We start from the raw sequence: 288,358 nt of genomic DNA, 5'->3' as shown, positions 1-288,358 counted from the left end.
TGACTCTCTAGCACTGGGATTATACATGTGTGCCACTATCCATGCCCAGCTTTCTACATGAGTGCTAAGGATCAAACTAGCATGCCCCTACACACACACACACACACACACACACACACACACACCAGTCTCTTTTCTATCATTTAAACAGTGAGTTGGGATCACAGGAAGTCAAAGAAGAAGCCATCACCAAACAGCAACCTCAGGAATGAATGCTTTCTCAGAGAGTTCACACCTGAGTCAAGGTTAACTGGAGGCTAAGGTAGAGTTAACTAGAAATACAAGAAAATGGGGAAAAGGGATATTAAATTAGGAAAGGAAAATTCCTCTCATCAAAGCCATTTCTATCCACTGCACAGCATGCAAGTGACTTACAATATGCCAAGCATGATACTGTGCGTCCCCACACAGAGACAAAGGGAAGCACATAATGTAGCCAATGTCACTGAGTTAGTAAATAGTGAAGTTTAGATATCCAAGCAGGATCTTTTGATGCAAAAGTCTGTGCTCTGTCTACTGCCTGCATCCAAGAGTTGCAAATCAAATACAACAGATGAGTAAGACAGTGTTCATTACCCACTGAGGAAGACTGATATAGTCAACAACTGCAGGAACATGCATCTGCTGGTGCAGCAAGGGGCGTGAGCACACACGAGAAGGAGTTTATGTGCTTACTTGGGGTTGACAGAGAAGAATGAGTCAAGTCCTTGGCAGGTGACAGATGATGGCCAGCTGGAGAGGTGTGTGTTGGAGAAAGGCATCCAACAGTCAGGCTGCATGAACTAGCTTGGGCAAACTGAAACATCTGGTGTGTTGAGCGGACAGAACAGGGCCCCCTATGTGGCTGGATCAGAGGGCCAGATTGGGAGGAAGAGAGGCTGACAAACAGCTGGGCAGGCCTGGGAAGGGTCCTCAGATTGAATACATTGTGGAGAGTATGCCTCAAGGAACCAGCATTTCCCATGGCAAAGGAAAGGAGAATGTGTCTTAGAGGGGTTCCATGTTCGGCCAGGAAGGACAGGTAGGACTGCTGACTAGTTAGTACAGAGGAGAGGAATGAGAAGGAGGAGCTCTGCCTCCCCTGCCCCCGCCCCACCTGTAATCACAAGCATGGTGATGGGAAGATGTTAGGACTCCAGTGTGTATGAGAATTGTTACAAATGACAGCACACGGCTTATACTTTTTTACCTTGAGGTAACTATTGGGATCCCCACACTCAAGCTTGTCAAAATAATAAGAGGCATATGAAGCAACCCAACTGAGGTCAAAGCCTGATTCTAGCCTCTGAGGGCCAGGAGTCATAAATTCCATACTGCAGCTCATCCAAGCAATAAGAGATAGTGCACACCCTCTATTGGATGTGCAGAGTACATATAGGTACAACTAGCTACTGTAAACCCAGTCTTTGATGACATTTTGTGTGTTCATTCATGAAATGTGTTTTGATTCAGGGATAAGCAAAATGATATACTAACTGAGAAAAGATCTGGTCTAGTATTAGCACTCAAGGGGAGTGCCTGTTAGAAAAGAGAGTGAGGAACCAGCTTGTTCTGGTTCCATAATCATTTAAGGTGACAGTGAAGACACCAATGAAATACCTGTTTGGCTCAAGCTTCCCTTCATAAAACTTTTATTTTCCCATCTCTGCACACTCACTTCTCTGTTCCTAAGTGCCAAGAGTGGATCAGAACCCATCAGCACAACGAAATGAAAACCTTGTTATATTAAAATGCAATCAACAGTGTGTAAAAGTATCTGCCTGAAATGTAAAACCAGCCACGCGTCTGGCATTGCTGGGCGCCTTTTTCATAATAGATCAAAATTCTGAGTGGTGTCCTTATGTCATAAATTTATGGGCTGTAAACAAGATGTGGCATTATGCATTGGCAGCAAATGTTAGCATCAACAAAATACCTAGGGCCTAATACATTTAGTGGTTATAAATCTGAACTGCCTCTCAGGAAGGGTGACGGCCGCTATGGACCCAACTGCTCTACACCCATCAGGCAACATCCCAGGTAGGACCTGAAGTTCCCGCACCTGCCAAATGCACTACTGGTGGCAAGAGGTGACAATGAGGTGATGAGACACACCCTTCACTAACAATTTTGTTCAGCTTCAGCATTACACAATTTTGAAATCAGTGCTTATGGACTGATTATCATCAAATATGACTCTAGGCATAAATCTTATCTCAAGAGCCAGATTTGGGAGAGTCTCCCTGGCTCGTGCATGGACTACCTGAAGTCTTCACCCACAGGTGTAATTACACTTTTTCTTGCTCTCACACCACACCTCCCATGGATGACAGCTCCCCATTCATATCCTGGCACAGAATCACTAAGTGGAAGTATGTGGTACCCTGAGGCCAGTCCCTAATGTGCTACTGAGCTCTGGAGGCAGAGAACTTGCTGCTGCATTATTCACAGAGAATCAAAGCGCTGTCAAACAGATGTAGGATGATTGGGAAGAGGTGAGACAGCATCGGGGGCTTGTTAGGACAGGAAGGCAGACATTCCAAATGAGATGGCTCCTTCAGTGTAGATGAAACAAGATGAGGACTGAGCCTGATCTACAGAGATCTCCTGGCACGCTGTCAGAGGGGTGACACACTGACAGCGTCTATGATCCGAGTCAGTAGAGACTGATGATAATAGAAAGGGGAAAGAATGAGCAAAGAGTAAAATTGTTCAGAGAAGGGGGCTGCAGATGACCCCCTATGGCAACTGTCTGTCTGGGGGTTTTGGGAAGTAGTGGGTTGGGTTATCCCAAAAAGTGCATCTCGTGATCTGCTGAGTCTGTGAGGCTGTGCCCCTCCAAAGGGATGATATACCCACATAGTTTGGAGAATAAAAGACAAACTCTTTGGGGGCAAAGTTGCTAGAGAATCTGCTCTTTCCTCTGGGGTTTTCAGTCTCAAACTGAAGATACTTGCAACCCAGAGGCCTGTGTGGAAGCGTGATTCAAATTCTTAGTCTAAATTTATCAACAGGCTGGATCTCTAAATGTGAGCTGTCACAGTGTTCTAAGGAATGTCAAACAGGCTTAACGATAGGCCAGAATCACCCATATTCACAGCACCATGACTAGTCACCCTTGGACAACCTCAGATAAGAAATCAAACAAGCTTAATTCTTTCTCTGCTCCCCATCCTTACCTCAGTGAAAATGCTGGTAATCTACAGCCCATCCAAAACCACCATCTTCCTATAACCAGTAGCAAAATGCCATGCAGATCTGAGACTCCCCATTTGGAGTTCACCTCCAAAGCAGAAGAAGCCTTTTAATTACTGTCGTGTCTACTATTTACCTACTCTGCTTGCCTGGGAATGCATAAATATACAACCTACTGCCCTGTATTCTATTAGGATGTTTCTTTGGTGTTATATTTATAGATGCCTAATAGTGGAAGGCACCATTAAAATAGATAGCATCAACAATGAACTTGAAAGAATTAGAAGTAATTGATCTTTTGTCTGGGAGGCTATTTATTTTAAAGTGATATTCTGTAGGAAGCACTAAATTCCAACTTGGACTTCACGGTGGGCTGATGGTTAATCTTCTGATTTGGGCATCACTTGGGAAGTAGAGATGAGAATCAGTGCATCCTCTAAGAGAAAGAGATGATAAACCAATTAGCAAGGCTTATTATACCAAAGCCTTGCTAATGTAGTCCAAAAGGGCCCTGGTGCAGCAGGGTTTATAATGAGATTTTTCTAATTTGTTCAACAGTAACTAAACCCCATCCTGCTATTGACTCTGGGACAAAACAAACTGTCCCCCATTTAAACAACTTTTGAACAAGAATAAGGACAAAGATGAAGAATATTTTCAAAGTTTTTAAAGTTCTTTTTATATCAATAAACTTTAATGAAGAACTTTCCATTCTTTTTCATGAGCTGGAGTGATGGGGATGAAAGTCCCGGAGAAATATATCAATTACCACATCCTTTTGTAAAGGCACTTTTGTTACAGTTTAATCTTTCTCAAACCAAATGTGCCTTAAATTAATTAATGCAACAATTACATTTCCATGAAAACCTATCATTAGGATGCCAAGCCTGTCATTAAATTAAGAGTACATATTTCAAACTATGGCATTCTAGAATCAAGGAAATATGGCATTAAACCTGTGTGATGGTGCGTGCACATTTTCACGACAATGTCTTTCTTTGAAAGCTACTGTTTACAGAAACCATAGCACTCTGTCTCTGACTTGCTGTAAAGGTCCAGGTGGCTCTTACAAACCTATAAGTATTATACATGTGTATTGTTTACGTAAAAATTCCATCGCTGTCTTAGATATTCTCTTTTTAGTTCCTTGGTCAGATGAAGTAGACAGGAACTCTATCTTCTATTGTCTTAGTGTACACAGAGTTTTCTAAACTAGTAGGTTTAAAGGGCTTGCCTATTAGGATGTGGAGGTACCTGCCTGTGATCCCAGAACTAAAGAAGAACAGGCAGTAAGCTGGCCATCTCCTGTGACCAGAATGGTACCTAACTCAATTGTCATCAGAAAGGTGTCATCCAGTAACTGATGGAAACAGATGCAGACCCACAGCAAAATGTTAGGCAGAGTTAGGGGAATCCTGGAGATGGAGAGAAAGGATCATAGCCAGAGAGGTCAAGGACACCATAAGAAAACTCACAGAATCAACTAACCTAGGCTCACAGGGGCTCACAGAGACTAAACCAACAACCAGGGAGATTGCATGGGAATGACCTAGGCATTCTGCATATATGTTACAGTTGAGTAGCTTGGTCCTCTTGTGGGACTCCTAACAGTGGGAACAAGTGTTGTCTCCAACTCTCTTACAGGCTTCTGGGACCCTATTCTTCATACTGGGTCACCTTTCCCAGCCTTAATACAGGGGGAGGTGCTCAGTCTTACTACAACTTGATATGCCATGTTTGTTGATACTCATGGGAGCCCTGTGCTTTCCTAAACAGAAATGGAGAAGGAGTGGATTGTGGGGTAGGAAGAGAGGGGAGTAGAGGGGGGACAGTGGGGAATGAGGAGGGAGGGGAAACTGGGGTTGGGATGTAACATTAATTAATTTTGAAGACAAAGGAGAAGGAAGAAGAGGAGGAGAGGAGGAGAAGTAGTAGTACAGGCCAGAGGCTCATGCGTTTGAGGCCAGCCTGAGCTACTCAGCAAGACTCTATCTCAAAAATCAAGGGCTGGATATATAGCTTAGAAGAAGAATGTCTTGGGTGTATAAGGGTGTGTATTCACCCCCAGTGCTGTGGGATGTTCTATATGTCAAATGTGTTCCTCTGGTTGGTTAAAATACATAAAGTGCTGATTGGCCAGTAGCCAGGCAGGAAGGATAGGGTAGGTGGGACAAGGAGGAGGAGAATTGTGGGAAGTGGAAGGCTGGGTGGAGAGATACCACCAGCCGCCATGACAAGGAAGATGTAAGGTACTGGTAAGCCACAAGCCACATGGCAAAGTATAGATTAATAGAAATGGGTTAATTTAAGATAGAAGAAGTAGATAACAAGAATCCTGCCATGGCCATACAGTTTATAAATAATATAAGCACCTGAGTGATTATTTTATACGTGGGTTGTGGGACCACAGGGGCTTGGTTACACCTGGAGAGAAGATCTCCAACTACACCCCAGAATCATAAAAAAAAAAAAAAGCAAATAAATAAATAAAGTGTGTCTTCGTAAGATCTTTGGAAATAGGTATTCCCGGAAGGAAAGGCTGCAAAGGTCTGAGACCCCTAGATACAAAGCCGTCTCTGAACCTGGTCCAGGACAAACCAAGAGAGAGAAAAGCTCTAGCACCTGGTAGGGAACAACACTACAGACAGAAAAGTCACCTTCACACAAAGACAAAAGTCACCTGCTTAGGGACAAATGGACAAATATCATCTTATTGAACGCCTAGAGTGGAGTCTGGAGGTGTTGGGCATGAGCACAGAGCTCATCATGGGTTGTGAATGCAAATGGGTGGCAAGTAGTCTATAAAGTCAAGGGCTTCCTGGGCACTACTGATATGCTAACTTCTCTTCCACTGGGGCATGGTGGTCACAAATGAGCTAGAAGCTGTGGGCCTCCACCAATCTCTTCCCCCGCTGGCCTAGGACCATCACCTATGAGGAGACCATTCCTGAGATGGCAAAGGTGATCCTCCCAGCACCTGGTGTGGGTGACTTCTGGATATTAGCAACTGAGACTATAGGCAGCCTTCCTTGGTTGCTCTTGCTGATTCCAGTGAGCAGGAACTGCCTCCACCAGAAAGATGCCAGCCTAAGCGTCTGCTGTTAGCCTGGTACCTTCAGTGTTTCCTTTTCCTTTTCAATGCGCTGCTGCTCCAGATGCAGCTTCACAAGTGCAGCCTCCTTGGTGGAGATTTCTTCCTTCAGCTGGTCCACCTGATGCGTCATGATCTTTAGCTTTCTCTTCATCTCTGTTATTTCATCCTAACAAAAGGAAGGGGGAAAGGTTTGGAAGCCAAACAGACACCATCCTCCCCATGGTAGTTCAATATTTATTTAAGAGCTCTCTCAAAACAATATCTGACCAAACCTGACTAGGCTATTCCTTTATCCCATATGCCCGTCAACATCAAAGTACCTTCTAGCAATGACAGAGAAGAGTCTCAAGAGACATACACAACATAAACAGTGCCATAAATGGCACACATGTGCAAACACATACATATGCAACACACACACACACAGGAACACTATCTCCTTTGACTAAAGAAGTCAGAAGCACAAAAATCATTGCAAAGAGATTCCAAAGCCAGGTTCAGCAATTTAAACAGGTAGAAATACAGACAATTGCACTCTGAGCCTTGGCAGCTACCAAGCATTCTAAAACACAAGGGCATAGCGGCAATCCTATGTAACAATTTAAAGGAGGCCATGCTCTCTGCGTCCTATTGAGTTGTATCACTCCCATTTCCAGCAACTCAACAGTGTGTATAAACTGATGCTTCTTCAGGTAGCTTGAGCAGCGTTTCTTAGTCTTGTCTAATGCTGCCATTAGAACAATAGATAGTTCTTTAAACCCAGTATAGAGAAAAATCAAAATGTAAGAACACACACTATTCACCTAGGCCTCCACCAGGTGAGGACACACACACACACACACACTCTCTACCTGGGCCTCCACCAGGTGAGGACACACACACTCTCTCTACCAGGGCCTCCACCAGGTGAGGACACACACACATACACTCTACCAGGGCCTCCACCAGGTGAGGACACACACACACACACACACACACACACACACACTCTCTCTCTCTCTCTCTCTCTCTCTCTCTCTCTCTCTCTCTCTCTCTCTCTCTCTCTCTCTACCTGGGCCTCCACCAGGTTTTTGCTGTACAGATTCCTGTCTGATCTCACAGCTTCATACAAGTTTTGTTGCTGTTTTAGTTTGGTCTCTGATTCGGCAATTTTCTTCCGGTAGTCAAAAATCTGTATTTCCCGGACTTTAATATCTTCCATGTTGGCAAGGACCTGGGGGAGGAAAAAGTTTGAACACAGTTAAACAGCCTATCTGTGCTTACAGGTTTGTGAGAAATGGGTTTTTTTTTTTTTTTTATCTAAGAGTGGCTGCTGGAGATGCCAGCACTCAGAGAGCCAGAGACTATCATCACATTAGCACAACATAAAAGGGAAGGTCAGATTTACTAATACTCAAGTATAAAAACTTAACATTGTTATTTTCTAAGAGCGTAAGAAAGGGAGCAATTCCATTCTGGAAACAGCTACTGCTCAACACACACACACACACACACACACACACACACACACACACACACACACACGGGTGGGGAGGCCCTGGATTTAACTGATCTTAATGTGCAGAGGTAGGAAGTTGTTACAAGGTACTCTCTCAAATTCACTGAGGGTTTTCTGGAAAGTGACCTTTGTTTGACAGCTATCTAACTCTGTCTTGCTAATGTCAAGCCCTTTCCATTAGGGAAGTTATGTAGACTCATGAAAGCGCAATCAGCTATGCTCACAACACTTCCAGAAAGGACAAGAGGTCACGTCACTGCATTCCCTCCACTAAGATGAGAAATAAGGGCCTGAGAGCCCAGCATGAGCCATAATTTCTCCTCATAACCTGTTCATGAAGGAGAATTTCCCTAATCATGACTCTGCTGCAATGGCCACAGAAACTGACTCTTTTTAAAGAAAAACTAATTTTTTAAATGTCTTTAAAACAATTTAGCAGAGGGGCAACAATCTACTAAATTACAATGTAGGCAGCACCAGTACATGAAAAGATGAAAATTGTGAGACATCAGGACATCCTGGTGGACTTCTGTCAATGGTGACAACCGACAGTAAGAGTGATGTGGCAGAGGATGGATGGAGGGAGGGAGGGAGGGAGGGAGGATGGATGGATGGATGGATGGATGGATGGATGGATGGGTGGATGGATGGATGGATGAATGGATGGGGACATACTCGAATAACATGAGTCTAGAAGGTTCCTCTGAGGAAGCAGCATTTTTCCTAGAACCAAAAGGTGAGAAAGGACCACACACCTTTGCTAGGTCCATGGTCCTGTGATCCAGGCATGTGCTACTTGTGACCAACGTGTTACCAAGATTTTGTCCTATGGATACTTTCTCCCTCCATATCCCCCAGTGTGGAATTAGCATTCTCAGAAAATGCGTACTAATCAGCCCCTTTGTAGTGTTTTCCCATCAGACCTGTTGTTTAAAATGGGTAAGCACCTGCTGAGAGCTTCTTACGGATAGTTAAAGTGAGGTTGAGCTTTACTAAGTGCCTTATTTCATATACTTAATAATAAAGTGCTCCTTTAAAAATATTGAGTTTCTTTATAATAGTCCCACATGCCATAATTTAAATTCAATTCGTAAACGTGAAGTGCATGCTTTTATCTTTATGTGGGCCTTCTCACCCTTCAGCCCACGCCAGCCCCTTGTCTCCACAAAGCATGAGGAGGCTAACAATCTGGTGTGTGTGTTTCATGTTTTCCTTGAATTTTGCACTTTCTACCGGGTCTACAAACAAACAAAATAGGCTGTGATAATAACTTGCAGCTATCAGTTATTTTCTATGTCCCTGGCACTTTACCTGTTTTAATTCATCTAACCGTCACTGGCATCCTATAATCAGGAAATTTGAAGTCAAAAGAAGTAATATTTCCAAAGTGATTCAGCTCCCAAGCCGGCAGCCGAGGAATTTCCTGCCTTTTATAGTATTTGCTTTGGGGGTTGCTTTCATTCTTTAGGCAAATGACATCTTTTTGTACAGACTTCCATGCACTCGGCACATGACAGTCACCTTGTGGAAACCATATCAACTAGCTCTAAGTCATTCTCTTGAATATCCCACAGCATGTGCGTGTGCACCATCACATGACTATGAGCAATCACTTGTTCCCACTTTCCGCCACCAGGAGCAGGGCTACAATGACCATCTTGTACAAGGATTCTCTCATACACTGGCACTCTTGCTTCTGGGGAATGGATTCCCAGGAGTGGAATAGCTGGCTCAAAGGACACATATATATTTTTATCTTTAATACACATTGTTAGATTGCTTTCCAAAATGGTTGTAACACTTTACATTCCCACACTGCCAGTGCCACTTTCCTTAATGGAAAACTACCTTGGCAGTTCTAGAAGAAGCCCTCTTTGGTCAGACTAGATGATTCTTTGAATGTGCTATTGAATTTGGTCTGTTAAATTTTCATTTAGGACCTTTCCTATGGATCTTTAAATGATATAGGCCTGCAGCATTTCCATTCAATTTTAACATCAAAGTTTCTGCTCATTTCAGAAAGCAAATGAAATGCCTTTCTGTTCACTCATTCATTCACCTGTTCACTCATTCACTCACCTGTTCACTCATTCATTCACTCACCTATTCATTCATTCACTCACCTATTCACTCATTCATTCACCTATTCACTCATTCACTCATTCATTCACCTATTCACTCATTCACTCACCTATTCATTCATTCACCTATTCGTTCACTCATTCACTCACCTATTCATTCATTTACAGCCCTATCCATTAATTCACTCACCTATTCACTCACTCATTCACATATTCATCCATTCCCCTGCCTATTTGGGCATTCACTCAGTGAACACAGACTGAGCACCTGACTATGGCAGACCCTGTAAAAGCATGATCATGATCATTACAAAGAGGAACAAGACACATTCTCCACCTTCAAACTTATCTCTAGTGAGTTACCCCACTATAGAATGGTTAAAGTCAGTGGTGGAGACATGCACTAGAAAGCCACTGGATAATTTCTGAAGATAGATCTACACATCCTATCCAAGCAGATAGTATCAGGAGTCTATATGATTCTCCGAGAACTGCATTCTTTGTTCTTAGTACTTAACCATCCCACCCCAAAACTCACCTTGTACACAATCATTGTGGAAGCAATGAGTAGCATCAGTAAAGCAATGACTATCACCATCAACCCAAAATTACACAAGTGCATGAGTAGATCTATACACAAAGAAGATACAATCATAGCTTCTACCATTATAGTTATACAAAAAAAAATCTGCATATAATTAAGAGTTATGCAAAGCATTGATAAGATACTGTGGTTGTTTATTATTGTTGTTTACTACTATCATTCAGTTGATGCAGACAGAAAATGTCCAGGCTAAAAATTTATGCAGACCCAAGGGGAGGGGCTTGAATGGTTTGGTGGGGCTTCAAGGAGCAAGATGTGTGTCTGGGGGAAAGGTGTGTGGATAGTGAGGAGTGAAAAGAAACTCCAGTCCTTCATCCAGCACTGCTGTAATCTGCATTTCTGGATCCTTAACAGAACTTCAGGCTGCTTTGAAAGGTATCAACCCTGTAATTAAAATATATGTTAGGAAAAAACATAAAATCCAAATAAGGTACTCATCAGTGGATCTGTTATCTGATTGTAAGCATGAAAGAAAGAGAGAGAGAGAGAGAGAGAGAGAGAGAGAGAGAGAGAGAAGGGAGGGAAGGAGGGAGGGAGGAGGAAGGAAGGAAGGAAGGAAGGAAGGAAGGAAGGAAGGAAGGAAGGAAGGAAAGCACTAAGTTAGCCTGAAATTGAGCCTCTTTACAAGAGATAAGACATCATTTTCATAGGGTCAGTGAAATGAAAAGATTGAAACTACTTTGAGCAGTGACATCAGAATTCAGAATATCTAGCAGCACATCAGAGAATGGAAAAAAATTGCTTGTTCAATCACTTTGAGAGATGTTATAACAAGACTGATCCTTTGCACAGACAGAATAATGCTCCGGAGAAAAGATGCTGGCAAGGACATTTCTTTTTTTTTTCTTTTTTCTTTTTTCTTCTTTGAGCATCCAAGTAGCACGGGCCATCGTTCTGCACACAACAGTGCACAGAATCACAAGTTTGCATCTAGATTCCTGAAGCCGAGAGTCATGGGAATCCGTCACCACACCAAGAGGATGAACGAAATTTAAGTGACAATGAAGAAACAGCCAGCCCGGAAGCCAAGGAAACGGGCAATCTGCAAATCGATTTATTTCTAAGCTTTGAGACTCGATTTCCTCTGAGGCAAAGCATTCAAACCAATGTCCTACAGAAGTTCATAACCCCAAAATTTATTAACTGTGTTGGGGTGCTATGCAGTAGCTCAGCTTCTCATCATCAAACTGTTCCCTATTTAGAGTGAGGTTCCAGAGAAGTTGGGGGAGGGGGCAGCTGTGAAGCTGTAGCTTAGCAAATTGATTACACTGTCAGGTGCCCCAGCCTGACTCCTGAGATCAATCACATTCAAGTCTAGTAATTTTTATTACAGTCAGAGAATCACAGCTGCCAGCATTCACAGGCCCCTTCAGAGGAGCGTAGAAAACGCGGCACAGAACAGGGGTAGAGTCCACGTTGGTAACCCCCTCCTACTCTTTCTCTTTCTGTCAAAAACAACCTGCCAACAGGAGGAAGAGTGAAATAAAAATCAATAGAAGAGGCTGGAAAACAGCAGCATAGACAACACATCACATGGCCTGAGGCTGGATGAGAATGTAGGTCATTGGCTTTGGGAGCCTGTGCCTGTGTATGATGAGACATCAGTACAGTCAACGTCTCAGACACAGTCCTCTGTCTCAGTGTGTGTTCTGTGGCCACCGTCTTCACCTTCCTAATGAAGCTGGGAGATGCTCTGTGTGAAAACAGAAGAGACCTGTGTGCCCAGCCACAGGCAAATTTGTCCTCATTTTTCTTAATTTCCTTATTTTATTCCCTACATCAAGCTTAGAGAGATATATCTGGATTTGATTTCAGATAGAATACATGTTTGTGGCATCCTGTAAGTGCCTAGCACATAGCAGTAATCATTAAATAAATTATTATGATGGATTACACCATGCCATGTGCATCTAATACAAGTACTTTAAAAAAGTTAGATTTTCATCAGAATTCAGTCCTGTTCTGTGGAGAAAGAATGATATGCAGTCTACTTCTTTCACCTTGACATAGAAACCTTGCAGTTTGTGTATGTCTCCTTCATGGCTTCCCTGGGGTTCTACTTAATTAAACATACTAGATATAAAATTCAAATTAGTATCAAAAAGAAGGAATTTTATTTCATTATAGACATATCTAGTTCATGAACAATATTTTTGTGTGATGTGTGTATGTGTGTATGGTGTGTGCATGTTGCACTTGTGTGAGTCTACCTCTGCCCATGAACGTATGTGTGGAGATCAGGAATTGTATCTCTCTCCAGATACGAGAACAAAAATGAGGATAATATGTGCTGAAACCCTGGAGTACATTATCTAATGGTTCTTCAGATATCCCCTCACGTCCCTTATCCCACAAACTCTGAGAAGTATTTTTCCTCATACATGAGGTTGAACTCTGCCATATGATTTGCTATAACCAATGAGAAGTCAGGACAGTACATGAGTAGAAAGAAAAGTGAGCTTGCATGATCAAGTTCTTTTTAATGTCTTCCATCATTAACACATAAATTAAAAGATGATAAACATGTGGTTCCCACCAGGGCCAAATTCACATCCCAGAGTCATATCCGAGCAACCAGTCCACTACAGGCCTATGAGTAAGAAATCAGTGCCTATTTGTGAATGCCACTGAGACTTTCTGTATATCATGGAACATTTTTTATGACAATTTGGATGGAGATGAATGCATTAGGAAAGGGTTGGGGTACTGAGCTATCCAATTCTGGCACTGTGGGGGATCGCCTCTGTCGTTGCAAATGCCAGGTTAAATTACTAAAATATTCTATGGGCTTTCAGAATTTGCGATTCAGCCTTCTTTTCTCTAAACCTGAAAGAACCAAAGGGCACATCAGTGTTGGGTTTGCAGCCCAGATGGAAGAGAAGACTATCTGAGTGTCACTCAAAGCTGCAAGTGCTGAAGAAAATTCAGATCTGATCACCCATGAGGGTGACATATTTCACATGAATTTTTAGGCAGAGAAGACCCCGAGTGTTAAGCATTATAAATACATTACTGAAGAATAGTGTAATCTAGACACTTAAAAGTGAGTTTTTTTAACTACATCATATGAGTTCCATATTATGCTTTTCATTCATTCTTTCAAAAAGTATGTGAGTTCCTGTTTAGCAAATAACTCATGAAGACCTCAAAACTGAATGATGCTTATCCTGGAAAAGTCAATGAGTAAGTACACTGAGGCAAATCGGACAAATACGTAGGATAACATATAACTCCTTAAGAACCACAGGGGAAACTGAATCCCAAAAAAGTAAAGGTCACTTTTGGTGAAGCACTTTAGTGAAAATGGAATTGTATTGGTCTTTGAGGGGAGGAAAGGATTTTTCAATATTATTTATTTGTATGTGTGTACATGTGTGCACAGGAGCATGTGCACATGGAGAAAAGGGGTCAATTCTGATGTCTTCTTCAACCATTTCTCCATTCTAATTTTCTTTCTGAGCCATGGTCTCTCACTGAAGCTGGAGATTACTGACTGGCTATCCAGAAAGTGTCCAGACATATTCTTGCCATGGCAATCCCAGCACTATGTATGGTAGCAGGCACACATGGTGTTGGCTGTGCCTTGGCTTCTATCTCTGTCTTCCTCTCTTGACTTGGGGTATTATGACCCTTAGTCCTTTGCACTCTAGAACTCAAGCTCGCATCCTCTTTTACACAGGCATGAAAGCTCCAAACTAAGATCTGACCAATCATCTCCAAGGCCCCACTGCTGCTGCTGCTGCCGCTGTTTGCTTATTTGTTTTGCAGTCAGGATACTAAAATAATAGGTACGTATGCAAGTGATAGTTAATAGTTATTATCAACTTCACAGGATTTAGAATCACCTAGAAAACAAACCTCCTGCATTTCTGTGAGGGATTTTCTAGACTGGATTAACTAAAATAGGAAGACTCACCCTACATGTGAGTATCATTCCATGGACTAGGGTCCTGGAGTGAATTAAAAAGAAGCAAGCTGATGGGTTTAGCTCAGTGGTAGAGTGCTCGACTGGCAAGCACAAGGCCCTGGGTTCGATCCTCAGCTCAAAAAAAAAAAAAAAAAAGAAGCAAGCTGAGAACAACGTTCATCCCTTTTGCTTTGTCTGCAACTGCAACGTGAACAGCCTCCCTCTGCATCTGCTGCCATGACGTCTGCTGCTGTCACGTCCTCACCATGATAGACAGCACCCTCCAGCTATGAGCCAAACTAAACTCCTCCTTCCTTAACTTGATTTTGTCAGGTATTCCATCACAGCAGTGAGGAGAGTGGCTAACACAAGTGTCTTAGGAAGTCTTGGAAAAGACCCCCGCCCTGAGGCAATCACTACCAATATGTTCACAGACTTCCCACTCTTGCTCCAATTTTGAAAGATGGGAGAATGTGGGTTCTCCATATTTCTTGCCTGGGTTCTCACAGTGCTTTTCTTCGTCACTGTAGATACACCACACACTCGTAGGAGCTTCCTTCCTCAAGACAGTCGGTAAAGTGCCTTCTTACTGCTCTTCCCTGGAGCATGGTTGGTCAGCATACACATCTTCTGGATAAGGTTTTCCCAACACAGCTTGGATTTGTGGCTTACGTCCACCATCAGAGACTGACTCTCTGAAACCTGGTTTCTGCTCTCTGTCCTCTTCATCTCCTGACTTGGAGAATTGTGACCTTGTTTTCATTCTGGGAGAACTTAAGTTTGGCATCCACTTTGCTGACCCATTTCCTTACCCAGGACTTCAGTTTTTCTATCTTTCCTGCAGATCCCAAATCTGCTGTGGATTTGGACTAGTGGTCTGCCTTTTAGTTTCTATGTAGCTGTTAATTCTTGTAACCAACTCTTTGTTTTAATTTCATCTTTATTTTCTCCTCAAAGTGATGCTTTCTTGAATTCATACCCCAGGTGACAGTCCCATTTCCTAGTGGGGTCGCTCTGTCCTTAACAATAACTACAAGCTTGGTGTGATGGTTTGAAAGGGAATGGTCCCCATGGGCTCTTATGTTCAAATATGTGGCCCTCAGTTGGTGGAACTATTTGGGAAGGATTAGGGAGTATAGCCTTGTTAGTGGAAGTGTGTCACTAAGGATGGGCTTTGAAGTTTCAAAAGCATCTCTCTCTCTCTCTCTCTCTCTCTCTCTCTCTCTCTCTCTTCTCTCTCTCTGTGTGTGTGTGTGTGTGTGTGTGTGTGTGTGTGTGTACGCGTGCGCACGCACATATGTGTGGGCACTCCCTATTTGTGAATTAAGATGCTGTCATACTTTCGCTTGCCATCATGGACTCTAGCCCTCTGAAAACTACAAGCCCAATCAAACACTTTCTTTTATAAGCTGGCTTGGCCATTGTGTTTTGTCCACAGCAATAGAAAAGTAACTGAGATGCCTGGACTCCCCATTCTGAATGCTAGGAAATCACGTCCTCCCAATATTTCCAAGTAAGTTTGTGAGGGAATTATATGTCTACTATGGTTCCCTGATTATGACGCTTTTTGGAATCTCAGTTAGCATTTTGTCTCTTGTGCATGATGATGCTTTTCTAGAATATGTTGCTTTGCATTCCTCACAACCCTATGTCTGCCCCTGCCAAGTGTCATTACGGCCACAGGGTTAATACAGCAGATGACACTGAGGGTTTATACTTCAGAGAAGATCTAAAAACCCAAACTGGTATCCCTGTTCCAAGCAATGGACTTCCTCCCCTGGCAACTCCCTACTGTTATGTCTTCCAGAAGAGCCAAGGCTCTGCTTGACACTGGTGATGCCTATGCCTGCCTTCTGCTCAGCCTTTCCTACTTCCTCTCACTGCTGTCTGCACCCAAGTTCCTCCCGACTCCTGTCACTTTTCATTTTGGTTTGTTTGGTTGTTCAAGACAGCTTTCTCTGTGTAGTCCTGGCTGTCCTAGAACTCACTCTGTAGACAAGGCTGGCCTTGAACTAACAGCAATCCTTCTGCCTCTGCCTTCCAAGTGCTGGGATTAAAGGTGTGACCCCTGTGACTTTTCTTATGTCCCTTTGTTCTGACCAATACAGTTATACCTTTCATACCAATGTGAGCATCAGGTATTTGACCAAATATGGACTATTTTTCCACCAGGAGAAACATGGCACCAGGTATGCCCTGTTGTGCTCTTTGAAGGAAGCTAACACTGGGATTTCCACCCTCAGCTCCTGGTTTGGGGCCTTTAAGTGCACACTGACATACATCCCAGCTTTCCTGGGCCTCCAGCCTAAGATAGAAGACTATAGGAATTCTCTGCCCCTATAACCACATTACATATTCCTCCTGATCATTCTGTTCCCCTGAAGACCTCTGACTAATGCTCAGAGTGATGCTGATAGGTTCTTGGGTGACACCGACCCTGGTCATTCAAGGTTGGTTGGGAGAGATGCTGGGCAATCTTACCAGCTCCTCTCAGGTCATCTATCTGACAAAGCAAATTGAAGAACCCATGAGTGAAGGTCTAGGTCTTTTTTAATTCACCTCTGTTAACTTTAAAATTCTTGTCCATCTTCATCTCTTGTCTAAGACATTTAATAGACTGAAAATAGCACTACTCAAATACCACTATGAAGAAAAACCCTGGATTATCTAATGAACAGAGGCATTCACTTAAGGACTTCTATAGTACTCATCTTTCTGTGTACCTACAAATTTTCAAATACTTTAAAAGAATTATTTCACCGGGCAGTGGTGGTGCACGCCTGTAATCCCAGCACTCAGGAGGCAGAGGCAGGTGGATCTCTGTGAGTTCGAGGCCAGCCTAGTCTACAGAGCTAGTCCAGGAGAGGCTCCAAAGCTACAGAGAAACCCTGTCTCGAAAAACAAAAAAACAAAAAAAACAAAAAAACAAAAAAAAAGAATTATTTCATTTAATCCTCACAACCATCCCCAAAATAAATGCCTTCAACCTTTTGTATGCACATAGATAAAACTGGAGTTATACTATTTGCATAATGTTGTATTATTCTCAGTCATATGATGAACATGCTTCCCATTTTTAATATTTATGTACAATTATTACAACAACTACTTAATATTTTATCAGATAAGCACAACACAATTTGTTTAACCTTTCAGGGTACTTGTTTCTATTTTTCATTATTCTAAATTATACCATGAAGAACATAAAACTCTTTCCACTCCTTATTTTTCCTTAGATTTGGTTTGTACAACAGAAATTCCCATGTCAAGGTGACACTGTGGCGCATGTGTGTCTGCATTTTAGTAAACAGCAATGTCCATTTCATGACATTTTCTCCAACCGTGGTGTTAGTTCCTAATGCCTTACAAATAGAAGGTATGGAAGAGAGCTTTGTGTTCGTGGAAATGAAGGTGTGCTGTGTACCCACATGTGCTGAACAATAAATAAGAAAGAGACAGAAATGGAGTAGTCAGTAAACAGTATTTTAGGAACTTACATTGAAATTGCTTGGGTGAGATTGTATAACTCTGTCCTCTTCAAACATAAGAAACTGAAAAACAGCTGACAGCAAATCTTAACACCAATATTCCTCCTTTTCAGGGGAGTCGAGAAAAACATAACATCCTATATAAAAACTACAGCAGCGTGTTTTTTTTAACCCCTCATCATGTACCCATTTAAAACTTGCTTAGTGCCCACTACATGCCAGGGTATTAGAAATCAAGAAATGCTACATGAGATAAAGTCATCCCCCCCCACACCCCCAAGAGCACTCTATAAAGCAGAGAAATCAAATCAGCCAACAAATAATTATACTAGAGATTCAAAAATACCATTCCAGAGATACCAACAAACCCACGATGTAAAAGTGAACCTCTCTCCCTTAGGGAGGTTTGACCTGGCAGTTGAGCTAAGTCTCAAGGATGAATAGGAGTTTTACATACATCAGAGACAAAATAACTTTCCAGAGAGAACAAAGAGCTTGGACTCCACCTCACAGGTCAGAATACCCCCAACTGCTGTACTATGCATGAGCCTTGTGTACTGATTCTTTCCTCTCACAGCATGGCAGAGTGAGGCCTGGGAGCCAACATCCCTGTTAGTACATTCTAGCTCTAATTCCTATGAACAGAAGACTCTGGATTTTCTTCATGTACTGTAATGTGAAAATCATTAGAAAGCTTTATCCTGGGGAGCTGGCAGTTAACAGCTGAGCAAGACGGGGATAATAAAGTCACAGGAGGGACAAGGTAATGTACATCTGTAATCAAAACACCCTGGAGGATGAGGCCAGAGGATCTTGAATTCAAGGCCATTCTGGGCCACACAGTAAGACCATGTTTCAAACAAACATTAAAATTAAACATTTAAAAAAGCCACAGAGGAATTCTTAAGAGTTAGCTCTGCTCAGGTAAGGTGAAGACAGCCTGGAGTAGAGAGAGACTGTTCTCCACACAGAAAGAAGTTGTAATCCTTGACTTCTCACATTCAAGTATCCCACTGGACTTCCCTTAGGTGCATCCAGATCCTGCCCCAGATGTTGGGTGTGTGGGGTACAGTATGAGTGGTCAAGCCCAACCCCTGCCCTTGCCAGCTGAAACTGGAGAGAATCCCAGGGATCCACTAGGTCAAGAGGCCAGAGAATCCCTACGGGGTCCTCCTGCAGTGCAGGGCTGAGGTTGACCCTCACAGAGTGGTCACATAAGAAAGAACAGATCTCTGTTGCTGCAGACCAGACATGCAGGGATTATTTTCTGTAGGACAGGCAGATGAAAACAAAAGCTAATACAGAGCCTAGACTGTGCATTTCCCACGTCTGAGCTGGCAATGCACCCTCACAGAGTAGGTAAACCAGTCAACCATTTGTCAGAAATGAAATGTGCACCACTCCCCAGACTCCAGCTCTGGAGTGTGGGTGTCCTTTGGGGACCTGCCCAGGCTGGCTGCAGCACTACACTAGTACTCCTCAACTTGCCCCTGTAAATCTTTGTTCTCAGTGGGGGATGGCCATTTCCTATTTCCAGTGCCTGCTTTCCTTCCCCTCTGTGTATGCAATCCAAGTGTTGGTGGCTGTCCCTTTATCATCTCTGAGAGTTCACTCAAACAACAAACAACAAAACAAAGCTTAAACATTCAAGTGCATTGCTCAACACTGAACAATTCACTGTGGATTTGGCTGACAAGCAGAAAAACAGGTTCACATTGTTATGGAAGTCAACATTTTGCTAGAGGGAGAAAAAAGATTAAATGAATCTTTTTCCCAAACTCTCTTCTTAGCCTCATAGCGCCTTTTTGAGCTCCCATCCCATTCCTGGGCCTCTTTTTTCCAGACCCTCTTCTAAAACTGTGGGACAAACCTATAAAGGATTGCTGAATGGGGAAGGGGGGGAGTAGTTAGAGAGGTTGCACAATACACTTACAGGTTTCTGAAAGCACAATAACCAAAAAATAATTAAAGAGGGCTGGTGCATTGGCTCAGTGGTCTAAAGCATTTGTTGCTCTTACAGAAGACCCAGGTTCAGTTATTTGCAGGCACATGGTGGCTCCCAACCATCCATAACTCCAGTTCAAATGGATCTAATACCCCTTCTGGCAGGCACCAAAGTTGCACATAGTACACATACATGCATGCAGGCAAAACACACACATAAAATAAATCTTGAAAAGTTAATTAGAAATCAAAGGCACAATGAGCCCCAGGTGTTTCTGGTGGCACATCTTGCAGCCTTGGTTCTGAGCATGCATGCACACTTTGCACTGTGCATGTCACATCAGTAAACAACACTTGAAGCTCCTTAATGCAGATCTGAGACTGTTGCATGTCATGGATCACAGTGTTTTCATCATGTGCACAAACTTTTCTGCTCTCACAGAAATGCTTTAATTACGGAAAGCAAAGACTTTCAATATTTTCCTACCCTCGCTCCCTCAGTATGTAAGTATCAATATATCTGGGAATTGTATTGTTAGAATGTTTGGTTTTTAAAAATTGCTGTTTGAGTTGCTGACCTGAATTTCACTTTAAAAAAAAAAATCATTACATGAATTTTGGCTTAGAATTAGGACAGCTTTTCCAACAATTTCTGAAATGAACTTACACATATTTCCGCCATGTTGTATGACATACTTATGTGCAGTGGCATTCTCAGCTTTGACAGTTATGAAAATCAAAGTAGCAATCAACTCTGAAAAACATTAAGTGTTCTTTATGTTCTACACTATTAAATATTCAGCCAAGATCTCATTTTTATGTTAAAAATAAGCAAGCACATCCACCTCATTAGCATGCAAATTGGCTTTCACCTTTAAGAAATGATAACATTGTCTATATACCAAAAAACTGTTTTGAAAAATGCTTATGATTTATTATCAGTTGATGTTTGATTTACACATTTATTTATATTCCTATGTATCTCAGGTCAAGGAAAACATTCTTGGGCAAAGAAAGATCTTGAGGGCAAACAATTTAAGAATCTCTGCTCTAGGCCATTTGCAAGTGAGTGTACCGCAGACAGCCACTGTCTACCTGGCCTTATCTGATGCCAGCAATGTGCTAAGAAAACTGTCTAAGAAACCCAAATCTCTGAAATCCTCCTGTTGCTATGTCCTTCTCCCCACGTGGTCTACAAGGAGGAGAAATCTAGAACCCAGCTACCCAAAGTGTGGACTCCTCCCATGTTGTAGGTTCACCCTCACTTTGAAATAAAAACACTCTTTGAATATGTGACATGGGACACTGAGGACACAAGGTACTTGTGACCTAGCTTGAGATCGGTTAATTGTCTTTTTCCCAGCATGCTTGGCTTCCACGCTCTGAGGAGACAAGAGCATCAGGAACAGATGCAGGGTGAGAATGGAGGGTTGAGGAACGATGGCGCCAGGAACGTGATGCTGGCAACACGGTTTCGGCATAGCAGGGCAACAGGGAAGAGGAAGAAGCCACAAGAAGAGGGGACGAGGGGCAGAAACAAGGGAAGAGTGAGCAGAAGTATGGTCCATTCCACAATTTGACCCAGGATGAGCTCCAGGGCAAATCCTACATCTGCAGGCAAACATTTGAACAAACCATTTGTGGAGTGGCTTACCTTCTGGGTGAGATCACTGGCCTCATTGATATACCGATCCCGCTCCTTTTCCAGTTGGAAGATGATCTTCCTCTGCTTCTGGGCCTCATCCTTGTAGTTCTGAATCTCCTCCTCTAGGTTCCTCTTGGCTTGCTCGTGGAGCTTCACCAGGTCCACCTGCTTCTGGGTCGCACTGACTGCCTTAAGCATATTCTAAAAAGTAATAACAACAAATCAAGTCCCTTACTCATGGTGTTTGAGAACCTGGGGTTCAGCTTATTCCAGTGCCCATCTCTAAAATAATTAGATGCTTTGGGTTTGGTATGAATCAAAATGATCATAGGCTCTATAGATTACAAAGAGTTTGTTATATGAATTTTGTGCAAGGCACATTTAAATGCACTAACAAACTACACCAGCCTAAATGGACTCTGCTGTTCACTGTTTAGCAGTGGGAAATAGAGGCTAAAGGGTAAAGGTATTTGCTTGAGAGTTCACACCACAGGGAAGGGGCAGAGCTAGGATAGGATCTGCTGTGGAATAATCCTTTTGTATACTGTGAAGATTTGTCACTGTGGTTGGTTTAATAAAGAAGCTAACTGGCCAATAGCTGAACAGGATTAGGGTTAGACAGGAAAGCCAAATTGAGAATGATAGGAAAGAGAAGGGTAGAGTCTGGAGTAGCCAGCCAGATGCAGAGGGAGCAAGAGATGAACATGCCATGCTAGTAAAGATACTGCCACATGGCCGAGAGTAAATAAGGAATATGGGTTAACTTAAAATGTAAGAGCTAGCTAATAAGCCAGGCAGTGGTGGCGCACATCTTTAATCCCAGCACTCGGGAGGCAGAGGCAGGCAGATCTTTGTGAATTTGATGCCAGCCTGGTTTACAGAGTGAGTTCCAGGAAAGGCGCAAAGCTACATAGAGAAACCCTGTCTCAAAATAACAAAAAAAAAAAAAAAAAGAGCTAGTTAGTAAGAAGCCTGAGCTATTGGCTGAGCATTTATAATTTATATTAAGCCTTCCAGTAAATTATTTGAGAAGCAGCTGCTGGGTATTTGGGAACAGGCAGACAGGATATAAACATCCAATTACAGGAATCCACCTTCATTCCAGCTCTGACCTTTATGTTGTGAAGCCTGAACAACCAGACTTAATCACCTAAACTGAGTTTTGACTAAAAAGTAAAATAAAACTAGCCTGTTAAGTATGCAGAGTTGAACCCAGTACTGAGTCACAGACCTGTAATCCAAACACTCTGGACAGGAAGCAGAGGCAGGAAGATTATGAGTTCAAAGCCAGTCTCTATTGTATAGTGAGTTCCAGGAGGCTAGCATAGGCTATACAAGACCCTGTCTCAAAAGAAAAATGCAGGGACTAGGGATGTGGCTAAATGACAGAGTACTGGGCCAGCAGTATCCAGAGCACTGGAAAAGTAAAGTCCACGTATAAGAACAAAAATAGATAGGTAGGTAGGTAGGCAGACAGACAGATAGATAGATAATGGATATATAAACAGATGGTAGATAGATAGATAGATAGATAGATAGATAGATAGATAGATAGATAGATAGATAATAGATAGATGGTAGATATATAGACAGAGAGATGGTCTAGATAGATATAAAAATACAAATACCTATAAATAACAAATGATCAATAAATCTACTCTTGCACCACTACTAAAAGAAATGGAATATGTAGTGAACACTATGAATGTTCTTGCTACAAAAGAGAATAATGTCAACATTAAAGTGATAAGTACATTAATCACCCTGATTTGATCATAAGGCAATGAACAGATACACAAAACATCCCTCTATATTTCTAATAAAATTCAAAGTGATTACAAACAAGTTAACAGTAAAACAAAACTTTAAAAAAAAAAAAAAGGAAAAGTTTCATAGTAGCCATATTTACAAACGTCTAAAAATGAAAACACAATGTCTCCCAAGTGATGGACACCAGAAACCCATAGCAGCAAAATATTACTCAGTCATGAAGGGGTATGAAACTCTGATACATGCTGCAATATTGACGGAACCTGAAAACATCGTCCTGAAGCCAGATACACATAATGATTCCCTGTCTACCAGCAGCTGGAATCATCAACCCCACAGAGACAAAAGGCACATTTCAGATTTCTAGGAGTGGCAGTGGGGGTGGAGGTGGGTAATGAGTAATGATTGCAGAATGGGTGCAGTTTCCAACCATGGTGATAAGAGAGTTCTAGAATCAGATAATGATGGTTGAGGTGATACATTATGAATGTTTGAAATGTCCCCAGTGATACATTTTGTTAAGTGTATTTTACCACAATTAAAAAAAAAAAAAAACTATCCTTCAATGGTATAGCCCCTGATAAAATTCCCAGACTTCTGTAAACAACTCCTCCACATGGCTCTGTAAGCAACCCTAACAGAACTCACTGAGCCCCAAAGACTAACGCCATGACAGCAGAAGAGAGAAGAGAAGAGGGGATTGCACTGTGAGTGTAAGAAGGTACAAATATGATCGAAATACTTGGAAAATATTATACTAAAACCAGTATTAAGCATAATTAATACATGCTAATAAAAAAAACTAGATTTTGTATTTTTTTAATGTGGATGCTTATGTCCCAGGACTAGTATATCTGGTACAGTAAGTCTGGGACCCAGGCAGGTACATTTTTTACATTTATTTATTTTGTGCAGCACATACGTGGAGGTCAGGGGACAACAAAGAGCCAGTGTCCTCCTTTTGCTGTGAGAGTTCCAGGGATTGAACTCAGGCCATCAGACTTGGCAGCAAACGCCTTTACCTGGTGAGCCATCTCCCTACCCCTAGCATTTTTAACTGCACTGGGGCATTGGTGATGTGAGGAATACTTTGGGATGGCTGCCCAACTTCCTCAGGAAGAAGAGGCAAACAGCTATGCCCCCTGACAGCCATGCTTCCCAAGAAAGCCACACCAGCCACAAATGAATGGATCTGGTGAGCCGTTGGGTAGGGGTAGTTAAGGGGACTTTATTTCTGTGCAGGTATGTGTGTGAGTTTGCATCATGGTGCTGAGAATCAGACCCAGGGCCTTACGCATGCCAGGCAGCCTTTTTGCCTCTAAGCTCCATCTCCAGCACTGGACCTTCATCATTTGGCAGCTCTGTAGACAACGTATACCTGGAAAGGCTTAGTGACAGTCACTTCCCTGCTGTGTGGACTAGAAAACAGAGTCTTTACTCAAAGAGAAATGAGCCAAAACATCAGCAAGAAAGCTCGTGGTGGGAAAAGAAGGCTTCCATTCTGAGACTGTCAGGTGAGGTTCCTAGTACTTCCTGAAGGCTAGCTGGATCCAGGGCTTCCATGGGGTGCTTTACAGTTTCTTCTCAAATCCCAAGGTGCAACCAGGTCTGACCAGCCACTGGACTATAAGCATGTAGAATGCTCATGAAACCTTAGCTGGGTGGTGATGCAGAACACACACAGTCAGTCTGGGTTTCAGGCCCTGGGCTAGGTGTTTATTTTATAAATGTCACTTCCACACAACGCTAGAAAAAGCAGTAGGTGCACTGTACTGCCTGTCCAAACAATGTCGCTCTTTCTTTCAGTGAAGACTGGCATTTCAAATCAGTGAGGAAATAATTTATTAATCAATAAAGTTGACTGCATACCTACTGAGTCTCGTGCAGGCAATGGCCCCAGGGGAAAAATTGAACTGCATATCCTGCCCTGAAGGACCCAGTAAAGCAAACCAAACAAAGAAACAGAAAAGAACTCCTGTGTTGCATGTCCTAATGCAGCAGAAAACCTACTGTTTGCAAAGATGTATACAAGATGAGGGATTAATGTTGGTGATGAAAAAAATACATCTAAAAACTAAATCCAGGGCTGGAGACATAGCTTAGTGGTAGAGCATTTACCCAGCATGTGTGAGACCCTGAGTTCAATCCTCACAAAAAAGAGAAAGGAAGGTGACCACATCCAATAGAATATTTTACTAGATGTAAGTCTGCAGAATAATGGATAGTTTGTAGATTTATGGGGGGAGAGACTTCAATAATTTTCTTCCTGACTGTTTTCCATAGAAATATCTAATCTGCAATTCCTGGATATTCTCTACTCCACTTCAAGTAAAGTGTAGGCTGTTCTGTTAAAACTTGTTTTTTCTGAGAATGCACAGTGAGCTGAATCCATCCTGCTATCTGACAATAGCCTGGTCCTCCATATCTGGCCTATGACTTCTCCCTCCCAGAAGGAAATCCTCAAAAGTCTCTCACAAGAAGAAACCCTCTAGAAGGAGGATAACAGAAAGAGAGAGGCCTGCTTTTATGAGGAAGCTAAACCTTCCCCAACCCATCCTTCAATTTTAGACTACCATGAGCTCTAGAGACCAGAAGAGACAAGGGTGAGAAATGAAAACCAAACCCCATAGTGTGTATGAGACCTTGGGCTTCATCCCCACACCCCAAGGAAAGAGAAAGTGAAGTGACTAAATCCAGTAGAATATCTCACTAGGTCTAAGTTTGTAGAATCCTGAAAAGACAGACAGAATAAAGGCTAGACTTCCATCACCAACCAGTCACTCACTAGATCTAAGTTTGTAGAATCCTAACTAGACAGACAGAAGAAAAGATAGAGTTCCATCACCAACCATTCACCACAAGGTCTATGCTGTGGATGATTGATTGATAGATAAATAAAACTGATAAATAAAACTGCCAGTAGCCAGGCAGGAAGTATAGGCGGGACAAAGAGAAAGGAGAAGTCCAGGAAGTGGAAGGCTGAGAGGAGGAGATGCCAACCTGCTGTACAGGGAGCAGCATGTAAAGGCAGCAGGTAAAGCCACGGAACATGTGGCAACATATAGATGAACAGAAATGGGCTGAGTTTAAGTGTAAGAGCTAGTCAGTGGTAGGCCTGAGCTAATGGCAGAGCAGTTTAATTAATATGAGCTCCTGAGTGATTATTTTATAAGTGGTTGTGGGGTCCGTGGGGCTGGGCAGGACCAGAGAAAACTCCTGCTACAGGTGTAAGTTTGTAGAATCCTGAAAAGAAACAGAAGAAAGGCTAGACTTCCATCACCAACAAGTCATTTTCTTGCCTAACATCTCAAAGTCATATTTCAATTAGCACTCACACCTGTAATTTTTGGATTAGCCAGATTGTAGATTATAGATATTAAATTAAGAAAATTTGATCAACTACTTAGGATGCCAAATAACATACCAGCAAGGAGAACAGAATCCACAAAACACCCTGAAATCCCTGCTGGTTTGTATGCTAATTCTCAGGAGTCCTTTTGTGCTCAGTGGTGATAATGTAGCTTCAATTCCAGGCCAGACAATGGTGAACGTAAGCAGCTGTTCAGAGGAAAATTAAGCAGTAGTATTCATTCTAATCCATTCTTGTTTGCTCCGGAGTTTCCTTTCCCCACACAACTTGTTATGCACAGATACTACTGGGTGGAAGAAAGGCATTTATTTTTCAGCATTGCTGTAGCAAACTCACCTTATTTAGTATGTCCCTCTCTCTCAGAAGCTCATCCATTGCCTTCTTATCAAGTTCTGCCTGCTTCTTTGACGACTCCACCTCTAAATTGCCAGGAAGGAAAACAATAATGAACATGGAGTCCATCCCAGGGAGAACATGAAAAAGCCAGAGTGAATTAAAAAACAACACGGTTTTATATGTTCAGCCGTAGCTGTACAACTGCTCTGAGTTGAGTGACAGCTGACCTTCATTCTCGCTCAAGGATGTGGATCTTCTGGTCCCACTAAAGAGATGGAAAAGGAAGCTGGAAGAGATTAAGCCAGCCACAGGACCAAGGGTCAGCATGGGTGAGATTAAAAGCCTGAACCTGATGGCTGTCAAAGGTCTTTGTGCTTTTTAGACCTTTTTCATTATATCTGTAGGTGGAAAAGTGAAGTGTAACTACCTAGAACTTGTTATATCCCTCCATTTTTCAAGTCTCCCTTTATGCCCCCCAGTGGAATTCCGTATCTTTTTTATATATTGGGCTTCTAGACATATTGGTAGCTTTGTCCATAGCTATTTCATTACTTTACTTACTACTGTGGCAAAGGATTCTGGCAAATTAGCTAGAGTTCTGTACAAAATGCTATTGGTAGCTACATATATTTTATAGTCTGCCACCTTATATCTTATTAATTCTAGTAGTTTTTCAGATCATTTCTTGGGTATTTTGTAGAAAATTCTAACATAGAGAGGGCCCATGCTCCTAACAATTACAGCTAACACTGCTCTTTGATTAGGCACATCAAAAGAAACCAGTCCCACTGGTACACACCTGTAGCAATTTGGGAGGCTGAGAGCTGAAGAGCTGCTTCAGCCGAGAAGTTCAAGACTAGCCTGTACAATATAGCAAGATGCTACAACAAACAACATCCTTAAGAAAAGATGTTATCAACAGTAAATATGAAATAGCCAAAGAAAGGCTGGAGAGATGGCTCAGTGGTTAAGAGCATTGGCTGCTCTTCCAGAGGTCCTGAGTTCAATTGGTCCCAGCAACTATGGCTCACAACCATCTGTAATGAGATCTGGTGCCCTCTTCTGGTGTGCAGTCAAACATGCAGGCAGAACACTGTATACATGATAAATAAATAAATAAATTTTTTACGACAGAGAGAGGGGAGAAATGACCAAAGAAAAGAACATGTGACTTAACAGGGAAAGAATTTGATTCAATGCTCAATGGATTTAAAATCCTGTGGGGGATTAGAGAGAAGGCGTGGTGGCTAAGAGTACTTGCTGTTCTTCCAGAGGACCCAGGTTCAATTCCTAGTACCACATGGAAGCTCACAACCATCTGTAACTCCAGTCTAAAGGATTCATTACTCTCTTCTGGCCTTTGAGGGTACCAGACACCCCCACGGCACACACACATTCAAGTAAAACACCTATAAACATTAAACAACAGCTGAATATATACACAGATAGTCAGAGAGAGAGAAAATGGACTCAAATCTTACAATTATGGCAAGCAAAAGTACTGTAATTAAAACATAGCACTGTGTTGGTCTCATTTGGCTGGTTGCATGCTTTAAAAACCCTACCATTCTTCATCTCTGTCACTGAAACTTCAGGTTGTAAACTTTCACTATGCTGTGAGCATCCTGAAGGCAAGGTCCTCCTCATACCCAGTGTTTGTACATGGTCTATACCAGTTTATAGAATAGATACATGGAGAAGTTGCCAAGCTAACCTGCAACAACACCTCAATGAAAGAAAAAAACAGCTGGACTTCGGAAAGGCTTACTTGACAAGGATGTCTAGTAGCAATATCTAGTGATCTAGACTTTGCCTAACTTACAGAGAGGCAATGTATGCTTTTACATATATATTTCAACAATTTATGGCACACAGCAGCCTGTAAAGACATCAAGAAGACACGCATGTTCCTGCGCCACACAGACAGAATTCATACGGAGTCTCTTTCTCCAGGTCCAGAGCTCTTTCTGCCACACCACACCAGTATCCTACATTTTTAATGATATTGTTACTCAGAAAATTACATGTGACATTTGGTAAGTTCTCGATCTGTGCTTGGTCCTTCCGAAAAACAACCCCAAATCTTATTTGTCAAGGACATTCATTTCAACGTGTTCCTTATCTTCTAGGGACAGACCTAAGAGTTTAGATGGTCTTCACTTCGGCGGCAAATATTGAACACTATTGTAGGTTAGATTCACGTGGTGCCAACAGAACCTATGGAAGAATTTGTTGAGTAAAGGGAGTTTAAAGTATTCAAAATGGTGGCCCCCTCCAGTTGGCTGGTTACCAGGTTGAAATTCACTGATGTCCCTCTGCATGGTTTAGGGGCACACAGAGCTTGTGAGTGGGCACTAGTGATGAATGCAAAGTGTAAGAGTAAGAACACAGGGGTTTACCTCTCTCTAACCCCAGGATCTGATTCTTCAGAGTTTCCTTATGCTGCTCCACCTCTGCCTTTTGGTCTTCGATCAGGTGCAGTTTCTTATGGATCTGTTCTCTGATTTTGTTAAGCTTCCCGATGTCAAGGCGCATCTGATGGACTTCCTCCTCTTTGGCCTATATTAGTGACAGAGAATTAGCCAGGATGCTGAACAAATAAAGAGCCAGGGACTGGGCCATGGTAAACTCAGAGCCTATAAAATTGACTCCTATGTCAGTGCGGAGTTGTTCCATGGAGTTGAATCAAAATACACACACTGTTCAGTTCTGAGAGAAACTGAAGGCCTCTGTTCTATGAATAAAGTATGTGGTGCATAAACTAAAAATAATGAAAAGGTTGATAAAATCTGATGTTTTAAGTTGCCACCTAATTATAAAAGCAAGTGAGAATACTGAGTTATATGCATACAAATATGTGAGCTCTGCATACAAATGCTGAATTTGATTGGCAGTTTTCACTTACAAAGTGATCTCTCTGAGAAGGTTATTGAATTCCTATAAAATATTTAAACATTCTTTTGGACCCACAGGGTCACAGTAGCCCAGCTACATGCACTAGAGAAAGTCACCCTTCCTCATAGTGTATTGGTCTGTAGGTGCACAGACAGAGTAGCGTGAATAAACAAATCTACACAGTGATAAGAGGTGTCAGAAAAGAATCATAGCAAAGGAATTCTCCGGTCTTGTGGACATTTTAATTTAAAATTAAATTCACTTTTTTAAAGAAATGTTGCCATCAAGAGCTGGAGAGATAGCTCAGTGGTTAAAAGCATTTGCTGTTCTTCCAAAGGATCCAGGTTTGATTCCCAGCACCTAAATGGTAACTCCAGTCCCAGGGGATCCAACGCCCTCTTTTGGTCTCTGTGGGTACCAAGCATGTGTGTGGTGTACAGACATACATGCAGGCAACATATAAACATATTTAAGTTTAATTTTTTAATTTGCCATTTTAAATATCTAGAAAAACAACTAGAAAGGCAGTTTAGGATTCTTCTGCCATTATCTTAACTCTTGAGAAGGGAGAGAGAATTAGCAATGTATGTTATCTCTGGGTTATTGCTAGAAACGTAATTCCATTAATTTAGGGATGTAAGAAAAGTCATCCATCTTCCCAGATGTCTCATTCATGTTATTAAAGGACAGAATTAGTGGAATCGTTTTTGTTTTTGTTTTTGTTTTTGTTTTTACCATAATTTCACCTCAGGGGCCAATACATCATTCTGACTTAAGTGGCTATCTCATGTCTGCTCTGAATTGCTACATTGTCATAAAGAACAAGCTTCAAGTCAACTCACTATAGGCTCTTCTAAGTGTTCTTAGCCTTAGACCCTATAAGGCTCAGGATGGCTGACCTTAAAGCCTTTTTCAGTTGTGTGGTGTCCTAATTATACAGCCATTAATCCAGACTCCGTGATTAAATCTCAGAAAAATCCTGGAAACGTCTCCTTTCTGTAGTATGCGTTCAAAACAAGATCCACGGTGTGGTGGGGGAGGGGGGGGGGGGGGAGGTGTATGGGGGTTGTGGTTGTGTGGGTATGTTGTGGGGGGTATGAGTGTTGGGGGGTGTGGGTGGATGGGTGGGTGTGTGGGGTGTGGGTGTGCTGTGGGGAGGCTGTGAATGTGGGGTGGAGGTGTATTTGGGTAAGGGTGGGGGCAGGGGTGGGGGGTTGTTCAGATTCTCAAAAGAGACTGTAAGACAAAAATGTTCTGGCTCACTACTCACATCCATACCTTATCTTGGTAAGTCATTTATTTTATGGCCAGTATTCAAATATAATAAAAATAGAAACTATGGGTTTTCCTTCCAGAACTGAAATGAAAAACAAAGTTCTCTGTTAATCACAAAGGGACAGGATACAGACAAACCTTAGTGTCAAATGAGGATCCAAGGTTCATTTGCAAGCACTCATTCATGAGGGAAGGGAGAACAGGAAAACCGCTTGAAATATGCATTAGATGGTACTAAAAAGCACGATTCCACAGTGTTGGAAAGCCCAACAGTGGCAGCCTACGCCCCAGCTCTTCCTCTACCTTCTCCACACTGCAATGAAATCTAATCTGAGCTCGCTATTGTTCACGTAGTGAATGGATCCTAGCTCTGGGCAACTGGTTGCTTGCAGGGCTAATTACAGAGATGAACATCTGAGCTTGCTTGAGAAAGCATTTACATAAGCATCTGATCAGTTTTATAAGTAAGAGCGGAAGTCATCAGACTCCCAGATTCTGGGCCTGAAGCGATCTCTGCGGGCTTGCACCTGCCTCCCTGTGTTCCAGGCTCTCAGCTGAGCTAATACAAGGGCTCCAAAGACAAAGCCAAACCCGTGTTCTGAAGACGGGAGTGCTGGGGACCCGGAAAGGCGGGGCACGGTGTTTACTTTGAGCTCCAGGGCCTTCTGCTGGTTTTCCTGGGACAGCTGCTCACAAGTCAAACTATGCTGTTCGTTCTCCTGCTGGAGTTTCGAATTCCGCATCTGAAACTGCTCCAGCTCCTTCGCCGCTCTCTCGTTCAGTATCTGAAAGGTGGGGAGTGCCGAGACTGGTTAACACCTGTCAATCTGATGACTGTGTCTGCATGTGCCCACGGGACGCCTCACAACCTCCTGGGACGATACCAACCGCGGTGCTTTTCGTCTTGCAGAAAATTTTCTTTATCCCCAGTGAAAGTACTAATGCACTCAAATATAATGAATGTTAAATGGCTGAGGAAAACGGCGCCTTCTAATAAGTAACACAGTGAGCAGGGGGGGTTTTTGTTTTGTTTTGTTTTGTTTTGTTTTGTTTTTTCAGAGAGCTTTTGGGAAGTCTTGTTCACAGGTGGTGGATAAATATTTTAAGGCCTGTTTGCCGTTTGGCAGGCTTTGCATACGCAACAATTTCTATAATCATTGCAAATGAGCTAGAGATTCAAACGGGTTATGTCAGCTCTGGGGCTCTGAAGCTGTATCTTCAGAAGCAAATCCTGCATTAACATGCCTCCAACATTTTCCCTGAGCAGAACTGTCCCCAACGCCAACCCAGAGACAATTCCCCATTAATCCAACTTAAGTCGGCCCGGGGCCCAGCAGTGCAGTGATGATTGCCTGTTCTGCGCAGACATGGTTTTAGAACAAGAAAGGATTCTATCTGAAGTTATTTCTATTGGGGAAATACTGAGAAGGTGAGGGCTAACAAGTGAGTTAAACGAAGAAAGGGTCAATGAGGCACTTTCTTTAAATATAGCTTCCTTGTATGTGAAAACAAAAGACGGAAAGAGGCATCCAATTCACTATCAATGGGGACTCAACAAAATGGAACCAGCTATGCTAAAGATGGCATTTTGTTTTATATTGATCCTAAGCTATTATTCAAAAACCCCTTGTTTTACCTGGGTTTCAAAGTCTTTGTTTTTTTTCAAATTCATGTTCAAAGAAGCCCCATGGATTTTTTTTCTCCCTCCTAGAGACTGTACACACTGTGTATTATCCATTTGAATTCTGGCTTTATGTAAAACTAATAAGGCACAAATGACAAAGAAATGTATTCTAATATGCACTTTTTAAGTAGAAAAGTATATATGCCTTGACAGCCTTTAGAAACAAACTTCATAAAAGTAAAAAAAAAAAAAAATAGGAAAAGATTCTTCAACTACATGTATTGTTTCTTTAATGAATGAGAAAAGAGAATGGTTTGTATCTGTGATTTTGGTACTTGGGAAGCTGGGTTAGAAAGATTGCAAGTTTGAAGCCAGCCTGGATGAAGCTGGGGGATGGGGAGGAGGAAAAAGAAAAGGAGAAAACACAGATTAGAATCGTTAATGTCTGTATTATCTTAAACAGAAATAAGAAGGGAAACACATTAGAAACATGACTATAGTTAAAATGCACAAATTAAGAATGGCTTTCTCAACTTGAAAATTAAACCTGTTAGAAACATTATATTCGTTCCCTCACATTCCCTGAGAATGAATGGTACCGTGAGAGCCATGATGTCAGGGTTGTCTGTCTGGGCCAGTACAGTCCCTCCTAGCCACACTGAGCACTTGAAATGACACTGGCACAGATAGAAGTTACATTTTAAACTATTAATACATGTAAAGAGCCACATGTGGTTTAATAGTTTCCATACTGGACACCGCAGGTCCATAGCTACACAGTAAGTATATAACCAACAGAATATGGCAAAAGTGAGACACAAGAGAACAAACATACCCAGTTTGTGGTTCATTTCTGTAAAGCTCGGACAAAACTATTAGTTGCTTAGAATTTAAGAGATGAGGAAACAGCTGAGAAGAGGCACAGGGGCTTTGGGGTATCTAGTAATGCTCTGTTAATTAATGACTGCAAGTGAACAAGGCATGATCACACGTTGGAAACACATGAAGCTGCATACTTGTGACATACACACTTGTCTATGTGTACATTATTCATCCGTGAAAGGTTTAAAAGAAACTGATGTATAGCCAGGCTTGATGATTGAGGCCTCTGAGCTCAGCCACTCAGGAAACGAGGGGAGGGAGATGGTAAGTTCAAGGTCAGAAGGGGCAGCCTGTGCAGACCCTGTCTCAAAAGGAAAAAAAGGTTGAAGGGTGGGATGGAGCTCAAAGGAAGAGAGCTTGCCGCACGTGTGAAATCCTTTGTTCAATCACCAGAACTAAAAACAAACAAACAAACAAAATAAAAACAAAAAAGACTATCTTTGAATACCTGTGAGAGCTGAGAGCAAGAAAATAGTTAATAACTATCCCATAAGAATCATCAGGGCTGGAGGGTGACTAAAGAGCACCGGCTCTTCTTCCAAAGGACCCACGTTGGATTCCTAGCACCCACAATGTAGCTCACAGCTCTCTATAACTGCAGCCCTATGAGATCTCACACCCTTTTCTGGCCTCACAGGGCACCAGGCGTACATGTGGTGCACAGACATACATGCAAGCAAAACACACATGTACATAAAAAAGGTTAATTTAAAAAAAAAATTCAAAACCTAGTTACAGCAGTAAGTAGCATGTTCCTGCCATGGCTACTGAGTTGTACCTACTTTGCAGGAAAATCACAAAATTATGGGCTTTGTTTGGGCTGTGGTTCAGATGGTTCAGAGGATTTGCCTAGCATACAAGAAGGCCTGAGGTCTATCCCCAGCATCAAACAAACTAGATGTGGTGGTGTCTGCCGGTAATCCTAGCACTCAGAGCTGGGAGTCAGGAAGGTCAGAAGTTCAAGGTCATTCTTAGCTTTATACTGAATTTGAGAACCTATCAGAGAGAAAGGGGGGAAAGGGAGGGGAGGGGAGGAGAGAATAGGGGAGGAGAGGGAAGGGGAGGGGAGGGGAGGGGAGGCCATGAATGCCCTTACCTTCTGCTCCTTGAGCTGCTGTTCCAGCCGCTGGAGCTCCTCCTTGCTCTTCTGCATGTATTGCTGCAGCGCCTTGATCTCCGTCTGCCTGCTGTCCATGTCCACCTGGATCTGCTTGAGCTCTTTCTCCAGCTTCTCCTTCTTCCGAGACTCCCGGGACGCTTCGTTCTGACGATGCTGAATTTCCTGTTGGAACTGCGGGGAAGGAGAGAGAGAGAGAAGAGACAAGCACTTGAGGTGGCAGGTCTCCATCAGTCAAGGTCTGCCCCCCAGGATCTGGCCTGTAGCATGCTTCTGCAGGACATGCCTCTGCGGAACAGTCATGCTGGGCCCCAAAGTTCAAAGCTTCAGGAGTGTTCTATGTTGATTCTCAGGACCTTGACACCAAAAGATCCACCCTGGCTGCAGACAACAAATTCGAAGATGGTTTTATAAAAAATCAACCAATGCAGGAGCTCAGAGCCCTAAAGATGTTAAATAAAGGAAGACTGTCCAGCTCTGCATTAGGAGGAGCAAGCTACCAGAAATAAGAAATTGTGTTACTTGATCCTGGGCATTGCTAAACCAAGCATGCTGATTACATCTTGATGTCCAAAGTCTATAAAAAGCTCTTTTAAAAAAAAAAAAATCTCATGCTCAAAAATGTCATTTTCTTACAAGAGTCTGCCCTTGTGATTTATCTTGTGGATTATAAAGAAGGTGGAGAGATTTTCTGTGTCTGTTGCAGGGACACCTGTTTGAGCCCTTAGCATTGGTGACTTCTGAGAGAGAACCTGGACAAAACTGGGCTCAAGAAACAGGGTCAGGGAAACAAGGCCGAGCAGAGGCTGCTTGGTTTGAACACAAGGGCTATATCGGAGAGGGGATAGATGGGAAGGGAGGCAGGAAGGACAGACCGTCCTCCAGAATGCAGGAGCGGACCTGATTGATGGTCTGTTCTGCATCTTCCTTGGCTCGCTCGGTCTCCTGCTGCTGTTCAGTGGTCTGAGCGAGGTTCTCACGCAACTTCACCACTTCTAACAGCAGCTGGTCACGCTCCTTTGACACCTCTTCTTTGAACTTCAGTAAATCTCGGATGCTGAAAAGGAAGAACACAGGGATCTGCCTAAGCAACCCCCAAACTCGGTCTCCCTGGGAGGCCAATGGCGCACACTGTTCAGGTGATAAGTGACAGGAGTGGAACATGATTGTGAGGTGTTTGCTGAAAAGAAGTGACAAAAATAATAAATACAATAAGATCCTTTCTTGTTTTAGTAGAATATAGTGTCTATTCCTCTGTCTGTGTGTGTGTGTGTGTGTGTGTGTGTGTGTGTGTGTGTTTGTGTGTATTGTACAGACACTTCTAGAAAGATGGATACTAATCATGTTATCAATTATCTCTGAGAATCAGGGTTTAGGGTGGAAAAATCAGAGGGATGGGTTCTTCCTGTACCTGTCTTGCTTGGATCTGTTACATTAAGACAATATTGTTATTGTCAACTCCTTTAATGAGCCCTGAAGGGATGTCAATTTAGGAAATTATTTATCTAATGTATCCACTGGGGGGCTATGATGACAATTAAATGTCTAAAATAAATATAAATATAAATATAACCAGAAAATACGCATTGCCAATTTTCTTCCCATCCACCCAAAGAAATTAGTTTCTCCCATGGTGGGGGGGGGGCCAGCCCACAGAAAACGTTCTCCAGAACAAACTTGAAAATGAGACCTGCTGCTGGGTTTTTGGAGAGCCTGTGATAATATTCATTGATTTGAATTGTAAACTAAATAGCTCCACATTACAACATTCATTCCGTCTGACTTGCCATGACTTCCTGCAGAATTAGTGCTTGTCGGGTGTGAAGCTCTATGTCCGAGGGGACTTTTGCAGCGCAGGAAGCTGGAGGGAGGCAGCAGAAGCTAGGAGCATGCCCCGCAGAGCCTTACAGCTGACAGTCGTCAAGTAATGCCGCAAAACACAGGAATTTGACAATGCTCATTTAGCAGCATCCTTGATATGACATAAATGTTTAATAAGGATCCTTCAGACTCATGCCCAACTGCGTCTGCAGAAATGAAACCTCCGCTCAAAGGTTTCTCTGAAGAGAGAGAGCTACAACTGAGCACACGTATGGAAGATTGAACCGGAGCTCGAACCACCAACTGTACCTGCTCCACCATTCTCCTCCTCACCCTCAACCACTTCTTGTTAAAATCCTCCTGTCTGAATCGGCTCTCTACGTGGCTTATCACTAGTTCTACCACAAGTCCAACATTATAGAGACTGTGTTTGGTTTTCCTATTTCCTCCCCAATGCCTGTTTATACAACGTCTATCAAAGATGGATCAATAGAGCAAGAAAATACAAGAAAGTGAAAGAGCAACATAAGGTTTGGTTAAGAGTGTCCTAGGAGGTGCACGCCTGTGCTTGGTGTGAGGCCCCGTGTGCCCTGCACTGTGCTAGATAGATTCCGGCAAGGCTTATAAAATTCTCTTCCTTCAGGAGCTCTCAGCTCAAGTGGGTAAGGTTGTCATAATTTGCATTTCTGTTGCTGTGATAAAGATTGTGACCAAAAGCAACTTGGGGGCAAAAACCTCTCAGGTCCATCATGAAGGGAAATCAGGGCAAGATCTCCAGGATCTTGGACACAGAAACGGCAGCATAGATCATGAAGGGGTGTTGCTCGTTAGCTTGCTCCTCATGACTTGCTTAGACTGCCTTCTTATACAACCCAGGACTACCTGTCCAGGGGTGGCACCACCCACAGTGGGCTGGGCCCTCCCACATCAATCATTCATCAAGAATATGTCCCCAGAAACTTGCCTACAGGCAATCTTATGGAAATATTTCCTCAGATAACTTAGTTTGTGTCAGTTGGAAAAAAAAAAAAAAAACTCATCAGCACAAAAGCATTTTAAATTCTTTTAAGATGCTATAACAAGGGCCATACTGGGAAGTAGACAATGGATTCTGTAGAAAGAGAAAATACAGCAATTCTTCCTGCCCGGTCACTGGGATCTGGAGGTGGAGAGGAGGTAGAACAGAAATTCTGATTGTGATAAAGTTAAGATGGTGTTCTAGGTGGGTTTTAAAGGATGAAAGGAGTTTATCAAGGGGAGGATGGAGGAAAAGGCACCTTTGGCACGGGGAGTGGGGGTGTTTGTGCAAAGACTGGAAAGGCTTTGAGTGACATGTTCAGGAATCTGGCCTTTATCCTTTGAGCATGGGTAGCCGAGCAGGGACGGGGACAGTGGTGCGTGCTTCAGAAACATACCTCAGGTCGCAATGATGGGTAAAGAGGGAGATGTCTTGCTCTAGACAGGGAGGCCAATTAGAAGGCTACTGTTGGAGCCATCAGGGAACAGAAATGCAGGCCAGAGGGCAGCACCAGCCACAGGAAGCCAAGCCAAAGGGCAGAGGTTGAGGGATGGAGGGGTGGCGGGATGAAGAGCAAGCCAGTTCCTGCCCAGAACCTGAGTGGGTAGGAAAGATGGAGGTGGGATTAATCATGGAGGTTGGTGAGAGCTCCTGGGAAGGGGCAGAGAGGCCAAAGTTCCTTCAGTACTGGTTTAAGAGAAGTGACTACATTCTAAACACGAATCCTTACACAGGGGAAGTGTAGCTGTCACCCCTCATCAAAGACACTTGTTTTATAGCAGACAGAGACCAGTACAGGAGGACACAACTGGTCAAAATGCAGAGAACAACTGGCCATGGGACGTTCAACCAACTGATAGAGCTACAGTGCAACTCTGTACTGAAGGCCCGAGAAACCTTGCAGAAGAGAAGGTAGAGAGAATTTAAGAGCCAGAGGACCTGGATGTCTACTTCAAGATAGTGTCTTCTGTTTATGATAGGGATCATACTCACCAATTATCAGCAATATATTTGCCTGAACAAGGCCTGACAAATGACAATGCCAATAGGCATGCCAACATAGATGGGAATATCTCACACAAGGCACCACACCTAGATGGAGAGCTACAGGTGCTCATGGAAAATGCGCTCTTCTCCAAGGACAAGACCCTTGATAGGTTATCTGGTGCCACGTGGTCAGCCAAAAATACATGTACATATAAGCAACACTAAATGAACTCAGCATTTATAAAGTGTGTGTGTGTGTGTGTGTGTGTGTGTGTGTGTGTGTGTGTGTGTGCATAGCATCAATAATTAAAGAATAAGAGGCCAAAATAATAGAAAGGTAAACCTAAAATCTCTACTCACTCAGAAACTATAGTAGGGTTTCTTCTAAAGAAAGAGGTGTAATATAATCTTTGGGGAGGACAAAGGGAGTCTTAAAAAGAAAAGGTAGGGGATTGGAGAGATATCTCAGGTGTTATGAGTATTGGCTGTTCCTCTAGAAGACCCAGGTTTGATTCCCAGCACCCACATGATGGCCCACAACCACTTGTAACTCCATTCCCAGGGGATCTGATGTCATCTTCTGGATTCCATGGGCACCAGACATGCAAGTGGTGAACAGACAGACAGACATGCAGACAAAACACCTATACAAGTAAATTGTAAAAATAAATAAAACTTTAAAAAATAAAAACAGGGCTAGGCAGAAAACAGTTGTTACGAACCTCACAAAGGGGAATTTTGCAGTACAGAGAACCTTCAAAAGGTGCAGTCCAAGCCAAGGCAAACAGTGCCAGGCTGCACCAGGTCACTGAACACTGCAAAGGACCCTGCAGAGGCAGGTTCACACACTATCATGAAGACTGCAGAGGCACACACACACTATCATAAAGACTGCAGAGGCACACACACACACACACACTATCATGAAGGCTGCAGAGGCAGACACACACACTATCATGAAGACTGCAGAGGCAGACACACACTGTCATGAAGGCTGCAGAGGCAGACACACACACTATCATGAAGGCTGCAGAGGCAGACACACACACACACTATCATGAAGGCTGCAGAGGCAGACACACACACTATCATGAAGACTGCAGAGGCAGACACACATACACTGTCATCAAGACTGCAGAGGCAGACACACACACACTATCATGAAGGCTGCAGAGGCAGACACACACACACTATCATAAAGACTGCAGAGGCACACACACACACACTATCATGAAGGCTGCAGAGGCAGACACACACACACTGTCATGATGGCTGCAGAGGCAGACACACACTGTCATCAAGACTGCAGAGGCACACACACACTGTCATGAAGGCTGCAGAGGCAGACACACACACACACTGTCATGAAGGCTGCAGAGGCAGACACACACTGTCATGAAGGCTGCAGAGGCAGACACACACACACTATCATGAAGGCTGCAGAGGCAGACACACACACACTATCATGAAGGCTGCAGAGGCAGACACACACACACTGTCATGATGGCTGCAGAGGCAGACACACACTGTCATCAAGACTGCAGAGGCACACACACACTGTCATGAAGGCTGCAGAGGCAGACACACACTGTCATCAAGACTGCAGAGGCAGACACACACACACTGTCATGAAGGCTGCAGAGGCAGACACACACACTGTCATCAAGACTGCAGAGGCAGACACACACACACACTATCATGAAGGCTGCAGAGGCAGACACACACTATTATGAAGGCTGCAGAGGCAGACACACACTATTATGAAGACTGCAGAGGCAGACACACACACACTGTCATCAAGACTGCAGAGGCAGACACACACACACACACTGTCATGAAGGCTGCAGAGGCAGACACACACACACTGTCATGAAGGCTGCAGAGGCACACTGTCATGAAGGCTGCAGAGGCAGACACACTGTCATGAAGGCTGCAGAGGCAGACACACACTGTCATCAAGACTGCAGAGGCAGATACACACTGTCATCAAGACTGCAGAGGCAGACACACACACACTGTCATCAAGACTGCAGAGGCAGACACACACACACTGTCATCAAGACTGCAGAGGCAGACACACACTGTCAAGAAGACTTTGACCTACTTGCTGTCCTGGTCCATTGACAGTCCAGACCCCTGCTCAACTAGTTTGGTCAGGTTCACTATTTCCTCTTTCAGGGCAAGAATCGTCTCCTTGGCCTTTTGCTCCTTATCGTATGCGGAGTCCACCATCTTCCAGGCCTTTTCAATTTCCTAGTGGGCCAGAGAGTATCCAGAGAAAAAACAAATGGGGTTCCAAATGCAAGATAAACCAGCACAAACAATAGCACCATGGCTACAGTGTGATAGTCACTTACAGGAAAAGCATAGTATGTATTGTACCGTATGTGGGAATTTGGACTGACTAAATCGTTCAGTGGAAGAGCAAGCTAGTTCAAGGAGTGTCTTCCTTGTGTGGAGGAGTGAGTGTGGCTGCAAGGTTCTCCAGCAGCTGCCCTACCTAGAAGAATTATTTCTGATAAAGAAATGGATAAATTTTTTAAATTTTAAATGAAATTTTATATGTTTAACAGACGCTTTAAATGTCTCTGTTCCATAAGTGATAATCATAGATGCAATCCTTAAATCAGTAGATTGAAAGTAATTCTTGATAATTTTGAAAATAAAAAAAAATATATTTTTATCAAGCAGGGGAATCAGTGAGTTTGAGGTCAACCTGGGCTACATAGCAAGTTCAAGGCCAGCCTGAAAACATTTATACACACACACACACACACACACACACACACACACACACACACACACTATATATATATATATATATATGCATGCACATATGCACATACACTTAAATAATAAACATCCATATGTATGTAATACATATGTGTATGTGTGTGTGTTGTCCCCAGATCCCAGGTGAGTGCCTACATGGCAAGGTCGGCCTTAGAAAATCCCACAAGGTCACTTTGCTTTGCTGGCTCTGGAGTTTGCGCAGGAATCTTAGCAGTTCCCATCTCCAGAGGCCCAAGCCCAGATCTTCATCAAATGCCCACTGGGCGAGCACTGTACTTCAGCCCTTGGCTCTTTTTGAGAGAGACTCTCACTGTGTGTCTCAGGCTGGCCTGTTTTCTTAGAAACACATGCTGGTGCTCGTGGGGGAAAATAAAGCCCATAGCAGGGAATGGAACTGTTCCTGACTTTCTCACTGTTGTGGAATGCGGTGTGCGCTTACGCTACTTGCATACACACTTAAATGTGAATTAGCGCTGTGTGGGTAAGGAACAACTTGAGCATTTGTCTGCAATAACTTTGAGTTTTTCCCGCCACTTCACTATCTTGAAACATTTTAGTCAAATAAAATTTGTGGCCTTTATATAAATAAAGTCCTATAAAGTTTAGGTGAAAGTATTTAGTTTTCATGTTGACAAGGAATGAAATGGATGGAAGGAACAAATCCAAGCTTGCTATTATAGCACACAGAAAGTCCTCTTCTGTAACCACTGCACATCCTCAGTGACTCAAAGCAAAATGTCGGTTTGAGGGCTCTATCCCAGTGGAGCAGCCATATGCACACCAGAGCAGAACAAGTGAACGGTATCTAAATGAGAATATGATTGCATAATGTTTTAACCAAACCAATTTCACCAATTAGATTTTCATCCATTTGTAACGTTCATCTCCAGTGTTAAAGTTGATAATGAATGTGTTTTTCCAATTATAAAATGAATTACAGTTTCCTTATTTTACTTTTCCATCAAGAAGAAAATGACAGTAGAGAAAAATCACGCTAAAGGAAAGTAGTTTCTAAGAAAATGGGTCAGTCATATCTTGTACTGGTCTTGGAAGTTAATTTAAATCAGATGACATCTGATTGCATGCTATCAAGGGAATTACCTGAAGCATTCATAAATTATTTCTCAGAGCTAGAGATTTAACTATGAATTAATATGTCTCAACCTCTTATGACTTTGAGATCAACAGGGAACATTTGTGTTTTATCTTCAAGATAAGGCAACACACTTAAAGGTGAAAACACAGTGTGGAACAAAGGCAAACTTCCTCCAGATTTCCCAGACCAAGTCTCTAGCTCTCCTACAAGAGCATTTGGGGAGATGAAAAGACAAGGAGAAGGACAGTCATGAAAATTACTCCCTGAGAACTCTCAAAACAATGTCACCTGGAGCACAAGGAAAAGTAGAAATGTGAAGATATTTTTAACAAGATGTCGGGGCAAGAGTGATAGCTCGGTGGGTAAAGTGCTTGCCACAAAAACACGATGACCTAAGTTGCATCCCCAGATTCTACTGGTGGCACAAGTTTCGATCCCAGTGCGAGAGAGGCACAGGCAAGTGGACCCATTGGGGCTAAACCTGGCAACCATAGTCTACTCTGGAAGCACCAGGCTGATGAGAAGCCCTATCATTAAAAACAAGGTGGATAGCATCTGAGAAACAATTGTAAACCTCTGGCCTCAACATGAGCACACCATGCATCTACACACTCTCTCTCTCTCTCTCTCTCTCTCTCTCTCTCTCTCTCTCTCTCTCTCTCTCTCTCTCTCAGATGTATACTCATCTTGCATCAACAGAACATCCCAAGAGCCCCAATTTCATTTTATCTCTAAGTCTTTTGGCTAACCCATTATTTTTCAGAAACTAGTAAGTAAAATAAAGCTCTCCGTTTGTTTTCAGCATGGTAAGCCTCATGTTACTTTCTTTCTCAGTGAATATTCTTCCCCAGGCTTAATAAATATCTACATTATGTAAATTTACCTAATAACTCATGTCTTACCAACCAGAGAGCTGTCAATATAATAGACAGGTGATGTTTGAAAGTCAAATTCATCTACATCTAGATCACTAACCTTCTTGAGAGACGCGATGGTGGTCTGGTCATCCTGAGAAAGCTTCAGGGCGGTGGCTACCTTGGCAGAGTTCACCACAATCTCTGCATTCAGCTCTCTGCATTTGGCCATTAGACGCTTCTCATTGTCATAAGACTTTTTCATGACAGTATGAAGTTTCTCATATTCAATCCTGAATTTTTCCAGACTTTTGTCTCCTGAAAGTTCACTGAGAACCTCCTGGAAATCTCTTTCAATTTCCTCAAATGCAGTTTCCTCCATCATGAGTTTTTCACCCTTCTCCTGCAGGCAAGAACAAAGATGTTACTCCATTACTGTCAAGAAATGGCTGCTGATACCCCAGAATGAAAGCCCTTCATACACGCAAACCTAAAGCTACCAGCCAGCAGAAACATTGAGACTCTATGTTGGGAAGGTTCCCTCCTCATCCTCTAATGTATTTATACAGTGCATATGAATACATATATGGCATTATAATTTGTTTATATGAGGTCATACCCAAGTAAGGTAAGCCTTAACTCCAATAAGATAGGCACCCTTAGCAAAGACAGAGACAAAGAGCATGTAAAGATGGCTTGGATTGATGCAGTTGCAATCCAAGGAAGGCTAAACATTGTCAGCTACTACCAGAGACTAGGAAGAGACAAGGAACCATTTCACTCAGGGTCTCAAAGGGAGCATGACTCACCAACATCTTGACTTTAGACTTCCAGCATTGAGAACTGGGAGACAAACGATTTCTACTGTTTTAAGCCACCCAGTTTGTGGTACCTTGTTATGGCTGCTCTCTCAAATGAACACCTACTTATTAAGTACAACATAGCAGCACTAATAACGATAAAGGTATGCATTCATTCATTCAACAAATGTTTATTCACCACCCTCTATCAAAGAGTTGTGTGGTGAAGCCTTGAAAGGCAACCAAGGCAGGGAATAAATGGCCCACCCACAGGGTATTTATGTTTACTGTCTGGTTGAGTATGTTTTGTCGTAACAGAAATATTCAGTTCCTGCCATAAAATGTATTCTATGTTCTTTAAGAACACATAAAAAGAGACTTACTCCCAGCAGTGAGAATAAAGTACATTTCATGAAAGAAGTGGTACTCAAGCCACTAGAAGGAAGAAAAGGATTCTTACAGGTAGTTCTGGAGAAAAGATCGCTCCCAGCAGATTGCAATGCCTGAAGCAGAGCGCATAGGCACATGTGTTCAAGATGCCCACATATAAGAGGCATGACAAGGAGAGGCAGAGACGGGCTGGGAACATGGAATGACAGGCAAGGAGTATGAATTCATGTTCTGTCTGCTGCAAAGACCCACCCAAAACTTCTAAGGGTAGATACAGTTTGCAAGCTTTATTTACAATTTCCACACTATGCTTTGATAGTTTACACAAAAAAGGGCTTAACATCCACCACTCACTGCTCACCAAAGAAACCAAATGAGATGATCTTTCATCTCAATAATAATAAAATTCTAATCCACCCTGAAGATTCTAAGCAGCCTTCTTTGCCTCTTCTCTCGATGAGCATAGCTTTCGCAGTGTGAGGAAGGTTTATAGTCTTAGTTTTAAAAAAAATGAAAGAAAAAACTTGTACTGTTAATTAAATCCCCACACATGACATGCAAGCAAAACACAGTGTTTAGAGATTTAAATGTGGCTCCTGTAACACTTGGCTTAACAGCTTTAGGACTATTTTAAATCCAACAGAGGTTTCCTTACTAAAAGTAGATTGTTGCACAGAACACGATTCAGCAAATGCTCAAAGAAGGAAAAACCATATTAAGCAAATGTGATGCTATTGTTGCTCTGTCTCATTGATACAAAACCTGAGTTACAAACACCGATTCATCTGTGCTCCAGCCTAGAAAGTGGCATTAATGTCAACATTTGATCAGCAGCCTAATGATTTGATTGCACCCAGGTTCTCCCTGTATTCCTGCAATTGGTACAGGAGTGGAAAAATATCAAAGGAACATTTTAAAGAACCTTGTATGAACAAAAGAAATGTATATTCATGTTGTCACTTCAAAAAGTATTCTTCTATTAAAGGCAAAGCAAGACTAATCTCTTAGCTCTGACCAATGGGCAGTTGGTACCTTCTACATTGTGGCCAAGCGCAATAGTGTGTACTTAAGAAGGATATCAACATGAAGTGACCAGATCAGAGGAACTATGACATTCCATCATTTGCTTACAGGCTGTCTGCTATGTGTCAGGCAGTGCCCTGGGGGCTGAGGCACATCCACTTGTAAGGAGGAGAGCTTACTTGTGGAGGATAAAGAACAATGAAATGAGACGGGACACTGAGTGGAGGAGGAAACACTCAAGGCAATCGATGGAGGGTATAAATGAGAGCTAGCCGGACCAAGAGGAATAAGCTGGGAAGCAAGGAGATATGAAAGACTAGGTAGTGGGGGTGAATGATGTGGCCATAGCCTCAAGGCTGTCATGAGATGAGAGTGATGGCCCCTGGGAGTGGGACCAATGGGGGCGGAGGGAGAGAAGGAGCCATAAAGAGCTATTAACCATGAGGAGTGGAACTGACGAAGGAAGACCAGGCATGGAGGGGACAGAAGGATAAGGAGATGCAGAGACATAGAGAAGATAGAAGAAATCGGGTAGATCATGGAGGTGCTAGGAGATGCTGGGACCAGAGCTGGCTTCACAGGTGTGGGTCCATTCAGCCACACAGGGTCCAGAAGACTAAATTCTCTGCTGTCATGTCTTTAAATTCTTAATAATTTTAACAAAAAGCTTTTCACTTTACTCTGGGCCTCACAAATTATGCAGCTGATTCTGGCTGGAAATTGTGTAATAGGTAAAGTAGGGGGTAGGCTCTGATAGATCGATGAAGAATTCAAGTAAGACCAGGATAGATGAGGACTCTGAGTGTCAAGTGATAGCAAGGATGTAGGGCTGTTGAGGTTATAAATGAGAGGGCTAATGGACAGACAGGTTACTGAAGGATGCAGAAATGAAACCTCATCAGTGAGGTTGAAGATTGAAGTGTCCTATAATACGAGTGAGAGATGGAGGCTGTGAGATGTTAACACGAGGTCAATGAGAACACGGGGCAGTGGCGATGGGCTGAAGGACCTTGATGAAAGTGTCTGACAGCTGGTGATCATATGTTAGGCAATCGGGGTGTGACAAGTGGACAAGTTAGTGAGCAAGGTGACAATGAGTATGTCAATGAGACATTTTCAATAGCCTCTCTACGGGATCGCCTGCAAGTCACAGTCTGGGAATTCATGAAGGAGCAAGAAGTGGGACAGAGCCAAGGGTGAAAAGCGTGAGGGTGCAGACAGTGAGGGTGCTGGTGAGGGAGGACCAGAATTTAACAAAGGATGAGTTCCAGTAAGAGAGAGATGACAGGGAGAGGTCGAAGCAGAGAAGCAACAGAGGGGCGCTGACTCCTGACCTCCGACATCCTGACGCTCTTTGAAGGCGGCCTCAAAGGCTGCCGTGGAGATCAGAAAACTGGGCTGGAGTCTGGAGAAGGGGCTGTGCACTGCCCCCAGTGTCTAAAAGGGCGACACGTTTTTTTTTTTTTCTGATCGCCGGCCGGGCGCCGACATCCGGCGCTCGGCGCGTCTTCGGTCGCCTGGCAACCGCCACGCCCCCTGCCGCTGAAGCCTGGCAGACGCTCGAAGGGGGCGGAGCCCCGTAGGTCGGTACCTGAGCAATAAGCTGCAGAGAAATTTGCAAATAGAGCCGGTGAATCCAAGGAAATCTAGGGGCAGTGCCTCTGAGAGGCTGAGTGGAGTCCGCAGACGGGGAGAAAGAGACCTATGTGCACTTTGAATACGAAGGGTTGGGATTACCAGTCATATTAGTGAAATGTGGGGTGTTTTTTTCTTTCTTTTTTAACACTAGCCGTATTCCTAACCCTCAAACTCAGCCCCAAAGGTCGTTCAATAAGTGCTCTAGTGCTCAGATAACATTTTCTCGGTGTGTTTTTTAATTTAATATGCTCTTGAACACTAGAAATCATCTTATGTTCTTTTTCACTCAGCCTTCTTTCCTAGGGACTATCTTTTGTTTGTTTGTTTGTTTGTTGTTTTGGTTCGATTTAGGGTTTTTGTTTGTTTTTTGTTTTTTGAGACAGGGTTTTTCTATGTAGCCCTGGCTGTCCTGGAACATCTCTCTCTCTCTCTCTCTCTCTCTCTCTCTCTCTCTCTCTCTCTCTCTCTCTCTGATCAGGCTGGCTTCAGACTCACAGAGATCCGCCAGCCTCTGTCTCCTGAGTGCTGGGATCAAAGGCCTGCGCCTCCACCGCCCCACTGTAGGGCTTATCCTGATTGCACTAACGCTCACTGCTTGTGATGACTGCTTGGCATTTCAAATTGAGGATCCAACACGTGTTATTCCCTTTCTCAAATGCTGAATAAAAAGGCTGCCATTGTTGTCTGATGCTCATTTTATGGACCTATATGTAAATACTCCAAAAAGATATTGATGAGCGCAAGATTGTGCATAGGGGGATCCTAGGGACATCACATTAGAACACGTATGTGTGTCCTGCACAAAGAAATCCAGCCAAGAGGCCGTTAGGGATAAAACTGAGCCTCTACGTTCCCTTTCAATGTCCCTCTTGTATTATGTATCCTTCCACCTGCCCCATTACACACAGGCAGCAAAATCTCTGTTCCACAGCCAACTCGTGAACCTAGGAGGCTGCAACTGTGTGACTATCTGAAGAGTGTACCTTTTCGCTAATCTGCCTGAAGGTGGACTCCGCTTTCCAATTTCAAGGGTGTCCGTACTGATCTAGTGGAAGCCAGTTACTCACTGGCACCAAATGCTGTTAGATTGTGGCACACAAGCGCTGTGTTGTATCACAGTGTGTGTTGTATCACCTTGCTAGTCTGCAGTACTTTATAGTCATAAAGACCCATAGGCGCTCTTTAGCATCAAACAAGGGCTTTGCAAACACTGGTTCATCTGATTAGCCAGCTTTCCTACCCTGCCATTGGTCTGGAGGGAGCGGAAACACGGTTCTGCTTTCATTTCCATTTTCTCCACTAGAGAACTTGAGCATTTTTTCATATGAACACGAGCCACGTCAGGCTTCCCTTCTGCGAGTGGTCTATTCACAGCTTTCGCCAACATTTCTTTTCCTTTTTCTTTAAACACCTTAACTATTTACTGAAAGTTAAGAGAATGAAAATAAGCTGAGTAGTGGCGCATGCCTTTGATCTGAGCACTCGGGAGGCAGAGGCAGGTGGATCTCTGAGTTTGAGGACAGCCTGGGTCTACAAAATGAGTTCAAGGACAGCCAGAGCTACACAGAGAAACCCTATTTCAAAAAACCAAAATAATAGTAATAATTAGTAGTAGTAATATATGGCATGAAAAAACATTTTACTTTTATTTATTTGGGTGAGTTTCAATAGGCATTAATTTGGGGATACTTATACTGTTTTGTTTTGTTGGCAATACTTGAAATCTATGTTGTAGTAGGTAGCCATCCCAGCCTTGGCCTGGAAGTTCCAACCCTCATTGAGGCTTCGGTAATGGTCACGCCCACAAGGCGGGTCTGAAAGAGGATGCTGAAGACCCAGGATCGAGAGGAGAGGCTTCTCTTGGTTCCGGGACCCTGGATGCTGGAGGTAGACTGAGCAGAGTTCTCCAGAGAACACCGCGGACTGTGCCATACCCTGCAACCTATCCCTTCATTTGTAAGTTATGCCACAAAATAAACCTCCCTTTTAACTACATGGAGTGGCCTTAATAATTTCACCAATACTATGTCAATCAAGAGGTTAAAAATTCATCTGCACATTGCCCTTTTTTGTTTGTTTGTTTGTTTGTTTGTTTGTTTTTTGTTTTTTGAGACAGGGTTTCCCTGTGTAGCTTTTCGCCTTTCCTGAAACTCACTTGGTAGCCCAGGTTGGCCTCGAACTCACAGAGATCCGCTTGGCTCTGCCTCCCAAGTGCTGGGATTAAAGGCATGAGCCACCACCGCCCCGCCCAACATCGCCTTTTATGACTTGTAAAAATTCTCCATTTGTGTTTGCTTAAAGAGCATAATACTTTATTTAGCTAGTGGGATAGCTCAGTGAGTGTGAGTGGGTAAAGGTGTTTGCTGCCAAGCCTGATGACTTGAAGACAATCTTTAAAAAAATCTCACATAAGGGGACTGAAGAGATGGCTCAGAGGTTAGGAGCACTGACTGCTCTTCCAGAGGTGTCCTGAGTTCAATTCCCAGCAACCACATGTAATGAGACCATCTGTAATGAGATCTGGCGCCCTCTTCTGTATACATAATAAATAAATAAATCTTTAAAAAAAAAAAACTCTCACATAATAGAAGAGGAGGACTGACTCCCCCAAGTTGTCCTCTGACCTCCACAAGTCTGCATCTGCCATGGCATTCACACACACACACACACACACACACACACAATGATGTTAAACCACAGTATTTTGTTCTTTTAGTTGGTCTTGAGAAGGATCATTAAGTTAGGCTGGAAAGATTATTCAGGTTAAGAGCACTGGTTGCTCTTCCAAAGGATTCAAGTTCAATTTCTAATGCTCATATAGTTGCTCATAACTGTCTGTAACTCTAGTTTCAGGGATCCAGTACCCTCTGGTCCCTGTGGGTACCAGGCATATACACAGTGCACAAACATACATGTGGGCAAACACTCATGCACATAAAATAATTTTTAAAAGACCATAAGCAGTGTACATGTGCTGTATATACATACACACAGGCAAAACAATTATACACATAAAAATAAAATTTAAATAGTTTTTAGAGATGCTGGAGAGAGAGAGAGAGAGAAAGAGAATGGCAGGCATGGAGAATGGAGGTACATGTCTATAACCACCACACTTTCAAGAGAAGGGGGCAAAAGCATCAGGAGTTTGAGGCCAATCTAGATTACACAGTGTAGGGGGTGGAACTCCACCAGAGAATTCACATCCATGTTGGTTACGCGGTGAAGTTTTGGTGTCTTGCCCACTTTGCTATGATTTTCCCTTCTTCTTGCTTTGTGGCTCATCTTTGTGAATGGAGTCCGGACAGGAGTCTTCCATCAAAGACTGAAAACTCTCTTCTTGTTTTTATGAAACAATAATCCTAAAGTTTGACACGGTAGCTTTCTATCTTTTTTCTGTTTATTTGTCTGTTCTTTCTCCCTCAATTTGTTCTACAAGCCTCACCATTTCCACCTTCTTACATGCAGGCCGCAAGCCCGTCTGCAGTCTACCTTTGTATTTGGTGTGAAATAGTTAGGCAGAGTCACTGGCCTTTGCACTCACAGTGTGCTACTGGGAGAGAGCTGGGAGGGAGCAGACACAGCTAATCCGAGCACAGTGTGAAAGGGTGTTTTGTTCACAGCTGCTAGGACTGGGTGACTGTGTCTAGCACCTGAACATGGAGTTCACAAAATTTTAGCAACTGTGAAGGGTTTTTAAAGGCACAGGCCAAAAACAAATTCAAAATCAAACATGTAAGAACCTGAGGTGCTTCTGGAAGCATTCACCCCGGTTGTTTCCAGTGACTGACTGCAGCCTCGGTTCTGAACACACAACAACCATACTCTCCATAGTGTATGCCAGCACACCAATGTAGTGCAAACCACACAGCCTGAAGCACCTCTACCCAGACTCGACACTATCGGATGTTGTGAATCACAGGGATTTTACTGCACATGCAAGGTTTTCTTTGTTTGTTTCTTTGTTTCTTTGTTTTGTTTTATTTGTTTTTCCAGACAAGGTCTCTCCGGGTAGTTCTGGCTGTCCTAGAACTCATTCTGTAGACCAGGCTGGCCTCAAACTCAAACTCACAGAGATCCTCCTGCTTCTTCCTCCCCAATGCTGGGAGTAAAGATGTGCACCACCATCATTGGCCACTAGGTTTTCTATTCTCTCTCTCATTTCCCCATCCCTTCATATCTGCTCTCTGCCCTTGCAACTTCCCCCAAAAATAAAATAAAATTTAAAAAGATAGCTGTAGTACATGACACAGTGAGTCATGCAGTAAACCCTTTTATCCATATATCTTTTCTTGCATTGCAAAGAATCGTAGGTCTAGTTCAAGGCCTCCAGTTTCTGCTACACTATTGATTTTGGGCCCTCAGTGGGACTACTCTTGGATAACCTATTGTTGCCCTGTGTCATGGAGATCCTGTAGTTTTGGGTCTGTAGAACTGGCCTCTTCATGTGCTCCAGCAGATCATAGATGGGCTGGATGTTGGGGTGAGCCAACTCATAACCTTGGCTCTGGGCCTGGGTAGTTGCCGGGTTGGTCAGTCCACCAGCTCTCCCCAGTCCTCACCACCAGGGGGAGTTCTCCAGCATTGCCTGGTGTAGTTCACCCCTTGCACCAATGAGCAAGGGGTGGGGCCAGTTCTGATTTCACACCCTTGGGGTGGACTCTCCCACACCTGGAACATCAGGGCTAGCTCTACTGTGTTGCCCAGGCAAGGTTCAGGGGCCACTCTGCCTAGTGCTGTAGCTGGTGATGGGCAGGGATATGTCGCTCTCCTGATCTTATGACCTCAGAGCCAACTCTCTCACCTGCCACAGGCAGCAAGGGGCATGAGGGGCATCTTTCCCCTGCCCACACCACCACACGGCAGATGAGGGGTGGAGCCAAATCTCCCATGCTCACATCTGGGGTCTGTTTGCCTACACACCCCAGTCTGTAGGATCAGCTCTACTGTTCTGTCCAGGTGAGGTGCAAGGGCAAGGCCCACTTTTCCAAGTGCTGTAGCTGGTGAGGGGGCGGATCAGTTCCCTCGCCCTTGCCCACCACGGGGGGGGGGGGGGGGGGGGGGGGCATCTTTCCCTTGCCCTCACCACCACATGGCAGACAAGGGGGGTGTTCTATTCTTAAAGAAACAAAACTACTTCCTTATGAGAAATTACTTTTAATATTTTCCACTAGCATTCCTCAGGATGTGGCAGAATGTTTGATTTTTAAAATTGCTGTTTGAGTTGCTGACTTGAGTTTCATTTTTTAAAATTATTATTTAAATTTTGATTTGGGATTAGGACATAATTGCCAGCAATTTTTGAAGTGACCCTAAAAAAATTTCTGGTATTTTTTAAATTTCAAATGTATGTTTAGTGGCATTCTCAGTATTGGTGATTAATAAGACCAAAATATAGATCTACTCTGAAAAACACTGAAGGTGTTTTATGTCCTTCCCAGTATTAAATGTTAGCTGAGATTAGCCAAAAATAAGCAAGCATACCCATCTCATTAGCATTCAATTTTGCTTTTGCCTTTAAAATACGGCAAAATTATATGTATACCTCAGGAGCATTTTGAAATAAATTTCTTTATGTCTTATTGTCAGTAAACAGTGAGCATGTATACATAGTTTATATGCCTTTTGTTTGTTTGCTTGTTTTTTCGAGACAGGGTTTCTCTGTGTAGTTTTGGTGCCTGTTCTAGAACTCACTCTGTAGCCTAGGCTGGCCTCGAACTCACAGAGATCTGCCTCTGCCTCTGCCTCCTGAGGGCTGGGACTTATATATGTCATGTAAACATTTCTTGGGGATTGTGATTAGAAAGATTTTAAGAAGTCCTGGCTTCAGACATACCAAGCTCACGGAAAGAACAATAAGAGTTGAAAGGATGTACATACTGTTATCACATCACGATTTATGATCTGGGGAAAACAAAGTTCCCAAAGAGGACAGTCAGGATCCCCAAGGCGGTGGGAAGACACGCAACGTGTTCAGCTCATCGAAGTGAGATCCAGATGGGCATCAATATAGGTGTGAAAATGGAGAATGGATGCTTGAGCAACTCATTTCTGATGATGAAACAAAATGATTTCCCGTTTTCTGGTCCTGGAAACGGGAGTCATTCTGCTCCCCTGGCTGTTGCAATAAAAAGAAAACCACTAGGTGGCATCATACGACAAAGAGTCCTCCCCTTTCACAGCCTTGGGGACGAACACCCAAGGTAGTGCGGCTTCTGATTTAAACAAGAGTGCTCAGTTAATCTCATTCCTCCTTATACACGTGTATTTCCTGAGTATCTACTAATGCCCAGCCCTATACCGCACATGGTGGAGAAAAATGCAAAAGGAGTTCCCTAAATGAATACAAAGAAAATCAAACTACGAATACCACTTCCCTCCCAAATGAGTCTTCGGAGCAGTCGAAGGGAGGATACAGTAAGCACGGGATGATGATGCTAAGATACAAGGTCCTGTGATTCTTGGACCTTTGACCTTAGTTCCTTGATGGTGTGAAACCTGGAACTCACAGTGCTTCTCAGCCTGGAATTTTGAACCAACCCTTTCCCAAGCTGCAATGTTCCAACACATCCTTTCTTCAGATCTCACGTTCTCAGGGAATTCTTCCCTGGCAAGAATTCACATACCCTGTATTCTCCTTCTTAGACCATCCTGTAATGGTAACAAATAATCTGATCATGTAATTGGCATCTGCTTTTCTCACAAGGCAGTTGAAGAACAAAAGGCCAAAGATCATCATATAAGCCTTGCTCAGCCTTGTACGCAATTGGGTTGGGTTTATGAGCTGAATGATCTCTTTCTCTCTCTCTCTCTCTCTCTCTCTCTCTCTCTCTCTCTCTCACACACACACACACACACACACACACACACACACACACACACCAAATCATATGTTAAAACTCTAATCCCTCAGAGCTGAGAATGAAATTGTATCTAGAGGCGGGGCCCTTGAGGACATGAGTCATGATTAAAGTTAAAACAAGATCATTAGGGTGGGCCTTTATCCAGTCTGACTGGTGTCCCTCTAGGATGAGGCAATTGGCAGTACAAGCCTGAGCACGTGCAGGTACAGGAAAGCCAAGAAAGAGGCCACGTGCGACAGCATGATTGCTGACACCTTCATCTCAGGCTGCTAATCCCCAGTATTATGAAGAAGTAATTGTCTGGGTTTTAGGCCACTAACTACAGACCCACTGGTCATCTTAGATGACAGATCAAATTCCTAGCTGACTATCGTGTGAAGCATTAGCTCTGGCAAACTAATGTATCCAGCAGCCCTGCACAGTAAGTCACCATTAAGTGAACAGCAGACACGGAAGTCAAGGATCCATGACATCTTGGGGAATGGGAACTGAGGTTGAGCTTTAAGAATAAGGGTAGATGGGCTGGAGAGATGGCTCAGAGGTTAAGAGCACTAACTGCTCTTCCAGAGGACCTGAGTTCAATTCCCAGCACCCACATGGTGGCTCACAGCCATCTGTAATGAGATCTGGCGCCCTCTTCTGACCTGCAATCCTACATGCTGATACATAATAAATAAATAAATCTCTTTAAAAAATGAATAAGGGTAGAAATGTGAGAGAAAATAGAAGGAATCCCAACTATAGGAAATAGCATGGACGCATACCAAGGCAAAAATGCAAAAAGCCTCCTGCAAAAAGGGTGAGATCTTGGGCGGGGGACGGGGAGTGGGGAGTGGGGGGGATGGCTGGCTCAGCACTTAAGACCACAACCTAGTTTGGTGTTTAGTTCCCAGCACCCATATCAGGAGGTGCACAATCACCTATAACTACAGCTCCAGGGATCTGATGTCTCTGACCTCCTCGGACTCCAGCACATACACACACAGACACAAAAATAAAATGGTTCTTTTTTTAGAGAAAAAGATATGGTCCCTATCAGGGATCAGTGGACATTGTTGATAAGAAGGTAGGAGGGAATGGTAAAGAGCTGTGGAAAAATGATAGAGGAGTAGCCACAAACTCAAGGACCAAAGAAAGCCACCAATACACCTATTTGTTCCGCAGAATTACTCAAATATTGGCACGAGCCATAATTCCTCTGCAAAGCTCCTTGTTTAAGCCTGAACACACAGCCTCTTATCAGTACCCTCCTAGGATTGCTCATCTATGTGCATAGCCCAGCTGTAACAGCAGTACCGTGTGGAGAGCACTGTCCTCATCAACGACACCCAGCAAGATGATACAGCAAACCTCCAGAAGATCAGACCGCTAACTAGCAACATCCCAGCCTGAAAGGCAAAGCAATTGCATGCCGCAGGAACTCGCTCCTCAAAGGATCACAGAAGTCCTGCATGCCATTAGGGTGGCGTCTGAAAAATCCACAGTCTCCTTTAGACAGATAACTTCTACCACGAAGTGCATGCCTCTGTGAGACCAGCTGCTCTGGCTTGCCCAGCCTGCCTCTCATAGCTGAGAGTGGTCAGGTACCACTTGGCCTCAAGAGGCCAATTCTATTGTATTTTCCTAGGAATCTACATCTACAGTCACAAGTTACCAGTCAAGTACTGCTGGAACCTGGAACTGGGCATGTCAAGGCCAAGAGAAGCAGAAAAAGATGGGCTTGGAAAGAAGGAAAAAGTAAGATATGGTGGTCCATTCCTGTAATCCCAGTTCTAGGGATGCTGGGGTAGGAGAAGCACAAGTTTGAGACCAACCTAGGCTACACAGCCCGATCACCCAGACCTACAAACCAAAAACTTTGTCTCAAAGTCTTTTGAAAAACTTAATTCAAACAAACAAAACAAAACAGGGGGGGAGGCAAAGGAGGAGGAAGGGGGGAGGAGGAGGAGCCCCAGACTCTAAAGAGGAGATGAGGGAGGCAACACAATATCTGCTTTCCTGGGTTCTGTTGATGTGCTGTATCCTCCAACAACACCATTTTATTTGTTTCAGCTAAATGAAAAGTGTTTTCATTGCCTAGATCCATGATCCACCCTCCAACAGACAAGCCCCGACTGACAGGGTCCTGTTTACACAGGCGTTCTTCCCACACTGCTGGATTGACTGACCGTGCAATCTAAACTACATTTGGGCCCCCAGTGACGTGGTAAGAACTGCTCCAGTCATCAAGTCTAACATTTTCCCCTCCAGGCTGCTGGGAAGATTAAAAGCCCATGTGTTGTAGAAAATTGTTATCATTTATCAGCCAACCCTTTGGTCACCTTAGATGACAGAACCAAATCCCAGCTGGCTAGAGCTCTCCAGAACTGTGCACGGCATATTTTATTCCTTTAATCTCCTCCTTTCCAGCCCGCTGCAGACCTAACTTAACAGAACATCCTTTGAGCATCTGACATCAGCTCTCAAAGGGTCCCCAGACAAACTCCCCCCTTGGTAGCAGAAGAGGCCGCAAAGCTCAGACAGATGGATGGGGAAGATGGGAAGGTCAGGAGGCGGGGGCTGGGGGGCAGCTCTCACCTCCTCCAAAGAAGGAGAGAGTAGTCTTGTAACCAGGATGTGTCACCTGTCTGGAATGTGGCTCGCTTCCCAGCAGCTGTTCTCACTCAGGTGAGGTGACTCTGGGGCACACCTGGTTAGGCCAGCTTATTCAAGTTCACGGTCTTGCTCAAGAGGCCGACATTGCCGAGTCTATTCTTACTGGACTGAGAAGGACTCCCACAAACCAAGTGGCTGACCAGGTTGATTAGAAAGACTGGTGGCATGCCACAAAATATACACTAAATAAATAAATAAATAAATAAATAAATAAATAAATAAATAAATAAATAAATAAGCAAACAAACATTTTTAAAGTTAAAACATGACGACTTTTGATGATGCGTCCGTCAATTTCTATCATCCTCTGAAAGGGTTATACACAGCTACCACCCAGACCCAGAACCAGGACCATAAGTGGGTCCACCCCAACAACACCTCATCCATGAACTGTTGGAGCAGGTGTAGGGGAGGAACCTACATATCCAAAACAGCAGGATGTCCACCTCACAGGACAGCAACAGGATATCCAAGAGGAGTCCCACTGGGAGCCCATTACTGATGGTGTAGCAGAAGCCAGAGGCCTGGAGCCAGACCAAATGACTTGTGGCAACCAAGACTTGCAAGTGAGGATGAATGGACTAAAGGGCAAACTGTGTGACTCACTGGGCCACACTACAACTTCTGTGACAAGATTCTTCTCTCTCTCCCTCTCTCTCCCTCTCTCCCCTTCTCTCTCTCTCTCTCTCTCTCCCTCTCTCCCTCTCTCTCTTGTGTTTTTTTGTTGTGGGTTTTTCTTTTCAATTTGGTTTTGTTTGGAATGCATGATGTGAAATCTACAAAGAATCAATGTTAAAATAAATTCTGGGGTTGGGGATTTAGCTTAGCAAGCGCAAGGCCCTGGGTTTGATCCTCAGATCAAAAAAAAAAAAAAAATTGCTGGCTAAGCAAGCCAGTAACCAACACTCCTCCATGGCCTCTGCATTAGCTCCTGCCTCCATGTTCCAGCCCTGTTTGAGTTCCTGCCCTGACTTCCTTTGATGATGAACAGATGTGGAAGGGTAAACAGAATAAACCCTTTCCTCCTCAACTTGCTTTTTGATCATAGGGTTTCATTGCAGCAATAAAAACCCTAAGACAGTGTCTATACCTCCTTCATTGTCAAGTTAATCATGTAATTATTTAATTATAGTTATGCTAGGGATCTAAACAAGGGCCTTAGGCACACTAAGCAAGCACTCTACTGTAGCATGAATTGTTAGAAGGTCTTATTAATAAAACAAACTCAGGAGCCAGGTATTAGGGTGAATGCTGGAAGATCAGAGAAGCAGAACAAGCCACAGCTACCTCACCTTGCCAATTCCTCAGCTGATCCTGTTTTCTCAGACTGGACGCCTCTGAGTTCTCATCCAGAATGAATCTCTGCAGAACTGTCGCTCAGAAGCCTAAAAGCTTAACCAGCCAAATGCTTCTAGTTTCTGGTCCTCATGCCTTATATATCTTTCTGCTTTCTGCCATCACTCCCTGAGATTAAAGGCTCACTTCTTGGGATTAAAGGCATGTGTCACCACGCCTGGCTGTTTCCAGTGTGGCCTTGAACTCGCAGAGATCCAGAGGGATTTCTGCCTCCCAAGTAACAGGATTAAAGGTGTGAGTGCCACCACTGGCCTCTGTATCTAGTGGCTGTTCTGTCTCTGACCCCTGATAAGTTTATTAGGGTACACAATATTTGGGGGAACACAATACCACCACACTCCACCACTGAATCATGTCCCCAACCACTTAGTATTTCTCATGAGCATGCTCGAGCTGGACATAGTGGCCGGACCTGTAGTCCCAGCAAGTGGAGATTGAGGCAAGAAGGCTGAGAGTTCAAGGCCAGTCTGGCCTACCCAGGAAAACCCGTCAAGAAGAAAGGAAGGAAGGAAGGGAGGGAGGAAGGGAGGGAGGGAGGGAGGGAGTTCTGTCCCACCTCCAAGAAGTCTTCCCACTTAGCCACCCCTCTGCTGTGCTACTAAGAGGCCAGAGCATCTCTGTGTCAAGGCATTGGCTGTAGCTATGCATTTATTTCTGTGCTTTGCCACGCTTTCCCCACCAGACCCTTTAATGTGTCTCTGATGCTAACCCATGCATAGGAGACACTCCAGTAGAAAGTCTGATGAATGAATGGGAAGCATAATTATCCTATGCACTCAGGCACCCAGTTATTACCACTAGAAATTAGGGAATGAAGAAAGTAGAAAGCATTAGAATATAAACATTTAAGTGTTGTTTTGAGATAGGGACTCCCTTTGTTCCTCAGGCTGATCGCAGAGCTACTATGTAGCCAGAACTCACAATCCTCCCTCTCAGTGCTGAGATTACAGGCATGTACCACCTGGCCTGATTGAGATTTTTAAGGTAGGAAAACAAAATCATGCTAAAGTCATACTAGGGCACCAAATAGAAGTATCCGCATTACAACATAATGAATTTATCTCATTTCTCTGCCCATTCTCATTCTAAGCAAATAGCACTTCTTTCTTGCCCAGAGGCCTAGATGTACTACAGGCGCTCGATGAAAATCAAAGCATGAATAGGTGTGCGGCCTCTGCAGCAACTGCTCAGAGATCATCATTGTAGTACACAAGCAGTGTGTAAATGAATGACATGACTGTGAGCCAATGAGATTGTATGTATAGAAACCTGAGGTGCTATGGGGTGGGTCTGCCATCCAACTCCTGATTTAGCACAATGCTGAGAATAGAGTAGTTGCTATCTGTGGAATGAGTGGATGAATGAGTGAGGGAAAGGTCTTCCTCAATTTCCAACACACTATTTGTACCATTTTTTAATATAAACTATAGGGAGAGAAATGAATGACTCATAACTAGAAATAATCTTGATGGAAACTGTCTATCAGTTCCTTCCCACCCCAAGCAGAGTATGTTATGGACAATCAACACATACAAAGCAGAACGTTTTCATAACAGAAGTGTGAGCTAGAAAGAAGTGCAGATTTGGATTTTTTTTGAAGGGGAGGGGGACTCTCAACATCTATATCACCTCCTCCTCCTTTTGAAAGGCTCAGAACACATATTGGAAAGGGAGATAGAAAGATTATAGGAGCCAGGAGTCAGAGGGGACTGGAGTGAAACAATGTCTTGTAGACACACAGGGCTAGTGCAGCTGTGGTTGCCTGCACAGATTATAGCAAATCAAGCCAGTGGACATTCTATCATGGACAGGGGAGGGACTCACAGGGCCCCACCCCTAACTGAGGAGCTTTTGGCTGGTGAAGGCTACTGAGTCGGTGTTCTTCAACTCTGTGGCCCATGGCAGGTTGTCCAGGCTTCAGTGGATGGCTGTACACCCATGCACATAGAGGACTCAGTGAGTTACAAAGAAGAAAAAGGAAGAGGAAGCATGAAGTCTGGAGGAAGAGAAGCTGGTAGGGTCTGGGTGTGATCTAAATACATGTAATTAATTATAGAACTACTAAAAATGTATAATAAAAATTAAAAATAATAAGGGGAAGAGCTACAGAGAGAAAAGAAAGGAATACTGTCATAACTCACTGGTAAAGCTGTATCTAGCACGCATGATGACAAAATCATCATCAAATGGGTCAAATCATCAGCTTCTCAAAAAAAGAAAACTAAAATCAAAAAGAAAATCAAAGCAAAAATGAACAAAATTCACATAGCAGAGTCTTTTAAAACATCTGTCTTTCACTTGCAGCATACTTACCTTATGAAATGAACTACAATGTAAAATAAATAAATAAATAAATAAATAAATAATTAATGAAAAACCATCTTTTTAAATTTGACAGCTCCTTGTCTAACTATTGGAATCTGATTCTTATGGTGTTTTGATGACTAAGAATGATCTCCATAGGTACATATGTTTGACTGCTTGGTTCTCCGGTAGGTGGAACTGTTTGGGAAGGATTGGGAGGTTGGAGGAAGTATGCCACTAGGAGCAGGTTTTGAGGTTACACTGTTCCCCATTAGCTCTTTCTGTCTCATGCTTTTGGATCAAGGTGTAAGCTCTCAGCTACTGCTCCAGCATGGTGCCTGCCTGCCTGCCTGCTGCCATGCTCCCATCTGTGACAAACACGGACTTCAGCTCTCTGAAACTATAAGCCCCCAATAAACTCTTTCTTTTATAAGTTGCCTTGGTCATGGTGTCTTATCACAGCGATAGAAAAGTAACTAAGACCAATCTAGTGTGTCTTCAACAAAAGGATAGAGTGTAGTGGTTCTGGCCAAAATTCTGGAGCTCAAGTGTCTCTCTGGTTGGAGTCTACTAGCTGTAAGTGTCACCTTAAGTCATTTAATCACTCTGGGCCTCAGTTTCTTCAACTGGTAAATAAAGATCTAATACTCTCTATGACATAGAATTCTTATGAAAATGTGATGAGTCATTACATGTGAAATAGAGTAAAGCCGAGCATGGATCCTAACTAGTCACTAGTGTCTAAACAGATCCTTTGCCTGTGAAAACAGTTTTCTGGAGCTGACTTTCAGGAAAGAAACTGCCGAATACAAGTCATCCATCTCGTCGGACTGACACCTTTGAGGTCTCAGCAAAACAGCATGTTCCAGGGAAACATCCTGTACGTGAACTTGCTGTTATCTCTCAGAATTCCAGGCAGAGTGGAATCCAGGGTGGTGAGGGACCGAGGACACCATGCATAGTGCCCTTTCCCCTCCATGGGCCCAGAACAGTTCATGCCGGCTTCCTGTCTCTCCCACTGTTGTGCATTTTACTCCACATTTTGGGATCGTCACAGCTGGGGGTGAACAGGAAGTCTGTCACATGTATTCAATTATTTAACATTCCAGTGATCTTGACTTTGAAATGTGAAGTGAAGCTGCACCACAGTTGTCACAAGTCACCTTTCACTGTGGAATTTGGAACTTCATCTAGCACCTAGGGACACGAAACACACACACACACACACACACACACACACACACACACACACACACACCAACAGAATGCTAGGCAAAGCTGTAACGGGCTGTTCACAAATAAAGACAAAAATGGCCAACATAGATTTTCTGTTCAGGGTACCGAAAGGCTTCCACGGAGTTGCTTGAACACTTATGCTTTTTGCTGTACTCCTCACAGGAGCCTAGACACGGAAGATGAATGGAAGAGAGCGGTGCCCATGCACGTGGGGCTTCATTCAGCTTTAAAGAAATCCAGGTCCTAACATTTGCAGGAAAATGGATGTTAAGCATTACATTAAGCAAAATAAGCCAGATTCAGAAAGAAAAATACCGCATTTCCCTCTCACATGTAGAATCTAGATTTAAATGCCTCGCCACCCAACTGTATGTGTAGGACATGAAAGTAGAAAGGGGAATATGAGATGAAAGGAAGAAGGAGGGGAGACAGGGAGGGAGAGAGAGTAAGGAGTGCACGTGCTTGAAAGCAAAAGAGGAGGAGAAAGGGAGCTAGCAGGAGGGAGCAGAGGGATGAGTGGGTGACGCAGAACAAAATACAATGATATATAGTGTATGAAAGTGCCATGAGAAACCCTTTTATGTATGTGCTAGTCAAATGTAAATTTAATGTTTTGTACAGCCTCGCTCATAATTAAAGAAATGCAAATTGAGACATTGAGATAGCTTTTTAAACCTATAAAATGAACAAACTAATAATAGTAGTAGTAGTAGTAGTAGTAGTAGTAGTAGTAGTAGAAGAAGAAGAAGAAGAAGAAGAAGAAGAAGAAGAAGAAGAAGAAGAAGAAGAAGAAGAAGAAGAAGGAACTGGGCCTGGTGGTGCACGTCTGCAATCCCAGGTGGCAGAGGAAAATGAGCTCCAGGCTAGCCTGGGCCACACGGTGAGACTGCATAGAAGGAAGGAAGAAGGCAGAGAGAGACAGGATAGGATATGGGCAGACAGGCAATCTCATGCTTTATTGTCAAAGGTTAGGAGAGCAATCCTGCAGTGTCTACCAAAACAGTGAATGTGCACAAACTTTGGCCAGCCTTGAAACAAGCAAGACTGAACCACAGCAGCTACTTATATACAGGTTTCTTACTTGAGAGAAACAGACCCTTCATTTGCATAAAGGTTTTCTAGCCCTAGACACATAAAACTCCAACTATGTAGTCAGTGACTTATTTACAAAATACTCGCCCTCAAAGGGCTATGGTGGGAGGGTTCTCAGTTCCAGTCTGTTCTATACAGCAAGACACATATCAAGGAAGGGAGGGAGGGAAGGATAGACAGAGGGGAAGGGGTTCACCTGTCACTTAGCCTCAGGATTTCCAGCAAGCATGTTGCTGGTGGTTGGAGAGCCGAACGTCACCCTTGTTCTGCTCATGCTGCAGGAATATCTGTGTGTCCTTGGCCGCTGAAGTTTCAGAACTCTTTAGCATGTGTTGTGTTTTCAATTCTTCTCTTGTGATCCGTCTGTGCCGTAGCTGCTTGTGTATGAATATGAGCATGTATTCCTGTGTACCATGTGTGCATGTGGTACACAGGGAAGCCAGAGGAGTGCATTGGATCCTCTGGAACTGGAGTCACAGACAATTGTGAGCTGCCATGCCCATTCTGGGAATCGGACCTGGGTCCTTTGCAAAGGCCATCTCCCATCAATTACTAATTAAGAAACTATGCTACAAGCTTGTCTACAGCCCCATTTTATGGAGGCATTTTCTCAGTTGAGGTTCTCTCCTCTCAGATGACTTTAGCCTGTGTCCATTTGATGTAAACAATCCATCACCTAGACAGTCTTCTTCTTGGTTTGTCTTTGTTTTATTTTGAAACAAAGTCTTGTTTGTGTAGCCTCCCTGTGTGATCCAGGATGGCTTTGAACTCATGATCATCTATCTGTCTCAGGTTCTGGGGATTATAGGCATACACTATTTTTTGTTGGTCTGTTTGTTTGTTTGTTTGTTTGGTTGGTTGGTTAGGGTTGGGGTTTGTTGTTGTTGTTGTTTTGTTTTGTTTTGTTTTGTTTTGTTTTGTTTTTTAAATTAGTCCCAGGCCCTAGACAAACCATATACCTCCTTCCTATCCAATGCCAATGGAAGGATTTCTCCATCCTTACATTACTTAAAGAGCCTCTCCAGCATTACAGCCTTGGGCAAACATCTTAAGTCTAAATTTCTGTCTTTCTAGAATTCAAGACTTGAATGGGTTCTAACCACATCACTCCCTCCCTAAGAGGGGTCCAACTCAGTCAAGGATTGAACACATAATTAGGAGCGTGTGTGTGTGTGTGTGTGTGTGTGTGTGTGTGTGTGTGTGTGAGAGAGAGAGAGAGAGAGAGAGAGAGAGAGAGAGAGAGAGAGAGAGAGAATGGATGAGTGTGAGAGTGTATATGAGTGTATGTAAGGAATTCAGTGTGGCACATGAGTGAGTTATGTGCTTGGGGACATGAAAAGAAGCCAGCTCATGAAGGGCTTCTATGCTAGGTTAGAATGTTGGACCCAGCTAGTCCTGAAAATAGACAGGAGAGCATTACAGGGAGCAGCAGAGTGAAACCATCAGGTTCAAAAGGCAAACAAGTTTAATAAATGATCCTCATATTAATAAGTTTATGCAGCTTGTTAGAAATTGCTGAAATAGATGTTGCAGGCAGATGACAATCCCAGGGTGTATTCGAGCACTAACCTTGGCATTCCAAACATAACACTGAACTCAGCCAAAGGACAGCCCTCAGTGCAGGCCCCCTCCTCCCAGACACCTCCCCTACCTGTTCTGCGTGTCCTGCCTATTCAACTTGGAGACGTTTTGGAAATACACAGCTCTTTTGGTAATTCCCAAAGTTCCTCTCCCTTCCCTGGCCCCCAACTCTGCAGTAAGACTCCCCCACGTCAGGAAAGGGTTCTGAGCAGCAGCCAGCCAAAAACTGAACATAAAAGTGCCCTGGGCCAAGATCCAGAGGGTCTATTTTTAGAACATTTTCCTCATTGCCTGTTAATCCTGCAGACTCGCACTATGCGTTCTAGGAGAGTGTTAAAAATCACCGGGCTTGACGAAGGAAGAAAGCAGGGTGCTCTAAGACCAAATGCCAGTTGTAAAGTCATAATCTCTAGACACTGTTATTTCCTCAGCTTTCCCTGGGCGCTCCTGAAACGAATTAATGATTTATGCCAGCCCTTTCCAGCTACTCCCACAAGTTGTGGGAATGTGCTGTTCACAAAGGAAAGGTTGTTGATAAACAAACTTTCGTTTAAAGCATGCATGCTACTATGAAGGCTCTGTACCAGCTCTCCCTGCACTAAAAGCAACACTACATCTTGACAACTGGGAAAGAGAGCGCCCCCTACAGCATTCGGTCATCTTCCTCCTTTGTGCCTGGTTACTCCGGCTGAGAGACAATGCGCCCATTAATCATAAAATGTAATGAACTGTTTTAATCCCGTCAAACGGCAGGAGGGAAAGCGGACGGCCTTGTGTCTCGATTAATATTCTCCTCGAGGGGCAAAATAGGTGGCCCCAGGAATTCCACCGCTTGTAAAACGCGCCACAGAAATGCGGGTTGACTTGCAGTGACTTAACCCTTTACATTCTGAGGCCTAGACCAGCTTTTAAGGGCGTCCTTCCTGGTTCCCCTGTCTGCCCTCCCTAGTCCTCTGCAGCGGTAAGATTTTTCTCGCCAGGCCACAGTCCAATTCCGGGGTCCTCTCTGGAGCCTCTGGGAGACGAAAAGGAGGTCTCCGAGGCGGACCAAGAGTCCCTCCGCGGCAACCCTCGCGGTCATCCTTAAGGACTTCCGACCGGCGCCAGTAGAGGCGGGTGTTTTGTTCTTATAAGGAGCAAAAAGTTTCCGTGACAACGCGGAAATGAGTAGCTCTGCAGCCCCGTAGCGCGGGGCAGGAGGAGTCCAGGAGGCGGGAGCCGCCGCGATCTGGTCGCCCGCAACCCTGGATCCCCGCAGCCTACGACTCGGGACCCCGACGCTTGCGTGGAGCGAGGCCCACTCGGTACCCCTGAGACTGCTGCGGTCGAACGTGAGTGCGGGGCTTCCATGTGAGGCTTTGCTGCTCCCCAAGCTCAGAGTGTGTGGGATGTAGGGCGCGCAGGGGACTGGGGACTCCCGCAGAGTTGCGCGGGAGATCGTGGCCAGGAGCGCGAGGTGCGACGAACGCGAGGACCCTGGCCGGGACCGACCCCAGGAACTCCTTTAATGCACGCATGCGGAGTGGGCAGTCTCCCCCATCACTCTGCTGGCTGATGCACTGGGGGCTCTCGGCCCAGGCGCCCGGGAGCCCCCGAGTGCCTCCAACAATCTGGGAAGCTGGCAGCTTCTGCTCCCGGAGCCTCAGGCTTCAGAGCCACTAGCCGGGCCACGTGTTTGTGCCTAGAGCCGGGACCTTCCACCTCTTAAACCGGGTTGGGTAGCTGAGCCTCAGTCCTGGAAGAAAGGAATGGGAATGACGTTTGTTTATTCGTAGCTTGTCTTGACGCAAAGAGGTTGCTTCAGGCCGGATGAAGCCCCTGCCACTTCCTCTTTCAGGACTCCTAGTGGAGTAGACCCTATGCTCTCTGCAAAACTTTCTCCTGGGCTCTAAATAGTCTCTGCTTCTGATTCCCAGCCCCATCCTTGAGGCCCACTCTGAGCCTCCCTCATTCAGGCCGCCAGGTAAACTTAGAAGCCCCTGGCCGATTCTCCATATAAAATGGAAGAATATTGACCGAATCAGGGAAGAACCTGGTTTAGCCTTTTAACCCCACTGTGAAGGGGGCCGGATAATGGTACCATATAAATCAATGTCGGGTGGCTTTCTGTTGTCTTTCGGATTTCTAATCTTTACAAACCAGCTCTACTTTGGAGAGGCTGCCGGCTAAAGCCAACACAGCTGCTGTGGTCATTGGTACAGGTCAGCATTGAAAATGGTGGCAGAGGCCGCTGTCATTCACCTCCGGGTGCCTGCCTGCCAGACTGGTCTGCCTAAGTGGCCTTGATATTTGCTGATTCCCTGTGAATCGCTGCTGGCCCAGGCCATATTGCCTTCAGATTTTCCACTTGTGGGTAACCATGTGGTGGTTATACCCACTCTGGATGGATCCCTGGGGAAGATGGAAAAGCATTTGCTCACACACTGCCCTCTAAGTGGGTAATTTTCAGAGAGGCAGCAGTTTCAGGCTTTGGTTTAAAAGGGGGCAAAAACCTGAACTTTTAACCCGATGCCATCATCCCAAAAGCTCTCCAGGCCATGAACGAATCGTAAAGAGTGTGTGGGTGAACTTTTTAATCAGAGGGGAAGAAGGTGCGGCAGCATCTGGGAGATAATTGCTCACTGTCTGGAAGAAACCTCGTTTTATAGTTTTCCCTTTTTGGACCCTCTGGGGTTAGTGTACAAAGGGATCTCATTTGACAGGAACATGGCATTCTGCAGCCTACAAGAGTAAGGTTGGCCCCAGTTCTCAAAGCCGCTTCTTGGAGGCACACCAGTGGCAAATCAGAACTTCTCCAGAGGTGAAGGATTATGTGGTCAGTGGAGAAAGTGCATCTATATGTAAGCCAGGGATGAGGGGCATGGCTATGGTCAGGTGTTCCAAGCATTGAAACTGGATAAAAGAAAATAGCTTGTTCAGTCTGGCCTCAGTTTCCCTGGTTAGAACAGAGATGGGGCTCAGTAGAGCACAGCCATCAGATCTCCATAGGCAATGTGTTGGCTATGGTGTAAGCAGAGGTCGTGAGGGGGCAGTGCCTCTGGGTGCATGCCTCCATAATTCCATGTTTGGAGGGGAGAGGTACCTCCAGTAAGGATCTGAGGGTGCTGCAGCTGTGAGGCTGTAGTAGAGTCAGGGCCAGGTTTTTCAAAACTCGACATGTGATTCATGCCTGATGTTGGTCCATCTTGGACACCGTCATCCAGTCTTAATGGAACTGTGAGGATGCTGAGAGCTGATGGCCACCTCCAAGGCCACCAGTACCAACCCAGCCCTTTGTGTGAATTAGAATGTGGTCCTCACTCCTAGCAAGATGATGCTGTATGGCACCATTTAACACAAGGGCCTCAGAGCAGCTGAGAGTGGTCCTCAATCCCCCAGCCTGGTTCTCTTAAACAAGACACTAACTGGACAGTCATTCACAATAGCCAGTTATTAAGAGTTTAACATGAGCTGGAGAGATGGCTCAGTGGTTAAGAGCACTGGCTACTCTTCCAGAGGGCCCTGGTTCATTTTCATATCACCCACATGGTGGCTCACAACCATGTGGTAACTCGAGTTCCAGGGAACAGGTACCCTCTTTGGGCACGCAAGTGGCACACACATGCAAGCAAAACACCCACACACATAAAAAAGAAAAACAAAATGACAGACTCACGCAGCTGGGAAGAGAGGAAGGAAAGAGGCAAACCCAGCCTTGATGGTTGATGTGAGGCTTGGCCCAAGCATCAGATAACCTTTCTGATTACTGAGTGGTGTGAGGTGGCAGATCCAGTTTGCATCCTCAAGTGACAGGGATGAGTAAGTGCCACCTGGGTGTGGTGCAGAAGGAAAAAGTGACAGCTACATGCAAGGTGGAGCTTCCCAAGAAGCAGAAGGCGGTGGGAGAGGTCAAGCATGCTGACTTGCTCTACCAGACCTTTCATCTCTGTGTCCTCTTCCTGCCACCATCAAATCTTGTTTATCTGCGTGCGTTCCCAAAACCATGGAGGAAACCGTTTCTAACACTCAAACTCAAAGATTGCTTAGCTCCTCTACCGCCTGTCTCAGTACTTAATTAATTGGAAGGAGCACTTTAAAGTGTCGGCCATCCATGGCAACTGGTGCCAACAGATTGCCTGTGTGCCCAGGAGAATCACATCACAGGCCTTGGCTCCTTATAGCTACACCCACTGAGAAACCTGTGTGTGCTTTAGAAGATGCTTCCTGGTAGGATTTCTCTCTTTATGTTTTCATAACGCAGCTTTGCCCCTCATTTTATTTACTTGTTTGCTTAGTGCTTTGCAAGTGTTAACCCTCAGTTACAGATATTTGCATAAGGTAAACATTTTACAATCTCAGGGTTTCAGGGCTGTGTACTCTGCTATATGCAAATCAATAGGATATTTAGGTGACCTGGGTGAGTCAATAGAAGCCAAGCACAGAACAAAGAAACATGGTCCTTAGCACTAAGGTCCTGGGGAGTGGGAGCGTACAGGTGGCCACTTAGAACCCCTGCTTAAGCCTGGAATTGAAGCCTGCAAGAACGGTGTCTGCATTGGCTGCCTCAAGCCACCTTCCCTGCCCAGCTGACCTCTCCCCCTGTTCTCTGTCTGGGGCCACTCTGGGGTTATGATTAGTGAGCCATAGATATGGCCTGCATGTGCTTTGGATTGGACAGGCCTGAGTTGAGTCCCAGCTCCACAGCTCTATTATTGGGTGTTCCCAGTGGCTGGGCAGGTGCCTTGTCTATTCCATGTAGCTAGAGAGTTTCTCTCTGGGTCCCTCCAAGTCCCCGCAGTTCCACAGCCCACTTATAAAATATTCACTCAGAAGCTTATATTACTTATAAACTGTATGGCACTGGCAGGCTTTTTGCTATCTAGTTCTTCTATCTTAAATTAACCCATTTCTATAAATCTATACCTTGGCTTGTGGCTTAGCGGTACTTTACATCCTGCTCCTCATGGCAGCGGCTGGCAGCATCTCCTGACTCAGCCTTCCACTTGCCAGAATTCTCTTTTCTCCTTGTCCCACCTACACTCTACTTCCTGCCTGGCTACTAGCCAATCAGTGTTTTATTTATCAATCAATCAGAGCAACACATTCACAGCATCCCCAGCAATTCCATGTCTCAGTGTCATCTGAAAAATCAGGATATGCCATCTCAGGGATGAGTTGGATAAAAACCACTTAGTACAGTGCCTGGCCCAGGCCACAGTGTGGCTGGTCTAAACTTCCTCCCAGTTCCCATCAGGCTAATGCTTTGTCCACTGAGGTCTGGGTGAAAAAGACTAAGCCACAGGGATTTAGACTGTCCCACCGGGACAGAAGGAGAGCTTCCTTGTCTCCCCAAGCTGAGGTCAAAGCTGGTCTTCTGGCCTGAGGGAAAGCCATTTTCAAGCTTGGCCTGCAACAGGTGCCCAGACAGGAGAGCAGGGTAGGGAGGCCTCTAGACAAAAAAAAAAAAAAGTCTCCTGAGTGTCCAAAGGCCCTCTAGGGTCCTCTTCAATGGTTTAGGACCCCTGAGATTTCCCCGTGGAGAATATATCTCCCCTATGACCATGTGCCCCACCCAGTGACATCACTGGAATGGAAGCATGTCAGATGGCATCACTGTTGCCCAGGCAACACCTCCACCTTAAGGCAGACAGGAAGGACACAAACCACCCTCAACTGTAAGACACATGTTACAGAACAGAGACCTGGAAGATGTAGCTACCACAGGTGTGTTTCTCAGAGGCTGTACAGAGGGCGATGGGCCATGGGCAGGAGCTGAGTGTGTGTCTGGGCTGTTGAACTACTTGGTGGAGGGTCTTGAGGCCTTAGGTTTGTGTCCCAAGGGGACAGCACGGTGCTGACTGCTATGTTCTCTTTCTTCTCTGAGCCAGACTGACTCCATACAGGAGCTTCTGCTCCCGCAGCCCGAATCTCCAAGGAAGGGTGTGGGAAAGATACTGGTGTGGTGATGGATAGCGCCAGAAAGAGGCATTCCTGTGTCCTCACCCCATGTCCTTACCGCAAGGGCTCTTCATTGATTAAGCAAATATGGTGAGCATGGCACTGTGTTAGGGATTCAGCAGGCTCAGGGAGCTTTATAACCCAAGGCAGGAAAGGGAAAGAATGTGTGGAAGCCGCCCTCCAAGAGGTAGGCAGTTACTCATCACCCACTCTCACAGGCCCTGTGGGATTCTTCGAGTGGTGAAATTAATCCTGTGGAGTGCCTTTATCTTCAGGAACTTGTACTGGTATTTCTGAGATACTTGGTAGTTTGGGAGTGGCAGTACAGAGAGCAGCCACGGTACCCAGGGACACACCGAGGACATCGCTGTGCACCCGGCCGAACGCATGGCAATTCTGACTCTCAATTGCTGACCTGTGGCTTCAGCCTCATCTAAGGTGACACCTGCTGCTGTCCTTCAGACAGAATTCCTAAGCAAGGGCTGCCACAAGCCAACGCTACCAATGAAAGATGCAGGCGCAGGAGAACTGACCTCCCAGAGAGCAATGGAAAACTAGATGACATGGCAGGCCTGTCTCTACAAAGCTTCAGAACTCAAGGCCTTTCAACTTCAAAGGGCCTGATTCAAGTCTGTTTGGAGCAACTAGACATAATGTCAGGTGCTTCTCCAATGTCCAGCACGTCAGTGGCTGCATTAGCCCCAATTTTTATATGAATGGAGCCTTGTTAGGGTTCTAAGTGAAAACTGAAGTATCCTTCGCTGGGTAGACAATTTGCAAGCTCATACTTGGAAAACTGGTCCCGCCCCCCCTCCCCCCCCCCACCATACAACCTTTTGTTCCTCCAACAGAATGATCTTCATACAAAACAGCCATTTCGTGCACCAAACATCTGCTCCCAGCAAAGCCCGCCCATGGCCCTTTACATACATCTGTTTCTCTTGCTCTCAACAGCCCCTCAAGGTACACACAGTCCCATTTTCTAGATCAAGGAACAAACTCAGACTCACCCTGTGTCTCTGAGACAAGATTCCAACTTAGATCTCCCATCTCCCAGGCCTGCCTTTCTGCCACCTCAGGCATCTCTGCCTGGATTCCATAGCCCAGAGTCCAAGAAAGTAGCATATGGAACTCCACAGCTTGAGTGTCTAAAATGAGAAGCTGGCAGGCAGATCACCAGGTCCAGACCTGAGCCTCCAATCCCTCTCTACTCTCGTGTTAGCAGAGGAGACTGTTCTCATGTCTGCTTAATGGTGGTGGTAACGACTACCACATAACATGTAGTACACATGGAGACACTCCTACAGGAGTCCCTGGGGAAAACAGAGTCCGTGCTTACCAACTGACTCACTTCCCTGACTGACCACTCACGGTTTACCCAGGAGGAGAAACACCACTTCAAAGTTGTCCCAAGCTGCCACTATGGATGCCCAGAGTGGATGCAGAAGAGCGCCCCACAAGCTGCATCCATCCTAGAAGGATGCTGTCATCATCTTGGCCCTGCTGTTGAGAGAGCTCATAGCACATTTCCCACAGAGCCTGTTTCAATAGCCCTCTTCTATGGAGGCGGCAGGGGAGTCACCTGATGTTCATGAACAGGTCTTTTGTTTGCTGAGACTTGGTTCAGAATCTCAGAGGAGGCAGGGAATGCCCAGGCCCCACTCCTACATCCTGCCCGGCCCCCAATACCCTGAGTTTACCCATCATTGTTTCTTCCTTATGCTTTATCCCAACACATACAACCCCTGGCCTCTGTGCCAGAGAGCCCAGTTCCTTTTCCTCATGGGCTATGAGAAGGCTTACCCAGGTCACATGGTCTCTCTCATGAGAAGCAGTTCCATGAATTTGTTCAGTGTGTCCTAGTATCCATATATAAAAGGAGAGTTCAGAGGCACATGTCTCGTGCCCTGCAGATGTGTCATGAGCAGTGACTTCATGAGACACTTTTCATCCCATCTCCGGTGTGTTGGGTGAGTGGCCTCACTTCTGTGTGCCTCAGTTTCCTTTTCTGCAAATAGATATGAGTGCCTGCCTCAGAGGTTTAACATGAGGATGATACATAGAAAGCGCATGGCACAAAACTTAAGCATCAGATATTACGTATTGGCTGCCAATACGTACCATCAGACGTGTACCATCAGACGCTTGTCCAGCTTTCTCCAGAAATGGCACCTGCTCACTCCGCCTTACTGCATTTTTATGGAACTCTAATCTTCCTTCATTTGTTTATCTTCTGTTTCTTCAAGTCTTTCTTGAAAGAAGTGAGGGAGAAAAGTTCTTATAAAACTTTCTGCAGGCCTCATTCATGGCTGTTTTTCTTTGTAAACATTGGCCTGGAGTTAAGGCCTGTCAAGACCAAAACGAGCTAGCGTTGTCTCCAGGGATACATCTACAAGGGGTTTCAGTCACATTGCTGGTGTTTGGTGCACATCACTGTTAGCTTTGCTTTTCTGAGTGCAAGATCCCTCCCAGAAAGTCGGGCTAGATGTGAATTCAACCAGGACTTCCCACTCCACTCGAGGAATTTCACAGGTCTGCTCCTGGGAATAAGACTCCATTCGTTTATTCAGCAAGCATTCATAGCACAGCTAACCCCCAGGCTGCTCAGAAATTTTTAGAGAGCCACAGTGGTACTGCTGGCTCACTGGAATGAGGGGTGGGAAATGCCGTTGAGGCTCCTGAGTCACCAGACTTTCTCTTCTCCTTCTGTGACCTTCCGAAGACAATGGGGAGGTGGAGGAGATAATTAGTGTCCATGGGCTTCTGAAGAATCTGCAGGGATGCCCTTCACTGTGTTCTTCCCAAAGATACAATACAAATGCCAATCCCACTGCGCAGCACCGAATGTGATGGTGCAATACCTCACCAGTGGGCCTTAAGCTGTGGAGTAGGTATGATGGTGTCATGGCACGTGGCAGAGCCAGGCCTCCACCAGTCCTTCTGATCAGTAGGCCCCTTTACTGTCCTCTAAGCTTTTACAAACTTAAAACTCTTCCTAGCCTCTGACTGTTTCTGGGTGGCCTTGAAATGAGGGGGGAGCAGAAGTTTGTAAAAAGTGAACTTATGGGTGCTAATGGATCAGCCTTGGTTCTTGTGTTCATCTGCACACTTATGAAGCGCCAGGCAGCCTGGGTAGAAGATATGTTATTACACATGGCCACTCCGTCCCTGTGGCTGGAAATTGAGTAGTGGTAGGTTGCTGCTGTTGTTTCACTGTGGGTAACTCACAAGAAATATTACTGTGTCATCACAGATAATTCAGGAGTGGCTTTCAACAGCTGTTCCAAGCTGGACAGTTCAGTCCTCTGTGTTCCAGAGAGAGTTCACTAGCTATGACCAACAGGTGTGGGAGGGCAGCCAGGCAGCCATTCTGTTGTTCAGCCTGGGTCCCAGCACCGGAACCTCAGGTTCAGCACAGGCAGAAGCTGACCACAGCTCTTAGGGGTTTTGGTGGGTTTTTTGTTTTTTGTTTTTTGTTTTTTACAGCTGGGTTGGCTTCTCTTTGTTCCCCTTTAAGAAGATGAAAGGGTTCTGAGAACTTTGCAGGCACAGACTCTCTCTCTCCCTCCCTTCCTCCCCCACCTCTGTGTGTGCTTGAGTATATGTGTGTGTGTGTGTGTGTGTGTGTGTGTGTGTGTGTGTGTGCATGAGAGCTTCCTTTCTCTCCACTCTCCTCTCCCTAGCCAGTTGGGGCCAGACGCTACTTTCAGATACTGCCTGAGCCTAAGGAGGATGAGCTGGGGAGGCCTTTCTTTGGCTGCAGAGATGGGTGGGAGTTGGGGGGTGGGAGGACATTCTCCTAGGTACCCTAGAGGAGATGGGAGGGGGGGGGGTGGAGGGCATCCTCCTAGGTACCCTAGAGGAGATGGGCTGAGTGAGTAGGTGGGAGGGTCATACTCCTCCGTGTCTTAGTGGTGCAGGAGAATTCAGACAAGCTGTCTTCTGAGCTGACTTTGTTCCCAGGCAAGGATCAAAAACAAAGTGGCTGCTGGGCACTGACAATTCCTGTAATTCCACCATCACCAGCTCTTCTGGACTAGAGGGAGGGAGGTGGGGCAGTGGGGAGGGGAGGGCCCTGGGAAGGCTTTTGTTTCCCTTTGTTTACTCCTTGGTTCTGCTCAAGCCTTCTAACTCTTTCTGGACTCCAGCAGCCAGCTCTGCTCTGCTAGGGGTTGCTGCATCCACCGGGCAGCCTGCTCTGTCGGCTCTACCAAGGAGGAGCCCTGGAGGGCAGTGTGTGTTCCGAATGCAAGGTGGAGGAACAGAAAGGGTACCCAGTGGGGCCTCTGCATGCCCTGCCCAGAAGGAGGCTCTGTGTGTGTGTGTGTGTGTGTGTGTGTGTGTGTGTGTGTGTGTGTGATTCTACTCTGAGGAGTGCTTGCCTGAGCCAACCCAATCCAGTACAAGTCTGGGAAGTGGTTAACAGGCCATTCCTGTGAGTCACAGTGCCTGTTTCAGCTTTAGAAATCTGTGGGAACCCTGGGGGTCTAGGGAGGCCCCTCTGGCCAGTGCACACTCTAGGAAACTCATGGAGAGAACAGTCTGTGGGAGGCGGCTAGTCAGAGTCTGTGGAGGCTTTCCTCAGAGTGTGGTATGCCCAGCGTAAGCTTGAGTCGTCGGCACTGTGAGCAGGTGTATGGCAGGGGACTCTACGGGATGTGAATGCAGAGAAGACGCCCCTCCTGGCCCTGGAGAAGCCTGACACTTCAGCAATGCAGCTAACTGCTGAGCCTAGTTGCTCTGCACAGAAGGTATGGGCCTGGCACTTTAGCAGTTGAAAGGCCTCCAACAGACTGTTCAGCTTCTGTGCCTTGGGCTCCTCCCTGTGAGGTGAGGTTGATGGCACTCTCCCCCAGGGCAGCATCATGGGATAAAAAGCTAAGGACAGAGAGAGGCCCAGGGAGCCTGCACTTGGGTGTGCCTGTTACTTGTCAGGCACACCTATGAGATGCCTCACCTACAAAGGCACCAGACACTTGCCTACATTCAGGGCCTTAGTCAGTAAGTCTGACTCCCTCTCCTTGTTCTTTCTTTTCAAATAAGAGGGAATTAGCTCAAGTTGGAGGAACTTGGAAGGCTCCTTGAAATGCTTTTGGGGAAGAGTTTACAAAGAAGAAAACTGGGTAGAGTTTTAGCTTACAGAAACGGAGGCCCAGATGTCTAGGCAAGGCAGAGAGTGAAGAGAAGGGCCCCTGAGTCTGGCTGTGGCCAGGCTCTGAGCATTAAGGCTTTGTTTGATCTTTTGCATGGAAAGAGGAGTATACTGAAGTGGGGTGGGGGGACTTCAGGAGACACAGGCAATAGGAGAACAGAATACCAGGAGCTCACCCCAAAAGTCTATGCCGTCTGATTCATCATTGGTGCAAAACCAAGGTCAGAGCAGAGCCACACAGAGGCTGGGAGGTGTTGCTGGGAGAGAGGAGGCTACTTTCTTGTTGAGACCAGTCTCAGGACTGCACTCCGACATGTTCTAGAAGGATCCTCCCTTCTTTCTTCCAGCTCAGGTGTCCCTTGACTGACACAGCATCTCCCACCTAGATCTAGAGTTTTAGTCTCCTCTGCCCTAGCCTTTCTACCTCTCAGAAGGACTTGGGGCCACTTGGATCCAGGATTTCATCCCAAGCTCCTTCATCTAAACACATCTACAAAGTCCTTCCTCCAAATAAGGTCACTCCAGGGCCTGCATGTGAGTCTCAAGTCATATCTCCTGCCATTCAGTCCACACAGTGACTGCTGGACTCCTGGTGCCCGAAGAATAAATGAGAGGAAAGGGGTGTGGCCGGGCTCAGGGCTACAGTCCTTCCTCCAGACCCTACCCCATCCTCTGCCTGTCTACTCCCAAGACAGACGTCACCAGTTCTGTGATGCGCTGAGGGCCAGGTCCTCCGCTGCTGGGGAGTCAGGCAGAGGTCTGGAGAGAGGGACACCTTGTCCTCCTGGGAGATGGATGGTTTCCCTGCCGTGGTTAATGGGGGACACACCAACTAGTGAAAATGCAGTGCAGGAAGGATGTAACCCTCCCACCAGAGTCCAGGCCCCTGTCCTTCCTCTGTCCCTTAACTGCCCTGGCCACTCTCATGACCCAGTCCAGACAAGAGGATTGGCATCCTGGTGGCTTCCTTGAAACCCCTTTCTCTTCCAAGAATGCTTTTGGCAATGTGACCCAGTACCTCCTAGGGTTCAGCCGTCATCTCCATGTGGACAGCACAGCTCACCTTATCAAAGGGACCACCTCCTCACCCAGTGAGCACTTCCCACTGGCTCACTGGTAGCCTGCTCAGTCTGTCTGGGGTTTCTCCAGTCTTGGAGAAACCCCAGACCTTTAGCGCCGTTTCCTCATTAGTATATACTCTTTAGAAGCTATGGGAAAGAGAGCAAATGTTTCTGGCATCTACATAAAGGCCCCAGCACAGACCTGACACAAAGTCATGCCTCAAATGCTGGCATGATGATTCTTTCCAGGGTGGGTGCTTGGCTGACTAGGAGACACAGGAACAGTCAGGGCTGGGTTGGGGGTGGGGGTTAGGTCTAGGCTGGGGAAGTAATTAGTAGTTATGCCAAGTAGTTACTGAGGGGAGTTAGAGGTTGGAACCTAGAGAAATGCATCTCAGGGAAGTGAGGCAGACAGCAGCAGAGAAGAGGCCCAGCGCTGGCAGTGAGGGGCTGCAGACAGAGTATACAGGCCTTGGTGAACCTCTGAAATAGCTGATTGGACTCAGTGGCTTTATTAGAATTTTTTTGAAGTAGTAACCAGTCCTTTAAAATCAAGAATTCTGGTAAAAATCCAAATTATTGGTTTCTTTTAGGGAGAGAAAAAAAAGGTCTTGCCATTCTGGGTTCACAGAATATGCACTGTGGTGGCCATTGCCTACAGGTAAAGCATGTGTCCACTGCGCCTGCTGCTCAGCCCTCGCTGGGGACCTGACCTATCTCCCACCTCTCCCCGACAGCCAGGGCCTCAGCACCACTGTTGCAGGAAGAACAACCAAAGAACTGAGTGGGGGAGGTAGACCGTAGCTGAGGCCAGGCTACAAGCATTCTGGGTAAAGGAGGTGGATAGGGCAGACCACACCCTTTCTGCCTATTTTCTCAATCACTCTTATTGGTCTTCTTCCTTCCTCTTTCTTTACTTCCTTTCTTTGTCTGCCCTTCCCTCTCCTAGGAGGACCAGAGGCCTGCCATGGCCCAGCCCCCAACAGAGATGTCCTCCCTGCCCTCATATGGGTACAGGTGAAGAGTGGTCCAGCCAGAGATGTACCTGGTGTCTCCCCTGGTCCTTGCTTGGACAAGGGGCCAGCTCTATCAGGCCTTTCTCCTCCCAGGTGTTCTAAAAGTGTAATGGATGTTGTTATAGCAGGCAATGCACACTGAACTGAGGTGACCGAGCCCTGTTGCTGGGTCCTGAGTTAGCCAACAATGGAGTCGGTAGAGACAGGTGACTGCCATATCTCTGTCTTCCCTGGGCATCTCCCAGCACTCACTAAGTCAGTTCCCACTGACAAGCTTGGGCCTGTGTTGTATCTACCCCATGCAGGGTGCCTTGGAAGCTGCAGAACCTGTGGGTGAGAAAGCAGAATGAGTAAATAAAATGATGTAACAAAGGTCAGGGCGGTGGTCCAAGCTTACAGTAGTACTCAGAATGGGGAGGTCCACTTGCTCCCAGTCTCACACTAGGGGCTCCACTCCACTAAAGAAAGTGTGAGATTGGAGTTGGGATGTAGTGCTGGACTAGAGCAGGGAGTCTCCATGGTGCTCAGGCTGCCCAGGCTTGGCTTCCAAATCAAGACGAAGACCAAAAAGAGCTCTGCAGTCCACTGGGCCTTCATGATGTGGTCCTGATTCTCCAGGGCTTAGGAAGCCTGAGAGACAGTCACCCTGATGATGTGGTCAATTGCCGCTCATGTTGGTGGCCAGGAGGCACCCTTAGGCAGCAGGAGGTGATGGACCACTCACTTAATCCCCTCAACCTCCTGAGGAATGGAGACAGCAGAGGGAAAGGAGCAGGCTCAGCTGGGGTGATGCTCACTGACAGTCACACTGCAGATCATCTGGATAATAGAGCTGCCAAGCTGATGTTTTGAAAGTTAAAGGACACACACATGCAGAGTGCTAAGCATTGTGTCTGGCACCGGTAGAGAGCATGTTCAAAGGGCCTAGTATTGTGCTTGGCGTGGAATGCTTAACATCATGCCCGACGCAAAGGAGCTCTCAATAATGAAAACATCTTTTGCTATGCTTCTGCCCAGAAATTCCTACCAGGTGTCACCTGGCAGGGCTCAAGGAGGATGCTCATCCTGCCTCAACCTCCTCTACATCACCCTCCAGGTCCAACCTAGCTCCTCTTTAGGCCTCAGTTTGCAAGTCCATAAAGTGGGGCTGACTTTCTTAGTATTGGCTTTATTTCTCAGACATAACTGGGTCTCATTAGCTGGAATTGGAAAATTGGAAACAAGGCCAGGCACACAATAGGGTTCAGCACAAACAGGATAGTCTGTGTCTTCTTGACTCCTTTCCTGAAGGGGTCAGAACTTAGACAGTGGGGGAAAAACACCCCACCACCCCACCACACACACACACACACACACACACACACACACACACACACACACACACACACGAGTCTGCCATCATCCATCTCCTTTATTCCATTTCAGTAAGGAAGCCATCAGATGTTCCTCTTGACTGCTTCTCCCGGACTGCTATTGTAATTAATTAATTAGCAGAGCTAATTACATCTGACAGGCGGAGCCCTTGGCAAGCTCCAGAGTCCAGCTGCGACACTGCAGGAGCCCCACTTTCCTTCTCAGAGGGTACCCGACTTAGGAACCTGGCTTTAGAATGGGTGGTCCTCGGACTTGAGCAGTGGGAGCCCAAGAACCCCTAGGAGAGCATGCTAAGACACTGGTGTTAGACCCTACCCTGGCATTTCTGATCAGCGGGCAGAAGCTGAAAAGGCATCTCTCTAGCAAGTTCCCGGGCGCTGCTGCTGCTGCTGCTGCTGCTGCTGCTGCTGCTGCTGCTGCTGGGAGCCTTGGAGACCCTTAGTCCCTGGGAAATGGTCTGAGGCACTTCAGTGACTAAAATTAGAGTCATCCTCCAACCCTGGATGGCAGTAAGCTGGTGGTGGGGCAGAAGGAGAAGGGAAAAGGCTTGTTGCATAATTTTCTGGGAAGAGGGAAGGGATTGAATATGGAGTCAGGGACCTGACGCCCCCACCAACGGATGGGGCCGGAAGGGCCTTCGAAAGACAGGAATAAAGCTCTCTGTGTGTTTCCATGTGCCCCGGTGAGCTGTTCCTGTCTGTCCGACTCCCCATATGGACTGTAAAGCTTTTCTGTCAGGGATGGTGCTGCACTCATGGCAGCGCTGTAGGGAAACCTGAGCTTTGCAGGCAGAGGCAGCTGGAAATCTGGCCACATGTCTAGAAAGCTCTTCGAGCTTTGATTAACCCATCTGCAAAACAGAGATCATAGTCACCTCTTGGAAGGCCACAGTGGTCACTGTGGACATTGCCAAGCACACCCTAGTGAGGGCTTACGAGACAGGAGCTGCAGCTAATAAACTGTTGGTGGCGTTTGTCCACCAAAGCCCTTGTGAAGGATGCTCTGGGGTGCAAGAATAAGGGACCCCAGTGGGTAGCCACCTCACCTTTCTCCTCTTGGGTTTTGGGCTTCTGACACACCCTACAGGAAGGAACTGGTAGAGTACCTCTCTTGGGCACCACATTCACCCAGACACCCAGTGGTCACCATCTCTCCCCAGCCTCTGTACCCCAAGATCTGGCTCTTTGCCAGGCTAAGTTTAGCTCTATGAGCCGCCCTCCCTGTGGGTGAGGCTGGGGTAGAGAGGAATTCAGCAGGCTTCCTGTCTGCTTCCTGGCAAGCAGGCGAAAGCCCGCCAAATGACCCAGGTTTATTCCCAAAGCTAAGGCTGCCAACAGATGTCACAGACCGCAGGTGTGGGACAGCCACAAAGCTGAGAGCTTTGGGACCAGTAGAGACAGATGTCCTTGGAATGGGGAAAGGTACCCTTTGGGGAAGGGCATGTGCGCATGTGTGTGTGCACATGCGTGTATTCCTAGTTTTACATGAGCTTTCCATCAGAACACAAAATCCTCCCTGTTCCTGCCCAGGGCCTTCCAGGCACTGGTCCCTGTTCACTGGCTTGGTAAGTAGGGACAGCAGAGGCTTCAATCCCAGCTCTGGGCGGTAGGCACGGAGTGGCTACAAGCTGTCCAGTATCTTGGCCTGGCCCTCCTACCCCATCCCTGGGGTGTAGCAGGAATCTTAAAAGTTCTTATTAATGAAAACAAACCTGGACCAGGTATTGGGGTGACGCTGGAAGATGAGAGAAGCAGAGCACACCACAGCCACCTCACCTCCCAGTTCCTCAGCTGATCCTGTTTCCTCAGGCTGGAAGCTCTGAGTCCTCATCCACATGAATCTCAGCTGAAGTGTTGCTCCAAAGCCTAAAAGCTTAACCAGCTAAAAGCTTAACCAGCCAAAATGCTTCTAGTTTCTGGTCTTCACACCTTATATATCTTTCTGTTTTTGCCATCACTCCCTGGGATTAAAGGCTCACTTCTTAGGATTAAAGGCGTGTGTCACCACGCTTGGCTGTTTCCAGTGTGGCCTTGAACTCACAGAGATCCAGAGGGATTTCTGTCTCTGGAATGCTAGGATTAAAGGCGTGAGTGCCACCATTTTCTAGCCTCTGTATCTAGTGGCTGTCTGTTCTCTGACCCCAGATAAATTTATTAGGGTGCACAATATTTGGGGGAACACAATACCACTACACTGGGGCTCTGCTTACAGCTGGTGATGGCTGAGTGAATAAGTTGGCAGGGCCTCCCCACTTGCAGGAAGGTCCAGGCTCTGAAGGATCCCCCCGTTTGCTGGGGGGTGGGGTGAAAGGAGCACAGTGTCAAGGAATAGCAGTAATAGTGGAGTGTTTTCAGCTTCCAAAGCACTTTCCAGCATGCATTCCTCCACACCCCGAGATGTGGGCAGGGCTGGTGTGCTTGGCTGGTGAGAAAACAGGCCTGCGGAGGCCCAGGGGAAAGAAGTTGCCACGTGTGGGGTGCCTGCTCTGGACCAGACACTGTACTGAGCACCCATACGCACTTGACCTCTGCACCCTTGTAAAGGAGGGGTCGGCCATTCTGACCTCCTCACGGATGAGGGTGGGAGCCCTAAAGAAGATGAGTGGTCCACCTGAGAACACACTGCCAGAGCCAGAGCCAAAGTTCAAGGCCAGGTCCACTGGGAGTCTCTAAAGCAGGATGCCTTGTTTGTTGTGCTGGTTGCCTGTGCCCTCCCAGAGGCCCCTTGCAGGCAGGGGCATCCTCTGTGTATTCCTACCCAATCACCACCACTCTTTGCGAAGATCATTCACTCAGTGGCTGCGGATCACTGAGGCTCTGCGGGGTGTTGCCTTATGCAGGCTTTACGACAGCAGGTGGCTCTCTTCCCATCTGACAGGCGCAGAGAGCGGACTGGGAAAGCTGAGGAGTTTGTCCGAGGTGCTATGCTTTTGCTAAGTAGTCTGTCTCCCTCCAAATGCTCATAACTCCCTGGTTTGGGGTTCTGAGCAGGAGGACGGGTGTCCTAGAGTCGGGCGTCCTTCCCCGGGCATGAGGCCTTGCTCTGGTGACATAGCTGAAGCTACTGTATGAAGAAGAAGAGTCCCAGTCTAGGGCTGAGTGTTGGCCACACTCCCCCATTGGCGGCATGTTCTCCTCAGCTGGTGTAGAATCTGACTCCCTCCCATGACTCCGGCTCCCATGGGAGTTGCCATGGGTACAGGTGTGCCCAAAGGCTGCTGCTGCCTGTGTTACAGGGCCCTTGAAGGACCTTGGAACTTCCTGTGGTCACCTAGCTAGCTGGCTGCCATCTGCTGTTATGCTGCTGGTACTCCATTTGAAGCTCCTCAGCCAGCCTCACAGTTCTGCCTCGGCCACCCTGCTGGGTCATCGTTTGCTGTTTCTGTGTGGTGGAAACCATGGTCGCTCCGTTTCTGCGGTTATCCCGTGTGCTTTTCCCCCAGCTCGCAGTGGGAGGCTGGCTGGCTGCCCCTGGACTTTCCCCACACCCTACCTCTTCCAGTCTGACCTCTGCACTTTCTCCAGTGTCTGGCTTCCTGATCTGTAAAGACCTTTGAGCTCTTCAGAGCACAGCCTGAACTTGCCTCCTCTTGGAATTCCCTGGGGCTAACCTCCACTTCCCAGCCCCTCTGGATCTTGCTGACTGCTGCAACTGTACGGGGTGGAGCTGTCTGAGTCACGTTTGAACAGCAGCTTCCCCTGGCCAGCAGCCAACACGGGCTGTGAGTGTACATCTTCCCCTTGCTGGGGAATCCTCACCTGTTGGTGAACCCCCTTTCCCAGGTACTGTGAGGGCAAGAATTCAAGGTCAGGGCACTCAAGCCAAAAGGCTTAGAAATTCCTGTCAGCCAGTGTTGGCTCCCCCACCTCCAACCCCCAGGGTTCTTCTCTTTGTTGGCCATCAATAATCTCAAGATCTTTGCTGTCTTTGCTGAGGTCACTGGAAGGAAAGGGACAGGGCAGGTATGGAAAGGGTAGATGGTGGCGTTGGGGAGTTAGTTAGCTCAGTGGTAGAGTGCTTGCCTAGCAAGTGCAAGGCCCTGGGTTCGATCCTCAGCTCCAAAAAAAAAAAAAAAAAAGTAAAGGGTAGATGGTTAATTCCCAAGGCTCCTGCTGGAAGAGAGGATGCAGAGTAAGGTGAGGAGAGGATGCAGTATAAGGTTAATGCAAAGGTGCCCCTTATCATAAATGCGCGCGCGCACACACACACACACACACACACCCCTAAGGGCTTTCCCTCCACTCACCACACATTATAGCTGCAGCTTCTACAATTTGAGGCGCAACAACAAAACTCACAAGAATTTCTTTTCCTTCGTCACAATCTCAGACAGGAGACCTTGGAATATGAGTTTCTTGCTTTCCTTGAGAATGCCTCTTTTTTCACATAAAAAAGGTTCTTTTCTGCTTCTCGTTCTAACATCCAAATCACCGCTATCATTGCTTTTGCACTTGGGGCCACAGAGTGAAGTAAGGGCTCCTTGACATAAGCACTGTGATATCATGGCAGCCCGCCTGATGGCCAAGGCTTACTAGTTACTAATGAGTGGGTAGAGTATACTGGGGGGATCTGTTGGACAGATGTATGATTCATATTCCAGTCAAGAAAGAGCAGAGCAGCATGATTTCAACACATTGCTCAGGATGTAACTTAAAAGTTACAGTTGGGCCTGGTGGTGGTGGTGGTGGTGGTGGTGGTGGTGGTGGTGGTGCACGCCTTTAATCCCAGCACTCCAGAGGCAGAGCCAGGTGGATCTCTGTGAGTTCGAGGCCAGCCTGGGCTACCAAGTGAGTTCCAGAAAAGGCTCAAAGCTACACAGAGAAACCCTGACTCGAAAAACTTAAAAAAAAAAAAAAAAAAAAAAAAAAGGTAACCTGTTGTAGTACTTTCTCATCAGGACTGCCAGGCGCAAATAATGACCAGAGATTTATTCATCATAAAAGATCAGCCTTAGCTTAGGCTTGTTTCTTTTTTATTTTTATTTTTATTTTATTTATTTATTTTTTGGTTTTTCGAGTCAGGGTTTCTCTGTGTAGCTTTGCGCCTTTCCTGGATCTCACTCTGTAGCCCAGGCTGGCCTCAAACTCATAGAGATCTGCCTGGCTCTGCCTCCCGAGTGCTGGGATTAAAGGCGTGTGCCACCGCCACCTAACGCTTGTTTCTAATTAGTTGTTATAATTTAAATTAACCCACATTCTTTAATCTTTGTTCTTCTGTGAGGCTCTTTATCTCATCTCCATCTGCCCATCCTGCTTCCTCCACATCTGGCCAGCAACTGCACCCTTCTTCTTCCCAGAGCTCTCTCTCTCCCCCCAGAAGTCCTGCCTCTACTCTCCTGCCTAGCTAGTGGCCGGTCAGTTTTTTATTACACCAATCACAGTAATACCTCCTCACAGTGTAGAAATATCCCACAGCAGTAACCAGTGCTCTTAACCATGAAGCCATCTCCCCAACCCCACCAGATTCTAAGTGAAGTCAGGAGTGGGACTGGGATTCTACATTTAGTTTTCTGTTGGTGTGTTTTGTTTTTAATTTATTTTTATCGCGCGCACATGCGTGCGTGCGTGCGTGCGTGTGTGAGACCTTGGACAGAAGAGGATATCTTTCCCCTGGAACTCTAGGACAGGTGATTGTTTGCTGTGTGATAGATCGAGGAACCAAACACTGGTTCTTTGCAAGAGCAGCAAATGTGCTTACCTGCTAAGCCCCCTCTTTTTTTTGTTTGTTAGTCCCGCGGTATAGCCTAGGCTAACCTTGAATCTCATGGCAGTCCTCCTGACTACATCTCCTAAGTGTGTCAGCCCCATACCTGGCTGGACTCTGGATTTCTAGCGATATTTCAGGTGATACTTCACCAGTGCTCTGTGTATCATAATTTCCATTGCAAATATTGCAAGAGTTTAGCCTTTCTCCCCAAAATTATTTAAGGCCTAAAAATCCATTTGTCCTGGAGAAGCTGTTCAGAGATCAGATTCAGAGTTCCAATGGTTCAATAAGAGAAGCAAGTAGCATCAATGTCATGACCCTGTGGGGATACAGTTGCCTTCTTTTTTTAAACTAAGAAACCCAGGCTCAGAGAGGCGAGTTAACATGCCCAGCATCACACAGTTGTTCTGTGACAGGGCTAGCTTTGGAACCTGCCATTCTTAACCACCAGGTATTGGTGTATTGCGGGAAGACACATTCATTAAACAAAATTCCGTGGAAGTGGAAGGCAGTGTTTGAGGCCTAGTGGTTGGATGGTTGAGGAACAACTCAGGTAGCTTAAGGTGAAAAGACTTCTGTAACAGTTTCGCACACAGCCGGATACAGGGGTTACTCTGTGTCCATGGCAGGTTCCCCTTGCTGGTAGCGGAAGAGCAGCCCACACTGTAGAAGTAACCCTGTTATCAGACAACCGTAGCAACAAGGAAAGCTCTTGCGGGCTGCAAGAGTATATTATAGAGATTCAGCTGTGTAGTAAAGCTGTACTTTGGCTGGCCAAGAGTCTGTCAAGAGGCAAGCCATTTATTATGAATATTTGGTGTTATCCAGCCCTTAATATTCCAGCTGACTTCTACTATGAAATTCTTGCGTGGCCAAATATTTTCAGACCTGCTGAACCTTCTAGGTAACTTCCCTGCTGGAACCAGTACCTGGATAAGGTCAAGCAAAGACAAGTTGGTGGAGATGCACAGTTTTGTTTCTTGTGCAAAGGAAGCTCTGATCATCCCCCTGACCCAAGGCCTAGTGGCTCCCAAGAGCAACTGACTGAGAACAAAAGAGGTTTTTACATATCAAGGTGAGAGGTAGAATAACATTCCTGAAGAGGCAGAGAACTGCATGCCCAGGGAAAGAAAGGGCAGGCATTTTTTGTAGAAAAGGACAGAATGGCATGGCGAGAGAGAAGAAGACAGGTTCCTAGAGGGTAAGCAGATCTCGGATAGAGTGTTCTGAGTGCCAGGAGTAGAGAGCAGCAGAGATGGAGAAAGAGGATACAGAGGACAAAGATGAGGCTGGAAGCATAGGAGTTTAGTCATTAGCAGGACTATGAGCTGGGGAACTGGATGGAACTGCAGTTATCGAGACAGGAATTCATCCCAGAGAAATAAAGTAGACGGATATAGAGCTTGGTATGTCTACAGTTATTCCTGCCCTGAATGCCTGGTGGAACTATAGCTGTATTGATAGAATTTTGTCTTAGAAGAATAAAGTTAACAGACATAAGAACATAGTGTAGGTAGATTTTTTTTTTCCCCTCAGATATCCCATGCTGGACGTAGCCTAATCCCTGGATCCCTGGGAATTCCATGGAAAGCCTTTCTTCCCATTGGCTCAGATTGTTCATATATTCCTCACAGAACCAATCACTGTGGGTGTAGCTGTGGCTGTCTGGAATAGTCTTGTTGTCTTGGGTCTGGTGTCTGTGCTTGCCTCTGGATTTGAGATATGGGTTTATAGCTACCCCAACCAAAGGACCGTGAAGAGAGAAGGTTGACCCTTAGGGTCAAGAATGTTCCGGCTCCATCGAGAGAAATCTTCTGCAGACAGGAGATATCTACAACATGTGTTAAGCCTAAGGCTGGGCTGGAGCATGGGAGATGGTCATGAGAGACCGCTGGGGGTTAAATGTGAGGACCATCACTAGCTGTTGGGGGCAGAGGCTGGCACAAGGGTCCAGGGAGGAGGGTCCTTGAAGGAAACAGAGGTGTGACCAGCATTGTCTTTCTCTGTTCCTAGGAACACTACAGCCATGGCCCTGGGGCTTTTCCGGGTATGTCTGGTGGTGGTGACGGCCATCATTAACCACCCACTGCTGTTCCCTCGGGAGAACGCCACAGTTCCCGAGAATGAGGAGGAGATCATTCGCAAGATGCGGGAACACCAGGAGAAGCTGCAGCTGGAGCAGCTGCGCCTGGAGGAAGAGGTGTCACGGCTGGTGGCGGAGAAGGAGGCCCTGCAGCAGGCAGAAGAGGAAGGTCAGCAGCAGCAGTCAGAGGCCCACACTGCCTGGGACCTTTGGAGCACTCTCTGCATGATCCTCTTCCTGATCATCGAGATATGGCGGCAGGACCACCAGGACGGGCCCTTTCCAGAGTGCCTGGGTGGAGATGAGGATGAGCTATCTGGACTGGGGGGCAGCCCACTGCGGGGTCTTCCCCTGCCCAATAAGGCCACCCTGGGCCACTTCTATGAGCACTGTATTCGGAGCGCCACAGGTGATGCCACCCGCACCCGGGAGTTTGTGGAAGGCTTCGTGGATGACCTGCTGGAAGCCCTGAGGAGCATCTGCAACCGAGATACTGACATGGAGATGGAGGACTTCATTGGTGTGGACAGCATGTATGAAAACTGGCAAGTGGAGAGGCCACTACTGTGTCACCTGTTTGTGCCCTTCATACCCCCAGAGCCCTACAGCTTCCACTCAGAGCTCTGGTGCTCCAGCCTTTCAATGCCCCTGGATCGTCAGGGCTACGGTCAGATCAAGGTGACTCTGGCTGATGGGGACCCTTTGGGCTGTATCTGCGACAAGACTAAACTCGGAGAAGACATGCTGTGTCTCCTCCATGGCAAGAATAGTGGGTCAGAGCCCAGTGGTGGAGGAAGTGATGGGATGGAAGATTTGCTGTGCTCCCAAGAGTCCTCTTATCTAGATGCCATGCAGGTCATGAAGTGGTTCCAGGTGGCTCTCACCAGAGCCTGGCACCGCATCTCCCACAAATATGACTTTGACCTTGCCTTTGGCCAGCTAGACACCCCAGGGTCTCTCAAAATCAAGTTCCGCTCAGGGAAGTTCATGCCCTTCATCCTGACTCCTGTGATCCAGTGTAATGACTCAGACCTGTTCTTCATCCCACAACTTCCCAAGGAGCCCTGCAGGGGAACGCCAGCCTCCAGCACTGACTGGCTCCTGTCCTTTGCTGTCTATGAGCGACAGTTCCTCCGGATGACAGCGAAGGCTTTGCCAGAGGGGGCCTGCCACCTCAGCTGTTTGCAGATCGCCTCCTTCTTGCTCTCCAAGCAGAGCCGCCTGACAGGCCCCAGTGGGCTGAGCAACTACCACCTGAAGACTGTCCTGCTGCACCTCCTGCTGTCCCGGCAGGCTGCTGACTGGAAGGGCAACCAGCTGGATGTGCGCTTGCAGGAGCTCTTCTGCTTCCTGGAGAGGAGCCTACTGGAGAAGAAGCTCCATCACTTCTTTGTGGGCAACCGCAAGGTGCCTGATGCTATGGGACTCCCAGAGGTTGTGCGCAGAGCTGAGCCTATAAACCTCTTCCGGCCCTTCGTTCTGCAGAGGACTCTTTACCGCAGCACAGTGGACTCCTTCTATGAAATGCTTAAGAATGCCCCGACGCTTATTAGCGAATATTCCCTCCATGTCCCTTCAGACCATGCCAGCCCACCACCAAAAGCTGTCGCCTTGTAGAGCCTGAGATTCGAGGGCTGGGGAAGAGCATCCCAAATATCTACCTTATGTGGGTTCTGTAACCCCATGCAGGAAACACAGTAGGCCTGGAGAGGAGCTGAGGTTCAGCTTGCTGGGAAGCCAGGTCCTGCAGAGGGAAGAAAACAGAATTGCAGCTGGACCCTGGTTTGCCTCTCTGCCACAGGGGCTTGCTGGTGAAACCGTTGTTTGGGTTCAGGCACCGATCCTTTGTAGCTTAGTTTGAGATCACTATGCATGACCAAGACAGTGTCAGAACAGTCTCTGGGTACTGAGTTAGAGAGAATGCAAGCACTGATCTGAATGTGATCCTTTTTGTATCGCAGTCCATTCTGTGCTTCCTATCGACAGAGAATCACCTAGGATGTTGCCGATCTACTAGGATGTTGCCAGGGATGGGATCAAGACTCAACACTCTATTCCAGGAACTCTTGGCCCTGGCTGTTTGCCGCTGAATCATGAATGGGGACAGATGTGGCAACTCACAGCCTTTGAACCACATCATGCACAATAATAGAGGTCCCACGGCACCACCACTTGTTAACACTACTTGGTGGGAAAAGAACCTGGCAGAGGTCCAGGAACCCAGGGGCTAATTTCTCCATTACACAGAAATGGGTACGTGGTGGTGGAGAGTCTAAAGCTGGCCAGTTTTTCAGCCACACATCTTACTCAGGTGCATTCCCTCTCCCTGTCCCTTTACCCTTATACCAGGTCCTGACCACAATGGGTGCCATTTACCACAGTGGGTGCTGGCTCAGAAGCCCATCCCATCTCCATAGCTGATCTTACCAGCCAGCAATGTAATAGAGGGGCAAAGATGCTCGTGTCTGGCTTGCACTTTGGCTCATTTTGGAGAAAGTTACAGGACCCTGGGGCAAGGATCATGATAGCCCTAACCTGTCCTCAGGGTCCTAGTCATAGGAAAGGGTAGGTTTAAAAGCCAGAGGTGCTATGAAAACCCAGCTCTGGTCCACAGACCCAAAGTATCTCCCAGTTCCTAACTCCAAGAGGGCTTCATCCCCTGTACATAGCCAGTCTTTTCTGCACAAGCCTTGCTGACCTCATGGATGACCCAGACTGAAAGAACGTGATGGAACCTGGGCTCACTGGGGATCTATGTGGGTACTTCAGGCACAGCCTGGGAACTCAAGAGAGTGTTGTGGAGCCCAGGCAAACATCAGAGCCTGAGGCTGGAGCTGGGCTCCCCACCCAGGCCTGTTTCAGAGGATCCAGCACTTCCTCTCCACTTGAACTTGACTGTTTGAGATTTCTTCTCCACATCTCCTTAGTAACTTTTACAGGGGACCAAAGAAGAGACAGAAATGAGGAACAAGGTGGCACCCACTGACCCTCCAGAAGTGAAGACAACAAGCCTTGCACATGTCAAAACCAGGCTACCCTCAGCCCCGCCCGTGCCTCACGTGGCCTCGGAGAACTCCCTTTCCCCACCGAGCTTAATTGGTGGTGGAGAGGATCTACTGCGGGCAGGGTAACCAGAGACAATAGGATGCCTACGTGTAAGCAAGAGTTAGACTGAGCACGTGTGGTCCGCCCCTCCACAACTTCAAGTGGCAATCTGGGGCCCTGTAAAATGAGCCTACTCACAGTGTGGCTCTGTCAGCAGCCCTGAGCCACCTCGTCCAATAGGTACCTTCCAGAGTCAGGGCAGACGGCCTTGTTTATTGTCATTCGTGGCTTGCCCCTGTTCATTCCTATCCCATTGTGCATCCAGGAGAACCCAGCAACCAAGAACCAGCCTCCAGAGGCCAAGAACAAGCCTGAACCTCCTCTGGCTTCTCTTTTACTCCCGGGAGAAGAGAGGATGGACCCCTCTGGCTTCTTGTTTGCTGGGGCACTTGGCGGGAACAGGCGCCTGTTGTGCACCAGGGCTGCTTCGGAAGCAGCAGGCTCTTGGGGTCTCAGGCTGCCTTATTTATAATAAAGGAAGAATTAACTTCTTCTAAGGAGTGGACTTTGTTTTTACTTCAGGAAATCTTTTAAAGCAGAGTTGGGGATGAGGGTAGATTTCCTATTGGCGAGCAAAGCTTTCACACATATACCATTTTATTCTTACACCCTTGGGAGATGTTTTAAAATAACAAAATGGAATACTTCCGCCTTTGAGGCAGCTTGTGCACCTCCTGCAGGGTTCCCCACGGGGCAGAGTCCGGCATAAGGGCCTCCTTTCATAAAGCCCTGTGCAAAGCCAGGGGCTGGAGGAAATGAGAAGCGTTTGCTGTTTGAAGCGTCTGTCTTGAAGCAGAAACTCTAGTCCTCTGAGCACATGGGACCTTTCCACAACAGACAATTCCCTCTCCCCAGCCCTTTGCACCAGAGACTTACTCTTCCCTCCTGAAAACCGTGGGACAGCACCAGTGTCTGCCCCCTTGCTCTGCTGAAGGCCCCAGGACTGAGTTTGCTGCACCTGTTGGCAAGGGTGAACTGGTTAGGACGGTGAGGTTGGCTATGTTAGGGGAGGGCACAATGTCCTCTAGAGCCCCAGGCCAGGGTCTGGGGAGAGGGCTCACTCAGTGAAGTGCTTGCCATACACATACAGGTGGGTATGATAGGAGACAAAGTAGATTATTCTTACTATAGTGCTCGGCTTTGTCCTGTGATCCTCAGATAAGCTTAATTAGGGTACACAATCTATTGGGGGACACAATATAACACCACATACAGGGATCTGAAATTAATCACCAGAACCCACATGAATATCTGATGTGGCGGTGGGTGATGTAATCTCAGACAGAAAGATGAATCAATCCTCAGGGCTTCCTGGGCCAGCCACCCTAGCCTCATTGACCAATAAGATGCCCCATCTCAAAAAAACAAGGTAGGCCATTCCCAAAGAAAGACATTGATGTGCTATGGCCTCCACGGCCACAGCCCTCCCTCTGTACTGGGGAGCTTTCCTTACTACCGTGAGATACTTAGAGCCAACTACATAGGAAGAAACAAGCTTTATATAGCTCACTGTTTAGAAGGCTCTAGATTCAAGATCAGACGGCTGCATTTGACCTATGGTGAGGATGGCAGAACTATCACACTATAATGGGAACAAGTGTGGGAGACGTGTTTACTGCTTAACTGAGGTAGAGAGCCAGTCTGAGGCTCTTACGATAACCTTTGGGAGAGACAACCAGGGTCCCATAAGGAACACCTTAATCTCCTTCAAGGACTCCTAATTTGAGGTCCACTAGACTTACCCTCTTAAAGTTGCTACACCACCATGCAATGAGCAGTCTTCCAATGCAAGAACCTTTGGCAGGTGTGGCGTGGCAGCATCATCCAGACTGTAGCTCCCTGGAAATAGCATGTTGATACATTACCCAGGGTGAATTTGCCTTGAACCTGAACCTGCATGGTGCTCAGAAGCCAATCTGAAGTGACCATGTAGCCCTCTAAGCATACCCTACTTGAGGAAAACTTTTCTTCCTTTCAATAAAACTCAGATGGGTGGCTGTCTATCAGAAGATAGACCTGGGAAGGCTGATTCCTTTGCTGGGGACCTATGGCCAGTGTGGTGCCAGCTATACCACAATCTTCCCTGGGCACAACTGCAGTCCCACAAGTGACCAAGGAGACCCTGATTTCTGGCAGGTTGGCACAGGTCCATGAGCACTTACTGGGAGCCTGATACATAGGAGGCACTGTTGAAGACAGAAGTGAACGGGACCCTGAGAGGGAAGAGCAAGATGCCCTTCCAAGTTCTCCTATGAGAAGCACCACAAAAAACAGACTGGAATGGCCTGAGGGTGTGGCTCAGTTAGTAGAATACCTGCCTACCATGCATGAAGCCCTGGGTTCAATCCACAGTACCACATAAACTGGGTATGAAAATTTGTACCTACAAAGACTGAAACCCAGTGCTGGTGGGGTCCAGCACATCACTATCCATAGCACTGGGAACAAGCTCCCAGGATCCACTACAGGCTTCCTTGGCCTTGCTGGAGTTAGGTCAAGGAATCTACATTCTGCCAGATTTGCCAGCTAAGAAATCCAAGAAGGGTGGTTAGGGAAGACCTGGAAAACCCTGGAGAAGGATGGGCAGCCATGTTGTAGCAGCCTCTGCTGTGATCCAGCCCTTCTGCTCACACAGACATTAACTCCAATGACTCCACATCAGCTCCTGAAGTGGATGCTCTTACTGTAATTCCCATTTTCCAGACGAGGAAACAAGATGCAGAAAGTCAAGGTACTTGACTAGGGTCACGTGGGGGTACATAGCTGTCAGGATTCCAACCAGATGTACAGTGGATCCCAAAGAAGGTGTATGTATTTGTATGTCCTGAGAAATCATGCAAGAGGGAGAAAGAAGGGTCTGTAAGGTCAAACTGAACATCTTGAATGCTAAAGTAAAACTTGACTCCATGCAGTGAGCAATGATGGACTGTTGGTGGTTGTTTTGTTTTGTTTGTTTGTTGTTTTAGTTGCCTGCTTCATCTACAGCTATAGAGTAATATGTACCAGGCTTTTTCTTTTAGGCCACCAACCAGCTCCCAAATCATGACGTGGTGACTTAACTAGTTTTGAATGTTCAGCCTTAGCTTAGCTTAGCTCTTTCTTTTCTTTTCTTTTCTTTCTTTATTTATTTTTACTTTATTTATTTTATTTTATTTTTTCAAGACAGGACTTCTCTGTGTAGTTCTGGTGCCTGTCCTGGATCTCACCCTGTAGATCAGGCTGGCCTCGAACTCACAGAGATTTGCCTGACTCTGCCTCCCCAGTGCTGGGATTAAAGGTGTATGACACTGCTGCCCGGTGCTTGGCTCGTATTTCAATCTGCTTCTCCTTATCTACACTTTGTCTTGAGGCTTTTTACCTTTCTTTCTGTTTGTCTTACTTCCTGGTGTCTCCATATCTGCCTGACTTTTGGCCCCAGCATCTCCCTCTTCCTCCCTCGTTCTCTTCTTCCTTTCTCAATCCTAGATTCCTCCTCCTACGTATTCCCTCTGCCCACCAGCCCCGCCTATCCCTCTCCTGCCTAGCTATTGGCCATTCAGTTTTTTATTAGACCAATCACGTGCCTTAGGCAGGCAAGGTTAAACAAATGCAACACATTTTTACAAAATTAAACAAATGCAGCACAAACAAATGTAACACATCTTTACATAATCAAATGCAGCACAAACAAATGTAACACATCTTTACATAATCAAATGCAGCACAAACAAATGTAACACATCTTTGCATCGTTAACAAAGGCAGCAGAAACAAATATAGTATACCTTCATGCATAGCATACCTTCATGTAGTAATATGCCACAGCATAAACAAGTGTAACAGATCTTTGCCTAGTTAAAGAAACACTCCACAGCAGCAATGAATGTGTGCTCAATGTGGTGGAGTGTGTGGCCATCCTCCAGAGCAAGGATGGCAGCAACGGTCAGTCAGTGTTCGGTCTGTGAGTCACAGTCTCTTGTTCAGTCTAGTCTCCACCTCCCTGGGGAGCTTGGGGTTTGTTGGTTTGGCCGGTAGTGAGCCCCAGGCAGAGCCAAGAACCACTCAGAGGGGGAGATACGTGCCTCTCTGCACCCTGCTTTGCCCTGCCCAGGGAGGGGACTTTTCTCAGCTCCTTCTAAAGATAGTTGTTCTTTTAGCTAGTGTTCACACACACACACACACACACACACACACACACACACACACACACCAATACCATTACATTTTTTTTAACTGACAGAAATTAAGTTCTCACTGCCAACTCTGAGTTCAGGCCTCAGAAGTCACTAATATTGTTTCCTGTGCCTCCTCCCAACTCTCCCCAAATTATGCATCTTACATGTGTGAATGCCTTCTTTCTGCTCTTACACACACGGCAGCATGCTATCTAACTTTCCTGGTCATCCTGCTGGACACTTGGCTGTACCTGACTCTTTAAAATGGCTGCCCACTGTCTCTCTTTGTGCTCTTATGTGCCTCAGTTTACTCAGCTCCCTTACGGAGGAGCCCTATCATCTCGATGCTTTTGTCTATTTGTTTTTCCTCTTAGAGACTGGGGTGAACACATCTGAGCACTCAGCCTGTTCTGAAGTGATCTTTCCTCTCCTGGTTGTCATTACTTGCTTTATGTGTATTCACCATCAAGCATCTTCCCATGGAAACAGGCGATGGTCAGGGATCTGGCCAATCATCACGACCAGGATGGATGACAAGGCACTGTGCTGAGCAGCAGACACACTACTGAGTCAGGCACTGGTGGGAAACCAACGCTGTAACACAATGGCTCTGACCCAAAGAACCGGGCCTGTCAGGAAGGCCAATGACTACAGACCATCCAAGATCCCTCAAGAGTCTGTTATTGGGAATAAAATTGGGTGGCTCTGCGGCCTACTAAAGAGGAACACAAGAACAGCCAGACCAGCCTTGCATTAAAGCTCTTAGTCACTTAGCTTTCTCACACACAAGACAACACAAGGCACACCCCTAAGACAACCTATGGCACCCAAATTGTTCTGTTTCCCAAATATGTACTTAATTCATCTGTTTGCTTCTGCACAGTGTGCGGCTTTGCTTCAGGGCTTTCCACCCCTCTGATGTTCCTCTGCAGCCCCACAAAGAGACCAGAAAGTAAAACTGTCAATGACAAATTATCTCCCAGAGAATGGGAACCACATCAACTTCAGAGGTGTTCAAATACATTCCATCACTCCTCCACAGTTCAAAGGCCATGAAGGTGCAAAGTGGGGTTTGCAAGATTCATGGGGAGGGAGGGGAAGGGTTCGGTTAGTCCCGTCTGTTTCTTTACAGCCCACGGTGGAACTTTTGGTTTCTCTTGGACTGATTTTGTTTAAAACAGAAACAGAAAGCAAAGACCCACTTCCTGTTTCCTCTCTCTAGCCACCCCTGACTGAATTCACATCTGTATAAAAATGTTCTCCTCCCAGCCTCATGACTTACATACTTTGGGAGAGTGGACTAAGATCGATTTCTCTGGGGACAGTGGTTAGACAGCCCCCCTAAAAGACTGACTGTGGCCTTGAGTCTCTTCCAAAAGGCATTAATAATGCTGACTGAGGCTTCCGGAAGGCAGGGGTGTAGGCGGATATTAACTGGAGGATGCAGGTCAATCCTAACGGAAGATGATGAAGAGCTCTTACATACCCTACATATACCCATAGTCCAGAAATAAAGCAGGGCCGAGCCAGACCACAGCAGATGCCCTAAACGACCCAGCTCTCCTGAACCCACAGCTCTCCCAGGAAGGGTTCTAAGAAACCTTGTCCATGTTTTCCTCAGTGGTGCCTTGTGCTCTGACCAGACAGGAAGCTCCGCAAGCCACAAGCATCTGGACCACGACAACCGTTAAGTATTAAGGTTGTTCAGCTGGGTATTTAACGACCCAGAGAGACTCAAGGAAGAGCAGGCCCTTGCCCCAGCCACATGTCTTCTAAGTGTGGAGGCCCACACACAAGGCCCATTCACTGGGCACCCAGCCAAATCCCAGTGAAGCCTGTAGCTGCAGGGACCAGGAGCTGGGACTACCGACCTGCAGTACATCCTAGCACAGCAAGTCTGTCTTACTGGAAGTCTGGGGTTTGTCTTTATTACCTCAGCTGTGAAATGTGATGCCGATGGGAACACTAAGTGAAAGGGTGTGTGTGAAGCACTTAGCTTAGGGCCCAAAGAACGGACTCAGAGCCAGCACCCATCGTACCGACCGCATGCGCTCCTCACAGCTGAATTCCACTTCTGTTTGCCCTGGTGAGTCCAATGCCTCTCTCATGGAGTCTGTCTGCCCTGGGGGCCCTGCGGCACAGTGGTAGCTGCAGGAACTGTCACTCGTATCTCCCTGGGAGTCAGACATGTGCCAGGTACCGAGGAAACATTTATGGCCCTTACTGGAGAGTCTGGGATGCTGCACCCGTTTTTTGGGGAATGGTGAGGAGTTGTGCCGTGGCCCTCGGACACTGGCGCTCTCGCTGGCTCTTTGAATCTGGAAAACAACCATATCAGAGCCCTGTAGCTCTGGAGACAGAGTCCCCTCTTAGACAACAAAGGAGAAAACAGCTGTAATAGCTGCCTCATAAGATCCCCTGGCGCTGGGTCAGGCGCACTCACTATTGGATCACCACCCCAGCCTGGACTCGCGGGTGTTCTCATTCAGCGAACACGCAGGACGGCAGTCCCCACTGTCTATGCACCCTGTCTGTTACAAAGGCACCGGGAAAGCAAAGGGACGATTCTCGCTAGAGAGCTCCTGTTCCTCCTAGTGAAGAGGAGGGTGGGAAGGGCAGAGACCAGGCAGAGCCAGTGATGGAAAGCAGAGGGCCTCGGAGGTTAAGGGCGCTTGTGCAAACCCTTGTTCGGCCCACTATCAGCTCTAGGACATCTGGACAAATCACAGGACCTCAAGCCTCAGCTTGCCCATCTGTAAGATGGGGGAATTGCAAGGTTTTGAAGAATAGGTATTGTAGGTGAAGTCCTGACATGCCTTAAGTGCTCAGTAAGCAGCTTCATTGTTCCCACATCCACACTGGGAGCTGCTTTTAGGTGAAGACTTCCTATAGAGCTTCCTCAGAGAGCCCCAATGACCTCTTCCCCTGGCTTCAAGCCAAACATCCTCTCCTACCACTACATCAGGGACATCTAAGGGTACCCACACCCCACCTCAATGTTGCTTTCAGACTATCAGGAACAGAACCTCAGATGAAACAACATCTCACAAAAAGCCTTTCTGTTCAGCAAGTGAATGCCAATCACCATCCGTTTCAAGAGAAAAAAACCTTAAATACTCCCTGCCTTCACCATCTATGTGGCTCTTCATTATCCATCTGTTTGTTTGTTTGTTTGTTTGTTTTTGTTTTGAGACAGGGTTTCTCTGTGTACTCTTGGTTGTCCTGGAACTCACTCTGTAGACCAGGCTGGCCTCGAACTCAAAGATCTGCCTGCCTCTGCCTCCTGAGTGCTGGGATTAAACGTGTGCACCACCATTATTCATCTTGCTACTTGCTTTGTGCAGCCAAAATGTCTCAATGTGTGTGTGTGTGTGTGTGTGTGTGTGTGTGTGTGTGTGAGAGAGAGAGAGAGAGAGAGAGAGAGAGAGAGGAGAGGGAGAGAGAGAAAGAGAGAGATGGAGAGGGGGAGAGAGAGAGAGAGGCAAAGTGGGGGGAGAGAAGGACACTTTGAGAAACATTCGTGCTCACAAGTATAAGCAGGACTTACCAAAGCCGAAACCAGACATCTTCCCACTCTCCACCTCATCTGAGAGGTTAAAGGGCTGATTTTGCCCATGGTTTCTTCAGATTCAACACACCTCTGACCTCTGACCACTGTTGCCTTGTCCTCAGATCCAAGCCAGGCCTTTACTGCCTGACCCAGGTTGGGAGATGATGGTTGCTTAAGGTGGAAGCTGGCTGCTAATGACAAAGTTGGTTAAGGACCATTGCTGTCCAAAGCAGTTGTGGCCATGGTGGGGAGGGCATGACACAGTCAAGCACTCCATAGTTTTTCCATGACACACACACATGGAGCTGTCTGACCGCAGTCAGTAGTACAGTTCTGGGGTCCTTCTTTGTTCCAGTGGCAATGCTGGGAGGAAGGGGCTGGAGGCAAGTTACAGGAAACCCTTTGGGGCTCATCATCTGTAGTGATGGAGACTTCAACAAACCAGCTGATAAAAAGCACAGACATGTAGCATGGTCTACATGGAGCTTCCCAGTCCCCCTCCATCAAGAAAGCCATGCTGGGCATGGTGGCCTGCTGGCACACAGCCTATAACCCCAGCACTCAGAAGCAAAGGTGGGAAGATCCAAAGTTAGAAGCCACTTTCTACCAGAGACCCCCAGTGGCCGCACTGGCTGAACTCATGATGAATAATCCATGTCCTTCTCTCTGGTTTCTCTTAAAAAACAAACAAACAACAACAACAACAAAGCCTGCTTATTAACTTCAAAACACTCAACAAGACTTTCTAGAAGCAAATGAATTAATTTTCAGTGGATAAGAAAAGAGTTAAAAGTCAACCTGGGCTACAAGGGAGACTGTGAGCTATGAGTGTGTGTGTGTGTGTGTGTGTGTGTGTGTGAGAGAGAGAGAGAGAGAGAGAGAGAGAGACAGACAGACAGACAGACAAACAGAGGAGGAGGAGAGAGGGAGAAAGCCGTGCAATGATGAAGGGTGTATGCACCCTGGGAGACCTGAAGGTGAACTATCAGGGGAGAGACCATCCCCCACTGTGAGCAAAGCTTGGAGGCACTATGGTACACAGCAGGCCTGGCATTAGAAAAGGAAAATGTAATCTAGATTAAACTCCCCTTAACATCCACAGCCACGTCTATTGGCTGAGATCAGAGAATTTGCGACCCAGAAAGAATTTCAAATAACATTTTGTCATCATACCCACAGCTACCATCACCTCAGGCTCAGTTACACACACCCTCTGCCTTGGAGTCCAGCTATGATGTAACTGGACTCAGTCTAGAAGAAGCTCCAGTTCAGAACCTCCCCGGGTGAGAACGCTGCCCAACATTCTCTGCTTATGAGTTCTGATGTGAGCATCATCTACAACCATAGCGTACTTCAAGTGCTTCTGGAGATAGGGCTCTTGCAACTTAAGTCTCAAGGTTTAAAATGCTCCCGGCAAGACAACCAGTGTTAAAAATGGTCCTCTGGAGGAGAACATACAAGACTTCCTTTTTTTCACATTATTGCATTTTTTTGTGCGAGTGTGGGGTATGCATGTACACATGTACACCTGTGTGCACATGGAGACCAGAGGCCAGCATGAGGGATCTTCCTCTATTGTTCTCCACATGTAAACAATCAGTGTGTGTGTGTGTGCGCGTGTGTGTGTGTGTGTGTGTGTGTGTGTGTGTGTGTGTGTTGCCTGCATGTATGTCTGTGTACCACATGTGTGCCATGCCATTGGAAGCTAGCAGAGAGGGCCAAATCCTTGGAACTGGAGTTACATACAGATGGCTGTGAGCCACCATGTGGGTGCTGGGAATGGAACCAGGGTCCTCTAGTGTTCTTAATCACTGAGCCATCTCTCCAGGCTCTCAAACTTATTTCTTGAGACAAAGTCTCCCATTGCTCCTTGATCACACAGATCTAACTAGACTAGCTTGGATAGCAAGCTCCAGGATCCTCCTGTGCCTCCCCAGTGCTGGGATTACAGGTATGTGCCACCATGTCCAGCTCCTCACATGAGTGCTAGGCATCCAAACTCAGGTCCTCACTTTCCCAACCCCTATAAAAACTCTTTGAGCCGGGTGGTGGTGGCGCACACCTTTAATCCCAGTACTCGGGAGGCAGAGCCGGGCATTTGAGGCCAGCCTGGGCTACCAAGTGAGCTCCAGGAAAGGCTCAAAGCTACACAGAGAAACCTTGTCTCGAAAAACAAAACAAAACAAAACAAACAAACAAAAAACAAACAACAAACAACAAACAAACAAACAAACACCTCTTTGTGTTCATGGAATATGATTGATTTGTCTTGTATTCCTCAGGCTCCATCCTAGTTTCAGCCAGAGATTGGTGACTCTACCTCCTGTATGAGTCAGGAAGGTGACATCAAGAGGCCAGAGGGATGGAGGAGAGAGCTCAGTGGTAAAGATCATTTGTTCTCTTCCAGAGGACCCAGGTTTGATTCCCAGTACCATATGGTGGCTCACAGCCATGTAACTCAGTTCCAGGGGCTCTTATGCCCTCTTCTGACCTCCTCCTCATGTACCAGGCATGAATATAGTGCAATGTGTAAAATAAATAAATTTTTTAAGGAAGAAAAAAAGAAAAATAATAGCAAAAAGAAACGAGAAGGAATAAGTTCAAGGTTGTAGATGAAACCAGGACTCTGGCAGCCTACAAAAGTCACACATACCCAAAGGGCATTCAAACCCCAGATGAGGCTGAGGACCATCAGCCTGCAACCTCTCCCCCCATGAGTATTTTTCTCCAGCCCATGTTTCCAGGTTCTTCAATCTTTGTAAGTTACTGCGTGAAGCCTCAAGAGTATACCTCCACCTTTCTAACTTAGAGGTGTGGCATGTTGTGTGTACCAACAGCAGTTCAGCCATAAGCTGGAGCCTCTCTAGACTCCCCCTGCAGAGCTCATCACTTACTGCAGTCGTAGTGGAGATTGTAGGAATGATTCCCTCTCCAAGCACAGATCCCAGGAAATAGTGATTCACTCTACAGTAGCTTGGGTACCATGGCAATGGGGCACCACATCCGGAGCAGATGGTACCACACACTGCCTGTCACATGACACCTTTTCACCTTACCAAAGAGGTCTGCCTATGTGCAACTGGCATGGAGTAGCACCTGGTAACTATTTATATGGTGCAAAATAAGCCCACAGCCAGCAGATGGCAGAGCCAGCTGAGATGCCAGGAGAGAGAGGGGGGCTGATCTGGACAGAGTCCAAAGTCGGGGCATAGAGAAGTCAAAACATCACACTTGCTGTTGCCTGGCCTCTGGGCATGGCTGGGGTGCTGGAAGAATGTGAAGTGAGAACAAAGCCAAATTGATACCATGCTGATGAGGATGCGCTGGCATCAAACAGCATGGGACAGTATCAATCCTCCTCCAGAGGAGGTGACAGCAGCTCCCTGCTGGCAGATTACCCGCCCTCGGTAGTTTACTGCCTTCTCAGTCTTTGGTGGCACGGCACTGCGTGGTCAAGTTGATGGAGGGCTACATGGAAGCCAAGCCAAACTGTCACTACTAGGCAAGACCAGCACACCACAGCTAAACCCTGGGCCAAGCTGATTCGGAGATGGGAGGTCCATGGGACAGGGTCCGTGTCTTCTTTGGTGTTATCCTCCCTTCCCCATGGTCCAGGATTTGGTACCCAACAGAGGCATCTGTTGGAACCAACTGAGTGTGTGACGCATATCCAGAAGTGACCTTGGCCTGTGACTGGGATGAGAGGGGAGGGTGTTTTGGAGACAGGATGCTGGTTAATAAAACATTTTGTGAGACATCCTGAGCTCCAGTAACACCAGTGAGATTCTGACGTAGTTAGTCCAGAGTGATAAATGGGTGTTTCATTTCCTGCTTTAGAATTCTTTCCAGTCACAAGACCCTTGGGTGTCTCCCAGGCCCATGGCCAAAGTTTGAACAGAAATGATATGCATGCCTTTCCATGTGGGCAGCGTGTTTCTCTGCTAAAAGAATGATATTTCAACATAGAGTACATGGAGTTGATTTCTTCTTCCCCCTCTCCTCCTCTTCTTCCCATCCTTCTTCTTCCTCTTCCTTCTCCTCTTCCTCCTTCTTCTCAGGGTTCCTTCTCACCAGAGAGGCTTTTGGAGCATTCCAAAGGCCAAGGAGCCTGGAGTCACTCTAGCTCCCAAATGCACTTCCACTTCAGAGAATCATTAGAAGCTACAGGCTAGAGGGGTCAGACACGTGACGATTAGTCTATATTTTACATTTCCACATTTATTAAAGACCTCAAAAAAAATGCACTGACCTCCCCCCCCCCCAAGACAACCTATGATGCAGAATCAGATACTCTGAGAACCCTGGGCAATGCAGCAATTACCGAATGGCTGGGTAACACAGCCCAAAATCAAAGGCACAAGGGTTGTTCTGAAAATAGAGATTCAGGAAGCCTAAGAAAACATTCTTGTCAATGAGCAGGGCACAGACTGCGGGGTCCTGCTTCATGGTGGCGATCCAGATCCGAAGCATCGGGGTGTGATTCACGCAGCTGCAAGAGAACGAAGGGGAAACATTGGCAAAGAGGCATTTAGCACTTTATATACGAGATTGAAAAAACTATGGGCTTCTTTGGGGAATATGGTAAGCTTAGTTACTATCCAGGAAGCCTGATCTTTGCCAAGGAAAAAGCCTTTCTTGGAACTGTGTGTCCAACTATTGACATTGATACAGTGGCTTCTGTGAAGGTGATAAAATGCTCGTGAACTGACGCAGGGGGATCAGGTGTCTTCCATTCGTTGCTGACTGACCGACCGATACCCTCTCAAGCTAACAACAGTCTTGGGCCATTTGCAGATTTTACTTTTAGGGTTTTGAAAAGGAGAGCAGCTTCCCAAACACCTTTACAATAAATAAAATAATCATTAAACCTTGAAATACAGGCCCTTTCAAAGATGCACAGGGGAAGTCAGGTCTGCAAGATGATAAGCTAAGGTAAGAGAGCTGGGGGATGGGAGCCAGGACAAGCTGGGAGATGGGTTTTTATAATTTACCTGCATGTCTAAATATCCAGTCACCTTATGTCTGATTGGAAGAATACTACTTTTCAAATACTAGAAGTGTCCAGCATGCCTAATGTGGCTGGCAGAGATCTGAGTGGGCAGTAGTTCATGCGTCCGGTGTCACCTCTCAGCTTCGAGGTAACCAAGCTTTAAATAGCCCTGCCACACTTTAAACATACTTTTAAAAACAGTGTGATACTCCCATGATGTGTGGTTGCCCTTTGTTTACTTGAAGATTGCACTCACTGTTTTTGGAACCTTCTGGTTTTTAAAGGTCATTCCTACTTGGGAGATGTGGGATGGGACTGAGGTGTGTGGCATGTGCTGTGACTCCAGAGGGCCAGGTGTGCGGCCACGGGAGGCGCTACAGATGATTTCGCCTGTGTGAATACACAGGGGACGGCAGACTCTGAAACGCCATGGAGGCTTTTGCACAGAGTCTTATCCACAGAGATGTAGGTAACACATGAGCCTGTACTTAGTGCGAGGAGAAGAACACAGGCGCGTTTTGCATTTTGGACAAGGAAGCATGCATGAGTGGCTTCCAGCCCTGATTTTTGTTTCACAAACACCTTGACAGTCCACAGGGGAGTTAGTGGTACCCAGAGCATTTCAACAATTGACACTCAGTGAATTTGCAGTCACATAGTCAAATGTCTTACTCAGCTAGTCCATATACATCCAGCCGCTCAAACCAGGGCCAGAAGAGGTAATCAATCATGGATATACGGTCTCCACCAAAGAATGTAGTGTTCTGATATTCAAGAATCTAGAAATACACACAGAACAATAGCCAGTTAATTTACACATTTGCTGACATGTTTACAGATGCTAAATAAAAACAACAGTTAATTGAAGGAAGGAGAGCTAGCTTGTCGGTTTTCTATTTTCAAGAGACTGCTTCCTCCCTCTGCCACTGTTGCCCTAGCTCCTTTAGGGCCACAGTCTTGGCCACATCCTGTTCCCTGCCTCCCTTCAACACCGAACGAACAACATGGCTGGCTCATTTGACTGGAGTCAGGAAGCTGTGCTTTAGGCCAGCATTGCCCATTCCCCAGGGACATGAAAAGTCTGAGCCATTTGCTAAGAACCAGCAGTCGAAACCCCACTTGCTGGAGTTGTGACCTCATCTCCCACACACTCTTTACACTAAAGAGATGCTGCTCTCTCCAATGGTCATTCTTTTGCCTCCTCAGTTGGCTCAGAGCTGAGGCTGGACAGATCAATGCTGTTTAGTGGGTTCCCTTGCATCCCAGCATTGTCTTTCTGCTTGTATTCAAATCCTTCAAATTTCATGCTACTCAACATCATCAACACTCTACAATAAAATACAAACATTTCTTTCTCAAGTGGGATAAACCAACCCACATAGGTGGACTGTAAAGAAAACACTTTGGACAGACCACAAGAAAGCACCTGCAGTTTTCCCAAGCACAGGCAGTTACTGCTGAACTACGTTTTCCCAAAGAGAACGTCTGGAAGCCAAGCTCCCAGCTAAGTCAACTGCTCACACCAACCTACACAGCATACAACCAGCTCAACACTTCTCTCTTGCTGCCAGTGGAGACTGCTGGGCCAACGGAGTTGTGCAAAGGAGCTGTGCTGATATTTCCATCTTAGATTTGGAGATCCTGCTGAGGGACAGAACTTTACAAAGAGTCCAACTGTAAATTCAGGGCTGGGGGATGGCACAGTAGGGGAGAGCTTGCCACACATGCCTAGTGAGCTAAATCTAGTCCTCAAAAGCCGTGTAGAAAAGGCTGACGTGGAGGTGCACACATGTGTTCCCAGCAGTGTTGAGGAGGTGGAAGCAGGTGGATCCTCCAGAGTCCCTGACAGAGAGCTAACCGATTCATCAGTCCCCAAGCCAGTGAGGGACCCTATTTGAAAAAACTCAAGGTAGACATCACTGAGCAGAAATGACACCCAAAGCCGAGCACACTCCAAACGTTCTGGCTCTCTTAGCTATGGTATGGTCATGGCTTTGTGCTCAAAGATCCGCTCAGTGTGCTGAGCTTTACCTCTGATGCAACATGGGACCCAGGACAACCTTTCTCCCACCAGCCACAGTGTTCCCATCTGTAAGGGGATGGTGATATTTGTGGCCACCTCAGAGTACCTCAGGGTATGGTGAGGAGTCTCGAGCAAGCATGAACAGTCTAGGCCCTGAAGGCTCCACGGTAAGAACACCATCCTGACCGAGGATCGATGAGTTCCCCTATCTGCCTCCCCTTCTCAGAAGGGAAAGGAAACCTCATGGCCCCAAACTTTAAGTCTTCGTATTCCCCAGGGTGGCATAAAGGGTCCCTGATCATTGTCCTGAACGTCTGGAAAAAAACATGAGGTGGCTTCAAGAAGCCAACAGTATGGTCCTGAGTCAACAGTGTCTGAACAGTGAGAAGTGACTCCGCGGCCTGTTTCAGTCGTGTACTGGTAAGGCCTGGCTTACAGGGTGTGGTTCTTTGAGTGAGAATGGACCCCATAGGCTGAATCCTTGATCCCCGGATGGTAGAACTGTTTAGGAGTGACTAGGAGGTGTTGTCTTGCTGGAGATGTGTCAATGGGGTAAGGGAGAAGACGAGAATCTGGTTAGCCCTCTGGGGAGGGGGCTTGCTAACCTCACGGACATTCCAGGAGGAGTCTGTGTACTGAGCTCTCAAGTTCCAGAGAGGACACTTGCACACACAGTTTTGTGCCGCAGAGCCGTCTAAGTCTGTCCCCTAGTTTCCTGTCCCAGATAGAGCAGCCCCATCACGCCTCTCCCCCAGCCTGAAGGTCCAAGTCTTGAAGGTTTACCTCTCCCCAAGCTTCTGGTGGCATCCCCAGACATCAATCTCCAAGTGTCTATGCAGTACCCGAAAGCTCACAGTCGCCGCCTTGTGGCTCTCTGCTGCTGCTGCTGCTGCTGCTGCTGCTGCTGCTGCTGCTGCTGGTGGTGGTGGTGGTGGTGCTGCTGCTGCTGCTGCTGCTACTGCTGCTGCTACTGCTGGTGCTGCTGCTGGTGCTGCTGGTGCTGGTGCTGCTCGCGCTGGTGCTGGGTGCTGCGCTGGTGCTTGATACCTCAAAAACCTACAGCCATTTCCAGTTAGCTCTCTCTGCTTCCCGTTTGTGGACTGAGATGCGAGCTCCCAGCTGCTGCTCCAGAGCCGTTCCTGCATGCCTGTTATCATGCTCACCATCATGATGGCCGTGGACTCCCAACCCTCTGGACTGCAAGCACCACGAAAACCCTTCCAAGCTGCCTTGGTCATGGTGTTTTATCACAGAAACACAAGAGTAGCTAAGAGAGAGGAGGAGAGGAGAAAGCAGAAGGCTCTAAACTGCCTTGACGTTTGGAGCAGCCCAGAACCACCCCCAAAAACTCAATAGTCTGGTCTCACTTCCTGTCTTGTCACTGCGTCCTGATCCGCAGATGTGAACAAGCAGCCAGCCTTACATGTTTGCGTCTACAGCTGCAAACTGCTTCGGCCACCGTGCCTCGCCTGCCATGATTGACAGTACCCTTAAATCATAAGCCCAAACAAGCCCTTCCTCCTAAGCTGCTCCTTGTCACTCATCCCTAACCATGGAGTCCAGCTGCCTCCAGGTGACACAGGGCACCCTGGCCAGACCTCCCTGGAGATCGCTGCTGTCTTTGGGATCTTCAACAGGCCTGCTCCCTTCCATGCAAATCTGGTACCTTTCAGACACACAGTGTTACTCTACTCAGAGAATCCCAGACACTGTGATCCTCCAAAGGGGCATTTGGTGTTTGCAGCATTCAAAAGAATCTACTTTAAAATGTTCTGAGGTTGGAGAGATGGATCAGTAGATAAATGTGCATGCCATGCAAGAGTGAGAACACATGTTCAAATCCTAAAAACCAGGTAAAAACAAACAAACAAACAAAAAATAGTTAAAGCCAGAGAGAGTAACGAGACCTCTGTAATCCCTGCACTCCTTGCAGATATGAGACTGAAACTGAGGAATCCCAGGAAGCTTATAGGAAGACACCTGACTATGCAGAGGAAAACCAACCGAGACCCTTGCCTCCGCTGCTGCTGCTGCTGCTGTTGCTGCTGGCTCTAGATGCAGCTGCGCTCCCTCCAGACCCAAACTGAATTTCTCAACAGTCGACAGCGCTCTGGTGAGGCAGGAAGGAAATGAACTGGGACCCCTGGGGCCGGAGCTAGGATAATCCAGCCCCTCCCAGATGCTGCCCCAGATATGGAAGACACAAAGGGGCAAGAGAAACAGTAAATACCAAACGAAGCCCCAGAAAGTACTTATTGTTTAGACACACAGGGAAAGCATTTGGTGGCCCTCACCCACATGACTGGACATTTAAACCCCAACATGGATTTCAAAGGAATAGAATAAAAATTTTCTAGGCTAATAATTTTAACTTTCCATTACAAATCACCATCTTAAGCAGATAATTGACCATACCTTCTGTATAAGGTGTCCAGCTTGCTTTAAATAAATAAATAGATAGATGATAGATAGATAGATAGATAGATAGATAAAGGCAAACTTTCTCATGGTTTGGAAACATGGAATGAAGACTTCAGAAGAGCCCTCACATCACTCTGAATGAAACTGAAATGTGAATGTCCGCTTAAATTCCACCCTGCTCTCACCTCTCCCTGATACTCTATTTGGGGGATTTCTACCTAAGTTCTAAAAAACTGGCAGTGAATAAGAACAAGACACCTAGAGGCCAAGAGCTGTTTCTGAGTCCTCCTCAGCCTGACTTTCAGACAGAAGTGCTTTAGTTTTCAAGGACACACAGCCCAGCAACACAGCTCCAGTCTGCATGAGGTCAAGGAGGCAGCTGGCCTGGACTCCGACACTGGTGAGCTGAGATCTTGAATTCCAGCAGGTGGAAAAAGAATTCCTTTAGCTTTGCAGGGCTGAGATGAAGTGCAAATGGCTTGCAAACACATTTTATGGAATGAAAGGAAAGCATTATGAGTCTCATTTACACTCAATTATTTCTGATTTACTTCATTTCCCAACCTGCTGTGTCATGTGATCAATACTAGTCCTCCTTTACAAAAGTGCCTCCAGAAAAATGATTTTTTTACCAGAAAAATAATTTTTTTGTCCAAAGTGAGAAATTAATAGAATCAAAGAATTTTAAAAGTCCAAAGACTCTTAAAAGGCCCATTGTCTTGGGCTGCAATAGTGGAGAGTTTATGTCCAGAAAAACGCACAGCACATAATGGCAGCCTCATTGTTGGATCTAAATACTTGTTCACTAAAATAACAGAGCCTTAGCTTGAGGCTTACAAGATGGACATCTTTGGGATTCTCACCTCTCCGGAATGTCTTGGCTAATAATGATTTTTTTTTTTTAACGGAATAAGAATCTTTGAAATCTTTAGAACAAATTAAACCATAGTTTTAGTCAAGAATCCAGTGAATCTGTGGGAGTTAAGCGTAAATGCCAATGCATCATCAATAGTTCCAATATAGGTACCAGGGAGGAGCAGGAGTGTTTGGATCATGGAAATGCATAGGTGTCACCTGGTAACAGTGAAGGAAACAGTTGAGTGCCTTGCTAGCACTTCCAATCTGGCAGATGCAGGCATAGGCAGCTACTTCCCTGGAACTGACTTTGATCAAAGACAAGCTTGATGATAAAAGGGGAGCAAGGGACATGCCATGCCTTGTTGGGTGAGGAGGGGTGAGGAGAGGGCTTCTGAGCAGACTAATGTACCTTCTGTTAGGTCTCAACCCGGGACAATGGACTGAGGTGCCTATTAGCACACCAAAGTAGATGCTGGCCACCAGGTTCATCCAGCCTCCCTCGGTCCCTAACTGTTACAGGGTCCTCCTGGCTGGCATGCCCTGCCCCTACCCTAAAGTTCTCCAGCCCAAGGACTCTTCTTCCTTCCTTCCCCTCTCCTCACATGACCCAACTCAGTCTGCCAGTTAGGTCCACTCCGGACTCTCCCAGATGTCTCTGCCTCTGCTGTGTGCTTCCCTACATCTATAATGAAAACCTCAACCTCTTAGGAGCTATCATGTCCTCCTTTTAATTGCTTTTTTTTTTTCATTCACCTTTCACATAAATATAGCAGGTAACTGAGAAAGACACATTCAGATTCTAAAAGGGAAAGCAAAGAGAAAGGCAGACTTTCCAAGTCAAAATGAGTTATTGCTGACCTGTTTGGTGCTTTATTGGTTCATTTAACCCTTAACTGGTCCTGTAAGTGTCCTATAGGACTTACTTTCCCATGCAAAGGATGAGTAAATGGTGTGGGGGTACTGACAAGATTGAGACTTGTTAAATGTCTCACAACTGGCAAATGTAAGAGAGGAGAAGAATTTTAACTCCGGGGACAACACTTGTCGTCCAGCAGCTTGGTCAGTCCCAGAGGCAATGGAATGGGCATTCAGAAAACTTCTGCCCACAGAGTAAATACTTTACAGGTCTCAGCTGCTTAACTCTTGCAATGCAAAAACAGATACAGGCAATATACGCATGAATGGGTACAGCTGTGCACCAATAAAACCTTCCTTATGGACTCTGAGCTTGACAGATGTTTTGATAGCCTATAACTTTTAGAGCTGCTTCAGGTTCATAACAGTAGAAAGCAGGACATACAGAGGTATCTCCTATTCTCCCCACCTCCATGCAGAGCCTCCTATACTGTTTACATCCCAATAGGAGTGGTGCCTTAGTTACAATAGATGTACATATATTGACCCATCACTCCAAGTCCATGATTTCACAAACCATTTACTGTGGATCACTTTTGTACGATTTCTACATCACAAGCTATGACTTAGCTCTTGATATTTTCAGCTACTTAAAACAGTATTTTTGAAAGCATTCTTAGCTCTTTGAGCTGCACAAAATCCAGCAGCTGCCCTGAGTTACCCTGGCAGTTTTGATTTGGTCATTCACAGTTTATGTTGCAATGGCTGAGCTAACAGTGGTCAGAACAAGAATCCCATTTGCAAATGAAAAGGTTCTATTGTGCCAGAAGAGGCTCTATTTCCCATTTTCCCCTCGTGATTCTCTCCTTCTAAAGGAAACTAAATCTGAGAGCTGGAAATGTCACTTATTAAAGGTTCACCTAAGGAAGCTATTGTGGCACATGTTAGAACTTTGAGTCTGAGGCAAAAGGAAATTTGAGGCCAACCAGGACTACATAGTGACCCTGTCTCAAGAAAAAAAAAAATGTGCCTGTACATGGAAGGTCAAGTCTACTTGGTGCACTTTAGACAGAGGTGGGAAGCATTCTTCATCTGTGGGCAGTACTGTAAGGTCAGGGTTCTTCCAAATGGGCACTGGAGCCACACAGGCTGTGCAACCTGCCTTTTGACTCTTGGGCAAAATCCTGAGCCTCTTATTCCTCCACCTTTTCCTTGTTTAAGATGACAACCTTAACAGTATGTCCACAATGGTTTTGAGTATGGAATGAAATCATGCAGACCTCATCAGTGGAGTTTTAGATCAGTGTACCTCAAAATTAAAGAGAAATACTAATGAATAAAAATGCACTTTAGTAACATGGTGCCTTCTCATAAAGAAGACACACATTGCAATTGAGCCTTGTTGGGTGTGTCAGAGTAAGACTCCAACTCACAACCCTCATTTCACCGGTTAGCAGTTTAATGCTGGCTGATGTCTGAATGGTGCAGGCTGCGTTTCAGTAATGTGATTTTTAATTTCACCAAAGATCACAACAGCTTTCCCAGAAGGATTTTAATCATGACCTTTAAGCTTGTTCTCCACTTCCTCTTAAAGATTCAGTAGGTAAATCCTAAATGGTTTTCTGCAAATGTTCTTCTGTCTATGCTATTTCATGTTTGCATCTCTATTATATTGAACAACTCAAGCACAAAAAAACTAACAAGGTCATAGAAACATATTCCAAAAGTTTCCAGGCATCTGAAATATAATCATATCCACGGTGTGTGTGTGTGTGTGTGTGTGTGTGTGTGTGTGTGTGTGTGTGTGTGTGTGTTTTGTTGTGGTTTTTTTTTTTCCAAAACAGTGTCAACTTGTACACCAGGCTGGCCTCAAACTTAGAGATCTACCTGCCTCTTCCTCCAGAGTGCTAGAATTAAAGGCATGCACTATATGTCTGGCTTGAGTTAAAAAAAAAAAAGTCACTTTAGTCTCTCATACTAGCAGAAACTATATTCCTCTATTTCAGAAACTATTACTCTCTATGTTCCTCTTTTTCAAAGCCTACATGACATGAAGGATTACATTACTGGGTGTTCCATTATTGTTCACTGAGTTCTAGGATCAGATGAGGGAAAGAACTCTATTCTCACATCTGCTGTTAGTCCAGGTTTGCAGGGTGTGGGGATCAGAGGGAATCTGGTGTCCCAGTAAAGTTGACTTTGGGACATACAGACAAGGTTACTAAAGTTACCACAAGAGGTCCTTCCCTTCCACTGAAGACAAACCAAGTCTAAGGAGATGTTCTAAAGTACTTATTTCTGTTTCCTCATTCCTACTTAACTTTATAATATATAACACATTCATGCATCTTGATAATATTTAAATGATCAAAACAAAATTTCAAGATTTTGACATCAAAGTTTGTAAACTCAAGCAAAAATATCAACATTTTCTGCTAAGCCCAAACCATGATAGTGATGTGGCCAAAAAGGTAGATCTGAATCAAGCCATTCCCCAGTATCCACCCAGAATTACTTCCAGGGTCCTCTTTGAATACCAAATTCCATATACTTCATATAAAATGTAGTTTGCAAATAACCTAACCACACATCCCCATACAACAAACCACTTCTAGATTATTTACAATGCCCAACACAGGGAAACTTTATATATAAACAGTTGTTACATTCTATTGCTTAGGGAATACTGATATGAAAAGTCTGAACATATTCAATACATATGCATTTTTTCTTTTCTATTCTAAAGTAGTCAAATTGGAGAATTGCAATCCACTGATAACAACAGCTCATATTATTCTGTCTTGGCTTAATAACTAAATGCAAGAGCTGTTGAGTAAGAATTTTATAGACATGTAAACTCTTATCTCAAGATTATCCTTAATTGACTTTACAAGCACAGGCTACATTGGAATTGCATCAGCATCTAATAGCTGCACTGCCTTGGGCAAATAACAAACCCCCTATACCCTGATAGTCTAATGCCCTGTTATTCTACTATGTAATGTGGAGGTAAGAGCACCATGTGGTTTAGAAGTTTTATTTGGATCAGTATGGTAAACAATTAACACTTACCAGTGTCTTTCATCTGGCAAGTTTTTTAACATTAGCTGTTATTATCTTTACTATTATTGGAATGTAGCAGGGAAGACTTTCATAGCCTTCAAAAAATAGGCAGTCCCTGAAATGAAATTCCCCTGCCTGCTTGTGTCCTCATAAGAAAACATAATCAATTAATGCCAAGCTGAATGCAGGAACTCTTGACTGGGTAATGGTACTTGCCAGCCAGGAAATAAAAGCAATTTAATTTTGATTACAGGTATCTGGCTTAAAAACCCCTTCTTTGTTCTTATATTATTGCCTTTTTTTTTTTTTTTTTTTTTGGTTTTGATTTTTTGAGACAGGATTTCTTTGTGTAGCCCTAGCTGTCCTGGAATTCTGTAGACCAAGCTGGCCTCGAATTTACAGAGATCCACTCTCTGCTAAGTGCTGGGATTTAAGGTTTGAGCCACCACCACCTGGCTTAAAAAAAAAAAAAAAAAAAAAAGATTTCTTTACCCTACTGCTGTGTTCTAAGCTCCCCCTTTTTGTGTCAATTTAAGAAAATGAAACATTAGCTATGGTTACATACTTGGGCGTTCTTTTAAAGTGAAAGTGAAAAACTTAATCCTTTTCTGAGAGCCCAAATTTGAGAAGTTCCCAAAGCTCAGAAATGACCTCAAAATCCTCTTGCCCTCCAATACAAAGCAGGCAAGACTGAACCGCCCAGTGGCGGTGGCGGAAGGGACGCCGAGGCACCTCCCAATGGTTACCGCTCGGACCGGGACGGGAGCCGGGCGGCAGACAGGAAGGCGGACCCGCCCCTTCTCGCACGGTCCAGCTCCGCAATTGGCCGCCGCTCTAGCCAATACCTGACGCGTTTGGAAGAACGAACCAATAGGCGACCGCGTTACAGCAGCTGGCTAGAGAAATGGCGGCTCGGCCTGCTATGTGGCTACCGAGAGAGGAAGTCGGGTGGCGACGGTGCGCCTCAGCATCTGGTCTCACATCCTACGGGAGATCCGCGAGGAGCCGTCGAGGCCTGGCCAGTGGCCTGTGGCACAGGTGGCTCCGTCCGGAGCGAGGACGCTAGTTGTCCCATTTGTGAAGTCAACCGGCTCCCCAGGGTGCGGCCCCACATCACTGTGAGGCTAAATTGCAAATGCGGCGCTGAGCTATGGGTGATTGTTATGCACTCCTAAGAACCAATCGCCCGGGCATTCTCGCTGGAAACCTGAAGACACGTCAGAAAACCAGCGATCGGGGTGGATCTCATTGCTAAGGTCCTCCGGGATGTTTTCCAGATCCTTCTGCCAACACCTTAGAGCCTCACTTAACCTCAGCCACATCATCCCTAAAATGAAATGAGGCTCTCACACTACCTTCTCTTACGGAGGTGATTGGTGGTAACAGTCGTAAGAGTTTCAATATTTTCTCAATAGGGATGTGTCACACTTTACTTATCTAGTCTTATATACTGAACTGGCTGATGTGGTCTTTACAGTATAGCATCTGAGACACCTGCATCTGTCTAATACAGGATTTGGAAGGAAGGATTTGAAAGGGGTTAGAAGTAGGAGCTAGAGAGATGATTCCGTGGTGGTTAAGAGTGTTTGCTGCTCTTCCAGAGGAAGATTCAGTCCCCATCACCTATGGCCTCTGCCAGTAACACCTTTCCAGGGACTCTAACTCTCTTCTGCCCGCCTCCACCCCCACAGGCACCTGCACACAGACAATCTTTCTTTTATTTTCCTTTTTTTTAATTAGAAATTGGGAGCCCAAGTAGGAGGTTATCCAGTGACATCGATTTGCAGTTGTTTGGATTCGGTCTTTTATGGTCACAAGAAGATTAAGAGTTAATAAAGAATGGGAATTTGCAGTTTTTAATTTAGAAATAAGTAAAAAAACTTGACATTTTCTTGAAATCGGGAGATGTAGATAAGAAGTCTGGATCAAACTAGGAATGATGGTTTGGGGGTTTTCAGTGAAGAGTGTTAGGACCATTAGCACTGATTATTCTGAAATAGAAATATGGCAGTTGAGGGGCCTGGTGGAAACCCAATTAGACCATAAGGCCAAATCAGTGAGAAATGAGCCAGTAAGAATACTGGGTAAAAAGAAAGCTTGTTATTCGTGTCAATAAAGGGAAAACATCATCCACTGAGGACTCTTCTCTTCAGAGCCCATAGTCACAGGCCTCATGGCTGTCCCGTTGGTAAAGACTTAAGAAACCATGAAAGACCTTGGGATCAACTGAGAGGGATGATACTGTGGGGTCTTTCTGCATGGCTGCCATCCAGAGCTTAAGTTTCGGAGTGTCGGCTACACACCTGTAGGAAGACAAGATGAGAGATGTGAACTAGATGAACTAGGTGGGCATCCCATAGTCCCAAATTACCACTGCAGTTTATCTCCTTAAACCTTTTAAATGTATATTTAAGAACACTTAAAATGCAAGCAATAGACTAGTAACTTTAGATTTGAGTGCTACCATTAAGGTCTTTGTTTCACAGAAGAGGAAGCCAAGATGAGAGCGAGTGACTTGTCAGCTAGTAGAACTTCCAACTGAGATTGACAGACAACTAAGTAGTAAATATCCACTTTCTACATGAAACGTGAGTAGAAGTAGCCTCAGACGGCTGTCATTTCTAAGATGCAGAAGTAAGCCATTGTGGCCAACTGTCAAACTCAAAACAGAAGTTTAGAAAGCAATGTAGAAATCTTAGAAGTAGGTGGAAAGTAAGAAGTGTTTAACTCTTTAAAAAAAATCTAAACCCTTGTGGATTTTTAACCAGTAGAGGGTAAATTTTAAAACACTCTACTCATGTCAAAGATAGATGTCTCCTACTCCCCAGGGCTGAGGATGAGTATGAATAGGTAACCAGAAAGGTTCTTGTATACCGAGGACTTTCCTCTCTGTTGGTTTCCATTCATGCCGGTGATATTAAGTATTTATCTTAGTTCACAAAAAAATCCTTATATAATATTACAACTCTCATCTTAAGTTATGCACAAAATGTTCAAATGTCTTACTCATTGAGTTCCAGTGCTTCCAGCCATTGAAACCAAGGCCACATAAGATAATCAGCCATAGAGACAGTGTCCCCACCAAAGAAGTCTGAGTTATAAGGTGTCATAGCCTGAATGTTAAAGAAAGTAAAACAAGTTTATTTGTGCAACTAGGAAAAATCATCAAAAACAACAGAAGCAAATTAGGTAGAGCATGTCTAAATCTCTTTTATCCTATATAGTCAACTTGAGTTTTTATGTGATTCTAATTGGAAATCTAATAGATAGTAGGTTTTTATGTGATTCTAATTGGAAATTTAATATAGTATACCAGTGTTTTCAACCTTCCTGATGCTGTGAACCTTTAATATAGTTCCTCATGTTGTGGTGACCCCCAACCATAAAATTATTTTCACTGCTACTTCATAAATGTTATGAATCTTAATGTAAATATCTGTGTTTTCCGATGGTCTTAGGCAAACCCTGTGAAAGGGTTTTTGGACCACCAAAGGGGTGACAACTCACTGGTTGAGAACCACTGTAGTATATAGATATGTCAGGAACAGAAAGGTCCTTGCACTCACAGATAGCACTAGGGAAACCAGAAATACTGAACAGGCAGGGTTGTCTTTTCAAAGGAAGAGATGTATAACCCTTTCTGCCAAGAAGGCTAGAAGTGGAAGTGACTAATAGCCTAGGTAACCCCTATGCTATCTGTAGGGCCAAGCCATACCTCGCTTCCCGAAAGCTCCCACAACCATAACTGGAGCTGCCTAATAGTCTAGGTGACCTTCGTGTTATCTGTGTGGCCAAAGGCTCCTCCAAGCTCCCACAACCAGGACCAGAGGTGGCTGATAGCCCAGATGACCTCTAAGCTATCTGTATGACCAATAGCACACCAGATCCTCCCCTAGGCCTGTAAGATAATACATGTAACCTGTCTCTACAGCCCATCTTATGTACATGCACTTTGAGAAGTTTCGATGTAATTATGCCTCTGTGCACAGAGAATTGTACTGTTCTTAAATATGCCTAAAATAAACTGCATGGTGTCAGACCTAGAAGTTTGAACCGGCACCAGCTCCTGAGTCATGCTGAACTAGATTTCCTTTTTGCCTCAAGCAGACTGTGACTCTGCCAGCCCTGGTGGTCACAGAGACCTGTTGTACATATATTTCTACTCCTGTTTGAAATATTTTGCATACTGATACAAATGTAAAATTATATTTGTCATGCTGTGTGTATGTTCTACCTCTGTTTAGGGTATTTTGTATGTTGTCACAATTTTGAGGTCATTGTCCTTATATGGTACATCTGCTTACAGACTATTTACCTTGTTAATGTGAAGCTTTAGTCCTTAGATTATTTAGGTAGAGAAGACTTACAGAACTGTAGTCACCATGCTTGTCATTTCTATAGTTATGTTAGTTAGGTTTTCCAGATTTACAGAAACATATGTTAGATGGATAGGTAATCTTCAAACACTTCCTAGACCTAGAGAATATGGCATTTAAATGTCTTGATAAGTTAGAATTCGTTGACCTGAGACATGATTGCTCCTGGCAGCACCAATCTGATCCCAAGAGAATGTTGGGCTTCTAAGACACTCCGTTTGGAAGTTTGTCTTCTTCTTGGCACAAAATGGCCTGCTGGGCAAAGAACTGCCCTTGCCTCTGACGACAGTACAAACACTGTCCTTTCTGGATGAGGAGGACACAAAGAAAATCAACTACTGAACCTTGCCAAGACAGGGTAAGATGGTCTTTCAAAATCTCTGCTTCTGAAAATGGTCTGTCAGATATTCTAGGCCTGTAGCCAAATTGGATGCCTCAATGATGCTGAGAAACTTTAGGTGACTATCCAGGCTGCCAGCTGTCTCTGTCTGTTCTCGTAAGAATTTTGGAAATTGCTTGCTTCCATTTTCTGTTTTCTCAGCTATTATTATGTTCCTTCTTAGGTCTTTGTTAGAGTTGAAGACTAGATAGTTACAGTTATAATCTTCTTGTATCTTAGCTAGACTATATTAAGTGCTAAAGTTAGAATCTTTAGGATAGGAAAGCTATTGGAGTAATCTCGGTAATTTGCCATTTACCTTTGATCTGCACATTTCTGGACATTTAGCATGTCTTTCTTGTTTGATGTAGTTCCATTTTGTTTATGTTATTAACCTTTGTTTTTCCTGGACAATACTTGATAATCATTCTTATTGTATATAGTTTGCATTAAGTTTAGAACCTTCTTATTTAGACAAAAAGGGGAAATATAGTGGTATTTGCTCTGCCCATGAACTTGGGCTATAGGGCCCGAAGGAGGTGGTGCTTCTTGCCATTGTACATGACCTCTTAAAAGGAAAGGGAGAAGGGTCACATGCCTCTTCTCCCTGCTGCCTGCTAGGTGGATTCACTTCTGGTCAGATCAGAGGACAACTTCAGCTGTCTACTCCATTCTGTATTCGTGAGTGTATTTTCTCAATTTATCCTAATAAATTTCCCTAATACTCCTTAAACAGACTTCTGTGGATTTCTTGCATTAGAGACGCCCACACTGATATACACTACAGGACTGTTTGGAATAGCTCAACTGTGAGCATGCTACTTGTCCAGAGTACAGTAAAGAATTTTTGTTACTATCAAAACCTTAGAACACTGGACAGCAAATAGACAGGAACTATACTTAGCGTAGATGAATCTTAAAACACTAAATCAGAGTGGAAGAAGCTATTAAAACATGCACATTATATAGCTGCATTTGTATAAAGCATGAAACAACCCAAACTTCGTATATGGTTCTTAATACAGATGCTGGTACCATGATGTGTTTATTTCTTAAAAAGTTGTCAAGTTGTACTTTTATGCATTGAGTGCTCTCTGAATGTAAATTTTTAGTTAAAAACATACTTAAAATATCCCATAAATGGATACAATTAGGTACTAAACAGGTGAAAATTATTTGAATAACACTAAATTCAAATGGGATGTTTCTGAAATGTAAGGTGAGTTGATGGTAGGGTTTCACCAAAGAAGAAAATTGAGAATATTATTTGGATAAACAAACTTATACCTGATAGAGGAAGGTAGGGTGCATATGACTAAAATTAATTATCTTCATATATGACACAAAGAATTTTGGAAGACCAGAACCAAGCCAATTTGCCCATTATAAATGACCTCCGTAGTCTTCCTCAGGGACCATGTAATGGTCTACAGTGTGGATAGCTTGTTCATGTCTGATTATTTGTCTCCTCGCCACTAAAATAAGAACCTGAAGAATGGGAACTGCATCTTTCCAGCTTCCGTGCTGTTCCACAGAAAACCATGAATTAGCAAAAACTGATTTAAGAACAAATATAAAACCTCACAATGAATTACCAGTAAAGAAACTGAACTGCACAGTACAGCAGGCCCTGTTAAATTGTTTTAGGGATTAGAAAAATAAGGGATGTTACCCAAACCATTTTAGGAGATTGGAATATTTATGATGCCAGACCCAAATAAAGATATCCGAAGAGTGAATTGTGGGTCAAACCCATGAGTATATATTGAGTCTATAATACATATGAAAGTCCACTGAGCAAGATGCCATCCCCTCTGTAGGCCTGGCCTAGCTGCCTTGAGAGGCAAAACTCATAGGTTTTTCAGGTTAGATTCCATGGCTTCTGGGGCACTATGTGCCTTTCAGTTCCTGAGAAACCAAGGCATTCCCTCGGGCAGTCAAGTGTTCAGGCCACTTTGTGTTTCTGTATGTTCCCTTAGTAGTCAAGGAAGCAAGTGTAGACGCTTCACAGGACAATTGCTCTTAAGACATTTATCTTGTGTACCCTGTCTAGCTTGTAAACATCATTGTATCCTAGCAACTACAACTGCATCGATCCTGGCAACTGCCATCATACTCTGTTTCTGATAAAGGTATAAAAAGTCTGACTGCTCAATAAAAATTGCCACAGCTTAAGTTTTGCTGTGGACCTTCCAAGGCCTGGTTTAGTTCCTCCAAGCTATATCAGGCCTCCAGGCCTGATTAAGTAATTGTGGGTGCTTACAGACCACAAGCATCAGGTTAAAGGGAATGGGTCCTGTGAACATTTCCATAGATGTAACAGATGCCAGAAACATTCAGTATCCACAGTGTAAGAATTAGCAGATTAGGGCTAGAGAGATGGCTCAGAGGTTCAGGGCATGTACTGCTTTTCTACAGGACTGGAGTTTGGATCCCAGCACCCATGTCAAGTGGCTCACAACTGCCTATAACTCCCAATCCAGGGGATCCAACAGGTATGGCTGCACCCACCTGCACCTGCACTGTCCCCTCACATACACATAATTAAAAGTAAAAAGAATAAAGTCTTTAAAAATAGCAAATCCAGGATATAGTGAAAAAAAATTTCAGAAAAAAAAAAAAAAAACAGATCTAACTCAATGCTCAGTGATAAAATGCTAGAATGCATCCACATTGAAGATAGCATCTATGCTTTCCCTCAATAAAACCTGTGGCTACATGTGAACAAGTGTCTCAAGACCAAGAAGAAAGCTTTATCTCAAGGCCCAAAGGACAGCTCTTCCCAAAAGGAAAGAAATCTGGGCTTCCTTACATGTCTACATTCCTGGCGGACTTCATAGTGGGAAACGTTGATTACCAGCAGCAGGGGAAAGTAATATAGTGGCATCTGTTGTCTGATGACAACTAGGTCCAACTATTATTTTAAATATATGAACATAGACTGGAAACAAGACACATATTGTGGAAATGTTGGTAATATTTTCTCATTGTTATTTTAATGCTGATGTACTAAATCCCTCAAGCCCATAAGCCATGTGTGGTCATGCATGCCTAGCACTCAGGCAACTGAGGCAGGAGGGTCATGACTTTAAGGCCAGTGTAAGCTGCACAGTGGGTTTGAGGCTAGCCTGGGATGCAATGACACCTGTCTCAAAAACCTAAACAAAAATAAAAACAAGTCAATGATGTACTTTTAGGTATTTGGATTTATATCAGGAGCACAACAGCCTATAGAAATCTGTTGTGATTTTTTTCTTCTTTGGTACTATTTCTAATTGTCAGAAAGTGATTTAGAGAGTGAGCTTCTGATGGGAGGAGGGGAAGGAAAGGAGCGTAGAAAATGATTATCAGGCATCATGGTGAAAGCCAGGAGAAGTGAGTACCTCCTCTAGCTGGTGAAGTTGCTTGCTCAGTTCTTCTTTTAAGTCAGGATAGTTTTCCTTCTTCTTTGTTCTAATAAAGCTTGTAACCAAAGGTGGTACCTGCACAGAGGACGATTTCTTAGTTTATCAGTGTGAGGCTACTGCCCCCACAACACACACACACACACACACACACACACACACACACACACACACACACACACGAACCCTCATAGTCCTGACCCCCAAGACACATACAAACACAACAGAACCCTCATGTGGGGGGCCCAAAACAGTTTGACCACACAGCTTCCATGACAGGCTTACTGGAAGGTACCACCCAGTCCCCAGAAAAAGCCATAAGCTGACCCCACGATGGGGAGAGCATCTAAGGGGAAATACCTAACATTCCAAATAGTCTCAACACACACTTATACCCCCAGACAAATACCAGCCAATCAGGGCCCCGAACCCCAGAAATCCCTTCATGCCAACCTCTGCTATAAGAACCCCACCTGCCCATGCTTGGCACTCGCAGACCATACCACTGTGTGAACACACAGAGGGTCCAAACACCAGCTGGACTTGAATAAAGGTTCTTTGCTTTTACATACAGGATTCGGTCTCCGTGGTGGTCTTTTGGGGGTCCCTGAGAACTGGGCATAACACCTCATAGTACTGTCCCCCAACATACCCACACATAAACATAATAGAACCCTCATGGTCCTGGGACCCCTCCAGAGTGTTGTAGAGACAAGTGTGGGCCAAGTCCCAGTGTTTACAGAAACCACAGCCTGATCTTATACACCTTTTTGTGGACTATTTTGTAATTTGCAGATAATGGAACCCACTTTGGCAAATTTGAGCTAAAAATCTCATAAGTAGACACCAAGTGGCCTAGAACTGAACAAACAGGCCTGGAACTTTCTAAAATCATGGGGTTGGGGATTTAGCTCAGTGGTAGAGCGCTTGCCTAGCAAATACAAGGCCCTGGGTTCGGTCCTCAGCTCAAAAAAAAAAAATAAATAAAATAAAATCATACTGAGAAATAGACTAACGAAGAGGTACCAGCTCCTGCCAGTGCTAGTGAGCACTAAAAGGCATTTGTACTGCTACATGCTGAGACAACTAGAAACAGTGGCTCGAACACCATTGCTCCCCTAGAATTTAATCTTGCAGCTACCACCACCACCCCTATAACTAGAAGCTCTGCAACCTGTTTTGCTGGCCCCAGCCATCCATACCAGGCCTGTTTCTTCACACTGCCCTTCTCTCAGCTGAAGGCCACCATGTGTATCTAACAAGGAGGGCCTAGGCCACAGGCCATGGCCCCAGCCGCAAAGGGAGCTGGGAAGAGAAGTCTTCTGAGTTCTACTTTAGAACCACAAGACTATTCGAAGGGGACTTGAGTTCCTGAAGACTTGACAGGTGTGGTGTCTGACGTTTTAATGAGTATGGTTGGAGTTGAGTTTTGATACTTAGCTCTTCAAAATGACCTCATTGTCAGAGAATAAAGCGCACTCAGAGTCTCATGAAATCCCATCAATGTCAGTACGTTGGCCCTTTCGGGCACTGATGGTCTGACGTAGCCCTTCCACCCACACTGCCATCTTTGACTGCCTAGTGTTTTATCCATACTAACCCTTAATATCTCTTCCATATTATCTTATGAGGGCAGAAGGCCAAGAGCCTTGATGAAGAAAAGCTCCTTATCAGAACAGAGCTGGAGTCCTGAGCAGCCTGGACATGTTTCTAGAAGGCAGCAGGTCCAAGCATACACAGCAAAGCTGCCTAAACCAAGTAAAAGAAGGGAGAAGACTCCCAGGCCACAGCTGAGGGAGCAGTGGAGAAGTGTGGCAAGACTGGGGGAAAATCATCAGGGGTAGAGTCAGGAGAAAGGGCCAAGAGGGCTGACTGTGAAAGGCAAGCAGGGATCAGAGCACCAGAGCCTGGCAGGGCACAGCGATTCAGTATAGTCCTCTGCTAATGTTCCCAGCCTCTGGACCATCACAGAGGCAGTGCTGATTTAGCTTAAAACACCAGCTGGAATTTCTTACCTTAGAGAATAACTCTAAGTTCATCTTCTGGCAAGCTTTCTTGTAAGGGTCATCTGGGAACAATTTCTTCTCCGGGTATGCCTCATCCAGGTACTCACAAATGATGATGGAATCAGAGATCAAGCGACCCTGACTGTCCTCCAGAACTGGCACCAGCCCTGACGGATTCTTCTTGAAGAACCATTCAGGCTTGTTTTTCAGGTTGATATTGATGATTTCGTGCCTGAAAGACACAAGACTACTGAAGAGAGCAAGGCATTTTCTGTTTTCCCGAAGTAGTGTTGAGTGGCTCTACCGTCTACTTCGTCTACTTAGTTAACAAGACTTGGGTTTAGGAAGAGAGTACCGTCTCTCTGTCTTCACCACCCGCCACCAGCCGTTTGAGAACCTGGCTCCGACACCCTCAGCAAGCGAAGCAGACAGTGTTCACTACTGTGTTGATCTGGCTTGTTTCACTCAAGGTCCCCAGAATCCATCTCTGTCACACACTGCAGACTTCACTTAAAGGTGGGACAGCCGGGCGGCGGTGGCGCACGCCTGTAATCCCAGCACTCAGGAGGCAGAGGCAGGCAGATCTCTGTGAGTTCAAGACCAGCCTGGTCTCCAGAGCGAGTTCCAGGAAAGGTGTCAAGCTATACAGAGGAAACCCTGTCTCAAAAAAAACAAAAAAAAAAACAAAAAAAACCTCATAAAATGAATCAGATTAAATCTACACGTGTTGATATATTGACTTATTGACTTTCTTTCTTTTTCTTTTCTTTTCTTTTCTTTTTTTAAAAGGTTTTAAAAATCATGAAAAGCATGCAGCTGGAGACAGCCCAGTGGTTGAGGGCACCTGCTGCTCTTGCAGAGGATTTGGGTTCAGCTCCCAAGACCCATGTCAGGGTTTACAACTGTCTGAACCCTACCTAGTTCTCGGGAATCCAATGCCCTCTTTTGCTCTGTGGGATCCTGCAAGCACATGGTACACATAAACTCATACACGTACATATAAAAATAAAATATTTTTCAAATTTATAGAAAATAAATTAAAAAAAAGAATCCACTGGTGTCACGCTAATTCCAGGTTGTAACTGTATACCCTTGTATCTTGCAGAGACTATAAAAGACAGTGTTATAATCCTTAAAGTAATGTTTGTATACCTCAAATCAGGAACAGACTCCAATAGGACAGATTACTCAAGAGTAAGATATCCCAATACCTCTGATTTTCTGTTTCCTTACCAACAACAAAACAGATTTAGTTTACAGATTTAACTACATAGTCCTTCACACACACACACACAAAAAAGCAGTGTGAACATTGAAGTAAAGCTTCCTATACTGACTATGTGTGTGTGTGTGTGTGTGTGTGAGAGAAAGGGCTCATTTATGACATAATAATGAACATATAGACCAGCTGCTAAGGGGAAAACAAAACCCTCTGACATAGAATAATGCTCATCTCTGAGAATTATACTTTGAAAACGAAAGGCAGGTCCTGGGCTTTAGAGATCAAGAACACAGGAATGCTGGTATTTTGAGCAGCAGTCGACACACCTGTGCCCACATGCTGGGGAATGCTCCTTACAGAGAACACACTACAGATCTGGCCTGTGTAAGATGTTATTGTTCTCGGAAAAGCTTCCTGGGGTTCCAAACCGATCTGTGAAGTTCGTGGAGCAGTGATATGCACTGTCTGAAGGTACCCCCCCCTCAATAAGAGCCTTCCTCCCCACTGTTATCGTAAAATAATTTCAATTTTGCTTTGGAAAACTCCTGGTAGAAATGGGAATTCCTTCCCACCTAGAGTTTCAGCGGAAAACACAGAACAAGGCATTGTGCCCTGCTTGCACTTCCCCTTGCATGAGGACACTAAAAATCTCTTATTGTTCAATTCATCTTCAGTTTCTTAGTGATAGAAGTTCTGACTAAAACGGAAAATTTGCTCTAGGTAAACACTATCAAAATTATTTTCTTATTTGTTCAAAACCATGCTCTCTCGTCCAAATGAAATCAAATTGTTATGAAGTGATAGTTAATTTTAAAATATATCTTACTGTTTAGGAAAAGAACTGCCTGCCTATCCAATTCTCCCCATGAATATTTTCTTAAGAGTGGTCTTCCAAACAGCAAGTGTCTAATAATTATTCTCAGAGAAAAATCAAGTGACTCACCAATTGTAGATAACCTGTAGTCAATGACTTAACGTTAGTTTCAATAATATGGCTTCGCAAAGTGACTTTTAGACACAGACTCTCCCCTTGATTTTGCAAGAGCCCAACCCATGGGGCTGTGCACAGCAAAGCTGACTCAGAACTCTGCTTGCCAGGTCAAGTTCTGATCTTGGCCTCTAGGTTGAAAGCGAAGCTCAGTAGATCAAGAATCCAGGGACCAGAGCTGGGTTAGCCTTCCTGGTGTTCAGCGATCCTGTGCAAATGACTTATTTTTACAGAAGAAACAGCTTTTCCAAGCCGTGGAATGCTTAAACAGGATGACCTAGAGCCCAGGAGCCTGTGACAATTATCCCCTTGAAAAGCCTGTGACAATTATCCTCCTACAAAAGGCTGAGAATATTTCCCCTGAACACAAAACCAACGCTCCGAGGGTCTGAAGCAAGCCACCAGCCCCGGGCGGCTAGGGAGTTGTCGCCCTGGTCCTCACCGGATTCCCTTGGCCTTCAGGACCATCAGCGTCCTCTGGGCAAAAGGGCAGAACCTCATGCTGTAGATGCGGATCTGGCCCTCCGGGACTGGACCGGGAGGCGGGCTTCCTGCAGGAGAGAGGAGGCGGTCACGGCCCAGATCGCACGGAGATCCGGGACATCCCGGACAACCCCGGCCCCGGAGCCTGCTCGCAGCGGGCAGCCTCACCTTTCCCCAAGCACTTGGAGGATGCCCCGGACATCGTTGAGCTGTTCAGGCCAAGAGTCACGAGAGTCCCGCTCTAGTTCGTGGGCGACTCGGGAAGCACATGGCCTCAACTCGCCTTAAGTGCCTGCGCTCAGCTCCGCCCAGACCACGCCCCCAGCCCGGAAGCTGACCCAGCCCCCAAACAGATCAGCACTTAAAGGGGACCTGTGGTTCCCTTGTGCCACTTGCTGGCCACCTGGAGATTCACCAAAGGTGAGATGCTTAGAGGCACCCCATCCCTCCAAGCAGAAGGTGGTCGCCTATCTGTCTTCACAGAGGACTCTGGCCCTGACCCACTCCCTGGCCACCAAGGCATGCCCTGGCAGTCCACATGGTACCGGCCTCTGGTCTGCGACCCTTGGCGCTAGGAACACGTGGGTGCTACTCTCAGTTCTTGTTCTGGTCTCAACATTCCAGAGGGTCACTCCAAAGGTTCTTGCTGTAACCTACGACTCCATGGAGATGGTCTAGCTTCTTGGACAGTACTAGCTTACTATGAGCCACCATCCATTCCTTCTGTCACTCACGGATGCACATTTTAGCACACCGAAAGGAGCACACATCTGGATGTTTTCAGCCTCAGAATGATGGTTGTGCTTTCAAAATTTCATCCATAAAACATTTGTTTGGAAGCCTAGAAAGCACACAAACTGATTTAAGCACAGTGGAGTGAGGGAATTTCGCTTCTCGGGTCTATAGGAAAAAAAAGAAAAAGAAAGAAAAAGATCAAAGGGTGTGTGCAAAACAGTATCTTTTTCCTTAGAAGTAAGGAAAGTGGGGCAGAACCTGAGCACCAGGATTCACACAGTCAACAGTTGACAACTAGTAGTAACTGGCGCTATTTACCGAAGACTATGCCCGGGTTTTGTTTCCAGCTCTATTACTGGAGAAGCAGAGAATGTCCTTGGAGCTTGCTCCACTTTTGATCTTAGCTTCCTGTGTTCACTAAACTATGGAACAAAGTACCAAAGTGGCTTAACCAGCAGATACATCTAAAGATCCCAGCAGGGGAATGGCAGCATCCTAGCAGACTAACCAGCATAGAGCAAACATGAACTCTTCAAATAAATAGAGGAAAATATACTGTTACAGCAAGCCACTGTACGAGATCATTGGTCTGCATTATAGCAGAGATCATGTGTAAGTGCCAGGACATCTGGGCACCTATCACTGTTGACCACAGTTAAAATGGCACAGGACCATACATTTTGCAGCTGTAAATATCAATAATTAGCCTGAAGAGATAATTTAGAACTAACTGTATTGCAAGAAGATGAAAGATTAAAAGCCTTAGTGACAAGAAATAGTTTTTACCTTCTAAGTAATGCCCACCTTCACTGTCCAGATATATCTACTTGATATAGCATCCTCCTGTGACTTTTCAGAAAAGTGATAGATGACTTCATACTTTTAAATATATAATCTATGTAGACAGGATTAAGTTCAGGTTGTTGAAGGTCACATTAACTGTCTTACAGTTGGTATTTAAATAAAAACATTTGTTTTTATAAGTTAAGAATAACTGAAGAATCTGACCATTATCTTTTTACAACACCCAATCCAGATAGCAGATAGGCTCCTCGTTTCTCTGAAACTGAAGACACCTTGGATTCCAGGAATAATAGAGCATTGCAGACAGATCGTCTTATGAGACGAACCAGATTGTCCACATGAACAAAAAGACTCCCTTAAAGATTATCTTGTAGAAGCAGACTGAGCTATGGTTGGACCAATCACAGCCTGACCAGCACTGTTTAATTGTGTATGCCTCTTACCCACTCCCCAAATTCTCCCTCTATTTAAACCTAAAGCTCATATAAGCCCAGAATGAAGGATGAAATACCTAAATGGCCATTTTGATTAAAACCTTTTCATACATTTTACAATTACTTTGTTTTCTTCAGGCTGGAGTTGGGCCTCTAGCATAAGGCTCCAGTTAATAAACTGTTTGACTTAATTAATTCTATGACTGTCCCTAGCAGTGAAAATGGACTTCATCAAAGAGATGCTGTGGAAAGATACTGGCTAAACAGTTGAGTGAATAAGGTAGGAAGGTCAGAGTCTGGTCAATGAAGGAAAAATATCCTCACAATAGGAAGCTACACAGGAACAAATGGTACATAAATAAATACAGGGACTTAAGCTAAATGGAGAGGGGAATGAATTAACCGTGGTTTACCCATGTAATGGAAATGCATGCAAGGGATGATTCAAGAGCCACTTCCTGTTCAACTGGAAGATGGCTTCTGGACAGTGGCTCTGCTGTGACACAGATGAAGTGGGGGCAGGGAAACAAGGTAGACTCTGCTGTCCTTTGAGAACTTTCTATGCATTTTCCCCCCTGAGGTGGCCCTGTCAGAGGAAGGAGCAGCAAGTGGCAATTGACTTCAGGGTTGGCCCACCAGGAAGCAAAGCTCCAGTGGGTGAATCTTGGATAGCCGCAGCCCCAGGATGTCTCCTGCTGCTGCTGTGCCTTTACATGTTTGCCGCTGCCATTTTTCTCTGGTATCTGGCGTGGTGTGAATGGCCACGGGGAGATCCCCACCGACCTTAATGTAATGTGATTATCTCTTGGAAATAACCCATTCTACTAGGCATTTTGACCTGTGGATTATGAAGATGATTTCCTGCCGTGCCTTTACATGTTTGCCGCTGCCATTTTTCTCTGGTATTCATGTGAATGGGCATGGGGAAATTCCCACGGACCTTAAGGTGATGTAGTTATCTCTTGGAAAGAACCCGTTCTACCAGGCATTTTGACCTGTGGATTATTATGAAGATTATTTCCTCCTAAGCTGTACTGTTTAACTGAAGCAATGATTTTATACAATAATAGTGTTAGTTTAAATAGGATTTTGATCATTGAGGGTCTTTAATAAGTATAGTGAGGGATTATGATAGAGGTTAGCTTAGTGGGAAAAATAATATAGGTAAAAGCAGGAAATGGTGTTGTCCAACCCCAATAAAACAGGAGCTGCAGAGGATAAGAAGAATTAAAACCAGGAAGTGTCACAAAGTTAGAACTCATGAGTTTCTCTTGAGGAGCCCTATAGACTGTTAATCTTTAAGAAAAACAACTGAGTCCCAGAAGCCCAGCTAGCTCCAGTTCGTTTAATCTTAATGTTGAGAGGTATGTTCCCGGGTCAACAGGTTTCAGAGTGCATCATAGCTAAAACAAAGCTTTAAGTATGACTTAAGGTTAGGCTAAGATGTTTTTGTTAATAGCTTTGAGGTGAAAACCCTTGTTTAGAAAGGCACATAGTTGAGTGAGGGACTCACTGAGGTCAGGGAAACAAGAACAAAGCAGCCCGGTTCTTATTAGCTGATGTGCCTTTCTTGCTAGGATGGGCTGACGATCAAGGATGATGATTAATTCCTTGTGCCCATTTCTGCCTTCAGCTTCCGATATAAAAAAACTGTTGACAAATGGGTATGTACCTGAAGATTTAAAGTAAAGATGACTGATTCTTTTTTCATATACAAAAGTTTAGGTTTGTGATTCTTTTTAGATTCCTTGTAAGATCACCTTTTGAGATAAGAAATAAAGTGATTGATCCTTTCTTTGTAACCACAAAATGCAGCCTGCCAGTAAAAGAACTGGCTGAGAAAAACACCTTGCTTGCTTACACTCAGTTAACCTATTTCTAGTTGCTTGGCTATGGGTATATCTGAGTTCTTGGGATAATTTATTTTTTGTCTATAGTACATGGGATGTCTAATCATGTGAGGGAAATGGGAAACTTGTTTTTTACGCATATTCATTATAATCATTCACTTGAAAAACAGAATGTAACCACATTTTAATTTTTATATTGCTTGAAAGATTTTCCTGGGATATATAAGCCAAAAAGGAAAAATAAAGACAAGATAAGGGAGAGAGAGAAAAAAAAAAAAAAAAAAAAACCAGGGAAAGACCCTAAGAGTGTGTGTGTGTGTTCCCTTTTTCGCCAGCCCCAGAGAGTTAAGTTTTACTCCCTCAGAAAAATCAAGTTAATTGATAGTCTGTAGGCTCCCCATCAAACCCTGAGCTGCTGAAAGCTGGTCCTCACAGCAGCAATATTTTACTGTATGTTATTCTGGAAAACATTTTAAGAAAGTGATTCTTTTTTTTTTTTTCCTTTTTGAGACAGTGTCTCTCTACACAGTCCTATCTATCCTAGAACTCATTATGTAGACCACTCTGGCTTTGAACTCACAGAGCCCCACCTGTCTTTGCCTCCCAGAGTGCTGGGAGTAAAGGCATATGCCACCATGTACAACTAAGAAACTGACTCTTTAGAATGGAAAATACCTTTTCCCTATCACTGCCATAATCTACCACCATGGCCAAGTATTGAGAGCCGCTGATAGCAAAAGGCCATAGGCGTATACAGCAGGTAACAACTAGAGTTCAGAAAGTCCGCCTATCAGAACTAAGAAGAAACCATTACACAAGATGTTGTGAAATTACTATCTTTTGAATAAATTGTCTGTTTCTTATTGTAAACTTCTTGTGCAATAACAGCTATGATTCTCTCCATTTACCATGCATTTCCATGTTATGTGTACATGTAATCTCATGATTTTGTCTCAATCTTGGGCACAACTTTCCCTATACATTTGGGGTGATTGGATAATTGTCCCCACCTGAGTTGTTTTTGTTTTTTGTTTGTTTGTTTGTTTGTTTTTTAACATACATCTGGCCAGGGCCATTCTCCAGACAAAAGTATTTCAGCTAAGATACCTTTTTATTCAAGAACAAATGCAGAGAAATAAACATTAGCTCATCTCACCCACAGATAGAGAAAAGAACCACTAACAATTAAATCCTCAACCCCTTACCTTCACCCCGGGTTATTCACACAAGACCCTAACTTAAGAGATTTACTGCTCACATTCCTGAGATGATGTTTTAGCCACTCGCTAGTTACTGAGTTAAGGAAGTTATTTCTCACTGACCTAAGGAGATTTCTGACAAGGCCAGGCTGGTGCTACCACTTCTAGATTATAGTTGGAGCACATGGATTACTCTTTAGAATTCCCTAATTGATCTTAGCCTTTAGTTAACCCTACCAGAGAACTCCTCTTTAGGGTTGTAATTGGAAGCTGACAATAATTTCTTTATGTGTGGATCCTTATTACCTCTCTCTCTCTGCGACCCTGAAAACTTCAAGTCTCACATTGCTTTGCCAAAGAATTGCTCCGTGTGTATATATATGGGTTCCCCCACAGCACGGAAAGAGATTTGATTTAGAAGAACAAGGATGAGGATGAAGGTGGAAAGAAGTAGTTAGTATAATGAGAGAGCAGAAGAAGGGACAGAGAAGAGCTAAGTCTGAGAACAGAAAAGAAGCTGTGTAGATAGAATTGATTTAGAAGAACAAAGTGAGTGGACTAAAGAATTCAGTGTGCTTAGATTCACTTGATATCCCTCAGATTAGAACCCTCAGCTGGTTGTTAGACTCTGCCATGGACCCTGAGAAGCCGAGGAAGGCATTGTTGCTGGAGGTGGTATAGATGTCAATACTGCTTTTTGAGAGGTGCTGAAGACCACCCTCATCCACCATAGCCTAGCATGTGGCAGATGTGAAGCCCATCTTCATGTGCTGTGCTTGCATCCAACAGTGATGAGCCTGTGTACGTCAAGTTGGTGGGGGAACTTTGTGCTGAGCACCAAATCAATGTAATTAAGGTTGACAACAAGAAACTAGGAGAATGGGTATGCCTCTGTAAAACTGGTGGACAGGGAAAACCATTTAAAGTTGTTGGTTGCATTTATGTACTGTTTAAGAACTATGGAACGACTCTCAGGCCAAGGATGTCACCAAAGAGTACTTTAAATACAAGAAATGAATAAATAAAACTTGGGCTCATGGGAGGAAAAAGAATACAAAACTTATACTGTTAAAAGGCAACTGTCTAAAAGATGAAGTAGAGCTATTTATACAACTATAAAAACATGTCCCAAATACATCATTAAATGAAAATGCTGCAGGGCAGCATGTTAAGAGATAATCTAGTTGACTGTTCATCTGTAAAAATCTATTCCTAAGAATTGTGTGCTATCAACAGTATCATGTCACGGATGAGAAACTTAGAGGTGGTAGTTTGAATGTATTTGGTCCCCATAAGCTCATAAGGAGTGTCAAGATTAGGAAGTGTGGCTTTGTTGGAGGAGGCTGGATGACATACAACTTTAATCCAGACCTCAGGCTGGAGGGCACACCTTTAATCTGGGCCACACCTTCTCTTGGAAGTGTGTCACTGTGGAGGTGGGCTTTAAGATCTTTTTCTTAAGCTTCATTCAGTGTGACAGTCAGGCGACTTCCTGTTGCTTGCAAGATGTAGAACACTCAGCTATTTTTCCAACACCATGCCTGCCTGCATGTCCCCATGCTCCCCACCATGATGGTTTAACCTCTGAACTGTATGTGAGCCACCATAATTAACTGTTTCCTTTATAAGAGTTGCCATGGTCATGGTGTCTCTTTACAGCAATAGAACTCTGGCTAAGACTAGGTCAGAGGTTAAGTCAAAAATCAATACACTCTAAAAGGGCAGAGCTGTTTTTCCAACTGCAGTCAGGTCCTAGACTCTCCTTAAACTGCTATAAATCATATTCATTCTAAGAGTCACATTTCCTCACAGCTTAACACCTCCAAAACCAGGGATATGCCTTAAAATCGCTGTAGGCCGGGTGGCAAGCCACTCCAGTTTGAACTCACAGGATGAATCCCATGGCTTGGAATAAAATCCCCAGAGAGTAAGAGAACATGTTTGCTGTGCCCTTAAGTCAAAAGCTGTCGTAGGCAAAGGGGGTGGCTGAGTTGCAAAGAGTGATTTCAATAAATGCAAAGTAAAAGTCCTCCAGTTCTGTGGAAATGTAATTGACATTTCCCCTTCCCAGTTTACCTTACATTTAGCTCAAGACAGTCAGCTTCCCTCACAGCCCTCCTTCTAATAAGCTTTGTATCTTTCAGGAAAACTGCACTAAAAACAAACATAGGTATCAGCAGCGGCATTTACGCTCTCCATTTAGTCCAACTGTGAAACAGGGCCACACATTTGTATTGCACATTTGATGCAAAAATCCACTGTGTTTTGCTTGAGACAGACTTTTGCTGTGTCATCCAGGCTGGCCTTGATTTCACAGTCCTCCCGCCTCAGATTCCCAAGTGTTAAAGGTTCTTTTCGAATTGTTTCTTCTGAAGCACTTACTTCCTGTGGACTCAGGCTTTTGTCTAGAGCACAGCACAGCACTTTTTCTTAACTCACCATGACATGACAGAAAAGCCACAGAGCAAGTACGTGTTTGAGAAAGCACTGTTCCCTAGTCCAAAGGAACATGGCAATACCCCAAAGGACAAAGCAATCAGCAGAAAGTCAGATCAAATGATAAAAAATGGAGTGTGTTATAGATCTTACTGTCTTTAAGCTTTTGTGAGAAGTTAAGACAAATTGAGACAGATAGGAAACCCAGCAAAAGGACAAAAACCAAAAACCCCAAACCCACCAAACCAAACCTCTGAGGCTTTAGCTGGTTGCTCAGTAGAAGGATGCTGTCAACAGCATTGTCACAAAATAACAGAGTAAGTCCCAAGGCCAGAGTGTTTACACTCTATGAGTTCCTTGTGACTAAACCAAGATGAAACCAGTGTAGTTTCAGATGCTGCCCAAACAGTAAACAAAGAGGAGGAAGTGTTAGCAAGGAACCAATCCCCCAGAAGCCCTGTCCAGAACCAACTCTATCCTCAGACAAAGTTCCTCAGAGCAGAGTCTTGATGTTCTCTCAAGGTCAAGCCACTAAGCAATACATTATTGGAGTCCCACCCACCAGGTGTGCTCTCAAATAACACCTTTGACCCGTACTGTAATGGTTGCTCTACTTACTTCATATTTTTCAACTAGGAGAGTTTTTTTTTTTCCTTTTCCCATGAATATCCATAGACATTTTGGGATATCCACAACAATGGAATTGCTCCTGTCTGAGATGTACCTCAACTTCCTACAGTGAGAGGACCCACCACTAAAGTCCAGTCCAAAAGGTCGGTTGTGCTGAGACTGGGAAATGCTTGTATTTAATCATTGCTAAGTGAGTCTGGCCCACTGCCACCCAAGCTGTCCACCAATAAAGCATTCTTCTCCCATGGCGGTCTCCTGTCCTGGGTCCTGGTGACGTCGGCAACAGCAGGCTCTATCAAAAGTCTGTATGTATACAGTGAAGCAGATCTCTACCCATCTCCCCTGGGTTCCACCAGGAAGGAAAATTTTCATTTTGTTCCAAGTGACTGACACATACCTGAGTGCATGGGAGATGTGCAGATGCTTCTGAAGGAAATCCGAGAGAGAAGATAGGAAAGAAAAGTGTGAGTTGTGAGGGTCAAAATGGAGAGACTGGTGCCAACTGACATGAGTTTGAGCTAAGGAAGCAAATCCAGCCAGGAGTTTACAAAGGGAGGGGCTGGTGTACGAGATAATGGCTACCACTCACACAAAACCCCTGCAGATTACAACCCCGCAGAGAGGCCGCTGAGACTTCATACAAAGAGCACTCCCATGGGACATCTGTCCATCTACTGTGTGTTCAACCTCAGACTGTAGCAGTCAGGTTTCAGCCTGCTCTAAGTTACTCCCTAGTGCATAGAGCAGTAGCTTTCAGGCTGGGCCTTGCCCCGAAGGACCTCATATTATAAAATAATTCAGATTCTGAGGCTGAGTTACTCTCTTTCTCTTGTTTGTGAAATACCAGCCATGAAACAGACTGATAAATTATTTACGCAAACTATTACCATCTATAAACTTAACAAATTCAATCAGGAGTACACGGTCACATGGGTATGTCTAAACCACATCAGATAAACCTAACCCACAAATGATGCAAACCCATCCCTTGGATCAGATGGAAGATGGCGTGCCCATCACTGGGTTAGGAAGCATTAGACCACCACATCACAGGATCTGCAGGCAAGGAACTCCCAGCTCCATCCGTGGGGTTTCAGCTCAGCATCGATCCCCTTTCTGACCTGGCTCATTCAAACCGCCGCCGTTTGTTGGAGTCTGGTGAGCCTTGCTTGGAGCCCTGTGCAGCAAAGCCTCGTGTCAGAACACTTTGGTGCTGGGTTTCCTGTTGGTGCTCTCTACTTTTCTGTGGTGTCCCTCTTTACATCTACACAAACTCCACCCTTGCCCTCACTCAGGTCCCTTTGAGCCCTTCAGCCTCTTCTAGTCTTCGTTAGTCATTCCATAATGTACACATTCTATAACATATATTTTGTGTGCATATGTGTAATATAATGTGTAACTTGTGAGCTTATTGTTGTAAAATAAATTCTAACATATGGAAAGACACAGATGTGATCATTTATGTCTCTGAAGTAACTTGTTCACTGACATTGTCTGTGAAAACTGGGAGAGAAGTGTGGCTCCACACCTCCACTCTGTCACTGAAATTAACCTGAGAAATTCACCTAATTAGGAGTGGACGAGTGTCCTAACTCAGGTAAAGACCAGAATTCATGGCTTACACACACACATACACAGACAGGCACACACATGGACATGCATGCACACACCCATGCATGCACACTCAGGAATTTCAGGACAAGCCAGTAGGGAGCAGATTTGGAATTGGTTAAGAATTTTAAAAAGGTCTAATGTGGTAGCAGATGCCTTTAATTCCAGTGCTTAGAAGGCAGAAGCAGGCAGATCTCTGTAAAATTGAGTCAAACCAGGACTACATAGTGAGACCTTGTCTCAAAAAAGGAAAGAATGAAAGAACTCATGGGATGAACAAAGCACTCCAAGAGCATGGGTGTGACTTCTCAAAGAGGCTATTAAAACACACTTAGTGTAGATTTCTAAGAACAGGGCTTAAGAGAAAGAAAGATTCCCAGGGAGAGAATAAAACAGCCTAGTGTGGATGTGGGATTCTCAAGAGAGTTCCAACTGAGTGTCTTAGTGTAACCTCATACACAGTTTTGACAGCTCTCAAGTCACACAGCCAAAGGGTGCTTAAAACCACGCCCCTTTTTCCTTTTTTTGATATATGAGATTACAGGAGGTGCCTTCAATGGGGTTTAAATGATGAGGTATGACCAGGAGCCACCACTGGGATTGCACAAAGGGGTTTAGACACAAGGGGGTTTAGACACAAGGGGGTTTAGTCCTTGCATGTGAAGGTGAATTCCAATGAGAGTCCTAGGAAACTTCAGGTCTACAGATGGGAAGGGAGTAAGACCCCACACAAATGCTAATGGGTGGGGATGTTTGGTTCTCGGCTGCCAGACTCGGGTTAGAGGGCCCTTTCTTTTCTCATGGCTCCATAGTTTCCCATCTTTTCTGTCCGACCTCATCATTCCTGTTATTAAATATTATTGCCGTGGATTATTGCTTCAAATATTTTTATATACTCTTCCTTGTTTTTCTCTTTAAAACCTATTTGAACACACCCATAGTTTATTATTCTAGGGTAAACCGGCCAGGGGGAAAATATGCTGACTTGACCTCGAGATCAAGGCCCAGAAAAGAACACCCAAACCTTGATTTGACCCGAAGACCAAGACTGGGGCCAAGAAAAAGAATCCCACTCATCCCTGAGCCTGCCCCAAGATCAGGCCACAAAATTCCTACCAATCCCAGGCCACCCTGGAAAGCTCGAAACCCTGAGAAACCCTAGCAGAGGCAGGAACACTCCTGGGCTTGTTGTGTGGTATGACTTTCCTTGGTTCCTGATTGCCAGGGTACATTTCCCAGCAGAGGAAGCCATTTCCCAGAGCCGTAACACAATTTCGTTGTGAATGTTCCCTGGACATGTTCCCTGGAATGTTCTCTGCCATTCCCAAATATATATTATTTTCTTGGGAGAACCTCTGCTTTGGTTTGGTTTTGTTTGCTTTTGGGGTTCACAGTGACCGGGTGGGGAGGAAAGGGCTGGAGAAAGGAGGAAGAAGCCCCAGGAAGGAAGTGGATTAGAAATGGAGGAGGAGGAGGAAAAGGAGGAGGAGGAGGAAGAAGAGGAGGAAAGAGAGACAGGATGAGGGGAGGGGGGAAGGGCTATCATTCACCAGATTACTTCCGTCTGCCTCCTTGAGCTATCAGAGGGAACACCTGAAGTCTTACACAGCCATTGAGCCCTTGGCCCTTTGGATTCTGGACTTGACCTTCATTCAGTCCACTGGGTTCTGCAATGTAGGCAAGTTCCTGCTTCTCACTTTCTTCAGGGTGGAAAGCGGGCTCAGCCAGTCAGGGAAATAAAATAGTTCCGGCGTGTCGCTAGGAGCAACGTGGCCGGGGCAGCATGCAACATTAAGAGCTGCTTTGACCTTTATTAATACTGAGCCCCTCCAGCCTCCACATCCAGGGGTCCCACCCTCGCGTCCCCTTCGCGGTCCGCCAGCCAATGGGCGCAGGCTTCCCGGTCTCCCGGATACGGGTGTAAACAGTGGCGTCTCCGCGGGCGCTGAGCCGGACCCGGCAGGAGCACCGACTAACGGCTGCAGCCCCGAGTGGGCTGAGGACTGAGTGGGCATGGCTCAGGGCCGGGAGCGCGACGATGCCGCCTCGTACTTCGTCGGCTCCTCCCTGTCGGTGAGGTGCGGCATCGCGGATTCGGGGGGCCTCAGGAAAACCCTGCCGCGACCCCCACCCCTCGGCTCCTCCTGCAGACTCGCTCGCTTCTCTGTCCAGCCCCTCGGGCCCCTCCCCGATGACCGCCCCTCACTGTCCCACGCCACCACACCGCTATCCTGCTACAGGGACCCCCCTTGTTTGCCCAGTATTTCTTCTTTCTTTCGCCCTTTCTTTCTGCGCCCTCTTCCCGCCTCGTATTCCCTGCACGTTCTGACCCACGGCTCCCGCCTCTTCATCCGAGTCGTCCTAGGCGATTCCCATCATCTGAGGGCCCATGGATCTCTTCCTACTCCCCCATTTTCTCTTGGATTTATGCGCAGTGGTGCTGGCCCTTAGAAATCTGAAAGAAATGTAACAAGACCTTTGTTTCCTTCCACGTTCTGGGGTGTTGCTTGCGATCCAGCATGCTCCTTCACTGCGTGCGCTTCCTTTTCATGAAGGGGCTCGGGAAACCTGTTGTCCTTCACTCTCCACTATTTTCAGATTTATCTTTAATATTTAAATAAAATGGAATTTTCCTTATCCCAGACGTCCCTTCCACTATATAACTACCGCACAAACCTCACCTAAAATGTACCTTTCATGTTCTAACCCCTTTGTTCCCGGAGACTTCATATCCTTTTGTTTCCTGCGTTTATTTGTATTTTTAGGTCTAAAACAGGGCCACATAGTTTTCGTGTGTGTAAACTACAAAGCAACTTATGTGGCTTACAACGATATAGCATGCTGTCCTGCTCAAAGTGGTTTTTATTTGTTTAGTTGGTTTTTTATTTTTATTTTAAGTTTAGTTTTAAAAACAAAACAAAACAAAACAAAAAACAGTTAAAAGAAAGGAGCTCCGGATACATTGTTTTCTGCAAGCTCCTTTTTTTACCTAAAGAGTACCTCACTGGCCCAAGACCCATTGATTTTTAAATTTCTGTAGTTCATTCACTCATATTGGTCTCACAGTGAGCATATGTGTTTATCTGAGCGATTGGAGCAGAAAGGGCGTTAAAATAGGACAGATGTATTTCAAAGATTTTGATCGTTTTCTAGTTGCTGTGTTAAAAAGGAAAAGGGAATGTATTATACTGATGGCGATCTCTCTTTTCTCAAAGATGGGTGCAAGGATTCCCTAGTCAGAATGTTCATTTTGTCAATGACCACACCATCTGCTATCCTTCTGGCAACTTTGTAATATTCATTAACCTTGACACCAAGAAGAGGACTGTACTCCAGTGTATTAATGGAATTGTGGGCGTGGTGGCAACTAACGTTCCTGGCGAAGTTGTGGCTTTCTCTGACCGCAGACTAAAACCCGTCATCTACATATACAGCTTTCCTGCACTGACCAGAAAAGGCAAATTAAAAGGTATCTGGGAGACCCTCCCCATACTGCCCTCCCACCTCTGGAGCTGAGGGACTTCTTATTTGTTTGTTTGGTTTGGTTTTTTGTTTTTGTTTTGTTTTGTTTTTGAGGCAGGGTTTCTGTGTGTAGCCTTGACTGTCCTGGAACTCTGTAGACCAGGCTGGCTTCAAACTCAGAGATCCACCTGCCTCTACTACCTGAGACCTGGGATTAAAGGGGTACAGCACCACACCTGGCAGCTGAAGAATGTTTTTATGTGAGTAAATCTAGTTCTTACGAATGAAGGTGGTTTGGATTATGAAAGTGTTGTTTTAAATAGAAGGGGGCCAAGCTGACCACCACAAGTTTCATTGACTCAAAGTATGCTGTGCTTCCTGCCCACACTGATGCTACCTCAGAAACTACTCAAAAGGGCAGAATCAGCCTGCTGTGGTAGCACTCACCTGTGCACCCAGAAACTTAGAGGCTGTGAAGAGAGGCTCATTTGAGCCCATGAGCTGGAGACCAGCCTAGGCAAGTTAAAAAGAAACAACCACTCCCTCAGAAATGCACAAATCGGCTCCCACACCAGACCTAACAAACCAACACCCTAGTTTTAGCAATACTTCTCAGGTGATTCATGCACATTTTAAACTGTGAGAAACACAGGATTAGAAAATTGGAGTGGTATTTGCTCTGCCCATGACCTTGGGCTATACGGCCGGAAAGAGGCCCTGTTCCTTGCTGTCCTACGTGACCTCTTAAGAGAACTGATCGTTTCCAGGACAGTGTTTCTTCTTCTTTCCTGGTGATTTATTGGAATATCTAACACAAACTGATGCTTGTATAACTAATAAAGACAGACCTAAGGGTTGGGGATTTAGCTCAATTGTAGAGCACTTGCCTAGCAAGCACAAGGCCCTGGGTTCGATCCTCAGCTTAAAAAAAAAAAAAAAAAAAGACAAATCTAAACCCCACTGTTCTTAACCACGAAATGGGGCCAAATGTTGTGTCTAATGTTAAGTTTGTGGTGATGCTAGAGAAAGACAGACAGACAGACAGACAGACACACACATACACACACACACACACACCAAGCACTCATCCATGACTACCTATTATTTTTGTATTACTGTTAAATCATTCACAGTTAGAGCTGACTTCCATGGGCTGAGCTTGCTGTACAGCTCCAGGAGTCTCTATCTAATGATATCTGCTCCTATTTAACACAACCTTATTCTGAGTATTGTGATTACACACACCTGTAATTCAGACTTTGGGAGGCTAAGGAAGAAGGATCCAGAGTTTAAGACCACCCAGGCACCATGACTGAAGTTTACATGTTATTTCTGGAGAAATCGGTCTGTGTTTTTTACAGATTAAGACAACTTAATGAAAACATAATCCAGTCATAAATTGGGAACTGTCTGTGTGGACTGAAACCACACTTCATGTTTAAGATGCCCCCAGCTTGCAGGACATGGTGGCACATGCCTTTAACGTCAGTACTCAAGAGACAGAGGTAGGCAGATCTCTGTGAGTTCAAAGACCAGCCTGGTCTACAAAGTGAGTTCCAGGACAGCCAAGGCTGTCACATAGGGAAACCCTGTCTTAAAAAAAAAAAAAATGCCCCCAGTTTAGTTTTATTACTCCCACACTGGGCAAGCAATTGGATGTTGATTCAAACCAGTAGACAATATCCATGTTGCATAAGGAATCCCTGGGAGAATTCACAATAAAAACAAATCATCAAGGATAACCATTAACATCAGTGTCATTTAGTATCAACCAGAAGATCTAACCAATACAGTAAAACAGTTAACAAAAATGCATAGCTGTAGGAAAGAAAATTATGGGTGATGGCAAAAGTCTGCTAGTAGTTAAGAAGGAATGCTTAGCAAGGTACTGGTTTCAGAATAAATGCCCGTACAAGTAGATTAAATACTTAGGAATAATTCAGACATTTCAGTGACCCAGACTTAAATATGCATTAAATAAATAGTTATACAATATATATTTAAATATATAATTCCATAGAGACATTCCAGGATAGAAATCATTATTGTTATAAATAAATATATCTAATATTTGTCACAGAAACTCACTCATGGGCTCATTATTTTAGAGAGTAGGGAGTACTTGAATAATTCCAAAGTGTTTCTGAAACAAAAGAAGGAGGTATCGAGGCAGAGAGGGTCTTTGTAACATCACAAGGCTCAGGGATTTAGGAGAGTAAGGTTCTTCTGGGGACCCCCATATCAGTGGCTGTGTGAAGAAGGCTAGATCCAGAAAAGTGAGGTCTGTGGTGAAGAGACTCTCACTCCAGGGGATATGGACTGTCCAACAGTGATCTTCAGAGAAATTGAACTAATGTGTCAAGATAGACATCCTGCATATCATTACACATATTCCATGAAAATAGGATTTAACAAGGAGCAAACTCACTTGAGAAGTAGTAGAAAATACGGTAGGACTCAATGATTTCAGGGCGGGGAAGAACCTAGTACACTATTTAAAGGATCAGTATATTTACTAACAAATGTAAAACACCAGATAGATCACAAAAATTACCAAATAGCAAATAACAGAATGAGGAAAATAGATGGGAAAGAATATACTCAAACGTCCTCACAGCATTTACGAAGCAGTAAGAAAGAGACTGACCCCTCAGGGAGACAAGGAACTTTCCCAGACAGATCACAAATCATAAATGATCAGCTAAGATGATCTGACTTAATATTTTCTTTAAAAAAAAAAAAAAGGTGTAGCTTAGGGCCAGCACAATGGCTCAGGAGAAAAAAGCTCTCGCTTCACACACACACCCTGCTAGGCAGAATTGAAACTCCGGCACCCACGTGGAAGTGGGAAGAGAGAAAGTGACCCCACCCAGGTGCCCTCCGATAGACCTGTGCCCACACACACACACACACACACACACACACACACACACACACACACACACACACACTAACAACATAGGTGACAGTTTTGTAGTGTGGTGTAAATCCAGGGGCTACGTTTCTGTCAGTTAGGTTCAGTTTTTTGGAGCCAGTCAGAGTGTGTAGAAATTGGTAGCCTCTTGCTTGCTAGCAGTGGGAACATAAACTGATAGAGCCCTTCTGGGGCCACTGTGAGAATTAGAACTCAATTTTAAGAAATGCAGTGGCCTGAAACATGGTTATATGTTTGTGTGCAGAGGAATTAAAAGTATTATCATAATTATAAAGACAACCGCCCACAGCCCTGGTATACGAACAATGGTAAATATGTTAAAAATCCCATGAAGGGTTATTATTGCAAGCATTACAAATCAAAATTTTAAAGAAATATTAAGAACATGATTAAGTGCATAATGTAATGTAAACAAGGAAACCAGTAAGATAGAACACTGATGCCAGGCGGTGGTGGTGCACGCCTGTAATCCCAGCACTCAGGAAGCAGAGGCAGGTGGATCTCTGTGAGTTCAAGGTCAGCCTGGTCTACAGAGCTAGTCCAGGACAGGCTCCAAAGCTACAGAGAAACCCTCTCTTAAAAAAACAAAAACAAAAAAACAAACAAAAGATAGAACACTGTATGTGTGTGATCTAAATTATATTTTTAAATGGGGCATTTTGTCCATGATAGTCATTCAATATTTATTGTAACCATAAATAGTGAAGTTATATATACAGAAAGTTTACTTGCATGTATTTTTACATGTAAACACATGGTAGAAGGAAACTGAGCACAATAATGCACATCTGTAATCCTAGCGCAGAGGAGGAAGAGGCAGGAGGATTGGAGTCAAGGACATCCTCAGCTACATAGTTAATGCAAGGCCAGCCTGGGCTACATGAGAATCTGTCTGAAAGGGGGGAAAAAACAGCACGAAGAAATTTACCAAACTTGATGTTAGGGTCACAAAAATACATATTTTTCTCTCTAGCCTTTAAAAAATTCTTTTCAAAATATCATATATTTAAAACTTTTGAATGTATATTAACATTTATAATATTATGTGATAATTAGAACTTACTTGATGTTAATGTTGATGATAGAAAAAGTAAAGAAATTATATAAAATATTTGTATAAGGTCTCATCGCACAGAATATTTATTTTTTTCATAACATGCTCAACAAATACATTTTTTGTTGACTAGGCCATGCTGAATAAATTTAATGACAAAGTCACAATATATAGTCAGTTTAACATGAGAAGTACGGAGCTGGAGAGATGATACAGCAGTTAAGAGCACCTGCTGCTCCAGCAGATGACCAGAGTTGATCCCAGCAGCACAAATTCACAGCCACCTGTAATTCCAGCTGAAGGAGATCTGACAGCCTCTCCTGACCTCTGTAGGCCTCTGCACACATGTCACACCACACACACACACACACACACACACACACACACACACACACACACAGAGAGAGAGAGAGAGAGAGAGAGAGAGAGAATTGTAAAAACTGAAAGTAAAAACTGAAACCGTCATTAGAATACTCAAAACAATCAAGTACTAATACCAAGGCTGACCTTGGGCCTGTACAACCACACTAAGGACAAGCTAGTGAGGAAGAAATTAGCCCTGTCTTGAGAGACAGAGATAATCCTGTTCCTCCCTCACTCAGCCTTCCCAAGAGCCACCTTGCAGACATCTTATTGCTAAGGCTTTTAAAGCAATGCTGCATCTCTTCAGCTAGACATATAAAGAAAGTTGTTCTAAGAACTGGAAGAAACTGAGTTGAGGGCAAGATATGGCCTAAGGATTTTAAATCCTAATTTATAACACCTATTTAAAATATTGGCTAGAATTATTACAACCTCCTAAGACACTTGAAGTTTGAATAACTGTTCGAATCCCAGTGTCTCATATTTACGAGACATTAAGGGATGTTCATTTCAAATCAGGCTGGGACATTATGGTGTAGTTCCCTCAGTACTGCACCAAAGTCTAAAGATAATGACCTAATGGACTTAATAAAAATGATTTTAGTGGGTGTGATGGAGTAAGCCTATAATCCTAGCACTTGAGAGACAGAAGCAGGGGAATTATGAATTTGTAGCTAACCTCAACTACATGGGAAGGCCCTGTTTGAAAGAAAACAAGACAGAATCATCGCCAACAAAAGCATCAAAAATGGTCTAAAGTAGTTCCTAACTTTGCCCTGAGCTTCTGTTCACAATCTTGGACCAGGAGGTCGCTCACTTTCTGACAAAGTACTTTAGAGGTACATGCAAGCTACTAGGAAAGGGAAGCATTCTGCCAGGCTGTGAGTTCATCTGGATGTGACAGTCAAGTCCTTGTCATGGGTTCTGTATTTTAGGCAACATCCTCCTGGACTACACTTTACTTTGCTTCAGCTACTGTGGCACCTACCTGGCCAGCTACTCGTCTCTCCCAGAGTTTGAGCTGGCCCTCTGGTAAGTCAGCACCCCACACTGCTCTCTCCTCCAGGTCTCCCCCTTCTGGATTTTGCCAAAGGGGACACACATGAAAATACCAAACAAGGGGAGCTAGGAAGAATGAATATCCTAGTCACATGATTTAACGCCATCTTGATGCTCAGGCATGAAATTTGTCAGAACAAAAACAGTGTCAGCTGAATTACCATCTCTCCCTTTTTAGTGACCTGTGCAGTGCCTTAGGGTTTTTTATTGCTGTAAAGAGACACAACTCTTGCAAAGAAAACATTTAATTGAGGTGGTGGCTTACAGTTTCAGAGGTTCAGTTTGTTATCATCATGACAGGGAGCATAGTGGTGTGCAGGCAGACACAGTGCTGGCTACATCTTAACCAAAAGGCAGCAGGAAGTCGACTGACTGTCACACTGAGTGGGGCTTGAGAAAAGAGATCTCAAAGCCCACCCCCACAGTGACACACTTCCTTCAACAAGACCACACCCACTTCAACAAGACCACACCCACTTCAACAAGGCCACACCCACTTCAACAAGGCCATACCTCCTACTCCCTTTGGGCCATTTTCTTTCTAACCATCTCATTCAAGTATTTCCTTAACCAGGTAAAGAAATGATTTAAGTACATGAAATTTCACCTTTCCCGTATGCATGGTTCTTTTGAGTTATTAGCATGTTTTCTGCCTGTGTTGAAATTAGGCTGGTCTGTGTATTGGAGCTCAGGTAAGTTAGCAGTGCATGGTGACACTGGGGTACTGTGTTCAGAGTGGAGCATTCTACCACCGTGGCCAGCTGGGTAGGGAAACCTGTGGGTTAGACACAGCTGTGCCTGTGCTGGGCTTTTTCATGTGGCCAACTTTGTAGATGCATTCTCTTCCATCTTGTGACATAAACTTCTCCAGGAGTTGGGATTTTTTTTTTTTTAATGGGAAGTGCAAAGTGTTCCTGGATGATTGAGACCAGTCTTTCTATACCAGTACTTCTACACAAAAATCTAAGATTCCCAGTTCAGAGAGCCAAATTTATGTACTACTTTATTTTACTTTACTAGTTTATGTTTGTGGGTATTTTGTCTGCATGTGGGTTCTGAGAATTGAACCTAGATCCCTTGAAAGAGCATTCAGTGCTCTGAACTGCTGAGCCACTCAACGCTGAGCCTAACGTGGTGGCTGGCACTTATCATCCCAGCACCTGGAGGCTGAGATAGGAGGATTGTGCTGACTTCAAGCCTAGCCTTGGCTACACAGTTTTGGGCCAACCTGGGTTCCTGCTCTAAAGTATAAGACCCTGGGGAGGGAAGAGAAAGAAAGAGAGAGAGGGGAGGAGGAAGAGGAAGAGGAGGGAGCACTCTATTGAAGGCTGGTGATGTATCACTGGTAGAATGTTTTCAATCACATTTGATGCCCTGAGTTTGATTCTTCTTTTTTTTTTTTTTTAATTTTTAAGTGTCCAACTCTTTTTTTTTTTTAAGATTTTTTTTTTTTAATGTATACAGAAGAGGGCACCAGATCTCATTACAGATGGTTGTGAGCCACCTTGTGGTTGCTGGGAATTGAACTCAGGACCTCTGGAAAAGCAGCCACTGCTCTTAACCTCTGAGCCATCTCTCCAGCCCCCTGAGTTTGATTCTTAGCAACACGCACACGCACACGCACACGCACATGCACACGCACACATGCACTCCCAACTTTACTGAGATATAACTGGTGTATAATGAACTATTCACGTAAAACATATACAAAGTTTAACTTTGGGCTGGTGCGAGCACCCCTGAAGCCATCCCTGTAATCAGGACAAATACACCCCTTGTCCACAGTTCCCTGGTGTCTCCCAAAGCCTTGTTACTGTTCCTTGCCATCCATACTTTTTGCCCACCCTCACCCTCACCCCAGTTAGCCTCTGGTGCGTTCATGTCACTCTGGATTCCTCTGCTTTTTCTAAACATTCCATCACAGGGCCATGTAGTCCCTTCTGTTCTGTCTGCTTTTGTGCACCTTCATGGTTTGGAAATCTGCTGGCACTGTACATTTCAACCATTTTCTTGGCTATTCCATGAGACTGATATACCATCTAAGGTTGTGGAATATTAGTTAAAGATGTGTTACATTCTTTTATGCTGTGGAGTATTTGTTTAATGATGTAAATATGTGTTGCATTCGTTTAACTCTGTAAAGCTGTGTTACTTTGCCTGTCTAAAACACCTGACTAGTCTAATAAAGAGCTGAATGGCCAATAGCAAGGTAGGAGAGAGAAACAGACAGGGCTGGCAGGCAGAGAGAATGAATAGAAGAGAGAGAAGAAAAGGAGAGAGGATACCAGGGGGCCATTCACCCAGCTACACAAGCCAGCAATGGATTAAGAAGTAAAGAAAGACACATAGAGCAGAGAAAGGTAAGAGCCCAGAGGTGAGGTAGATGGGATAGTTTAAGAAAATCTGGCTAGAAATAAGCCAAGCTAAGGCTAGGCATTCATAAGTAAGAATAAGTCTCCAAGCTGGGCAGTAGTGGCACATGCCTTTAATCTCAGCACTTGGGAGGCAGAGCCAGGCAGATCTCTGTGAGTTCAAGACCAGCCTAGGCTACTGAGTGAGTTCCAGGGAAGGGTGCCAAAGCTACACAGAGTAATTCTGTCTCAAAAAACCAAACCAAACCAAACCAAACCAAAACAAAACAAAACAAAAACAAAAAAAAAAAAAAAAAAAAAAAAAAGAAGTAAGTCTCCAAGTATTTATTTGGGAGCTGATTTGAGTGCCTCCTACGGCAAAGAGTAAAAAAACCCAACTACAATCTAGTCACATGATAGCTATCTAGAGTCTCTTTTTATAAGGGTTCTGATCCTTTTATGACCGCTATCTTCAGGATCCAAAGCACCTGGACATATGAATGGAAGGAGGGACCAAAACACCCATAGACAGAAGCAGTTCATGAGCCTGAACTCAGGAGGAGGGTGTGGTTAAATACTGCTGGGTGGAATATGAGAATAGCTACATTTCTGTAAGTCTCTATGCCATGGCACTTGACCCAGCTGTGCTCCAAGGTGACAGCACCCACTGTTTCATAGTTGAACACGCCACTCTATAAAGCCATACTTGTCCTATACATGGCCTGCTAATCAATAAAGAAGGACAGCAAAGTTTCGTTTCTTTGGAGTGTCAGATGGGGGTCAAAGCAAAGTCCACTTTTGTCAAGGGAAGCAAGTTGGAAACAGCACTCTATTCTTGCTACATGTTTGAACTGTTTTATTCTGAAGCTACTTGTTAAATGGCTGGGTAGAGTTTAAGCCTGGAGGGGCTGAGATATTTCGCAGCTTCCAGTAACCTTAGGTACATGAGAGCATCTAACTCAAGACTGGATGAGGGGGAAGAGGTCAGGGAAGGACTCTTGGGAAGGGAAAGGTGTTTAAATAGACTCTCATTGGTTTTCTGAGATCACCCTAACAAATACCACATAGCAGGTGGCTGAAGCAACAGATATTAACTGTCTTAAGTTCTGGAGACCAGAATTCCAAGTGCTGGGTTTGGGCAGGCTTGGTCATTTCTGAGGACTGTAAGTGAATCTGTTCTGTCAGTTTCCACTGCTGATTTGATGGCCATTTCTGATGTTCCTTGGCCTATAGACATACCATCCTGATCTCTTTCTTCGTTCTTTTACACAACACACACAGCACACACATGTGTCTGTCTCATAATGCCCCTACTTTTAGGAAGACAGCAATTTTAAATTAGGGCCCAACCCTAATGACTGCATTTGACTTGATTACCTCCATTAAAAAAATCCTATTTCCAAATAAGGTCATATTCTGAAGATTAGGACTGATGTATGAATGCCAGCCTCTCCCATAGCAATACCTAAAGTATAAGATTTAAGTCAGGATCAGCCTTAAGAAGGCCAGGATGTCAAGTAAGTGCCATGTGCAAAGACCACAAGGTCAAAGAACATAATCAGGTGTGTGTGTGTGTGTGTGTGTGTGTGTGTGTGTGTGTGTGTGTGTGTGTGTGTGTTGAACCCCTGGATATCTGAGGCTATTTTCTCAAATGGGCAAATCAAATAGTTGATTTTAAAATGATTTTAAAAACTCCAGTAAATGATCTGCTGTCATCAGTGAGTGCCAGACACCCAGAACAGCGTGCAACACTCAGCACTTGGAGATGGAGACACAACACTTGCTTTTCAGTGAATATGATGATATTTCCATTTCCCAGGCTTGGGTGAGTTAAATTTAGGTCAAGCAAGAAGGACAAAACAGCCCTGGTACAATAGTGCAGTTTTAACCATACATAGTATTTCATTTCTTAAAGGATTCATTTAAATATAGTCACTTACAAATTCGGTGTTTATATCATAGGTTATACAAATTATATCACAACTATACCCCATCTGATGTGAGTTGTCTTAAAATAAGATATTTTTCAGATATCAAACTAAAACAAGCTAATTTTTCCTCAAATGTTGTTTCCCTCTAAGGAACTGGGAATCCAATGTCATCTTGTGCAGGAAATCACAGCCTGGGATGGATGTGAGCCAGATGTCATTCAACCCCATGAACTGGCACCAAATGTGTTTATCAAGTTCAAGTGCAGTGAGCTTGTGGACCATTGAAAGAAGTAACCAGGACCATCATTTCAAGATGAGGTGGGGCCTTTGTGGTTCCACAACCACATGGTGGTCTTCTTTCATATTCACAGCCCTGATTGGGCCTCTGATGAATTAAGTGGATTCATACAATACCACAAGCATGGTCACATACACACATTCAGCTAATTATAAGTTATAACAGTATTCTGCATCTGTCATAAGCTTGGAGTGGCTGCTCACACATCAGATTCTCTTTGACTTCTCAAGTCCTCTAAGAGCTTGTTCCAACATGTTTAATTTTACAAAATTTGATTGGCTCAAATTAATACTTTAAAAAAAAATTCTTCTCTTATATATTACATCTCCACCACAGATGTCTCCCCCAATCCCCAAGTCCCCCCTCCTGCCCACTTCCTTCTCCCGGGGTCCACCCTCCCTCTGTCTCCCGTCAGAAAAGAGCAGGCCTCCCAGGGACATCAAGCACATACTATCAAATGGAGGCTGCATGAGATAACAGTAGGCTAAAGGGTCAGTGAGCGCCCCTGCTCCCACTGTTAGGAGTCCCACAAGAACACCAAGCTTCTCAGCCATCACCTCTACAGGCTCCCTGACCTCTGCAAGTCCCCGTGAGTCTCAATCAATTGACTCTGTGGGTCATATTCTTGTGGTATCCCTGACCCCTCTTGTTCCTCCGACCCTCCTCCCCATGACTCTTTGAGCCCTGCCTAATATTTGACTGCAGGACTCTGCATCTGCTCCCATTGGTTACTGGGTGAAGCCTCTCTGGTCTCTGATGAGATTCTGCTGGATCCCAGAATACTCTGCAGACAGGACAAGCTGTAGGTAGATGGTTTTGTGGCTGGGTTGGTGTCCCAGTCCCTCCACTTAAGGTCTTATAGAAGGATGGCCCTGTTTTTATATCCATTCTGTTAGCCTGTGTTTTTTTATTGGGGGGATTGAGTCCATTGATACTAATTGATATTAATGACCAATGATTGTTCATTTCTGTTATTTTGTTGTTGTTGTTGTTGTTGTTGGTGGTGGTGGTGGTGGTGGTGGTGGTGGTGTGTGTATGTGTGATTCCCTCCTTTCAGGTTTGCTGGTGTGAGAGTATCTATTGCCTATGTTTTCATGGGTGTAGTTAATTTCCGTCAGTTGGAGTTTTCCTTCTAGTGCCTGGGTTTGTGGATAGATATTGTTTAAGTTTAACTTTGTCATGTAATATCTTGTTTTCTCCATCTATGGCGATTGAAAGTTTTGCTGGGTATAGTAGTCTGGGCTGGCAACCATGGTCTCTTAGAGTCTGCAGACATCTGACCAAGCCCTTTTGGGTTTTAGGCCCTCTGTTGAGAAGTTGAGTGTAATTCTAATAGGTCTGCCTTTATATGTTACTTTTCCTTTTTCCCTTGCAGCTTTTAATACTCTTCCTTTGTTGTGCGTGTTTAGTGTTTTGATTACTATATGGCTTGCAGACTTTCTTTTCTGATCCAATCTATTTAGTGTCCTGTAAGCTTCTTGTAATTTTATAGGCATCTCCTTCTTTAGATTAGGAAAATTTTTCTTCTATAACTTTGTTAAACATATTTTCTAGATTTTTGAGCTGAGATTCTTCTCCTTCTATTAGTATTATTCTTATGTTTTGTCTTTTCATAGTGTCCCAGATTTCCTGGATGTTTTGTGTTAGAAGTTTTTTAGATTTAACATTTTCTTTGACTGGTGAATCTATTTTTCTATCATATCTTCAACACCTGAGAGTCTCTCTTCCATCTCTTGCATTCTGTTTGTGATGCTTGTGTCTGTAGTTCCTGTTCGCTTACCCGGATTTTCCATTTTCAGAATTCCCTTAGTTTGTGTTTTCTTTCTTGCTTCTATTTCAACTTTCAGGTCTTAAGTAGTTTTCTTTATCCATCTGGTTTTTTTTTTCTTGGCTTCCTTGGCATTCTTTAAGGAATTTATTGATTTCTTCCAACTTTTTGGTTGTCTTTTCCTCAATTTCTTTAATGGAGATTTTTATTTCCTCTTTAAGGTCCTCTGTCATCTTCCTAAGGTTTTTTTTAAGGCCCTTTTCCTGTGCTTCAACTGAGTTGGGACAGCTCAGGCTTGCTATGACAGGAGAGCTGGGCTCTGGCGGTGCCATATGACCCTGGCTGTTGTTGATTGTGTTCTGGGTCTGGGTTGATTATTACTAGTTCCTGATTTCTGAGTTTATCTTTGTTGATGGGTGTTTTGTTCTTTGGTTTCTGTTTCATCTTTGGTCTTTTAGTCTTTGTGGCCTGGATTTCTGGCAGCTGGTGTGACCTCTGATCAAGTTGGGAGCAGGCCTTCTCTGGGTTAGCTTGGCCTTTGGTGCAGCAGGGGTCCCTGTTCTCTGTTCCTCTGACTGGAGTGGCCTGTCCAGAAGTCCCCCCGGGTGGAATCAGGGCCTGGCCTCAGGGTTGATGATGAGGTAGGCAGGGTGGTCGGTGGGATGAGTCTTTGGGAACAGAATCTAGGGAGTGGGGCAGTTCAGCTGGCAGGAGGGCCACTTGCCTGTTCTTCCGGCTGCTGTGGCCTTCAAATTAATGTTTTTAAAAGTTACTATTATATAAAAAAGGACCCCAGTGACCTTTTGTTCCCATTTCTTTGGCACTCTACTAAAATCTCCAAAATAAGAATCTGTTGGCAATAGGAAGCATGCAGAGTGCAGTATTACAGTCAGCCATGTTATCCGAGCCAGGGTCCACACAGTGTAGAGTCACAGGAGTTACCCACTGAACAAGAAATGTGTCAAAGTGTGTTCACTATTGTGAACAAATAGTGATAATTGATAACAGATGTTTGTTGCAAAGAATTCAAAGTCCCCAAATGCCACCTGGTTGACCGTTTTCAGTGAAGTTCAAGGGATGATGGGGAGATATACTCTTGAAACTGCAGTTTTTGAAGAACCACCTTAGGTAACATGCAGAGCCAGAAAGAAACCAGAAAAGAAAAAAGCCAACTATTCAAACCGGAGGCGTCGGAGAGCTCTGATAGAACATTTGCTCCCTCAGGTCCTTCTCACAAGAGCCCAGTGAGTGGACGAGTCTCTCCAGTCAGAGTTCACAACCCTGTCTCTTAACAGAGCAGGTGATGCCTACCAGTGCTGCCACACTGGGGCAGGCCTGATTTACCACACAACACACACACACACACACACACACACACACACACACACACACACGCACCCAGCTCCCAAAGCATTCAAGTCCACAGTCTCTGCTTCACACATTCATCTTGATCTTCTCAAAAATCCCCATGCACTTCATTTTTAACGACACATGACTTGTCACGTTGGCATCTATTTTAAAACCTGTTTCTTGGCCCTTACCTTCTCATGTGTTTGTATGGCAGAACGGCTCCCCATCTCACACTGACACACAGAGCCTCCACCCATAATTGGTTTCTGTTACTCCATTTACTTTGATGTCTCCTTTATCTACAGGTTGGTAAAGCTACCTCTGGAAGATGGGTCACTCGTAAATGAAACAGATGTGCTTTTCCCCACCTCGCTGCGGAAAGATCTCATTTATGGGCCTATACTGCCGCTGTCAGCCATCGCCGGGCTGGTGGGTGAAGAGGCAGAGACGTTCAGGGTAATTTTCTTGCTGGCTCCAAGGTGGCAGTCTTGGGAGTGAGGTCTCGTTTAATTATGAGACAGCTGGGAATGGAGGACCACGCTGATTGTTACTGCATTATCTAAGAAGCAAAGACTCCATATGCCTGAGTCTGGACAATCAGGAAGATGGTAGCAGGCACCAGGTACCCAGATGTGATCCACAGTTTTGTTGAGAGACTGGGAAGCATCCAAGTAGAGCTTCCGGGGTGAGAGTTGGCAAGTAGACTCCCTGTCTGGGATGAAGTGGCAGGGATGGAGTGGCAGATGTTAGTGTGGCTCTCACAGGTAGCAAGCAGCTGGAGGCAAAGGGGAGATGCTGGGCTCTAAACTGAGAAAGGCTGAGGGATGAGAACAGGGATGGAGAAGAAGGTACTGCCAACTTCAGGAGGAGGAGGGGGGTCTGCAAGAAGGCCCAGCTCTGAGTACAAGTGAATGCAGGAGAGAGGAACACGGTGGCCGGGCGGGGCGGGGCGGGGTGTTAAAATGAGAGAATTTGTCAACAGCTTCACACCCATTCCCCTCCCCCTCCCCCTTGCTTGCTTTTCACACATTTACACAAGCTCCTTCCACGTGGTAGACTCTCTTTCTGGCAGTGGGACCACCTGGTGACCAAGCCGAAATGACCCTGAGAGAGAGATTAACTTACTACATAGGGTGGTAATTGTGATGGCAGGGTGAGGGGCTAGGCAGCGATCTCCGCACAGCTGAGCCTCTTTCTCAGACCTGAAGCACAGGAGGGGCAGAAAAGCTGTTTCAAGTCAAGGGACAGCATGTCCAGAGGCCTGGGGTGAGACAGGGGCGTGTTTGAGAGACTGTGACAAACGAGGGTAAAAATGCTAAATGTGGGTCAGAATGATGCTCAGGAGGGAGACAGAGCAAGAAAGTCAGAGGGCAAGGCATTTGGGATGAAAATGAAGAGCACCAGTCTCCTAGGCCCCAGGGCCTGTTACCCCAATGTGCGCCCAAGAGAAACGGAACTGCCAAAAGTGAACTGATGGGCGTTAGAAGTCACTCACAGTGAAAAACTAGATGATCATGCAATGTCTGCAGCAGGCAGACAAAAGACCCGTGTTCATAACATTTCTTCTAACAAATGGCAGTAATTCACTTTTGTAAATTAGGAAGCACGGCTAATTCTTGTCTGGTCTAGGTTCTGAGGGGATGCATCACCCGCTCTCAGCCACAAGAGGGCAGCAAAATAAAAAAGGCATCCAATCAGTGGTTATTTGGTGCTGGAACCACCCAGTCTCGCTAGCTTTCTCTGTCCCTTTCTGTTTTCCTCTCTCCCTCTCTCCCCTTCCCCTCCCTCAGCCTCCCTCTCCCTCCCACCCTCCCTTCCTTTCTTTCTAGTCTGCTCTCCCCCTCTCCCCACCTTCAGTAAATATGCAGAGTCCTATTTCATACTTCACACTAAATAACAAGCCCAACATAAAACATTTAAAATCCAGGCAACTGTCTTTTGCCTTTGGAAGGTGCTATGACACCTCATTTAAATGCCTCTGGGTAGTGGCCATGGACACGTGTGAGTCCTGGGGACAGCCATGTGCACCTGTCAGCCCAGCATATGGGGCCTAATCAGGAGCTCGAGCTTCAGTGAGAGTCCTGGTCTGAAGAAGTAAGGTGAAGAGGGGTAAGACACCCGCTGTTGATCTCTAGGCTCTGAGAGTGCTCGTCTGCACCTCCACACATACACACACGCACACACCACACAGGGGGAAACGTGAATGCCTAGACATGCAGCGGCTGTGTTAAACATGGCCCATAAACAAACTAAATAGCTTCATTTCCTGGGGCCTTCGGCTCTGTGCGTTCTCACCATTTTCTGAAAGTAGAAATTTCATGCTGCAGTGTTAAAACTCTGTCATATAGATGGCGCATTACACAGAATTTAACTTAGAAATCTAATTTCCCAGTAGCTTGCCCTTTCGTTTTACACACACACACACACACACACACACACACACACACACACACTGCGTAAAATAGATAAAGCGTTGATTAGTTATTGTCCAATGAGAAGTACAGGAAAAGGTTCTCTCTCAAATGCTTCCGTTTCCTTCCTTTGAATGCCATTTCTTTGTTTTGTTTTGTTTTTTCACAAACCCGTTTTTACTTATTTACTTTTCATTAGTTTAAATCCAGGAAGGGCACAGCATCACACGGGTTCTATGTCCAGTGGGTTTTGCAGGAAGGTTGCTTCGGAATTTGGCAGGAACCATGCCACTGTTCCCCCAGGCACTTTTCCCCAGATCACTCTGGTTTCCTTGGCTTTGGTGTCACTGTGCTGGTTTTTTCTTTATACGCATGAGCACATCTCTTGCCCAAGTAGAACTCCGTTTCATCTCCAGCATAAATACCTTCAATTTTAAGAAGAGCTGTGTGTTCTCTCTGGTTCTGGAGACCTTGCTTATAGCAAGCAAAAATGGCCTTGCACCTCAGTCTTCCAGACGTATTTGCCTTTTAGAAGTCCTGTTCCCAGCAGGCCCCAGGAATCTCCATCTTTATGTTTTCTTAAATATTTTGAATTTTTGGTCAGTTTTATGTCATGTGTGTGAGTGTTTTGTCTGCATGTATGCCTGTACCATATGCATGCCTAGTGCTCAAGGAGGCCAAAAGAGGGCATTGGATCCCCTGAAACTGGACTTACAGACAGTTGTGAGCTGCCCTGTGGGTGCTGGGAACTGCACCTGGGTCCTCTGGAAGAGTAGCCAGTGCTCTTAACTGTTGAGCCTTCTCTCCAGCCCCAGGAATGTCATGTCTTGTGACCTGGGTACTAATGGCAAAGAAATCAATGATAACTTGATCTGCATAAGAGTCTCAAAAGTTAGCAAGCTGGGGACTTTTACAAGATTACAGACATTTAATAATCCCATTTTCTTTTTTGTAGCTACTGCTGGAATGGCACAACGTAGGCCTTTAAATAGGCCCGATATACATTATGCAAGTTATTTGGGGGCAGTAGAAACTTATCCAATTGTGTGGGGGGGAAATCAAAAGCAGACATTACCTGGGCAGAAACCAAATCCAACATAATGAATTTAAGCGCAAGGGTCCAGTTTCCTTGTTCCATCAACCTTTAAAGATTATACACACAATTCAGTAAATAAGAATCTCTTTGATAAGCTCAAATGTTCTTCAACATACTTGTGTTTTTCCAACTTTTAATTCAGTACAAAGTTGGAGTCTGGTTTTCCATTTTAGTCTAGAAGTGACTAGAGTGTTGCAAGTGTGATCCCAGAGGACTAGGAAAGGAGGCCGAGTTGGCCAATGTTTTTAGACACAATTACAACACAGAGCCAAAAGTCATGACATCTACTCATACAATCCATGTGCCCCCACGTTTATTCTAAATAACCAACTACATTATTAAAGAAAATAATACAAAATCAAACCTACAAAAAAAATGAAAAAGGAAAAAAATATATATGTAATTGTAGTTTAACTGTCCACAGCCAGAAAATCCCCAAGTCTTAATCCCCACATCTGTTTCATAGACAGATCCACTGGTATTGGGGAACTGGTGGCATTTGTTTTGGAGAGTTGGGGGTGTCTTCTTTTTAAAGATTTTGCAAGCTGGACACTGGTGTACTTTACCAGCATTGGGGAGACAGAAGCAGGTAGATCAAAAGTTCCAGGCTAGCCTGGGCTACACAGTGAGGTCCTATCTCAAAATAAATAAGTAAAATGTTAAGTACACTTAGCTGTGCCCAACTAGAGTCTTTTCTCTGGTTTTGCCCATCAGATGCCACCAGCGCCACTCAAGAGGGTTTAAGGACCATGCTTCAGTGTGTGTCTCCCAGTCAGATCCCACAGAAAGGCCAGTAATTGGCGACAGTCTAATCCCATTGGTCGGTGGGTGGATGGTGCCTTTTTTTAAAGCGGGAGTGCGGGGGGAGTGGTGATTATTCAGGCTTCTATTTTCCAACTATCCAAGTCTGTGAGGACATGAAATAGATCAACGCTACAATTGAAACCACCTCCCCTTTAGAATATCACTGCGATTCATTTTCCGTCTGAACACTGCTTTGGTTGTCTTTCAAGGATCACCTGGACAATGGCTCTCTCCACTCTCCTTACTCGGCCAGGAGAAGCCTTTATCATCCCTGCTCCTGTAACCCATATGCCTGTGTCAGCATCAACTGTCTGCTCTCTGATTCTGCTGTTCATTGACTCTTCTCTACATGAGTGTCCCATTGAGAAGAAACTAGACTAGACGTACTGGCTGCCATATGACCAACAGCCAGCACGTGTGTGTTGGAATATGTAACATCAACGACGACCTGTGTCAGTTAGGATCTGGTAGGACTGCTGCTGTCACTACCGGGAATCTACAAACATTTCATAAATCAAAAGCAATGTGTCATCCATTATCGACAACTGTGTGTTTATTAGGAAGTGGCTAGCGCAGTGAGGAGTCCATAATGGAAGATGGCTGTGCATGTGGTCGCCAGGACTTCCCAACTGTAGCACCTGCCTCCACTTTACTTCTGTTCATGCTTCTCAGCACATTCTCCACATTCAACTTTGCAACTTATTTTCTATTCTGTTTCTGTTATTCTGTTATTTTTATTCTGTTTACCCTAATTGGAAGGTAAACTCCAGGAGGCAAGGGAATTTTCTCTGTCATTCCCTACTGCATGTGGATGCTTGGAAGAGTGTCTGGAAAAGGCCAAATACTCAATGAAATTTGTTAGATGAATGAACATAAAAAATAGTTTATGCCCTGTTTACCTGAGTAAACAGGGCATAAACACAGGCCTCTCTTTTCTTGTTGGTTTGGTTTGGTTTTTTGAGACAGGCTTTCTCTGTAAAGCCCTGGCTGTCTTGGAACTTACTCTGTAGATCAGGCTGGCCTCATTCAAACTCAGAGATCTGCCTGCCTCTGCTTTTGCTGGAATTAAAGGTATGCACCACCACTGTGTAAACACAGAACTCTTAAAGCATATAAGCATGCTAGGAATTTGGCCCTTACCTTGTTGACAAAGTTTATGTCAGTGGGTACAAGGATGCCAGAAGAAAAATAAGGGACAAATCTTAGTTGTGTAGAACTGCAGGAAGTTCACCATACACACATGTGCACACACATGCACTTGCAGGCATGCACACAAGTGCACGTGCATGCACATGTACATTTCAATAGTTAAATAGAGAGGAGTGGGGTAGGGATGTGGCTCAGTGGCAGAGTGCTTGTTAGCATGGAAGAGCCCCTAGCACTGTCCAAAAAGAAGGAGAGAGAGAGAGAAAGGAAGGAAGGAAAGATCAAAGGGAGACCTAGGGGTAAGGTATTAAGGAAGAGAGAGAGAAAGAGAGAGGAAAAGATGGAGAGAGGGAGAGAAGAGAGAGGGAGAGAGAAGGGAAGGAGTGGGGGAGAAGGAGAGAGGGGGAAATGGAGGCCATATTCTAATATCCTGAATTCAAAATCTGGTGCTTCAGGCAACCTTTCTAACATGGTTGTCAAAGCCATCTTGAGCCTTAGGGAGGAGAGTCTATGGTCTGTTCAAGACTTACTAAGAGGGGTCTGGCTCTGCTAGTGAGGGACAGTCCCTCCTTGCCAAGCATAGTGCCAAAGGCTGTGGAGGAACAGTTAACATCACCACTGAAGGCAAGCCTGAACAAATTATGGCCTGTTTTTGTGACCCAAATCTAAGAATAGCTTTTACACCTTTGAGGGTTATGAAAAAGAAAGCAAGGACATATGACTCAATCAATCTGTGTGGTCCATAAAACCTAGAGAAATACCCATTCTCTAGTCTTTTACAGGGAAAACAAAACTCAACTTGCTTTACACTTGGGCCAAACTGTTTTCAGTGCCCAAGTCAACTTCTACTCACATTCTGCAGACTGTGTTATTTCCTCTTCTATGGAATCAAAAGGCACATGGAATGATCAAGAACCAAATTAGAGGAGCCACGGAGTCAGGCTGAAGGTCATCTCACTGCCTTTGAAAGCTAGCCAAGCAGAGGCCCTAAGTTGACCTCTGACATTAATGCCCCTTGCAAGACCAGAAGACAGGGTGCTAATGACAGTCCTTCTTGAAAGGGGCGTGTTTGTAGCCAACCAAGGCCTGGAGGTGCCATAGGTGGCCACTAAGAAACAGTCAGTGAAGTGTGAATCAAAACTTTCATCAGCGTCTGTAAAAAGAGAACTCTGAATGCATTGGCAGGACATAGTTGCTCATAGTGAAATCAAATATACAGAGACAAATGACTCTGACGTTGAAAATGAAAGGCCAGTGTGTTCACACTAGCTGCTCACTCTGATTTCTTTTGACAGTTGTGGTGGTGGGTGTTTCTGTGGGCCTTGACCATGATTGCTGTCTTAACACATGAATGCTATTCTCTCCCCAAAGCCGAAAGACGATATATATCCTTTGCTTCACCCAACTATGCATTGCTGGACTCCATCAAGTGACCTGTATGTTGGGTGTGAAGAGGGTCATCTTCTGACAATTAATGCAGAGACCTTGAAGGTGACTGTGCTCCAGAAGGCGGAAGAGATAACACTTCTGGGTAAGAAACTGTTCTGCTTGTCTAGAAGTACAGCTGTGGGGTCAGCCTTGCACACCCTTTAAGATGATGTTTTGTGTATCAAGTCTTTCCCACCAGCCAGCTCCCAAATAATGACATTGAGACTTCTTATTAGTTAGGAAAGCTTGGCCTATAGCTTAGGCTTGTTCCTAACTAGCTCTTATAACTTAAATTGACCTATTTATATTAATCTACATTCTATCACATGGCATTACCTCTCTTCCATCTTGCATTTCTTGTTTCCTCTCTGTTTCTCCAAGCTTTTGCATGCCTAGATTCCTCCTCTAACTTCCTCTCTTTCTTTAGAAGTCCCGTCTATACCTCCTGCCTAGCTATTGGCCACTGCAATCCTTATTAAACCAATCACAACTATATATCTTCATGTTGTAAAAATATCCCACAAAAGTTTTGGTCCTGGATTTTCTTCTCTTAGAAATATCCTGAGGCCTCTTTAGTTTGGCCCTCTATTACCAAATACTGTGGATACACCTTGTGCCTAAACACTGTTTACCAAGTGTTAATAGTCTCCTAGTGTTCTGATACTGCTTTACATGCTCATGTCATGAAATCCTCAGCACACCATAAAAAGATACATCTATGGCTTTATAATATATGAGGTTTGAAAAGCTTCCTCATCTTCATGGGCCAATAAGATTTCTCAGCAAGTTATGGTGCTTGCCCCAAGTTTAGGTGCTTGCCCCCAAGTTTAGGTGCTTGCCCCAAGTTAAGGTGCTTGCCACCAAGTTATGGTGCTTGCCCCCAAGTTAAGGTGCTTGCTCCGCCAATCTGGGTTTGATCCCTAGAATTCTCGTGGATGGATGGAGTTGTCCTCTGACTTCCACATATACAGTGTGGCACACATATCCTCCCCTCCCACCACACATGAGCTCAAACCCAACAAATTTACGTTCACATAAGCTGTGGGGTTGACACCAGAATCCAGGCACTAAGGCCTCGGACTCCCCAGTTCTGATCTCCAGTTCTGCTTAGTCAGCCTATCATGTCTTTTTCTGTCTTCCATTCCTTTCAAACCCACTTCCTGTGGTAGCTGTCTCTAAATCTACCGTCTATCCTGAAGGTTTAAAACAAACCCCTTCGGTGTGGTTTGTTACTTCAAGGACCACCTTATCATCTCTCCCTTACATCCAGTGTCCATTCTTGGTTCCATCAGCTGTGGCCAGTGTCCCACAAGAACCCACCCCCCACCCAAGTATGGGCTCTGGGGAGGGAGCTCCCTGGGGCCAGCTACTCAGTGTGGAGATCACAACCTATCACCACAACTCAAATCTGCACTGTGCACTCTGTCATCTAGCTCATCTTTTCATACCTTGATTTTTGCAATAAATATCATTTTTCTGACATTAATTGACATCCAGCCCCAAACAAACAGCTGGTGACCATCCAGTTGTCCACGTTGAAGACATGTGTTTAACACCCAGTTCAGGGTTGGTGCTGCCCTGATGTCCCGCCTCCGCCCTCTGGTCCTCGATGCCACATTGACATCATTTTCCATTGGCCCCAGGATGGGTTTTGCTAACCAGTGTTTCTTCCTGGTGCTTCACAGATCTGCCTCGTGATCATTCTCTTACCTCTTCTCCTCTCCATATTACCTGGTGTCTGGCTCAGGTATCACTCCCTCTTGCCAATTTTCTACAACTTCAGTATCTCTCATGGGCTCCCTCTCCCAATCTCTGACTCACACTTCCTCAGCAAAGCTTTCCCGTGTGCCCCTCCTCATTGTGACTGGCCCCAGCCCTCTTCCTCTCTATAGAGGATCTGCAGTGTTGCAGTCTCTGCTGGCTCAGTCCATCATCAGGTCATTCCGCTTCCACCTGTTTGGACCGCTCATCATTCCTGTGCTCTTTGGCTGCCTCTTGTAGTTAAATTTGTTAGAGACGTCCATTTCAATCTGGCCTACTCACTCCCTATGGATTCTTCCCGCCCCACCCCAGCCTTCCCGCACATTAGGAGCTCACACTGGAGTACCACAGGCTCTGTGACTCAATTGGAGTTTCACCGTGGGCCTCTCTTCTCTCTTGGCCATCAGCTAGCTGAGGTCACTGAGAGGCTTGCGTCGCTCTTTAATTCTACTATAGAATCAAGTGGCCTCTGCAGGTCCTTGCAGAATGAATGATACAGCAGTGCTTCTCATTCTGAAAACCTATCACATTTCTAGTGTCTGTTACATGATTAAACTTAATCATGTTGTCTTAAACATTGTTCAAAATTTCTTTCCTGCATACTTTTTTTTTTTTTTTTTTACTGTGTATTATAAGTGCTTTCAAATACTTATTTATCAACCAGGTGTGGTGGCACTGTAATCCCAGCACTCAGGAGGCTGAGGCAAGTGGATTACAAATTTGAAACCAGCCCAGATTACCAAAAAAGGCATACAAACAACTCCTCCCTTTTTTTTTTTTTTTTTTTTTTTAAGCAAATACGTATTTTTTTTTCCAAGTGCCACTAACTATAATGTAGAAAGCACCAGTCAAGGGGAAGTAGAAGTTACCTATACTATAAGTGCATGGTCACACAATTTCCATCCTCTAGGGACATCAATATTATTAAATACAGGTTGGCAAATAAACATATCAGGGGACTCAGAGTATATAGACATCCCTCAAGTGGGGTTATGTTAATCAGAATTGTTCATTTGCAGATTAATTTAGCCAAAGTTCAGGAAGGGCGTCCTTAGAGTAGGTGTCTGTAAGCAGCAGACCCCTAGAGCAGACCGTAAGACTCCAGTGGCAGCTGGCTTACAGAGGGGACAGCTGGGCAGTGGGCAGTGACTGAAGGGAAGGCCGGATTTCCCAGGAGCCAGCAACATCAGACATGTTCTGTGCATCAAATGAACATTTTGATGGATGCTGTCTGAGCCCTGAACAGTAACTACTGTATCTTCCTACATAAACTGCAACACAGTGTAGTTAGAGTTTTCCTGCCTGGCCCACAGTCAGGACAAATCTCTCTTACCTGCCAGTCCCACAGTCGCTCAGACCCAACCAAGAAAGCACACAGAAACTTATATTGTTTATAAACTGTATGGCCGTGGCAGGCTGCTTGTTATCTACCTTTTCTATCTTAAATTAACTCATTTCTGTTAATCTATACTTTGCCACATGGCGTGTGGCTTACCAGTGTCTTTACATGTTGCTTCTCATGGCGGCGGCTGGCGGTGTCTCTCCCCAGCCTTCTACATCCCAGAATTCTCTTCTTTCTTGTCCCGCCTAAACTTCCTGACCACTGGCCAATCAGAACTTTATTTACACAGAGCGATATCCACAGCAACACAGTTTTGTTATTTCCTCCCCAAAGACAATATTTTATTAATAACAAGTGTTCCTGAAGAACTTTTTTTTCTAATGTGCTTTATTTATTGATATAAATGTACATGACATAAAACACACAAATCTTAAGTACACAGCCCAATAATAATATAGTTTTGATTTCGTGGGTCTTTGCCACCAGCCTTTCCCAATCCCTGGCAATGCCCTTCTGAAAACAGAAATGCATTTGCTATATGGTTCTCTAATGTGAGTGCACAGATCGCTACCCTAGGCCTCCGACACAGCTTGTCTGACTTCTGCAGTTACTCCTTCCCACCCAGCTCTTGCTGTTCGTTGTTACTCTTCATTATACTGTCTAATTTCTCGTTTGTTATTTCCCCAAAGATGAAGGCCAGCTCATCAGTCCGTTCACGCTGGTGTACCAGAAGGATGGCATGCTCGCTTCTGGAATTGTAATGTATTCCATTTCTCAGAATTCCTTGATTCAGGAAAAAGCAGAGTCTCCTTTGTTGCTGCTTATGTTTATGAGCCATATTTTGGCATGTTGGATTCTTTCAGATTAGCAATTACAGTTGTTTCCTTGTTAAATTTTATGATAAAAAATTTACTAGGAAAGCTTTCTATTACATGAAAAAAGAGAAGACAGGTAATGAGTAATCATGTCTGTGTTGTTGCAAATAAACAAAAGTGGGCTTTAAAAATCCACTGCTGTCCCTCCCGCCCAGGGGGAAAACACCCAATCCTCTGCAGCCCAGACTGCCTGTCTCTCCAATAGTAAGGTGGGTTGTCAGATGTGAGCTCAGGTCTTTTGTCTGTTAGCGTTGATAATGAGATTTGGTACTACTAATGTCCATTTGTTTGGACAGATGGAGTTAGCCACAGCTCGTACCAGGCACCATGCGAAGTGTATTATTAATCCTCACAACTTAATCAGGTAGAAATTTGACATGCTCCTTAGACAGGTGAAAGTATCACATCTCATAGCAGTCAGCAGAACGTGACCCTGGATCATGCACCCAAGCACTGTGCTTTTACCTGCTAGACCACACAGTCCCAGGGAGTTTGAAATGGGGGGCAGATCACATGTTTCCACATAGCTGTAATCAGTGTCATCAATGATAAGACTGGTGACAGCATCCCATGGAAATCTCAGGTCTAGTTGAAGCTGCCCCAGTCCATTCTTAGCTTTGTCACTGCCACAGGTCACCTTGAGGCCAGTGAGGCAATGGCATCAGGATGAAAGGCTTGGTTCCACGGAGCAGAAGCCTTCTCAGCCTCCATGCTTACAGTCCACTCACACTTCCCTTCCTGGAGTTTTTAACAGAAAATTGCCTCCCGTTTCCTACATTTAGTTTGCATTTGTGGCCTTTAAGACTCTTTTCTTCTTCAAGGCCACTGTCCTTGTCCTGATGAGGGTGGAGGAGGATGAGGAGCTTGGGGAACGCAGCTTGCATGTCTCTCCCACCACCCAAGTCTCAGCCATGTGAAGTCACATCTCTTAAACATGTTAGTTACAATGAGGTTCAACCTAGAAAACGATGGCTACCTTTCCCCCAAATCTCTTAAATCTTGTAGAAATAACTCACATTCCTCTTAGAATAGAAATCATTCCATTAAGTCTATTTATCAGCAACTGGTTGACCAGCCATTTTCTTTAAAGATTTATCTATTTTATGAATCCCCAGGGGAGTCTTGGCCCTGGAGGAGATGGGAATGGAGGGGAGGGAATGGAGGGAAGTTGGGGTGGGGGTGGGAGGGGGGGAGGACAGGGGAACCCATGGCTGATGTGTAAAATTATAACACAAATATAATAATAATAATAATAATAATAATAATAATAATAATAATAAAAAGACTTATTTATTTATTATATATACAGAAGAGGGTGCCAGATCTCATTACAGATGGTTGTGAGCCACCATGTGGTTGCTGGGAATTGAACTCAGGACCTCTGGAAGAACAGTTGGTGCTCTTAACCTCTGAGCCATCTCTCCAGCCCCAACCAGCCATTCTAGCACTGTTTTGTTAAATGGAAAAGTAGACCTAAAGTAACTAAAAGGCACATTTCTACCTTTGCATCACTCTGGTGCTTAAAAAAAAAAAAAATGTACATAGTAACAATTTAAAAACACATTTAGGACACAGTCTAGGAGAGAAAACAGAGCCAGGCAGTGGTGGCACACACCTTTAACCCCAGTACTGGGAAGCACACACGCCATTAATCCCAGGAAGTGACGGCTGGGTGGAGAAAGGTATATAAGGTGTGAGGCGACAGGAACTAAAAAGTCTTTCGGTTGAGGAGTCCTAGAGGTCAGAGGTGGCTCGGTCCTTTGTCTCTCTGATCTTCAGGCACATTTTATTAGGGTACACTACATATCACCACAGACGAAAGCCCTTTGAAATGAGAGTTAACACACACTCGTGCAAACTCCACTCATTTGTCCTGCCCTCTGCACAGTGAAGGGCGTGGTTAAACGCAGTCCGAATTAAAGGGACAGCCCATTCTAGACGCAAACACAAATGGTACTCTCAGACAGGGGAGGGCCGCAGTCCCTGAGCCTGACTTGTCTGATGACAAAAGTGGACTGTGTGTTGGCAAAGGCTGACTTAGGGTCTGTCTTCTTGTCTTTGGTCTGTAGGATGGCTTGATATACTCATTCACCATCAAAGATTCAAAGTATCAAGTGAAAAATTTTCTTGAGGTTGATGGACCAGTGGCACATTTGATGTTTTCCCCTAGTTATAAAATGTTGCTGATTCAAACGGACAAGGTACATTATATAGTGATTCTGGATGTGGTCTTCAGACACTGTCAGTGTGATGGGGATGAAGAACAGGGTGTGTTGTATAATGAGTCTCTTCTCATCAGAACTCTATTGCAAATGGAAAGTATCATGTGCACAAAGACCTGAATCACAATCCTAATTAGTCTGTTTGTTTGTTTGTTTTTTGAGACAGGGTTTCTCCTTGTAGCTTTGGATCCTCTCCTGGAAATCACTTTGTAGACCAGGCTGGTCTTGAACTCACAAAGATCCACCTACCTCTGCCTCCCCAGTGCTGGAATTAAAGGTATGCATCACCACTGCCCGGCCACAATCCTAGTTAGTCTTAACAATAAAAACCGGGAGTCAGATATCGAGGGTGAAAGCTTAAAGATTAGAGAAGCAGAGCAGCTGGCCACCAAAGATTTCTACCTCTATGAAATCTCAGGCCAAATGTGATCCTGCCTCTATGAATCCTCAGACTGAATGGGCCAGATCCTGTTTCCATCTGCCTCAGATTCCTGTTTCCACCTCTCTAGTGCTGGGATTAAAGGTGTGAGCCACCACAAACTGGCTCTGTTTCTCTTTTAGACTAGTTCAATCTCATGTAGTAAAGGGTGGCCTTGAACTCCTGATCTTCCTGCTTCCTCCTCCCAAGTGCTGAGATTAAAGGTGTGTGCCAACCATTGCCTGGCCTCTATGGATAGCTGGTGGCTAACTCTGCCCTCTGATTTCCAGGAAAGTTTTAGTTGTCAGAACACAAACAAAATATCACACAACATAAGACCCAAATAAAAAATAGATGTTGGTGGGTCAGTGGTGGCTCATGCCTTTAATCCTAGAACTTAGGAGGCAGAGGCAGGATGAGCTCTCTGAGTTTGAGACCAACCTGGAGGCTGGAGAGATGGCTCAACAATTAAGAGCACTGGCTACTCTTCCAGAGGACAAGAGTTCAATTCCTGGCACCCACATGGCAGCTCACAACTGTCTATAACTCCAGTTCTAGGAAATCTGATACTTTTATACCAATGCCCATAAAATAAAATTAAATAATTTTTAAAAATAAAAAATAAAGACCAACCTGGTCTACAGAGCAAGCTCCAGGACAGCTAGGGCTACACAGAGAAACCCTGTCTTGAAGCCCTGACCCCACTATGGCCCAAAATATGTTCGTTTATGTACACACACCCATAGAGGAAAGAGCAAATATGATCAAGGGTCCTGCGTGCCCCCCCCCCCCCGCCAGAGCCCCAGCCCCCTTGGCCCACCACCTTGCCTTCCACGTCTCTCAGCTGTCTCTCCTTTGCTGCCCTCATTTCCTTGCAGACTGCCCCCCTCCATCATTGAGCATCTTCCACTCCTCCCACTTATATTTCTGTCCTATTGGTAACTTTGGAAGAAAGTTACCAACTAGAACATAAAAATGTCTTGAAATATAGATGTCACTATATTGGTCACCCATCTACCTATATCAGTCACTCCAGGCAGGAGAAGTCTGAGCTCTGATTGGCCAATCAAATCTCTATCTACCCTTGGACGTTGGTTCCAGTCAACTCACCCAAATATGAGTTCTGTATGAAAAGAAGGTTGAAGAATTGGTGTGGAGTTAAACAAATGACTTCTGAGTTATATAGTTAGGAAGACCCCTAATTTACAAAATGACTCTTACAAGTCAAGGTTACCAGTCCTCTGTATTGTTAGGAACAACATTGGCCTATGACAAATGACATTAAATATTTTGGTTTTAAATATGGGACATCAAAACAATGGTATTATGTTTTATACATAAATGAAAAAACTTCAATATCTGTTAAGAACAAGAAACTATTTTTAAAAGTATCCTAATAGAAAAAGAAAATACAGACAAAACTACTAACACACACACACACACACACACACACACATACAACAACAACAACAAAGGAAACACTAAATGAACACATCTGGGGGCCAGAGAGATGAGTCACAGTTAAGAGCACTGGTTGCTCTTCCAGAAGACTCTTATTCCATTCAAAGCACCCACAAAGCAGCTCACAAACACTATGTAACTCAAGTCCCAGGGTACTTTCCCTCTCTCCTGACCTCCATGAGCACTAGGCACACATGTGACACACAGACATGTATGCAAGCAAAACACCCCACGCACATAAAAGAAAAAATAAAGGTTAAGAAATTAAATGAACATACCTGACAAAAGACTTGACATGGAAGGTAGATGAAGAGATTATTGAGAATATTGCCTAGACAAGTAGAATGGAAGAAGGTCCAGAAGAAAGAAGAAGAGATGTCAATTATACAGTGAAAAATAGCATGTCTGATTGAAGTCCTGGGGTGGGAAGCAGAGGTAATACTTCAGGAGATGCTAACATGGCTTTCCAGAGCTAATAAAGAGAGAAGTTCACAGATTTAAGGGACACAGTAAATTCCAAAGTAGGGACAGAATGACATCCACATTTAACAATTTCCAAGATGACTCATGTCTTTGAAAAATGAAGACAAAACCTTTTTAAGAATTAAATGAGTTAAGAAAATTCAAATACATTTTCAGACACTCTAACCAAGAGTGCACCAGCAGCAGGCTGTTAATAGAGAAAAACTCTTAAAATCAATGTACTTCACGAGAACAAAGGGAAAAAGATCCCAAGTAGAAGGTCAAAAAAAAAAAAAAAAACAAAGAAGCAAAGAAGCAAAACCCAACCATGTACTTTGACAGCACATCTAAAATAGCAAGGTCCAGCGAGATAACAGCAAAAGATACTATGCACCATTCCTACACCAACTGGAAGGAATATGGTGGCACTCTGGTGGCATTCGACGAATAAATCCTCAGGGTGAAAATCATGCAGAAGATGAAACCCCTTATTTTCAGATGGTAGAATATGAAATTTACCAGAATGTATGAACATGTAAAATGCACAAGTACCTAACAATATAGCCACAAATATACATAATACATGATGGAATGGCTAGGAGAAACCGAGCAGATTTTTAATAGCTTCTCTACACATTGATGGAGTGCACCATGTGTTCTCTACATGTGTGATGGAATGAACAGTGTATTTTTGGCATAGCAGTCAATACAGACAGAGCATTTCTCTCAGCCACTCACAGCCCATGGTGGTTTCTCATTTTGAATAAATGCCCCAAACACCGTGCTTTAAATGACCCTTCACAACATCGATTCCATATCCCATCACTGACCTTATGGCCCACATGATTGTCTCATGCTGTGTTTATTGATGCATTAAGTCGTTCACTCATTGAAATGAATAAGATTTCTACATTTTAAGTTTTCAAGGACCTTGTTTAAGTCTGTGATTTCCCATCATCTAGTCTCAAACAGTGTGTTGCACACAGTGGCCATTAAATGAGTATGTGTTGAATTAATGACATGTGCAGTAATTATAAGATATGTTTTCTTTTCTCTGTGGATTTTTCAGGGGACTGTTTATACCTACACATTTGGTGAAGAGCCCACACTAGAGAAAGTCCTAGAAGCCTGTGATGGGAAAGTTCTGGCAATGGACTTTGTCACACCTGGAACCAAACATTTCATGGTAAGAAATGGTCTCCTGGGACACTGCAGGATCAAAGCTGTTGTATTTCAAGGTTTAAATTCCTATCCACATGAACTGAGTATCTTTAGACCAACTCTCTGATAGGCAAACTTTTTCACATTCAGAGAAAGAGATATTCTGAAGAGCCTATATCAAAGAAACTGGATGAATAATAACATTTGAAAAGTGGAAGTTCTGGGACCAGATGGGTTATCTAGTGAATTCTACTAAAAATTTAAGGCAAAAAAAGAAAATACCAATTCTCCACAATACCATATCAAAGTTCTAAGCAGAACAAATTCTCCACTCCTTCTCCAAGGCTTCCCTTTGGCACCCAAGCCAGAGAAAACACCACAAGAAGAATAAACTGCGGGACACTCTCTCTCCTGAGCCCAAAGACAAGCATCCTCTATTAAATACTAGCAATGCATAAAAACAATTACCTACCTCAGGGTGATTTATTTCAGGTATGAAACACTGATTCCACATTAAATAATAAATTAGCGTACTCCATCAGATCATGACTAAGCATCATAGGCCAAAGAAGAAAAATGATGTCATCATATCAGTCAGTGAAGCACTCAACAACATCTGTTACCAACTTATAATAAAAATATTCAAAAATAGATAGAGAGGTTCACTGTAGTAGGTATATCTACAAAATACCTAACTCCTAATCAGTATCACACTGGAAGCCTGAGCTCATACAATACAATTTTTAAAAAAGAGTAAAAGGGATTCAGACTGGAAAGAAATAAAACTGACTCTGTGCTCGGTGACATGATTGCCACCAAAGAAAGTCACAAACAATCAGCATGGACCCTTAGTACCGGGTGACCATCGCAAGGCTACAAGAGAACCAGTTAGCACAAAAAGAGATAAACTGTTTTCATACATACCAAACAATGAGCAATTAAAATCTGAAGTTAAAAACACAATACTGTTTATGTTAGTACCGATAAAATGAACTAGGAATACATCTAACAAAAGATAGGCATGCTCCATATGAGAAATCCACAAAACCCTGACAAAGGAACCAAAATGATCATCTTCGCCTATGGAGACCTGTCACCCTGACACAGATAAGAAGCTTCAGTTTTGCTAACATGTCACTTCTTCCCAAGTTGAGCTACAGACTTAGTATAATTCTTGTCAAAATATCAGTAAGTTATCTTGTAAAAATTGATTGCTTGTAAAATTTGCATAGCAATGCAAAAAAAAAAAAATCAGTAAACTATTGCAGGAGGTCTCAGTGCAACACTGAGAAACAAATACAGCCAGGGCTGGTGCTAGCATAATCAAGACTGGTGCTGGTGACAGAATAAAACAATAGATGAATGTAATAGAAAACAGAGCCCCAAAGGAAGCCACATGAATATAATCAACTGATCGTTTGTTGTTTAAAACTTCATTTTGTGGAAGGGTCTTGCTGAGTTGCCTAGGCTGGCCTTGAACTTACAATCTTCATGCTTCCACTCCCCAGTTTGCTGGGATTATAAGTAATTGCCACCACCATGCCTAACATAGTAACTAACATTTGGCAAAGTAGCAAAGACAATTCAGTAAAAATATCATCTTTTCAACAGAGGTGCTGAAACAACTAATTTCTGCATGCACATGACCTCCAATGCACCCATCATGGCAGGTGCACACTCATACACACAAATAAATATAATTTAAATAGTTTGAACCCAGATGTAAAAGTTATACTTTCCAAAAAAAATCAAAATCAACTATAGACAAATGTAAGTGCAAAATTATAAAATTATTAAAAGAGGATGAAAAAATCTGAGTTACCTTGGGCTTGGTAGTGAATGCTTCAACTACAATACCAAGTACAGTCTATGGAGGGAAAAGTTGGGAGGTTACACATGAATGGATGGTCTACTCTGTGAAAGATTTCTGGAGTAGAAAGCCCCAGGCACACCCTCTGCTAGGGGAAGGGGAGCCACAGCTGAGAAAGGACCAGGGTCTCAGCTCTGCAAAGAGCACTTGGGAGTCAACAGTAAGTGAGAGTGCACACTGGTACAGCCACTTTGGAAATCAACATGGCAGTTGATCTACCTCGAGATATAGTTCTGCCAGTCTTGGGCATATACCCAAAAGATGCTCAATCATACCACAAGGACACTTGCTCAACTATGTTCATAGCAGCTTTATTTGTAATAGCCAGAACCTGGAAACAGCCTAGATGTCCTTCAACCAAGGAATGGATAAAGAAAATGCTGTACATCTACACAATGGAGTATTACTCAGCTGTTTAAAAAACAAAACAAGCACATCAGGAAATTTGCAGGCAAATGGATGGAACTAGAAATAATCATCCCGAATGAGGTAACTCAGACCCAGAAAAACAAACATATATACTCACTCATAAGTAGATATTAGCTATAAAATAAAGGATAACCAGGCTACAATTCACAGACCCAGAGAAAGTAGGTAACAAGGAGGGCTTAGGAGGGGGATGCTTTGATCTCCTGGAAAGGTGAAATAGAACAGATTTTCTGGGTGGACTGGGGAAGGTGGGGATGGAAACATGAAGAATCAGATTGGGGGGATGGGGGGAGTCCTGAAAGAGATGACTGGAAAGGGGGCCATTTTAGGGTCAGATAGAAACAGTGCAAGGGAAACTCCCAGGATCTACAAGGATGACCCCATCTAAGATTTCTAACAATAGAGGATAGGTAGCCTGAACTGGCCATCTCCTGTCACCACAGGTCATCTCCTGTACCCAGGCAAGACTTCCAATAGAGGGACTCCAACTCCCAGCTACATAACCTTCAGCCTACAATCTGTCCTGCCTACAAGATGTGCCTACAAGATGTGCTGGCATAGAGATTGTGGAAGTAACCAACCAACGATGGTCCAGCCTAAGACCCATGCCGTGATATTGAGCCCACCCCTGACACTGCCTAGGGTGCCAGGACCCAGAAGCTGAAAGGCCCAGAGACCTAGGATAGAACAAACATGACTGGAAAAAAAGTCAATGAAATGATTCCTAATAATATTGTGCTACACTCATAGATTGTTACCTAGTCCAATTGTCATCAGAGAGAGAGGCTGTACCCAGCAACTGATGGAAACAGATGCAGACCCACAGACAAACATTAGGCAGAGTATGGGGAATCCTGAAGAAGAGAGGGAAGGAAGGATTGTAGGAGGGGTCAAGGACATCACAAGAAAACCCACAGAATCTACTAACCTGGGTTCATAGGAGCTCATAGAGACTGAACTGACAACCAGGGAGCCTTCATGGGACTGACCTAGGCCCTCTAGAAATATGTTACAGTTGTGCAGCCTGGTCTTCTTGTGGGGCTCCTAACAGTGGGAGCAGGGACTGTCTCTGACTCTTTTGTCAGCTTTTGGGAAACTATTTCTCATACTGGGTTACCTTGCCCAGCCTTACTATGAGGGGAGATGCTTAGTCTTACCACAACTTGATATGCCTTGTTTTGCTGATATCCATGGGAGGCCTGCCCTTTTCTAAATAGAAACAGAGGAGGAGAGGAGTGGGACAGTGGTGAGGGTCTGGAAGGAGTGAGAGGGGAAACTGCTGTCAGGATGTAAAATAAATAAATATAAATCAATAAAAGAAAGAAAGTGAACAACTTCATTCAGAAATGTGCCAAAAAAAAGTATGACTAGACTCCACACTAAAGAAGTCATATGGACGGAAAATAAGTTATGAAAAGACACTGGAAACATCGTCCTTACAAAATGAGACACCACTGCCTGTTAGGAGGTCTAAAATCTAAAATGCCGGTGATGACAGAAGGGTGCTGCAGAGCAGCCGAAGCACTCATTCTTGCATGTCGGCACGGCCGATTTGGAAGATGGCTTGTCAGTTTCTTTCAGCACTAGACAGGTGCCATATGCTCTGGTGGTTACACTTCTTAACATTTATCCAAATGGGCTGAAAACACAACACCACCCAAAAATAAGCAGCATTGTCCATAATGGCCCAAACTTAGTAAACAACTGAGGTGCCCATCCACCAATGAATGGAAAGACTGTGGAGCAGTCATACAATATGCTGTTGCTCGGTAATGAAAAGAAATAAAGCTATCAAGCCACCAGACTTGGAAGGTGCTAAGTGAAAGAAGCCAGCGTGGAAAAGCCTACATGCTGTATGAATCTAACGGGACAGTCTGGGAAAAGCAAAGCCACAGAGACTAAAAAAGATCAGCAGTTGTCAGGAATGTGGGGAGGGAGGCAGGAACAGACAGGGGACTTTTTAAGGTGGAGAAACTGACTTCTGTATATACAGTGCTGGTAAATGCATGTGACTATAAGCTCGTCAAAATTCTCAGAAAGAGCAACACAAAGATTGAAGGAGCCCTGGTGTAAACTGTAGATGTTAGCCAGTAACTATCAGTGTGGACATGTATGCTGTAGTCCATGTTCCACTCTGATACAAGCTGTTAACAACAGAGAACTTGGGGGAGGGGGTCCACTGTACTTACTGCTCAAACTTCTATAGTCCTAAATGTGCTCTAACAGTAAAAGAATTTTAAAAGAACAGTATATAATTTCCCGTTTCAGGACTTAGTCATTATCATTAGGCAATAGTCCCACTGAATTTCCAGATTTTTATTTAAAGTAGATTGTGGGGAAAATGTTTACTTTATTTTTATTTTTATGTGTGCAGGTGTTTTACCTGCATGTATGATTGTGCACATATATGTGCCTGGTGCCTGCAAAGGTCAAAAGAGGACATTGGATCCCATGGAACTGGAGTTACAGAGGGTTGTAAACAGCCATGTGGGTGCTGGGAATCAAGCCTTGGTCCTCAGGAAGAACAGTCAGTGCTCTTAACCACTAGACCATATTTTCTAGTCCCTTATTTCACTTTTCTTAACCTGGTTATGATATTTAAATTGTATTAAAGATAATTTATTTTGGCCTGCCTGTTCTTATTGCCTGGGCTGGCTGAAGACATCCACGGGCCTGCCTGATGCCACAAGGTGCTGGGCAGGTAGGCACCATTATCATCAGCAAATACATGGTAGAGAAACAGGAGAGAAGGAGAAGCAGGCTAGTTCATGTGCTGTGGAGAGAGGCAGAACTGAAGAAGCTAAGGTGGTGAGGAACAGGCTGATGTGGGTGGCCTGCTTGCCTCCTGGGGCCATGGTGACATTTGGGCCCAGGCTGCAGCTGAGGGCCATGTCTGGGTCCATGGTCCTATGGCAGTCAGGATCTGTATTGCTAACTGTGGCTCCTGTTACCACAGGGAACCATAGGAACCAAGCATGTTGAAATCTGAGGGCTGTGCTGAGCAGCACCTCCCTTCCCTGGCCCTGGGAGAGCTGGTCCTGCCCCTCAGGAGAGAGCTGGCCCCACACTGGAGATAGCCCCACCTCTCACCATGGGTATTGGAGCTGGCCTCAATGGCATGGGCATAGAAGAGCTGGCTGGGCAGAGAAAGCTGGCTCTGTCCCTCACCTGAGGGGAGTGGTCCCAGTGGCCCAGACTGGCCAAATCAGTTACCACCCGTACCCATATCCAGGACTTTGAGTTGCCCCACCCCAACAACTACCCAATCTATGACTTGCTGGAGTGTGTGAAGGGACAGATCATATAGAACCATAGCCACAGGCTCTCCATAACTTGGGGCAACAGCAGGATATTTGAGGGGAGTTTCAGTGAGGGTCTGGTATTGATGGTATACAAGAAGCTAGAGGCCTTGAACCAGACCAATAATTCATTGCAATGAATGTTTGCAAGTACAGCTGAATGGACAGAAGATTATTCTGCATGAAGCAGGTTCTAGTGCCAGTAAGACAAATGAAGAGGTACTGGAGAGGCAGGAAAGATGGAGGATTGAAGTGGAGTTTTTGTTTGTTTGGTTTGGTTTGGTTTTAATTAATATTTTTTAGAATTTTCTTTTGAGGGGATGCTACAGGGTGAGGGTGAATATGGAGGGACTAAGAAATAAGCAAGATTTGAGTACATGATGTGAAATTCCTAAATTCCTAAAGAATCAATAAAAATTATGTTAAGATATGTTATGTTATTTATTATCTATTTATTGTATGTGTGTGTATACACACATGCATGCCCTTACATAAGGGGGTCAGAGGACAATTTGTGGGAGTTGGTTCTCTCCATCCACCATGTGGGTCGCTGGATCAAATTCAGGTCATCAGGCTTGGTAGCAAGTGTCTTTACCCATTGAATATATCTTTACTTTGTAGCCCTGGCTGGTGGGGAATTCACTATGTAGGCCAGTTGGCCTCAGACTCACAGAGACTCACCTTCTTTTGCCTCCCAAGTGCTGAAGATAATTGTTTTAAAAACACAAAAGGAGCCCAAGTGTGGTAGTTTGTGCCTGTAATCCTGGCATGTGGGAAGGGAGACGGGGCATGTAGGTGGAGTTTTTTTGTTCCATCAACCTGCTCCCAAATAACCACACAGAGACTTATTATTAATTATAAATGCTCAGCTAATAGCTTAGGCTTTTTACTAACGGGCTCTTATAACTTAAATCAACCCATTTCTATTAATCTGTGTGCTGCCCTGAGGCTTGTTTACCTCATCTACATACTTCCCATCCTACCTCTACATCTCAGGGCATCTCCTCCTAACTCCGGAGACTCTGCTCCTCTTCTCCCCAGCATTCTCTTAGTTTGGTTCTCCCACCTAACCTTATCCTATCTAGCAGTAGGCCAGTCAGCTTCTTTATTAAACCAATCACAGTGGCATATATTCACACAGTGTGAAAGAATATTTCACAGGGAGACTGGGAGTTCAAACCTAGCCTGGGTTATAGATGAAACCTTGCTTTAGGGAGACAGAAAGAGGGGGAGAGAGAGAAGAAAACAGGAGGATAGAGAAAAAGGTAATAGCTAACACTTCTTCAGAAAATAAGAATTAAGATTGAATTTATAAATTATTAATAACCTACACAAACAGTGAAGCTTTTAACTGCCCCCCCCCCCCAGGTTAACATACTAGACTACTAGCATGTGCTCCCACGCAGACTCCAGCCCTCCACTCACTCTCACCTTTCTCCTACAGACGCTCACAAATTCAGGGGAAGTCACGATTTTGTGGATAGAGGATGGCACTTGTATAAGCAAGATTTTTCTGAGAACTCAGGTAAGTGTACCTGACAAATCAGTGTTCAAAATATTTATTCCGGTTCCACTCGCCTTTCTAGCTCCCATCTCAGGGGTCTGTGGAAATCCTCGCTACTGCATTGTTTCACTTACCCAGAGTTTGAGAAGCCCCAATTTAGTCATACTCACCTGGCATAGTGCCAACCTCACACCACTATGTCAGAGAAGGGAACCATCCTGAAGGAGGGGGGTGAAGACACAGCAGAAAGCTCCCTCTCTGAAGGTCCCAAGCGTGTCTTCTAAGGGAGCAATCCCTGTGATTAAGAGGACCAGCAATGCTAATCAGCATAAGCTCAGCCCTGGAAAAAGGTCACATTCATCCCACCAAGCCCTAGAAATTATGGGAGGGGATTTCTTCATGGATATTCAGACTTTTGTAGAAGGAAGCCATCTAGATACTAGCTGACAAACACCCACAACATGTTCCTCAATATGACATCACTTCTGCACAAGTCACAGTACATTTTGCATAAAAATAATGTTTAAAAAAATGTAAAGACCTAATAAATAATAATGGTGTCGGATTTTTTTCATTGCATCCTAGAAGGTAGGGAAATTCCAGTCCTTCTCTCCTACAAAATTAAAAATTTCAATTACCTACCCTCCCAGAAAGTAACAATAAAAAGTCTTGTCTTAAAAGCCATGAAATATAGAACACTGCTAATCTGTGTGACAAAGGCCAGTATGTATCAGTTTCTATGAGAACTTCTAGAACTAAAGAGGCATTCCACATCCATTTCTGCAGACAAGCAAGTGAGTAACAATATCCTCAGGAAGCCGTATAACCAGGATTCACCTTGCTCCTCTTGGACAAGGCAGAATACAGCCACTGTCAGGTCTTGCTCGGCCTTCACTGAGCTCCAGGCCAGGCCTGGTACACGGCTGTGGTCCAGCCTGTGCTTGGGATACATGGGTCTTTCTTTCCTTATGGTAGATCCCACTGTACTACAGAGAGATTATCACCAGTGTAGCTGGAGACCTTCTCTCCAGGCCCCGCCAAGCCCTGTTATATTCTGACAGCCCACTTATAAAATAAACACACAGACGCTTATATGATTTAAACTGCTTGGCCTTTAGCTCAGGCCTACCATTGTCTAGCTCTTACTCTTATATTCAGCCCATTTCTATTAATCTATAATTTGCCACGTGGCTCGTGGCTTGCTGGTATCTTACATCTTCCTTGTCCTGGCGGCAGCTGGCAGTGACCTGTAGTTAGAGTTTTCCTGCCTGGCCCAGTCAGGACAAATCTCTCTTACCCGCCAGTCCCACAGTCGCTTAGACCCAACCAAGAAAGCACACAGAAACTTACATTGCTTACAAACTGTATGGCTGTGGCAGGCTTCTTGTTATCTACTTTTTCTATCTTAAATTAACCCATTTCTTCTTATCTATACTTTGCCACATGGCTTGTGGCTTACCAGTGTCTTTACATGTTGCTTCTCATGGCGGCGGCTGGCAGTGTCTCTCTCCAACCTTCTACTTCCCAGAATTCTCTACTCGCTTGTCCCGCCTATACTTCCTGCCTGGCCACTGGCCAATCAGAACTTTATTTACACAGAGCAATATCCACAGCACTTCCCCTTTTCTTTTTTTTTTTTAAGGAAGGTTTTAACTTTTAGATAGTACAATTACATATAACAAAACAATTATCAAGCAAGAATTACAGTTACAATATTAAAGAAGATATCCTATTTATCTTATATTTATGAGTCTAAGGTTTTATATCTAATGTATCTTTTATCATAACTGAGGAAATTATAACTATCTAGTCTTCAACCACATCAAAGACCTCAGAAGGATATAATATTACCTGAGAACCAGGAGAAGGATGTAAGCAACTTTTGGGAGTCTTGCAGGGTACACAGAGACAGCTGGCAGCCTGGACAGTCACCTAATGTTCCTTTGTAAAGTTGGGGCATCTGTTTTTAGCCCACAGGGCTAGAGTCTCTTGGTCACTTCTCTCAGTGTCCTATAGAATGTCTGGCAGTTTCCTTTGCGAAGCAGGAACCTGAAGGACCATTTTGTCAAGCAAAGTTCAGTGGTCACCTTTCTATGGGTCCTGCACGTCCAGTCGATCAAGCAGTCCAGGCAAGAACAGTTTCTTGCCCAAATGGCTATTTTTGCCAAGAAGAAGATAAACTCCATATGAAGTGTCTTCAATGCCCATCTTCCTCTCTGAAGTAAAACGGTGCTGCCAGGAGCAGACATGTCTCACTGTCCAGAAAGTCTAAATTTTAAAAATATTTTAAATGCCATATTCTGTAGACCTTTGAAGAGTTTGAAGATTACCTGTCTATCTGAAATATCTCTGTGTATACCTAGAAGACTTAACTAACATGGCTATGAGTATGATTATCATAGAAGACCAGTTATTAATCTATTTTTAATTATCTATTACAATTTTAAATGAGCTGTACAAACATAATATCTTAAACAAGAGTAGAAATATACACACAGTATAACAAAATTAACTTTAAGTTTGTATCAATAGACTAAAATCTAAACCAATGTAAAACATTTTAAACAAGTTGTTGCTCTTTAGAAGTAAGTTCCCTAATCTACCCTTTTATCCTATTATATCTATAACATATCCCCCTTTCTTCTTTAGAAAGAGATCTTATTTATAATCAACCTGCTTTAAAGAAAAATATTGGTTTTTCTCTGTCCCACACCAGAGGGCTCTTCTGATTTGGGACACGAGAATCTCTTAACCTTTTCTTTTAGCAACATGTCTGGGTTTAGAGAAGGAGTGAGCCAATTCCATCTCCAAAGCCAGCTTGATAATTTTGGGAATGTGGGCGTAGTTTCTCTTATTACTTCCTGCTGGAGGGGGGCGCTGTATCTTATGGGGACACAAAGAAAATTTTAGGATTATAGAGTAGTCCATTAGGGTGAACCTCTGAGCCAGTTGCCTTGAAACCATTCTGGATGTCAGATCATCTGGGCCATGGTGTCATCGGAGACCTTTCAGGTGGTCTTGGCTGATCAAACCTGATATAGCTTAATCTGGAACAAATCCACAGCCTCTGGCTTTCTGTGGAAACAAAAGCAGAGACTCTTTTCCAAAGTAACATATCCTTATATCCAAATTTTGAAGTCAAGTTACCTTTAAAATTTACATATTTATTTAACTCAACAGCTTTTACGATCAAATCTTTTTCTGTAGTTAAAAGTCCCAAAGACAAGACAAACCAGATTCTCTGTGTAATATCCATCTTTGTAAGATTGAAACGCCTCTGTGGCTGCTGGCTCCACCTCAGCTTCCCAACATGGCAGTGGTTCAGTTTACCACCAACTCTGTGTCTGGAGCCATGTGTACCATCAACTATCAGAAGCAGTTCTATTAAAGCATCGAATAGCCCAGAAACCTTTTTTTTTTTTTTTTTTTTTTTTTAACTAGCAAAGGCTAAATCCACCATGCAGCAGAGTAAAGTGCCGCTTGTAGACTCCTCATTCCTGCCACATGGCAGGTCAGACACACATGCCAGAAACCCGCCACAGTAGCTCAAACCGGCAGGCTGCTGCTAACTTGAGAGAGACAATTAGGAAGCTGTTTTTACCACCGTCTTAGAATCTTTTTTCTCAGGTTTTAGGTGGAAACTCTTGCCAACACGTTGGACGCCATTTGTAGTTAGAGTTTTCCTGCCTGGCCCAGTCAGGACAAATCTCTCTTACCTGCCAGTCCCACAGTCGCTCAGACCCAACCAAGAAAGCACACAGAAACTTACATTGCTTACAAACTGTATGGCTGTGGCAGGCTTCTTGTTATCTACTTTTTCTATCTTAAATTAACCCATTTCTTCTTATCTATACTTTGCCACATGGCTTGTGGCTTACCAGTGTCTTTACATGTTGCTTCTCATGGCGGCGGCTGGCAGTGTCTCTCTCCAACCTTCTACTTCCCAGAATTCTCTACTCGCTTGTCCCGCCTATACTTCCTGCCTGGCCACTGGCCAATCAGAACTTTATTTACACAGAGCAATATCCACAGCAGTGACCCCTTCTCCCTTCCTGTTTTCTCAGTTCTCCTCTCTCTTAGTCCCGCCTATACTTCCTGCCTCGCTACTGACCAGTGTTGGTTTTTGTTTTGTTTTGTTTTTTTTTTTTACCAATGAATCCTCCACAGCACACTGGACAGACCCAGTTATGCTGAGGCCAATATTTCCGCCTCTGCCATAGCTGTCTCCCTGTGAACACTTTAGGCAGTAGTTCTCACAGAGCCCCCAGCACCACCATGGCTAGATGCCCATACTGCAGGGGCTTCCCTTGCTGTCTGTCACCCGTGAGAGGACATGAGACTCCCTTGGCTGCTGCTGTTTAGAGTAGCTCACTATAGCTCTAGAATGCAGGAGTATTTCAGTTGATAATCTGAGGAGCATTTCTCTCTCTCTACCCCCAGAGGTCCTATCCTATAAAGGCTTCAGTTACTATGTAAGAAGAGCCCGCCGAAGGGAGCCAGGTAGAGAGAGGCACATGCTGAGAGAGGGCATGGTGGCTAAAATGCCTGCTGTGCAGCTATAAGGACCAGGATCTCCAGCACCTGTGTAAATGCTGTGCACATGTGATGGGCATCTGTACTCCCAGTGTGTAGGAGGCAGAAACAGGCCTTAGTGGAGCAAACTGGCTGGCTGGAGTAGCTGGGTCAGCAGGCTCTGGGTTCAAACAAGAGACCCTGCCTCAGTATATAAGGTGGAGAGCAACCGAGGAAGATGGCTGATGGCCATCTTTGGCCTACACTGCACACACACACATGTATGTGGACCCTCACACGTGCACACATGTATGTGGACTCTCACACATGCACATACTGCACCACAAGTGTAGCATGAATCTTAAAGAGTCTTATTAGTAAAAACAAACCTGGAGCCAGGTATTGGAGTTAATGCTGGAAGATCAGAGAAGCAGAACAAGCCACAGCTACCTCGTCTTGCCAGTTCCTTGGCTGATCCTCTTTCCTCAGACTGGAAGCTTCTGTGTCCTCATCTGAATGGCTCTCAGCTGAACTGCTGCTCAAAAGCCAAAAAGCTTAACCAGCCAAAAGCTTCTAGTTTCTGGGCCTCACACCTTATATACCTTTCTGCTTTCTGCCATCACTTCCTGGGATCAAAGGCTCACTTCCTGGGATTAAAGGTGTGAGTCACCATGCCTGGCTGTTTCCAGTGTGGCCTTGAACTCACAGAGATCCAGATTGATCTCTGTCTCAGGAATCCTAGGATTAAAGGCATGTGCTACCACTGCCTAACCTCTATGTTTAATATTGTAGCTGTTCTGTTCTCTGACCCCTAGACAAGTTTATTGGGGTGTACAATATATCAACCACACACAAACTCACGCAAAAAAAGAAAGAAAGAAGCCCACTTGGTAGAAGAATGCGCTGTTTTGAAAGTCAAAGCCAATTTTACTTGTTGTCCTCACAGCAGCTGACAGATTTCCATCTGGCTTGCCCTCTCCTTTTCCTTCTCAAACCCCAATAAAAAATGTCCTTGGGTTTCTACCGGAGTCCAGTTCTTCATCCCTTTGTATATGAGATATATACTCTGTAAGTGGACCCCATGCTTCCCTGTGACATGAGGGACCCCGTGTTTCCCTGTGACACAACAGCTTAGTTTTCTTAAATCCTCTTTAGATCCTATTATTCTCGTTTTTTAGCATGAAAATACCACATAGATCTTCCTGTGGTCGCTTCTGCACTCTGACCAGTTCAGGAATGTTGACTTTCTGAAAAGAAATATGTACCATAACAATCTTGTAGGCTTTTCAAAAATTCTAAGCATTTGAGGTGGGGTGGGGGTAGGCAGAGGATGAAATAGAGGGCTTGGAGCATGCTAAGAATGAGCTCTACAGCCTGAGCTACATGCCCAGCCCAGTAGGTGCCTTGTATATGGAGCAGGCCTCATTCTCTGGGGTTTATCTTAACAGGCAACAGCTCTGGGATGCTCCCCTTCCTCCTTGTCAGCTGTTGTGGGGACAATGGATGGCTATCTATTCTTCCTGGACATCCAGAATGTGGAGTTCCCTCGGGTGATTCACAGGACCTTCCTCTCCGAGTCAGCAGTGAAGATCTTGACGTAAGTATCTCCTATCATCAGGCCTATCAATAGGGGCTCCGGCAAAGCATCCTGTTTTTTCAGTTTTACACTTCATTTATTTTGAACATCCACTCTGTTCAGCATTCAAAAAGTACAAAGGCACACAGTAGAAAATCCCACACACAGCTCCCTCCCAGGAGCAGCCTAGAATCCATTTCCAACATCACCTTCCAAAGACATCTTTATCCACAAATAAACAAAAGACCAGAATTTCTCTTCACTTACATGGTCTTCAAATAATGAGAGAGGCAGGAGTGTGCTCTTGTGTGAGGATGCATGAATCTGTGCAAGCATGTTGGCCAGAGTCCAATCTTAGGTATTTCCTCAGATGCCATTCAGCTTGTTTGGGGGGCTGGGTTCTCTCACTGGGCCTTGAACTCACTGATTGGGTTAGGCTAGGTGTGTTGGCCAGTGAGGGCCAGAGATCTTGTCTCCCACCTCCCCAGCCCTGAGGTCATGTACAGATGCCACTATGGCTTTCTTTCAGGCAGGTGCTGGGGCTGGAACTCTGGTCCTTGCACTTTATCAACTGAGCTGTCTCACCAGCCCCACTGGAGAATGTTCAATATCCATATTAAAGGCCAGCCCCACGCTTCTGTCCGGTGGCATGGGATTCTATTATCCACATTTTGTCTTTTTCTCAAACAGTAGTACACTGATGGGTGTTTAAATTATTTCAAATCCTTTGAAGCAATATTTTCAAGGAGATTTCTGCTGGTTTCTAACATTATTATAGAAAGTGATGAGTTTCGTGATAACGTTTTCATACTTTGTTTTCATTCACCTCTGTTCCCATTTCCCTTCCCCTTTGTTGCCCTCAAGATCCATTTTCTGCTTCCATGGTTCATTATTTTCTTCTTTCCTTCCCTCCTTAAGATCTCTTTTCCCTCTTATGACCCTTTCCCTCTCTCTCTCTCTCTCTTTCTCTCTCTCTCTCTCTCTCTCTCTCATGTACACACACACACACACACACACACAAACGAGTGCATGCACACACACTAAAATCTAGACTCTGCATGTGCGATAAAGAATGTAGTGTTGTCTCTCTGAATCTGGCCTATTTAGTTTATCATAACAGTTTCCAGTCTCACCCATTTTCTTAAAGAGGTCGTGATTTCTTGACAGTTATTTTTTTACTCTTTTTCTTTCTACTTTTCCTTTATTGAAAATAGGTATTTTCATTCAATATATTCTGATTACAGTTTCCCCACCCCCAATTCCTCTGAGAGCCTCCCCACCTCCCCTCCCATCAGAATTCACCCCTTTTCTGACTCTCATTAGAAAACAAACAGCCATCTAAAGAATAATAATAAAATATGACAGAAACAAATCAGAATAGGACAAAACAAATAGAAGAAAAAGAGCCAAGGAAAAAGCACAAGACATACATCTAGACAGAGAAACACAGATTCACACACACACACACACACACACACACACACAGGAATCCCATAAAAACACAAACGTGAAAACCATAATATATATGCAAAGTACCTATAATGTAAATAAAATAAAATAATTTAAAAAATAAATATCCTGTCTAAACATTGAGACAAAGAATCTCCAAAGATGCCACTGAATTCTTTTTGTGTGGGCCATCTACTGAAGGACATGGGGCCTACCCTTAAGAGTGGTTTGTATCCCCAGGGAGACTGTTGGGGAGAACTAGTTATCCATTTGTGAGTAGTGATCAATTGGAGATAGCATCTACAGCTTCTCAGTTAGGGAGGGGACACGTCCACTTCTATCAGCGCTGGGACCCCATTTGGCACAGACCCATGCAGGCCCTGTGCATGCTGCCAGTCTCTGTGAATTCATATGTGCGTTGGCACAAGGCCTTGTTTCCTTGGTGTTCCCCACCCCCTCTGGCTTTGACAATCCTTCCACCTCCTCTTCCACAGGGTTCCTTGAGCCCTAAAGGGGGCAGGGCATTTGTGGAGACATCCCATTTAGGACTGGATGTCCCAAGGTCTCTCACTCTCCACACACTGTCAAGTTGTAGGTCTCTGTATTTGTTCCCATCTGCTGTGGGAAGAAGCTTCTCTGATGGTGACTAGGCAAGACGCTGATCTATGAGTATAGCAGGAAGTCATTAGGAGTCATGTTATGGCTGCGTTCCTTTAGCAGAACACTAGTATTAGGGTTTCCCCTAGGTCTCCGACTTATCCAGCCTCAAGCTTTAGCCAGGGATGGACTCCGTCTCATGGAGTGGGCTTTAAATCCAGTCAGATAGTGGTTGGTGACTTCCACAAGCTTCGTGCCACTGTTGCCCTAGCACATCCTGCAGGCGGTTCACCATTGTAGACTTAAGGGCTTGTAGCTGGGTTGGTGCTTACCTTTCTACTTTGGTAACAAGAGTACCTTCCAATGCTGTGAACAGGGGTGAATATGAACAGTCAGTAGGGGTGAAGGCACTGTGTAGGCACCAGCTCGACTTCTCCATGTTCAAGGTGTATAGGTGCTGTCTTCAGCAATGGAGCTTTGCTGTCAGTTTGTGGAGAGCAATTAATAGCCTTGACAATAGCCTGAGTTCTTTGGGGGTTCCTATGAAGTCCCTTTGGCCAATAACTTGATTAGATGCAACCCATTTCCAGTGCTGGAAGTTTCATTTGGTGACAAGAGATATCCAGTTGGGGCTCTGTCTCCTCCATTATTTGGTAATTTCATTTAGAGTGTGACACACACACACACACACACACACACACACACACACACACACACACATTAGGAAGCTTCTATTGTATTAGGTTTTCATATGACCCCCTCCCCAAGTTTTAGCAATTCTTCCCAATTTATTCCCTCCCTCCCTTCCCTTTTTCCTCCCTCTCCCTATAAGATCCTCCTGTTCCAATCTCCCCTCTCATCTATCCATATCTGTTATATTTTCCCCTCCTAAGGAGATCCATCCATCTCTCCTAGTCCCTTACCCAAGACTTAACCTCTGTGGATATACATATTGGAGCTTACTTATTGAAGATTTAACAGTCACCATCCACACATAAGTGAATACGTACTGTATTTGTCTTTCTGGGTCTGGGTTATCTCACTCAAGATGATTTTTTTTCTAGCTCCACCCATTTGCCTGTGAATTTCATGGGGTTGTTTGTTTGTTTGTTTTTCATAGCTGATATTGAATTCCCAGGATCCTGGGGGATTTTGCTACGTCCAGCATGGGATATCTGAGGGGAAAAAAAAATCTACCTACACTATGTTCTTATGTCTGTTAACTTTATCCCTCTAAGACAAAATTCTATCAATACAGCTAAGGCTCTGTCAGGCATTCAGGGCAGGAATAACTCTAGACATACCAAGCTCTTTATCTATTTACCTTATTTCTCTGGTCTGAAATCCTGTCTACATAGTTTTAGTTCGTCCAGTTCCCTAGTTTATAGTCCTGCTAATGACTAAACTCCAGCCTCATCTTCATCCTCTGTTTCCTCGTTCTCCATTTCCTCTACTCTCTACTCCTGGCACTCAGAAAACTCTATCTGAGATCTGCTTACCTTCTACAAAACCTCTGTCTTCCTCTCTTTTCTCTCACTAAGCTGTTCTGTCTCTTTCTACAGAAAATGCCTGCTCTTTCTTTCCCTGGGCATGCAGTTCTCTGCCTCCTCAGGAATGTTGTTCCACCTTACACCTTGATGTGTAAAAACATCTTTTGTTCTCAGTCAATTGCTCTGGAGAGCCACTAGGCTTCAAGGTGAGGCAATGGTCAGAGCTTCATTTGCACAAGAAACAAAGCTATGTGTCTCCAGCCAGTTTGTCTCCTAGGCTCAGCATGGGAGTTAGTAACCTAGGAGTTCAGCATGTCTGGAAATATTTGGGCAGGCAAGAATTTTATAGTAGAAGACAGCTGGAATATTAAAGGCTGGATAACACCAAATATTCATAATAAATGGCTTGCCTCTTGACACACCCTTGGCCGGTCAAAGTACAGCTTTAATACACAGCTGAATCTCTATAATATATTCTTGCAGCCCGCAAGAAGCTGAGTTATTTCATTGTGTAAATCTACCACATTTTCTTCATCTATCCATCCATTGATGGCCATCTAGGCTGTTTCCAATTTCTGGCTATTATGAATAGAGAGGCAGTGAACACGGATGAGCAAGTGTCTCTGAGGTAGAATGAAGTGTCCTTTGCGTATATGACAAAGAGCCAAGAGTGCTGTAGCTGGATCTTGAGGTGGATCTATTCCCAGCTTCCTGAAGAACCACCACACAGTTTCCATAGTGGCTGTACAAGTTTGCACTCTACCAGCAATGGAGGAGGGTTCTCCTTACTCTGCTTCCTCACCAGCATGAGCTGTCATTTATTGTTTGTTTTGTTTTGGTTTTTGGGTTTTGTTTTTTGTTTTTGGGGGTGTTGTTTATTTGTTTGTTTTTGCAGGAGAGGAAATGGGGCAAGAAATGATTTATTTCATCTTAAAGATTAGAGTCTATCATGAAGGGAGTCAGGAACCTGGAACCAAGAGCTGAGACAGAGGCAGTGGAGAAATGCTACTTACTGGCTTGCTCAGTCTGCTTTCTTACACAGCCTTGAACCATCCGCCCAGGGATAATGTCACCCACAGTGGGTTCAGCCCTCCCACATAAATCATTAGTCAAGAAAATGCCCCTACAGACTTACCTACAGGCCAATCTGATATTGTCATTTTCTTAGTTGAAGTTCTCTCTTTCCAGATGACCCTGGCTTGTGTCAAGCTGACCAAGCAGATAAAATCCAACCAACAGAGTTACTTACAGGACTATGGATGAGGGTTACTTATAGGAAGCAGAAATGACTCAAAGACAGCTGCATCACCAAAGCCCACCCAAGAATGGGACAGCTCACAAAAGCTGGGAACCTGGAGCCCACTACACAGCTTGTAGGAAGTTCAACAGGGAGAAGAGGGTCCTTCCAGGCAGCTTGACTGGCCTCTGTGTCTTCTATGCACCTCAGGTGGTCTCTTTCCTTCAGGCTGCTGGGGTTGGGCAGAGCCTCCTGTGGGCAGCTCAGCTTGACTGAGCCAATCTCTCAGCAGGACTTACTGCTTGCAAGTGCTTTGGAAGGGAGGGACCAAGAAAACCTGGTCAGTTTCAGGGACTTCACGCTGTTTTGAGTTGTTTATTGCCTGAGCCTAAACAAATTTTCTGCAATATAGAAAGTTTCACCCTCCCTTAGAATATCCTGTTTCACCTTCCTGTAAACATCTGATCTAAAATATCCTGTTATTTCACACACTCGAACACCCCTTTCTACACCCAGGGTTTTCAGAAGTTTGCCTTCTAGATGGAAGATGTTAATCTCCAGGGAAACTGCTACCCAAAACTGGGTCGTATAGTATTTCAACTTTGAATTTTTAAAGAAACTTCTGTACTTATTTCCATACTGGCTACACAAGTGTAGAGCCCCGCCACCAGCAAATAAAGGGTTCGTCTTCCCTGTGTCCTTACTTCATTTGTTTGTTTTCTTGGTGATAGCCATACCATCTGGGATGAGTTAAACCCTCAAAGACATTTCCATTGCATTTCCCTGATGTCTAGGAATGGGGAATACTTTTTCAAACATGTATTTGAAAATGACTCTTTGTAGTCAGGGATCGTTCGTGGTTTTTATATGAATTTTAAGATTATGTTTTTCTAGTTCTGTGGAGAAAGTCGCAGAAATTTTGATGAGGATTGTGTCACATCTGATGTAGTTGGAGAGCTTCTTTCTAGGTGCCACCAAGCCCTCACGGTCCCTCAACCCACAGAACATCCCACAGCACTTTTGGTAATAGAAACATTGTCACAACACTAATCCTGCCAATCCATGAACCCAGAAGGTCTTTCATCTTCTATGTCTTCACCTTCTTTCTTCAATGGTGTGTAAAGTTTTCATCACAGAGGTCTTCCACTGCCATGGTTAGGTTTATTCTTAGGTTTTGTTTTGTTTTTTGATCTGTTGTAAATGGGATGTTTTCCTAAGTTTCTTTCACAGCACTTTTTCATAAAAGATACTAGATTTTGAGTATAGATTTTATATTGTTACTCAGCTAAAAGTGTTACCTCATCAAAGAGTTTTCTGGTAGAGTCCATAGGGTCTTTTAAGTATAGTATCGTGTGACTTGCAAATTGGATATTTTGATTTCCTATATTCATCCCTAATTTCCTTTTCCTTCTCTTGTCTGATTGTCCTAAGACTTTTGGCATCGCATGAAATAGAATGGGGGGGGGGGGGGGGGGGGGGTTGGCATCCTTTTTGCTTTTAGGTACTAATAGAAATGCTCTCAATGTTCCCCAAATTTTAGAATTTGGACTATGGAGTCTTTATTATACACAGATATGTTCTTTGAATTCCTTGAATTTTTTTAAGGATTTTTATTATGAAGGGACGTTGAACTTTGTCAAAGCCTTTTCTGTGTTGAGACGATTAGGTGATTCCTCTTATTAAGTCTATTTGTATGTTGTTTTGCATATATTATTTTGCATATGTTAAATGTACCTTGTATCTCTAAGATTAAACCAATTTATTCATGATGTCTAAACTGTCCCTGCTGATCTCTATGGCCTCCAGCACAGAGGAAGTCAGAGTGACTTCCCTCTTTGGCCTTTGTTCTTCTGTACCATGTCTTCTTGTGTGGGCCACCTCTTCCCCAGACCTTTTTTTCTTTCTTTTTCTTCTCTGATTCATATTGTTTCATTCTTTTCTATTTTGATAAACTTGTAGAAATGCTTCAATACATTCCTCCCCTTTGTCCATGTGGCAGTTGTAAGGTACTGAAATGTCACATCCATCACTGGCAAATCTCTGCCAATGCATTCTACCAATTTACCGTGAAACATCTGCCTATGCATTTCCTGAGTATTTTTTGGTTGGCTGGATGTTTGTGTTTTTTTTTTTGTTTCTATGCTGAGGATTGAGCCCCAGGCCTCCTGTGTGTTAGTCAAGCCCTCTACCACTGAGTTACATCTCCAGCCCTCCTGAGTCTTGATTATGTATTTGTAAGTTAAATTTGGGGTAGTATTGGCTCAGAGGGTATGACTACCTCAACGTGTAGATAAAGTTTTTTATAAGGTCAGAGAACATTTTAAAATCACAAACCCTAGGGCTGGGGATGTGGCCTAATGGTAGATGGGCTGCCTTACATGCACAAGACCCTCAGTTCCATCCCAGCAGCACAAAATAAATGAATATATAAGTAAATGTCAACACTGTAAGAGTGACTGCTTTTCAATGTGTTTTTGTGGTCAATCATCCTGCAAGTATAGTTGAAAGTTTTCCTGTGTCCTGCCTGGCCCACAAATCTCTCACCCACATCTCAATCCCATAGCCTTTTATAAAGTAATCACTCAGAAGCTTATAATAATTATAACTGCTTGACCATTAGCTCAGGCTTATTACTGACTAGCTCTTACACTTAATTAACCCATAATTCTTATCTATGTTTAGCCATGAGGCTTGGTACCTTTTCTAAGTTCTGCCTTGTCATCCTGCTTCCTCTGTGTCTGGCCAGCAACTCCTAATTCAGCCCTTCCTCTTCCCAGAATTCTCCTTGTCTGCTTATCCTGCCTATACTTCCTGCCCTGGCTACTGGCCAATCAGCATCTTATTTATCAACCAATCAGAGCAACACACATTCACAGCATACAGAACAATATTCCACAGCATGCAAGCCCACTTATCACCAAGCTGATGAAACAAGCATAATCTGGATATTGGATTTCTTTTCTCCTAGTTATGACCAGCAAGGAATTTTTCTGTTAGTTGGAACAGTGGATGGAAACATCTTTGTCATCGATGCCAAACCCTCAAACTCATTTCAGATTTTTGGATACACTGGTATGCTACAGCATATTTGTTTGTTTTAAATTTAGATCACTTTACATCAAAGAGTTTAAAGTTAAAAATTAGAATTACAGCAAAACAATTGCATACATCATTTTTTTTTTCTGAAAAAAAAAATACTTTAAATAGAAGTTAAATTCCCATGTTATATTTAGAGAAATTTGGAATATTGGAGTTGTCTGGTATGCATTTGATGTTAAAATCAAACTTATATCAACTACTGAATTAATTAGTGAATTTTGATATTATAAGGAGAGGAAAAGCTGGGAATCCAGCAGACATCCTTCTCCTCTCACTGAAACTACAAGCAGATTAGGAAGCAGTGAAGAAAACCAAGGATGTTTCAAGTAGTGAGGGTCCCGCACCATCCCCCAGAAATAGTCAAGGGAAGACAGAGTGGTTGAAAGTTCAGACAAGTGTGAGTAGACAGGCTCAGAAGTCCCCATGTTGCTCAGTCAGCCGGTGTTCCTGAGAGACGGGCTGATGGGTCATGGAGGAAATGGGTGAGAAACGGAGTCAGTATACGGCAAGATGATGTGGTAGGCTTACAGAGATTGAAAGATAATGTGGCAACTGTCAGGGGCAAGGAAAATAGAAGGAAGGTCCCTAGCTGAAGGCCGGAGCCTCCTGCAGGAAGAAGAGAAGGCCTCAAAGAGGACACAAAGAGATGAAAAGCAGTGGTTGGTGTTGTGTTGTCTTAATGGGCTCAAAATCACAGACAGACTCGTGACTGACCCTTGCATCCCATCAAGGCCAGGAAATGAAGAGAGATGATGGAAATAAATAGGAAAAAAAGAGAGAGAGAGAAAGAAAGATCTAGGAAAATGTCATTGCAACTGAATTTTCTGAGCTGTTCCCAGTCTTCCTTTTTATGGAAGGTAGAAGCCAAATTGTTGAGTGCCTTGCAAGAAGGAAGAAATTGGCTGAACTGTCTGTCCAGTGTTGGGTGAGAGGTAAATGTGGCATAGCATAGGTTAATGAGCAGGATTTTCCAAGGGTCAAATTCAGAATCAGATGCATTTCTACTTCACGATCAATAATGCCAAGAACACTGGTATGTGAGGCTGCCTAGTGCAGGAGCCCTGGAACTGGGGGGCACAGCTGTTCAAAGAGCCAGGACATGGACACACAGGCTACAAATGAGAGGAACAAAGATGGCACACGAAAATGCAACTTGGTGTGTGTGTGTGTGTGTGTGTGTGTGTGTGTACAAAATATTAAATATTAACAAAAGACCATGTTGAGAGCTGGGGAAAAGTAGAATCTCTTATATCTTAATTAGAATAATGCAAGAGTCTTCAGACTCAGCCAATGACCCATTTCCTTTCAGAGACGAGCAAAGACATTCTGCAGATATCCACGGTGTCTCTTCCGATGTCAGACGTGGTGGACGTGCTGGTACTGTCCTCCCTTCGGGAAGCAGGAAGAAGCAGGCTGGAATTCTTCAGCCTGCCTGTCAAGTTATCACGAGGTGACACAAAACAAGCAGCCGCCTCCTTCCGCCTGGCCCAGATGAGTTGCCATAGCTGTTTTCTAGTTCCTTTTGGTTGGTGTTCCTCTGGCAAGGAGGTTGAATGGCTGCCCTCTGAGAGTCTTTAAAAATGAAAACCCGGTGAGGAGGGCAGGGAAGGGCTTAAGCAGTGCGAAATGTGGACTTTCTTCCAAGGACTCAGGAATGTTTATTTGATTTTTTTTTTTTAATAAGAGAAAAGAAACAAGAATAGCTGCCATGCTGTGTGGATCTGTCATTTTGTGATGGGTCTCATTCTGCAGTTTTAAATATGCACAGTTAATTGGGATGCTTTACAGTATAGTTACCTAGGATTAGGAAACCAGCTCACTGGATTAAAAGGCATGAGGAAACAGATACTCTTTTTTTATCTCGGATGATAAGTTTATATAGCTAGAAATTTTGCTAATATAGAATTACAGAAAATAAGAAGAAAAACCTCAAAGTACTTTTTTATGTTTTAATTAAGAATCAATAACAACAACAACAAAAGCCAGGCATGGTGGCACAGCCTTTAATTCAAGCTCTTTGGAAGCAGGGAAAGGGAAGGAGGGTGGGAAGGAGGGCTAATGTCTGTAATCTCAGTACTCTGGAGGCTGAGGCAGGAGGATTGTTGCAAGTTTGAGGCCAATAACACTTTTATCAAAAAAAAAAAATCAAGAAAAAAATCTTGGTATTGTTATGCTTATTTTAATGTTAATCTTTAAGCTAATTTATGAAATGAAAGGCTGTGAAATACAGTTTAGTATCTCTGGTTAAGGTAAATTATTTTAACTTTTTTTTTTTTTAATCACCAAATAGCCTCTCACCTATTAATCAAATGTTTAACTCCCCCCACCCCCCCCCAAGACAGGGTTGCTGTGTAGCTTTGGAGCCTGTCCTGGATCCACCTGGCTCTGCCTCCCGAGTGCTGGGATTACAGGCGTGCGCCACCACTGCTGACAGTTTAACTTTTTAGTTTGCCTTTCATAACTGTTCCCACTGATTTCCAGAGTGAGACCTCAGGTGCATTGAGCTCTGCTCTCCTCCTCCTCTTTAGCTCCTCTCGCCTTTTCGGACGAAAGAGGAAGACTGAAGGATGACTTCGTTCGCAAGTTCCTGTATGAGGTGGAGCACATGCTGTCCTCGGCTGTGCTGGACTTTGAAAGCAGCACGATCTACGGCTTCTGCAGCCAGGTGCCGTACATCTGTAGCTATCTGCTTCCTGAGAAGGTACGCCAGACTCCCCGAGATCCTCTCGGCTGCCTTGGCCGACTAATTCTACCAGCAGCGGCTTTGTTACAGTAGCAGCATCACCTTCTGTCAGATGCACAGGAGTTGCTGGTTAATCCATCCCAAACACAACCGAGCGACCTCACGCTTCTACCGCAGACAGCGTTCTTGTCAGATAAACATGCAGGGGATAGAGTATTTATTTAGTGCCTAACAAATACCTGGCATTAGGTCTGTTCCATAGACGCCAGCGGCTATAAGGTAGGTCATTTTCGGTGACACTTTATACCCAGGCCCTAAGTAAAACTGCACAAAATAATTCAACTATGTTTCTGTCCTGTTACTTCAAACTGCTTCCGTTCTGGGGCACCTCCTGCTGCGCATCCCAGCCCAGAGTCTTGCTTGCTGCCTTTGGCCACTCAGCATCCCCCACTGATGCCTGTCTTCAGATCCCTGGGAAGAGACTCTACCCCATGCTTCTCTAAATTATCTTTATCGCCATTCAGCTCTCTCTCGGTGTAGCTGGCATTAGACATAGAAATTAAGAAAAAGAAGAGATGGTTTGTGGTAACGGAAGATTTGAGGAAACTGTTGGGGAAGAAGCAGTATGTATGCTGGACTTTGATTTGTACGTGGAAAAATAACGTGTGTGCCCTGAGGAAGGAGGAAAGTGGAACAGCATTGGTGGGATGGAGTTGAGAAGGACATTTCAGACAAAAGGAAGGTCACATCTGAAGCATGGAGAAGGGGATACATGGGACACATAGTGAGGACATTGACAACTTGTATTTTGATTTGTACGTGATGGTATATAAAAATGATGACTGAATAGGGAGCCTGCATGGGACCCACCTAGGCCCTCTGCATGTGGGTGACAGTTATGTAGCTTGGTCTGTTTGAGGGGCCCCTGACAGGGGGACCGGGATCTGTTCCTGGCACATGAGATAGCTTTTTGAAACCTATTCCCTATAGTGGGACACCTCGCTCAGCCTTGATGTGTGGGGACAGGACATGACTTGGTCCTGCCTCAACTTGATATGCCGTGCTTGGTTGACTTCCATGGGAGGCCTTACCCTTTCTGAGGAGTGGATGGGGAGAGTGTAGAAAGGATATGGAGGAGGGAAACAGGAGGAGAGGAAGGAGGGGAAACTGTGGTTGGTATGTAAAATAAATTTTTAAAAAATTTAATAATAAAAAAATAAAAAATGATGGCTGAAAACAAAGACCCTCAGTGTAGGCTTGGGCCCTTAATGGCAGAATCGTGTATGAAGAAGCCATTCCTGGCCTGGAATGTAGATCTGTGTTTAAGGGTATTTGCTTATTATGCATAGGAGCCTGGGTTCCATCCAAGTATCAAAATAAATGAATAAACAAGAACCTGACCACTTATGTTCTTGTCTGAGAATGCTGTCCTTGGAAATAAGTCTACATGGGGCAGAGTAGGCACCTGTGTCTATCCCACATAGTAATTGTGTCTCTACAAATAAAAGCTGGTTTTGCTGGCCAAGAGCATATTTATTTATTTACTTATTTATTCATTATACAAGCCAAAGACGCCAGTGGCCTGATCTTTTTCATAATGTTCTTCTTTGCTTTGATTTACAGGACCACACTGGCATTTGTATACTTAAGCCACACCAAAAAGTCCAAAGCAAACAGTATGGATCTGGAATGATCTATATGTCTTCACATGGATTATGGCTCCTGACAATAGCTAAATGTGGATTTCTCTTTATCCGAGATATTTTCAGTCTGGTAAGTTTTAAAAAGAATGTCTAATCAGGGAGGGGGGTGGTGTTAGAGGTTGCTCAGTGGTTAAGGACATTTGTTGCTCTTGCAGAGGACTCGGGTTCAGTTTCTAGCATCCATTTGGTGGATTACAACCAGTTCCAAGGGGTGCAGCACCCTCTCCTGGCTTCCATAGGCACCAGGCACACCTATGGTACACATACATACATGCAGACAAAACACTCATACACATAAAATGAAAATAAATCTTTTAAAGAATTCTATAAAAAATATATGGGGAAAGGGCCAGAGAGATGGCTCCCTGGTTAAGAACTCTTCCAGGGGACCCATGTTTGGTTCCAGCAGCTGGGCTGAGTGGCTCACAACTGCCTGTAATTCTATCTCAAGGGTATCCTATGCCCTGGCATCCAGCAACACCTGCACTCCTGTGCATATACTCACACACACCCATAATTAAATAGGAATAGTTTCTACAGTGTGGGGCATGCACATGGATCTCAGGCAGGAACAAAACCCTTAGAAGAGGAATCAGAACTCCCTTAAGAAAACTGACCCATTTTTTTTTTTTTTCACTCACTGAGTGTATCAATGATTTTTAATGCAGTCGGCCTGCTGCTCTAAAGGAGGGAGCCCCAGCTGGCATACTGAGACCTGCACACACAGGGCATGGGCAGGGCAATGCAGGTGAGTTCCTGCCCAGCTTCCTCCCAGCAAGCTGTTCCTCAGAAACTTACTGAGGGGCTCCGAACTCCCAGTGATCTGCGGTGAAGTTAGGGAACCTGCTCCCTGCCTGCTAAAGGCTCAAGGGAAGGAACCTGCTTTGAAAATGATGTGCTTGGCAGGGATGCTCCTCTGGCCTGGAGGGCCTTGGCTTATTGTCGCTATCCTCCTCAACTCTTCAAAGATGCTGAAAAAGCAGAAGGTGGCAGGGAGACCCTTGTCTGAGCCCGCCAACACTAGCATCCAATTCCCACTACCGGCAGATTCTGAGAAGGGTTGCTCTTCCCGAGAAGGCCAGGCATGCTTTCTAGGTTGGAGACTACCTTGTACAGTCTGCCTGTGTGATTTAATTTGCTCAATGATTCTTACCCAGTTTTCCACCCCTCTCCTCCACACATTGGAAATATCATAACTACCCATGCAACAGCACTCTCCCACACTTCCACAGATACCAGTGTCCCTGGTTGGGCACATGGCAATTTCTTTACTTCTCCTTTAGAAAGAAGCAAATGTGGACAAACTCAATACTGTTCTATGGGAGAATCGTGACTCTCTTAGGGGCTGGGTTTCCTCTCTTCTTGGAGTGTGAGACATGTGAATGTTGACGTGCACCTTGGGGGTGCAGGCCTGCACAGGCCACCACAGGGTATCAAGGTCAGAGCACAAGTTTCCCTTGAGGAGACGGCCTTCATGTTGCTCTTCCTGCTGTCAAAGCCACACCAGCTAGCCCACAAGCTTCTGGAGTTTTTGTGGGCATGTGCTGAGAAACAGATGCTGCGTTGCTTCCTCTGGTCTTTATGTGGGTTCAGGGGATTTGAACTTGGGCTGGGAAGCTTGCACCCCAGGCACTTTACACCCTGAGCCGTCTCTGCAGGCCTAGAGGTTGCTTTTAAGTGAATGAGTCACAAACTCTGCTGCACCACCTGAAGCTGGTGCAGCTGATAGTGGTCCAACATGGCAAGGCAAAGCCCCTCACAGATGGAGTTATTCATGGAGGTGTGGCTACTAAAGCTAGGAAAAACCCTAAGTTTCATGCACAGAAGACTAGGTAAATAAATGACTTATGGTACAAAATCAATACGTAAGTAAAACATGGACTACCAGGCAGGCTTGAGACAGAATAGGGAGAGCCTTGTGTAACAATATGGAAAAATTCCCAAGAAATGTTGATTATTAAATACAAAAGCAAGGTACCTAATATATATGTATATATTTTTCTATAATTTGTGTGAAAAAAACTTACATTTTCATAAATTTTTTTTCTGAAAGGCTCTTGGTGGTATTGTATTCATAGCTTTTGAGGGAAATGCTGGGCCGTGGAGTCAGAAGAGCTTCCGTGCCAGCCTCACTGAGAATTTTTTACTTTAATCTATTTGGATGTATTGTCTGTTCAAAAAGGAACATGGCAAGATGTCAGGCCCGAGTACCAGAACAGCATCCATTGGTTTTCACTAAAAGAGCTTAACCTGTTGTCCTGTGTACAATAATCAGCGATGTATTTGTTTGGGTTACTTAATTGGTTTAATTGGCACACCCCAGGGCATGTTTTCTTCCTTCTGTGAGTGTCTCATCACCTTCCCCATCACACTCAACTCTATTAACAAAACAGATCCTGCCTGATTCAGGATTCATGAATCCTGCCTAATTTTGCTCACTCAAGGTTCCTCCCCTAACTCCATAGCCCTCAGCAAGTACACTGGCAGAGTGTCTGACCGCCTGGTTTAAGCCACTGGTTCTGATCCCAATCCTTGCACATCACACAAAGCATTAGAAAAATAAATTAATATTGGCTTGAACTAGAGGTTTTAAGCACTGTGTATTATCAAGAACTACCTCTGTAGCAGCTAAAATGTCATTAGAAGTACAAAAAAATTGCCCATAAGCAAAAGTATATGTGACCATATTAGAAAAAAAAATGCTAGAGAATTGCATTTATCATTTCTCCATTTTATTCCTACAACCATTGAGGAAGCATTTGCTCGATGTCGAAGCCATTCTCATCAGGGGCATGGTATCCAGTGCATCAGAATGTCAATGGACGGACAACACATCCTGGTGAACGGGAGAGATGATGGCACCCTTGTCTACCTAAAATGGAAGTATGTATGGTACCCAGTAAGCAATGTTACATGGTATGGTGTTTTAAATTCAGAAGGCCAGTATCTCAAGAACAGACTGTTAGATGCAGAGATCTGAGAGGAGAGGGCACACCATGCTTGCTGTAGGAGCCATGTGGGAAGCCCCAGGGTGGATAAAGATGCTGAGGAAGAAACATGGCCAGAGCCCTCGTTTCCAAAAGAAGGATCTAGAAGGATAGAATGAGCTGGGATGGGTGACATCATCAAGTTCTGGTGCAACTTCTTGTTGTAGGAACTCGACCCTGAGGCTGTTAGGAGCTGAGAAACAATTGCCCTAGGTGTGAGAGCTCCCCTCCCCCAAGGAGTTGTCCCTCAGAGTAAAGAGAAACTTGCATCTTATTAAATAACTCGTAACATGCCCTTTACAGTTGATGAATAAACAGTGTCTCGGGCAACAGCAAACAAGTGGAGGAGCTCTGTTTAGAAAAGGAAGGCCACCTGAACTCCACACTAAACAAAGTCCTGAACCTTGGTCCAGGATTTGCGAGCCTTGTGACCCATAGGCATTTGATGATACTTCCAAGTCAGTGGCTCTCAATACCCTGGATCACATCAGATATCCTGCACATCGATTATCTGCATTATGATTCATAACAGTAACAAAATTACAGTTATGAAGTAAAGGCAAAATAATTTTGTGGTTGGAAGTCATCACAATGTAAAGAAGTGTATTAAAGGCTCAGAGCATTAGCAAGGTTGAGACTCACAGTGTTGCTCAAGGTTGGTAGCCTGTAGCTTCTGTGAACTTGCTGGAAATCCGTGTATAGGTGCCACCCCCTCTGCCAGCCTCAAAGTGTCACACCCATCGAGTTTGCCTTTCTGTTGCCCTGACAAATGCCACAACCAGGAGAAACTTGGGGATGAGAAGGTTTATTTCAGTTTACATATTTGTAGTCTGTCATTGAGGGAAGCCAAGGGAGAAACTCAAGGTAGGAGCTTGAAGTAGAAACCTCAGAACAACACTGCTTGCTGGCTCACCTCCCCTGGCTTGTTCATACAGCACAGACCCACCTACTAAGGGATGGCATAGCTCACTGAATGCTGGGCCCTGTTACATCAGCAATCGAGATAATGTCCAGGAGACATGATCACAAGCCTGTTTAACAGAGACAATTCAGCTGATGGCCCCTTTTCCAAGGTGACAAGAAAAACTAACCAGCAGAGTAAATAGGCCCAGGAATGTGTTTTCCCAAGCCCTCCTGGTTATATTAGCTTGAAGGTTGAGATGCCCTGGTGTGTAGCATGGAAATAACCTTTTGAGGTGGGCTGTGAGGGATAGGTCCAATAATGAGATCACGTATATGATGAAGCCTGGTGCATTCTGGGGGCTCAGTTACAGCTCTGGCTCTCCTGTGTGGTTCTTCCATTTTTGGGCGAGGGTACAGGACAACATAAGGAGAGACCACCCAAGAAGGGTCAGGAGCCTGTGTCCTTAGAAGTCCATGAAGGGTCCTCTTCTGAGAAAAAGAGGCCCAGTGGACAGAAGGCACCATGGAGAACTCTCCCGTGTTTCTCTGTCTCTCTCTCTCTCATATTAGGAGGCTTGGACCAAACTTAGCAAGTGAGATCTTTGAACACTACCAGCAACTAACAGCCGCTTTGAACAACACACTGGAAAGAGAGAATGAATATTTAGCTACATCAGGAGTTTCCAAACATGAGGCGCAAGAAGAGGAGCCAGCTGAACCCGGCGTAGCTAGCTTGCTTTCTCCCTCTAAAAATAACATGGGAGTTTTTGGTTTAGAGTTTTCTTTAAGCACATATTTAATGCTATTTCTTCTTACCCAGATGTTCAGTGATTTTTCAACTAGAATATAAGCTACATCTGATAGAAAAACTCAGCTTTTCTTAAAATGATCACAAATATTATATCTCAAATTTCGCTTAGACTGTAAGATCTGCATTTGCTCAAAAAAATGTTTTTACCAATATTGGTATCTGATCAGAGCAGTCCTTGTATCTTCATATCATATTCATGATTTAGAAAGTGGCTAGAAAACAATGTTTATTTGCTTCTCCAACAAATGCTTTTTAAAATTAAATAAAAATCACTTTATCATCTAGCTAGCTTAAGGAAGCCACTGCCATAACTGTCCACGCTCACACTCTGTATACCTCACTGGCTTTCACAGTTAGAATGGGCATTCTGAAGCAATGAAGTTTTGCTTAGGGTTGTTGTTTTGTTTTGTTTTGTTTTGTTTTGTTTTTTTACACTTTCATTGCCAATTATGGGTTGGTTGGGGTTTTTGTTTGTTTGTTTGTTTGTTTTGTTTTCGTTTTTATTTCTAAGACAAAGTCTTATTATATATCCTTGGCTGGCATGAAACTCACGTATATTGTAGGCTAGCCTCAAACTCAGAGATCAACCTGCCTCTCCCTATTATATTTTTAAATATGGATCCACAACAGGAGAATTATCACAACTGAGTAGAAAGGGGTTCAACAAATAACTATTGGGTACCTACAAAGTGTTAGTTTAAGACAGACACAACCATGATGGAGAAGAAATTTTTTTTCTGATGTTCCATTCCAATGGGGTTGTTGGTGCTCAGAGAGACAGTTACATAAGCAAACAGCTGACTAGTGAACAAGTGCTATTCATGAGATAAGAATGGTTGATACAGCAGTGTTTGCTGGACTAGCCTCTCCATAAAATCAGACATAATTTTGCAAAGAGGAGGGACCAAAGAACTCATGACAGAGGGACAAGGAGCTTGGTATGTGATGTGTGGGGACCAGCAAAACATAACACAGAGACTTACTAGTTATGAATGCTCAGCCCAGCACAGCCTCGTTTCTTGCTAGCTCTTTTAACTTCAATGAACCTGTTTCTCTTTTATCTATTTTTTGCCTTGAGACTTTTTACCTTTCTTCCTTCTGTATATCTTTCCTGCTGTTTCTCTGTCTGTCTGGCTGGGGGCTGCCTGGCTTCTGGCTCTGGGCATGTCCTCTTCTTTCTCCCCATTCCCTTCTCTCTTTTTCTTCTTGATCTCTGACTTTTCCTATTTATTCTCTCTGCCCACCAGCCCACTCCTCCACCTATCCTTTCTCCTACCTATCTATTGGCCGTTCAGCTTTTTATTAGACCAATCAGGTGCCTTAGGCAGGCAAGGTGAAACAAATGCAACACATCTGTACATAATTAAACAAATGCAGCACAAACAAGTGTAACATATCCTTACATCATTAAACAAATGCAGATAAACAAATGTAACACCCCTTTACGTAGTTAAATATTCCACAGCAGAAACAAATGTAACACATCTTACATAGTTGAAGTAATTTCCATGACAATTAGTCTTTAGAACATCTTTATTTCCGTGGTGGCAGAGGTAGGAGGATTAAAGACTTCATCTAGGCAGGCACAGTCTGGAGTTATTTTTAAATGAGACAAGTGTAAAAGGATTCAGTGAAGTAAGGTGAGAAAAGCACTTGATGGTTTTTAAGAACTATCTGTCTGCTTCTAATCTCTCTCAGAAAAAGTTGAGCTTGGACTCATCACAAGAGGAATTAGGCATCAATCCTAACAAGGAAATTTCCTGGATCCAACAAAAAAGGGAAGAGGTATGTATGTATGTATGTATGTATGTATGTATGTATGTATGTATGTATTTGTTTATTATTTGTTTTCTTGTTTATTTGAGACAGGGTTTCTATGTAGCTCTGGCTGTCCTGGAAATCACTCTGTAGACCAGGTTAGCCTTGAATTCAGAGATCTGCCTGCCTCTGCCTCCTGAGTGCTGGGACTAAAGGTGTGCACTACCACGCCCAACCTATGGAAAGGTATTTATAAAGCATGAGACGGGTCTGAATTAATACTCTGTGATGCGCCAACTGCATTCTGTTTCTATGGAAACCTAGGGGAAAGTTAGAATGTTATGTGAAACACTCCTTGCAGTGCGTTGTGCAAATGACTTTCCTAAAAGCAAATACACAGCTAAGCCAAAGCAAGTTCCAGGATGGCCAGGGCTACACAGAGAAACCCTGTCTCAAAAAACCAAAAAGAAAAAAATTATATACTTAACCTGAAATCCAACAAAAGTATCCAGGGAAGCCAAAGCTAAGAAGGACCCATGAGACTCCAGTTTTGTGTTTTGAGGAATGTTGTCTTAAAGGGGTGGGTGGGAACAGAAAGGCTTCTGTGGCTGAGGACATTATAAACAGCAGGCTGAAGGCAGTGTCTGGATCCAGTCTCACCCAAGTTCAGACCAAAGAACATGTTAGCTTAGTTTTCCTTTGTCAGTTATGTGCTATTTGATTTTCTCTACTGACTTCAGATTTGTATGACTGACACCAGTTTGATGTTGTTTTAGTGGTCATTTACAAACACCATTAGATGTAAGCAAGGGATCACAGGAATGTGATTTCAGAGTTTGTTTGTTTGTCTTCTGTTTTTCCTGGATGCACATTCATGTGTTGGCTTGTGTGCATATGTGCATGCATGTAAAAACTCAAAGTTAATGTCAGAAATATTCTCCATCACTCTTCCACTTCCTCACTGAAGCAGGGTCTCGATCAAACCTGGAGTTTACCGATATAGTTAGTGTTGCTATCTAGCTTGCACTGGGACTCTGCCTTCTGAGGCTGCAATTGTAGGGGGGCTGCCAGACCCCGGCATTTATGTGTGTTTTGAGGGATCCAAACTTTGGTTCTCACAATTGTGTGGCAAGTCTTTACTGGCTGAGCCATGCCTCCCCCCGCCCCATATATTTTAGACTGTAGTCTTTGCAAATGTTCTATTTCAGTTTTAAAGAAGTGCTACCTTTATATGTATCAAAGTAACTTGTCGTCTCTCCCCGTCATCTTCTCTTGCCTTATTAAGTGAAGTGCTTGCTCCATTTCAGGCCATCAAAAATGAGGTCAAAATGTTTTCACAGAAGAGAAAAGAGATCAAAAAAGGGATCAAGGAGCTTTCTAGAATTGTAAGTGTCAGAGTTGCATGCACGAAGTGCATCAGCCTTCTATCAAAAGTTACATATGGCTGCATGCACTGAAATGCATCAGCCTTCCATCAAAAATTACATATGGTTGCATGCTCTGAAATGCATCAGCCTTCCATCAAAAATTACATATGGTTGCATGCACTGAAATGCATCAGCCTTCCATCAAAAATTACATATGGTTGCATGCACTGAAATGCATCAGCCTTCCATCAAAAATTACATTTTCATCTTACTTTGTTTCACATGATATGAGGATCTAAACTCCTGAGGTTGCCAGGGTGTTCTAACAGGGTCAAAACTTAGCTATCTCACACTCTAATGTTAAACCAACAGTGGGGTCCTGTGGAGGCCCACAAAGGTTTCCTAGTGAGATCTGAGCTTGCTTCACACAGCAGGGCTGCATTAGAGGATTGCTTGACCATGTGTATGGTTACTAGGTGACTTTACACTTCTTTTTCAAAACATATTTTGTGGACATCTGCTTTGCTATTTGAATTTTAAGACCCATTTGTGACAACTGTCTTGGCTATTTTTCTGTTGCTGTGATAAAACATGCTGACAAAGGCAGCTGAAGGTTGGGAGGGCTTATCTGAGCTCACAGTTCAAGGTACTTGGTGGGGAAGCTGAGGAGGAAAGAGCTTGAAGCTGCTGGTCACATGACATCTGCACTCCGGAAGATGAGAACAATAGATGCTTATTTAATTCCTCTATTGTTTATGTCCACAATAAAAAGAATTCCCACTTAATCTGGGGACCAGGTAGTTTACTTTTTTTGTTTGTTTGTTTAGAAGCCCATGTGTTACTTCAACAAGCTTTATCCGTTTAGATCCTTTAATAAATAAGCAATTAAGTTTCCCAATTTTTCCTTTTGATTGGGTTCAGGGCCTAAGCCCAGAGAAGAGCCACTGACTTTCATGGAGTATCTTTCTACCTCAATTAACCTAACCAGTGTAATTCTCTATAGCCATTTCCTGAAGCAAAGAACTTCCTGACCTGTTTGACCAGAGACTTGTCCACCACAGTGACAACTCATTGTTTTTGTTACTAGATGAATGAATTTCTAAGTATCATACCTAAAACTTTAATAACCACAATACGCCTAGAATCAAACTCTTTATTCCATACTATGTTTAGAGAAATACAATGCCTATTTTATTGTTCAACTCTTTACCTGCCAACACCCTTTCTTATTTCAAACTTCAGATTATGAGTATGATGGAGGAAAATGAAAAGGTGGACCCAATCGCAAAATTAGACCAACAGGAATTCTGCCTGGACCTCGAGGAGCTGGAAAGACTTCACGATGAAAGCGAGGAAGAGGTAGCAAAGGTAGGAAAGTGCCTCCCTGAAGCCCCCCAAAATGACATGAAACACATAAAATGATGCCAAGAAAGGCCCTTCCCGTGTTAGCTCTACAAAATTCTGGTCTTTGGAAGAAATAGCAGCCCTGGCTTTAGCTCTCCTGAAGAGAATGACTAACAGCTGGCAGCATAAACCCACCTACCTATCAGCACATTTGGGAGCAAAATATGAGTCCATGAGAGAAGAGGTGGGACCCCGAGTCAGGGGTCTCAGTGACCTTAGGGCTCTAGTCAGCCCCAGCCACTGGGGTCCCACAGTAGAGGGAGACACAAAGCCCAGTCACCATCCCGGGCCCTGAATCTGAAGGGGTTGATGGAAGAGTCTCAGCAGGCGGGTAGAGGCTAGAAGACAACGCACGACAACCAGTGTGTCAAGGACAACTGTGTCAGCCCTGGACTCCGTGGATCAGAACTACAAAAGAAATGAAATGCAAATCAAACAAAGTCATTTGATTAGAAAACAAAATAAATAAAAAAGAACGTGAAAAAAGTAATCTCAGAGATTATTCTTAACCAGTTTGTAAATAATCCTGCCACCAAAGTGCAATGCAAGGAAGTTATTAGGGAGGAGCCTAAGGAACAAGGACTTCTGTGGTTCACTCTCACCCCTGTTCACACACATGCCTTTGAGCAGACTCTGACATAGGGACTCTTAATTGCTTATCCATTATCAGCAGATAAAGCCAACTAAAGTTACACATATGCTTATAAGTTTTTAAAAAGTAAATAATCTAGTTCCCTAGATAAAGTGGGTATTCTTTTTATTGTAAACATAAATAATAGAGGAATTAAGTAAACACTTCCAGACACAGGCCATGAACTGGCCCTTTGATGTGTGTTGACCAGAATGAAGCACTGGATATCCTCCTGCATCACATACAAGTATGGATTTCAGTCTTCCTTCGACTAAACAGGAAGACGGGACTGGGGAGACTTAAAAACAAACAAAACTGGGTGTAGCTGCCTGTACCTGTAATCCTAGCACTGGGAAGGCTGGGATAGGAAAGTCCCTGAAACTCAACAAACCAGAAACCTAGCTTACCTGGAGAGCCTCAGGACAGTGAGCAATCCTGTCTCAAAGACAAGGTATTCTGAGAAGGGCCCCCTGAGCTTGTCCTCTAGCATGTGCATACACATGCATGTGCATGTTTATACACAGAGAGAGCCCAGGAAGACATGCACTTAACTTCCCCCAGGTCTGTCTAGACCAGTCATCCTGCTTTCATTGCCCCTAGAAGGTATCTGTCCACACAACCCCTTTTTGTTCATGGATGTGATCTGGCCACCCTTACAGGCATTTGTGTTGACACATCAGTCTTCAAGGCAGGGAATCTAAGCCTTGATCCAAGCCTTAGGAAGCATTCTCAAATTAAGTCTGTGTGACTCAGAAGTTCACCACAGTGTAGGGCAGCTCAAGGTGTGGGGGAAATCCTGTAAAAATACTCCCACTAAGTGGACAGCTCGGACTAGTTAGTGAGCTGATGATAGCCTATCTATATTTTCACTTTTATCTTTTCCCTTTCTCCAAGATAAGGAAAGAAGTGGAGATGCATAACTTAGCCAAGAGCTACTTAACTGAGCTCATCAAGGAAGAGTGCTGGAATTCCATGGCTGTGAAGGGCCGAGCCCTAAAGGTAACAAATAGATGTATAGCCCAGGCCTAGAATCCCCACTGATGAGAATTTTCATTTAAAAAAAAGAAAGAAAGAAAGAAAGAAAGAAAGAAAGAAAGAAAGAAAGAAAGAAAGAAAGAAAGAAAGAAAATTCATCACGTAACTTTTTTAAAAAGTAAAGAAAATCCACACAACAGAGCATCCAGAGCAGGCCTTGTGACCCCACCCTGAATTCCACCAGATAGTGAGTTTCCTTTAATTTATTCATCCCTCTGCTCAGTCTCACATGCTTCAAAGACAGTGCATTTCCAGGTTACTCTTAGTACCTTTCCCTCTGTCCTCTGGGGTGCCCCACCCACATCCTCCCCTTACTGCCTTCCACCACAAAAGGCTGGCTAACTCATGCTCCACACAGGCTAAAAGGTAGACAGAACCCTGTTCACATTTTTTGCCTCCGCTTACCTTCATGTGTTGTAACCAGCCATTTTTTACCCATTTCTTTGTATGGGTACACATAGGGTAATCAAACATCTCAGTCTATGCTTAGGTATATGTTAGATAGCTACTAACAGCACCATTTCCCTCTTTCAAATATGCCTTTCCCTACCTATCCCCATTTGGGTGATAATGTTTACAGCCACTGTGCATCTATGTGATTGAGTAGCACATGTGGCGCCTGTGGAGGTGGACGATTCTTTGTTGACAAGGCTGTCGTATGTACTGATGGGTGTTTGCACCTTCCTTGGCCTCTATCTGCTAACAGGGACATCTTCATACTACCATAGCAGCGTTAGAAAAAGTCTCAAGACACTCCCAGAATTTTCAGGAGAGAAGGGGATGTGGAGAAAGTTGTTGTTCAGAATCGCTGCCCTAGAAAGAATCCCTTCAGAAAAGCATGCTGTGGCCAGGTGGTGGTGGCGGCGCACACCTTTAATCCCAGCACTCGGGAGGCAGAGCCAGGTGGATCTCTGTGAGTTCAAGGCCAGCCTGGGCTACAGAGTGAGATCCAGGACAGGAACCAAAACACCACAGAGGAACCCTGTCTCGGAAAAAAACAAAACAAAACCAAAAAAAAAAAAAAGAAAGAAAGAAAAGCATGCTGTCTTATGAAAGGTTATGGCTATTAGAACAGCATCACACTGCTTTGTTCTAAGGGTTTCTGGGTCAGGTCAATTTCACTTACTGTGTAATAACCTCTGGATTGATTTTAATGAGAGGGAACAGCCCCTATGCTTCCCTGACGCCCGCAAGTATCATAGAAAATGAACCTATCTCATCTTGATCTCCCCCGAGTGCTTTCATATCCCCTATGTGGTCGAGAACTTCCCCATGAAAGAGCGCACAGAAGAAGAGCTGCAACGCTTGAAGAGGGTTGTGCAGCAGAAGAAGACTGAGGCAGAGTGTCTTAAGGTACCGCTTTAAGCACGTGGCTGTACTTACATGTATGATGTCACGTATTAAGGTCCCTGTGCTGGCTAGTTTTATGTCAACTTGACTCAAGCTGGAGTCTCTGGAATTTGAAGGAACCTCAATTGAGAAAATGCCTCCATAAGACCCGGCTAGAACATTTTCTTAATTAGTGATGGATGTGGGAGAGCACAGCCCATTGTGGGTGGTGCCATCCCTGGGCTGGTGGCCTGAGGTTCTATAATAAAGCAAGCTGAGCATGCCAGTAAGGAGCCCCCCTCCACGGCCTCTGCATCAGCTCCTGCCTCCATGTTCTTTCCTTACTTTCTTCAATGATGAGCAGTGATGTGGAAGTGTAAGCCAAATAAACCCTAACCCTCCCCAAGATGCTTTTGTTGTGGTGTTTGATCATGGCAATAGAAACCCTCGCTAGGATAGTCCCCATCACATGGATTCATGCTGAGATTAAATTAATACTAAATTTGCATATGATGTATATTTCTTGCTAATTTATAGACTATATCCTCATAAATGTATAATCCTATATCCAAATAATAAAAAATAGAGTCTATATCTTATATGCTGGTTAGTCTTCAAGTATGAGAATTTGCTTTTTTTAAATGTCACATCCTGCTTGGAGGTTGTCTGGGTCTACAATCCCTTCTTCGTCCTTCCTTACATTAGCAGCCATGCTTTATGGTCATTGACCAAAGATGAGACTGAATCTGTGTCGATGGAATTTATGGTTTTCCTAAAGCAATCCCAGCTATAATTTCTAAACCAGAGTCTCCATCAAAGCAGTAAAAAGTGTCCCTTTGGCATAACTTAGTTTTGGCCGGAACTTTGCACCCCCTCTTTTTCTGAAGCGCAAAATGAAGGCATGCCTAAATCAGCTTGCACTCTCTAATCCCATGTGAGCAAGTTCCTTGATAAAATATGAGGAGAAGATATATTTTTTGAGTTTAAGTACCAAGAGGGACTCAGAATATTTACAAGCAGGTATCATCCCGACACGAAAGCGTAAATACTGTGCACTAGCAAGGGTCGCTTTTATTCTTTTGATTTATAGTGAGTCCGTTTCTGAAGCTTTAATCCCTCCTGCAGCCATTTCAGCATCCATCACATTGAGCCAAATTGTCGGCAAGACAATTTCACCTCTTAAAATGCTTGTTGAACGAATTAAATCATCTGAAAATTGCCCTTTATGGAATTCTGATTACATGACCTCCATGTCACTCTCCCCTATACTTAGCTACGGAAGGAAATCGTAGAGGTCCAGTCAGCTACTTTGATTAAAAAGCACCATGAAGAGGATGATGAAGAGGAAGAGGATGAGGAAAAGACAATCAAAGACACCAGTCTGCCCAATTACCTGCTTGGTAGTTTGAGCCCTGATTTTGGGGCAGACACCTCTTTGTTGACGAGCCAGCTGGAACTTCATTCCAGAGAGGAGAAAATCAATCAAATTATATTACTAAAAGTAAGTGAATTTCTTTTTTTATTTAAAAAAAACTCTGACATTGCCCCACAACGTGCCTTTCAAGGGCTCACACTGAAGCGTAGCAATAGTCAAGGGATATCACTCTAAAGCTTAAGGAACATGTGGATGACTAGCATCCAAGTCTTACAGACAGAGCTTGTGTGCAAAAGATACTCCCACCCATTCAAACTGGACTTGAGGATACCAAGTTTTCTAGGGAATGCTTTCCCTTAACTGATTCAACAGACACTCTTATTAGAACTTTAGTTGGCTCAAAGAAATGCTTTAATTCCATGTGCCCAGTAACCCACACACCACTGGATCTTGTAAGGTCAGGATGTGATTGCTCATCTGTCTGCTTGACTCAGAGAAATACAATGGCCTCAAAATAAGTATGAGGCTCCACCAAATGAGTCAGTCTCAGAACACACCTGGAACAGAGAAGATGCTAATGAATAGTTTTTAATTAACAACTAAGATTGTAGATGGTTTGAAATTCCATTAGCTATTCCCATTCATAAAAGTTTGTGTTCCTATTTCTGTGTCGCTCAGCCCTTGCTTCCCATCCTTTTCTCCTCCTCCTCCTCTTCCACCCATGGCACATCTGTTTATTTACACACAGAACTGTTTAATCACCTCTGATCGGCTTCTGGTCCTCTTCTTGTTGCTGTATATCTAAGGAGGTCATTTGAGCCCAAAATACCTCTGGTGCCAGATGTTAAATTCATTCCTAGCATACTTTAATGGTTTCCTCTTTAGTGGGAGAAACTGATGGACCAGACTCTGGCTTAACATAAACCAGAGTTAGAGTCAGAGATGCCACTTCAGGTTGAACTGTTAGCACTTGAGTTGAGTTGGGGCAATCCACTTGGATCCTGCTGCCGCCATAGCTATTGGCTGACCTAGCTGGCTGACTCATGTTCCTCCTTCTATTTGAAAATGACTCAACTGTACATAGGAAGCATCCAGGCACAGCAGTCCTTCTCTGGAAGACTCTCCAAACACCATTGCTTCCTTTCTCCACATCTCCTCCATCGAGTTTCCAAGGGAGAAGTGCTGAGTTCTGTACATTGCTTTGTAAAATTTTATGGTAGATTTTTAAGGACATGCAAAAAAGTAGAATTGTCCAGTAAGCTTCCAAGTGCCCATCAGTACTTCCCAGCAGACCAGCATGTTGAATTGTAACACAGCTCACATTACCGGAGAGAGGTGGTTAGGGTGTAAATCTTGCTGCTGCCTTAATCCAAACCCAGCTAGCTACCGCTGTAGATTATTAAACCTAGAAATGACTCGCTATAAGCACCAGTCTGGAAGATGATTTTGACCTTCCTAAGTGATCATTTCTAGAATGATCCTAGAGGTGTATATGGAATTGTATTGCCAGAAAAGACATAAGATAGGATGTATCTTCAATAATCTACTGTTATTTCAGGACATCATTTACAAGGTGAAAAAGACTTTCAATGGCGAATTCGATGCTGCCTATAAACAAAAGGAGTTCGAAATTGCTCGCGTAAGAGAAAAGAACATCAGAATTGAAGAGATCATTTCAGACCTGGAACTGGAAGACAAAGTCTGGCAACCAGTGTTTGAAGACTGTGAGCAGCCAGAAAGAGCTCTTGTTGTGGAAGATGATGAGGTACAGGCCAGCCATCTTATCCCTCCCGTGTCCAGGAGGTCTTCCTAACTCTGGCTGTCCGTCCTCTTGTCTACGCGAGTATTGGAAGCAGCTGTATTAGGCAGCGCTTAGTTACAGGGAACAAATGCAGGCGGGGTAGCCGCAGCAGCAGAAAGGATTCCTTTATGAATCCCATGGATCCAGGGACGATCTAAACATCAACCTAGGGGGAGCAGGAGCCCAAGGCTGGAGTGTTGTGGGGTCTTCAGAGTTAGCTTGTGTCTCTGTGCAATTTCCACTTTGCGTCTCTTTCACTAAAGAGAACAGCTCATCTCAGTGAGACTCCCCAGTTCCAGCTCCAGGTGTGTCTGAGAAGGAGCTCCTTGGCCCAACTCAGGTACAGTAACTTGAAGTAGAACCCCAACAGGCCAGTGAAGCTGATGGAGTTTGGTTAATTATCTGTCTAGGTCATTTGAGGCAATACAGGCCCAAGGGAGAGGGGATGGATGGATATTTATTTTTATTGATAATAAAAAGCCAAAATATTTAGAAAGGACTACATATCATCTTTTTAAGAGTTAAAAATACAGAGAAAATACACAAAGGAAATCTCTGACTCATATGAAAGAAACTGAAATTATTTGGAGGCAAAAGACAACCATGTCTAGTAGTGAGTGACAGTTTTTGTGATCCAAGTAAGATGCCAAGAACCATTCTAAGTGCCCCAGTAAGACTGGAATACATCTGTGATTGCACAAGCTTGATCCCCATTTCACAGATGAGGAAAGTGAGGCAAGAGAAGTTAAGTAGCTTCAGCATAGTCTCTCAGCTCATGAGTAAGAGCTGAGAGCTGAACACTCTCCATTGTCACAGTCAGAGGACAGTCGCTTCCCTCCACTGTGCTGTGCTTGTTGATTCTTTTTCCTAACTATTGCTGTGCATCCTGATACCTGGAGCAAGATGACAACCAAGACCTCACTCTGTCAATCTCTAAGGTCCCCTGTCATGGCAGTCACTTTGGCAAAGTTAGTGAAACCCCAGCTCTGCTTAGCTGTAGCTCTAAGCCATTCGACACAATTGTTTTGCCACATCTCTGATGCCTCTGATCTGCCTGGCCCCTACACAGGCTACTCACGCCGCCAGTGGGAATAAAGCCCACAGACCTTTTCTCTCACCTCCTCCTTGCCTAGTGAGTCCCCTGTTCTGCCCACACATTCTGGCTCACGGCTCCTTGACTGCCCCAGGCTCTTAACTGTAAGACCTCTATCTTTTTTGATATGACTTAGGTGATTCTCCTAAACCTCCTACCATTCTGCCTTAATCTAAATAAAATTCCTCTTCAGAGGAGACAGTCCCTGAGAGTTAATAGATAAGTGAGGCTCCATTTTTTCCAGCACTCTTCATCCCACAGTAAAAAAAAAATTGGTTGAAAATCTGGAATGTTGCTTTAACTCCCTCTTAATACCATTTAGCTTTCCCCAGAGTGTGGAATTTTTTAAGAAACTCAGCAAAAACAAAAACAAAAACAAACAAACAAAAAACCACTATACTTTCTCTTTCAGATTTCATTGCAAAAACACGTTCCTCCATGGCAAACAGCCAAAACACAGATGACCACACCCTTTGAAATGGAGCAATTGCAACAAGCACGGGTATGTGGTTTTGCTCAAATGGTACCCAGAACCTTCTTTCCATCCTTGAAACACACCATGCATTTATCACAGTCCAGAGGTCACTGAATCTCAGCTGCTATCCTGTTCTCTCCCCATATCACTGTCACTTCCCAAGTCCACAGGTAATCATTCTAAGGGCAGGCAGGCACTGCCTGACATGTAAACTCTCTGTTTTAAATGGCTTCTCTGATCCTGGTTCTTTCCCAGGCCTCCAATGCAAGACAAAGAGGCCTAATGGACATGATGGGAGGTGTTCTGGAAGTCAAGAAGGAGGACATCTTGAAAATGGTGAGGTATTTTGCCATCGTTGTGGAAAATACAGTAAGGTAGAAAGAGCTACATAATTTTTGTTCCCTGTAAAACTCAGTTTTAGAAATTCTACAGCCCCAATATTCCCTAACCTAGAAGGATGCCACAGTGGACCAACGACAAATTTGCCTTCCATTCTCACAAACATTCACCACCAGAAGAAGAAGGAGGAGAAGGAGGAGAAGGAGGAGAGGAGGGGGAGGGAGGAGGAAGGAGGGGGAGGGGGGGAGGAGGAGAAGGAGGAGGAGGAGAAGGAGGAGGAGGAAGGGGAGGAGGAGGAAAAAGGAGAAGGAGAAGGAAAGGAAGAGGAGGAGGAGGAGGAGAAGGAAGGAGGAGGAGGGGAGGAGGAAAAAAGAAGAAGAAATAATGAGCACAAACAAGCAAGCATAGTGCATGGTGATCTTGCTTTACCTACAGTTGTTCAAATATACCAGGGACATGACATTCCAGGTCTTCCTGAAGTTCCAGCTACGTAGATACCAACACCATCTGAGTCTGTTCTTAAGAGTCTGGGCAACCCTAAAATTATCATCATCCTCTCAGTTGTAGAAACTCGGTTGTAAGGCTTTCCCACATTCTTCCATCAAAGCATCAGGTTACTCCCTTGATGTTCCCCCTTTTAACTGCCATCTGAGCTGGGAGGTTTTACTGTAGTGCTACCCTGATGTAGCTTATATATGCTAGAGCACGCTTCTTCCTTGTGTCCAGGTGATCCCTCAACCTGCTTTCATGGCAAAAGCTGATGCTCTGTGGAATGAAGAAGAAAGGAAGCAATTCAAAGACTATGAGAGAAAAGTCAAGGAGCTAAACGAAGAGAGAGATAAGTACAGAAAGGTTAGAAGGACAGAAAATTGATAAGACATCTCTAGACTCTCTAGGTCAATTTTTCCTAATGCCTCTAAGAGCTCAAGGACAGTGATTTAGCTTAAAGTCCCTTGAGAACCGAAAGAGGTTGGGATAAAAAAAAAAAAACAAAAAACCTGTAGACTAGATACATTAAAAAAAGAACTACATAACATTTTTAAAGTTCTTATTGACGTCAACACTTTCCACACTGTTACCATTCATTTGATCCTTTGTTCTTCCTCCACATGTTCAAGGAACACCTAGCACATGCAAGACACTACAAGGGATTGCTCTATCTTGGCTACAGCTCTTTGCATTCAGTAATGCTTCTGGCTGATTCTATCTCAATCCTAAGGAAAGGATTTGAGAAAACAAAAATACAATCAACATGACACATAGTTCAGGTCTTATTTGAGGGTTTTGCAATATAGTTCTATTTTTGTGTTCTTCCAGATCAAACAAACATCCCCACATTAAAATAGCTTATGCTGTAGTGGAGACATAAGAGTTGGTGGTAACTGGGCATGGCAGTGCATACCTACAATCTCAGCACTTGGAAGGTAGAGCAGGCACATCAAGGAGAGTCTAAGAAACCTAGGCTACACAATAAGAGCCCTCCAAAAAAGTTGACATTATATAACAGAGTAAATAATATTTTTATGAAGGCAATAAAACCACACCATCACTCAAGATAGGGTAGTACAACTTACCAGTTTTATCATGGCATTATACTTCCAGCAACTTCTTTGAATCTGTTGTTAACCTGCTTGTATTTTATTCATTTGTATTTTTAACTAAGTTTAAAAGCCTAAAGAGCCCAAATAACTAATTGTGGAAGAAGTTAAGGTTTGGAGAGGTAGGGATACAGATGCTCAAAAAGTAGAGGGTGGTGTTCCCGGTGGCTTTGTCAACTTGACATGAACGAGAGTCAAGTGGGAAAAGATCACCTGAATCAAGGAAATGTCTCCATTTGATTGGCCAGTGAGCATGTCTGTGGGTCATTTTCTAGATTGTTGATTGATGTGGGTGATGTGGGAGGGCTCAGTCCACTGAGGTCAGTTCCACCCTTGGACAGATGGCCCTGGGTGGTATAAAGTAGCTGAACACGAATCTGGAAGCAGGCTGGCAAACAGCTTCCTCCACAGTCCCTGCCCTGCCCAAGCTTCAATTCTTGCCCTGACTTCCCTCAGTGATGAACTAGGACATGTGAGCTAATGTTCTTCCCCAAGTTGCCTTTGGCCATGGTGTTTATCTCAGCAATAGAAAGCTCTAGGACCAGTAGTGACCATTCAACTGTGTTCACTCCATGTTTTAATAAAGTTTCCGACCTTCACCCTGCGTGTCTATTATAGCTCTCTGGTGAAGCCACAGCCTTGATTAAATTCACGATTTGTCATGGTTTGCTTTCTATTGCTGTCATAAACACATGACCAAAAGTGACCAAAGCAACTTGAGGAAGAAGGGTTCATTTCATCTTACAGCTTGTAGTCCGCCATGAAGGGAAGTCAGGGAAGGAACTCAAGTAAGGACGCTGGAAGCAGGAGCTGAGGCAGAGAAAGGACACTGCTTACTGGCTTGCTCTCCATGGCTTTCTCAGCCTGCTTTCTGTACAACCCAGGACCACTTGCCCAGGGTGCTTCCAGGGGAGTCAGCTGGACCCTCCTCCCACATCAGTCATTCATCAAGAAAATGCTCCACAGACTTGTCCACAGGCTAGGCGATGGTGACCATTCCTCAACTTGCTTCCTCTTCCCAGATGTCTCTAGCTTGTACCAAGTTGACAGAAAATTAACAGGCATAGTATTCTTGCCTCCTCTGCACCTGCTCTCATGCAGTGAATAAAGAAAACAAAACACAAACACAAAATGTAGTTTTACCCTCAGTGGTTAGCTTCAATCTCAGTTGGAATTTTAAAGAGCTTTTCCATGTTGTCTTTCTTTTTGCTCAGCCTGGTGCTCTCACACTGACACATAGATCTACTTACAGCTAATCTTGTTTCATTTCAACACCTGATCCTCTTCCCTAACACTGGACATCAAACTACTCTTTCAGTAATATAAAAATCAAGTTCAGGAGGCTAAAGAGATGGATCAGAGGTTAAGAGTGTTTACTTCTCAATTATAAGGACTTTGGACCCCAGCACCACACTGGGTTATCCACAACACTTGTAACACCAGCTCCAAAGGATCCAACACCCTCTTCTGGTCTCCACGTGTACCTACCCACACACATACACCTACTCTGAAGCTGGAAGGTTTCTTGGGTCCCACCTGGCTCCCTACGGACCCACAGCCTCTTATAAAATAATCATTCAGAGGCTTAATATTATTTATAACTGCTCGGCCATTAGCTCAGGCTTATTACTGACTAGCTCTTACACTTAAATTAACCCATAATTCTTATCTATGTTTAGCCACATAACTTGGTACCTTTTCTCAGTTCTGCCTTGTCATCTCGCCTCCTCTGTGTCTCTGGTGACTCCTGACTTAGCCCTTCCTCTTCCCAGCATTTTCCTCATCTGCTCACCCCAGTCAGCATTTTATTAAACCAGTGCACAAAAGCATTATCCCACAGTACTTTCCCTTTTCTGTCTAATCAAAAAGGAAGGTTTTAACTTTAACATAGTAAAATTACATATAATAAAACAGTTATCAAGCAGGAATTACAGTTATAATAAGATCTAGTCTATTTGTATTTGGCAAAATTAAATAAAATATTATATCTATCCTTTATTTGTGAGTCTAAAGTTTCATATCTAATTTATCTTTTATCATGACTAAGGAAAACTATAATTATAACTATCTAGCCTTCAACTATATCAAAGACCCCAGAAGGATATAATATTACCTAAGTAAACAGGAAGTGCATTGAAAGTAACTTCCAAAAATCTAGAAATGACAGACAGCTGCCTGCCTGGACAGTCATCCAAAGCTCCTCTGTAACATGGGGGCATCCATCTTCAGCCTATAGGTCTAGAGTTTTTTAGTCACTTCTCCCTGTGTCCTGTAGGATATTTGGCAGTCTCCCCTGTGAAGCAGGAATCTGAAGAACCATCTCATCTTGCACAGTTCATTGGTCACCTTCCTATGGGTCCTGCATGTCCAGTTTATACAACATTTTGTCAAGCAGTCAATGCAAAGGCACTTTTTCACCCAGTGGCTAACTTTTGCCACAAAGAAAGCAAACTCCATAATGTGTTTATTCAATGCCCATTATCTTCTCTGAAGCAGATTGATGCTGCCAGGAGCACACATGTCTCAAAGACCAAAATGTCAAAGTTCTTAAAACATTTTAAATGCCATATGCTATAGGTCTTTGAAGTGTTTGAAGATTACCTACCCAATTGAAATTTATCTATGTATATCTAGAAAACTTAACATGACTACAAGTATATCATAGATGATTAACTATTAATCTGTATTTCTTAATGATACATTACAATTTTAAATGAGTTGTATAAACATAATACCTTAAACATGAGTAGAATTATACATACAGTATAACAAAATTAACTTTAAATTTATATCAATTAACTAAAAATCCATAGCAATGTAAAACATTTCAAACAAGTTGTTGCTCTTTAAAAGTAGATTCAATAATCTACCCTTTTGTCCTATCATATCTATATCCCCTTTTCCTCTTTAGAGATTGCATTTATAATCAACCCCCTTTAAATAAAAATAAACATTTATAAACAATATTTTGGGAACTTGGGCATAGCTTCTCATACTACTTTCTGCTGGTTGAGGGAGTTGGCAATCTTATGGGGAGCCTGAGAAAATTAAGAATTATGGTCAAGACTTGACTGGAATAGTCTGTGAGGCTGTATTATCTGAACCAGTTGCCTTGAAGCTGTTTTTTATGTTGATTCATCTGGGCCATGGTATCATCAGAGACCTTTCAGGGGGTCTTGGCTAATCAAACCATATGAGCCTGGAAGCAACCCACAGGTTCTCATCTTCCATAGAAACAAAAGCAGAACCTCTTTCCAAAGCAACATATCCTTAAACACAAATTTTGAAGTCAAGATGCCTTTAAAATACACTTATTGGTTTAACTCAGCAGCCTTTACAATCAAATGTCTTTCTGCAGTTAAAAATCCCAAAGTCGCTGGGCGGTGGTGGCAAGTGCCTTTAATCCCAGCACTCAGGAGGCAGAGGCAGGCAGATCTCTGTGAGTTCAAGGTTACAGAGTGAGTTCCAGGAAAGGCTCCAAAGCTACACAGAGAAACCCTGCCTCAAAGGAAAAAAAAATCCCAAAGACAATATAATCCAGACTCTGTGTGTGATTTCCATCTTTACATGGCTTATTTTTTATATTACTTTTACTGTCTCTTTAAAAGACTTTATTTTTTAAAGCTATTTCTTTATGTAACTGCATATACTCCTTTTCCTCTCTCTTCCAAGCCTACATACATTTTTCCACACACTGTAAACAATTTAGAGCTTTATTTCATCTGAATCTGACTTAATGTGAATCTATAATCCTTCTCTGACCAGGAGAGATGTTAAACTGATAAGCTGCATGTTTAGGACTAGAGCAGCAACCTTGTCTGCTCACTCCGTCCACTTCAGCTTTTCAGCATGGTAGAGGTAATTCACCTCCAGCTCTGGGAGCCATGGTCTTGGCCTCCATCCAGCAGTATAGTGTGTAGCTCAGAAAACTTTTTTTTTTTTTGTACTAGCAAAAGCTAAATCCACCACACAGCATACCGCATGGCTTGGAGACACCTCTGTGTACCACAGTGGGAATCCATCATACTGCAAGTCAAGCCCACATGCCACAAACCTGCCATAGTTTAGCTTGAGCCTGCAGGCTGTGGCTGGCCTAAGAGACACACTAGAAAGCTGTTCTTAGCTCTGTTTTAGAATATTTTTTTAAGTTCTCTCAAGTTTTAGGTGGCAAGTCAAGCCAAAACATTGGGCAGCCAAATGTAGCTGGAAGATCCCCTGTGTCCCGCCCAGTCCTGCAGCCACTCAGACCCAAATAAACATACAGAGGCTTACATCAATTACAAATTGCATGGCCATGGCCTATGGCTCAATTTTCTTGCTAGCTAGCTCTTACAACTAAACTCAGCCATTTCTACTCATCTGTATGTCACCACATGTTCTGAGGCTTTACCTGTGTGTCATTCCATGCTGCTCCCTGGATGGCGGGATGGCATCTCTCCCACCTTTCCTTTCCTCTTTCCACTATCTCCCTTGAATTTTCCCACCTGGCTCCATCCTGCCCTACCATAGGCCAATGCAGCTTTATTTATCAACTAATCAGAGCAACACATATTCACAGCATACAGAAAAATATCCCACAGCACTACCCTCACACAGATACACACACATAAGTAAGTATTTTTAATTAAACATCAAAACAGAATGTATAATATAAAAAATTCAAGGTATTCAAAGATGGGAGGGAAAGCAAAATTTTGTGTCTGTAAATTGTTATCTGTAGTCAGATTTTTTTTGGGAAAGATTTGTTGCAGTTTGATTTACTAGGCCTACTTGATTAGTGATCTTTAATATGGTTTTCCTCCAATGTAATTTTCAAATGTCCAGGCTGGGGAGATGGCTCGATGTCCTGGTAAAAGTGCTTGTTGTGTGTGCAAGTGTGAGGACCTGAATGCAAAGTTTTAGTTCTCACGTTAAGAAAACCAGCCCAGACTGTGCATGTGTATAGCCCCAGTGCAGACATGGGGAGCACAGGCAGGGGATGTGGGGGATGGAGGGGCACAACAGGAAGATCCTGAAAGCTCATTGGCCAGCCAGCCCAACCCAAATAGTAAGCTTCAAGTTTAACGGTCTCAAAGGAATGAAACAGAGACTGGTAAGTCAGGACACCCAACATCATCCTCTGGCCTTCACACCTGTGTGCACAGGCACGTGTACACACACACACACACACACACACACACACACACACACACACACACACACAAGTATGCACACATGCATATACAACACACACAAAAAAGGGAATAAAATGACAAAATGAAATAAAAAATTCCAAACCTGCAGCATTTTAGGTTGGTCCAGGTAGTACTTCTCTGCCTTCCCTCTGCTTCTTCCATGTGGCAAAATACAAATACCAATTGTGATAAGCATTTGTTCTGTTACCTCCAATTTAGTCTTTAGAAGCGGAAATGAAGAAACTTCAAAACTCTATCCAAGACAGCACACAGAACTTTGATGAACACTTGAAGAGGCTCTTTGAAAGGAGAGTAAAGGCAGAGATGGTTGTCAACCAGGTACATAAGGCTTCATTTCTATATCTCACACTCTTAAGTAGCCTGTGGGACATCCATCGCTCTGAGGAGCTGACCCCCACACTCGCCTGGTGCTGAGGCCCTGCATGCCTGTAGGCCCCACCCCAGCCTCCTCCAGCCAGATGCTGCTACACTTCCTCTCTCTCCTGCTCACTTCTCCTCCAGGGTTGTGATAAGTAGCTGCTTTATGGAAAAGGAGGAGCTTCCAAGAGGTTCTGGGGGAAGTGGATATAAAATAGGAATGATAGCATGCTGTGAACTTGACTCTGGCGGCGGCTACATAGCTGTGTGCATGTATCAAAGCATCAGATTATACACTCTAAAAGGGGGAAATGAATGGTATGTGGAAAATGCTTCAACAAAGCTGTTATTTTCCTTAAATATGCTTAGAATATCTTCTTGTACACTTGATTGTGGGGTGGGGGGAACCCCAGACTTCTAGGAAATGTCCAAAGGACTTAGGAGCTACAGTCGCTTCTGCTCTAAAGAACACCGTTTAAAAATCAAAAATAAAATGTTGGGGTAAAACACTTGCCTTGCATGTGCAAGGCTCTAGCACAAACAATGATAACAACAACAACAACAACTATTATTATTATTATTATTATTATTATTATTATTATTATTACATATTGTAGCTGTGTGGTCACTACACAAGTGTGTGGGTTCATGTGGGTCCATGGAATGAAGACACAGAGGCATCTTAAGAATGAATTTAGCCTTTCATGGCTGCAGGGGGTTCCAGCCTCGAAGGACTGGAACACTTTTCCCTTCACCTAGGGCATATTTATTTACTCTTTTTTACAGTTTAGATAGTTAATTTCTATACCTTCAAAACAACCTAAAAGGAACTCCCAGAGGCCAAATGCCAGCTACAAAGTACTTAAATTATGAGGTACCTCAGTTGTTTTCCAGGTTTTCTGGACCAAGTTTTGCATAGGCTTTTGATCCTTGGGGGACTCTCTGATCCTTGGCTCTCAAATAAGATTCACATAGGGCGATTAAAAAAAACAAAAAGTAAGAAAAACAAAAAATGTGGTTAAACAAAAAAAAAGGATTAGGACTAGGTGCTGCTCTCTGGAGCCAAGCCAAGAGCTCAACAGAAATGCCGCCACAACATATATTTATTAATATTATTATTTATTATTATTATTGCACTTTGTTGAAACTCATCAAAATTTTCCAAATTCATGGCTTTGTAACATTTTAAAAAGAAAATGCCAGTTGATCATTGTCTTGGTTTCCTTTTCTGTTGCTGTGATAAAATACTCTGATGTAGGCAGAAGTTTCTATCCTGCCAGCAACTTCCAAATACCCAGCAGCCGCTTCCCAAATTATCACGCAGAGGTTTACATTAATTACAAATGCTCAGCTGGTAGCTTAGGCTTATTACTAACTAGCTCCAATACTTAAATTAACCCATAATTCTTATCTATGTTTAGCCATGTGGCTTGGTGCCTTTTCTCAGTACAACATTCTCATCTTGCTTCCTCTACATCTGGCTGATGACTCTCTGACTATGCCCTTCCTCTTCCCAGGATTCTTAATTTGGTTGCCCCACCTATACTTCCTGACTGACTACTTGTCGATCAGCATTTTATTAAACCAATTTGAGTGACAAATCTTTACAGTGTACAAGAGGATTATTCCACAGCACTCTGACAAAAGCAACTTAAGGGAGAGTTTGCTTTAGCTCAGAGTTTTAAGTTATAGTCTGTCATTGCAGGGTAGTCCAGGCATCAGCAATCTGAAGCAGCTGGTCTCTTTATATCCATACAAAGGGCAATGAATCTATGTGTGCTGCCCATGTCTCTTCCTCCTTTTATATGACCAATAATTCCCCCCATCCAGTAAGTGATCCCAACCACAATTAAGGTGGGTCTTCTCTCAAAGGTAATCAAGATAATTCCCCACAGCCATGCCCAGAGGCCCCTCCCTGATGACCTTAGAGCCTTTTAAGTTAACAGTAACACCAATATCTGTCACCTTCAGACAATGGCAATAAGCAATGTCCCAAACTGTAAAGTATCTAATATCCATACTGACTTTACTATACAAACTCTACCCCTAGGCAATGAAATAATAAGTAGAACATCTCTTTATAAAATATTTCAAGCCAGGTGGTGGTGATGCATGCCTTTAATCCTAGCACTCAGGAAGCAGTGGCAGGTGGATCTCTAAGTTCAAGGCTAGACTGGTCTACAGGGTGAGTTCCAGGACAGCCAGGGTTATGCAGAGAAACCATGTCTTGAAAATAAATAAATAAATAAATAAATAAATAAAATATTTTAATTAGTAAATGAAAAAAGAAAGTGAAAACAGACAATGATCATTTTGCAACTCTGAATAGATTTACTGGGCTTGTGCTTTGAACATCCATAGCTACAAACATCCCCAAAAGACAACACTTATTGTGTAAGTCCTGACCAGAGAACACAGAATAACCCAAACGGTTATTGCCAAAAGAGTCCAACCAAGGTCTGACAAGGCCTCTGGATATAGCTGCCAATTTTCAAGGACTAGAAGGGATTTGGGAGCTTTAAAAACTGTACTTGGGGTGGAGCTCCAGGAGTCCAGTTGACGAGAGAGAGGAAGGATTATATGAGCAAAAAATATTAAGACCATTATTGGAAAAAGCACAGGGACAACTAGCCAAACTAGTGGAAACACATGAACTGTGGACCAATAGCTGAGGAGCCCCCATGGAACTGGACCAGGCCCTCTGGATAGGTAAGACAGTTGATTAGCTTGAACTGTTTAGGGGGGCCCCAGGCAGTGAGACCAGGACTTATCCTTAGTGCATGAGCTGGCTTTTTGGAACCCAGTGCCTATGCTGAGACACTTTGCGTTGTCTTGGTATAGGGAGGAGGGGACTGGACCTGCCTCAGCTGAATGTACCAGGCTCTGCTGACTCCCCAATGGGAGACCTTGCCTTGGAGGAGGTGGGCTTGGGGGGTTGGTTGGGGGAGGAAGGCTGGGAGTGAGAGGAGGGAGGACAAGGAAATCAGTGGTTGACATGTAAAACGAATAGAAAATCTTTCTTAAAAAATATTTTTATTTTATAATTAATTTAATTTTACATATCAGTCTCCTCCTCCCTACACCAAGGCTAAGCAAAGTGTCTCAGCATAGGCCCTAGATTCTAAAAAGCCAGCTTATGCACTAAGGACAGGTCCCAGCCCCACTGCCTGGGGGCCTCCTAAACAGTTCAAGTTAATCAACCGTCTCACTTATCCAGAGGACCTGGTCCAGTTCCATGGGGGATCCTCAGTCATTGGTTTACAGTTTATGTGTTTCCACTAGTTTTGCTAGTTGTCCCTGTACTTTTTCCAATCATGGTCTTGATATCTCTTGCTCATATAATCGCTCCTCTCTCATCTATTGGACTCCTGGAGCTCTACCTGGGGCTTGGCTGTGGACCTCTGCATCTGTTTCCATCAGTCACTGGTTGAGATTCTATCATGACAGATGGGTATTTGCCCATCCGATCACCAGAGTAGGTCAGCTCAGGCACTCTCTCAACCATTGTCAGTAGTCTATAGTGGAGGTATCTTTGTGGATTTCTGGGAACCTCTCTAGCACTCTGCTTCTTCCTATTCCCATGGGGTCTTCATTTGTCATGGTATTTCTTTCATTGTTCACTCTGTACCTGATCCAGCTGGGACCTCCCCCTCCCCTAAGCTCTCTTTCCCCCACCCTTGCCCTCCATTACCCACCCCCACCCCCCAGTTTGCTCATGTAGATCTCATCCATTTCTCTGTCATTGGGTGATCCCTGTGTCTTTCTTAGGGTCCTCTTTACTAGGTAGCTTCCCTGGAGTTGTGAGCTGAAGTCTGGTTATCCTTTGCTTTACATCTAGTATCCTCCTATGAGTGAGTACATACCATGTTTGTCTTTCTGAGTCTGGGTTACCTCACTCAGCATGTTTTTTTCTAGTTCCATCCATTTGCCTGCAAACCTCATGGTGTCATTGTTTTTCTCTGCTGAGTAGTACTCCATTGTGTATATGTACCATATATTCTTTATCCATTCTTCAGTTGAAGGGCATCTAGGTTATTTACAGGTTCTGGCTATTACAAATAATGCTGATATGAATATAGCTGAGCATGTGTCCTTGTGGTATGATTGGGCATTCCTTGGGTATATGCCCAGATATGTGGTATAGCTGGGTCTTGAGGGAGGTTGATTCCCAATTTTCTAAGAAAGCGCCATATTGATTTCCAAAATGGCTGTACAAGTTTGCAACAGTGGAGGAGTGTTCCCCTTGCTCCACATCCTCTCCAACATAAGCTGTCTTCAGTGTTCTTGATCATAGCCATTCTGAAGGGTATAAGATGGTATCTCAGAGTCATTTTGATTTGCATTTCCCTGATGACTAAGGATGTTGAGCAATTCTTTAAATGTCTTTCAGCCATTTGAAAGTCATCATCAGGGCTGGAGAGATGGTTCAGTCATTAAAGGCTAGGCTCACAACCAAAAATATAAGAAAATCTCTTAATAAAATTTTTTTTTTAAAAAAAATCTGCACTTGGAGTAAGCAGTTGGGGAGACATAAAACTACAGACTGCCGATGGCTACAAACAACTGTAAGGAGAGAAGGCAGCCTAACAGGACATGCAGCTTCTAAGAGATTTAGAAGACGTGACAAAATACTGTTAGTGGACAAGTTATGCCTCTGTTCCAGGGTTCCCACTAAGGCGGGATGGCGGAAACATGGGATTTTGCTAGTGTTGACATCAAAACAGTGCTCACTGCTGGGGCCAAGCCCCTGATGATGCCTGGGTTCTGTGCTGGCAAAACTGATCTTTTCTTTGAGTGGTGATGTCAAGAATGTTGGCTTGTCTCAAAACCCATCAAATAACTGATTGGTGTTCAGGATTTTTCTGGATATGTGTTTTGCTTACAGTGAAACGATAAATGAAAGAAAACAGCCAAACACTGTTGAAAGAGGCCCTGCTGGACTTCTCTTTAAGGCATCCATTTAAGGAATTTCTCCTCTCCTCCTAAGCTTATCGTTTTAGCATCAAGTCTATGACCAACAGAACATTCTCTCTCAACTAGCAATGTTGACCTTCAACATTCTTCCTCTTCATATATCCATAGGAGGAAATGAAAATAAACAACCTTGTGTATTCTTTGCTGCTGGATGAAGAACTGAGCTCCAGGGAACAGTTCCTGAACAACTACCTTCTGAAGAAGCAGGAGGAGAAAGTAAGTTTGGGGCTCCCTGGCATCTGTGCCGCTCGCTCAGACACAGGTCCCACATCTGGAGCCTTTATTTGATTAGAGTCTTTTGATACAAGAGGAGTGCCTTAAAGAAAAGGCAGGTGGGTACCATTACGAGGCGTCTGGTACTTTACCACATAGCTTTCCTTCTGTCATTCCTATTCAGCCATGCCCATCACCAACTCAGTGTCTGGGACTTTGCCAGACAACCATGTAGAAGGGCCCACATCAGTCTCTTAATTAGGTGATGTGATTCTGCATCTCAGGTTCAGAACACTATAGTTTCAAAATGACATGCTGTCATAGAAGACAAGGCCAAACTGATTCTCAGAACGAAGTTAAAAATACAGCCCTTAACACCAGCCAGTGGTGCGCACCTGTAATCCCAGCACTCGGGAGGCAGAGGCAGGCGGATCTCTGTGAGTTCAAGGCCAGCCTGGGCTACAAAGAGAGTTCCAAGACAGCCAGGACTACATAGAAAAACCTGTCTCAAAAAACAAAACAGTAACAACAATACAGCTTTTAACCATGGACTGGCCATAAGACCTTGATCAAAGCACACAATCTTTGAAGCTGTTCACAGGCCATTCTCCAGGGAAATATAGTCCTCTATGCACCATGTGATATTTCCAAGTGTCACTGAACCTGGAAGTGATGGGTTCACCTATAGAATGAAAACGTTCATATTCAGAAACACTAAATATAAACATGAATCGTTAAGATTTATTTATTTATTAAAGAGATGAGCATCAATGCTGATTATTAATACATAATGTTTCAACAGGTGTCAACCTATGTTGATATTGTTAATGAAGCACAGTATGAACACATTTACTATATCATAAATGACTTATGTACCTACTGTTAGAGTCTGTTTATATGACCAGGAGTGGTAGTATATGCCTCAGCACTCAGGAGGCAGAGGCAGGCAGATCTCTGAGTTCAAAGCTAGCCTGGTCTACATAGTAAGTTCCAGGACAGCCAGAGCTACTAAGAGAGACCCTGTCTCAGAAAAAAAACCAAAAGAAAAGAAAAAGCTTGTTTATAACATATGCCAAGAATTTTTATCAGGCATGGTGGCACATTCCTGTAATCCAGCACTTGGGAGGCTAACACAGGAAGACCACAGGTTAAAGGCCAGCCTGGGCTACATAGCAAGACTATATCTGAAATGTATCATAATGCCCCTGCAGTCTGTTAGACACTTTGACACAGGAGGAGGCCATTTCAGAACAGCTGGATAACATGCTGGCACTGGCTCTCAGCTTCACGCAATCGCATCCTATGAGATTTTTATTTTTATTTTTTTTATTTTTTATTTTTGCCAGAGCTGAGGACCAAACCGAGGGCCTTGCGCTTGCTAGGCAAGCGCTCTACCACTGAGCTAAATCCCCAACCCCACGATTTCTTAATCTTCTTAGAATCACCTGTAGCTTTGTTTAACCCGAGAACTCTCCAGATCCCATTAACTGTCTTTGCCATTACTGTAGACCAAGACTTCAGAAGCCATCCAGAAAGCTAGAGAAGACCTGGATGTGTTCAAGGAGCACCATGACATTCTGGTGGCAGAAGACAAAGTGAGTCATGCAGAGTTGTTGCACTTGGGATTGGCAGGGGGCAGTGATGAGGATACATTTATTTCCTTGTGGACTGTTCTCTTCCTGTCGTCTTTAGTTGTGAGTGAATTTCATTCTATATGACTATGTGTTTCTGTAAAGACCTGGGGGTTAGAAAGATTTTTTTTTTTAATTTCCTTAAGTTAATTTTTTTCTCGTGGGAAAAAAAAACAAAAAACAAAACAACAACAACAACAACAAAAAACGTTTGTGAGGTCATCAAGTTTAGGGTTCTCAAACTTGGGGTGGTGAAGCCCATGAGTTGCTCATAAAATCAACTTAGTAGTAGGGCCAGCAGTTTGTAATAGAAACAATAGCTGGAATAACAACAAGATGGAACACAATGAGGTGGGTAAAGAGCAAGACTTGCATGTTTTCTAAATAAGTATTATCTGGGGATACTTCTGTTCTAGATGCTTTTAAAAAATCTTTTATTTTAAATATGCTAACATTTTTAGTGCACTGGCATACTCCCTAGGAACAGACACATAGAGAAGGGTTGCTCTCCAACAACTGTAAAAACCAGGTCTTTACATCACAGTGGTATTGTCTGCATTTTAGAAATTGCATTAATTAATGAGAAACTTACGTGTGTCTGCAATCCTGGAAACGATGTGTTTGTCCCTAGGTTCTGGAGCGGAGCTTCAGAAGGGAATTTTCTGAAGTTTCTGGTCACCAGGTGGATATACTCTACAAACTTTTTAAACGCCGGCCAAGGTTTGCTCTCTATCATATGTGGGAGGTAGGGAGGGCAGGGCCTGTTAACAAGAATTATAAGGGCCAGAGAGATGGCTCGGCAGGGTTAAGCCTGGTAACCTGAGTGGTATCCTTGGGATCCACGTGGTGGAAGCAGAAAATTGACTCCAACAAGTTGCCCTCTGGCCTCCACAGTGCGCCATGGCACACATACATGTGTGCGCATGTACAAAAATAAACAAACTGGTAAAAAATGTCAAAAAATAAAATAGTTGTGAAGTTTTACCTTTTCCCAATCAGATAGAAATAACCAGCTAAACATCCTGAGGTCACGCTGATATCTTTTGATCAGGAATGAAGTGTAATGGTTTCTTTCCACTGTTAAAAAATAGTTAAGTGTCTGTGTTCTTATTTCACACATGAAAAGTCTTGGCTTACAGATTTTCCCAAGACATATTCCGAGAAAACGTAAGTCTTTCTTTATGGTGTAAATCATAGTTACATGAGACAAGTTTCTAAGACTAAACACATCTGAGGAAATGCTGCTTTTTTCAGCTAGGTGGCATTCTTTATTGCTCAACCTCCCAAAACTTGCTAGTGGCTTTTGAATTTCCACAGGGATAGGAAATGAGTCAGCAATGTCTTCCCAATGTATCTGACCACAAATTGCTTTTCCTCAGAGAATCTCATGTTCATAGCAAAGTTTTTATTTGCCATTTCTTTTTTTAATAATAAAGTTTAAAATTAAAAAATGCAAAATAAAGATAGCTCAAAATAATGGTTATCTAGAGTTCTGAAATATGTTTCTAAGCTGGGAAGAATATTGGAATAGTTTGCTGACTGCTAATATAATAAATTGAAAATTTAAAATGCAATATAGAAGTGTGCTGTCACCACAGAGTGAGATAGTTTATGTGAGGGATACAAACACATGCTCTCCCTTTGGACAGGTTACTGGAAACTCTGGGAATTTAGCCTAGTACTTGTCTCATGTCTTGGTCTCTCTCTCTCTCTTTCTCTCTCTTTCTCTCTCTCTCTCTCTCTCTCTCTCTCTCTCTCTCTCTCTCTCTCTCTTTCTCTCTTTCTCATGTGTGTGTGTGTGTGTGTGTGTGTGTGTGTGTGTGTGTGTGTGTGTAAGCCACAGATCAACCTGTGGTGTGTGACTCCTCTGTTACCTTCCACCCTTTGGGGTTGTCTGTTGTTGTCATTCACTTTTGAGACAGATTCTCTCACTGGCCAGGGTCCTGTCAATTCTCCTAGGCTGACTAGCCAGAGAGGCTCCAGGATTTGCCCATCCAGTGCTGGGATGGATCACAAGTGTGTACCACAATGGTGGGCTTCCGGGGGTTGAGCTCAGGTGTTTTTCCTGCTCAGTACGGATGGAGATAGCTCCCCAGCTCAGTTTCCCTATTTCAGAAGAGCACTTTTTCTTTATTTATTTTTGTTTGTTTGTTTTACTTTACATCTCTTGAGACAGAGCTTAACTATGAGGATTGGCAGGCCTCAAATTCAACATGCAGTCCAGTCTGGCCTCAGACTTTTAGTTAGTTTCTTGCTTCTGCCTCTTGAGTGAGGAGATTACAGTGTGGCCTACCAGGTCTGGCTAGGAGTGTGCTAATTATAAACCCAGGGAAAAATGTGGTGATATATCTGTACCCCAATAAAGCTTGCCTGGGGATCAGAGGACAAAGCCAGCCACTAAACTGGACATAGAGGTCAGGCACAGGTGACACACACTTTTAATCCTATCACTCAGGAGGCAGAGATCCATCTGGATCTCTGTGAGTTCAAGGCCACACTGGGCTACATGAAAGAAACAGAACCAGGTAGGGTGGTGCACACCTTTAATTCCAGGAATATGGCAGGATACAGAAAGGTATATAAGGTGTGAGGAAACAGGAACTCGCTCTCTTGAGGCTGAGGGTTTCATAGAGGTAAGCTAGTGGCTGGTTGTTCGGCTTCTCTGACCTTTCAGCTTTCATCAAAATATCTGGCTCTGGGTTTTCTATTAATAAGACCATTTAGCAATTTGTGTTACAGGAAACACTTGACCACCAAGTAGAATTTTTTTCTGAATCTGATTCCACTGTCTCTCAGACCTAAAGCTGGCCTTGGGCCAGTAACTTCTCCCAGAACCTGACTATCCTGTCTAGAGATATGGGTGGAACCATCACTATGGCTGTATACTGTTAAGTATCTCCAAGGGGAATGCCTAGCCCAGCTCTTTGTAACCTTCATCCCTCCCCAGCTGCAGCCCAAGAAAACTAAGTTATTCATACAGACAAAGAGGGCCTTTCTCCAGCTCTACATATGCCCAGGCGTATCCTACTCAAGAAAAGAGACCAGAAGTGGCTATGCCAGACAGACCCAGGGGGCACATACACTACTATTGCCTGCTTAAAACACACAGGAAAAAAATGGGTTTCCTAGCATGGGTAAAGCTGCCAGTGGCAACAACAACCAGGGACGCCTGTAAGTCCAGGGTGTGTCTGGGGACCCAGAGTATGCAATGACAAAGTGGGTGCTTATCTCTGGTGTAGACCACTCACCAGCCCTGAAGTGACACTGGAAAATACTGTACAGTGTCAGGCTTATGCTAATGGTCTGTCACTTAACAGTATGTTTTGTTTTGTGGTTTGTTTGGGTTTTTTCTTTTTTGGTTTTTTTGTTGTTTTGTTTTTGTTTTTGTTTTGGCATTTGTGAGAGTATGAAAGGTTGATGGACTTTTCTTGCTGATACCAGGGTTCACAAACAGAAAACACAGGCGGATGTCAACAGTCTTGTTCCTTATGGAGAGCGACCAGGATCTGGCAAGTTAAATAAGGAAAACTTTATCCAGCTAATGAAATCCATGGATGAGTTGGACAGTATCCATAACATGCCAGAGGGCTTGGACCCCACAGTCTGGGAACATTTCTGCATAACCAGACGGGCAAAAGTGGAGAATGAATACAAAGTACATAACTTCATTTTAAATTTTATTTTAAGTATACTAATAGCAAATATTACATCTGTCAGCACATCCAGAAAAACTAAGTTTTACGATTCCCCTGCTGGGTAGTAGTTAGTAATATTAATAATATCATAACAAGTCAAGTAATAGTATTTGTGTGGCTGTAAATCTTCAAGATCCAAAAGGATGGCCACTGCTGCTATGCAGTTAGTGTGGGCTGGAAAGAGACATGACCAGTACTGAAAAGTGCTTTGAGTGGAAAACACACACAGATTTAGAAGACCTACCACAAAACAAGTGGAAAATGTCTTGTGAATATTTTATAAGCAGAATAATATCTTGGACAGATTGTGTTCAATAAAAAGTATTAGTATTATTAAGTTCATCTGTTTTATTTCACTTTTTATAAAGTGACTGTTACAACATTTAAAATTACACATGTTGTTCATACCGCTTTTCTCCTGGACAGTACTGTTAGAAATAACTGCATTTTGCACAGACTATACTTAACTCACCAGAGGCAGCTTCATCCTTTGCTAGAAGAGGGGATGGGGCTGTAGTAATGGTAAAGGTATGAGAACATGGTCAGCTGTGAAGAAACCTTTCTATTTCCTGACCTCCTCTGGCCCCTCTCTCCTAATTCCCTAAAGTCAGTGCACATACATTGGATTGGCAATTTTTTATTAAGTGTCCATGATTCTAGAATTTCATCTAAAATGATAGATTTCAAAATGGATATAGACATGTATATCACACACACACACACACACACACACACACACACACACACACACACGTTATTTGCATACTTGCTTTTCAGCAAGAGGCCAATCTGATAATCTTTAAATTTCTCATGGAATATGCCGGCCATGATTTACATAACTCACCTACTGGCAGAGATTTAAACGTTTATTAATCTCTGAGAAAAATGGGCTTGTTAGGAAAAGTCGAAGACAGATGTTGTCTTCACATGTGCTGACACACTGGCGGTTGGCTTTCCCAGGTGAAACAGAAGGCCGCTGGCCTCCAGGAAATGACGACCTTCCTCCGGAAAAGAATGGAGGACGATGAGGCTGTGCAGCGTGAGATCGAAAGAGTGTTCCAGGAGCTCCTCCGGTAATTTGAGTCTCTTCACGGTCTGGGCTGGGCTGTCATTGCGGAGCCTGGCTGGGCCACAGCTGGCTCTGTCGGCTCAATCCTGGCACCATGCTGAAATGTTCTACTTTATAGAGTGTGCCTTGTTACACAAGACTCGTTTCAAAAGAGAATGTGCTTTGCCATGTATGCTCGTAACACAAAGCAGACTTTAGGGGGAAGAGTCACAGTTTGTGTAAATCTGCCTCTACCACATAAATATACAAAGAGCTGGTCTCTGCTGGTAGAGACTCCCAGGCTCAAGGCTGAGTGGAACCAAGCAGGTTTCCAAACAATTTCTCCATAAACATTTATCAGGTTTGTTTTTCTTTATGGAGCCTGGTGGTTTTTACTAAGTGCTTTGTAGAAAGTCTTTGCTTCAAAAAAGCTGTCTGTAGACCCACATGCATAAAAACTTCAGTGATGTTCCCAAATTCATCAGTATACATCAGTTTTAGATGTAGGCTACAGGGGGAATATAAATTAGGCAATAGATTTGACAAGTAGAATATAGATTTAATATTGTTGGTGTATTATCAAAGATCAATAAGGTTGCTGGGTGAAGGTAGCGAATGCCTTTAATCCAAGCATTCAAGAGGCAGAAGCAGGTGGATTTCTGTAAGTTTGAGGCCAGCCTGGTCTATAAAGTGAGTTACAGGACAGCCAGGCTGTTACAAAGAGAAACCCTGTCTCAAAAAGCAAAACAAAACAAAACAAACAAACAAACAAACAAAAACAAAACCCAAAAACAACAACAAATCTATAAGGTCACAATTTTAATAGATTTATCATTCAAAGTATTTCTACTTCACTTTAAAATTCTTTTTGTTTGTTTTTTGTTTTGTTTTGTTTTGTTTTGTTTTTCGAGACAGGGTTTCTCTGTGTAGCTTTGCGCCTTTCCTGGAACTCACTTGGTAGCCCAGGTTGGCCTCAAACTCAGAAATCCGCCTGGCTCTGCCTCCTGAGTGCTAGGATTAAAGGCATGTGCCACCACCGCCCGGCCAAAATTCTTTTCATTACAATTAAAATTACACAGTTTTTTTCTTGATCTTGCAGTAAAACTTCATGACAAATTGTATCCATACTGTTGTTTGAGCAATCCAACTAGAAGTCCAGGTCAAGTGAGGAGGCTCTTAAAGGGACTCCAGGAAGGTTGTCTTTGGGGAAATGCTTCTCTTCATCCCACTGAGGGTACATTCCTTAGACTCATTAGAGTTTTATTTCTCAGATAATAAATGAAGTTGAAAACCTAAGTATGCTCTACAAATACTTATTTTGAAGTCTTTTCCCATTTAGATTACAGGAGGAGAAGGTGAAATTCCAAGTGAATTTGACCATACAAATTCTTCTTAAACAAGGACAAGTAGAACTGGAGAATTTCCAGTTGATTCTGGAATATTCTGATGCTATTCTCATCAATAAGAACATAATTGAAGACTTGAATTCTGTGATTCGGGTAATTACAGCTTTTGAACATATTGCCTTCCATATAAAATGTTTTATAGTGTCTCTCATTTCCATGGTAAGTGTGCCAGCTAGTTTTTTGTCAACTCGACACAAGCTAGAGTCACTGGAGAGAGGGAACTTTAACTGAGAAAATGCCTCCATAAGATTAGGCTGTCGGCAAGCCTGTAGGGCATTTTCTTAATTAGTGATTGATGGGGGAGGGTCCAATCCATTGTGGGTGGAGCCATCCCTAGACTAGTGGTCCTGGGTTCTATAAGAAAGGAGACTGAGTGAGCAAGGAGCAAGCCAATAAGCAGCACTCCTCCACGGCCTCTGCATCAGTTCCTGCCCCCAGGTTCCTGCCCTGCTTGAGTTCCTGTCCCGACTTCCTTGGATGGTGAACACTGATGTGGAAGTATAAGCCAAATAAACCCATTTCTCCCCAAGTTGTTTTTGGTCATAGTGTGTCATCACAGCAGTGGTAACCCTGACTAAGAGAGTAACTTTAATTCAGTTAAATCAGTGTTTACTCTCAGTAGCTGCCATTAGAATCACCCATAGACCTTTGTAACTGTGCCCAGAATGTAAGTATTTTTTAAATCTCCCTAGGTGACTTTAAGAGACATAAATTTGAAGACAGTGAGGCTAAATGTCCATTCTAATATACCTTAGTTTATATATTGTTTATATAATTCTCAGCATATAATTTATTTGATTTATATAGTTGTGCTACATCTCTAATTAGTTCTGGATTTAGATAGGAGCACCCACCCCACCCCAACATGTGCTTTCATCTAGCTGAGGTTTATCAGTCTTTCTGATCTTTTTCAAAGGACCAACTTTTAATTTCATGGATATCTCCATTTGATTCTATCTCCTGCTGGCTTCTGCCTTAGCTTGTTCTTTTTCTGGCACATAAAGTTAAATTATTGATACAAATTCTCTTTTGCCTAACTGTGTCAGAAGAAAATTTGAATTAATGCAACTTAGCTTTTAGCAGTATTCAAAGCTCTGCCCCTCTCCCTCCGTGCTGTGCTCACTGTCCTTCCACAGTGTGTACTCACTAACACTGCTTCCTGGGGACTGTTGTGTTTTTAGTTATATGAGAGAAAAGGAGGAATTAGGAAGCAGGCTGGATTTTACATTTACATATATGTTCATATTCTTAGGTAGTGTTTTTATGCCTTTCTTTTTCTGAGTTTCTCCTACTATCTCCTGTTTCAGTGTGAAGGACTCCCTTTAGCATCCCTTCTTACAGGGCAAGTCCACTAACAATGGGTTTTCTCCATCCACTTAGCTCCTCTCAAAATGTCTTGTCTGTCTTTCATTTAAAAAATATTCCACTCTCTGTTTAGTTTTTTGAGGTCTTGCTACATCGCCTAGGCTGACCTCACACTTGGGATCCTTCTGCCACAGCCTTCTGAGTGCAGGACTACAGGAGCCGGCTTAGCCTTCATTTCTGAAACACAGTTTCTGTAACTACAAGGTTCTTAAGTTCTTGGTTGATGGGGCTTGCAGCAGGTTTTCTTCCTGTTTTCTCTAGTTTCTGTATTTTCTTCCTTATCTTTTCTCTAAGAATATATGGTTTGGGAGAGTTTGCTTTGCTTTGCCTTTTCTATTTTTGTTTCTTCTACCCTCTCCCTAGCCAAAATCATTCTTCTGAGGTAGGGCTTGCTGTTCTCTCAGTGACTGAAGGCCAACTTTCCACCTTCTCCTTGTATTCCTGGAAAGCACATAGTGGGGGTTTGCAGAAAATGCCATGCTTAGCCAAGTTTGGTGATACATATAATCTCAGAACTCAGGGGCCAGGGTAGAAAGATAAAAGTTCAATGCCAGCCTGGATTACATACCAAGATCTTATCTCAGAAAATCTTAAAATTACTAAAATTGTAGGTTGAGCATCTGAATAGATGATAGTATCATTAACTGATGGTAGAAAGATAGGTGATTGTAGCTTTGGCTGGAGTCATAGAGTGAAGAGTTTTGACCTTGGTTAATTTGAGATGTATTTAAAACATTTCCAGTGAATGTCCAACTGACAGAGTTCAGAGTTGAGATGTGCTCTCTATAGAACACATGTAAATAACTGCATATGGATTATTACATACAGATATCTACTTATAGGTTATTGAAGCCATGAGATTGCTCCAGACAACCCAGGAAGTTAGGGAGACCAAAAATAGGGAGTTTGTGTAGAACACCTCCAATCCAGCTCTGAAGGGTCCAACACAGAAGGAAACAGGGGAGGAGGAGCTTCTAGTAAAGTAGGAGAGAAAACTAGGCTACTGTCTCCTGGATACCACAAGAACAAAGATTCCAAGGAGTAGATAGCGATGTGTACACAGCATCAACAACTTGACAGTAGTCATCTCAGTAGAGGGTTGAGGATAGGCTGCCCCAGTGAAGGTGGGGTCACGTGACACGGGGAAGTGAAGCCCACTGTCGTAAGTACATCCTACAACACTGCCTGAGATGAAAGCAGAAAGGAGGTGTAGCTCTAAAACAGTGGCCTTACCACCCTTGACATGTGGGACAGATTGTGTTCCATGGGGGCTACCCTATGTTGTGTAGGCTGCTTAGCACCATGCATACCTTTTATTGGGTCAATATGCTTTCCTCTGCAGAGAAATGCTTAAACTTTAGAATTTTTGAGCTACTGATGGCCAGATGAAGTGTGTAAGCATGGGGGTAAGGTGACTGAAATACAGTTTTAAAAAGTCATTAAAAGTAGGAAATGCAAGGAGTTCAGAGCCCATGCTATGATTAAAAGACGAAAATAATAGAAGGGTAGAATGCAGTGGGGTGTAGCTTAGTGGCGTGCACTTCAAAAAGCTAGATTTTCGAAGAGAAGAAAGAAGACAAAGAATGCAAAATGGAAACTGGTGGGATTATTATATAAATTGATTGACTGATTGACAGTACATCCCAGGCTGGCCCAGAACTTAATATGTGGCCAAAGCTAACCTTATACTTGGGGCAATCTTCCTTTCATAGCCTCCCAAGTCCTAGAATCCCAGATAGAAGCCACCACACATGGCTATAAATTCATTTTAAAGACATGGTAATTTCATTTCTAGTAATCTCAGGGTAATTTTTATTTAATTTAAATATTGTTTTTATTGATATCCCTTAATTTTATTAGTATTAAATTGAGATCATGTAATATTAAATACTTAAGAGTTAATTGAATAAGTATTTAATATTTTGATTAAATTCAATGCATTTAATATTTGTTTACTTTAAAATATTCCTGAATTTCATGTTATTAAATAACCTATATGAATATACAACTATATTGAATATATGAATATATAATCTAATACAAGTATATTGAATAACTGTTATTCCAAATGAAGTACAAAATAACTGAGTGTTTTAAGTGTCATATCTGACTTTTTTCTTTGCTACTAGCTGCCAGGTAGATGCTGGTATGCCTAGCCATGATAACCACATGCTTTATCCAGAGAGTCAATTTGAAGACAGGGAGGGTTCACACATACAGGTTACAGTTTGAATCATAAAAACCAGCTTCAGATAGTCTGTAGTTCTGTGTACAGAATCAGTGTGACTGCTGATATGCCGTTTTAGACTCAAGGACAAAAGAAAGTTGCCAGCATGATGGAAAGTAAAGAAGTCCACAAAGGAATCTATCAGATTGAATGGGAACACAAGAAAATGGAGATGGAGATGGAGGATTTAAACCAGAAGGCCTGGGATATCCAGATGCTGTTCTTCTCACGAGATCGTCAAAAGGCAGGTCTCCCTGGCCCCCAGTGTTCACCTCACCCACTGATTCACAAATATTCACTTAATAGGAAGTCTCCCTGATGGCAAGCATATTCCAAGCATATTCCTAACATATCTGTGAACACATGAGTTCTTTTTCTTACAGAGGTTTAATTTGCTAATTTCATGGCTCTTCCCTTAACTTGCTCATTTCTCGTCTCTCTAGACTCGCTCTGGCTTAAAAATCTGAGTCAGCTCAGTGTTTCTCTTCATTATTCCTGTCTTCCCCACTTTACTTTTCTTTGTCTCCTGTTGCTGCTGCTGTTTGGCCAATCCTCTATTTTTTCTGGTTTAAAGTAAGATATGCTGTCTTAAAATTAGCCTATTGGGGGAAAAAAAAAAAAAAGCACTCACTCTTGTGCTCTTGCTCTCTCCCTTTCCTCTCTTCTCTCAAAATCCATGTCATTGTTTGTATACTGCTGTCATACTGAATTCCTACTTGACTCTAGTAACATCAGTACCCTGCTCAAATATTATATTAAACAATACTCTTTAACTACCAAGTAAAGTACATTAGGAAGTCCCTGGATGGACAGTGTCTTTCAACTTGCTTTTAGGGCAAGTAAGAGGAACAGATGCGACTATGCCTCTTATCCATCAGTATTCTCAAATGAAATGGAGGGAATGAGAGAGGGAGGGACAGAGGAAGGAAGAGAGGGAGGGAGGAAGGAAGAGAGGGAGGGAGGAAGGAAGAGAGGAAGGGACAGAGGTGAGTGTGTAGAAAGGCTAGAGATCAGCATTAGATGTCTTCCTCAGGAATTTTCCCACATATTTCGGCTAGACTGGCTGACCAGTGAGCTCCAGGACCCCTAGTGCTGGGGTTAAAGGTTAACATGGGTGCTGGGAACCTGCTAGTGCTGGGTTAGAGGTTTACATGGGTGCTGGAAATTCGAAATCAGATCTTCAAACTTGTGCAAGTATTTTATCAACTGAGCCTTCTCCCAAGTGCCCAAATGGATTGATTACCTTTGGCTCACACTAGCTCTTCAACCTGGAACATCTTCTAACCCCTCCTCTGTTCCTGGTCCCTTTCCCTCCTTCCATCTATCTACCTAATTTGTCAAGTTTTAACTTATGCCACTTTCTCCACCAGCCTTCTTGATTTCCCAAGCATAGAGAAATCCTACTCCATCACAAACTGCCTTTGAATTTGCTAACACTTGACATATCTTCTGGTAACCAATCATTTCTGTGTGTTCTCTTTTTCTTGAAAGCTAGGTCATGTTACCTGTCTTTGTGTCTACTTTGATATCTTTAACTAGAAAACTATTAATGTGTGACCCAAGTGAGATAAAGTATTTGGTGAGCTGAACGAATGAAAAAATTTAAGCATTTGTAATATATGTAAAATAGGTGAGCATGTTGAAATGTTATAGCACAAAAGCCATATTAGTCTTAACATACAGATATTTGTTATAACACTGTAGTTTTCAAAACTGTTCATAGTTACCTACTAAAAGAAATAGAAAAAAAAAATCGTTACGTGAATTGTGATTATCTTTTTCCCCCCCTTAAAGTACCTAAATGAACCAAACTACGAGAACGTGATTGCTATTCAGATTGGAATAATGGAGCAAACAATTAATGTTATAGATAAGGTCAGTCTCAAGCATATCAATCATTATAAATGACAATAGTTGTTAATCGCGTGGGCAAGGTAATAATTCAGTCATAAACCCAGATAGAAGCTTAAGAAACTTGAAATTTACTGATGTTCATGATAATCAGAGGTACCCGAATGTTGTCTTTGCAACCATAGCCAGTGATACAGACTATAGCATTTCTCTAGATATTAGGATTAGTATCTAGGAATTCATGTGGATGAATGTGGATTTGCTTTTACATTAGTTAAACCTGAGCCACATAAGTACTTATAGTTTTCCTGGTACTTTGAACTTTTCCTCTTTGTATAACTGAATAACAAAATCAGTTTTACTACATAGCATGTAAGATGGAAGCAAAGGTTTTAAAATGTTCATTTTTAAGACCATACAAGATCTTTCTAAAGTATAGTATTAACATTCTGTCTTTTAACAAAAAAATTGAGTGTCTACTATGGACAGACCACACAACAGGCACTAGGGATACTGTACGTTACATTAGTGATGAGAAAATATTTTAAAGGTACAAATGTTTAAAACTTTTTCAAAATTGTTTTTGGGGTTTTGTGGGAACAAAAATTTCAGACTCACAAGAAGAATGTAAAAAACTGCAAAAAATTACTCAAAAAATTGGGAAGATACAGTAATCAGAAAGATACAGCAAATTACACGCTGAGCTGCAATCTACGGGAAGAATTGGTGGCTGTCTCCGAGAGACAAGACATTTGCAATGAAATTGGTGAGTGTTCTTTCCTTCAATCAACTAAAGGTAATTGGTATTGGTATTCTAACCAGTATCTGTTATCTGAACAACAACCAAAACGCTACCGGCATCTCTTCCACACAAATGATCTTAGGTGTTGCTTCTGTACTCAAATAATTAAACTAATTTCCTTTCTCTGTTTCTGGACTAGGATCTAAGCTGACTTGTGAGAAGATTGCAAAAGAACGATATGAGAACCTACTAAAAAAGCAGAAGCTGACCAGCATTTCCAAACAGCAAGCTGAGCAGATATCAATACTGCAGGCTGAAGTCGAACGATTAAGGATGAAAACATTCCCTGCTCTTATTCCGATGTAGAACACCAGCAAGAGCAGAAGACAAACTACTTACTCCAAAATAGCATTTGGAGAAAAGCGACTTCCCTTTCTCTCCTATCAGGGAATTTAAGAAGGTCACCTCTTAGCTGCACGTTTTTAATAAATTAAGTTTAGGTTAATCAGTATGCAACTATTTGTCCTGTCCTACGTAAATAAATAAGTAAAATACCATAAAGTGTCATTTATATTCATTAAAGAACAGTGTTTTTCAGCCAGGAAACACTCAAGATTTATTTTGTTCAATTAAGATTACCAGAATTTTGGGAGGCTTTACCATTGAGCCAAAGAAAACCATCATTCTTCCCAAGACTTAAGTCATTTGTAAATTCTATTTGGAAACAGTCTTCCTTACCTATTGTAACAGAACTAGCAGGGTTTAGTAAACAAGGGCTCATTGCCTTGAAACAGTTCATTCTATTCATGTAGCCAATACTAATTCTTTAGTAAGACTCCCTGGCAAACAAAAATCCATTCACCCTTCCACAGCCTGTGGTCCAAGGTGGCCTCATCAGGATCATGTATCCTAGTTTCCAAGTGAGGTCTACACCCCACTTTCCTGCAATTTAAAATCTAAATTAAGCTTAATATGTAACACCATATCTAATACATACTGGAACAAATAAAGCAAAAGAGCAACCAAAAAAATCTTTCATTTAGAGGATACTTCTATAATCCCAAGGATTATGAGGCTGGGCTACATGAGACTCTACCTCAAATAATAAAAATTTCCACTTTGTTTTGTCCTATTCCAGTGTATTAGTCTTTACCTTCTGTTTTATTATTTTCCCTAGAAGCATGTTTTAGTTTCCTAATGAGAGACAGAAAGGGGATCAGGATGGGAGAGGAGATAGGGAAGAACTGGGAGAAGAGGGAAGGGAAACCATAATCAGAATACATTATATGAGGGAAAAAAGTACTTTCAATAAAAGGGCAAAAAAAAAAAATTCAAAATTACCTTTTGTCACAGATATAAGTAGAAAAAAAATTCCACTTAGAACTCTCAACGTGATTTAATTGATTTCCTCATTAGTGCTCAGTGCTTCCTGGGGATGATAAGGTGAACAGCGGGGCCAAATTCATCTTACTGACTTCCCTCACAACTATGACTACAAGGAGTCAGTTTAGCTGATTTAGCAGAGAACCCATTGCTAATATTTCTTAGACAGCATTTTCTAAGAAGCACGGAGATGGATCCAAGAGCGTGTGTAAGGTGAGAGATACAAGCACTTTTATACTCAGCATGGGATTGCCAGTTCTCTGGCAATTGCAGTCAACCATGGATACCTTTGATTTTCTCTTTTCTAGTTTATAAATGCCATGACACTTAAATTAGTTGCCTAGATACTCCATTAGCTAAAAGACAATGTCCTCAATTCCACTGGCTAATTCTGGTCTTAATAGACCAGACAGCCTGTGCCATTTGTTTTATTGCCAACTCTAGGTGGTGGTCCTTCCTCAGCTTTTGAGGCACAGATGAGCTGGGCTTGGAGGACACCTGCTCTCATAGTGTGTTTAATAGCAGAAGGTGCTTTGGAAGGGTGCATGTACCATGCACGAACTCATCTCTCAGTACTGTTCATGGTGCCAATGCCTCTCAGCTCCTGTAGGACAGCAATTACATGCAAAGATTTTTAAAATTCGTTATCAACAAGTGCTATAGTCAATTAGGTCAAGCATGGCACAGCCTTATGTACAGGAAAATTAGACCCACAAACACAGATGGCAAGATGGAATTTATGTGTAGTTGGGGGTGTTACAGGTTTGAGTCCCTTGTTATATCAATCAGCAAAGGGAATGAAATGGGAGCATTGCTCAGCTGAAAGCAAGTCCTTAGGAGAAAGCTCAATAATAGTGGCTATTTACAAACTAATATAGAAATACTTTTTCTAGATCCCAAAGCAGAACTTGTGAAGGCTTCAGGAATAACTGGCAAATAGAACAAGGAAGACACTGATCCACAAAGTTCTCCTTCCATCTACCAGTCTGTACAGACATGCTATACTTAAAGATGGCAGCCTTGCTTCTCCCAAGGTTATACAACAGCTCCAGCAACAACAACATGCTTTTCCCACTGGGATCTTTCTATATTCTCAGCAACTGGGACAGTTTAAGGCACATCTCCACACACAGCTGATAGGTATCCTAGTTATTTAACTTAGGTAGGTTTCTGGCTGAGGGCTATGAACTCACCAGCCCTTCCACTTTACATCACAAAGGCAACTGTAAAAAACCTTTCACACCAAGAACACTTTCTTGTGGGAAATTAAGAATATGAAGTCCCCAAGAAACAGCCGTTTTAATAAATGAGGAAAACAAGGAACAAATCTGGAGAAAAATTGTGGATATACATGTTTAATTACTTGCTAGATCAGCAGATGGAAAGATATATTAAGCAGATGAAGACAACGTTCATAAACTCAGGAGGGGCAGGGTTACATTTAGGCCTAGTGAGGTTTGGACATTCAATAGACTACTTTTAACACTGAATATAAAACCTTTTGCCACAAAACTCAATGTATTAAACTTGGTTTCCAGAATTATCCAAACTTCCTTTTAAACATTATTTAATTTTTTAATACTTAAATATTTTCTTTAGCAAACATATCCAAAATACTAAGCTTCATTTTATAATTTTGTGTATGTACCAGAATAACCTAAACTGTTGAAGATACTGTTCTCCAAACCACAACAGCAGCTTACATCTTTCTTCCCTTTAAAACTTATCTTTTCACATTGTCATTCTCAAAGATATTCCATAGAGGGCCAAGAGTACAGCTGAGGAAAAGAGCACATTTGAGGCCCTGGGTATGATCCCATCACCCCAAAAGGAGAGAAAATAAAGCTGAACAACAACAACAACAACAAAACTTATCAAACCCCTGTAAATTCTTCTTCACTTCTATTATAGTGCACGACTGTTTCATCTACCCCATAGTAGTCGATCAACTCGGTGAGGCTGAGTTTCTCATCATCCTCAGACATAACTGACTGCAGCTCATAGAGCAGCTGCTGGCTGCACTTCCTCCACTTCTTTATCAACATCTCCAACTCAGACAGGTTATTCTGAAACAGAAAAAATAAGTCCAAAATCAGACAGTTCTGTATTTTAACTTACACTATCAGAGCAGCTACATTAGTTCCTGTCTAGCTTTAAAGGCTAATACCCCAGGGCACTACAACCTCTGGGCAAACCTTAACCTTGGGGGAAAAAAATTAAATTTGCATATTAAATATAAGAAACTGAAGTTCTCAATACACTTCTGTATTATTACTATACTTTTAAGATAGAATGCTATGTTGTATCTTCCTAATTTTTACCTCAAACTGTTTTTTTGTTATTTTTTTTTTTCTTCAAGAGCTGAGGACCAAACCCAGGGCCTTGCACTTGCTAGGCAAGTACTCTACTACTGAGCTAAATCCCCAACCCCTCAAACTGTTCTTAAAGGTGAAAATACTCAAGTTAAAAGTATTTCCAACATTTAGAAATAAGTCACCTCTTGAAAAGCCAAAAATCAAAACCACTAATAAGATATACTGTCCTATCATGTATTCCACGTTTCTGGGGAAGAATGAGGTGTTATATGGGCAAGAACTATCCAGATAAAGATGTTACCTCCTTCCAAACATCCAGGTTCTACTCAATTCAAACTACGGGAGCTGAAACCAAAAATCTGTGTTTTCTCAAATAAAATGCCTGACATTTTAGAGATACAAGATCATTACTAAAAGTACTTTATACTATAATCTGTGGTCTATTTTTATTTCTGTTCCCAGTGTATTTTATTTCTGTTCCCAGTGTATTTTCATCTAACAATTTATACTAATTATGCTACTGACTAGAAATTAAAGCCAAGAAGCTTCAATTGTGTATTGACCAAACGCTGAAGCTCTTAAGTTCTACCTCACTCTAAATCAATTACTTCTACTTCAGTTAAAACTCTCGTAAACCAGGTTTCTGCTAATTTGGCTTCTTGTTTATCAACCAAAATGACTTCCAAATTCTGAAATTACTTTACTGCAATTTATGTAAAAATTATTCAATGGTTCTGAAATTTTTCTCACCTTTATTCTATACATTTTGACAAGTTTTAATCTCCGAAGAAGGTCTTCCTTCTCTTGAACCTGCTTTGCCAATTTTGCTTTTTCTTCCTTCAATCTTTCTTTAGTATTCTCATTCACAGGCTCATTTTGGAGGGTGCTGGATGACCCCGTATCAAGCGACTTAGATTTGCAGGTATTTATATTCTCCGAGCTATCTTTTTCAGATTCATTGTCTATGTGTTTCAAACTCTCTTGGAATTCTGAACGGCTTTCTTCTTTTGAAGATGCTCCTGGTTGTGAAAAAATCTCATCGTTTTCTTCATTCTCTACTTTAAGTCGCTTCACCACACTACAAAAAGAATGAGATGAAGATCTTGTTTTCTTTAACCTTTCTTTAAGTGTTCCACTCATAGGCTGAAAGACACAAAACATTAAAAATGTTAAGAAAACGTTCTTTTGTTTGTTTTTCAAGACAGGGTTTCTTTATGTAACATTGAATGTCTGGGAACTAGCTCTATAAAGCAGACTGCCCTCAAACTCAGAGATCCACCTGCCTGTGCCTCCCGAGTGCTTGGATTAAAGACTGTGTGTCACCACTGCCCAGCTAAGAAAACATTCTCGAAGTAAATCAATCTATTAGAAATAAAGACTTTACACTTCTACAGTAGGTACCCTGGGTGGCTTTCTGTCTCCACAAGTCTCAAGGAAGCATTACCAATGTCTTTCTTTTTCAGAAGCTCCTTTAGTCTTACTTTAGCAAGGTTAACTTCCCAAAACAGGCCTGAGACACTTCTCCCAGTCATCAGGAGTATTTGTTCAGCAGCTAGTATTTGCCTGACAACACTTCAAAACTGTAGCTTCAAAATTACAGACTAGGAAAGAGACCTGCTTCCAAAGATTTCCCCTAAGGAATAGTATACAGATTCAAATTTGAAAATTCGCAATAACATGCTAAGAAACTCAACAAACTGAACTGATTCAAGAAGAAAATCTGACAAAGACAGGAAGGCACAGGCTATAGATTAATTCACACTCCAGTGTCCTTAAAACTGCCACTACTAGAATAGTTTAAAACACAGAATGGTGGTGGATATCAAGATTTTCATACTTGTTTTCCTGAACTATTTGTTTGGAGTGATGGTGGATTCTCACTCATCTCAGGAGTGTCAGGTAAAATGGATGCTGAATCTGATGTGCTCTCCATCTTGATCGATGCTGAATCTGAAGTGCTCTCCTTCTTGATGGATGCTGAATCTGAAGTGCTCTCCATCTTGATGGATGCTGAATCTGATGCACTCTCCATCTTGATGGATGCTGAATCTGATGCAATCTCCATCTTGGTGGACGCTGAATCTGATGAGCTCTCCTTCTTGAATGCTGAATCTGATGCACTCTCCATCTTGATGGATGCTGAATCTGATGCAATCTCCTTCTTAACAGATGCTGAATCTGATGCATTCTCCTTCTTGATTGAATCTGATGCACTCTCCTTCTTAATGGATGCTGAATCTGAAGTGCTCTCCTTCTTAATGGATGCTGAATCTGATGCACTCTCCTTCTTGATGGATGCTGAATCTGATGCATTCTCCTTCTTTGTGGATGCTGAATCTGATGCACTCTCCTTCTTGATGGATGCTGAATCTGATGCACTCTCCTTCTTGATGGATGCTGAATCTGATGCATTCTCCTTCTTGATGGATGCTGAATCTAATGCAATCTCCATCTTGATGGATGTTGAATCTGATGCATTCTCCTTCTTGATGGATGCTGAATCTGATGCATTCTCCTTCTTGATGGATGCTGAATCCGATGCATTCTCCTTGGTGGATGCTGAATCTGATGGACTCTCCTTCTTGGTGGATGCTGAATCTGATGAGCTCTCCATCTTGATGGATGCTGAATCTGATGAGCTCTCCTTCTTGGTGGATGCTGAATCTGATGGGCCCTCCATCTCGGGAGCAAACTCCTGATTTCCTTCTAAAAATGAAAAGGCATGGATGGTGATCAAATTAATATCTCAACACAGACCTTAATATTTATCAACAAAATTTTCTTTAGTGTACAAAAACATCAAAAAACCGGTAATTTCTTCCAATTATATAGCTGTAATCTATTCTAATTCTTTCCGTAGTTTTTTCATTTACCTCTCCACATGGGGAGTAGCAAGGTTTTGTTTTTTTCACTGGCTAGTATGTAATTGACTCTCATTGTTCTCCTTTCCAAATGTCTCCAAAAATTTGCACTTCATAGAGAACTAACTTTACCTAGTCGAGAATTTTAATTTTTGTTATAATTTCGTAAATAAAAGCAATACAGCCAGAATAATGTAAACATCTTGAATCTTAAAAGCTTTGTACCGAGGACCAGGAATGCCCCAGTCCTTAGGCCTTACAGAAAGCAGCGTCCTCCCTGTTTTGGTTTACTAAGGTAGAAGCCTGTCGCAGCCCCCATCTCCTCCGTCCTCTCCACCCCCTCCTCCCCCACTCCTCTCTGCCCCCTCCCCAGCTCCTCCCCCAGCTCCTCCCACCCCATCTCCTCCCCACGCCCACTCCCTCTCCGCCCCCTCCCCGCCCCCACCGCAGAAAGCCACGTACCTTCCCCCGGCCCCTCTCAGACCTCCCTACCCGCCTCACCACAGAAAGCCTAGTACCCCGCCCTCCCCCGGCCCCTCCCCCCGGCCCCCGACGCGTCTCCCCCCCACCCCCCACCTCACCACAGAAAGCCATCTAACCTCGCCCCTCCCCCGTCGTCGTCCCCCACCACCACCACAGAAGACCCTCTACCCCACAGAACAGGGAGGCCGCGCTCCGGCGCCTCCGGGAAGAGCTTCCCTATCCGCTGCACAGCCCCCGGGAGGCCTGACGCCCACACCAGCCCCCGGGAGAAAGCACAATACCTTCACCAGCCATGCCCTCAGCAGCAGAACCACACACCCACAGCCAGCGTAGCGGCCTCAGGAGAAGGACCTCGCCCCGGAGGCGGGGCCCCGGCCGAGGAGAGACGCGCGATTGGCTAGCCTGACCGCAGCGGGCGGATGTGCTTTGTCCCGCTCCGGACTGCGCGCGTGCGCAGAGCCGCGAGCCTCAGCCATGGGGCGGGGCGGGGCCAGGCGGGCGCGGCTCGTGATTGGCAGGGTGGGCCCGGCGCGCTTCGGGACTCGGCTCGGGATGGCGTCCGGGGAAAGACAACGCCAGGCCTGCGAACCGGCCTGAGGGGGGCGCGCTTCCGCTGGCCGCTTCGCGGGCTGCCTGCTCGTGCAGCCTCCTGGGGCGAGTGCACCGGGGAAGCGCGCCCGCGAGCCCCGCCTCCGCGCGCCCGGGAGCCCCGCCTCCGCGCGCCCCGCCCCCGCGCGCCCGCGAGCCCCGCCTCCGCGCACCCGCGAGCCCCGCCTCCGCGCGCCCCGCCTCCGCGCACCCGCGAGCCCCGCCTCCGCGCGCCCGCGAGCCCCGCCTCCGCGCACCCGCGCGCCCCGCCCCCGCGAGCCCCGCCTCCGCGCGCCCCGCCCCCGCGCGCCCCTCCCTGTCAGTCAGGCGAGCCTCCTCCGCGCTCCCCACAGCGAAGGCTCTTCCTCAGACGTGGCGGGGCTGGAAGCCCAGGGGCCCGGTGGGCTCCCTGCTGGCCAAGGCTGCCGAAGCGTTCTGTGGTCACGAGAGAGCGGTCTGTGAGGAAGCAGGCATGCTTGGGGGCGTCTCTGCACCGTCCGTGGCGGTCATCTCCTGCTGCTTGCTCTCCTCTCGCCCCTCGATTTTGGGCTGCGTCCACCCCTGCCTGCTTGGCTTCACATGTTTCGGTCAAATCTGAGAAAACGTGACCTAAAGAAGTTTATTGTGGCGCAGGACAGCCATCGCCAGGGTCGGACCAGAATTCAGATGCTGGAGACCTAAGCCCCTGGTCAGACCCTGGGACTAAAAACGCCCCTCGGTTTCCGGTGTTCGCCATGTTCTGTTGCTATGCAACGGCCCAGCGAACTAGCTTGGGTGGAGCCCTGAGGGTGGGAAAGGCGGCTGAGGCTCTTGTGAGTCATTTGGGCGTTTGTAATACGCAAGGGACCAAGGGACGCCTCTCTTTACCAACGTCTGCTCATGGTGCCTTAAAAGTAGCCAGAAAAAACGTGATGAGGCAGTCGGTTATAAATACAGAATCCAAAGAAGCTTAATGAGATAATTGATTGGGCCTGTGAATGTTGCAGGCAATTAATTGCCTCCATTCCAAGTCCTGGTACCCTGGCGATTTGGGGTTGCGTTTTTGTGTGTGTGTGTGTGTGTGTTTTTTGTTTGTTTGTTTGTTTGGGAGCTTTTTTTGTTTTGCTGTGGAATGTAGTGGCCGTATACCTCTCAGTTTGATGGTTTGGTAAAAGAATACCTCCTAGAGACAGGGGAAGTAAATGATAATTCATGAACGGCAGCTAGAACAATTCAAAGTACCAAAGAAACATTTAATGGTTTTTTTACTCAAGCATATTCGTCATTCCCTAATTGACTTAAAGTTATGTATCACAAGCTTTTATCCCTTACCTTTCTTCCCAAAAGCACGGCTTTCTTTTTAATGATGCTATGTTCTCCAAAATTCCACACAACTTAAGCCATAAATACCAGAAAATTTGGAGCCTTCGCATATGACTATTAATAAACATCCCACTCCTAAGTGTTTAGGAAACAAATTAACCTTACTGACTTTAGGACACCAACACCAGAATGTTTGATTTTATGATACAGGTGTTACTCGCCAACTCACAGGTCACTCTATGCTAGTTCTCTTTTTTCCTTGATATGAGTTGATCTTGCTGCAAAAAGCAGATTCGCTTGCCTTGACACTGAAACACAATGCTCATTCTGCATGTTCTGGATGCCTTGAGGCATAAGGGTGAGATGTTTTTATGAGTCTAAAATCAGCTGCACCCAAATCCTTTTATTATTACAACCTAATCTTAGAGCTGTGTTTTTGCTAGCTACATAAAGGAAAACAATATCTTGCCATGCAAATGTTCTGACTTGTTTTTATGTGAAACTGCAGTATTAAAATAAGACTGGCCAAACTTTCAAAGGACCTCTAAACAGTGCTCAAGAGAAAACCTGTTAGTTCAGATATGTACGTTTGCTGATTTTTATCTCTTCTGTGTGTTAAGTGCCAATGCTCTTCCCATAAGTTTGTATTTTACTTACCATCAGTTTAGTGTCAAAGATCTGGAATATGTATAAATTGCCCCTACTCAAATGGAGACGAAGCTCTGTGGTAAGATGCTTGCCTGTCATTCATGAGGCCCTATTTGAACATTGGCCTGAAAAAAAAAAACCTAATTAAAAATATGCATTAAAGTTTCCATGTGTCTTTAGAAAAATATTTCCATGACTTTTGTGATCTCAAATCTATTTGCCTACAAAGAATTTAGTGTTTGTCACATCAGACGTTTGTATTTTCATGTGAAATTTTCAAGTAGTAAAAGCTCTGCCTTGTGAGCCAGACAACAAAGACTCCTTACCCTACCACAGAAAACAATGGGAGAATTGTTCTGGATTCAGGGTAATTGTAATTAATTTCACCCTAAGTCAGACTTTCTCTGTGTTTTTAAGTTTCTTCAATTCCCAAGGTTACTGTTGACTCCTTTATTATTCATCAGGGAGTGGTAAAATGTGTCTTCCATTCTAGCCTATGATTACTGTTGATGGCATGATGACATATACCTAGACATTTATGAGTGCAGGAAAACAATAGTATATAGTCTTTCCTACCTCCTTCCTCTCTTTTATTCCATGCAACAATAAAGGTATCTTAAAGCACAATTAAAATTGTCAGTAAATTTCTTTTTATTTTAACCTTGAAGCTTTATCATTTAAAAACAAAAAACTCACATTAACTCAAGATAATTTATTTTATTTCATAGACTGTTCTATATTGACCAACATTTTGAGCCAGGCAGCAGTGGTGGCACACGCCTTTAATCCCAGCATTTGGGAGACAGAGGCAGGCAGGTCTCTGAATTCAAGGCCAGCCTGGGCTATAGAGAGAGTTCCAGGATAGCCAGAGCGCCAGAGCTGTTGCCCAGAGAAACCCTGTCTCAGGGGGGGGAAAAAAAAGACAAAAAAGCAAAAAACAAAAACAAAAACTACCACCACCTCCAAAATTGTCTCATGAAGACACAGCTAGTATCTAAAGGGTTTTTTTTTTTCTTAAAATATAAACACTTGGAAAATTATGATTATAATCCATTTGTGTGAAGAATTGTATAAAATCCACATGATTAAGTTGATATGTAATACAAAAGAAAAATTCAGTAAAATTTCTTAACTATTTCCTATGACATTTTCTTGTATGTAAATGGAAAAACACTTTCAAGAATGCTTGTCTAGGTTTCTCTTGCCAGTGGCATCTTATAGACCTATCAGTGGTGTAGAGGGGTTCTATTGCTCTGTTGGTTCTTAAGTTTCCTGTTGAGAATAATTGACTGTGTGTTTCTTGTTCTTTCTCTGTTACCTAAAGATCTTATGGGGAATTAAAAAAAATGTGTGATTAATCTACTTTTAGAGATTTTCAAATACTCTATTACCAAAGGGACCTCTGTGAATATTTTTTTACTGTTCTTCAGCTATATTAATCATGAAGGAATTATATTTTACACCCCAAGATGAAAGGGCTCTTAGTTGTTTTAGGTATCCCTAAATTTCTGCCTCACTGAGTAGGGTGGGTACCTAGAATGAGGAGATATGATGAGAGTCAATGTTATTGCTGGGATGAAACCTTTCTAACACAGGAAACTGGGAAAGCTGCTGATAACCAAGGTGCAGAATAATGAACTGAACAAAAACTTAAAGAGCTCCCTTCCCATGAAGTTCCTGTTCTTTAGTCTACAGGCTCTGGATTTTGGTCAAGTCCATTATAGACAGAGAAGCACAAAGTGTCTGATTTAGGGCTGGTGCTGGGTGTGCTGTTCCCTCAGAAAGTTAAAGTAGCAATGGTGATGGAGGACGTGAGCTAGGTGGGGTTGAGGAAAGGGGAATAGTGGCAGAAGGGAGAGACTATAAAAAGAGAGGATAAAAGTATTGCTGGGGCCACATCTTTCTCAGATCCTTTATTAACTCAGACATGTCACCTTGGATTCATTTGAAGAAAAAGGCATCAGGTGTCGGCAGCTCCTTGAGTAACCGAACGTGTCTTATAATCATCTTTAACCACCTTGAAGTTGGAGAGATAGCAACTCCCATGATAATTTCACAGTACTGAAATCTGTTTGAAGTGCCGGTGAACATGTCCATTCAGTATTCTATCCTTGCCTCTCATTACCATTTCAGTCCAGAGGGTAAAAACTTCTTGGGGACTTTTTTAGTAGGAAGAGAAAGCAAGAAATGAGAGTTAAGAGACCACTCTACCATGTTTTAGGATCTTACTGCTGTCTGGTGTCTACTCTTCCAGCCCTTGGCAAGCTTTGAAGATAAATGTAGTACTGGATCAAACACATGAATTTAGAAATTTTGTAGCATAATCAGGATGCAAGAGCTAAACTAAAACTGAATTTCTTCCTACTGCCCTACTAGTCAGGAGAAAACACCAAGTCTCTACTGCAAAGACAAAATGTCTTAGATTTCTACCATCAGCCTTTATATGCAGTGTCAAACATGCTGGATGCAAGCTCCTGAGCAGGCAGCAGAATCCCCAGTGGGGACCACTATAGAAGCATGACCAGAGATGCAGCCGTGACTTCACTGGGCAGATGCTCCCGCACCTCTTCATCCATCTCCTTCCTGCTTCCAAGATCCCATTCATTGCTTTTGTTCTTGGTTCATCATCCAAATCATATGACTTACCAGTGTTAGTATTTAAGTGGCGCTAGGAACACCTCCCGAACACGACAAGACCACAGAAGAGTTTTATTAAAGAAGATAGAGGTGACAGGCATGCGTGAAACACAGGTGGGTGAGGAGATAAGGGGGCTCATGCAAGATGGCACCGGCTTTTTAAAGGTTGGGCCGCACATGTGTACAGGGACTCCTGTGGGTACTCCACGCATGCATGTAGATTACATGGCTGTGCGCGCGCTTTACGCAACCACGTAAGGCCACAGAGTCCCGGTCCCCGCAAGATGTCTGACCCGGAGATGGCTATTCTGAACCGGAAATAGTTAGGCGGTCCGCCGGGCAAGCCCAACCGTGTGGACATGTAATTATCTATCAACCAGTGATACTGTTAACTAGCTTTCAGATGCCGTTACACTTTTGTATAAATAACATACAAGTTTAATGATGAAGCTGATGGCCCATAATTAGTATATGACTTCACTATTTTTTGATAGTGAAATATATATCTTAGCATAGATAAATATTGTTGACACAAAAGCATAGCTCTCACCTCACAGGAAATAAGAGATAATTTATAATGGACCCAAATATGATGACAGTTGCCTGGGAACATAGATTCAGGTTGCCCCCAAATACCATTTCCAATTCTAATTAGTCAGTCATCCTTGTTGAATGGTTAATGTAGATGTAACCCATCCCCTTCCCCAGGAACTGCAGTTAACAGCTTTATGGAAAAGAAGCATAGGATAGAAGCCTCATCTGGTCCTCCACGCTTTACCCAGCTACTTAGATTCTGTTAACTAAGATTAAGATGATACTTCAACCTTTAACTCAATTTCTATTTTGCTCTGCTTCTTGCCAAAGGATTCTCTGACAACTATTATTATACATCTATCAAGCACACACAGTGTCTCACTTCCTCCAAGTCAAGGGTCCTTTTCTTACAGGTACTTTCAACCCCCCTTTTAAATCAAGCAATGGTTCACTGAGAAAACTCTTCTCCAGCACCCACCCTCACAAACTTAGAGAGAAGAGCGGCATAGTCTAGTCCTTCCCCTTGCCCTGTTAGGACTTGTGAATTTACACCCGTCTATGAATGCTGAATACTGGAAATGCAGCCTCTATGTTGCTAAAGGTGGGGAGGTTACCTAGCAAGTGCAGGGGTAGCACCCATAAGGAAACTTGGACTTGTTAGGTTTGTATCTGTCATTTAGCAGTCAACATACCCAGATACTAAGGACTATAGATTTGGGCTTTAGATTAGCAGGCAGCTAATCACATCCACACATTAAACAAATTCCTACAAAACTACAAATTTAAAAGCTACACAAGAATTTTTTTTTTTTTTTTTTTTTAAAGACAGCCTTACTGTGGGTTGACATTATCTGAAACGCCTTCCTGATCTAATTCTAGGCCATTGAAATAGAGTTTTGGAACGTGTGTGCACACGTTTGAGATTTTTGTAAAACTGCCAAAGCTGCAGCACAACAGTAGTTAGCATAAAGCTTGTGTAATTAAGGAATGAGTGAATTTTCGGCAAGACCGGCTCCTGCTTGAAGAAGATGGAGGAAGGGGAGGGAGAGAACAAAGAGGGGGAGGAGGTAGAGGAGGAAATAGCATTGTTGGTTCATGTTTTTCCTCAGAGCTACTTGGGTTTTGAGGAGACATCAAGTTGACCTTATGTCATTCCAATAATTATCTACAGGGACGACAACTTGTTTCTAGGCATTATTTTCAGACACTAGTCTTCAGAGTGAATCAATCAACCCATTTTCAAATCAATACCACCCATCTACACTGAATACTTCCTATTTTTACAATATAAAAGACTCCATCTTCTAACTAGCAATTAGAATTTTCCCTTCCTCATAATAGAATTAAGTTTTCTAAAACAAATAAAGAAAATTCATTTGAGAAAAATAAGTTCAAGGTTATCAAAGAGAAGACAGAGTGGATTGGGACCTGGTGGCTTGATTAGATTGAGTGAAAAAAACGACATGTTATTGCATGCTTGAAAGACCACAGGTAAGAATTGTGTGAATTTAGGAGGGTGTTTAAGAAGGTGAAATTAAGCATTTGCATACTAACTAGCAGCTCCCCAAGCCAGCCTTGCAAACTCATCCCCTTTCGATCAATGATTGTTCAAGCTGATACAGCAAGCATCCCTGGACCACTGTGTTCCTAACTGAAGTAAGGCCCCTCGTGAGTGTTCAAACATTTTCTGCCAAGGATTGTGCTATTCTTACAGAGGTCCTGAGTTCAAGTCCCAGCAACCACATGGTAGTTCTTAACCATCTCTAATAAGATCTGGTGCCCTCTTCTGGCATGCAGGCAGAACGCTGTATACATAATAAATAAAATTTTAAATTAAAAAAAAATTCTGGAAAAGACATGTTCTTAAGGCTGTATGATATAACTGAGTATAAAGGATTATGATACGTCAATTTTCTGCCATTAATAAAGACGTAAGCAGGTACTACAGATACACGTGTGCTTTCTTAGGAGTGGAGAGATGTTATAATAATCATGTTCAACCTGATTACACCTTGTAAGTTTGATAAGCTGTGTTTTATAGTAGGGAAAACGTTGAATGACCAAGGCTGTAAAGCCACAGACCTTGCTTCTTTGAGTTTCCCTTTGCATGTTAGACCTCATCTTTGTTTATTCTCACTGTTATGTGCAGTGAATCGGGGATGAAATGTGTTGTGGTCACAAATGGAGAAGGTGAGGTTGCTTAAATCTTTTCTCAATAGAGATAATCACGGGCTGTCAGTTTAAATTGAGACACTTGGGGAAATCGTTGGAGATTTTGTTTGAATACAAGCTTTGGTGGATGCAAATGATACTTGCTAAAGTTTGCAACTCCCCCCACCCCTTATTACTTCATTCCAATGGCAAAATCGCTTCAGCATGGAATAGGGATGAATTGTTCAGAGGAGATGAGCTCTTTTTCAGCTATGGCAAGTGACACAACTGTATGCCCTCAGTGTTCTTTCATGGATTTTTGACAGAGAGTCCAGATCTATGCTTCCATAGTTCAGTTTGTATTCATTTTTGATACTACAGAAATCACCAATTTCCTCCAGAGAAGTGGTTAAGGGTAAAATGTCCTAGAAATGAGGAATATGATAATACCATATAAGATATGCTAGTTTTGGAGGGTGGGAGGAAGTAAACATACATTAAGGAGTTTACAGATTGGACACCAATATGTATCAGACAGAGTCAGTCAGGGCCGGCCCTGGAGAAAGTTCATAGAAATTATTTTCTTTAGTGACCCCCCTTCTTTATTTCTTCATTGAGGCAAGGTTTCATTCTGTAGCCCAAGCTGGTCATAAACGCCTCCTTAAAAATATGTATTTTTGTTTATATATATAATATTTATGTACATGCCCAGGTGTTTGCAAAAACGTGAGGCCAGATAAAGATATCAGACCCCCTGGAGCTGGAGTTACAAACAGTTAGGAACCAATATGGTGCTGGGAATCAAAGCCAGGTCCTGTATAAGAGGAATAAGCGCTCTTAACCACTGAACCATCTCTCCAGCTCTGGTATGGAAACTGTTGTTCTTCCTGCCTCAGTTCCCGGAATGCTAAGATTCAGGTAGAGGTGATGGCCCCTTTCCTTTTGTAATACCCTTTGTAGATCATCCTCCCAAGCCCAGGGCTCCAGACTAATTCTCATCAGCTAGCCCTCATCATTTCCCACCACACTCCTAACACCCGAACACCAAAAATCTTAAGGGAGAAAAAAAATCCTGGTTGTGTTGTTGTTGTTGTTTGTTTTGGTTTTGGCTTTTGGTTTGAGTCACACTTTCCAAGGGCTCAGTCTATGGTTGCTTTGCCCCACGTGCTTAGGTAGGATATTGTGACTGAGTGACAGAAAGGGTTCTTCTCCTCATGGCAGACAGGAAGCAGAGAGCAAGCAAAGTACTGTGGTCCAAGTATATCCTTCCAACATGTGCCCCCAGTGACCTTCCTTCAATTAGCTCCCACCTCCTAAAGTTTCCAGAGCCTCTGAAATAGCTTAACCCACTGGGAACCAAGTATCCAACATGTGTACCTGTGGGGAGAGTTCACATTCAGACATAATGCTGTGGGGTGTCTACCAGAGAAGATGGCTCCCGCATACCAGGATTCATCTTTCATCTGTGACCGTCATGGATAAGCATCTGCAAGTTGTCATCAGGAAAGAGGTCACCATCAAGCAGTTTTGATGGCAATCTCAAACTGGACTTGAGGGTCCTCTAGGAGTAGGGACTGGTACTGGGTCATACTGGCATTAAACGGCCAGCATACTGGTGTTTCTCAGAGGAGGGCCTCAATGGCACTGGGACCCAGAGTCAACTTGTTTTTTGTTTTTTTTATTAGACTCACAGTAGCTGCCACAGCTCCTAGGTAGATGGGCCAGGCAGGAAGTATAGGCGGGACAAGAGAGAAGAGAATTCAGGGAGGTAGAAGGCTGGGGAGAGAGACGCTGCCAGCCACTGCCATGACAAGGAAGATGTAAGGTACAGGTAAGCCACAAGCCAAATGGCAAAGTATAGATTAATAAAAATGGATTAATTTAAGATAAAAGAACTAGATAACAAGAAGCCTGCCAGGGCCATACAGTTTAAATAATATAAATGTCTATATGTTTATTTTATAAATGGGCTACTGCACTACTGAGGCTTAATGGAACTTAGAAAAAGGCTCTCCATCTACAAATGGCGCGGGAATGAGGCGTCTGCAAGCGGCACTTTACTCTGCTGCATGGTGGATTTAGCCTTTGCTAGTTTAAAAAAAAAAAAAGGCTTCTGGGCTATCCGCTACTTTGATAAAACTGCTTCTGATAGTTGATGACACACATAGCTCCAGATCCAGATCCAAACTGGCGGTAAACTGTACCACCGCCACTTTGGAAACTGAGGTGGGCGGAGCCAGCAGCCACAGCAGCACTTCAGTCTTACAAAGATAGATATTACACAAAAAATCTGATTTATGTTGTCTTTGGGATTTTTAACTACAAAAAAAGATTTGATCATAAAAGCTGTTGAATTAAACAAATATATAAATTTTAAAGATACATTGACTTCAAAATTTAGATATAAAGATACATTGCTTTAAAAAAGAGTCTCTGCTTTTGTTTCTACAGAAAGCCAGAGGCTATTGTTTGTTCCAGATTAAGACATATCAGGTTTGATCAGCCAAGACCACCTGAAAGGTCTCCGATGACACCATGGCCCAGATAATCCAACATCCAGAATGGTTTCAAGGCAACTGGCTCAGAGGTTTACCCTCACGGACTACTACTCCATAGTCCTAAAATTTTCTTTATGTTTCCATAAGATACAACACCCCCTCCAACAGAAAGTAATAAAAAAAAAACTACGCCCAATTTCCCAAAATTATCAAACTGGCTTTGGAGATAAAATTGGCTCACTCCTTCTCTAAACCCAAACATATTGCTAAAAAAAAAAAAAAAAAAAAAAAAAGTTAAGAGATTCTTATATCCCAAATCAAAAAGGCCCTCTGATGTGGGACAGAGAAAAACCAATATTTTTATTTAAATCAGGTTAACTATAAATATGATCTCTTTGAAAAGAAACATATAATATAGACATAATAAGATAAAAGGAGAGATTAATAAACTTACTTTTAAAAAACAACTTATTTAAAATGTCTTACATTGATATAAATTTTAATCTATTGATACAAACTTAATTTTATTATATTATATATATTTTTACTCTCATTTAAGATATTATGTTTATACAACTCATTTAGATTGTAATAGATAATTAAAAAATACAAATCAATTAGTCTTCTATGATAATTAAACTTATAATCATATTAAATTTTCTAGATATACATAGATATATTTCAGATAGACAGGTAATCTTCAAACACTTCAAAGGTCTACAAAATATGACATTTAAAATATTTTTAAAATTTAGACTTTCTAAACAATGATACATATCTACTCCTGACAACACCCATTTACTTCAAAGAAGAGGATAAACATTAAAGATACTTCATATGGAATTTATCTTCACCTTGACAAAAATAGCCATTTGGGCAAAAAATTGTTCTTGCCTGACTGCTTGATCAACTGGACATACAGGACCCATAAAAAGGTGACCACTAAACTTTGCTTAACAAAATGGTCCTTCAGGTTCCTGCTTCACAGAGAAAACCGCTAAACATTCTACAGAACACTAAAAAAAATAACCAAGAGACTCTAGCCCTGTGGGCTAAAGACAAATCTCCCAACTTTACAAAAAATTAGATGACTGTCCAGGCTTCCAGCTGTCTCTGTCTACCCTACAAGATTCCCAAAAGTTGTTTACATCCTTCTCCCGGTTCTCAGGTAATATTATATACTTCTAAGGTCTTTGATATGATTAAAAACAAGTTAGATATAAAACCTTAGACACAAATATAAGATAGATAAAATATCTTCTTTAATATTATAACTGTAATTCTTGCTTGATAATTGTTTTGTTATATATAATTTTACTATGTAAAAGTTAAAACCTTCCTTTAAAAAAAAAAAAAAAGAAAAGGGGAAATGCTATGGATATCACTCTGTATAGATAAAATGCTGTTTGGCCAATGGCCAGGCAGGAAGTATAGGCAGGACAAGAGAGAAGAGAATTCAGGGAGTTGGAAGGGTGTCACAGGGTATTTCTATGGCCCCAAAGTTTGGGTTAAAACCCTTTTTGTCTTTTGTTTTATGGACAAACAGATGAAAAGATTTGGAGACATCTGGAAGTGCTAGGACTGGAGCTGAAGTCAGAGTTGTTTTCAAAGCCTCAAATACCTTTTGTTTAGTCTCAGTCCAGATTAGGGGGCTCATTGTCCTGCTCTGTTTTTTCCGCAAACTCTGGTATCCAGAGGCAGCAATACCTAGCCACAGCTAGGAGCTCTTGAACCTATGTGGCAGTTTGAATGTGATTGGCCCCTATAATCTCACAGGGAGTGGCACTATTAGGAGGTGTGGCTTTATTGGAGGAATTGTGTCACTATGGAGGTGGACTTTGAGGTCTCATATATGCTCAAGCCACACCCAGTGTCTTAGACCACTTCCTGTTGCCTGCAAGATATAGAACACTCAGCTACCTCTCCAGCACCATGTCTGCTTGCCATGTCCCACCATGATGATAATGGACTGAACCTCTGAACCATAAGCAAGCCACCCCAATTAAATGTTTTCTTTTATAAGAGTTGCCATGGTCGTGGTGTCTCTTCACAGCAATAGAAACCCTAACTAAAACAACCTGTCTCTTAGTCTTTGGATTGGAATCTGAAGGATGGCAGCATCCTACTCTGAGACAGGCTCCTTTTACCTGCCCCCAGCTGGTAGCCATGACAGGGAGCCTCTGATGTATGAAGTTGGGCTTTCTTAGCCAGCATAGTCTATAACTTTTACAGCTGTCCCTCATTGGTCCTTTTATTATTTTAGTTTCAGAGGCTAGGAGGAGTTCATTTACATATTGCAATCTTATGGTGCCAGGAAACCTCTGACAGAAGATCAGGAAGTTAGCATTTAGCATCTCACCAGAAAGAGTGAGAGAATGTTTAAATCCTTGGGGCAACCTGGTTTGTTCAAGTTATCCACTGTATCCTCCCCCTAGATCTGTCCATTTAAAAGCAAAGATGGGTTGACTTAGTCTGCCAATGGAAGGCTGAAGAATGCATCTTTAAGGTCTAAGATAGTGTACACTTATTACTCTGGAAGAATCAGACATCAGAGGTCCCAGGTTTCTTCACAGGCAGGAGAGGTGTGTTGCAGGATGACTGATAAGACAGCAGGATGACTGTCTCTCCAAGCCAGGCAATGTGGACAACAATTTCCTTTTTTTGTTTCCAAGTCATTGAGTATTGTTTAATCTGGATTGGGTAGCTGAACTGATTAGTTGAACAATTATAGGAACTTGATGTTGGGTCAGTCCTAGGGGGTTAGTTTCTGCCTATACCTCTGAGAATCATTGTCAATCTGAGACATCATCCAGCTGTATCTTTTGATTGGGGCAGGACTTTCAGCTAGGAGATACTCTTCTGACAGAGGGTAAGACACCAAAATGTTGCTGGGTATCTGTAAGTCTAAGTGTGTCTCATCATCAGAGAAGGTGATGGTAGCTTTCAATTTATACAAAAGTTCTCCTCCTAATCAATTATCTGTTGTTAAAACATTTGTACACACAAATATGTGTGTGTGAGAGAGAGAGGGGTAGGGTGGAGAGTAAAGACAAGCAGGGATGGCCACCACACACCTGAACAGTCAGGGGGAATCTGATGACATCTCATACTGATCCTGGACACTGGATCCGTGGTAACATCCAACCTCTCTTATGTGTCCAAACAGAAGGTGCCTTAACCAGACTTACCTCTGGAGGTGACAGACCAGGCAATTTTTTAATTTGTTTTCTTTAAGGGTGGAGGTGTCAGATTCCTCTGAAACATTGAACAGCAATTGATCACAGGCAGTCTTGAGGACATGAAACGTGGGTTATGCACCTCCTAGGAGCTTCTTGACCACCATACTCTTCTGTATGCCAAGAGACTCTGAGATGCCCCATGTCTTGAGGTCTGGTCTCTGGGGACCTTAGAGGAAGCTCCAGAAATGTTGTGAGGTATCCACCATAGAAGACTGCTCAGACATGGGTTTAAAACAATAGAAAGTTTTTGTTAGCAGCTACAATGGGTGTTTGGGATCCTATTGAAGAACCAAGCCTTCCTCACAGTGAGCTTTTAAGCATAAAAACCATGTCCTGGGTTGGCATACTTCAGTTAACAAGAACAGTTAGCCAGAAGCAGAGCTATGGAAGCCAGAAAGCAAGGTTAGTACACTTAGAGACTTCCATAACTATGGACTTTGATGAGTTAGGTCTTTGTTTTCATTTTGGCAGGTGGTGTTGTCTACGTGCTGAGTTTTATGGCCTGAATGGTTACTTCCACCATGGAGTCAGTTGTGCTAAGGTCTGGGGGCCTGTTACAATAACACACATACACCCCTTGCCTACTTTTCTTATGAGCAGTGGCATACATTGTCAATGTAGCCAGAAGATAGAATGAAGTAAGGTCAGGAGAAATCAACCCATATTCCAACTCCAGGGAAACATGTCAGGCAATTTAGCATAAGTAAGTGTATGTTGGATAGCATACAGAGAATACTGATTTTCATTTCAAGGTTGTATACAGCTATTTAGATGGCCTGTTGTACTCTGTTAACATACAAATATTATTTACCAATTAAAGATACAACTTGGAAAAATACAGATTACATTTTGCTAAATACCATGCTAATAGAACAATATCTGAAAAAAATAGAGACATGAATATTTTCAGGGATGATGTAAGAAGGTACATGTTTTACTTCTCTGAAAAACAAATGTTTCATTTGTCCTGTTTACCCATTTTATTTGCCTAAATTTATCTTGTACTGGACACTCAGGAAGTTGAAACAAGAAAATCAAAAGTTCAAAACCAGCCTTGGCTATAAAAAAAAAAAAAAAAACAATTCTAAATTCATGTAAACATGTAATTTGGTCACTTTCTTGCTAGTATGACTGTTCCTAATTCACATTGTTATAGTGAAAACGGATGTTAGGGTTAAAGGGATCATTGGTATTGAAGTGACAAGATCAGGAATGCTGGAGATGAGGACTAAGAGGTCTTCATCCAGCCGTGAGGAAGCCAAGCTGACCAGGGGAGAGGAAAAATGGGAGTGCAGAGAAAAGGAATAAAGCCAGTCTTGGTCTTGGCAGCCTCTGACTGGCACCCAGGAGGCCTCCCTGAGGAGCATGGGCCAGAACTGTTATTCTTCCACAGATTCTTCTAGTTCTTCTAACACAACTGACTATTATTGGTAAGGATGGCTTCTAAACAACTATTCCAGGGAAAACAACAGTTGCATCTTGGAAGCTGTGTCTCCTGACAAACACCCTTTTAAAGTTAGTATCCTTGACATTACAGCTAAGTTCCCCCCACTATATCAGAAAGTAGCATTTGCTCACACATCCATTAACAAGTGTAATAGCTTTGACCTTGGGTGTCAACTTGACTACATTTAATCTAGATCTTTCTGCTAGGAAAGCACACCTCGAATCCAGATCATTTGAGCTGGAAAAAGACAGACCTTTAATCTGGATCTTGAGGAAGACACATCCATATCTAACCTTGGCCATGTAAAGACATGGAAGAATGAATCTTCTGCTCTTTGCCTGCTTGCTCTCACTTCCCTAACAAGTCCATTCCTTCACTGGCATTAGAGCAGTGGTTCTCTATCTATGGCTTGCAACCCCCTTGAGGATCAAATAACCCTTTCACAAGGGTTTCCTAAGACCATTGGAAAGCACAGATATATACATTATGATTCATAACAGTAGCAAAATTACAGTTATGAAGTAGCAACAAAAATAACTTTATGGTTGGGGTCACTACAACATGAGAAACTGTATTAAAGGGTTGCAGCATTAGGAAGGTTGAGAACCACTGCTCTAGAGCCTACTTCTTCAGGATTCCAGAGTGTACTGAAGACCAGCTGAGACATCTAGCCTCATGGACTGAGCAACTACTGGATCCTAGGACTTTGCATTCATAGGAAGCCATTGTTGGATTAGCTGGACTACAGCCTGTAAGCCATTCTAATAAATCACCTTCCTATATATAGAGAGATTAATCTTGTAAGTTCTGTTACTCTAGAGAACTCTGACTAATACACAAAGGGTTTGCATCCTCATTATGGGATTCATGATATCATTACAATTTTGCTTACACTGTGGTTTTTATACCCCTCCCCTTTTGTGTAGCTCATGGTAGAAAATATGCTAAAGGGAAGAACTAGTTTGCCATGATTTATGACAGAAAAAGTCACCTTACCTAATCAGCATGCAATCCATGTCATAAATATTCCTTAAAACTTCTTTAAAATCCACAACACGGAAGCCACTATGCTGCTCCACAGCTTGGGACAGTCCATTCCAATCTCTTTAGAGTGCTCCTTTACCTTTGCCAGCTAAACTGCTGCATTGCTAAGAAACTTTCACTTAAACTGTCTATGTCTCTTGATATACCCAAGAAGACTAGAACTGGAAGACCCCCCATCTGCCATAATGTAACAAAATGACTTTATTTCGTGTCCCCCAGCACTCCAACCCTTGATAAACTATAGAACTGTGCGGTCTGCTATTGCCAGGACCCATTGTTTGTCGGTCTGAATTCTGGTTCTGAAGACACTTCCAAAGAAGACTGTTAAAATGTCCATAGAGAGCCCAGCTTTTTCCTCTCCTAAGCTCTACCTCAAAGGAGTACTTCTTTATAAATACAGACTTAAAACAACAAAGTTTCTTCTTCTTCTTCTTCTTCTTCTTCTTCTTCTTCTTCTTCTTCTTCTTCTGCTGCTGCTGCTGCTGCTGCATAGTTCTACTGCTATTGGCCTACTTACAACTAAGGTTTAAGTCGATATCTGGCCACACAATACCTGAGAACATCCCAAAGCATAGGCACAAGGAGAAATGGAATTTAAGAGAAAGGATATCCTGCCCTAGCTGTGTGCTCCACCAGCCACTGAGAAGTGAGAACTAGCAGTGAACAGCTTGTAACTGCGCAGGGAGCTGCTCAAGCCTTGGGAAGCACAATCGTTAATTCTTGCCTCAGAAATTCTCTGAAGCTCAGAGTAACTTGGCTATTTCTCTTGATAAGCAGGTGAATCTAGAACATTCCCGGGGCTTGACAGACACTCTTGGTCTATCAGCCTTGGGCAACCTTCATCAAATGACAGCTTGGGGTTGCTTTTTTGCTATTCTGTGTTTCTCTTCTTGGTCAGAGGTGTGAAAGAAAGGGATAGGGTTTTTCTATTCAGACACGTAGAAAGACTTGAAGAACATGGTTTGGATTCGGGGCCAGATCCAGCTTTTCTGGATGCTCTCATCCCACTGAACACCAGGATGAACACATCAGTTTGAGCTCCAGCTTTGTAAATAATGCTTTACATTTAAGAAGCTATCTTAACTATATAATTTGAATTTTTGCTTGTTTGTCTTAATTTCTGGTTTTATTACTATTAGTGAATCTGATAGGCCAACAAAAATTAGGAATAGCAATTCCACCTTCTGATTACAGTTGGATTTATTAGCATCATTTTTCAGTTTATTTTTTATTTATTTTTTTATTTTTTGGTTTTTTTGAGACAGGGTTTCTCTGTGTAGCTTTGCGCCTTTTCTGAAACTCACTTGGTAGCCCAGGCTGGCTTTGAACTCACAGAGATCCACCTGGCTCTGCCTCCCAAGTGCTGGGATTAAAGTTGTGTGCTACCACCGCCCGGCTTTTCAGGTTTATTTTTGTTTACATGCATGTGTATGTACCTGCTTCTCTGTATGCACCATGTGTGTGTAGTGCCCATGGAGGCCAGAAGAGGGTGTCTAATCCCATGGAACTGGAGTTACATGCCATTGTGAGTTCCCTAACATTGGTGCTGGGGATCAAATCTGGGTCCTCTGTAAGAACTAGATTTTTTTTTTTTTTTTTTACTCAGGTAAACTAACCAAATCTTAAAAGGCATAAACAAGAATGACCAAAGTGAGTTTACTATGAGAGTGCAGAGCTGGTTAAATCTTAGATAATAAACATAACATTAACAAAATCAAACATTTGGAGCCTACATGACCATCCAAATCGATAGTTATGATAAGCCCTGGAGCAGGGGAAGGGTTCCACAGATAATGTGCTTGCTGTACAAACGTGAGTTCATATCCCCGGCATCCACATAAAAGCAGGGCCTGGGGCTAGCAGACACCTCAGTGGGTAAAGGCCCTTGCTGCCTCAGGATGCAAAGCTGATGGCCTGAGTTTGATCCCTGGAACTCAAAGGTGGAAGGAAAGAACTGATTCTACAGGTTAGCCTCTAACCTCCACACCTGTGCCATGGCAAGTGTGAAACACACACAGAAGGGGGAGAGAGAGACGAGACAGAGACAGAGACAGTCAGAGACAGAGACAGAGACGAGACAGAGACAGAGACAGAGACGAGACAGAGACAGAGACAGTGAGACCTTTAATTCTAGCACACTGGAAACTGAGGCAGGAAGATGATGAGTTGGAGGCCAGATAAATTTGAAACACTGTCTCAAACAAAATGCAAAACCACTGGAGTGGGTTGTTCAGTGGCAGGGCATTTGCCCAAAATATAAGAGGCCCTGGGTTTCAGCCCCAGCACTGCAAAAGAATAGAAAACCGCGATTAAAGAAGATTCTTTACCTGATAAAGGATTTAATTTAAAAACTCATAATAAATATAGTGGTAAAATATTGAAATTCTTCTTTTAAAATTGAGACTAATCCTCAGGGTCACCAAAAAAAGTCATTAAAATCCAGAATTCTAAGTATGCTTTCTACAGTCACTTCTACCCAAGATCCTACTGAGGACCCAAAAGGATGTAATGAGGGAAGAAAAGGAAATATAATGTATAAGGATTCGAAAGGAAAATCAAACACTTGCAGAAGATTAGATACAGGATTCTTGTTGTTGTTGTTTTTGTTTTGTTTTGTTTTGTTTTGTTTTTAAAAAAAAACCTACTCTGAAAAGAAAAAAGGAAAGATAGAAAAGATAAGATAAAAGGGAGATTTCTGAATCTACTCAGAAAAGGAAAACAAGAAAATACGGATATGATAAGATAAAAGGGAGATTTCTGAATCTACTCAGAAAAGGAAAACAAGAAAATACGGATATGATAAGATAAAAGGGAGATTATTGAATCTACTTTTAAAAAGGAACAACTTGTTTTAAATAGGATAAGTAATGAATTTGTCTGAATCTGTCAAGTTAATTGGACTGGATATTGTTAATGTATGTAATGGAGGTTTTTTTGGTCTGAATCTGTCAAATGTTAATGGACTAGACATTGTTAATGTAATTCTTTATTGTATATATTGTATATATTTATTGGATATAGATTTTCTTATATTAGTTATAAGCTTCTTTTATTATTTTAGACAAAAAAAGCGGAAATGTGGTGATATTGTACCCCCAATATATTGTGCACCTAATAAACTTATCTGTGGTCAGAGAACATAACAGTCACTAGCTAGACATAGAGGCCAGAAAATGGTGGCACACACACCTTTAATCCTATCACTTGGGAGGCCACACTGGAAACAGCCAGCCATGGTGATATACACTTTTAATCCCAGGAAGTGATGGCAGGAAGCAGGTATATAAGGTGCAAGGACCAGGAACTAGAGACTTTTAAGCAGTTTAGCTGAAACCCATTAGGATGAGGACTCAGAGGCTTCCAGTTTGAGGAAAGAAGATTGGCTGAGAAGTCGGCGAGTTGAAGTTAGCTGTGGTTTGTTCTGTTTCTCTGATCTTTCAGAATTTACCCCAATATTTGGTTCCTGGTTTGTTTTTTTTATTAATATGACCTTTTAAGATTCATGTTACACAGAAGATATGAATGAGATTATAAAAAGACAAAAAGAACCTTTAAACAAATTGCTCAACATACAAGTTTACTACAAAAAGAAATCTCTTAAGTCTCTAACAGAAAATAAGATTCCTGTGGATATTGTTTCAAATAGTGCCAAACACATTAAACACATCCAGACGCAATGGCAGATCTATAGGCCCTGCTTCTCAGATGTCTGAGGCAGATGATTGAGGTCGAGGAGCCCAGCCAGGGCAACACGCAGACAAAGTAAACTACAGAATGTATAAACAGCTGTTGTAAAGCAGACAAACACATAAACACTAAGACATATAAACCACATGTTTATAAAACATATAAAATATATCAAACTATGAAATATTACTCCAAACTTAGGCCTTAGTAAATGGAGGCATAAAAAGAGCTCATGACCTAGAAGATGCTATATGCTAAAGATGTCAATTTTCCTCAAGTTAACCTGTGGATTTTGTGCAATTTCAGTTTTTTAAAAAATTCTTAGCAGGTTCTAGCATGTATATGCATTTGTGTATCGTTGTAATTAAGAAGCTGGTTCTGAGGTTTGACTGAAAATACAAAATTGCAGCCAAGGTGTCTTAGAAAAGAACAAAAAGGACAGTGACTTACTCCACTAGCTGACCTGACATGTGGGCCATGCAGAGTTGGAGCAGGGACAGTGTATGGACGCCAGTGGGAAATGGAGTCTGAAAGCATCCATGCACAGAGAGAGACTTTGTTTATGAAAATGATAGCACCACAAAGAGATAGGATAAAGAGTTACCTTTTTGTCTTTGTTTAAGTTAAGAGACTGAACCCAAGACCTTGTAGAGCAGACGAGGGCTCTACCACTCAGCTATGCCCATGCCACAAAGTGTCTTTTAATAACAGTAATAGTCAATTGAAGAGCCATTGTAGGGAAAATGAAACCCTTTCCTCAGTGTGTGTGTGTGTGTGTGTGTGTGTGTCTGTGTGTGCATGTGCACACATGCTCATGTGCAACTACACATACACATAGCATTCCTAGAGGATTTAGAAGCAAATGTGAAATGATTGGTATTATTTTAAATGATAATTTAGAAGATTTGGGAAAGAAAATGTATTTGTGGCCTTAAGAAATAGAAAATGTCTTAAATAAGACATAAAATAAATTGATTAATAAAGAAAAGATTGACTGGGTCAGCTATATTAAAATTAAAAGTTCTGTTTATCAAAGGTATTTAATGAAGTCAAAATGGATGTCACAAACCAGGAGATACAATTTACACTATAAACTGATAAAGCAAATGAGTAAGGAAAATATAATCCCAATTCAAATGTCCAAAAGATGTGAGTAGATTTTCCATTAAATGATGTCTAGCCCAGCTGCACAATCACCCTGGTTCTGAGCAATGACAAAATGTCCAAGATGAAGAATGGTTCATTTTCTGGATTGGCCTTCCTCTAAAGACATCTAAGGTCCATTCGGACCCTGGAAGCCACTTTGGTATCTGTGGTCTGCTGCCCCAGGCTATGTTAAAGCCCGAGGTTCATGTGGATATCTGTGATCCTATAGCAGCCAGGGCTGTGTTGATGTCCATGGCCTGAATTACCACAGAAGGCTATGTGGATGTCATGGTCTATGCCACTGCCTGTTGCGATATGGATGTCCATTGGCTGTGCTGCTACCAGGGGCCATATTGAAAGGGGGTGGCCTATGCAGCTACCTGAGGCCATGTTGGGGTCTGTGGTCCATGCTGCCACCAAGGGCTATGGTGATGTCTGTGGCCTGTGCTGCAGCAGGAGGCTATGTTGATGTCCATGATCTGTACTACCACTGGAGACCATGCTGGGGCCCTTGGCATGCTGAAGCTGGAGACCATGAAGATGTTCATGGTCCAAGCTGTCATCAGAACCCTCTTGGAAGTCCATGATCCATGCTCCCTGACTATAAAGGGCAAAGAAGCTACTTTTGCCATGGAATTGATGACTGAAGACTCATAGCTGATAAAGAGGGACATAGAAGACTTCTATGACAACCCCGACTACCACCACCCCCCAAAGTAAAAGTGACAGCCTAGAAAGAAAGCCATAAAAGAGAACTCTTAAAAACTGTGATAAAGATGCTGAAGTGTAGCTCTCCTCAACTGATGGCTTCTGGTGGGGATGTGGTTGGGGAAGGACTCGGTTTTCTTTAAGAGGCTGGCCACTGGGAGTTTGACCATGCTTGGGCAACACAAACTAGACTTTTTTTTTCCTTTTTCTTTTTTTGGAACCTCACAAGAGTAAGGGGCTAACCTTGGAGAAATGGGAATTGAGTGTGATCAGGGTTCATGATGTAAAATTCCCAAATAATCAAAAAATATTATGTAATAAAAGATGTCTAAATGACCAATAAATATTAAAATAGAATAATCAGTAATCAGGGAAATTCTAATAAAAACCACAAGGAAGTAAAACCTTGTGCTCACCCACAGGGCAGAAGTAAGAAAGGCTGCCCATACCAGGGCTGGGGTGAACAGAGAGCAACCAGAACTGTTGGTGGCAAGAGAAGAGAAATCAGAACAATTATCACGTAAAACCTGGGGTTATTTACTAAAGTTAAATGCACATGTGCCCTCTTGTCCAGAAATTTCTCCTTTAGGCACACAGCCAGTGGGAATGCTATGCACATGTTCAACAAAAGACATGAAAACGTTTGTAACTGCATTTTCATAATAAAGTCTGAAGCAGTTCAGATGTGATCCACATAGAGGAAAGAAATTTTACTATATTTGTAAGCAGTTCAGATGTGATCCACATAGAGGAAAGAAATTTTACTATATTTGTACAATGGGAAACTGTATAGGAATGAAAACAAGTCACACAAACCCCACAGATGGCTTTCATTAGCACAATGTACAGCAAAAACAACCAGCCCCCACTCCCAAAAAACAGACATTGCATGACTCTTTTATTAATTTTAAAACAGGTGAAACTAGTTTATGGTGTTAGAAGTTCCTAATAAGTGGGGTTCCTGGGCAGTGTTCAGGTGCTTCCTGTAAGAGGTGGCTAAGTGGTGTGCTCATTTTTGTGGGCAGTCAGGGAGCTGGATACTGATGGCTTATATCTTTTTCTGTATGTATACTACTCTTCTATGTAAAAAAAAAAAATGATGAGAAATTAGGCTGGAAAGATAGCTCAGCGGTTAAGAGCACTGGCTGCTCTTCCAGAGGACCTGGGTTTGGTTCCTAGCATCCACATGGTGGCTCCCAAGCATCAGTAACTCCTGTTGCAAGGGATCTGACACCCTCTTCTGACCTTCTCGGCACCAGCACAGACCTGGTGCACAGATACACATGCAAGCAATAAAATAAAAATGTAAATAAATACAAAGTTTAATAATTAAACATGTTTTCAGATATATTCTTGTTTCTGAATTCAGCGATTCTGAAGCAGCATGGAATTTTTCTATAAACTATATGGTGGCTATATAATATATACACATTGAAATACTCCTTTTTAATATTAATGGACATTATTTTTAGAACACTTTTAGGTTTACAGAAGGATTGAGAAGGAAAATGTTTTCATATGTGTCCTCACATCTACCACAAATACACAAGCACATACTTCATTGGTGTCTTCCATCATTACTGTGGTACAATTTGTTACAATTGCTGAGGCATACTAAGACATTATTATTTATTAAATCCACAACTGACACCAGAGATCCACTCATTATGTTGATTACATTTAAATGTCCAATTAATAGGAAATTTTAAAATCTCATCAGTGGTCAGATAGTTCTAATTAAGGCCACCAATGAGATACCACCACATATCCACCAAAGAGGCAGAAGTGAGACAGATCAGCCACACCAGTATTAGTGTGGCCAGTATAGAATAAACTGACTGGAACCCTTCTGCCCTACTAGTGGGAATGGAAGTTGGAACCACCATGGGAAACCCCATTTTGTTTAATCCTGTGGGTTTTAACAGATGTATAGTGATAAGTGTCCCCATTAGAGTTAGGTAGGTAGTTTCAAGTTGATCTTAGTTCCTCAGCTTTATCCAGTTTTTATAGTGATTATTCCCTTTATTACTGGTTGGTTTTATCTTCTTTAGGAATTTCTTATGCCATTAGCCAATGACTTAAGTGAAATAGCAGGTACATAAAAACTGAGGAGCAAGTAGCTGAGCAGGAGATGTTAGTTTCTAGGCCTAAGATGTCAGGGCGAGACTGGACTTCCACTTGTCTTGGCTAATTGGAAAGATGCGTCAATGTTCTTGGAATGTTGCAGGGAACACTGGCCATGTGCCGTTCTGACCGCAGCTCCCATGTTTGGGCTTTGTGAGTCAGACTTCTGAATCAACACATGTTCAGGATAAGGGTGCGCCAGATCCTGCTCCTGGCTCAGTCGTCTCACGAGGCTCAGTCGTCTCACGAGGCTCAGTACGCTTTTCTATGTGGGCATAGCGGGTTGTTCTCTGGGTGCTTCTGCTGCATTCCTGAGGGTGACATCTTAGAGATGACGAATGTGCTGATGGGAAAGGCGAACAGCTGTTCTTTCCTGCCCAAATGGAGCAAGTCAAAATGGTTTCTGGTAAATGCTCAAGGCTAAAGGGAAATTCTAAGACCGTATTTTGGTCCCAAAGAGTGAATTTTCTTGGACATGGCCCCTGGGAAGAGATTAACTAGCTCACTTTTTAGCTATTGAACATAACAACTTTACTACCCCAAGGGGAAAAACAGTCCAAAGTTGTTATGGGATGAGTTTACCAGTATTTTAAATTGAACAATATCGAGGTTATAGCAACATAACCTCCTGGTGGTTGGCCAGTTCACAATGTTGGAAAACCCTTCTCAACAGCTTCAAGCTGCTTCAGATATTATTGTTGACACTATATTATATCAGAGTATTGGGAAAGCCAAGATTCATGTTCATCTTAGGCTCAGTGAAGTTTCTTCTTTATAAAAAAAATTATTAAAGCAATTAGATTATAGGGGAATTACTTAGAACGCTAAGAAAATAAAAGTTTTAAACACTCCAACATCTGTTCTTATACTTCTAAGCATAATAATGAGTACTTACTCACTGGCTCTCCCAGGACCTCCAACTGAGCAGTGTGCCAAACTGAGTTCACTTCTGGCAAAACAGGAGTGGACACTTGGCACTCGTTAATTCTGACTTTCCCCCACATTCCATCCTTCCTGCTGATGCTCACAGGAGGTCTCAAAGCAGCCTGAGTTCCCTTCCTACGTCACTCATCTTTATTCCTATTTAGAAACCTTCATCCATGAGATTACAAGTTTTACTTTAACGTGGAAATATATAGAATTGCCTTTGTTTCTGAAAATATTATTACCCAACAGTTTGCCGTGACTTGCAGGTTTCGGAGAAACCCCTCCCTCTGGGCAAGCCAATCTGTTGTCTTTCTGAGGGGCCCTTGTTTAATACATTTAGGTCATGGGAGCTACACAAATAAATGATGACCACAGGATGCAGGGCTCATATGTGGGATTTTCAAGATTTCTATGCTATTGGGATCCATTTTAAAAGGAGCCATTCTGGAAATAGATCTCTGTGATTTTGAGGCTAGCCTGGGCTACATATGAGACCTGAGAGGGGAAACACATACCCTAAATAATGATAATAATTAAAATTAAAATTAAAATGAGCCATGTGTTCATTCCATTGCTGTATGTTCTGTGTAATTTGTTTTATTCAGAATGGATATGTTGGGTTGGGGATTTAGCTCAGTGGTAGAGTGCTTACCTAGCAAGCGCAAGGCCCTGGGTTCGGTCCTCAGCTCTTAAAAAAAACCAAAAAACCAAACCAAACAAAACAAAAAAACCAGAATAGATGTTGCCAGGCATAGTAGCACATGCTCGTAATCCCAGCCTTTAGGAGGCAGGGGCAGGAAGGTTTAGTTCAAGACAGCTTGAGATACCTAGAATGACATCGCAGAGGTAAAGAAAAACTGATATGTTGTTCTTACATGAAAATGATTTTTTTTTCAAGACAGGGTTTGTGTGTGTGTGTGTGTGTGGGTGTGGGTGTGTGTAGTCCTGGCTGTCCTAGAATTTGTTCTATAGTCTAGGCTGGCCTCAAAGTCACAAAGATCTGTCTGCCTCTGCCTCCCAAGTATGCTGTGGTATGTTCTGTATGTCAAATGTGTTGCTCTAATTGGTTAAAGTAAATAAAGTGCTGATTGGCCAGTAGCCAGGCAGGAAGGATAGGGTAGGCAGGACAAGGAGGAGAATTCTGGGAAGTGAAGGCTGGGGCAGGGAGACACTGCCAGCCACTGCCAGCCACTGCCATGACAAGAAAGATGTAAGGTACTGGTAAGCCACAAGCCACATGGCAACTTATAGGTTAATAGAAATGGGTTAATTTAAGATAGAAGAAGCAGATAACAAGAAGCCTGCCACGGCCATACAGTCTGTAAACAATATAAGTCTCTATGTAATTACTTGGTTGGGTCTGAGCGTCTATGGGCCTGGCAGGTGAGAGAGATTTGTCCTGACTATGCGCCAGACAGGAAAACTCTAGCTACAAAAGTACTGGGATTAAAGGCATTCAACATCATCGCCTAGCTGTGAAAATAATTCTTGACTGTGAACTTCAGAGCTTTATTCTATGACACTTCTTTGGGTTCTCATGGTTGTACTGAGCCCTAATCTATATTGTTGCATAATTTCCTATTATTATGTAGACAACATATAGAATTGTGTTTTCAATATTCATTCACATTTACAGAAAGCTCTTAATTAGAACCTGTACTGTGTAAATAATTTATTTCTACAAATACTCTTACAGTTTTGTATTTTAAAAAAAAGGAAGCAGGAAGCAGGAAGCAGGAGGAGGAGGAAGAGGAGGAGCCTGCAGTCCTCTGGACCACGCATTCCAGTGGAAGCATCCTCTTCTGCTGCTTTTCATCAACCGCCTCAAGTCCTGACTCAGGATGTTTATGTTGGAAAATAAAAATAAAAATCCAGCAGCCCCAGAAAGCTAGTGTGTAGATCGATGTGAGGCAAGTGAGGACAGCTGTCTTAGGAGTGGTGGGTGCTTACCCTGGCTTAAAACCAGAGGTGCTCTCTAAGCCTCGCTTACACACAAATCCTTAAAATTAGTCCTCTGAAAAATGTCCATCCATAGACCTCTAAGCACCCTTTAAGGCTGCCAAATGCCAGCATGGCTTTTCTAGTTTCTTCACAGTGATGGATCGCTTTCTGTGTTGGCTAGAACACACTTTCCACAAACAAAATCAAGCAGTGCCCATGTCTTGCCTTTACCTGAAAATGTCTCGAGGTTACTGTTGTGACATGTCATTATTCAAAGTGATCAGCGATCAGAGCATCAACCTTTAAAGGAGCTGGCAACAGAACTCTGAAAGAAAACATAATCAACCCTCCGGGACCAGGAGAACAAGCAAGAGCTTGTTTCTTTTCCTTCCTGAGGCAAAACAAGGGATGGCTCCCTGTGGGAAAAACAGGTCTTCACTTCTGATCATGATCTGAAGGAGCAGGAGGCTGGCTGGGCTGGGGCAGGGCGTAGCTCAGCAGTGGAGCACTTACCTAACTTGTGGAAGGCCCTGGATTCCACCCCTAGCACCAAAGAAAGAACTTACTAGGTTAGAGACAAGGGGCCTGGCCACACTTTTCCATTTGTAACAACTGTTACACAAACTCACACGCCATAGTGGAAATTAATCCAGCCCCTGATGCCATCTGCAGGGGCTGTGCCCATAAGCCCTTGCTCTCATCTCACCCCCAAAACATTCAAAGTCTAACCTACCTACCAGATGAAGTTGAAGAAAATACTGGAAAGTAAAGGAGGTGAACATGTGTTCTAGCTCTCCTTTGGGAAGGTTCTAGAATTAATTCTGCCCATTTAAAGTTGGGGAACCTAACCCCCACTTCCCTCTCCGTTATCTTCCTCCTTCCCTTCCTCTTCCCCTGCCTTTGCGGCCTGGCCTTTGTGATGTCCTTCTTAATGTTACGCTATCCCTTCATCCTCTCCCCTCTCCTCCCCGGAGGCACCTCTCAATAGTCTAGCAGTAAGCCCAGTACACAGGCCCTGGCGAACACATGACCGTGCAGCAGGGCCAGGACTCAACGGAGCAGAGAGAAGTGGCGGATCCCATTTTCAAGAGGTTGAGATTGACGGATGTGGCAGCAAGACATCCATGGAGGTGGGCAGAACAAGTGGGGACTGCCAGTCAGACCCCTCGGGAGAGAGAGCTGTACTGAATAGCCTATGTGTGAAGTCTGTAGCTGAGACTACAGGGAAACGTACAACCAAAACCACATTTCTCCCATGGCTTTAGGAATACTGAGTTAGGCACAAGGATGTAAGAGTAAGGACAAGGTCCTGAGCACATCCAGAGGAAAGTGGTCAGATCTACTCCATGTAGAGGAGTGGAAAACTCCAGCCAATCAGCTTCTTCATAGGGCCAGCCAGCCAGGATGGGCTCCATAGGTCTTAAATGTGGCTTTGACCTTTGAAGCCTAGTTGAGGCCAAGCTCTTCCAGCCGGCCTCGCCTGTGAGTGGCAGCTCCTCTGTTGTTGGTTTTCCTTTCTTTGGTACATACTGATCTTTCAGTAGGGGATAGACTTTCTCTTTATGTAAGAAAGGAAAATCCATGGCTACTTTAAGGCCTCATGACCCTAAGAGGTTTAACATAGTGCAGATTTTGCCAGACTCTCAACGACCTCTTACATTTCTTCCCATGCATTTTTCAGGATCAGGAACAAGTTTGGGGAAGGATGCATCCATCAAATTCTGTACGGTCAGCTCTACCAATCAGCTGGCTGAGGTCTCTTTGCTGTACTTGGAAGTCACAACTAGGAAAGGAAGAGCTCTTCTAGTACCGAGAGCTTATGGGCTAGACAGACAGACCCAGAAGCTTGTAGCTGCTGAGAACTAGAGGCTTCTTCTGGCTCCAGGCTGCAGGGGAAGACTTGTGTTTCTAAGTGCTCAGGTTGCAGGCAAATTGCTCTGAGCATTGATTGCCAGTGGCCTGGCATTTGGTCGCTAACACAATCCTGGGCTCTTAGCAGCAGCTGACAGCAGTAGCCATTGGGACCAGTTAGCACCATCATTCCCAAGCCATGGATGCTGGGACCCACAGCTCATCACAGCAGCTAAAGCTATAGCTCTTGAGCCTTGTGTGTTGGGCCCTTGGTCCCGGTGTTCCAGCTCACGAACCTTGGGTGTCAGGATGAGGAGCCCACAGTCCCCCTTGTACCACACTTTATCCCCTCTGCTGTCTCCGCCCCAGTCCCTTCCCTGGAAGTATTTATCCAGGCGCCCCCTTGCCACTGTTGCTGCCGTTTTATTTCTACTGTTCGGCTCTGCGTTATCATCTCAGCCCTCCCCACTTGTGATAAAAATCAAAAGTAGACAGAGAAGCAGCATTTGGAAGGCTTTCTTGGGTCAGATGCTGCACTGCTAAAAAGAACAGGAAGGTGTTTCCCAACTGACTGGAAAAGTTAGTCGCACAGTCAGGAGCGGTGGGGTTGGAGTGCTGGCCCCAATCCCAGCAGCCTTTCATGCAAATGAGTGGTCGCTGTGGGAAGTGCTCCCTGTCTGGTGTAGGTAAAAATGGGTACAGAGTGACCTGGAGGTTGTCAAGGCTTGTCTTGCTTAGAATGCTGCTTCCTAAAGCCAGGGCAGGCTGCCTGGAGTAGTTGTGACTGAACCATGTCTTCAGCCACAGCCATTAAGATTGTTCACAGAGCGATTGTAAAGTGTCCAAATTAGCCACAGTGACAGCAATCTGTCCAGTGACCAGGGAAGGAGGTATGTGGCTGGCAGTTCCCTGCTCAGGTTTGCCAGGAATAAAGGGTCTGTCTGCTGACATCCAAGGACCTGAATGCCCCACTCTAGTGATTTGACTGATTTTCAGAAGAAAAGGAAAGGGGAGTAAAAACAGAACAGCTCTGCGCCATGCCATGTGGCTGGCAGGGGCAGGACTCAACCAAAAGGCTGCCCGTGCCTGTGCCCTGCACGGCAACAGCTCCGTGCCATCCACGCCTCTGGCGCCAGGCGTTTGGACACCGATGTGGTGAACAAGTACAGGGTGGGGAGGTGGAAGAGAGAGAAATGTGGAGGGGCTCATGGGCTGGGGAGAGGAGGATCTGAGGAGGTGAGGGTGGAGAGGAACGGGCTAATGTAAATGGCCTGCTTGCCACCCGAGTCCAAGGCTATTGCCAAGAGCCAGTCTTGGTCCGAGGTCCTGAAGCATCCAAGGGGGCCTGAATTGATGTCTGTGGCTCTTGTTGCCACTGAGGGCTGTGCAGAGGCCTGTAGCCTGGGCCACCACCTGAAGCCCTGTGCGTGCTGAGGGCCATGCTGCCTTGGGGGCCATGCTGATCTGAGTGACCCACACTGCTGTCTTGGGATATGGAGACATCAAGGTCCAGGCTGCTGCCGAGGACCATGTCTGGGTCTGTGATTCTACCGCAGCCAGAGTCTGTAGTCTGTATTGATGTCCAGTGGTCCATGATGCCACAAAGGCCACATGGATGCCCAAAGCCTGTGACCATGTTGGTGTCTGAGGGCTGTGCCTTGCGGGGCCATGCTGATTTGGATGGCTAGCACTGTCGCCTGAGATCACAGTGTCTCTGAGCCAGGGCTGTTGCTGAGAGCCATGTCTGGGTCTGTGTTGATGTCTGTAGTTTCTGATATCATAGGACATGCCGATGCCAGGGGCCTAGGCCCACCTGGGGCCATGTTGGTGTCTGAAGGCCATGCTGCCAAACAGGGTGGCCTGTACTGCCACCTGGGCCCATGGTGACATCTGAGTTCGGGCTCTGGCCAGGACCATGTTTGGGTCTGTGGTTCTACCACAGGAAGTCTCTATTGATGTCTGTGGCCTATGTTGCCACCAAAGGCTAGAAACATACTTAGGGTCTAGGCTTCAACCTGTGGTCATGTGCTGTCCAGGAGCCATGCTGCTGCCAGGGCCATTGCTGATCTGAGTGGCTTGCACTGTCACCTGGAGCCATGGGTCATTTGGGGCAGGCCTGCTGCCAAGGGCCACGTCTGGGTCAATGACTCTATAGCAGCCAGGATCTGAGTTGATGTCTGTGGCCCATGTTACTACTGAGGGTCATGCAGATGCCCAGGGTCTAGTCAGCCACCTGAGACTATGTTGGTGTCCAAGGACTGTGCTGCCACTGGGACCACAGAGATGCCCAGGCCCAAGCTGCTGCTGCTGAGTCCATGATCCTGCTGCAGTTGGGGTCCATGCCCATGGAGGGTCATAGGAACCATTTGTGTTGAAGTCTGAGGACCATGCTGAGCTGGTCCTGCCCCTCATTGGCTCTGGGGTAGCTGGTTCTGCCCCTCGATGGTCATTGCAGCAAGAGAGCTGGCCCCCAAAATCCAGAAGGATGGCTCCACCCCTCACCATGGGCATGCACCTCACCTAGAGCTGACCCTGTTGTCGGGGATGCAGATGAGTTGGCCCTGAGGGTATGAGAGCAGCAGAGCTGACCCTCCCCAACCCCCATCTGCCATGTGGTGGCATGGGTGAGGGAAAGATGCTCTCCCCAACCCTTGCTATGACAGCAGGCGAGAGGGCTGGCCCCAGGACCACGAGAGTTGGAGAACCAGCCCTGTCCCTCACCAGCTGCGGTACACAGGAGAGCGGACCCTGCACCCAGCCTGGACAGCACACTAGAGCTGATCCTGTTGTCAGGGGGCACAGGTGAGCCAGCCCTGAGTGTGTGAGGAGAGCTGACCCCTCCCCCTCCCCTCTATGCCCTCTACCACAGTCAGGAGGGAGGGCCCTGCACTTCGCCTGAGCAAAGCAGAACTGGCTTTCATGGTGTGGGTGTGGGTGAGCCAGACCCAAGGCCTGAGAGCAGGAGAATCAGTTGAAGTTTGAAAAAATTAAAAAAAAAAAAAAAAAAAAAGGAAACGGGAAAACATTATGGTGTGTTTACAATGAAGTCCTAAAGAAAGTTCAACACAAAACTAACCTCGCAGCAGATTTACAAGCAGTTAACCATGCCTAGCTGCTACCCCAGTTCCCTAATGACAGTTACGTGGCTCCATATCTAACGAGCCGCAAGAATGTCCAGTGGGTAAAGCTGTACCTGGTGATGTTTATTTGTAATCTGACCTCATTCACTTTCTAGTGCTTTGATAAACACTGTGGTCAGAAGAAACTTGGAAAGGAAAGGGTTTATTTGGCTTACATGTCCAGGTCACAACTGATCACTGAGAGAAGTCGAGGCAGGAACTGAAGCAGAAGCCATGGAGAAACCCACTGGCTTTGTTCCCCATGGGGAACATGCTTTCTTATACAACCCAGGACCACCTGCCCCAGGGTGGCATCCTCCCACATCAATCACTAATTAAAATGTCCCACAGGTATGTCCACAGACCAATTTCTCAGCTGAGCTTCCCTCTTCCCAGAGGTCTCTAGTTTGTGTTGACTAAAACTGATCAACACATAATCCTAAAACTCAGGAGACTAAAGCAGGAAAATTGTGGGTTCAAGACCAGCCAGGGCTCTATACCAAGATTTTCTCTCAAAAAAAATTTTTTTCCTATCCTGTAAGTACATCATTGCTGTAGGCAATGTAGTCTATCTTGTAAGAACTCGTGAAATTATTTTCCGCTTCAGAAACACTTCCCAGTTTTTATGTTGAAATCCCCTTTGACCATTAATTAGTGAGGCCTTAGAGTTAATGGAAATAACCTCCCACACTACACTTCTCCAACTCCATTTGCGTGAGCATCAAAGGAAACTCATGCCTTTCATCAGCCACTCATTTGTTTCTGTCTCCTCTAAAAGTTCTCACAGGCTGACAAAGATTCCTACAAGCAGCTACCTTCCAGGCCCTCCTCAGATACCTCAGCTGACCTACACAAATGAAAAATGGAAATCTGAGGAGCATATTCTTGCATTTTTATTCCCTTGAAGGAAAAGTTCTCTTTTGTACATTTTTTTGTATAACAAGAACATTCTTTGTACCCACAGTGCCACTGAAAAACAGAGCCTTGAGCGTTGACATGAGGGCTCCCATGCAGGATATCAATATGGCTCTGCAATCAGTTTGGATGTTTCTTCCCAGCAATGTCTAGGGTTGTTCTGGTTTTCACTTAAAATTGTCCCCTTGCTTCCAAAATCACCCATTTAAATTTTACAATTTAAGTTGTGGCAACATATTATTAATCGCTTCTTTTTGTTTTGTTTGAGACAGGGTCTTATGCAGCTTAGGATGGCCTTGAACTCACTATGCAGCCAAAGGTGACCTTGAACTTCAAATCTCTTGTCTCTTGCTCCCAAGTGCTGGTGTGATCCACCAAGCCTGCCTTTATTGATAACTACTTGAACCTTATTTAGGTCACTCTTACAAATCTCAGGAGAGTATTGTAAGTATTTATACTGAAGTTCATACTTCTTGTTTTATAATATATGTCTGATCTTTTTCTTGTCACTAAGGCTCTGCAGTGTAATTTGTGATACCTCCAGCATCACAAACCATGAATTTCATTTTTATCTCCATGTAAAAATATAAATAATTAACAGTGTCCTGAGTGTTAATAGACTTTGGTCTTACAAAGAAGAGTTAATTAAGAATTTTCAGGGTCTTGGAGCAGAAGTGGGCAGCACACATAGCATTATTGCCATGGGTCTGTGCACAGCAGTCTTGCAGACTGAGAATACAGCAGGCATCACAGTGACTGTGGTGGTTGCCGCTCCTTTGTGTCCCCCAAACTGTTCTTCTTCATCCATTGTCCTTACCAATGATGAATTTGGGAATAAACATGGCCCATTTCTTAGCTGATGGTATTTGAAGAGAAGTCTGACATGGGCTTTTGAGGAAGGCTAATGGCTTCTAGAAGACAAAGAGAAAGAGAGAGAGTGATCTTTCCTTTTTCAGACATTATTATGGGATATAATGTGGATCTGTTAAAGCACCACAGCCACAAAGGTATCACTGCTGTGGGAATATAGGAACGGAAAACATCCAAAGACAATAGTAGTAGTCTATAAATATGTGCAGGTGCCATTGTGAAGAATAAGTATAAATCTATCTTAAGTGTTGCTAGAGTCAAAGTAGTCCTCTGCATTGCTCAATTGTTCAAATAACCTGAAATCTTAAGAACAACAATATTTCTCCAAGGAGAACAGTATTGAGGGTCACAAGGCAGAAGTCCAGTTGCCTTCCAAATATGTAAGAAAAACCCATGTTGGTTTTTGAAGTCTTAGTTCAAGTATATAGGAAATATTCACTTTAAAGGACAATTCTGGGGCCAGAGCATTGGCTCAGCAGTTAACAGCACGTGTTGCTCCTGCAGGGTCTAGATTTTGGTTCTCCTTACTCACACAGTAGCTCTCTACCATTCACAACTCCACTTGCAGGGGATTCTGTTGTTGGCCAAGCAACACAGCTCCACAGAGTTAAACAACTGCAACATAAACTAAAGTAAATCATCTTACAATGATATTGCCCAATAGAATTTGATGACCTTTTCTGGGCACCAGGCACACATGTATTGTACATATATATGCATGCACGCAAAACACTCTTATAAATAAAGTAAAATGAATTAATTTTTTTACAGTTTTTAAAAGATTTAATATTGAGCCTGGAGATGTAGTTCAGTTGGTAGAGTGTTTGTCTAGCATGCATGAAGTCCTAGGTTTGATCTGCAGCACCACATAAACTGAGTATGTTGGTACATGACTATTATTTCAGGACTCAAGATGTAGAGGCAAGAGGATCAGAAATTCAAGGTCGTCTTCAGCTACATTTGAGGTGGAAATCAACCCAGACTACAAGAGAATATATCAAAGTCACACACACACACACACACACACACACACACACACACACACAGACAGAGAGAGAGAGAGAGAGAGAGAGAGACTTTATCTAGAATGTAAACAAATATAACAAATTGATTGAAATGAATTGAAATCACACTAAGTATGATTTGCTAACTATAATATAATTAAAGTAGAAATCAATGACAGAAACTATTTAGAAAACTTCCACACATTTCAAAACAGCTCATCCATTGTCAAAGAGAAAAATCTCAAGAAAAATCACAAAGCATCTTGAACCAAATGAAAATGAAATATGACACAGAGAAAATTGTGGTGTATGCAAAAGCTATGCTTAGAGAGAAGTTTATAGCGGTAAATGTAACATTAGAAAAAGAGTGAATATCCCAAATCAGGTATCTACATCCCCATCCAGAGAAATCATGCATCAACCCGGGTTAAGGGTGTAGTTCCGTGATGAAGAACTTGCTCGCCATGTGCAAGGCTCTGGGGTGGGTTCCAAACTTTGAAAGTAAAGGGAAAGGAGAATTAGGAAGTACCAATGGGCCACAGAGCTATTTCAGTGGGTGAAGACCCTTTCACACAAACCTGGTGACACAAATTCAGTCTCTGGAACCCACAGAAAGGTGGAGCAGGAGAACTGACTCCACCAAGTTTTCCTCTGATCTCCACAAGCACTCTGGGACACATGTGCCCATACATACACATCATGTATGTGAACATAATAAAAGATGTATTTTCTTAAACACTCAAAGGCTGGCAAGATAGCTCAGTAGGTAAGGGCACTTGCCATCAATACTAATAACCTGAGTTTGATCCCAGGGACCCACATAGTAGAAGGAGACAACCAAGAGCTGTCCTTTGATATCCATGCACATGACAGCATGCCTGCTCACATACATGCACACACATACAATAAATAAATGAATAAATGTAATTTCTTTAAAAATTAAAACATTTAATGACAAAATGCAGTAGTAAAACAAAATTGGAAGCCTGTTTTGAGGCAATAATTATAAACACATCAGAAGGCAATGAAACTGGGAACATAAAAACAATAAGTAAGCTCAATAATATTAATAATTAACCAATTCTTTAAAAGACCATGAGAACAAAACTAGTCAAGTGAGATCTGTTTAGTGCTCAGCCCTATATGGGACTGCTGGTGGGGACCAGTGCTGTAAATGATGGCATGGCCATTACATTCATTAAATCACACAGCTGTTATTATCTGCATCAGATTTCCACACGCCTGGTCCCATCAATGATTCCATCATGAATCAGGGAGTGGCCACTGGCACTTAATGAATACTGAAGGAGGAGAATTCAGTGTTGTAGCTGTTGGTTAGTTGCCCATGCTCCAATCACAACCCCAACCCATGCCATGTGAAGAACTACACTTACAGTCAGTGTATCACAAAAAAAGAAAAGCAAACATAAAAATGGGGGTAGAAGCTTGCAAAACCATCTCTACTATTTTATCTCATTGTGTTACTCTTGTTTTCACAGTGATGGGGCTGGAACCCAGGGCTTCACACATGATAAGCAAGAACTGTACTACAGAACTACATCCCCAGGCCTAAGGTGACTTTCACTGAACCTGACCCAGAACTCACTCTGTAAAAAAAGCCCTTAGAGTATTTGTCACAGTTGCATGCAATTGTACACTGCATGGGACTGAGGCAACAGATAACAAGATGCCCATGGGGGCTGTGATGCACTTATCTAACTACTCTTTATCAATAAAAAATTGGGAGTCAGATATCAGGGTAAGAACCTGAATGATCAGAGAAGCAGCAAAGAAACAACCAGTGACCTCCTATATCTTCCATTCCTCTATCCAAAAGGACAGAGATCATCTCTAAGCCTTACCTTACTACTTCCTGTTTATCTATCCTCAGTCCTCCAAAACTTCTATGGTTAATTTTGGTCAGCTAGGGACTAGGGACTCCATCATCTGATTCAAAGAAAACTTTCTTGTCAGAATGCAATCAAAATATCATACAACATTTCCCCCTTTTGTCTAAATAGAAAGGGAAGGTTTTAACTCTAACATAGTAAAACTATATACAATAAGAACAATTATCAGCTAAGAATTACTTTCACAATGTCCAGTCAATTTGCATTTGGCAGATTCAGAGAAAATATTCCATTATATATCTTATCTTGATGAGTCCAAAGTGGTGTACCTAATTCACTTTCTATCCTAACTTGCATTACCAACCCAAAACTGTCCTTTTCTGTCTCTCAACCTTATATACTTTACAACTCTTTTGTGAGTTTCTTTTCTGAATTTGTTAACAAGGATAATAATCTAGTCATCAACTCCACCAGAGATCCAAGAAGGATAAAATATTACCTGAGTAAATAGGAAGTACAGAGAGAACAACTTCCAAAACTAAGAAATGTTAGAAACAGCTGGCTGCCTGGACAGTTACCCAAGGTTCCTCTGTAACATTGGGGCATCCATCTTCAGCCTACAGGCCTGGAATATCTGACAGACTTTTCTGTGAAGCAGAAATTTTGAAGGACTGTCCTGCTTTGTCTTGGAAAGTCTCAGCAGTCACTTCCTTTTGTGTCCTGCTTGTCCCATTTGGACAGCATACTGTCAGCAGTTGAGGCAAGAGCAGTTTCTTGCCCAATGACTAACTTTTGCCACAAAGAAAGAAACTACAGATGGAATTTCTTTGATGCCCATCATCTTCTCTGAAGTAGATTGGTGCTGCCAGGAGCAGACATGTCTCACTGTCATAAAAATCCTTGTATTATTAAAACATCTTAAATGTCATATTCTGTAGATCTCTGAAGTATTTGAAGACCACCTGTCTATCTAAAATATATCTCTGTTTGACCTTGAAAACATACCTAACAAGACTACAAGTTTGATTGTAATAGGTAACTAACTACTAACTTGTATTTCTTTATTATCCTAAATAGTTTGTAATAATAACTTTCAAGGACTAGAAATTTACATTACATTGTTAAATGTGCTGTATAGATATAATACCTTAAACAAGAGTAGAAACATATGTATACTATGTTCTAACAAAAAATAACCAAAATTTGTATCAAAATACAAAATATCATAAATAAGAGTAGAAACATATACACTATAACAAAAATAACCTTAAATTTGTATCAATATACAAAAATTCATACCAATGTAAAATATTTAAGACTAGTAGTTACTTTTTTAAGTTTAAATGTAGATTCAATTATCTACCCTTTTATGTTATCTTTTCTATATCCCCCTTTTTCTTTTTAGAACAAGATCCATGAATATCCTTTGTTCAGCTTTTTTCCTGACCATTACCAATAACAACTTGTAACCAACCCCCTAAATGATGACAAATATCCATAACCCACTGAATGCCAAAAGCTACCCATCCCACCTCTTGGGAAATGTGGGCGCCATGTTCTCTAGATTGCTTCCTATTGTCTAGGCAGCCACAGCATCTCTAGGGGACCCTGCAAAGATTAGGATAATGGTCAAGTACTGGGGAGCTAGGTATATCATTTGTTGTCAGGCTCTGTGTAATGGGAAAATGTAGGGCTTATCAGAAGTCCTGGCTGGAATAGTGCATGAGGCTAGACCATCTCAGCTAACCACCTTGAAATTGTCCTGAGCAGTTTGTAGTCCAAAGCCAATCTTTGGATGGTGTTTGTCAGTTTAGTGGCACTACCACAATCCAGGTGGAATCACTATTGTGGGGTCCTATCCTTTTGGAGACTTTAAAGGTCACTGTTAGGAATGGTCATGGTTCAAGAAAACTTAAACATTTTAAACGTCATATGCAGCAGATCCCAGATAGGTTAAAAAACCACAATTTGTTAAGTACATCCAGAGTACAAAATCTTAATCCCTAGTTACCTGATTAAGACCAAGGCCCAAAATCATGTATAAGAAGCTAGATTAAGCCTTTTTCTAGAATTAATATCACAACAGAAAGTTTATATATATATATATATATATTATAAATGTTGAGATAATATTTATACATTAAGAAAAGTTTTAAAGAGTCAAAATAAAACCAAAGGATTATGAAATTAGTAGCAATAGAATAGTCTCTTAATTTTTGTTTTTCTTCTGTCCTATAACAAGTGGTTCTTCTGACATGAGACAGAGATTTTGGATTTTCCTTTAACAAGCATGTTTAGATTTAGAGATGGAGAGAGCCACACTCCAACTCTAAAGCAAGTTTTAATTTTCAATTGAATTTTGGGACTATAAAAAGACCTTATATGTCTTAGAGATCTTATATGTCTGTAGAGAATAGCAGAAACAAACATTTGGGGAAATTTATGAAATTTTATTCGGTTGGAAATGTGGTATATTATTAGGCCAATTTACTCTTTTTCTTGGGACATTTTCTCTGGGTGATATGTCCTTAGTCTTCAAATGTTTCACTTGTCCAGTGGTCTTCAGATTCCTTAGTTGGATGCCTTCATTCTCCTGGAAATACAAAAACAAAACCCTGCCCCAACCTTAGCTTTGGAAAGTTTCTGTTTTTGGCAAGTTATATCTGATCAAATGAAGGTATTTGTTAGTCTTATAAGTTAGTTTAGATTAAATGGTCATGCTGTTTGATGAATTATTGCCTCTTCTAGTCAAGAGATCTCTCTTGTTTGAATCTAATATTTATCAATTTTGATGGTATTCACAGCTTTTCTTCTCCTGTGGAAACAAAATCAAAACCCTTCCCTAATATAACACATGTCTTGGTTTTCATTCTGAGGTCAGCACATCTTTAAAGTATACAGGCAGATTTAATTCAGCAGTTTTTTCTATTATCCAGTATCTATCTGCAGCTATATTTCCCTTCTCATTACATTTAAAATTTTAAAGTTAATAAAACAGTGTGCAATCTATCTCTGGGGGTCTTTAGTACCCCTTTCTGTTTATTAGAGTGTGATTAGATCTTTCTGTAACTGCTTGCCTTGTAGAATTGTGTGGTATACCTGTAATATGCTTTATGTTGTAATATCCAAAAAAATGTTTATTTTACTAGAGACATATGCTGGAGGATTGTCAATCTTAATTTGTACAGGTATCCCCATGATGGCCATAACTTCTATTAAATGTGTAATACAACATCAGTCTTCTCAGAATTCAAAGCAGTTGCCCATTGAAATTCTGCATATGTATCTATGGCATCATGTACATATTTTAATTTTTCAAATTCTTCAAAATGAGGGTGGTGGTGGCACACGCCTTTAATCCCAGCACTTGGATGGCAGAGCCAGGGGGATCTCTGTGAGTTCGAGGCCAGCCTGGGCTACCAAGTGAGTTCCAGGAAAGGCACAAAGCTACACAGAGAAACCCTGTCTCGAAAACTCCCCCCTCCCCCAAAAAAGAGTCCATCACCAAATTCTGCAAAATGAAACACATCCCTTTGCCAAATTTCATTTCTTTGAGTAACATTTGGGTTACTTCCTTAAGGTAGTGGAGGTTGGTTATATAAAGAACAAGTAGGACATGTCCTTAAAATTTCCTTGGCTTGTAGCCAAGTGATGGAAAAAATATTTTGTCAAATCCTTGCTGTTAACATGGTGTTTCTTATGAAATTCTGAGGTTTCTAGCATATTCTACCAAAAGCTGATCAATTTCATCATTACCTTGTGCTAGAGGGCCTGGTGGACCCATATGGGATCTGATATGTGTTATATATAAGGGATGATTCCTATTTCTGATTATTTTTTGTAATTTAAGAAATAACAAAGTTAATTCTGAATCATCTGGAATAAGTTCAGCAATTTCAATATGTAAAACAACTCTGTGCATATTGAGAGTCAGTGACTATATTTAAGAGGTTCTGGAAAAATCTAATAATTTTGAGATGACTTTTGAGAATAGCATATAATTCTGACTTTTGATCAGAATCATAAGGGCTTTGAGACACTTTACTTAAATTTCCTGACTTATAACCTGCCATCAGTATAGAATATAGGGGCTCCAGAAATTGGTGTTCCCTGTACAATGTGAGAAAGAGCCCAATTCTCTTTATAAGATGAAGTCTTTTGCTTTTGGGATATTTGTTGTTAATCTCTCCCCCAAAAATTACTGCAAGCCCTTTGCTGATGTTCATTTTCTGTCCATAATGAGGAAATTTCAGCATTAGCAAAAGATACCTGTGGTGATTTATTGTGTACCCTAATAAAATTTGCCTGAAGATCAGATAATAAAACAAGCCACTAGATTAAACATAGATGCCAGGCTGTGGTGGCATACATCTTTAATTGTAGCACTCAGGAGGCAGATATCCATCTGGATCTCTGTGAGTTCAAAACCACCCTAAACTACATGAGATTAACTCAGTCTAGGAGAGAAACAGAGCCAGGCAATGGTGGCACATACCTTTAATCCCAGTATTTGGGAATCATGTGCCTTTAATCCAAATATCTGGCTCTGGGTTTTTTATTATAAGATTATTCAGCAATTTGAGTTATAGGTACCAAATTCCTAGATGAGTCTATTCCTGCTAATTGATAAAGTTTTATTTTTCCTTTCAGAATCAACTCAGAAACATTTTCTACATAGGTCTTTAATTTTTTTCTCTGTTTGTGGGGTAAGAATATCCATTCTAAGATATTATCTTCTCTCTGCATAAGAATTACAGTGGGAGAATATGTGGAAGGTAAAATAACCACAATACAATCAAGCCTGGATCCAAATGATCCACATGTGCATCCTGTAATTTCTTTTCTACCAAAGTCAATTCTCTCTCAGCCTCAGCTGATAATTTTCTTGGACTATGTGAGTTCTTATCATCTTGTAAGGTTTGAAATAGATCGCTTAGTTCTTGAGTTGTTAATCCATTTGTGGACTGTAGCAAGTTAAGCTCTCCCAGCAATTTTTGAAAATCACTAAGAGTTCATAATTGATCTCTCTTGATTTGTACTTTCTGTGGTTGAATTTTTTGTAAACCTATATAATATCCTAGGCAATTAATGGGATCTCCTCTTTGTATTTTTTCAGAAGCTATTTGTATTCCCCAACAAGACAAAATTTTCTTTACTTCTTCAATCATTTTCTCTAATGTATCTGCATTTGAATCAGCTTGTAAGATATCATCTATATAATTGTAAATTATAGATTAAGGAAACTAATTACAAATTATTTCCAATGGCTGTTGTACAAAACACTGATAACATTTCTTGTGGAAGAACTTTTCACAGATATCTTTTAACTTAATTGTTATAAGTAGGCACTGTGAAGGCAATTATTCTCTATCCTGTTCTTGTAAAGGTATAGTTTTAAAAAAGCAGTCTTTTAAATAAATCACTATAATAGACCATCCTTTAGTTAATAGAGAAGGCAAGGGAGTTCCAGGCTGTAAAGAGCCCATTAGCTGAATCACGTTATTAATAGCTCTTAAATCTGTTACCATTCTCCACTTTCCAGATTTCTTTTTAATGACAAATATAGAAGAATTCCAAGGACTGGTAGATTCTTCAATATGTTGAGCATTTAATTACTCCTGTACCAGCTGTTTTAATGCCTGTAATTTTTCTGATGTCAAAGGCCATTGTTTCACCCAGACAGATTTGTCAGTTAGCTATTTTAAAGGTAGGGCTGTTGGTATCTTTGGAAGGTCAGCAGCTGTTGTGCCCTGTTTATGTACAACCTGAATAATTGATGATGACTGTTCTTTATAATACATTTTCATATTTTCTCAGAAACATACATTAGTTTATAGTTTGTTTCTGAGATTGGAGGAATGTTAATCTGGGTATTACATTGCTGTAACAAATCACATCCCCTTAAATTGCTATATTAGTCACATGAGGCTTTAATTTTCCTCTCTGTCCTTCTGACCCTATACATTCAACCCATCTTGTGCTTTGTTTTACATGAGGTAAAGTTCCAATTCCTGAAAGCTGAACATTTACCTCCTGAAGAGGCCGATTTAGATGCCAAGATTTTGGTGCAATTATTGTTACATCTGCCCCTGTGCCTACCAAACCCTCAATTTCAATGCCATTTAGTCATATTTTTTAAATTTTATTTTATAATTAATTTAATTTTACATATGAGCCATGAATTCCCCTGTCCTCCCTCTTCCCACCCACCCCACCTTCCCTCCCAATCCACCCCCCATTCCCACCTCCTCCAAGGCAAGGTCTCCCCTAGGATTTCAGCTCAGCATGGTAGATTCAGTTGAGGCAGGTCCAGTCCCCTCCTCCCTACACCAAAGCTGAGCAAAGTGTCTCAGCATAGGCTCTATGTTTTCATTTTGGTCTTTGATAATTTATAGAAGTTGGACAAAATATTTGCTTTATGATTTCTCCTAAAATTTTGTTTTATCCTCTAAAGTTGTTCTGTCATCCAGAGCAATATGGTTTTTTCATAACAAGCATTAAGTCTTTTAATTGGTCTATGGAGGAGTTTCTTCAATGCTGACACGAAATGATTGAACCAAATTTGACACAGAGGACCTGCAAGAGGCCCCCCTAAGGCATTTCCCAGTGGCAAATAGTTACCTTGGCTGTCCCATGTTGATCTGCATTCATTAGACAAATGTTGGCCCTTGCCATACCTTCTGCATATTCTGGAAGGCTGGGGCCTTCTGTTTGGATTATCTATAGAAAAATCATTGTTCCCAGGAATGCCTTGCCTACAATCCCTTTTCTGATGACCTGGTTTACCACAATTAAAACATCTAACCTTTTGGGGGTTTTTTCTTAGAATTTTTAGAAATCACTTCTTTATCCAATTATCATAAGTGTGAGCTCCAATATCAGCTGTATTTCTAATCCACTCATATATGGGTGCTGATCTTGCCTTCAAAGGCCTGCCCACCCTTTTACATTCTTAATTAGCATTTTAAAAAGCCAAAGATTCAATTATATTTATCTAACTTCTGGATCTGATACCATTCTATTTACAGCTGAAGTCAATCTTTGTAAAATAATAATAATAATAATAAATTAATTAATGAAGGCTTCTTTTTGGCCTTGTATAATTTTAGTAAATGGCTCAGTCCTCTTTCCTGATTCTTTAATCTTGTACCAAGCATTCAAAGGTGCTGTATGGCATAGGACCAAGGTGTGATCATCAAATGTAATCTGTCTTTCCAAATCAACATAATGGCCCTCATCAAGAATTTGATCTTGGGAAATTTCAGAATCTCTAGCCTTATTTTGTTGTTCTATGACCCTAGCTTCAACTCTCCACTATGTTTTCCACTGTAACTGAGTACCAGCTTCTAATACTCCTGTAACTAAATATTTCCAGTCTTGTGGAATAATTCTGTTCCTAGTGGCCCATGAATTTAACGTATGTTTCACAAAAGGTGAATGCATACCATATTGTAACTATGGCTTCCTTAAATCTCTTCAAATTAAATATTTCTATAAGATCCCAGATAACTTCTGAATAGCTTTGGGGGGTACCTATCATCTGGTCGTCATTCTTGAATGGTAACTGGATAAATTAAGGTTGATTTTCTAATAACCTTGGTATACTCCTCTTCAGTTTCATATTGCAATGGAGCAGTAGCTTCTGCTCTAAACTCCTCTGTCCATGTATGAATATTTTTCTTAGTCTCAATAGTATATCTTTCTAAGGATTTTATCTTATCAATTTTTCATATTTGTCATTGATATCAAACAACTTTTTTAGGGATGAAATATGAATTATCAAAATGATAATAATTATAGTTGACATTATGTCAATCCCAACTAAGCTGATTATCTCTTCATTTAATTGTTCCGTTTTTCAAACCTGCATTGTCATAGTTCCTATTTTTAACTTGGGGGGAGCCTTTTTTTAAAACTAATTCCCCCCTTTAAGAATTCCAAGTTGTCCCACCAGATCTGCTGACGATGACAGTGAAGCATGAGGCTGCCTGTCTCTGTGTAGCATAGCTGGGCAGAGAACACAGGTGATGCACAGCCTGGCTGTGCTTGTGTATAGCTGTGAGCTAAGAGTGTGTGGTGGTCACAACCACAATAGACGCCTGAGGGTGTGTTGAGGTGACTGACCTGGTATGGCAATGGCTGAAGAGAGGGTCCAGGAGAAGCCTGCAACCCATAGGGAGAAGGATCCAATCATGTGAAAAGTGGACACAGGGGAACAACAAGAGGAAGAAGCACATGTGGCAGGAAGTGAGAGCACAGAGCTGCCTAAAGGCAGAGCCAGCTGGTCGAGGGCATCTAACTCCATAGTTTGGAGCCCAGGCACCTGGGGAGTTTGGGGCCTGTGGAGTTTGGGGCCTATGGAGTTTGAGCGGCAGCTGGAGGCTGATGTAGAGAGGCTACAACAGGAAAAATCCCAGACTCGCTCAGAGGGCTTGGGGCAAGGGAGGAAAACCTAACTGGTGGAGTCAACTCCAGCAGCTGTGTCTGCGGCTCCAGTGGCTGCAAAGCCAAGGGCAAGCACTATCTCATGATTTCATACCCCAAGTTGGACACTGAGCTAAATCCCCAACCCGTAATTATTCTTTATCAATAAAAAAATCAGGAGTCAAAGATATTGGGTAAGAACCTGAATGATCAGAGAAGCAACCAGTGACATCCTATCTCTTCTGTTTCTCCAACCAAATGGACTGAGATCCTCTTTAAGCTATGCCTCACTACTTCTTGTCTCTCTATCTGTCCTCATTCCTCCCAAAC

General features: G+C 43.5%; 5 protein-coding genes and 2 pseudogenes across 9 annotated transcripts in view; 3 read left to right on the top strand and 4 right to left on the bottom strand.

Annotated features, from left to right (window-relative positions):
- The window catches only part of Cfap58 (cilia and flagella associated protein 58), a 101,064-nt gene extending 54,120 nt beyond the window's left edge, over positions 1-46,944 (bottom strand). The window contains exons 1-11 of the mRNA XM_036176953.1: positions 46,821-46,944; positions 43,395-43,676; positions 40,635-40,783; positions 35,605-35,761; positions 34,684-34,878; positions 31,729-31,866; positions 29,311-29,470; positions 26,912-26,994; positions 21,445-21,636; positions 7,320-7,481; positions 6,288-6,434 (exon numbers count right to left, since the gene is read on the bottom strand). Of these exons, the coding sequence (XP_036032846.1) occupies positions 6,288-6,434; positions 7,320-7,481; positions 21,445-21,636; positions 26,912-26,994; positions 29,311-29,470; positions 31,729-31,866; positions 34,684-34,878; positions 35,605-35,761; positions 40,635-40,783; positions 43,395-43,676; positions 46,821-46,829 (1,674 nt within the window). The 5' untranslated portion in view covers positions 46,830-46,944. The remainder of the gene's footprint in view (positions 1-6,287; positions 6,435-7,319; positions 7,482-21,444; positions 21,637-26,911; positions 26,995-29,310; positions 29,471-31,728; positions 31,867-34,683; positions 34,879-35,604; positions 35,762-40,634; positions 40,784-43,394; positions 43,677-46,820) is intronic.
- An 18,438-nt stretch (positions 46,945-65,382) lies between these two features.
- LOC118587288 (inositol 1,4,5-trisphosphate receptor interacting protein) lies at positions 65,383-90,116 on the top strand. Its single transcript, XM_036193144.1, has 2 exons — positions 65,383-65,542; positions 86,471-90,116. The coding sequence occupies exon 2, from the start codon at positions 86,484-86,486 to the stop codon at positions 88,155-88,157; it is 1,674 nt and encodes a 557-aa protein (XP_036049037.1). The 5' UTR covers positions 65,383-65,542; positions 86,471-86,483; the 3' UTR covers positions 88,158-90,116.
- Positions 90,117-101,651: 11,535 nt separating this feature from the next.
- Positions 101,652-124,729, bottom strand: LOC118575320 (glutathione S-transferase omega-1-like). 2 transcript variants are annotated; one of them, XM_036175912.1, is made up of 6 exons: positions 124,586-124,729; positions 124,377-124,485; positions 121,734-121,956; positions 119,698-119,796; positions 114,566-114,672; positions 113,389-113,862 (listed from the first exon to the last, which is right to left on the bottom strand). In XM_036175912.1, the coding sequence occupies exons 1-6, from the start codon at positions 124,617-124,619 to the stop codon at positions 113,709-113,711; spliced, it is 726 nt and encodes a 241-aa protein (XP_036031805.1). In that variant the 5' UTR covers positions 124,620-124,729; the 3' UTR covers positions 113,389-113,708. The 2 variants fall into 2 exon arrangements, with proteins under 2 accessions (XP_036031810.1, XP_036031805.1); XM_036175917.1 differs by lacking the exons at positions 113,389-113,862; positions 114,566-114,672; positions 119,698-119,796 and adding exons at positions 101,652-101,838; positions 103,012-103,118.
- Positions 124,730-129,867: 5,138 nt separating this feature from the next.
- Positions 129,868-130,456, top strand: LOC118578373 (annotated as a pseudogene).
- Positions 130,457-136,065: 5,609 nt separating this feature from the next.
- Cfap43 (cilia and flagella associated protein 43) lies at positions 136,066-237,035 on the top strand. 3 transcript variants are annotated; one of them, XM_036171992.1, is made up of 38 exons: positions 136,066-136,189; positions 137,332-137,585; positions 142,866-142,962; positions 147,422-147,589; positions 150,993-151,143; positions 157,516-157,675; positions 161,365-161,432; positions 163,620-163,751; positions 167,183-167,299; positions 174,317-174,397; positions 180,337-180,485; positions 188,206-188,309; positions 189,646-189,786; positions 190,865-191,037; positions 192,643-192,792; positions 195,475-195,605; positions 197,183-197,336; positions 199,122-199,208; positions 200,489-200,566; positions 201,791-201,916; positions 203,478-203,582; positions 204,855-204,971; positions 206,221-206,448; positions 207,881-208,087; positions 209,629-209,718; positions 209,947-210,027; positions 210,757-210,882; positions 217,022-217,141; positions 222,263-222,370; positions 223,876-223,962; positions 224,630-224,718; positions 227,440-227,653; positions 228,654-228,766; positions 230,081-230,240; positions 233,819-233,983; positions 235,534-235,614; positions 236,203-236,356; positions 236,532-237,035. In XM_036171992.1, the coding sequence occupies exons 1-38, from the start codon at positions 136,155-136,157 to the stop codon at positions 236,696-236,698; spliced, it is 4,968 nt and encodes a 1,655-aa protein (XP_036027885.1). In that variant the 5' UTR covers positions 136,066-136,154; the 3' UTR covers positions 236,699-237,035. The 3 variants fall into 3 exon arrangements, with proteins under 3 accessions (XP_036027885.1, XP_036027879.1, XP_036027893.1); XM_036171986.1 differs by having other exon boundaries at positions 136,066-136,194; XM_036172000.1 differs by lacking the exon at positions 233,819-233,983 and having other exon boundaries at positions 136,066-136,194.
- Positions 153,299-155,267, bottom strand: LOC118588176 (annotated as a pseudogene).
- Positions 237,036-239,042: 2,007 nt separating the features above from the next.
- Positions 239,043-243,736, bottom strand: Sfr1 (SWI5 dependent homologous recombination repair protein 1). Of its 2 annotated transcripts, none has more exons than XM_036174841.1 (4): positions 243,656-243,736; positions 241,868-242,736; positions 240,781-241,173; positions 239,043-239,781 (listed from the first exon to the last, which is right to left on the bottom strand). In XM_036174841.1, exons 1-4 carry the CDS (start codon positions 243,666-243,668, stop codon positions 239,590-239,592), a joined length of 1,467 nt encoding a protein of 488 aa, XP_036030734.1. In that variant the 5' UTR covers positions 243,669-243,736; the 3' UTR covers positions 239,043-239,589. The 2 variants fall into 2 exon arrangements, with proteins under 2 accessions (XP_036030734.1, XP_036030724.1); XM_036174831.1 differs by lacking the exon at positions 243,656-243,736 and having other exon boundaries at positions 241,868-242,152; positions 242,186-242,736.
- Between the last annotated feature and the right edge of the window lie 44,622 nt (positions 243,737-288,358).

Source organism: Onychomys torridus, chromosome 1, assembly GCF_903995425.1.
Source record: "Onychomys torridus chromosome 1, mOncTor1.1, whole genome shotgun sequence".
Lineage (NCBI taxonomy): Eukaryota > Metazoa > Chordata > Mammalia > Rodentia > Cricetidae > Onychomys > Onychomys torridus.
Note: the sequence above shows the minus strand (reverse complement) of the source record. Positions and strands in the feature narration are given on the sequence as shown.

Coding starts and splice junctions, on each gene's coding strand:
- LOC118587288 (XM_036193144.1), top strand. CDS start 86,484: ATGGCCCTGGGGCTTTTCCGGGTATGTCTGGTGGTGGTGACGGCCATC.
- LOC118575320 (XM_036175912.1), bottom strand. CDS start 124,619: ATGTCCGGGGCATCCTCCAAGTGCTTGGGGAAAG. Junction 114,673..119,697: donor AACTTCACCAGCTAGAGGAG/GTACTCACTTCT, acceptor TTTAACATTCAG/GCTATGACACCTTATAACTC. Junction 113,863..114,565: donor GAAGCACTGGAACTCAATGA/GTAAGACATTTG, acceptor GTCTTCCTACAG/GTGTGTAGCCGACACTCCGA.
- Cfap43 (XM_036171986.1), top strand. CDS start 136,130: ATGGCTCAGGGCCGGGAGCGCGACGATGCCGCCTCGTACTTCGTCGGC. Junction 142,963..147,421: donor GAGTTTGAGCTGGCCCTCTG/GTAAGTCAGCAC, acceptor TTTCCCTCTAAG/GAACTGGGAATCCAATGTCA. Junction 157,676..161,364: donor GGAAGAGATAACACTTCTGG/GTAAGAAACTGT, acceptor ATTTCCCCAAAG/ATGAAGGCCAGCTCATCAGT.
- Sfr1 (XM_036174841.1), bottom strand. Junction 241,174..241,867: donor CAAATAGTTCAGGAAAACAA/GTATGAAAATCT, acceptor TGTGTCTTTCAG/CCTATGAGTGGAACACTTAA. Junction 239,782..240,780: donor TCAAAATGTATAGAATAAAG/GTGAGAAAAATT, acceptor TTTCTGTTTCAG/AATAACCTGTCTGAGTTGGA.